The sequence below is a fragment of the Rhipicephalus sanguineus genome, chromosome 2, assembly GCF_013339695.2.
Source record: "Rhipicephalus sanguineus isolate Rsan-2018 chromosome 2, BIME_Rsan_1.4, whole genome shotgun sequence".
Taxonomy (NCBI): Eukaryota; Metazoa; Arthropoda; class Arachnida; order Ixodida; family Ixodidae; genus Rhipicephalus; species Rhipicephalus sanguineus.
The window spans coordinates 134,811,286-135,099,643 of NC_051177.1; the positions used below are offsets into that span (position 1 = coordinate 134,811,286).

The following is a 288,358-nucleotide window of genomic DNA, read 5'->3' on the forward strand; positions in this document are numbered from 1 at the left end:
CGCACTGCAAAGGCTTAATTTCCGCAGCAATAAATAAACACTTTCGGTTGATTACCTAATGAGTAACGCAGACTGTAGGGCAGTTACTAACCGTTATACTCTAACAATACCTGAACCAAAGTGCAGAAGCCCAGAACGTATATTTTATGGCGCATATCCTAGGAGCACAGTTCCAACTAGCTCTAATGCTTTTGTTAGAGGTAACTCAATTGCGTTGCTGCAAATTTGGTTGCAATTCAGTGAGGTAGCTGAAACCTGCTGTCTCTTTAAGACATTTGACACGGCGTTCTATGTATTTCATATCTTTTATGGCATTCATGGGGATAATTCATGAGAATAATAAACTACATTTACACGTATTCTCCGAGCAAGCAGTATATTGATGTGGCTAGCGCTAATTTTGCCCACATGCCGAGATATACATAATATTTGGCAAATAGTGGCTAGGATTGGGCTCTTTTTTAATGTGATAATTTTCTCGCCTCTGCAAGTGCGTCGTTGTTCTAAATAAAGTACATGACATTTCACTGCAGACACTAGGAAGACAACTTACCTTAAGGTCGGTTAGCTTGGACACGGCCAGCTGTATAAAGGCTCTCCATGCCATCTCCATAACCGACTGTTTGGCGGTGTGAGTATATTCCCACAGACCGCAAACGTGCTGGTAAAAATCCTGGCATGGATCTATTCGGTCGTTTACGGCGCTGTTAAGGAGTTCCGTGTACAACTTGCAGAACTGGTTCGAGCAACTTGAAGACTTCAGGGGCTTGGCACTTCGTCCAGGAAATTCTATCCGCCATATGAACAGTGCGCCGAGTATAAGTATAGCTGTTGCGATGATGGCAGTGGCAATAATAACGTTTTTCCAACTCCGGACGGTTCTCTCTTCTGCGCCGCGTCGTGGCGATTTTAGGTCCTGTGAAAGATATCAGGCATGCCATGGTACTTAAACCTGATAACCACGTGCACCACGAACGACGAGGGTAATGTAAACGCATTTAGACTATCTGTGATTAGCTCTTCCTATTTTCTGGTCGATATTCACACAAATACGGACCGCACCTGCCGTGATCACTTTATACGTGTCAATAGTTTCCTCCCTACTAGCACTACAGTACAATTCACCTATAATGATGGCGGATTTACCAATATATTATTTATGACCATGAGAAGCGCCCGCACTGTAAATTTTGATGTTCTCTATGGTGAAATAAGCCGCTTACTACAATGACCCCATGCCACTTTATAAGTTTGAAGTCCGACTTCTGGCTGTCCATTCCGAGAGGCAACGGAACGTCAAATCCTTGGAAAGAAACAAGAAAACGAGAAGTTCATGCCGCAGCTCCCACGCGCGCCAGCCAAATGGCGGCTGCGTGCTCACACAACAAGACCTTGCCAACCTTTCCCGTCACCCTTTAACCCACGCGAACACGAACAAGGTACTCCGCGCCACACACCACCCTGCAAAACACGAATGGATGCCGCCATTTGCTCTGACAACGCTGCGCTGGCGCTGCTCCAAATTTGCTTCATAGCCCTTATTTCTGCGCAGTTCTGCCACAGGAATAAGTCGGTTGTGATTATTTTTATTTGCTGGTGACGAGCAACGCGGCTGTGCGGCGTACTTATCCGTCTCAGACAAAGAGCCAGCATTAAAGAGGTGCGCGGTAGGTTTGGGTTGCCATCTAATAAATGCATGCAGTACACTTGCAACTACTATAGGCCACACGCACTACAGAGCAGTTAGCTGAGGATGCTTGTCATAACAGGGTCGCCAGAGATTAGGTTGTACTAACACGTTTGAAGACTGCCGCCATTGCACCTCTGAATTTCCGCTGCTTATCCGTGAAGGGATCACCGCGCTCGCACCGTAACAGAAGACCCTTCGAATTCTCGGTATGTTTGCCGGCAGAATACTTGGCAGTGCGCCATATCTGGCTTTTCGACTCCGCTACGGCCGCAAATGGTGCGATTCACGAAAGCGCTGGCTTCAGTCTGCAACATGAACGACACGGTAACGATTGTCGCTCAATTTAATGAAATTTGGGAGCGGCAAGTTGAATGAAACGTGCGAAAAATCGAACTTCGAAGAGTCTATGCGGCCGAAATTTCAGACGTTCTTATAGACTGTCTCTATGCGGCTTGTGGTGGTGCCGCGAACGTGTCCGAATTGCAAGCGCGTCTGAAAGTTCAGCATAACGCCACCTTTCTTGTAGTCTGTGCCGTCCGCGTCTCGAAATACGAAGCGCAAGAAGGAATCATGACGTGTCCGAAAGAACGGGCGCCCGAAAAGTCGACAGTTTACTGCATCAATTTGTGTTGTTCTTGTTACTGATGTGCGCGGGTATATCCCATCAGATTTTATAGCTTTCTCACAGCGGTCTGCCACACCCGTACTCTGTTTCTTTTCGTGCAACTCGTTTATGGCAACTGTCGGTTATAACGCTGAAATTTTAGTGGCACATGAATATTGTTATAATTAGATTACACTGAACATCGCTCCCGCCGTTACTATCTAGGATGCGAGTAATTTCTGTCCGCATGACACTAACCTGATGGTCACATTGGCCAGTTTTCAAAAATAATTTGCTACTGAGTGGCATCTATTCCTCATGTTGTATAACGGTAGCATTACAAGTCTAAGAAACTATGCGTGATAACACTAATATTGCTGTAATATCTTATATACACTGCGCGCCAAATACCATTTATTATTAACTTGCGCTCTATTGTTGTAATTTGCAAATGACATAATAAAGCACGTCGCTAAGGTATCGCTTCACATGAACTGTAGCACCCGCAATGCAACATGCAATTGCGCATCAAATTCACTCACAAGTTCACTCCTCACCAGTGCAAGCGCACTGCATTCTTGTGAACTACGCATCGCCTATACGTCCAAGTCTACTCCAATGAAACACAGTATAAGTATGGCTCATATGGATCAATGTCTATTTTACTTTGAGTGAGAGGCCGGCCCGCTGTAATGGCGCGAACGGTGACAAAGGCCCCGGAGCAGGCGACTCCCGCGAACGGGCCTTCGGGTGCGAGCCTTTTTCTTTTTTATCTTCCACGTCCAGCTTCGAAGGGCTTTTTCGATCTAACGGGCTTCTGCACAATGAGATAATGTTCGCAAAGTTAGATAATGTTCCGTTGAGGGAAGCAGCAACGACAGGACAGTTGGCGATACGCAATTGTTTCCTGTGTTTTCGTGACTCTTTGGTCGCTTGAATAAGATCGAAAGACGGACTATATAAATGTATCACATGAAAAAAGAGGGAGGGATCGACACCAGCGCTGCAATCAACTGGAAGCTTTATTAGGCAAGATCAAACACAAATACCAAACCGGAACACACCACCCGCTTCACATGCTCAGCGTCCTAGGTGCAACACCAGGCACTATAACACCGTATCTACTTACTAACCCCTTTCCTTTATGGCAAGTTGAGTTCAATTGTTGGAAATAAGCTGGACGCTGGAGGGCGAGTGGGCACTCGTATTTGTAACGTTAGCCACAAAGTTAGATTTGTTGCATGTGCGTCGAACCTTGTCTATTGCATCCCGTTAACTTGTGGACGAGTGTATATGGGGAAGACGGTTCGCTTCCTCAATATACGCATAAGGGAGCACCTTTCGTCTCTGAAAGGAAGGCTGCTCACGCAATTAGCTATGCACTGTGCGCAGTGTGGCTGGGAAGCGCGCTTTACTGACACGGCTAACTCTGTTTATGCACCGTGATCGGACCACACGGGAAGTTGCAGAGGAATTTCAGATTCAAATTAGGAGGCCATTTTGTATCAGTGACCCGTCATTAACGATTTCCAGCAAAGAAGTGTCGCTCCTAAAGAAATGGGGTTAGTGATTGGATACGGTATGATAGTACCTGGTATTGCGCCTAGGACGGTGCGTGTGTGGTACGGATGGCGTGTTCCGGTTGGGTATATATGTTTGATCTCGCCTAACAAAGCTTTCAGTTGATATTAGCGCTGGTTTCGCTCCCTCCCTCTTTGTCCCTGTCAGAGTTCGCTGTCGAACTTTCTAAGATGTAATTGGTCACTCATCATCAGCGTCACAATACAGTATTCACTTTAAACCTTCGCTATCTCATTCACGAGAGCCCTTACAATCTCAGAAAATCATTTCACTCTTTTTTTCTAGTCTTGACTTGCCGCAGATAACTCGTTTTAAAGAGAGCTTTAGGGGGATGTAGTCCTGAATTTTTGCTTTGGTTGCAATCAACCACAGCGCAAGTGAAGCCACCTAGTGAATATTTTGACGATATTCACAGAGGAGGTGCTGAGAGATGGTAAATAGGTTTAAGCGCAGTGGATCAACCTGAAGCGCAGTCGTTAAAGTCATCAAGCCGATGCCCAGTGGGTTAAGCGTGCCGCACTGTGCAACACCAATTCAAAAGTTTTCCCACATGGCCGCCAGCGCTGGTTAGGGCCATTATGAGCGCTCAGGACACCAAGATCGTTCAAGCCAGTATCTTTAAATGCAAGAGCCTTGGTCCTGCATTGTAAAGGTGTTCGGCCCCTGGCGAAGACCTAGAGCTCACCGGCAGGACAAAACATGCTCCCGCAGGGAGGCGGTCCGAATCCCTCGTTTCATACTAAGCTTAGGTGTTTAGTAGCGCTCAGGGCGCTCCATGTTTAATTTCTCTTTATCGATTTCCTCGGCTATCATTTCTGCGCAAAAACACAAGGACATGAAATATTTCATAGGACACCTAAACCTGACAAAAAAAGATTTTCTGCGCGGAGTTCTGCTAACGTGAAATAGAACAGCGCTTACCGAGGGGAGTCTGGAGACGCGCTCTTGCTGCGGTGCGGAGGACTCTTCTTGCTTGCTTGTTTGCTTCGGACTTGATTTTCTTTGGCACGGCGTTCCTTTTGACGGCGCTTCTGCTTCTTGCGCTCTGAGCTCCTTGGGCTCCAAGGAGACATCACGGAGGTTTTCTTACTTGCCTGCTTCTCGCCAACCATATTGCCTGCTCAATTTCCTCTTCTTTCACCAAGCTTACCCACTACGGGTGTTCCACAAAGAAGCCAACGGTCAATGGTAGGGCCGAAAAAGAACCTATAAAAAGAAATAGAGGCGCCTAACCTAGAAGTTTAAATTTATCTTTTGTAAATACTCTAATTATTAAAGCAATATGATTATAGCGACGCACTCCACCAATTGACTTGTAATACTTCAGATTCCGGCTCCATGGTCTCACATTGTAAGGAAGAAATCACCATGCAGACATTTCAGCGCCTCAAGGCTGATGAACATGCCTCGAAAAGATTGTAATAGTTTGAGCACTTGCAGAGTCGTTTAATTACACAGCCATCGTATTGCAGCATCTATATTCAGATTTTTCTTCCTTTTCTCCCATTCGCTGAGTCGAAGGGACAGTGGTGTGCGCACTACCGAGAAAACCGAAGTTACTTATGACGTCGCAGCAACCAAGGTTGCCGTTGCATAGATTTGACAGTGAGCCATAGCTCAAGCAAAAGTAGGCAAAAGTAGGAATGATCGCGAATTTGGTAGCCAAGTAGAACAGAAGCGGTATTATGGATAGAGTTATAATTATAGAAAAATAAGTATTACCATTTTATTTAAAATAACAGCACAATTTACTCTGTGCCAATACCACCTGTAAATATCGAGCGAAGGAATTAGTTATAATAGATTCGGTGCATCTGCATATTGTTTTGTGTAAAAATGACAACATTATTCCCATTATGCCACGCGTCTGCCAACACGTACGCAGCTGCGTCCCTCCGCCTTAGCGGGCCCGCCGCGCGTTCCGTTGGGGTGTCGATCTGCACCAACCTATACTGGCGTGCGGAGGTCACGCGCGCGCATCGGCTGACACGGAAGAAAATCTAGGGAACCGTGCTTTTTTTGTGCAAACAATAAAAAATGGGTACTAATTGCGCCAGAACAGAAATTCAAAATAGCCATACACCAATGTGAAATTTTCGAGCTCGGGTCACTCTGCACGCAAATATATTCCAGACAACTTAATATCTTAAGCCCAGTGAGGCCATTGGCCTTAATGAGTTCCACCTCTGTTACGTTCATCGCCGGCGTCGACAGGGAAGCGGCGTACACAGTTCTTCGAACAAGGCGCCGAAGGGCTCCTTGCTGGCCGACAGCCGCTCAAGCACGTGCATTTTCCAACCGAGCAAGGGACTTTAACCGAGCACGGGTGTGAGCAACGCCCTTGGTAGTGCTGTGTGTGACGTCATTGGACCGTCCCAACTTGGAGCAATTCTCCCATCTAGGGATCTGGGGAAACAGACCCTTCATAATGGGCCCCCGCGTGCTCATTCGACACGAAATTCTCGTCATTTAAGTAATATAAGTAAACTGTTGCGTTGTGATTATATTCACCAGTTTCGGTTTCACAATTGTTCGTGATGTGCACTCATCAGTTTCCGTTTTACAATTTTTCGTGAGGTGTATTCACCAGTTCGGGTTTTCCGATTGTTGTGTGAGAATGCCAGGGGGCGCCGCTCTGGCATTCATGTACAACAGGCGACGTGTAAATAAAAGTGTGTGAAGAGTACTCGCAGAGTGCGGACGTTTCGTTCTTCTTCGGCGCTTCGCGCCGAACCACGTGTTCGTGGCTGGTTGGCGTCCCCGCCGGCCGCGTCAGTCACCGCCGGTCTTCCTCGACTGCTGCTGCGCCGGCACTACCACCACCAACACAGCAATGGCGACGAGGACTCGCAGGAGCAACATTTTCTTCTGTGCACTTTTCGTTTCTTTCGTCGCAACGAACCCGCAAAGCGAAGCCTCCTCGCGTTCTTCTGACCATGCTGGCTGCTGCGTCGATTCGTTCACTGCTTCCTTCACGTTAAGCCGCCTCTGCCGTTCGTTAAAGCGATTCTACCGGCGTCAGTTCTTTTGTTCCGGCCTTCATCCCTACGCTATCTCCTTATTCGACGATGGCGTCTCCCATTCCACCGCCTTTGTTTCTTTCTTGACCCGGGGACCCTCCGATACCGTGGTCGGATTGGAAATTAATTTTTCAGGCGTACGCAGACGCTGCCGGGGAGGACGCCAGCAAGCCCGAGCGCCGCAAAGCCCTCCTGTTTAATGCATTAGACCACGTCAGAATAAAACTCTTCTATTGGCTTCGAGGCCCACCACTGGAAACGCCGGCGCCACCATCGGCATGACGTGCTTGGCAGGATCACGTGGTCTCAGCGCCCGTGTCGGCTGCTTGTGGAGCGCTGCCGCGTGCTTTGAAAACGAGTTTCAAGCCCCACATGCGCTGCGGTCTGTTCAAATACGGAAGTTTTCTCGCATTTTCTGCTCAATTGAAATCATTGTAATATAGTGGCTGCTTCCGAAGGCGACGAACATGGAGCTCTACCGCTCGGTGCCACAGTGCCGGGCTTACGCAACGGAGCCGAGTGTCAGCCTGCACCGGTAACCGCGGGACAAGAAACTGCGTGAAGCACGGGTTGTAAAGCTAAGAACCAGCAAGTACCCATCGCCTACGAGTCTTGTGCGGAACAAGCACTTCCGCGACGAAGACTTTCGTTACTGCGTCGGGTCTGCGATGATCGGTGAGTAGCAGACCACGCGCACTGAGACGATGGCTCACGCGGGCTTCCCTCCGGCAAATGATGCTTATCTGACATAGGATGGAAAAGGCGCCTTCCCGCCGGCAAATGATGCTTATCTGCCACAGGATGGAAAAGGCGCTACCTTTTACCACATGCGATACCACCTCAGAACCCTACCCTGCCGCGACATCTTAATCGTCCACCCCGCGCTCAGCGTCCATAAAATCGGCTGCAGATGCGCAACTCATTGTTTTGATACGTTGAATATAAAAAACTCACAGGGACCCTTATGCATTCGCCAGAGATAGCTAGAAGGCGAAAGTCATCTTCTTCTTCTTGTCAGTCTATGTATTGATTCTCCCGCGCGCCCCTCCAACAGCGTTCAGCACCGAACGCGGTTTTGCATGGCCTCCGTGACCGATCACGAAGGCAATGCAAAGCGACCATGACGTGTGAATACGTAATCGTGCGGCTTCAAGTTATGTGGCGTTATAATGACGCTACATGTTTTGGTGACCTGTGACGTCATTGTGACGTCGTATCGTCACGCCATCACGTGACAATTATTTTTTGCATCATTCGTGCTGACGCCGCCGACGCGGGACGCCGACGGGCAACCTTCTCGTTTGATGAGGCATCTAGGGCTTTTGCCTTCATTAGCTACACGACGTTTTCCATTGCCTCTGTGATCGGCCCACCGATCACGGAGGCAATGCAAAGGAACCATGTCGTGTGAATACGTCATCATGTGATATCACGTTATGACACGTCATGATGATGTCATAATGAAGTTACAAATTTAGGAGGTCTGTGACGTCATATGGTGACGTCATCATGTGACGATTATTTTTTGCTTCACTCGTCTTGACGCCGCCGACGGTCAATCTACCCGTTTGAAGAGGCATCTAAGGTTTTCGCCTTCATAAACTACGCGACGTTTGCTGGTGGACGTACATAACGAAAGAGTCAAATGCTGCGGCTGTACATTCATGTTGACAATAACATTTTTTCAGTCGAGCTTGCGTTCCCCTGACGCAAACACGATGTGCTAAAAAGCCCAAATTTATTTGTGCCACTCTCAGACATAGGTTGGGCCTCTCCAACCCCATGTATTTTCTTGGAGCCTCATTTATTTTCGTGGGAAAGATATGCCACCCGGTTGGCGTTAGACACGACACGGCTGCCAAAATTGCTGGGGTACTCGCCAAATATTTACTATCCTGTTTTGCAGCTGCTGGTTGCTGCAATAACTTCTATTTTATTCGCCGCTATTTCAAGCTCATGTGGGTCCTAGTTCACAGCCTACGTTTGGAGAACAAGTCCGGCCAACGTTACTGTACTTTCTTTCTTTTGCTTCGCGTTGCATGCTACTATACATGCTCGGTCTCGTAGACTGCTTCTCCTTCCACCAGCAGTCTCGAAGTGGTGAAGCTTTGGTCTATGAATATGTTGATGACAGAGAGCGGCAAGTTCACTGGAATGCAATGGGAACGACAATTAAGGAGCATTAAATAAAAGGAGTCGCATTTGCTCACGTTTTTTGTGAGCACGATACGAAACGAATGCACTGAATAAAGAAGCATAAGCAGCAGCGTTTGCCCGCTGAGAAGACCGATCAACACGCGGTGCGAGAAAACTTCTCAAATGACATTGAAACGCACACGAATTTAGACTGAAAAAAAACACAGAATCGTCGGGACAACACCTCACAAAGTTGCCATGCGCACCGAAGCCGTAGTTGTAACGAAATTGTTTTAACACGAAAGTGTTTTATGCCGGGGTCCACCAAGACTTCAGTGACGTCACGGAAATAACCTTGAAAAAATGTACACCACCATATCGCAAAGAAAACGTTCCGTCAACGGGTATCGAACCCACTCTGCTCGGTCCGCAAGAACAGATGCCGGGCACCCTATCCATTGCGCCACGGTCACAGACTCTAGAGCCTTTACAAACGCGCCTTTTATAGCTAACACTCTCCTGGTCGGAGGGGTGGTGTTGCCCCCTGGGAGCGCTAAAGGTATTCGTCATTACTGTGGCCTCCGCGATTAGCACCTGCAAAGCTTTACACTTCTGTCTCATTCGGCGCGTTTTCAATAGAAGTTAAATTTTGTCAATGCCTTAACAAACCGCGAGGTGGCGAATCAGCCCAGCCGTCGTAAACGCGTCGGCCTCGCTCATAGTATCACGCTAATCCAAACCACAAACAGCTCTGCGACGCGCGCCTGCCTCACCTGGCTGTAACAACGCGCTCCCCGCTTACGCTTCCCCCTAGAAAAATCGCGGCCGGTCTACAGGGGCGGCGCGACGCGCTTTGCGTTTCCCACTAGTCCGGCCGTGGTGTTCAATCACACTTTAACATGCCGCGGAATGGCGACCAAGTTCTGCGTCCAATATGCGACGCTCTTCTGGCTATCACACCTCGTTCTCTGAATGCGCTTTCACCATTAACTACTACAGCTACCACATCATCATCATCATCATCATCAGCCTGTCTACGCCCACTGCAGGGCAAAGGCCTCTCCCATGTTCCGCCAATCAACCCGGTCCTGTGCTTTCTGCTGCCACGTTATACCTACAAACTTCCTAATCTCATCTACCCACCTAATTTTCTGTCTCCCCCTCACGCGTTTACCATCTCTTGGAATCCAGTCAGTTACCCTTAAAGACCACCGGTTATCCTGCCGACGTGCTACGTGCCCGGCCCATATCCATTTCTTCTTCTTGATTTCAACTATGATGTCCTTAACCCCCGTCTGTTCCCTGACCCACTCTGCTCTCTTCCTGTCTCTTAAGGTTACACCTATCATTTTCCTTTCCATCGCTCGCTGCGTCGTCCTCAATTTAAGTTGAACCCTCTTTGTAAGTCTCCAGGTTTCTGCTCCGTAGGTAATTACCGGTAAGATGCAGCTGTTTATACCTTTCTCTTGAGGGATAGTGGTAGATTACCATTCATGATTTGAGAATGCTTGCCGAATGAGCCCCATGCCATCCTTATTCTTCTAGTTTTTTCACTCTCATGGTTCGGCTCCGCGGTTACTACCTGTCCTAAGTAGACGTACTCCTTTACAACTTCCAGTGTCTCTCCACCTATCGTAAAGCGCTGTTCTCTGCCAAGATTGTTCCACATTACTTTAGTTTTATGCATATTAATTTTCAGACCTACTCTTCTACTTTCCGTATCCAGTTCAGTAATCATGAGCTGTAATTCGTCTCCCGCGTTACTCATCAATGCAATGTCATCAGCGAATCGCAGGTTACTGAGATACTCTCCATTAACTCTTATCCCTAATTCTTCCCAATCTAGGGCCCTGAAAACCTCCTGTAAACACGCGGTGAATAACATTGGAGAGATCGTGTCTCCCTGCCGTACGCCCTTCTTTATTGGGATTCTCTCGCTTTCTTTATGGAGGACTATAGTGGCCGTGGAGCCGCTGTGAATTTCTTCCATTATGTTTATGTAGGCTTCGTCGATGCCCTGATTCCGCAGCGCCTGCATGACTGCTGATGTCTCCACCGAGTCAAATGCCTTCTCGTAATCTATGAAGGCTATGTATAGGGGTTGGTTGTATTCCGCGCATTTCTCTATCACCTGATTGATAGTATGAATATGGTCTATTGTTGAGAAGCCTGTACGAAATCCTGTCTGGTCCCTTGGTTGATTGAACTCTAATGTCGTATTACAACTACCACAAGGGTTTGTTTAATCATTGAACGGGTACGTTAGTCGTCGGGATGGAGTTGAACCACTACGCATCAAAGTGGGTGCATCGACGTTGAACGGTGCTATAGCTGCTAGACGTCCGTATACATTGTGCAAACCATCTCATATAAATGTATAACAAACATTCAACTTCTTCTGTAAGGACATGTTTTACTTTCTTCTTATTCCGATTCCCATGACGGAGGGATCAACCATGTTTTTTTGAACTGCTCTGATAGCGTCCGCGCAACAGCAGTTGTTTGTGTACTCACAAATTCTCATATTTAGCGGCCTAAAGTTCACAGCGCGGTGCCAAAACGCGCTCGTAGCAAAATCAAAACCATCAGTACGAACATACATGCAGACGCTCATACATGTAGAGGCACCGTCAGTCGTCGCGAACCCGTGCGATCGCTGGCTTGAGGCTTCTTTCTGTTATGCTCCGTTTGGTTATACAGGCAGTCTACGCTAACGAAATATTTTACATAGTTTGCACTCAGCGAGTGACTACCTTTCATGCAAGAAGCCGGTTCAGGGGTCTCCAACGCGGTGACAGCGTGAAGCGGGTGCTCGGTTTTCTGCACAGAGCCAGCGACTGTAGACCATCTCGTACTTTCAGTTCGTCAAAAATGATTATGTTTAGCGTAAAGGACACAGTTCCTTTCGAAAGTACTTAGAGAAATGCGCTGGAGGGCTTCCGCGAGGTGTTTTTGTAGAGCGCTGACAGCAAAACCTATGGGGAGCAGGCCAGCGGTATCCTACCTAGCACGCAATCGAGGCGCGTCCGATAGGCCTGACTGGCTGCCCAGGCGGCGCTGCGAAAACGGTGCTAAAAAGCGCCCTCTCCGACAAGTTCTTTGGTTTCGAGTAGTCAGTCTGGCGGCCGCATGCAGCATTAAGCTCAGATGCGCAATGGAGCCGCCGCTGTCGGTTGTGCTGCGCTTTGGATCTCGGCCAGTTTCTGGCGTGGCTGAGTTCTTCAGGCCAAGCAATCTGCGTAAACACAAGAAGCTCGTCAACGTCAAGTATGTTTACGACGTGTAGGAGATTGAAGGAACCATTTCGGCGCGCTGCAACTCGCAAGTGCAGCGAATCTCATACGACGTTGAACTCGAGTTAAGTTTTACGAGGCATGCTCGCGCGATTAACGACAGTGCATAAACGAAAAGATTGCTGTTAAGAAAGCCGACATGATTTGCATTACACGACGAAACGGAATCAAGAAAGGTCCAGTGACAAAGGCTAGCCGTGGGCGGCCCGAATGAGCGCATTCGCGTCGTGTGCCGTTTTCTGCCGCATTAAGTCGCAAACACACGTTTTCCCCATGCACGGTCGTAATTTTCAACATTTGCTTCTAGGGAATTCGTCAAATTCTGTCAGCGTGCGGTGGCGGTCGAGAAGCGACGGCGCGCAATGTTTACAGCCGGCCGCTGGAAGCAGCCGGCTGTAAGCTGCCGGAAAAATCGTAGGCACATACGCAGGGTGACTCATGGCATCGTTTTTCTCGTTTCGCATGAAATGCCGGCTGCATATCCTCGTGATCGCCGTCGGCAGCCACGGCGTGCCGTCTGGACTGCACACAGGGAATATATACATATATAAACGCGTGCACGCGCGTACGAAAAGTAATCAGCACGTTATGTTGCAAACCACGTTTGGCTCGCGTACTCACTTCACGCTTCGGACGGCACGTATCCAGCGGTTCCGTCGCTCCACTTCGTACGGCTTTCAGGGGAACCAGTAAAACTGCACATTAGGATCCTTACCCCCATGTTCGAGGCAATTAACCACGCAACAATAACGGCGGCGATCGCGCTTCGGGACCGCGCGCTGCTCAGAGCCGTCGCCCAGACCACCTGCTTTCGGCACGGTTTGTTGAAGCAGGGATCGCTCGCCAAACATGTCAGACTCTGCAGGCATAGCGGACAAGTTCCTGCGTACGTTTTAAGCACTTTTTGAGCCTGAAAACTAGGCGCAAAATTAAGTAAAACGCTTAAAGCAACTGAGAACTGCGTAACTCGCCGGTTGGCGTCCATTTTTGACTACCCAAGCAACTTCGGCGCACGCCACCAGGCTCCGCCACAGTACTCAAAACTCCAGCGCGTCAGCCCTATAGAGGGCGACTCCGTAACTCCTCGCCGCCAATACCCTGAATTCCGCCAACACGTCTGCGTCTACGACGGCGTTGAATGTGTTTCAGTACGCCGTCGCTCTTTTCGACGAGCATTTGAAAGACGCCTCGTGCGACTATATCGCAAGGCTCAAATTTCGAGAAAAGCGACAATTTCCGGGCGAGCCTGTCGCCAATTTCATTAATTCCCTTTGAACGCTCGCCGCGCCGTGCGGCTTCGGCGCACTCGAGGACGACATGCTTAAGCATCAACTGTTCACCGGCATAGCGTCGCAAAGCGTGCGCTGCCGGCTTTTGCACAAAGGCACGTCCATTTCCGTTTCTGAAGCTATTGCATTTGCCCGGAAAGACGAGCTCCTTCGCTCGCAGTTGGAGCAGTTCGCTTCGAATTCTCTGCAGCAACTTTCTGCTGCGGGGCCACAAGGCACCCATTCTTCGTTCCGCGGAACGCGCCAATATGGCGGCCCGTATTCTTCGTCTCGGCGCGGCGGTCAACATGGCCGCCCGCCTGAACATTCCTTACGTGGCGGTCAACATGGCGGCCCCTCCGCTTCGCGGAGGCGAGGAAGCCGTCAAGATCGTGGACCAAATTCGTCTTTTAAAAGGCAACAGGGAGCGTATAACTCATTTCAGCAATTTTCGTCGTCGGGTTCCGCTTCACATTGCTTCCGATGCGGTTCTATTCAGCATATAGCGAACTTTCCACACTGTCCTGCTTGGAACCGGACTTCTCTTGCGTGCAGAAAATCGGGCATTTTCAGTCCGTATGCGGTTCTCGTCCGACAGTTCATCCTGACGCAGATCACTCGTCTGCTTCTTCGAGTGCTGCCGCGCAGACCAATACGGTCACGGTTTTAAACGCGGATGGTCTCCAATTAACTTCGGAACCCCGTGTCGTGGCTTCTTAGAGCATGTCCCCTTGCCTTTTTTGGTTGATACCGGTGCTTCAGCATCTTTACTTAGTACGGAAGATTTTTCAAATAATTTTCCTAGGATTCGTTTCACGAAATCGAGTTTTTGTCTTCAGAATTATTCTCGGCAGGTAATTCCCAACTGCGGACAGTTCGTTGCTAACATTTCTTACGGTGACACCAACGCTCCGGTCTTGTTTCACTCACTCCGCGTGGTCCATCACTTCTTGGCCGTGACGCAATTCGTGCTTTGGGCATCAACATCTGCGGTGCCACGATTTCTTGCATTCCCTCGGGAACCGGTGCGACTTTGCCCGCAGCTACAGCAGTGACTCTTTGTTCTCTTTCCGAACCGGCTGCTACTTCCCCTCCAGGTCCTCCTTCTGTGTATGCTCCGGCTGCACCTTCTGCGTGTACACAGCGTTCTAGAGCGCCTGCTTCTTCTAAATGTGCTCCGCCCGTGCGTGTGCTTTCATCGACGCTGCCAGTTTCGCCCCTGTGTCTCCGACGGATGCCACTGCCGTGTTCCCTGCCAGTGTTTCTTTTGTGCGTCCGACAGTTACGCCTCCGCGAGTGCCTCCCTGTACCAGCAAAACTTTTCTTCAACGGGGGAAGCATTCCCAGCTCATCAGGATGGACCAAAGATGAAACGTCGTCCTGCAGAACAGTCTACGAATTCGTGCAAGGAGGCAAGGCCATCACCGCCTCTCACCATTCTGAGTGCCTCGACACAGAGTCCACCTAGTTCTTCAAAAAAGCGCCGCTCTAAGCGGAAGCGCCAGAAGCCGCGTCGATTTGAGGTTTATGTCAGTTAGTTCAGCGTCATAACAGGTTCTTATTTCGGCAATCACGTTTCATTACTGTGCAGTGTTCAGTGCCTTAAGACATGAACTGACTTCCGTGTGCATTATCATGTATCATGTCTGAGTGCAGTGTTTTAGTGCTTCATAAACTGACTATCTTTCGAGGAGGGAATGGTTGTTGTGTTGTGATTGAATTCACCAGTTTCGGTTTCCCAATTGTTCTGTGAGAATGCCAGGGGGCGCCACTCTGGCATTCATGTTCAACAGGCGATGTGTAAATAAAAGCAGCGTGTGAAGAGCATTCTTTGAGTGCGGACGTTTCGTTCTTCTACGGCGCTCCGCGCCAAACCGCGTGTTGTGGTAGGCCGGCGTCCCCGCCGGCCGCGTCGGTAATCGCCGGTCTTCCTCGACTGCTGCTGCGCCGGAACTGCTACCACCAACACAGCATAAACCACCTTACGTTTTCCTTCAGTCTCTTCATGCTACCTCTGCATCTTCATCACGAGTCTTCGGGGCTTGCAAAGGCCGGTCGCATCACTCCTCACCCCCTCCTTGCGTAAGGTTCTCTGAAAAACATGACGCAACGCTGAAATGCGAGTGATTCATACTGTCACACCGCTTTCTCTGATTACGCTCTCCCCGTGCGAATCTAACGGCCTGAGCAACACTAGCAACGGCGCGTTGCGGAGCCAGTCTCGGAGGCCACCACTAATGCATCATGACACTAATGAGCACCGACTGAGAAGGTTTCAGTAGTCTCATCGCGCCGCAGGCTTTCGCTGCAATATTCTAGAAATCTCTATGGCCAGGTAAATGTGGCGTCTGTCGTGATTTGATTCGGTGACGACGCAGTTAGGCGATTCGCGGTTCGCGTCAGCGTGTAACGCCTCCTCGCCAGCCTAGGGCCGCTTCCAAATGGGCTGTGTTTCTTCCCCGTCTACAGCCTCGAGTGCACTGGCACCGACTACTAGGGAGCGACACCCTGCCGTTTCTCTCCTCAAATGACGATGATTTGAAAGAATGCATGTCGAGTAAGTGTTTATAAAGTGCATGTTGAAGCCATCTTTGCGCGGGATTCACCATATGCGGTGCCAGGTGTATGTTAACTACTACAGCTACAACAAAGGTTTATCATGTTCATGGATGTTAGTCCTCGGGATGGAGATTTGCCACCAGGCGTCAACGTGGGTGCGTCCACATCAAGCGGTGCTCTAGCTGGCAAATACCAATAGACATTGTGCAAGCTCTCGTATATCAATGTATAATAAACAGACAACTGCTTCTGCGTGAACACGTTTCACTTTCGTGTTATATCTATTCCCATGACGGAGGGATCAACCATGTTTTTTTTTTCTTACATTGTAGTCACCAATTCCTGCAGGGCTTGGGCGTCGGAGAAGCCAAGCAGGGGAGTTTCCCAAACCTCTCGGGTGGGCTGGACAATGAGGAGGCCTATAGGCAGAAACGTGTGCAACAAACATGGTAGAACAGCCGACAAAGTAATAGAGCATGGGTGCAGAGTTACCAACTCCTTGGAAATTGCACACTAAAAAGTCTGCGCCCATTCAGTCCACGCACGGTAAGCGTCAAAAGTTTAAGGACCATGAAACACGCACACAAATGCTGAATATTTCTATTGCTCCAGCAGGCAACCTTGAATTCAGGTTTTGAGTCCGTTTTAAAACGCACTAAAAGATGTATTGTGCAGTTTGACCTATTACAGCCACAAATTTCTGATAAATTTAATCTTCTCCGACCTAGTACCCTCTAAACATTCTGACGCTGTACCTCCTCTTCGTGGATGTTTTAGCGCGTTTGGCTTGCTTTTGTCTAATCAAGTAGTTAAGGCGCAATGTCATATCATATTGTAGCTGTCTTCTCCTTTTGCCACTATCAAACGCTATTTCTACGAGCAACTATACATTTTATTTCATTGACGAAGACATTATTAGGACGAATTAAAGCTTTAGATGCCTCACCAAAAGCGCTATTTCACCGTCGGCGTCGGCGTGAACACGACTGATGCAAAAAATCATCATCACATGAAGACCGCCCTATATAACGTCATCATGACGTCACCATGACTTCATCGTCATGCTACCATGACGTCGCATAACGTGAAGTCCCATGATTACGTCATCACATCATATCGTCGCTTAGTCAAAGGTGCGCAGATCACGGAGGCAGTGCAAAACTAGGTGAGGTGAAGAAAGCTTGAAGTGTCTGAGATCCTGGAGGCAGTGGAGCCACCAGGGTCGGAGGCCTTCCTCTCCAGGATTGGAACCTCCCCGCCCGATACCAAAGCTTTGATATGGGGCCCGCGAGGATCACTTCATATGCGCTCAGAAGAAAAAGAAGATGGCTTTTGCCTTCGGTTCGTCCTAACCAATTGCACAAGGGGCCCTGTGAATTTTTATCGTGCCCGTGCGATTGTGTTCTGCAACCAATAACACGCTAAAATCCCTAAGGCTGTCGACTAATAATTTTATTTCTGCCAGTCAAAAAAAAGAAATAACCTTGAAGTCGTCGAAGTTTCATTTACATTATATCTGCCCCGGCTCTATAAGCCAGCATAGTACTTAAATCATTAAAGGCAGGTATTCCCGCAGGTAATTCATTATTTGCTTCTAAGTCAAAAAGCTTCTAAGTCAAAGAGACAGTGCTCCCAAGGAGCGCTGGTGCGAAATTGAAAGACGTCAACTTTCCCTAATGTACGGCCCTGTGTTTCCAAATAACATGACTTCATGTGCAAACATCCTCCCTGCATATATTCTAGCATGTTTGTAAGGTATAGTTGTAGTAATACATCGGGCAAAATACGTTTGCTTACATCCGTTTCCTGAACCAAACGTCACGTCATTAAGTGATAACCATAGAGCACTTGGTTTTTTTGCTTCTCAGGACGTTGCTGTAGGTCCTGTCGCGTGTTAAAAGGGCTCTGCAACACCTTTTCAGCATGGTCAGAAGACGCTGCCAATCATGTAGTCGAAGCTTCTGAGAACGCGTGAGCGAATCATTATAGCGCCGCACGCAGTCTGGAATTTACAAATAATTTTCAAAATCATATAGAAATCGCTCCCTCTTCCTTCTACTAATGATGCCACATACCCAAAAGACCGTGCCATATACACAAATTCACGGCCATTGGCTGATCTGGGCATCGTGTGCTGCGTAGTTCCGACGACGCCGCGGGAGGTCTCCTCGATCACACGGAAAGTAGGCAGCGCGTTGGAAAAAAAAAAGTGTTCAAGCTCATGACGCGAGCGTGACATAACTTCTTTCCCCCGTGACATCCCTCCCTGATTAGCTTCCAGCGCACTCGTCGGGATTAAATAAGAGAGCAATTACAATTTGCGACAATTCTCTGTAACTACGCTCGTACTTGACCGTTTCCAAAAATTTTTGCGGCGGTCGATTCATGAAACAATAAACTCCTTTATTGAAGCTATTCGACGGTCGCTTGGAAAAACGTTGCAGGGTCCCTCTAAGAGTAGATTGCTGCTGTCTAGTATTCATTTTATTTTAGCGCAGTATTAATATTCCCGAGAGGTTGAAGTCCCGTGTACGCTTCACAAGGCGCAACATTTGCACAAAAATTTGAGATATTTTAGCGAGCATTAAAACTAGAGAATATACATGAGAAGCTTGTTATTATTCAGATATCTTGCTGTCGCGTCGTACGCGAAAACGCAGGCTCCGCGAGCGTACAGAAACGCGGCTCTCGATTGTGCGCCGCTCACATGTGTATTTCTCGATGCTCAATCATGGATGCTCGCTCGATGGTGGGCTCTTAGGTGATCAGCAGTTTCTGATGTGGTCAGCTCATAATTCTTGAACATTACCTGTCATTTCACGTTGCCACTTTTCACTCTTGCCTGGACATGAACGCGTGACCATCTTTGTTGCCTGTAGCAACTGAAGTGTTGCGCTGCTAAGCATGTCGAGGAAGGTCCAATTTTGGCATTAAAGAAGGTAAAAGTTAGAAGGTAGCATTGCGCAATGCAGAAGAAAGAAAGAAAGAAGGCAAGAAAGAAAGAAACAAAGAAAGAAAGAAAGAACGAAAGAAAGAAAGAAAGAAAGAAAGAAAGAAAGAAAGAAAGAAAGAAAGAAAGAAAGAAAGAAAGAAAGAAAGAAAGAAAGAAAGAAAGAAAGAAAGAAAGAAAGCCACGCAGCCACACCTGCTGGTACATTGTACACCTCGCCAGGCGGCAGCCACCGGCGTACGATGGTGGCCCGAGCACCACGGTAGCTATCCGTCGTGTTTATTCAGCATCCTCGCTCAAAGCCCACACTTCATCTACCCTACATATTGTAGGTCTTGTGCCTCACTTTTTTAGGTGCGCAGCACTTGGGGGGCCCCGCTTCTCGTCCGTCCACAGATCTCATGTGGCGTGATGACGCTCGCAACGAGGTGGTAAATACAGGCCTAAAACAAGGCTCGCAATGCTGAAAACCGGGTTAACATAAGTGCACAAAATCTAAAACAATATAAATAAAAGAAATAACCAACAAGTCATCGTAATAATTATCTTTTAACTGCTAAAAACGCTTCGAAAACATGCGGCTGACATCCGTGCCACGCAAGAGAGGGCGCCACCGGCTCTCCAAGCGTGACATTGCTCCTCCCACCGGCGCATCTGAAGGGGGAAACAACCTGTCGGAACTAGCTGCAGGTCACACGTATCTGAAGTGCCATAACAAGCAGGAAGTCGATAAAGCGCAGCAAAAAGCAGCGCGCATGTCGCACACCGAGTTTGCGAATCTCCCTAACAAGGTTCTACTCGTGCCGGTAAAACCCTACATGCTTACCTCAGACATTGACGTCAGCGACGGTTTGTTAAACTCGGAACATTGAGAACTCTACGAACGAGAATCGCTGGGTGCCCGCCCTACGCAGTTCTTCAGGTTTCACAGTAGCGGAGCTGCATTTAGTGCGGGATTTAGATCTACACCAATCGTTACACAAGAACTACATGGGCGCTGAATTTATGGCTTCCCTCTCTCATTGAATACCTCAGTGCCCTTTCCCTGCACTCGCGGCGGACCTGTGTTTAAATCTCAGTATAAACACGATAGTCTATTGTCTGCCCTTGAACTGGGAAGACGTAAACTCATTGCCTTTTTCTAAACTAAGCTGCAGACGCATGTTTCGTTCTTAGGATAGAAGAAGACCACGATTATTTTAATGATTATAAGAATGAGCGGGGTAAATTACTTCTGAGAAGTTTCTCCTATCTGAAGAATGACATCTCATTTGAAGCTGACTCTTTCTTCTTCTCATTTTTGTGTTATGAATCAAGCTGACCATTGTGGCACCGTCGCTGCAGGACATGCACTGTGGGACAGTCACGAAGGCGCCCACTGTGGACAGCAACTGTGACTAGCGGCTTAGCAGGAGGGGGGGGGGAAGGGTTGTTCAAGCAGCCCTCCCGCGAATTTTTAAAATCTACAAAACAAAGCCTTGTACTTGATGCGCCTAATTATTTAATACAAATTTTTAAGCATAGAGGTACAAATCAGGGCTGGGCAGAGATACTCAGAAAAGTATTCCGGAATACAGATATCGAAATACATGAACTGGAAGCCTAAAATACAGATACTGAGATACATTTGCCTTTAACGTAACGGGATATTTCGGAGATACTTTTGCAATAAGACGAAAAATGTATTCCGGAATACAGTTACAGCGATACAGATACTGGAATACTTTTTTTAATTTCAAGGATGCTCATACTACGCAAAGACTTTTATTACTGCAGCATAATGTTGTAATTAAAGTTACAGCGCATCGAAACGTACAGTTCATTTATTTATTTATTACAGTACTCTCAGCACCATTAAGACATTGCAGGGCTGGGGGGTGGACAAAGTACATAATCAGTAATAATGGCATAATTACAATTATCAATTGCAATAAAAATACACTATTTCACAGCAACAGTAACAAGGAGATGACACCAAAATCGACATACTTGGCGAACAAACTAAGCAATGCTAGAAAGATCACACTTTAAGCAAATCACTCGAACCACTAATGAACACCAATGAACTGAGAAAAAGCACACATTTATTTTGAAGATCAGCTTTGCTGAGCAAGTTGCTGTGCAGGCTTCTCAAATAGGCTGTCTTCTAACAACGTCGGTTCAGCCTCAGCACAAGACTCACGAAAGAAAAAAAAGTCTGCCTACCGCTAAAGGCGAGCACAAATTCATGTTATAGTCAATAAATATCGCCTTCATAGCCGGATTGCCCTGCAGCGTGGCGATATCTCTTCTCGGGTCATCTAGATACCAAAACGCTTCCGCCCTCACTTGGGGTTGTTCTGACTGTTCAGAATCCGATGTCTGTCCCCATCTTCGGAATCCTCAGCCGTCTGACCCTGTCGGTTTCAATGAAGCTGTCACCACCGCCGACGCTACCAGCACCCATTTCAGAAAGCCGCAACAGGCGAAGTCGGCTCCGGCGGTGGGGTAGTCTGCTAGCACAAAGACAGTTTCATGCATGTAATCAATTAGGAACGCACCCTGACATTGGAGAGGTGGCTCAAAGCGCGTCAAAGATAGCCATCTTCTAGTCACTTCCGCCGCGACTACGGGAACTGCTTTTGGAAGTGTCGCCGCTTTGAGAACTGAACGCACGCGACGCATTGCAAAGCCTGTTCCAAGGTGGTATCCGCGCGGGGGGTCGCGAAGTAATGGCTTACCACCCGAAAAAAATTACGCGTGCTGCATTGACCTTGAGAGACAGCGACTTTCGTAGGCAGAGGCCGACAACACTGCCTCCGCGATTCTGCCGTCTGCGGCGTCGCGCGCTTTGCCAAATGGACCATTCTGTGCTTGAGGGGAAACCATCGCCGCCGTATCTGTCGGCGACCGGCGGCGCGCCTTCGCTTGTCTTGGCACAAAAAAAGAAAAAAAAACGCCATTCACCCATTGTAAACACGCCTCAACTCATTTCCGACACAAAAAAACAATGTAACGAGATACCCATGTCCTGCATAGCATCGCGATACAGGCGATACATCATAAATGTATTTCACTACTGAGATACAAATACATTTTTCAAATGTATCTCGATAGAGAAATACAGATACTCAAAAGTATCTCTGAAATACTATCGCGATACTCTTGTATCGCGATACTGCCCAGCCCTGGTACAAATAATAATATGGCAACCTAGTTGGCTGGTCATGAATGGGTGAGAATTTTGACGCATAAGCACACTTTACGCAGCTTCCAAACAATAAAAAGAAATTTTTGCTTATTTCCCATCGCACGCTTGCTCGAACTCATCTTTATAATTTAAAGCAGCTTTTTTATATACTACTTATGGAGACACACCCATTCGTCTACTCGCTGTGCTGCTGTACCAGAGAACATATACATACAATAAAGGCCATTTTACTCACAGGAGATATTAACGTTTTAGGGTTGAAAACACACTCACGTCCCAACTTCACGCCCTATAACCGCCGACAGAAAACTGTAATAGTCAAATGCGGAAGTGTTTCGATGCAGACTCAACAATAAAACTACCCGTCCTTCTGTAAGACAAAACAAGCATCGTCATAAAGAAATAAAGCTATACATCAGAATAAATTTCGTTCCCTCCTTCTGTGTGAGCCGTTGCATACGCTGACCAGGCCCTTAGCCAAAGGAAGCCCGGAGGGCCCGCCCCCCCCCCCCTCCCCGAAATTTTTGTAGTACAGGGTGTTTTACCGAAAATAAATAAGGAAAATAGGCGTTTCTCTCAAATAGTCAAGGCCTTCAGCAGGTGCCCCGCCCTCGAAAAAAATTCCTGGCGCAGGGCCTGACGCTGACGAACACTAGAAGAAAAATCAAAGACGTCGTGCCGATGCCACCCGAAAAAGTTCTAGACACGGCCGAAACCTTCACAAAAAAGCTGCACCTCCCCGAAGGGGATCGTGAGGAATTGCGAATGCATTTGAGTGCACCCGATGAGTGTGCGATTAATTAATGAAGAGAGACGAGAGTGTGCACGTGGAGGCGTAATGCTCGACTTGGATTGTGTTACACTTCATCCTAGTGGTATCGTTGCCACGAGAGATTTGACTTCACCGACTTCCATCACTATCAAGACACCAAAGCGTGCGCTCCCTGCATGATATATATAGGTCCGAGCGCGGAGAGGAGGAGCGCCCCAGCTCTCTCTCCACCGAGCGAGCTCCGCGATGCGAGCGCTCTTACCGGGTACACTCCTCCGCTCCCTTACCCTCCGCTGCTCCGCGATGCGAGCGCCATCACACGCCCGCGTGCTCCTCCTCCCCCTTACCCTCCGCCGCTCACCACCTGCTCCGGTTGCTAGGCGCGGCGCAGCTGTTGCTAGGGGCGAGGAGGAGCGCGCGCGGAGAGATAACATCTGTGCGCACGCCGGCCAGGGACGCAGGACAACCCCCTACTGAGAAATGCATTCGCATTTAAAAATCTGCATTTACACATCCCTTAGAAAACTCTCAAAGAAGGTTCTGCGTTTTTTTTCTCAGATGAGTAATTGTTTTTATGACATTTCGTTCTGCTGCAGACGTGTAGCATTTCTTCTGGCTTCGCCTGTCTTTTAGAAGCAAGTTTTTATAATCTTGTCATTGGGTGTTCATTCAGCGCTAAATTTTTTTGCGAATTTCTGTACTTTTACGCCTGTGGGGTACTGTATCTAAATAAGAAGCATAATGCAGAACGCAGGACGGGCGTAAACACCACTGTGTATGTCTAGTTTTCTTCGAGCGTTTCTTGCACTGTCAGGGTAAAATATGAGTTGAAACTGACACGTGAAAAGGAGGCATTTCTTGACGGAAAGGGCACCCGCCTAACAGTGGACAATTATAGCGATCCCACGGCATGAATGAGGGTTAAACGAAACTTCGTTTGGTCGTTTAAAGGGAACGAGATTTTAATAATAATTTGCAAGTAACTTGTGCGGAGCACGATCACTTATGGTGCGCATTGTCAACATTAAACGCTTCGGTCAGCGTAAATCAGCGAAGCTGTAACACAGCTGTCCCTAATTTTTGTCTCACACAAGACTACGCACATATCTAGTAGCTTCTTCTCGAAGTATTCCACGAAGCAGTTTGTCTACAGATTTACGTAAGTTCGTGCGCTATTGCAGCATTGCAGCTCACTCCATCGCAGCTGTCATACTTTACTTTTGTGAGCACTGTCGAACCAACATCCTGTGTCATTTGTTTATTTCTTTTTTAGCTGTGTATCTATTTGATACCAGCTAAAATACATCGACTGTTCTAAGTAAACCACACAGCACCAACCTCTATTTGAATCGCTGCAGCTTGTTGCCGTCGCGAATAATCCCGCAGGCAAGCAAATCAATGTCGCGGAAGCATTGTGGCGCCATCTATGGGAAGCATTGTCAAGCCACCTAGCGGCAGCACAGAAGAAGTGCAAGTAGATGGCGCAACGTGTCCGTGCATGTGCACCGTTTGTTCTGGCCGAAGTCGCGTCGGTTAAAAGCAATCCATCTTGCAGAGAAGCATACCCCACGGCTATTCTTCCATTCAGCTCGTGGTACTTCCGCCAGTTTGCAGTTCGTTGTATGTTTTATCGTATAAGGTCGTTTTTTGTGTTTTTGGCTAACATTGTCCATGAAAGCACGTACTTTGACGAGTATTGATTGTTGCACCCGAAATATATGTGCTTCTCGGCAAGACTTCGATCTCTACGCGCTGCTTGGTTGTGAACACCACAGGATTGAACTCTGCAAAACTTAATCGTTTATACTTTATGTTGGCTGTTGCACGTCGCCAGCTGCAGGTGTCTCAAAAAATGCGAGAAATATCGAAGACCGCCTTTGAGGTTTTGCTTCACAAGACAGTGAGAGTTCCCAGCAACATATGTCCTCATATAACGCACCACATTCAAGCGCATCCCTGTAATCCGAGTACGCGGAATTTTTAGTTTCGCAACGGTTTTCTTGCAAAACACGACGTTGGCCCCAGAGAAAGGTGCACAATTTACGATGCTTCTTGATATAGATGTCTAACATTGGTTTCGCCAGTGGGGGTTTTCATGTGTATAAATACACGCATGCATCCAAACACACACGAACATGCATAAAGCGTGGATGAACACAAAAGAAAAAGAATTGCTGGCTACGTCCCTGATCCCAGTGAAAGTATTTTAAACAAAGCTTTCCATATATCGTTTTATGCCCAAGTCACGTAGTTGAAACATATAGATAATATCGTGATATAAAAAGAAGAATTAGTGATTTGGGCAGCGTAACGTACTTAGCAAACGGTGCAGCGTAAAAGGCAAGCCGTCGCAGGAATCTACGACGGACCTTGATTATCTTTCCTGGAATTCCATTTTGTTATTTTTAAGCTCCCGTTTAGCGCTCCTAATTACCTGCATATCAAAGTAACCCGCTCACCTTGACTAATGGGATGTTTTGGAGGGCTCGTGACATTAAACATTCCAGCTGAAAATAAAAGAATAAGCACGACCAACACTCATGCCTCACAAAACACCACGCGTGGTTGAAAACGGAATCATCACAACAGTACTTCCGATTATTATATTTGTAATTTCCTCCGACTTTCGTGTTGTAAAGAGATCACACTTTGTGAGTGAAACGAATATCACTCTGAGGTTCAAAAATGGGTTTCAAAACAGGAGAAAGTGCCTCAGATCAGGCTGGCCGACATTTCGATAGGGGACCTATCTTTGTCAAAGGCGCCTTGACATCCCTGGCGTGTAAGTTTTAAGGGGTTAGTGATGACGTCATGTCCAGCGGTGGCGCGTCTGTTGCTGTTGGTAATTTCTGCCTGGAAAGAGAGAAACTCGAAAGCAGAGGAGTGTAGCCCTTGCCACATTTCAAGAGTGTTTGCAAACACGTTCGGATCTGCCATGTCAGAGTTAAAGAAAGCTGCAAAGAAAGAAAAAAAAGGAAAGGGGGGGGGGGGTACAACCAAGCGAGAGGGCGAGTGCAGCAACCACGAAGAGCTGCAGAAGATGGTGAGGAAGGAAACTGCAGGCGGGGAGAAAAACCGGGCGGCTTACGTTGAAATGTCCGCCAAGGAGCTGCAGAAGGTGGTGAGGAAGGCAGCTACAAACGAAAAAAAAAAGAGGTACTCGGGCGGCGCACGTTTAAAATTCCGCCTCCCTACTTTAAGTGATATTGAAAGGGTTGCCTGAAAAGCTCCTGCTTACTGATTCACCAAACAGCCGCACTGATGAGGCACACTGAGGAAAGAAAAAAACTAAACACACTGATACTTAACTCGCCACATTTTCACAAGAATGTAGACGCCATCCACCACACACAAATACACAATTGACCACACGAACACTTGGCCTGGCATGGCCTCCACCTAAACCACCGAGGCGTTGCAGCAGTCGCTCAGCGCATTAAACATCTCATTAAAGGACAACATAACGTCACTTACCAGCCCACACAGGGCCCTTCCACCATCCCTGTCTCCGTTACAGCACCACGCACTACAGACACACTAGCCCACTCAGCAACATTCCACACGCAAACAACAGAACAAAAGACGAACTCACCACCGAAAACACACTCGTCTGTGAGCCAAACGGAGGCAACATACACCACAGCCGAAGCCTCCACACAAACTACATCCAACGCAAGGTCCACAGCCGAAGCCTTCACACAAACAACATCCAACATGAGGCCCACAGCCCATAGGCGGAGAGTACGGGGGGGCTGGGGGGCTTGGGCCCCCCCCCCCCCCGGACTGCCTCATGGGGGGCCGAGCCCCCCCTGGAGCCGGCCCAGGGTATTTTCTAAGAGCTTGGCTTAGGTCCCCGGGTCGTCCTGTCTGGCAGCTATTTCACAGGAGGCTGTTTATGCCCGCTTCCTTTTCATTTCAGCCATATAAAGTTCGGCACATGGGCCAGTCACAAGTCAAACATTCAATGGAAAAATGCCCCTCAAACGGATTTTTATGTGCAGAATATGTTGTGCTGATGAACAACTAAAGCGACGACTTAAGCTATGACAAATTAAAAAAATTCACCGGCGATTACGATGCTGCCTAATTCGCTGAGCGCAGCCTTGTGTTCGGGCAACGCGAGCTGTGTTTGAAGTTTTGACTATCCGCAGTTGTAGGAATGTAACATTCGTTACATATTGCCACAGAAACTGGCAGCGCTCGAGTGCTACGCACACTATATACTCTTTGCATTGCAGCTGTCGCGAACCAAGTGAAACGCCCACAGCCCCGTTACGACAAGCGAAGCCAGCCGCAGTGCACGTACCAGCCCTGCTTGCGCACGAGCTCCGACCGAGGGGCCAGCGCGCGCGAGAGAGCAACAAAGTGAGGTTAGCGGCCAGTATCTCGTGATATCGAGAGACTCCGCGTTCGCTCTCTTTCGTCCTCGTTCGCGCTATCGGTTACGCCACCGACGCCAACGGCGATGCCGCTCAACGCAGGAACGGACGCCTAAGAGCTGCGCTCTAATTGTCTTGAACCCCGTAGTGAATGGTATTGAGAACACAAAAATGATACTGGGAATACAAAGCAATCCCGACACAGTCAGTCTGTGAACGCTTTCGCACAAACTTACTCGCCAATAAAAAAAGTCACAGTTTCGCCGCAAGGCCGAAGCAATGAATGCGATAGCAAGAAACTAATGCTATATGAAGTGAGGCTCGCCAATGGATACTCTCAGTTTGAACAGCGCTCCTGTTGCAAAGGCGGCCGAAGCAGCGAAGGAAAGTAGCGTGCTTCAAGTGTCGAGCTGTGACACTTGATAGTTCGCGCTCATCTTCTGTTTGTTCGTTTAGCGGCGTCCCTTGAGCTCGAGTGGCTTTCGTACGCTGCGTAACATGAGCGCGGACATCATGGTGAAAGCGTGAAACATCCCTCTTCCCCTCAGCGCAAGAAAACCGCGCGAGCAGACAGCGGAAGCGCAAGATTCTCCCTGCGCAAGTATAAGAAGAAGCGAGCGAGCGAGCTGACGACTTTTAAATGCGCCTGTCGTGCTCCTAACGCCATCTCGCTGGTAATGAAGAAACGCTTATAAGCGCAGCCGTCTCTGAGTCCGTCCAGTGGTAAAGGGCGTGTATATAACGCTCGCCGTTACCTACGTGGCGGGTCTGCGTTTCGTGGCGTAGTGGCTACCGCCACTCGCTGCGGAGGAAGAGGTCCCTGGTTCGATTCCGCGCCTCGGAAGCATTTTTCTGAATTATTTTTCTTTGGGGCTTTTATATATATATATATACATACTTATACATACACGGTGCATGACGGCGGCGAAGGCGACGGCAAAATCCAGGCGAGACTGTCCATATAATTGCTATCGCAATAAAACGGGTAATTTCTTGGTTGCCTACATATTGGTACCCTTCGACATGCCTGCTTATAAAAGTGCCGAGAAAAGATTTTACGCAGTTTTGATTTATCAGTAAAGGGTTTTACTAAAAGTTCGGCCAGCAATGATCAACTCCATTACTCGTCCAGATACATGACCGCAGCTTCGCACAAGGTGTTGTGGTAGCAAATGGTATTTGCTACCATCTCAGAATTACTTTCGGCCATCTTGAATTGAACTTACTGGCATATAATTAAAGCTTCCCGTGATAGCATTAACCTACTGTCTCATGTGTGGCGCATGTTTTAACAAAGTAAAGCCTAACCCCACGCATTGCGTGAATCGATTTTACGCGACGCGGCCAACGAAAATTTCGCTTCGAGCTAAGAGTTACGAGGTGGATCGATGTCTTTGTGCAAATTGAAAAATAAATCTACGGTCTTCCACTTACAGATCTTCATTATGATATCGCGGGCACCTAAGAGACTAAAGTTATATTAAGTTCCTTAATTTGGAAGTTGGACTCCTGTCTCTCTCTCTCTCTCTCTATATATATATATATATATATATATGTTTATATATATATATATATATATATATATATATATATATATATATATATATATACATGTGTGTGTGTATGGGGAGAGTGAGAGAGAAATATGTAAGAGCAAGTCGGGCCCCCGCCCCCTCCGGTAAAATGAAAACTCTCCGCCTATGCCACAGCCGAACCTTCCACACAGATTACATGCCCACCTCCACACTACCACCAGGAACCCGACACAACCGACACCGACGAAACAAAATCCGCAACCGAAGTTGTCACGCATACGCCCACCCTCATACCTCCGCACACAGACACCCAAGCCGCAACAGTCGTCGAATCTAACGAACCAGAAGTTCAAACAGCTCCCAAACCGGAACGCGCGGACACACGCCGGTCCACTCGCACTAAGACAAACAAGTGACAAACCCTTGAAATCACTACTGCCCAGACACGCCGCATTGAATTTTTACAAGCTAGAAAACTAACCCAAAAACTCACCAAATACACCTGCCACCTCAACACGTACAAGCACTGCATAAAGAACAACACAATTCCGAAAGGACTAAAACTGAAAGCGACACCCGCGTCAGGTACTCTCTCCACCCAGTATCAAGATAACTGGCAAACAGCACTAGACAACGCTTCATTTTCTCTCTTAAATATACTCAAGAGCCACTGCATAGAACAAATCGAAGAATTTTACCAAAAACTCCAGAACATAATTGTAACAACCGAAGAAAAAAGGGACCTAGAACAATATAAAGAAAAACAGAATAAAAAATTGAGGCAATAGCAGAATAAGAAAATGATTTCCAATCAAGGAACACCCTCCCGAACAACCACCCTAGTCCCGCTAACAACTGACAATACAAACAGAGAAATACCAAGCACAGCTAACATCACACAAATAGAGCAGTCCAATGTCGTAGACATTGCAAGATCATTAAGTCTAGAGGAAACAAGGGTCCTTAGCAAGGGCCTAAACTTTTGTCCAACCAACAACACAATAGATGAATTCGAACTACACAGACACCTCACAAAATTTTCACGAAGAATGCGCATTAGACACCTTTTTGCAGATAACGATGGAGCAGAAAAAGGTACTACAACGCTCAGGGCTCAGTGTACTTGGACTCCCGAACCAGAGCAGGCAATTGAACTCGACTTATATCTTAAAGCTATCACTACAGAAATCATTAATCAATCGAAATCATCTAAAAAGCCTAGGAACATGACTTATTCGCAGAGTCGCATCATCTCTAACCTCAAGTCGCGCGAAGACATTATCATCAAGGAAGCCGATAAGGGAGGAAGCATAGTCATTTGGCCATCACAGAAGTACAAGCACGAGGCTTACAGACAACTCAATAACCCAGAACACTACCGCAAACTAGACAACGATCCAACAGAACAATACACACTCACAATCACCAACACACTTAGATCCCTTCTTGCTGTTGAATTAATAACTCCATCAAAATTCAAGTTTCCGAAACCAAGCAACAAAGCAGCAGGGCGGATTTACCTCCTCCCGAAAATTCACAAATACCATCCACCGAATTATACACTGCCAATATTCCAGGGCGCCCAATAGTATCAAACAACAACACCCCGACCGAGAGCCTTTCCGAGTTCCTTAACCACTTTCTCGGGGACATTCCGAAGACATTCTCGTCATTTGTTCAAGACTCCCCACACCTACTGCGAATAATAGAAGAGATTAATAGCAAAGGCACACTACCACAAAACGCCATCCTCGTCACACTAGACGCTACCGCTTTATACACGAATATCCCGATCCCAGAGGGCCTAACCTCAATAAAGCAAGCTTTAAATCAACATAATGTACAACATTCTACTGAAGTATATTTATTATTACTCGAACTAGTACTATCACACAACTATTTTGAATTTGAAGAAAATCACTACCTTCAAATACAAGGAAGAAGCATGGGCACCCCATTCGCACCCACTTATGCAAACATATTCATGGGAATTCTGGAAACAGACTTCCTGGCTCGCTGCGCAGACAAACCTCACACATACCTTCGGTACATTGATGACATACTTATAATATGGGGTCGCGGCAGGGACAATTTCGCTAAATTTACATCATTCCTAAACTCCTTTCATCCAACAATAAAGTTCACGTCCGAGACCTCAGCTGAGTGCATCAACTTTCTCGGCAAAACTATATATCTTGAGAATGGTATATTAAAGACAACGCTGTATAAAAAACCATTTGACAAGCAACAATGCCTAGATTATACTAGCCATCACCCAAAACATTGTAAACAGGGCATTTTCAGGAGCCAAGCAACAAGGTTACGTCGCATATGCGTAGAGGATCAGGATTACGTAAACAGACTTACTACCCTAAAAGAAACACTAGCAAACAGAAGCCATCCAAACGCGTTCCTTCATAAGGCTTACACGGACGCACTAAAACTAGATCGCACTGAGACACTCAAACCACGCCCTAAAACCACAACAACAACAACGCCTCTTCTCACTACAAAATTCCCAACGCACTTCCGAACATAAACAACATCCTCGCGAAATACTATCCGATTCTATCAACCAACCAGAAACTTAAAAAAATCTTCCCCAAACCGCCTAATGTTGCCTACAGACGCAACGCCAATTTTAAAGATATGTTCGTGCATGCAAAACTCGCAACAAGAACTACACAAACGTCTGGACCCTGTGGGCGTCCAAGATGTTCTACGTGCAAACAGCCAGCCACCAACGTAAAAAGCACAGCATCCAATTACCTTCGCAAGGTAACATCGAACTTCACGTGCACCTCAAACAACCTGATCTACTGCATTGAGTGTGCCACCTGTAAAAAACTGTACATAGGCGAAATTGGACAACCAATTCATGTAAGACTGAACGGCCACCACGCAGACACAAAGCACAACTTACTAAAAACAGTAGCCAACCACTTCAATCAATAAGACCACAATTTCGATCAAGCCAAACTTTACATTCTACAAACAAACTTCCGGTCACCACGTGAGAGGAAATACATTGAATCGTGTTTGATACACAAATTTCAATCGCTACACCCATCAGGAATAAATCTAGCACCTGGTAATTTGGAATCATTAAAAGCCATAGCATGATTCCTATAATATTAAGAGACATGAAGTACGCTCAGCTTTCAAAAACCTTAACCTATTCGCAAAATAAAATCCCGAGCAGCTCCCATAATACACCATAAATATTCGTTTTTAATATCTCTTAATCTTGCATGTATAAATGTGCACATACGTGTAGATATTATACTCTTAAGATGTTTTCATTTTCTAGTGACTCCGAGCCACGGTTTCCTTTCCCCTTTCCGCGCTCCAAAGGCCGCTTCTGCCCAGCATCCGGACACACCGCTCCTCCCATCCCAGCCACTGGTTTCACTCGCCGCGAGCGCGCGCTTCTTCTTGCCCTGAGGACCGGGTCAGTGTGGCCCGCGGAACGCAGGCATCGTCTTCGCGGCGCCGCTGCACCGAACTGCACCGATTGTGGCGCGATCGAAACCCTGTGCCACCTATTGTTTGACTGCCCTTCTCTCAACACCGCGCGGAAGCGGCTCGTCATGAAGTACCGACTCGTCGGACTGCCGTGTGCGACCCTACAGGACTTGCTCCATCCCACCGGCCACGTGCACCGTCGCCGATCAGCCCTTGCGGCCCTACTCGCTTTTCTCGAGGATGCCGGCCTAGTCGAACGAATTTTCTAGCCGCTCACCACGGTGACTCGGACGCCCGTTCTCCTCCCCCCCCTCACCTTTTTTTTTCCACTCATACCTTTCTCCTTTTTTTTTCTTTTTTTTTCTTTTACCATCTCTTTTCACTCTCACTGTCCCTTCAATCCCCAGTCCCCCGTGAGTGTATCGGTTGAGGTGTCCTCACTTGAGAGACAGTTATCGTGCACTCTACACCCAATTTTCATTTTCATTTCCTTCTTCCTTTTAAGAATCACCCCCCCCCCCCCAGCATTGTCACAGCCCTCGCCTTCTCAGGAAGTTCTACGAGTCTTATTCCGATTGTTCCCCCGCGGCCGCCCCTCCTTCCTTTTTCCTTCTTTTTTCTTTTCCCTTCTTTTTTTCCTTCTTAGTTGACGGGCGTCCAATTTTTGGAAGCCACCGACGACACTGGATGCATATGCCAGCCAATTACTTCACCCATTAAGCAGGAGCTTTTCAGGCAACCCTTTCAATTTCACTTAAAGTAGGCAGGCGGAATTTTAAACGTACGCCGCCCGAGTACCTCCTTTTTTTTTTCGTTTGTAGCTGCCTTCCCCACCACCTTCTGCAGCTTCTTGGCGGACATTTAAACGTAAGCCGCCCGGTTTTTCTCCCCGCCTGCAGTTTCCTTCCTCACAACCTTCTGCAGCTCTTCGTGATGGCTGCACTCGCCCTCTCGCTTGGTTGTACCCCCCCCCCTTTCCTTTTTTCTCTTTTTTTTCCTTCTTTGCAGCTTCTTTTAACTCTGACACGGCAGACCCGAACGTGTTTGCAAACTCTCTTGAAATGTGGCAAGGGCTACACTCCTCGGCTTTCGAGTTTCTCTCTTTCCAGGCAGAAATTACCAACAGCAACAGACGCGCCACCGCTGGACATGACGTCATTACTAACCCCTTAAAACTAACACGCCAGGGATGACAAGGCACCTTTGTCAAAGATAGGTCCCCTATCGATTTGAAAATTTTGTTGAAGCGCACCAAAGAACAGACGGACAGAAGAGGCTGACAAGGACAGCGCTTGCGCTTACATTGGTGCGCTTCAACAAAATTTTCAATTATGAACGTAATCCAGTTGGCCCAACTTACCATCTTGCCCCTATCGAAACGTCGGCCAGCCTGATCTGAGGCACTTTCTACTGTTTTGAAACCTATAACGTGTATCCATCTGTCGGCTCCTTTCTTCATCTTGAAGTTCAAAAACAAATACAATTTTTATTGTTAAAGACACATCTTCAACTTTTCGCACAACTATGCACTCCTTAATCATCGAATAGGGCGCTGAATCTACTCGATGCCTTTAATCAGTCGGACCTTTATCATCATTGTACCAAGTGCAGTGTTATGACCATGTAGGTTTTTTAAGATAATCTTGCACCCCTGATGTTGCATTCCAATTGCTTCCCACCTTTTGCCTCTGGAAAGCCGGGTGCCAAAGACAGGCCGTTGTGAGAAATACGTCATCATTTAATTTTCATTTTTTCATCCCATACAAAGCCTCGTTTCTTTCGGCCTGGACCAATATGCCGGAGGAGGGGGAACTTACACCCCTCCCCCTTATGAGCAACCCCGCGCATGTCAATGGCTGCGGTCCTTGGTCTATATTCACTTCATTCTCTTCATGTCATTGTTGTCCTCCATTTTGTTGTCATAGCGTCGTCCTGCTGGCGCCTTCACTCTGGTAGTCGTCACCTCGCTAAGACACTGCTTGTGATCGCGCAGCCATCTTACAACCGTCATCGTCATACCTTCGTCCTGACTGCTGCGATATAATCCCCCTTCTCTTCACGCTACCGTCGTTAGCAGTCGTATCTACTTGAGCACCGTCCTTTCTGAGCCGTCATTTGATACCTGTCGTATCATCGCCGTTACACAGTAGACGACCCTCAATTCCCACCTCTGCATAGTGATGGCGTCGCCATGTATCACCGTAACTGTTCAGTTACAAACTTTCAGTCACATTTAGCACGCATACGTCAATGTTCGTCACGATGCTGCGGCTTTGCCGTCCATAGGAGTGCGCACGGGGGAGGAGGGGGGAGGGAGGGGGCACCCGCTCTAATCATCTAACGGGGGCGCCAATTCTGCCCCATACGTTTAATCAGTCGGACCTTGTGCGCCATTTTTTTTAATGCGAAGGGTTATGGCTACGCATGTTTCTTTTCACATTAATGGCAACAAAGGACCCCGGATGTTACATTCAAAGCACTGTTTACTTCCCACCTGTACCCCCGGAAAGACGGGGAGCAATGGTCGGGCTTTGTGCTAAGCACGTTATCGCTTCCATTTCTTTTGTGTATCCATCGGAGCTCACGCCTCTCTCCACGGCAATGAACGCTCTAATGCGGTAGCTCGACAGCTCACAAACCGGGCGCCATCGGAAGCGCTGCCCAACCGATACGATGCACCAACAGAACCAGTACACTGAAACGCTACAGCCTTACCGACAAAGCCGTATGTACTTCCCACCACCACACAAATCACTCAACCGAGAGGACGCTGTTGCCTAGCGGCGGTTTCAGCCTAATTCATTCCCCTGTCTTTACATCCTTCATCCCTTCCACCCCACACAATATCCCTCATACTGCCCCTATTGTGGAGCGAAGCCCACGGTGTATCAATGTCCACAACCACCGGGCTGCCACCCTATTCCTTCACCCTCACAATCCTCCTGGGAGACTGCGCTGACCAGCTCAGAGCCGCAGGAGCAGCGTCGGCTGATCCAGCGGGCGCGTGGTGTGGCGCGAGCCAACGGGGCCCTGAACTAAGGGCTGCTCCCAACGAGGATGATCCTTGAGGCCTGCACAAATAAAAGTGTTCTCTCTCTCTCTCGTTTTCATGAGGACTCCCCCAACAGGGGGGGGGGGGGGTGAGCGCTACTTTCAAACTGCCCCCCCCCCCCTAATAGAGAACAGTGCGCGCGCTTATGCCACTGCTATTCTCACTGCTTTGTTTTCATTCACCTGTAGCCATGTCGTCGAAGTTCCACTGAGTACCTTTAGCCTTTGTTAATTCAGTGCCCTGACTATATTTTCATCGTGTGAGGTTCTTCTCTTCATCGTCGCTGTTTGATGGTATGAGTGTTGTTATCATGCGTCGTAGCCAACCAGTCGTCTTCATTTCTGCGTATTCTTATTTACAATGCTCTTCATCGACATTTACGCGCTTTCATGGGGGGTGGGGGGGGGGGGGGGCGTAGATAGCGATGAACATGTGCGCAGCTGAATCGGTTCTGCGCTGTAAGCTTCCAAATGTCTGCTTAGTGCCGTGGGAAAACCTCGATGAAAACACACATTTGAAGCCGATTCTCACAGAACATCTCATTTATGTTTTATCGCTCGCGTCTTGTAGTCACCATGATAACTGTACTTCAACAAAATTCGCTTTCACAGCGCGTCGAACAAAAAACGACAACGACCATTATTACTCAAGTAGTGGCATTTTTTCCCTAAAAAACGCTAAGTTCACTTTAAGTGAAACTTTGAAAAACGCAGTCGTTTGGTACGGACAATATAGTCGGGCCTGATTCAAAAATTTTTCACCGGTGTGCTTCTGTCACCAAAATACTTCAAACCTATATTGCGGCTAAAATATATACAGCCCTGTATCATCGGTATTCAGGAGTAATATTTGGATTTGGCTCTCATAGTTGGAACATTTCATTGGACTTGAGTTCGCTACAAAAAAAGTAGTTTAAATGGCAGCGAATGCACGCTATAGCAATATATCGCCAAAAGATTAACATCATCTTGGGCTTTATTCAGCACCGTTCTGTGTTTCGTGGGCGTAATGGGGATGACTAGATTTGTAGAGCGAGTGGTCCTTCCTGGCAAAAGGCGCATGTCCTGCACAGTCAGCAGCGTTTTCATGTACCTGGCATCCGTTGTTATTTTCCTCCGAAAATGGCTCATACCCCATGCAGGAGATTGGCTGCGTAGGGGGTCAATTTTTCCAATATTTTCTTTAATGTGTAATTGTAGAAGCTATAGTGAACTAATACATTGAATTGATGCACCAATTATCGGCAATGACATTTTTCAAGTAGGCAGAATTTAGCTAAATATGCTTTTGTGCAGCGCCGTTTGGGATCACTTCTTCTTCTTCGGGGAATAGATCGGTGCCGAATAACTTGATATCCGTTATCTTCTATCATATACCGTCTTGGAGCGAAAGAAGGACACGCTGCGCAAAACTCAAAAAGAGGCACTAACCGACGGGCATGACAGGAAAGTCAGCCCCTTGCTCTTTCCATTCAAGTTTGACCCTAAAATACCATCCTCCCTTAGTAAGTACCAACTAGCCCAAGAAAAAGCACTTGTGGAGCGAAAGCATGATGACAATGCAACTAGGTCACAAATGAAACAGATTGGATGTGGCCATGCTGGTTGTTTTGGTCACGATAGTTGACGCAATACTGTCTCAATCCATCTGGCCCAGTTTGATTCAAGCTGGTGCAGGACTTGGCTCATTTTTTATTCGAAACTGCTTTTTTGAGTCCGCGTTACATTCAGGAATTACTCAATGTTTATTAGAAACGGGTATGAATCAACACAACGACTGAAAAAAAAAAAAAGACGGCTTTTGCCTTCGAGTCGGGTTAGCCAAATGCATGAGGGACCCTGTGAGTTCTTTTAAATGCGAAGCAGTTCTTTGCGAACTTCTGCGGCTTTGGTCGTATCTATCTATCTATCTATCTATCTATCTATCTATCTATCTATCTATCTATCTATCTATCTATCTATCTATCTATCTATCTATCTATCTATCTATCTATCTATCTATCTATCCGCCTACGACTTTGTACTCTCCTGGCTGTTTCGTTATTGGGACGTATACCAAAATTGATATGGTAGAACATGACTATATGACGAACACAAATGTTATGTCATAACATAAAAATCATGATATGCATGTCATGAACAAACCTTTGCCTCCAGACACCTGTGGAACATACCCGTTTACCACAGGCCGTGGTATATTGGCCGCGAGATCGACCTATAGGTGACAGCACCGTTGCCGCGTTAGTGTGGAGAGGGGGTCGGGAGCACGTATACAAATGCACAGAGCGGCGCTTCGTTTTGAGTTGTTTGAGCCGATTATCAGCGAATGAAATGCGTTGACTGCAGCTTACTGGTAGTATATACCCTCTTCATTGTTGAATTGATGCACGAAGATCATCCAACGTTACTAATTCACTTGAGAGAAACACAATCTGCCGATGAAAGGGACGCTCGCCCTGGATGACAGTCTTCGCTTACGAACTATATGACGCTTTTAGGTGTGAAGTATCTTAAGGCCGAGCTCAATCCGTTGGTGTGCGGCGTGACCACCCTTACTGCGCATGCGCATACCCTCTCCACACACCTCCACTCAACTCACCCTCTATTCCCCCTCTCCACTTTCCCTCTCCCATCTCCCCTCGCCCTACCCCTCTCCCATACCCCTCTCCCCTCCCCCTTTCCACTCTTCCTCTGAATCGCGGGTTAGACATGCCGAAATTCTCTCCTGCGCAACGCCGCGATGAGCTCGAGCGCATGCGCGTCCCCTCCCCTTCTCTCTCCTCTCCTACGCTGCCCCCTCTCGCCCGCCTGTCGACCGCGTTCCCCGCTCGCCCTGTGAGAATTAACGGCCAGGCTAGATGGAAGATACGACGCGCGTAGCGTCCCTCTTCGCGTTCCACGACGCGAGGTCGGTAGCATGCCCAACGAACGCCAACGGAACGAGATCATGCAAGTGCTCCGGCTTCGCATCGCCTCATGGTCCCCTTTAGCGGGAGATGGTGTAATTTTTTTGCTGTTTTCTCTGTACGTGTTGAGCTTGTGTTCTGTGTACTAAGCACTGCTGTAGCACGACTGAACTACTTAAGTGTTTACTTCTAGTTCATTTGCATACCAGCCCATATTCCTGTGCACTGAGTTAACAGCACTGTTCGCGCGAATACGCCTACGCATTTTTTTTCAGTTCTCCATGAAATGGAGGACAGTTGATAAGCTTGGTGAGGAAAATTACATGATCGACAGAGCTTTAGAGTCACGGAGACGTTCAACGCGTACGTACTTGTTTTTGCTCAAGTAACAGAATAAAAAGGTAAGAGTTCAGCACAGAGCTTTCATCGACTGATTACGTGCACGGCAGTGATGCAACAAAGGTCTGGTTACTTTATGAAATAGGTGTCTTTCTTTTTTTTCAGACTAATAATTTCCGTTGCCGTCCGTCAATTTATAACAACTCCACACAAACGCTTAAGATAATGTGAAAAAAAAAGAATGAGGTTTTGCGGGAAATTATACAACATAATTGTAAGGCATACCGTCGGGATTAATTTTGAACATCTGGGTTCGTCAAAGCGTACCTAAATCTAAGCAGATAGGCGGTTCTGCATAAATTTCGCCCCAAGTTGAAATTGCGCGTGGCAACTCCGTTTTATCACTGCCGTGTCATTCCATTGTCTGCTTTTTTTTTAGGGGACAGTTTTAGTACCGAAGTGTCAGACTTGAGTTGATAGAAATATTTCGCTGTAGTGGGACCACGACCACACAATAAAGGACATCTTAAGCACAACTAAACCTCAACGCATCACTGATGAACTACAGCGCCACAGTATACACCTAACAACAACGTGAAAGTGCATGGCCTAGAGCCTCGTTTTTGTTCCCCGCCGAGTCGGTAAAACGCTGCATTCACACACTATTTAATGCTCCTCATGTATGGGACTATGCCAAGCGCACTTTACAATGTGCTTGAACCAGAAAGCGGCAGCAATACTGAAATGATTCTGGCGAACGAAGGGTACAACACCAATACACAGCCCTCTCGAAAGTCGCACTCACTGATCTTATTACAATGCTTATGCAGCCGAGCAAGCCCATTTGCTTCTTTACACCATGTTAGGTATACGTACAAGTAGTTAAACTCGCGCTAATCTAACACAACAAACCGCCTTTTGAGAACGTGCCTGACGTACGCGCACGTGCAAACACTCCGTGGCTAGCAGACGACGCAGGGAGCAAGCCACACTAGGCGCGCTTCAGCCAGTAGTCGCCAGGCGGCGACTCCGCTGGATCTCGCACCCAATAGAGAACCCAAGGTCAAGTTCGGGCGCGACGCTCGCGCGGCCGAGCTATGCGTCACTGGGGGCAACCGCTGCCCGCGAAGACATATTGTCGTCGGATTAGGCAGCGGTGGCTGCAAGGACACGTGCATGCATGCGCTCCTCAATCGGCCCGAGCACTGCTAGTCAGCAATATATAGTCGCGCTGTGACGCACCACAGATGCAATCTGAGAGCTCTGCACCTGCAGACCTCTCGGATCGTTGTGGCCGTGGATGCCTCCAGTTGCGAGAAGAACAGTGGCGCCGCTCGACGTTGCTTTGGAAGCCTATGGGTATGCGCCACAGGTGATTGAAAGTTTATGTCTACCCAGGAACGGCGAGAAGAGACATTGGTTACTTGAAGGCGAGAGCGTTCAGAAAAACCGACATCGGCAGCGTTGACCCGACGAGTGCAAAGAATAAAAATTTGGATCCCAGCAGGAATCGAACGTAAGCATTGTACGTGGCAGTCAGGTATGCTGCCACAAATCCACGCCAGGTATAAAAACTGCTTTGGAAAAACACCTTATGCAGGCGTAATGTCGGTGCGACGTGTATTTTGGTTGTGGTGCTGGCTATCTAACCTTATAGCAAAGCAGTAAACAGTGCATATGTACTCCTATAATACAGGCGTCATGTCAGATTAACCTGTGCACGCGGACGCGCACGACGTCGAAAAGGACGCTGTGCTCACAGAAACTGGCGTGTTAGTTTTTCTGAAACCTGGAGTGATAAGCCCACTGTGTCGTCCACGCAAGTGGCTTCATTGCAGGTGCGGAGGCGTGGGCACGTATAACACGGCGATGCGCAACAACGTAGGCCGCATCCCACTTCGCCGGCCACCAGACACAGAACACACACGGACAAGCAGCGGTATCAGCGAGGTGTGCATTTCGCACATAAATCACAATAAGAGACATTGCGCTCACCGCCATATTCGTGAGAGCTGTCAAGAACCCCTTCCACACATGCACACGGTTTCGAGAAACGTCCGTGCGTTCTCCATCATAACGGACAAGAATAAGCATTACACATCGGCTTACCGCGTCTGGTGCTGGTAATACCTATATTGCTTTTGCCATAATTAAGCAAGTGTAAACGACTGGTCACATAAATCAGGTGCGACTCTTCAACATTATGTGGGTGTTTATACCATTTGCGCCTATCCTTAGCGTCATTTCGTAACGTTTCGCTCAATGTAAAAATTACGCTACAGTCACCTTCCCGCCGCATGCTTCGCATTAAATTGATTCCCACGGTACGTGGGACCTGCCGAACTTTTTTCTTTGTTCGTTTGTTGTTTTTTTTCACAAAGCATGTGAGGGGCTGCGCTATCCTTGCAATGCATTTGACAAAGCACTGAAAGTACGAGAGAGAGAGAAGTGAACTTTATTAAAGCACCGGCGCAGGTAGCAGGGTGCCACGCAGGGCCCTCTTGCTACCCGACTATATGCAGTCATCAAGTTGCGTCTCGCCGGAGAACGCAACGTTCTCCACGAGGCTGTCGCCCCTGGGTCCTCTCAGGTGCGTCCCTGCGCGTTTGGCGAGCGAGAGCTGTCTCGATCCGCTGGACCGCCTGTAGCTGTTGCCTTAAGTCCTGAGCCGTTACGGCACTGGCAATGTCCGTTGGCAGTCTGCCTGGGTAAGCCGCTGCATCTTCTGGATTCAGTTTACAATCCCACAACATGTGAGTTAGCGTGGCGGTCGCACTGTTACACACACTACACCTTGCACTCTCGTAGACGTCGGGGCACATGAAGCGCGCGAGCGCAAGCGTGAGCACCGAGTTCGTTTGCAGCTGTCTGTAGTGTACCGCCTGTTCTCTGGTGAGGTGCGGGTGTGGGTCCAGCATGGAGCGACGTGCGCTCCGGTACCATTCCAGCACATCCGCGTAGCTCGTTACCAGTTCGGCTTCTTCTTCGTTGTCTTCATGGTCGGTGGCTGCTCCCTCCGCTAAGAGGATGGACGCTGGTGCCACCACGCGGCGAGTAAGACCTCGCGCAGCCGCGTTGGCCGTGTCATTGCGGTTTGGGGAGTTGCCCCCGAAGGAGCAGCCTTGATGCGCCGGGCAGGGGCGTAGCCATGGGGGGGGGGGGGGGTTGGGGGGTTCAACCCCCCCCCCCCGAAATTTTTCAATTTTGCTTGCGCATATATACACGCACACATACAAACGCACCCACGAACATACATAAAGTATGGTTGAACCCCCCCCCTCCCCGAAAAAAATTTCTGGCTACGCCCCTGGCGCCGGGAACCATCGGAGACGAGTCCGCAGTCCGTCGGTGCACTGTCTGTCACTGCACTTCACCACGCGCACCGCACTGGCACACACATTATTTCTGCCATAGTTCCGGACCGCTGTGCGCGAGTCGCTCAGGATCGTTGTACACTTGTTGTCGGCGAGGGCCAGCACAATGGCGGCTTCTTCCGCCTGATGCGCTTGCTTCGCACGTACGCTGCAAGCACTGTAGATTTCGCCCGTTGTGGCACGTATTGCTACGGCCACGTATGTGTCTTCTTTGTCTTTGCATTAAGCGGCATCCACGTATAAGGCGACGTTATCGTTGGCATGTGCTTCAATGACGCCCTTGGCTCGTGCGTCTCGTCGGCCTTGGCTGTGCTCCGGGTGCATGATCTTTGGTAGGGCGCCACCACCAGTCGGCGGAGGGCCCTTTCCGGGAGGGCGTGATGTCTCTTCGCTTCGTTGTCAGTAGTGTTCGTGCCTTGGCCTAGTCTGGCCAGGATGCTTCGTCCCGTTCGTGTGGTTTGGAGTCTCTCGCGCTGAGATGTTCTTTGCGCTTCTGCGATTTCTTCGAGGGTGTTGTGCTCGAGCAGCTTGGCTGTGCTCGTGCAGTTGAATAAGCCGAGCGCAGCCTTGTATGTCCTTCTGATGGCCGCATTTATCCGGTCGCGCTCCTGTACTTTCCAGTAGTGGAACGCGCCTACGTAGGCAGCGTGGCTGATGGCGAAGGATTGCACCAGACGTAGTAGGCTGGCCTCCTTCATCCCTGTGTGCCGAGTCGCAACTCGCTTGATGAGTCGCGTGGCGATACCCGTCTTAGTGATGATCTTGTCGACGGTGACGCCATTGCTCCTACTGGCTTCGAGCACCATGCCTAGGACACGGAGCTTACTTTCGGAATGACGATGCCGTCTCTGGTTCGGAGCACGATCTTCTCCGAGTCTTCAGTGGCTTTCTTCCTATATCGCCCGGGTGGTGGGATGATCAGGAGTTCGGACTTTTGTGGCGAGCATCGGAGACCGGTGCCATCCAGCTGAACTTCTATTGTGTTCACTGCTTCTTGTAGCGTTTCTTCGATGTACCCGTTGCTGCCGCCGGCAACCCATAGCGTGATGTCGTCCGCGTAGATCTTGAAAGTACGAGCAGACGGCGTAAACACGAGTCTTTGGAAGAACGTGTGGTCCGCTAATTTGCTATCTCTTCATAATTACTATTCTTCAGTTAAACACTACAAAGGATGTTCCCTGTAATTTCCGAGTTCCTTGGCCTCGTTACGTTTCCGCTTCGTACGGTTTTGTCTATCACAGAAAAGGCCTCTTCAGCCACTCCACTTCTTTCGTCCACGTCGTACAGCAAAGGTTTCGACACTGCAGGTCTATGCCATTTGTTGGCATACGGCGACATATTGGTCAGCCGCCCACTCGCAAAATGTTATCCGTTGCATGGCGTCATCTAACGAAAAGAAAGTTACGCATTCGCCGTCATGGCTCCAAGTGGCGCTGGCTCATATTCTCACGTTTGCAGATACATAAATGAATAATATAATAGATATAAGGAAGTCTCTTACTGTGCCTCAGTTGCCAGAGCATCGAGCACGTAGTTGAAGGTGGTCTCTTCTGTCCGCACCGGCGGCGAGGTGCTTTTCGCTCACTTTACTAATTTTGATGTAAAAGGAAAATGAAATAAACTTCAATTAAAGCTACCGAGAAAGCCCGTATAGTTTTCTTTGCAGCATCACATGTTGCCCTCAAGAGGCTTTGTCTAGCAAGAAACGGGCGCTCTGTCATCATTTTCATTTTTCATGTTTATATAGAGTAATTTCTCAGAACTTGGATACAATAGCAATTCAAGACAAGGTTGACTTTTTTTATCATTATCAAAAATATGGCATTCTGAATAAAAACACGATGTTGCTGCGAGGCTCGTGCAAAACTCAAAAATTTTAAACCTTCGTGTTTGTACGAAATAAATGATAATCCATCGATGCTGGCGGCGCTGTTCGAGAAGGTCAGGCAAATCTCAAGTTGAAGTTTCAACTATAGGTGAATGCACAGTCTATACTTATAAAACATTCTGCCCACTGCAACCCTCTTAAATGTCAAAGGTAAACACATACCAGCCCAGTGCCTTAACAATTTAGCTACCAGATGTTTCAGCGAACCACACATGTTATTTCTTTTACGTACTCTTCTAATATCACACAAGACGGATATCTCTTACGTATATTCCGTCTTAACAATGCAAAATAAGTTCAACCACTTCGTTTCATTGTGTGGGTTTCTACGCAGCAAATGTTAGGAAAAAACTAGTCTATGAAAAGAACTTTGCAATGTATATCTGCAGCTGGTTGCTTCACAATGGCGGCTGTGACATACGCATTACAGGCGCGTCAGGTGAAACTATTGTGCAGACACAGCCGGACTGCACTGTCAAGGAGTATCAATACCAGTCCTTGGCCCAGAGAACTTCTTGTATTGCAGAGATCAGTAGAGATGTGATGGCCCTTGTGGAAGAAAGTGTGCTTAAACGCTACTGCTTACATCAAGCTTGCAATAAGCTGTAGAGTTCAATCTTCGCTCGGTATTGAGGATCCCTAGAGTAAATAAAACTGTGAGTAGCCGGATTTCTTTAACATAAATGCGGCTAATTATCTCATGGCCTAATAAATGCGGTGCAGATCAATTGCAAATTTTAGCCTCTCGGGAAAAGCCAATTTTTTTTTACAATAATTGTCACCGTTCTAGAAGTTCTGTTTGATGTTGCCTACAAAATGCTTAAATTGAAGGAACAACCTATCGGCATCCACCGCGCTAGAGCTCAAGACCTTTCGCATAAGCTAAAGAAAGTGGGTGCAAGTATGCCGGCGTTAATGTTCGCTTACTGCACCTGACAAGCTTTCAAAATTCTTGAGAGCAGTCAATAAAGCAGACACAACTAACAAATATCAGATAACGACGAAACAGGAGAAGCCTCTATAACGCAATTAAAACGCGCCATACGCAACTTTACCGTCATGGGGGTCCACGTGCGTAGGCCAAGCAAGCCGCTGCCTAAGTGCAGGTTAAAATAGGACAAATATGTATAGCTCATCGAAAATATTTTGTGCGCACTCAGGTATCGATTTTAAAAATCGTGGTCGCACATCATGATTGCGATATGCTTGCAACGAGTGCAAATCCACTGATCGACTGAGCCCGGAAATCATGATAATCCTAAATGAAAAGACTGCATGAATGACTTTAAGCGTGTCCTCTGTTATGTTATCATAGAAGCCTGCTTTATTTTGATCAGGACTCATTTTGTACGTGCAGTCAGCTCCATCATTTCTGTTTCTTTTTCTTTATCTCTGCTTGTCCTGTACAAATGGTACTTTTTTCTGTGGTTCCTAAAGATGAGTCTTCAGTTGTTACCCTACGCCGTCTAATCGTCTCGGTTCCACTTTTCTCGTACCCTTGTGTTGTCTGGCTCCGTTAGCTCCACCAAATTGCTGCTCAACCTGCGCAGAGAGTGTCATGCCGTGACGCTGTGGCGGTGGCAGTAAACCGGCATGATTGAAGCTGAATACGCGGCAGAGATAATAATAATACCTGAGGTTTAACATCCCAAAACCACGATATGATTATGAGAGACGCCGTAGTGGAGGGATCCGGAAATTTCCACAACTTGGGGTTCTTTAACGTGCACCTAAATTTAAGTACACGGGCCTCAAACATTTTCGCCTCTATGGAAAATGCAGCCGCCGTGGCCGGGATTCGATCCCGCGACCTTCGGGTAAGCAGTCAAGCATCGTGACCACTAGACCACCTTGGTGGATAGAAACTTAAACAGCGAAAGGAAAAAGATATCTGATGCCTCTGTCATAGGAATTGGTATAACACGAACGTGAAACGTGTCTTCACAGACGTAGTTGAGCGTTTGTTGTGCGTTGTTTCGCCCCGAGGGCGAAGGAGTGTATGCTGTAGAAACAAATTGTAATGTTACGCGAAAAACGGCAAGCAGCTCGAAACTTGCAACGCGCTGCTCAAGCAGAAAGGACGCACGGAACGAACATACACAGGATGAGAGCGAACTAACTGTCACATTTGTAAATTATGTCTGTGTGATCAGTGCCCTCCTTTAGCAAAAGCGGCCGCTGCAGTGAGCGAAGTGACCTTCTTGCTCTCAACACAAACTTGCGGTGAGAGCGCAAGATGTGAAAACCACCGCCATCAGGAGGTAAGCGCAGTGCACGAACGACCACGCCCAGTTGAGGCGCGCGCTATCAACGCGCGGGACGACGAACTTTAAAGCGCGCTCTTCGGACCCTTCGCGCCATCTCGTAAGTGATAACGAAAACGCGCTGATGTACCACCAATCTCCGAGTACCGCCACCGGCAAATGGTGTATATAAATAGCTAGCCGTTAGCATGGCGAAGAACGTGCCGTCTGTGGCCGAATCATTTGGCGCCGCGCGCTGCGGAGCGAGGCGTCGTAAGTTCGACTCCCGGTAGCCGAAATTTTTATTTAGTTTTCTTTGCAATCTGTTAGTCTTTATATTTTACAACGTCATATCCGTGACAGAAATACGGCAGTGGAGCCGTGGTGGACCCCTGCATAAAACACTTTCGTGTTAAAATGCGGACATTGTTTTATGCAGTGCACTTTCACTTGTACCGGACAAATTGGTTCTTGCGCGTGAACCGCGTAATTTCTCGAAAATCTCTCACTTACAGCAAGTATTTTTCAACGATAGGGCAATTTGAAACGTACACTTTAAAAAAAGTATGAGGTTAAATATTGAAAGGCAACCAAAAAAGCCAGTGATTTTATTGATGAATTTTTTTAATTGCGTAAACATGCGTAAAAACCGTGTACTTGGGCGTGTACGTGGGTACATTAAACAGAAAAATTAAAGGAAAACACTAGGTGAAAGGTTTCCTCCCAGAAATACTCTTTTTATTTTTACAGAGCTAGATTTGTTTTTCAGTTGAGACCAGTTGATCGCGTAAAAGGTTCTTGCTTTTTAGTAAAGTCATCACATATACGGGCAATTTTGTTCGTGTCAGCCGCAATGACGAAACAGCACTTTGTGTGAGAAAGTTAGCTTCTTCAAAATTATGGTAATCTCGTACTTATAGCTCGCCTTTCGTTGCACGGCACTACTCCTTCGATTCGCAAGTAGGACACTGGCTGGCCGAGCGCGCCCTTCCATTTTGTCACTTCTTCTTCTATGCGTCGTGGAGTAAAGCACGTCTTCTTTGCGATCATGCACAGCCCGGCACATTTTGCCTTGACTGTAAACATTCTCATCTCATGGCCGTGGTTTCGCGTGTTACTGCCGCAGCATGTAGAAACCGAGTCAGCAGAGTGCTGCTTGGCCGTCGCGTTAACCCTTAACATGGGACACAAAATTCGCAGTCGAGCTTCCGCGACAACCGCGTTATCGCCCCGCGGAATATGATCGACCCTCTAGAGGCGTTGCGGCCCTTGTAAAAGCAGGTTTGGCAGCCCTCCCACAAGGTAACCACACCACCATCGCATTTTCTTGAAGATGTCCACGGACATATGCTCCAGGAACAGGAAAACGTTCAGCGCATCACATGAGTCACAATACTTTCGCGTAAGCAAGACCTCCCTGGTGGTTTTACTATTCGAAAGCAGGTTACGTTCCGAAGGCATTGTGTCGGGGTTGGGCACGCTGTGCCTGAGAACGCTCTTTGACCACAACAGTACCGCTATAGTTCCTTGCTTATGTATTCAAGGTGCTGTAGTAGCGCGCCCCTTATGGCGAATCGTGCCTATTTTGCGAATGTGCAGTTCCCAGTGTGACGCTATGGACTTGCTGTGGACTTGTCCACATCTGAATCGAAGCTATAGTCGCCACTTTAGTGCAACAAGTCGCAGGTGCTGGCTGACCACACAACTTTGATTGTTGGATTCATGGGCCATTTCACCACACAGTCTTAGAGTCTCAGCACAAGGCAGATCTGTTTGTGCATTTCGACACCCCGTTCTGCTATGCCTAAGGACAAGCCTTCGATGATGATGATGATGATGATGATGATGAAATAACTTTATTTATGCAGTCCAGCGTAGTTGATTCGGTGCGTGCCTCAGCCCCGGTCTAGGCATCGGCCATGAGCCCTTGGGCTCGGGCGGCTTCCTCGGTTCGCTGGACGGCGCAAAGTTGCACTTCTAATGCGGGGCTGAGCAGAGCCTCCTCTTAGTGCGTCATGCGGTTTGAGACTGCCTCATCGTGCTTTCTGTGTGCTTTCGAAATAAAAAGAAGTACTAACCAACACTATTGCTCTTAAGTTGGTTACCTGTGCGAATGAAAAGTAACCAAACTTTTCAATTCGATATCACCGGACGCAGTAATCTGCCAAGGCATTGTCTTGTTAGCTTGTGAAAAGTAAAGCTAACGTCTTCTGCCGAAGATGTATGGGATTGCTCGATCCGATTTATAAGATGCGTACAATACGGTTGTCGTAAAATTGTCAGCAGCAGCAAAGATAGGCAAGGACGAATTGCAGTGGTCGGTCCAACTACGTACATTTAATAACCACAGCTAACGACACAGCTTACGGTGCTGCCGCCTTGCTCAGTTGTCTGCAGCGGTCGCTCGTAGTGATCACGACGTCAAGCGACAGATTTGAGCCACAACAATCTCTGCGACGTCGCGTGCTGCCAACGCGCGCGATATCGCTCATATGGGAGAAATATTTAGCGGAAATTTACAAATGCTGCGCCAGAAACTATGCAAGTACACACACACACAAGTCGTTCAAAGTACACACAGAGCAGCAATGTGCATCAATATTCTTTAGCCACTTACCAAAATCATACATAAGAGCGTTCTTATTTATATGGTCCAATTGTACATGAATGACAGGTTAGTGGCCGTTATACATGCAACGCCAAGAGAAATTGCTGCTTCGGGTCTCTCAAACCGTCGTGAACTGAGGGCTGTCTGCAATGACGTACGTCAGTAATAATCGTTAAACTGAAGCGTTAACGTTCACTGACTCTGGCAGGTATACCGGAGCCTCTAACCGAAACAAGTGCCCATCCTACTGTGAGCAAGCGCCGTGAGATTCAGCCGGGGAATCATGCTAAAAATGTCCTACACGTCACTTTGAAACAATGAGCTTTATTAGCCACCAGCGACATAGTCTACAATTCGCGGAAAGGCACAAAAGCATGATCTCACGCTGTTCTCTCTCACCAACGTTCCGTGAATACTGAGGTGGATACCGAGGGTCATCTGTTTTAATTGGTACACATCTGACGCTCGCCCAAGTGATCAAAGCAAAAGAACACTGGTGTGTTTAGATTCACGCTTAAGAGCCCTCACTACGGCATGTATCATATTGATATTGGGGTTTTGCCTCGTAAAACGCAGCCCCAGAGCTGCTCATGGTTGATGTTCATATAATCTCGCCTAGTGCTTTCAGCCCTGAATTTTTTACAGCGAAAGCTGTTATGAGATCATTTCACCGGCCGTCTTTGGCGCCGTAGTTGTCCGCCACCGCCGCCGCCACCGGTGTCCGTAACCAGTATCGCTCGAAATAAGAAAAAAACGAAATAAGAAAAAGATTCCAGGTGGGAACGAGGTTCGAACCTGGGCCCTCTGCGTGGGAGCCCAGTATTCAACCTCTGAGCCATGCCGGTGCTTGAAACTGCTTTGCAAAAAGGTCCTATACAGGCTTAATGTCAGGAAGGAACCGCATTAGCAAATGCAATATAGCGTGGTAGAAGAGTAAAATAAGCATCAAGCGTCGTACAACGCGAATTCTGTAACCAGGCGTCACACAATGCGAATTGCGCAACGAGTAGGTTGTTGAATGCTTCCAGCCCATTACAAAAGGATCTGCCATAATTCTTCATCGTCATCAGGCACAACATCAATAAAGTGCGCATAATGCCTTACATGCGTTTAGCAGGTACCAACGCTCTCCGTAGAATGACGAAAAGTGGCACAGTGCCTGCTGCCCTACTTCTAAAAAATTACAATGATTTATAGCGTAGTGGGTTCCTCGCAAGTGCACTTGTATTGGTTGTCAAGGAAGCCCATAAGCGCATGATCCATATCCTCGGGGTCTCAGTAAAGTTCTTCGCCTCCCCCCGCCGTCTCTCTCCCACGTCAACGTATGTTATACAGCATGACGGGAGAGGGAAATAGCGACTGGGCGTCACCCAATGTAAATTACATAACTGGTGGGCCGTTTAAAGCTTCCAACCCATTACAAAGAGCTGAGCCATAATTCTTCATCGTCATTAGTCGTCGCGTCAACAAAGTTCACATAATGCCTTACAGACGTGTAAGGCTTACAGAGCTGGTGCCTCGCTTCTCCGCAGAATGACAAATAATGGCTTAGAAGATGCTTCCCAACTTCACAAAAATTGTGATTTATGGCTTAGTGGGTACCTTTCTAGTTTAATTGTATTGTAGCCCCAAGAGAGCTTACAACGGGCTCTAGAAACGCCTATCTTCCAGCTTTCGCTGTGACTGTGCTGCGGTTTCAGCGCAGGCCTGGCGTTTTTATTTTGGTCGGCGACTTTTTTTGTGCGTATTTTCCTAATCCTTAGGACCCCGGAAGACCTCAAACGTAAAACTGAGCCAGCCGTGCAAGTAATAATGGATTTATAGACATGAAATCAAGTTAGGTCATCAGGGCTCAGCTGCCGTGAAATGAGAGAAATGGCTTCTTTTTTCCTGCCACTCACTAGAGTACACACAATGTGAACCACGTGTCATTTTTCAATGTGATACTCATTGAAACAGCTTCGGTACGTCGACTTGAAAATGGCGCTAACCCGCCTCAGCTTACCCGCCTCGGTGTCGCCCATGGCTTCGGTCAAGCTTTTTCATCTTTGCGGCTCCCACCTCCGCAAGCATGTCACAATTTTGGTGTCAATTGCAGTGGGGATCATTGAAGTATTCCTCCAAGAATAGACAGTTTTGGTTTCATTTCCGAGGTGTTAGGATGAATGGATGAAAAGCTTTATTATGCATATTGCTGAATGGGTGGAGTCCCTAGTCCGGGATCCCATTGGCTTGCGCCCCGGTCTTTGCGCGGGCCACCAGGGCCTCATGAACCCCCTGTTCCGGGATGGACAATGCCGCCTCTCATCGATCTCTACTGAAATCCTTAAAGACATCTGTGTTAGGGAAAATGTGTGGTGGTGTCAATTGACACCGCCAGGGCCGAAAGGGCTAGGTACACTACTCTTTCAAGCTTGCGTGCAGTAATCATGGCAGAAAAAAAAAACAATAGAATAATTATTTTGAAAACTTCTAAAACTTAGATGAACGGATCGAGGTCTGATATAAAACCGCCGCTTTATTAGTTGTATTTCAACGAGATATTCGAAAATAGACATTAATAGGTAGTGAAGACGCATTACCTTTTAATTGTTTTTTCTTCCAGAATACGGCTAAACCAGAATGCATTCATTACTTATGATGTTAGGCATCTATGGCTTTCTCGTGAGTATTTTGTTCGTTCATTGCTTCTGACTTTGGGCATCTATGGCTTTCTCGTGAGTACGGTAGCAAACGAAGCTTGTTTCTGATATAATCCTTTGTCGTTCGTTTGAATACACATACGTCGTCTTGCATAAGATGCGACAAGCCTAATACTGTTTATGCATCTCTGTATGACTCACATTTGGATCGACAGGTCTTAGGAAAGAACAATTGCTCAAGTTTTACATCATGATGAATGTATTGCATATTTGCTCGGCATATGCTATTACAAAATTATACCTAAAATACTGCGGCTTGCGGCCCCACATCGCGGCGCAAAGTTTAGCCATGATTAGTGAAGCGAGTATTAGTACGATTGAGTCGGCTACACGTTACGGCGGAGAATAACTGTGTTGCGTTACTACCTGTGTATAGCTCAGACGGAATCTAAAAAAGTCGAAGCGTCCTGATGTGCACGCAGCAAGATAATTATGGCAGTATATCAGCAGCGCTTAACTCGATGTAATTAGCGTAAAGAAAATGTATTGCTACTTAGAAACTATATTGTTGCAAGGAACAAGCCACACATTGATTCGGCTAGCAAAATCAAAATAAGTTTTCTACGTGATGTGCAAATGTGCTAGTCTCGAGAAAATATATATTTCACTATGTGCCCACCATATTCGTTGGATGAAAAAAAAAGAAGCGTTTATTTTTGCCTGCGCTATATCCTTCAAACAACTATAGTACAACCGAAGCTGTGAGTGTGTTTTCTATAACTATGTTATGTGCAAGAGCTTGGAAAACACAATAAATCATGCGAAAAAGTGACATGTTTTGTATTATTTTCTCTTTTACACAGGTAGCAGCCACACACGGTGAGCTTTACAGTCATTCATTTATTACTAACCTGCCTCCCAACATTCTGGCGACCTCTGTACAACTGTGTAAATTGCGCACCTCTTGCACACGCTAGTCATTCTGTACGAAAGATCTAAACATCCTTTTCAATAAACTGAGACGTACCGCACAAATAATACGGTTGTGTCCGCCTGTTAAAACATATTGCATAAACCACAACGGGACATCATGCAAAGTCTCACATTACAGTGGTACTAGACTGTGTAAGATAGCATCTAAATTTTATGCTTACTAGTAGTTGTATCTTGCTTGCTTAAATTACTTATCTGGCGTGTAAGTGCAATATACGATCATAAGGGAACTAGCAAAATCTAAGCCCATACTGTAATATTTGAGCGTTTAGACCATCAAGTGTAAGAATTTTGGAAGCCAGAAGTTAGACGCTATGCAGATCAACATAAAATTGTCGTGAAATAGTCTTCGGCTGAAACTCGCACTCGCTTAAGCTAAATCTGTGCAATACGAACAATCAAAAGCAGGCTTCGTTTTGGTGGAAAAATATTTTATACAGCGCCGATAAAGAATGTAACAAAACAAACACACCGCGCAACGGCAAGCGCCCTTAGCCCAATGGAGCGTTTACCTCAGCCGAATGTCTCCGCAGCAACTGAGTCACAGCGTATGCGACATAAAAAGAATACTTGCACTCTTACTACTCGCTTTGTTACGTCATTGGACGATACTTAATAGAATTCAATAAAACAGGTCATTGCGCTAGTAGACGCATATAGCTGCGAAAAAATAATAACGTGCAGATGAGAAAAGAACGAAAGGGTAGAGGAGCGCACTTACTTAGTGATTCAGACTAGCCTTTTCTCTTACTAAATGTTTTCTTGCAAAAAAAAAATTTTCCAGAACGTATGAATCCTTATGGTGCGACGAAGTCATGATTTCATCTTCCTTTGTTTAGTTGTTGGCCTGCGTGGCATTGCCGCCTATGTAGAACAATGGGAACAACCGCAATGTTCTATAACCACCATGGTTCTCTATTAAGCAATCAGTCGCCGGTTGTTTTTCTTTTTTTTTCCTTCATTCAGTTGTGATTTTTTTATCTCAAGTGATGCGGTTCAATCTGTTAGCGATCTGAAAGTACATATAATTCATAGATGCATAGACGTCTGTGGGCTAGGTGTCCACCAACTGAATTTTAACCCTGTAATGCCCATTGTATCAAGCAATTTCGTTTGTTAAGGACTCAGGTATGCAGTTGTATTGTGGTCGTTGCAAGCGCAACACATCTGAAACTTATATGCATACCATTGTTTACTGTTTCAGCTACTGCCGAAAATATGGTTATAACGAAGCCTGTCGATGGAATGGGAGGACAACAAAGCACGACTGGAAACTTAAACCACGATAAAGGTGAGATCTGCCACAGAGATTTCTTTGTTATACATTGTCTTACAGTAAGGGAACTGTAACGGACGATTTACACTTGATCACAAACAATGCCAAGCGCGTACTAACGTTATACGTTAGCGCGTACTAACTTCCATTGCCTTCTCAATATTGTTGTTGTGTCTGTATAACGTATAAGCATTCCACGCTGTTTCTATTCCGTATCCACCATTAGGTCATCATGAGTGGTCGAAATATGCGAGTTGGAGCCTGCAGCGCTTGCACGTCACGCGATGCAAACGAAGCCCTGAAACTGCCCCTGCCCTCGAAATTATAAGTTCTTGTGCACGATTAGGTTGAACATAGGAGTGTAAATTATTTCTGATAATGCACCTCACACATCATTGGGAATACTTGATAGACATGAGTGATTGCGCTGCGTTGAAGTGTCTTGCTTGTCAAGCGAGCTGAGTGCATTAATAGACCTGACAAAGACCCAATAATTTACGGAATAGATGGACAGTGTTCCGTTCCGCACGGAATGCACTCTGAGACAAAACAGAAAAGAAGTTGCTTCAGTCATTTTTGTGAGTGGTTTGCCACGAACATGACTCTTTAAGGAGGCAGGCGAACTCTCTTTGGACGACTATTATACAGGGTGATTCAGGTAAAAAGCACCAAGTAATATACAATTAAGCCTGGCCGCTACGCGTCTCCAATTAGCGCAGTATTGTTCTGAGCCATATAGAGCACGTCAGAATATTTTTTCATTCCGCCAAGCTCGGAAATTAGCAAAGACTGCTTAATGAACTTTTTAAATAGTCACTCTAGAGAAAAGTTTTAATACAGAAGTCGTAGCGCTTGTTCAGAATCAAGGAATTTTTAAGCCTATGTTAAGATAACTCCCCTGCTTAATTTCTTTCCGGCCTTTCTTTAAAGCGCGCGAATTTTTAACGAATACCACGTGACTGCCGCCAAAAGCGTGACGCTTTTAATGCCCTAAAATGTAAGTTGAACGATTTATCAAAGGTTGCTTCGCGCGCGCAGATCGATGGAACAGGTTATCGGTGACTGCGATGGACGTTAAGCGACGAAATTAGCGTACCGTTTATACAACAACAAAAAAGAAAACAAGTTCTGCAACGAAAAAGCGGCAGCCACGGAAGAAATGCTACATGAGACCGAAGGCAGCATTTGATGCAGCGTAGGCATTTTTTTTTCTTTTCGCACCGCTGAAGAAACTTATTGGAAGGGGCGAGGGTGGCAGCGTGATGAAGGTTCGAGATAAAAGATTCACTCACACGTGGCGGCTGTGCTTTCGTAGATTTTGTTTCTTTAGACGGTACGCCCCTATTTCGGTTTAGCGTCCATCCCAGTCACCAGGAGCTTGCACAATCGACCTTCGTGCACGAAGCAGCCTTCTATATTTCGTTCAAGTTACGTTTGAGGGCACTAAAAGCGCCTCGCGTTAGGCGGCAGCCAGGTTTTTTAGAATTCGCGCGATTTAAAGAAAGTCAAGCAAAAAATTAAGCAAGGGAGTTATCTTAGCATTGATTGAAAAATTCGATGTTTTCGAAGAAACGTTACAACTTTTGTATTGAAGATTTTGCTCTGGAGTTACTATACAAAAAAAATTCATTAGGCAATCTTTGTTAATTAGCGGGCTTGGCGTATTTGAAATAAAAATATATTGAAGTGCTCTAGATGGCTCAGAACAATACTGCACAAACTGGAGACGCGTAGCACCTATGTTTAATTTTTTTAACATTTGGTGCTTTTTAGCTGAAACAACCTGTGCTGTCTTCAGAGAGTCGTGGGACCCGAAAGAGAGTTAACGCGTCTCTTTAAAGAGAGTCACGCCCCGCCGCGGTGGTATAGCGGTTACGGTGCTCGGCTGCTGACCCGAAGGTCGTGGGATCGAATCCCGGCCGCGGCTGCTGCATTTTCGATGGAGGCGAAAATGTTTGAGGCCCGTGTGCTTAGATTTAGGTGCACGTTAAGAACCCCAGGTGGTCAAAATTTCCGGAGCCCTCCACTACGGCGTCTCTCATAATCAAATCGGGGTTTTGGGACGTTAAACCCCAGATATTATTATTAAAGGGAGTCACATACGTGCCTAGTCAGGATTCACTGAAAAGAGCAACACATACACTTTTTTTTAGATTGTAGAAGGTGGCTGCTTGCCGATATTTTGGCAGCTCCTGCTCGAAGATACTAGCAAGCCCGAATTTATTTGCGCGAAAAAAATTTTGAACGGCAGTTTAATACTGGTCTGCTGTCTCGGCATGTGTGCGAAATCTCCCCACAAACTATTTTAACGCGATAGCCTTAAATAGCCCGCGAGCCAAAACATACGGCGTCGGCACTGTTCGTTCTGAGCGTAATATGAGCTTGAGCGAAAAAAAAATTGAATGGAGGCAAAGAATAAAAGTCAGGGTACAACCCGGAATCGAAGCCCTGTGTTCTGCGTGGCAGACAACTATGCTACCACAGAGACACACCAGAGCTTGGAACTTCTTCGGATAAAGACCCTATACAGTCGTTATCTGTGGCAAGGAGTCAAGTTAACCTATTTTATTTTGCGTGGTAGAAGCTAAGAATGTTACCAGGCGTTACGGCATGAGAAATGCGTAACAGGTAGCGGATTTAAAGATGGCAACCTCTCACAAAAATCTGATCTGTAATACATAACTATCATCACCAGCCACAGCATCAAGAATGTGCGCGACTACGGTAATGCGAGTGTTCCCTTACCGACGGGTATTGGGTAATTCGCAACATTAATTGTAGTAGGCGCCATAGGAGAGTTTGGAATGGTCAATGTCACACGCACAGAAGTTCGTTTCCGCACAAAGCTGTCGAAGTGTCCACCGAGAAGTGAAGTATGACGTGCGAACGAGAAGGCGATGAGAACGGGGCATAATATTTCTATCGCGTTGCACTATTAAATGCGAAGCTTTAGCGTTCTTGAACTTTTCTTTTTTCTTTCTGAGGATGAGTTTTCTTCACGCACTGCAGCAAGCTTCCGTCATTTTTATAAGCCACTACATAATGAGCTATCTGCGGTGTTACGCTATATCTCTTCGATCTCTGCCGAAATAAGTGCTCAGCCTTTTTGCGCACGCATCGAGTTGTTCGGCATGAGGAAATTAGGTCGACATAAGAAAATTGTGTCGGAAAAGCCACCCTATTTATTCACAAATAAAAGACGGAACTTACGGTAAACAGTAAGAGCACTTCGTTAGACACTTCAGACATTGTTGCCCGGTTCCTGCCAGTGATTTCGTTATCGGTAATGTACATTTTACGGTCAGCCGAATAGAATCGAAACAGGATGTGAAATCTGCACGTTATATAGACCTAGTTTTGAATTTCATCGCTTTGGTTTAATTTGATAAGGTAAAATATTCCAACGCCATTTTGTGTACTAATTCGAAACCGCAAAGTAGAAAGACGTTTCCAGTTGAGCTATTCAGTGCTGCAGGCGTATTTATGTGATTCTGTCCCGTTGCTTTGGGCGTAATTTACGAAAAGGCGCATAATGAAATAGCTTGCTAATGCCTGCTTTTGTGGCCTCGAATGTCAAAATGCCTAAAATATTTGTACCTGAGTGTTCAATCAGGAGAGTTTCAGCAACCAAACTGCCAAAATCAAATATGCATACCTTAACGTAAAATTGTGCTTTTAATTGCAGATATCAGTAATGCGGTCAATATAACGGAGAAGGCAAGAGCATTAATTGAATATATGAATAGAACATGGCATGATGATATTTCCTCCTGGGGAATGACTTCGGATTACGCCTTCTGGAACGGCAAGCACAATCTTTTCGGACAGTGAGTTGATCAAATACTGCACTACCTATTTAAATATTCAGCGCATGCGTTACATACATGTCGTATCTACGAGTCGTTTATTTAAAAAAAGATTTTCTTTTTCTCGTGTTCCGTAATCTTCGCAAGTTTCAGTAATCTTCACGTGCCGCTTCACCGCCATCGAGGCATTATATACCGGCTCTTTATGAGTGCGCAGTGGTGGTAGTGAGGGCGACGCGACATCCGCCGCCGCTTTCAAAGCCTCTGCATCCCTTTGGCTATTCGACTGTGATGCATTGGGTGGTGGTGGTGGAGGCAGTGGCGGTAGCTGTCGCTTAAGAGAAGTCTGACCTTTCTGCTTTTAAAGACGATAGTCTTTCTTGGGGAACTTAAACGCAGAAATTTTGGTCTGTCTGTCTGTCTGTCTGTCTGTCTGTCTGTCACCCGATTCAGCGACCCGGCCAAGGTTGAACCACTTGCTTACCGCCCACCCATCTTGAACTGGTACGGCTGTTCATAACTCTGAACATTGTCGATCAAAAAGTAAATATTACGCATATCTGAGGCGCAACATCACTAGGTAAGTATTAGTTGGTGTGTTCCTTTAATAGAAAATACATAGATACGTAATTATAAAGACCCTAGTTTCTTAAGCTACGCTGAAAATGCGGCTGCGCTGAAAATGCCACATGCGCGCCGACGAACACCCTCTGCCACGGAGGAAGGAAAGACTCTGCACAAGCTCATGTTTCTCCACGTATTGCCAGATGGCGTCCATATCTCACGCAGCGCGTCCTCTATCGTCTTTATACGGCATTTGCAGCGGAGCACGCAGATACGCGGCCAATTTTTTCCTTGTTTCTCTCTCTTACTCTTCACCCCCACCAAACGATACCACCTTCCTAAATTATATATTGGACCATTACAATAAGTTTTTCTTTCTTTTTCTTGCCCTTTATCTCACTGCTGAGAAGGCACAAAAGAAGCACCAAGAATGTCAGGATTACTAAAGATAGTATTCAAAATACATACAGAATGTAACAACGATTCCGAAACACGACAAGCACACTTAGAAATTTCATAGGCAGGCAGCATTTCGCTGACTTTGAAGGGACCCTCAAATACTATACAGCTCTTTCATTTAAGACTTGTGGAGATAAAAGGTCGGAGTGATAAATTAAACAAAAACAGCAGTGATAGGGAAATGCAATCATTAGTTTTTCAGGCGAAATACAAAAATGTATACAAGCCTTTAACTGTACTTTATGAAAGGTCATAGCAATAGTAATAATTATTGGGGTTTAACGCCCCAAAACCGCGATATGGTTATGAGGGACGCCGTAAGGAGGGTTCCGGAAATTTCGCCCACCTGGTATTTTTTAAGGCGCACCCAAACCTACGTACACGGACCTCTAGCATTTTGTCTTCATTGAAAATGCGACTGCCGCGGCCGGGATTCGATACGCAGCCTTCAGATCAGCAGTGGAGCACCATAACCACTAGACCGCCGCGGCGGGTTTGATGAAAGGTCGTTTAATAAGTCATGTCGCTGGAGCAAACGTTTTGACAGGGTTGCTCATTATTAGCAATGGCACGGACAAATCTGCAGCTCCAAACGTTAATTTAAGCCACATTCTTTGTCCAATCACTGCTCGTTCTCAGATTGGTAATACGGACAAAAGCTGCGAGACAAAAGGCGAAAGAAAAGGCAGCGCCGCTTTGTTGCTTTCTGGTCGTAGTGCTTTCTTTGTTTACGACCATGTCCTCTTGTGGTGAATAAAAAATGTACGGCAAATAAAGATTTAACAACTGCCTGGTAACTATGTCCAGAGCACACCTGCTTACCAACTGAGAAAGGCATAGTCAAAGCCCTCTCTGCTTGTGTTCTTTCTAAAGCGTGTGCGCTGTGGAAACACTTCCTAAATAGGATCGTAGTAACTCGACCAGTATTCAGCTTTTCCAGAGTTCATCTTGTTGCTATTCACTTTGTTTATAACCAATCACGAACGACCAGCCGGTAGTGACGTTCATTCCAGCACAGCGTTGGTCGAGTTTTACTAGAGGCCATGATGCAGTCTGTAACAATGCAGCGGTGAGTTTGCCGCGATAAAGCGGCAAATATTTTTATATCGCTGATTTGACCTACCCGAAACGCATTTACAGTCTAAGGGCTATGCAACCACCAAAAGAAATTCAGTAACTAGGAACGTGTTGTAGGGTCTTTTTCTGACAGGCTCATTTGTTTACCAGCCCAGGCAGCGAGACCTAAGTGTAAACTAATGTACACGTGCTAGAAGACATGGCTCACATTTCCTGTAAATAGCTGTGTTCTTTGAGTACAGTATAGAAAACCTCCAACTGCCGCCTACAGCAAAGCCTTACAGCTTTAGCATCAACAATAAAACTTCTCAGGTCAGGGTGACATTGCCATAAGAATCATGCCTGTGGCACATGTAAATGAAATCGCAAATCTTTGAGTAAAGATTCAATATACTGGCAACTGACTCCTTCCGCAAGTGAACAACCATTTTATAGAAAAACTTCTTGCTTAACACCGCATTAAATCGCAATCCCTAGCTTTTTTTTTCTACTAAACATTCTGAAACTAAAAATTTGTACTCGGCAACTCCTGCTCCTAATACGACGAAGTTAGCTGCTTAAAGAAAACAGTATTCCTCTATTGACAGTAAGCAGCAATAATTTTATAACCAGGGCTTTTCTTCACCCTGAAAGCCTAAAGGTTGAGAGCAATTGCAGTGTTTGGGTTTAAGACTCCATAACGCAGCAATAGAAGCCGCCAAATGTGTATAGAAACGCCTAACAATACGTATCCAGTGGTCAAAATATTTATAATATAGACTGGTCTAAAAAAAATCACTAACTTGCTTGTGGAATTCTTTCAAACTGTTCTAAAAATTGGAGGAATTTAGCGTTAGCTTTACATATATGGCTCAAATTCGGGGTTTTTGATGTCGCTTCTAATGTTGCAGAAATAAATAAGAAATTGTATGCTATACTATGCTCTGCTTGTGCTCCAAAACGATTTCTGAGATTTTGAGGTCTTGGAAATGGCAACACGGAGCTCGCTTTGTGATAAAGCTATTCCTAAACCTAAAACAGTATGACGGACCAGAATATATGTAATAATGCATGTAATGGTGAACGTTTGGATGAACTCGTATCTTCAATGGCGTCCACTTTGCCGCCCTCAACAAGCAGGCCAGCGGAATTTTCACGATGTTGTGCCTTCTACAAATGGGCCAAGGCAGTGGTTTCCCCGTCTGTCTCTCATTCTTCTGTCAGTTTTGGATTATATAATGTCGAACATATTTTCTTTCCCCAATTGCAGAACTTTCACTGAAAAAAGCGGAAATATTTACCCGATACAACCAGATACAATGACCAAAACACTCATCAGAATCAAAGCAGAATAACCAAACTGCAGTACTCACCTCTGTACATATCTCATTTTGAAATGCGTTCCCTGAAAATTTCAAATAAGGTCACCCTTTCGCGACTCAAAGATGTTTACAAGAGTACTGAGAGTGCTGTGTGCAATTGATAAAATTATATGTATTTGAATTCCACCTAAATATGCACTATCCTTATTAGATATCCTGACAGTTGCTTAGAGTGTACTAACAGACCAGTAACTGTATAATAAGTACTGCGTTGTGGCTACTTCGACACGTGGAAGTGCTGATATTCACTAAAGCGCATCTATGCGTGTTTCAATGCTTCTTTGCTATCGATAAGCAGTCATTAGGCAGGATAGTAAAAGAAGTGAACCTTGTAAGGATTTCTTACATATCTTTGTAAGAAACCCACCAGAATCCCCCCTGACGCCCTCGTGATGAATGACCAATTGGAAGTAAAAAAGAAATGAAAAAGGAAGAAGACAAGGCATTTCTTGTAGTAGTCAGAAATGTAAAAAAAAAGGCCCTGTTAAAGTTGTTCTCAGGCAACAGCATAATTTTGCGGTACTTATTTTCCTGTGAAAATTGATACATTTCATTTCTGTTACAGACAACCAATTTCAGCTCATGCTGGAAGCTTCATCTGTGACAAAGAATTGTTAGACTTCTCGGATCTCGACGTGAAGATGGTTATGTGTCTGTGGTATATTCCTACGAAAATTTGCAGCCCTGTTGGCATCTACGTAAATCTTACGGCGCCCGTGTATACCAACGGAATAATTGAAGAAAAGCCGATCACTTTGGATTTTAATAATAGACATTTTCTTGTAAGAAGGACACCGCAGGGAAAAGGAAGACGAAGATCTAAAGGCCTCAAAAAGTTCGTTGAGGTAAGACACACTGAAGTGCTCTAATTATACTTTTGTGATATGTCCGGTTGCTTTGAGATTTCCTGAGTGTTCCTGATCCACGTTACCGATATGAAACATGGCTGTGCAACAACGGATCTCAGATTTTCAATTGCTCAAGATTTTCAGCAGTGTAGGTGCTAATGTTAGCAAGATATTTATGTTGTAGGCGACGTTGTTCTTCTGACTAGGGTACACGCAAGAGATTACGTCGCAGTTAACTGAAATAGAAGTGCGTATGTAATGCTTTGCAATGCCAACAATTTATTCAGAAGAACCCGAATGTTTCTTTAATATTGCCACTACATTTTTTAAGGATGCACATTAACACTCAGCATATAAAGTATTTCAATAAGTGCTTTCTGTGGCAATGTTGTTATGAGTATCGCTTTATATCTTAAATAAAAACAACGACAACGCATGAATCGAACAGGATGCCATTTGTTGTCTATTTTTATTAGTTTACCGACCGAAATATGCAGAGCACACCGCATATTACGACGCTAAACGTAGCTCGGTGCATGCATAGGATGCATTCGCATCTCTGGACCTGCTTAACAAGAAAAAATTCTTACATTTCATGTAAGTTTTAAAGTATACTGTGTTCAGACTACAATACCATAGCGAGCTTTCGCGGATAGAAGTTCTGAAAAATATTACACGGCACTGCTGACTAAATCTGGTTTTTAAACATTTTGTGAGCGTGCAGCGTGCACCATTATTATACAACAGCCACGTTATTTCATTGTTAACTGATTCATTAGTTTCGGCCTTTTATTGCGGCGTCTAATAGCGGTGTCTGTTATGGCGGTGTCCAATTTCGGCTTCTTGTAGCGATGTCTATGTCGCTGTGTTGCGCGGTGCACGAGTGCTATGGGCACAAGGAACACTACCACATTTCGCCAGTATTGCCCTCGGGATTTCTTTTTTCGAAATGTAAATAAGCTTCTATAGATACTAAGCCGTGACGCTGCGCTGCATCTGAGCCATCAAGGCAGGAACCACTAACTTTCTATACAAAAGATGTTTTAGGCTTGCCAACAAGTTTGTACAGTACATTTCTATAACCTCGCCTACTTGTTTTGCGGATTACTTGCCTATATTTGTTTGCTTTTTTCATACATTCTTAAGTGTGGCTTCGCGTCCTTCTCTCTAGAGGTAACGTGCCTGTCTTTAAATTATGGTGACCTAATATGTGTTTATGTAGAGTATTTTTTATGTTTTTTCTATTTCTAACTTTATGATGATATGTTTTCGTTTAGGTGTGTTCGTTCACAGTCAACGTAACATTCCATGGATCGATTGCGTACGAGACAAAAAACCCAGGAACTGGAAGGAACTTCTATTCCGTTGGTGTTGGCTTGCTGCAGGACAAGCGAATAGGACTGATCAGAACAAAGCACAACAGACTGTTCTACATTATACGAGGGTTGTTCAAACGAGTTACATTTTGGAAGAGTTATGGGCACTTCAAGCAAAATTCATTTCATTAAAGTAAGGTCACAGGTCTCTCAGGTTTTGTTCTAATATTTTGGGCAGTTGTCTTGTATGAGCTCTTGTACTGCGCTCATGTTCAGTGAATTTTGAGTGATGGTCTTTCTTTTTCTCCACATTTCTTCAGCTATATCTTGGCTGGCACTGCCCACCGCTTCCTTAACGTCATGGTAAATAAACCCGCCACAACTGTAACAAGGTTGTATTCGCATGAACCCTCAAGTTTTTAAGATAAACTGGTAGTTGAAACTATCGCTATGTATCTTCTTTTTTATTTGTGTGAATCAATCGTAACGAATTGAACATAGCATCCCGAATTGATCCGTAGGCAAACATTCTTAGAGTCGGTAGAGCCAACATGGGTGACTACAAGCTCGCCGACGTGTATGGACTGAGACATTCTGCCGAAAACGCCTTCACCTACCATACCTCATAACTTTCACGCGCTGCCCAGTAAGTTATAATAGGAATTCATTGTTTCTAAATTACTTGTTACGAGAATATTATCCCAAAGACCAAACAGTCATCTACTTACAAGGAGTTGATTCTTTGTAGAAGACACAAAACACGCAGCAGGACCTATGTGCACGGAGGACACAATGCAACGCCGCTTATTGGAATCTGTCCACAGCAAATTACAGCAAAATCTTAGATGCGCAAAGGCTTCTTGGGCATCTTTTATACCTTTTGCAAAGGGTTTCTTGATGTCGGTGGAAATTCTTAACAGAACTTGCATATCAGGTCTCCTTCATCAAGGCTATAAACAGGAGTGAAGTAGAAAGCTAAAGTGAATTAGGAGACCCGCAATGAAAACAAGAGGCGAATTAAGATACCAGGGGTGGAAACCGTAAGCGAATTAGGAGACTGAAAGTTATAGCAGGACTGGAAGTACGTACGCAAGAACTGCTTGTGTTTACTCAAGCCAGCTGCAGGAGCCACGGTCGGCAAAGCCTAGAGAAGTTTCTCCCTACATAAGGTAGATTAACTGCACGCTTCCCAGCCTGCTTACCGACCTAAGAGAGAGAGAGAGAGAAGGAATATAGGAAAAGTAGGTAGGTTAACTGAACTACGTCCAGTTTGCTACCCGACACATGGAGAGGGCGTCGAGATAGTAAAAGAGATCAAGAGAGACACATTTCACAACACGCACACACACGGTGCAGCGTTTCAGAGGTGGTCGCTCAAATGGAGTTTCCTCTAAGGGACGAACGCCATGAGCAAATACAATCTCTGTTTTCCAGTCAGCAGCATTTTCCGTTACTGGAACTTACCGCCGCGGCAATTACGACGAAATAACCTGGCCATCCCGCTGAAGTCAAAAGCGAGCGCTTGATTTGAAGCGATCACGCATACAACGCCTGCATTCTTACGGTCAATCCTGGTGGCATCAATGACGCGAGAAAAAAACAGTGTCCCTCATGCATTCGACTAAAAAAATACAAATAAATCTGCAATTTGTGCTTTAAAGTCTACGACTGTACTCTTGGTGAGTATTACATTACGCCCCGCTTTAACAGCCAGGATGCGTTGGAAGTATGACTTGTTGACCTGACCGCTTGCTCGTGAGGCGACACCCACCATCTCTGGCTTGCTTCCAGTCCAGAGGACACGAAAGATAGCTGTCTGTATTTCGGGAGTCGGCGTCGCCCTCAAGTACGATATAAACTGACTCGGCGCGTCAGGCGCCATAAAGCGATTAATCTAAGCCTAGCGGGGGAGTCGGCGGCCACGCCGACGATTACGTTCAGCACGGGTGCTGCGGAGGCGTCGTCGGCGCGGCACATCAACCGGCGGCGCACCAATGCCGGCCAACAGCGAGAACTTATTCGACATGTCTCGCATCATTGTTACGACCCAATCGGACCGCAGACACCGCGGGTCATACGGCCGCCCTCTCGCCCGATTCGCAGTTGATCGCAACGCACGAGAGCTCGGAAGGTTGAGGCAATACGCCCAGCCGCATGGATAACGGCGATGCAGCGTGGGATGATGTGATTGAGTTGCATGAAAAAGAAACGAAATGTGAACGTTCACTTCTTGCGGCATTTACTAGGCCATTTTCAGCCACAACGATTCTCCAAAACGCAAAACCCGATTCGTGTACGTCTACATTGTATGCTGTCAGCGACGATGAGAGCTACGGTGAGGTTCACTGCTTCACGAACGCAGCCATATTGCCTATGTGTGAAAGTCAAAGAAAAAGAACTACTCTCATCACTAGCACTAGGTCTTGCAGGCTCTAAAAGCAACAGTAATTAAAAACAAAGCATATATACTAACACAACTTGTGAAAACATGTGAGAAAGCGAAGTTACAATAAAAAGATGATGCAGACTAATTGTAAAGGCAAGCACATGGAGTCAAACAGGGCTGGGCAGTATCGCGATACAAGAGTATCGCGATAGTATTTCAGAGATACTTTTGAGTATATGTATTTCTGTATCGAGATAATTTGAAAAATGTATTTGTATCTCAGTAGTGAAATACATTTACGATGTATCGCCTGTATCGCGATACTATGCAGGACACGTTTATCTCGTTACATTGTTTTTTTGTATCGGACATGAGTTGAGGCGTGTTTCCAAGGGGGAATGGCGTTTTTATTTCTTTTTTGTGCCAAGACAAGCAAAGGCGCGCCGCCGGTCGCCGACAGATAGGGCGGCGATGGTTTCCCCTCAAGCACAGAATGGTCCATGTGGTAAAGCGCGCGACGCCGCAGACGGCAGAATCGCGGGGGCAGTGTTGTCGGCCTCTGCCGACGAAAGTCGCTGTCTCTGAACGTCAGTGCTGCGCGCCTAATTTTTTTCGGGTGGCAAGCCATTACTTCGCGACCCCCCGCGCGGATACCGCCTTGGAACAGGCTTTTCAATGCTTCGCGTGCGTTCAGTTCTCAAAGCGGCGGCACTTCCAAAAGCAGTTCCCGTAGTCGCGGAGGAAGTGACTAGAAGATGGCTATCTTTGACGCGCTTTCAGCCGCCTCTCCAATGTCAGGCTGCGTTCCTAATTGATTACATGCGTGAAACGGTCTTTGTGCTAGCAGGCTCCCCCACCGCCGGAGCCGACTTCACCTGTTGCGGCTTTCTGAAATGGGTGCTGGTAGCGTCGGTGGTGGTGACAGCTTCATTGAAGCCGACAGGGTCAGACGGCTTCGGATTCCGAAGATGGGACAGATTTCGGATTCTGAACAGCCAGAAAAAATGAGCAAAAAACAGCGCGTAGACGGACGGGACGAACAAAAGGATACACAGAACAAGCGCTGCCATTATGTATCACCAACTAGCCCAACTTTCAGTACTTCTGCAGTCAGAACAACCCAAGTGAGGGCGGAAGCGTTTCGGTATCTAGATGACCCGAGAAGAGATATCGCCACGCTGCAGGGCAACCCGGCTATGAAGGCGATATTTATTCATTATAACACGAATTTGTGCTCGCGTTCCGCGGTAGGCAGACTTCTTTCTTTCCTGAGTCTTGTGCTGAGGCTGAACCGACGCTGTTAGAAGACAGCCTATTTGAGAAGCCTACACAGCAACGTTCTCAGCAAAGCAGATCTTCAAAAGAAATGTCTGCTTTTTCTCAATTCACTGGTGTTCATTAGTGATTCGAGTGATTTGCTTAAAGTGTGCTATTTCTAGCATAGCTTAGTTTGTTCGCCAAATATGTCGATTTCGGTGTCCAATCCTTGTTACTGTTGCTGTAAAATAGTGTATTTTATTGGAATTGATACTTGTAATTACGTCATTATTACTAATTATGTACTTTGTCCACCCCCCTCCCCTGCAATGTCTTAATGGTGCTGAGGGTACTGTAATAAATAAATAAATGAACTGAACGTTTCGATGCTCTGTAACTTTAATTACAACATTATGCAGCACTAATAAGTGTCTGCGTAGTATGAGCATCCTTAAAATAAAAATGTATTCCAGTATCTGTATCGCTGTAACTGTATTCCGGAATACTTTTTTCGTCTTATTGCAAAAGTATCTCCGAAATATCCCTTTACGTTAAAGGCAAATGTATCTCAGTATCTGTATTTTAGGCTTCCAGTCCATGTATTTCGGTATCTGTATTCCGGAATACTTTTTTGAGTATCTCTGCCCAGCCCTGGAGTCAAACAATGTAATCTCCATCACATCGCACAACAAACAAAATTTGGTCACTCACGCAATCAGACATCGTGATTATTATTGCGTGGGTAAGGAGTGGCCGGAAGAAAAAGAAAGAGTACAAATTCAGTAGTAATCATTCATTGAAGGGAGTTGTTTGATGTCTGGAATTCATTGCGCAATAGAAGCTGTAAATTGTTTGGTGACCTTGAACTGTATTGCACGATGTCATAAGTTCGTGCGATATTTCTCGTGTTCCGCAGTTAGTGCGTGAACTTTCTACCACTACTGATAGCTGATACGCAGTGTAGATAATATTTGGGGATAAATAACGTCTATAAAAAACTAAGTGCCTTTTTCTTCTTAGAATCATCACCATAAGACGATTATGTCATGTGATGAAACTCGTTTGCTATAAGGAGTTTAGACGTACATATTGAAGGTCAATTACGGAATGGTTCTTTGAGAAGAAGGTAGGAGACAGGAAGTATGCATTGACAATGCAACAGATATAAGAGTTTTGAGAAAGCCAGTAAGTATCAGCTCGTTCAATAAGTTCACAGTTGTTTGTATTGACGTACTAGGACTAAAGGTTGCGATATGAGCTTGGTGAATCATTTGAACAGCTTTGATGTTGCGCGAAACGACACACGGACAACAGAAGGCACATAAGTACACCACAGAACGCTATTAACAACAACATATTTATTTCTAAAACCAGAACGTTTATAAACTACAGTCACTAGTCTGCAGTTGAACGCGTGGGAGCACTCAGATACACGCGCGAAAGGAGTCACTCTACCAAAGCGGAATCATGACGAAGATAACATCGTAAGTCACCGCCCACGAAGAGAGAGAGAGAGAGAGAAGGAATGTAGGAAAGGCAGGGAGGTTAACTAGACAATGCGTCCAGTTTGCTACCCTACACATTGGGAGGGGGAACAGAGGAGTAAAAGAGAGAGAGAGAAAGATAGACACATGTCACATCACACACACAGTGCCCACAAAAGAAACCCAACTGCTTAGGCTGCAATGCTATCGATGGCTTGCTAACACGCAAATCATCAAGTGAGTCGATAATTTCGGCTTCAAGAATCAGACAGGTAATATATCCTTTATATCGATCAACAATCACTGCGGTGCGAAACAAATGCGAAAAAAGTTTACGCATGTCGATAATTTCGGCTTCAAGGATCATACAGGTAATATATCCTTTATATCGATCAACAATCACTGCGGTGCGAAACAAATGCTAAAAAAGTTTACGCATGTCCACGAAGTGAATGATAATGAGTGGGTGAAGCACCGGGGACCGTTCGGCTAACCGTGAATCCCCCGAACGTTGTCCACTCGAGCATGCAAATGCGTGACAAACGCGTGTGTATAGTATATACAATGTTGTTTTATTGGTGTCATAAGGCGTATATGGTGTTGAGGTGCGGACTTCGTTTCCCCTACATTAGGACCGCCTTGTGATCGGTTAAATGAAGAGCCAGGGTTTATTGAATAGGACGTAATCTGAAGTTAGCAATGACGAGGTCTATACACGTCTCCCTGATTGTTGTTGGATGTTTATGGTCGTATGAAATGTATCTCAGAAAATAGCGTGCTCCTAACGGTCTCCATTCAAACCATAGCATGCGCCGGGAGCGAGGGCTGCTACCACAGCGTCCTCGCGGTCTCCATTCAAACCAGAGCTACGCTAGAGGGCGGGGTACAAGGCTCGGCCCTAAGATGCTTCGCACCTAAAAAAAGAGTGCAACACGATGCCTTTAGATGTGGCTTCTGGTGTCTGTGTGTCGTTTCGCGTTAGATTCAAAGCTGGGACTGAGGGCGTGATTGTTCGTCTATTTGCTTACTTGCATAGTTTTGTGTTTGTCACACACAAGCACCAACTTCTCCTTATATACATTTTCAAGTCAAGCCAGCCTTCATGCAAATTATTTCTGTATATTTTACAAATTAAAATAAGACATGTATGTCTAAACATAGAGTGAATGAGTGACAAAACATGAAATGCAGAAGCATTAAATACAGGTCAAATGGCGACACATACCCGTTTATTCCAGTAGACTGGGGTGTGCCGCAATGATCACTTTTAGACCCACTCCTTTCCCTAATATGCACTGACAACTTACCGAACAATGTTTCGTCTAACATTTGCTTGTTCGCTGATGATTGCGCTATCCTACGTGAAATCTCAAATAATTCTGACAAGAAGTCTCTGCAAGACGATATTAACGCTATCTCTAACGGGTGTGACGTATGGTTAATTCAACTTAACGGGACTAAATGCAAAAACAACGCGTGGAACTCGTACTAATATTCCTCCACTGGACTATTACCTTAACGATATTTGCCTACAAGCAAATATCCTATAAGTGCCTTGGCGTCTGCATAACCACGACACTTTTCTGGTCACTACACATCCATAGGCTATTTAGTAATACTAACCGCATGCAAGGTTTTATTCGGCGAAACTTCTCCTCTGCTTCTGCATCTTTAAGGTTTATCCCAAATAAAACAATTACTAGGAGTAAAATGGAGTACGCCACGTTCGTGTGGGATGCGGACCCCTTATTCAATCGCTTGATCTAATCCGGAATAATTCCACATGTTTCATTTATAGCAATTATAGCGTAATATCGGGCCTAACTTCCATGAAAAGCTTCTTACTACTTCCTCCGCTCTCATGCCGACGTAAATGTTTTCGCCTTGCTTTATTCCATAACTTATATTTGCACAATTCCTACCTGTTTGATAACATTACATCATTCAATACTTACATTTCATCTCTCATTTATCATAGCCGTAAGCTTGGAATAGTGCAATGCCATAGCAGAAGCTGTCGCGAATCAGTCATTCCCAGGACCTCTCATTAATGGAACCACTTTCCCCGTGCGGTTGTCGCTATCAAGGGCAACTCAAAGTTTCGTTTGCTCATTACAGACATCATCACTACCGTATTTAATGAATCAATTACTTCTCTCTGTTAACTAGCCACTTTTCCTGCCTTGTTTACATATGTACATATTTATTACCAACTACCCTCTGTAGTACTTCGTTCTTTAGGGAAATGAACTGAAATGTCGCCGACTACAAATAGGCTTTTATTCTTCTTTTAGGGGCGAAGCTCCTTAAAGCGGCACCCGTTCGTCCCTCTCAGTTGTCGTAGTCGTAGTGCGTAACCAGTCGTAACGCTAGTACCAGATCTTGACCTCCAAGGTGGTGCCGGTGGGAGATTTTTCCTGTGCGTTGTTGAACAATAAAAAATTCGCAGCGTGCGCGTTAACTAAAAGCCGAATTCTTCTGTCTCTCATTCCCTATTAGCAGCCATTGGCATGTTCCAGTAGGAAACGTTAGTAGAAGTAGAAGTGTAAGTGTTAGCTAAAAGCCGACTTCTTCTGTCTCTCATTCCCATTAGCAGCCATTGCTTACCTCCAAGGTAGTGCCTGGTGAGATTTCTCCTGTGCGTGATTAAACAATAAAAATTTTGTTCAAAACGCCGTTGATTGATGAAATAAACCAACGAAAGACGCCAGATGTTCCCTAAAAGCAAAACGAAAGAACGCCAGATGTTTCTAAAGCAAAACGAAAAGACGCCAGCTGCTTAACGAAAGACGCCAGATGTTTTCTAAAGCAATGGCTTTCTAAACAATGAAAATTCACAGCGTACATGTAAAATTAAAGTGAGCTGCAAGTCGTCATAACTCATCGAACCTTTAGTATAAACGCGCTCGATCTCACGTCGGTGATGATGTACTGGGCAGAACTCACGGAAGATTCACGGTTTACCGATGAACCTCCGCAGCTTCGCCCACTCATCATCATTCACTCCGTGGATATGCTGTGATTTTTTTCTTGTGTGGGGGGAGGGGGAGGGTCATGAGGTTGATAGAACTTGAAGATGAAGAGTCTTTGATATTTCACTGGCCGATAGAATAGCACAGCGAAAAGGGCACACAGGTGGAGGTCAGAACGTTCAAGGATTTTAGGGTGCCTACTGTAACAAATATACCGGGCAAAACATAACCAAGCAATGGCAATGAACTAGAAATCATGGTATAGGCAAGTGCAAATATGGCTTGGGTGCTATTGAGAATGTTACTATAACTGCTGCTTATGACGTGCGGAGCCAATTTAACTTGTACGAACACACGCTGACACAGATTTTCGGGCATCCGCTCATACTTGCATTTAAAAATTTACATTTTCCATCATAAAAACAAATGGAAATTTTGAGAGTTCTACCTAGACAAAGATATTTGTTCAACCATTCGCTTTTTGTAGAAAGGAAATCAGAAAAGAGCAAGTTCTGGCAAAATTTGTTGGCTAGAATCGGGGGTAGAACAGTAGCGGGAAATAAAGAACAATACCCCCTGCATTGCGATATACATCATTTAAGGAACCTGACAGTGTCGGAACTGTTTGTTGTTGTAGCCGAATATGGTTTGAGACGGAATAGTGCATTATGTCTAGGATATGTATAGCTTAACAGTGCCCCCACTAGCAAGGTCAGTGGCCCAGCTTTATTACGCCTAAGACAGATGTTTTTCTTCAAACCCTTGTGGTTGCAATTGTTGCTCCAGACCGGTCGGCCTCGACGGCATCCGGTAGTGCTCTCGACACACTCTTACGGAAGTCCGTCTAGCCGCAGATTGTCTGCAGCTATCTGCATATACTTAATTCGGCCGGCACTGATACAGCCGTTGGAGACAGCTTGTTAGCTTTACTGCAAGTGGTTTCAAATGTCGCGGTCGTTCAAGATCACCCATAGAGAGCCCGGGAGGACGCTACTTGTCATTAAGTCAGCACTGCTGCAGAAGGGATGACACGTATGTAGCGTTGTTTTCTTTTACGTTGCGCAATAGTACATAATTTCTGGTGTGCATGCGCGGCAGTCGAAGAAAGGCACATCTTATGTTTCGACAGTTCATGCGATAAGATAAACCCCGTTGCTCATTCGTTAGGAACAATATTTATGGCGCAGATTTCGCGCATAAATTGTCTTAGTTTAGTTGAGCCTTATTAGCAGTGCCGGTACGCGGCCCTTCAAGTATATTTATGTTGTTGGCATCGCTATCGTCGTGATCTCTCATGCGAAGTCCTAAAGGGACACTAAAGGCAAATATTAGGTCGACGTTGATTGTTGAAATAGCGATCCAGAAACGTCGTAGTGCTAATTTTATGCCAAGGAAGCGCTTAGTTTGAAATACAATCACGTTTTAGTGGTCCGCATCACGTTAGCGCATTTCAAATCACCCGCCTGAAATCACACTTTCATACGTCACTGCTGCCGTGCCCAACGTTGCCTGCCTTTACTGCGTGGCCGCCGACACTAGTAGCAGCAGAGCGAAAGTAGCGGGACCCACAGCAGCAACAACGACCATCGAAGCTTGCCGCAATCGCCGCAATGGATTTGGACGGAGAACTTGACAACGAGACATTGGCTCGCGACGCTGGCCTCCAATTCAGCGACTTGAGCCCCGATGAACGCGGTACGCTGCTGAGGGTTCGTAGTGCCGGCGTCGTTGCATGCGGCATTTTGTCGAACTTTCTGTCAGAGCGACTTGCACGAGCGCGCAAAACACGCGCGGCAGTACGCGATCCCGAAACTACCACTGAGACGCGACCGCGTGAGCGAAGCAGGGCGCCGGGCGAAGCACAGTTCGGCGAAAACGGAACGTTTGAACCACGCGCGCCGTTCCCCACGGCAACGCCACAGAGGTTCTTTTTTCCATGAATCAAACGGAAACGAAAAAACAGCATTTTATGACGTGTTTTGATGCACGGAAGGTTCTTTTTTTATTGCTGCTAGTTTGATTACTAGTGATTTATTGTAGGCAGACTCTCATACGTCATCGGGATCACTTCGAAAATGTCCCACTCGTGGCGCTCATCATGTGATACATTTAGCTTAATTTCTCGGTAAGTAGGGCACTGCTGTTGATAATACTGCCGTTTTAGAAGTTTTCATTCATTGAGCTTTAATTCTGACATAAATTGTTATTTGCCTTTAGTGTCCCTTTAAGATACGTTTTAGCCGGACTTTTCGGAGGTGACTCGTGAGCAAGACGCGATTTAAAGCGACCGATGTAGACAGCAGCTAGCGCCACCAGACCGTCGCTACACCAAATTATCTGTCAATTGTGAAGACGTTCACGCCTGCTCGCTCCGCCATGTCCTACAAACTTGACGTCTGACAGCTTCAGTAGCTTTGGGTCTGGAGGCACAGGGATTGAAAGTCGAGCAGCGAGTACAGAAGGGACCATTCGCGACTTTTCGCTAGCGGTCGCTTTGCAATGAACCACAGTCGGTAACAGTCAAGGAGGTTCTAAACAATATGCTGGAGCGGTAGCATTCGTAACGCCTTACCGGCAAAAGTAAAGCCAGTGCTTGCCCACCATTTATGTCGGAAACATGCTCTATCTCGGGGGTACGCGCTTGCAAATCAAGTTGTTTCGCTGTGGTAATGTAAATGCTAGGTTAATTATAGAATAAGAGGTCATCGTTTTCTAACGAAAGTAACATAGGAAGATTAGCATGTAACATGTCGAATTTACTCCTACAACATTACCGTCACTTTGAGGCTGTTTATATGGAGACCAGTAACACAAGCACGCGTGTTGAACAATACCTGTCCGAAAAAATTTACCTTGTTTATGCCTTATTTCATGCGGCTGCGATACCGTCAAGGTGTTTGTTATGGGTGTCCACGGCGTCGCCAAGCTGTCGAAAGATAGCTATTGTCGCTGGCTCCTCGGGTATCATGTATTGTTTTGTTGGCGAAATGAATTCAATTTGAAATGGAATACATCGGCACTGAAAAAGTACTTGTGGTTACAACGAAACAACATAGCACGATCTCTTGCCAGATGAATGGCAGGCACGCCGCTGTTATGGGTGCCCAGCTTGTAGTTATTATTAGGTTATGATCGACTATAGGCAGCGCACCTTTGCTAACCTCTCGTGTGAATGAGCCTTAGAATGTTTATATAAGTCCTGTGCGCATTTAGCTGTAAGGGCCGTTTCGAGCTCACCTCGTCTTGTGGGCCGCAGTCACGAAACGTAGTCCCCGCAGGGGCGGGGACATTAAAGAAGGTTGCGGCATATGGGGGGGGGGGGGTGGATGAACAAAATGTCAGCGAACGTTGCCATTTGAAACAGGAACGGCATTTCCAATATCCATTTTCTGAACGAAATCTGGCGTCAGGATTCGAGAAAAATATCGATAGCGAGTTACAGAATGACTAAACTTAAAGACGCCCATCTCGAAACCGACAGCCGCTAATGGGAGTCCCTTCTCGCGGTGAGCAAATTGCCTTCGGCCACGATGGGCCACTAAGAAGTCACTTCTTGAACCAAAACATTCGAAAACAAACCCGTCAGTAGGCCTTGCCCTCAAAGTTCCTTTTCTGGAGCGAAGAGCTGTCCATTGCGTGTTGAAGGCTCATGAACATACTTATTAGGAAAACTAAAAAATATATGGGACGAGGACAGTCATCTGTGGACTGGGCCACGTGTTTGAGACCCCTGATGTATGAGTACATTCAGGCGAAGCCCGTCTGCAATAAACACTAAGCAAAATCGCCTCGGTGGCATATCAGACGCAGCGTTCTGATGCGCAACATAAGTCGGCAGTGCACACCCGCAATGTAAGCGTTTCTATTGAGCTTCCTTTTGTTTGTGAACAGTGAACATCCGGCCTCTCTTATATAATACTTTTTGAGTGTTTACAAACGCTGAATGATTTCTTTCGGTATTGTCCCGCGCACCATACGTGTGCGATTTCTTCAATGCTGTTCGGCGCTTTTAACGCCAGCAATGTGAGAAGCCTGGTTGCTTTAATGCTGCCGTTCCCTCTTCTAAGGAGCAGCTTTCTTGCATGCCGCATCCGCGCGTATATAAAACAGCTTCCGGGAGGCTGAAGCGCCACTCCAAATCTTCATATCACTTTCAGGAGTTTGTTCTTTAGAAGGAATTTGTTCTGCCTTTAATCACATATTAATTTTACGTCATTGTCGATACCTGCAAGGTGCCAACATTCGTTCGTATTAGATCGCTACTGTTCGTGCACAACACCTAGGCAAAACGTTATCGAACGCTAGAATAGATGCTACACCTAATGCACAGAAATACACATTTTATAAATTATTTGGCTGTTTCCCTTAGAGATAAAAGTTCAAATATTAGTCTCCATGTCCTGCCAGTGTGTTGCCAGCCTTCGTCGGCGTGAGGTTAGCCCATTTGGAACTGGTTCATAAACATTCTCGAAAAAAAAAACATTTTACGTATAGCAGGATCAGTCAGCCATGCCGTATTTGACTAATTTAACACTACGTTCTCTATGCGAGCTACTGCTGAATAAGGGGTTTTGCTGGGCCAGTGAGCGCACGAATACAGTGTGTTCCATCGCGTAATGAAGAGGGCACATTGTCAATTGCGCATGAGTTGTGGTTCGTCGATTGATCTTGCTTCCATTAAACTTCATTTACAAGTGTTACGCTGTCCTGCGGTTTTCTTTATCGATGTGGTTGAGGGATCACCTGCTGTAACCATCAGACTGTATGTGCTTAGGTTGCCTTTCACATGGAGAGCATCTTAGTGCAAGGCAGTAGGGAGAAATAATAAGGCTTGCTTTGTGACTGCGATGGGCCACGAACGCCCTAATGATTCTCATACTCAAGTGCAGAAACAGCTTTTGAACTTACCGAGCACAAGGCTTTATATTTTACAGCGAAAGCTGTTATGTGATCACAAGGGCCGTTTTTGGCGCCGTTGTTGTCCGCCACCGCCGCCGCCGGTGTCCGTAACCACTATCACGCAAAATAAGAAAGAAAAACAAAAATGAGCAAAAATATCCGGGATGCAGAGGTTAGAACATGGGCCCTCTGCATCGGAGCTCAGTATTCCACCTTAAAGCCATGCCGGTGCTTGAAACTGCTTTGCAAGAAGACCCTATACAGGTTTCATGCCGGGAAGGAACCACATTAACCTATGCAATGTAGTGTGGTAGAAGAGTAAAATAACAACCAGGTGTCACACAACGATGATTCTGTAACCAGGAGTCACACAACGCTAATTGCGCAATGAGTGTGTTGTTGAATGCTTCCAACCCATTACACAGGGCTCTTCATAATTCTTCATCGTCGTCAGCCACAGCATCAACAAATTGCACATAATGTCTTACAGGTGTTTAGCAGGTACCACGGTTCTCCGCAAAATGACGAAAAATTGCATAGTGGCTGCTTCTCTATTTCACAAAAATTAGTATGATTTATAGCGTCGTGGGTTCCTCGCAAGTGCACTTCTATTGCTTGCCAAGGAAGCCCATAAGGCTCCCATGATCCATTTCCTCAGGGTCTGAATAAAGTGAGTTCCCTCTCCCCCTCTATCTCTCAATCTTTCTCACGTTAACCTATGTTATAAAGCGTGGTGGGCGAATCAAATAACGACCGGGTGTCACACAATGCGAGTTACGTAACTAGTGGAGCGTTTAAAACTTCCAACCCCGTACAAAGGGTTCAGCCATAATTCCCCGTCGTCATCAACCGTCGCATCAACAAAGTGCACATAATACCTTGCAGATGGTACGAAAGAAGATTACTTTTAAGGGCTCGTTAGACACAACATTAATGGGAACTAACAGACAGCAAATGCCAAGGAAAGTATGGGGGTGTTGTTTGTAGTAATTAGAATATAAATGTGAAGAAAGTAAAGTGGAAGAAAAGATAACTTGCCGCCGGCAGGGACCGAACCTGCGACCTTCGAATAACGCGAAGTTAGCCCATTGCTAACCATTACAGATAGTACCTTGCTTCTCCGCAGAATGGCGAATAATGTCGTGGTGGGTGCTTCGGAACATCACAAAAATTATGATTTGTGTTGTAGTGGGTACGTTTCTGGTGTACTTGTATTAGTAGTTAGAACAGAGTTTATAACGTGCTCTATAGAAATGCCGCTATTCCAGCTTTCGCTGTGACTGTGCTGCGCTTTCCGCGCAGGCCTGTTTTTTAGGGGCGAAGCTCCTTAAGGCGGCACCCGTTCGTCCCTCGTAGTCGTAGTCGTAGTAGTCGTAGTGCGGAACCAGTCTTACGCTTTGACCTCCAAGGTGGTGCCGGTGGGAGATTTTTCCTGTGCGTTGTTGAACAATAAAAAATTCGCAGCGTGCGCGTTAACTAAAAGCCGAATTCTTCTGTCTCTAAGTCCCCATTAGCAGCCATTGGCATGTTCCAGTAGGAAACGTTAGTAGAAGTAGAAGTGTAAGTGTTAGCTAAAAGCCGACTTCTTCTGTCTCTCATTCCCATTAGCAGCCATTGTTTACCTCTAAGGTAGTGCCTGGTGAGATTTCTCCTGTGCGTGATTAAACAATAAAAATTTTGTTCAAAACGCCGTTGATTGATGAAATAAACCAACGAAAGACGCCAGATGTTTTCTAAAAGCAAAACGAAAAGACGCCAGATGTTTTCTAAAGCGATGGTTTTCTAAACAATGAAAATTCACAGCGTACATGTAAAATTAAGGTGAGCTGCAAGTCGTCATAACTCTAATTGAACCTTTAGTATAAACGCGCCCGATCTCACATCGGTGATGATGTACTGGGCAGAATTCACAGAAGATTCACGGTTTACCGATGAACCTCCGCAGCTTCGCCCACTCATCATCATTCACACCGTGGATATGCTGTGATTTTTTTTCTTTTATTTCTTCCTTACGTCTTATTCTTAGACTTACTGAGACTTTTATTTCTTACTTAGTGTTATTTTTAAAATGCCGAGCAAGCGCCCCCCTTCCTTTTTGGGTAGATCTGAAATAAGCGCCAATGACCGAGCAAGCCCCCCCCCCTCCTCCCCTGCGGCCATTTTCTTTTTCAAGACAAGCATCGCTTCTGTAAAAAGAAGCAGAAGATTAAGTGCCTCAGAACAATAGACTGTTAGGCGAGTTGGTAAGTGATGATGAATGAAAAGAGCGCGAAAAAATGTAGGACGAGACGAAGAAGGCTACAAAGAAGGAAAATATAATGACACTGTAACCTCTATTAGCACTTAAAGATTTCAGACTTTAGATCCGCCCGACTGTTGACCGATCCTCTTGAGTGAGTAGGTGCTAATCATTCCAGGAGCATCATCATCATCATCATACTGGAAGCCCAAACCAAATGTTCACCACCAACAGAACGAAAAACCTCAGATGTGCGCAACCTTATCTCTGCCTTATTTAACGTAACGGAAGGCTTTGCCACAGAGGATGCGCACATCTGAGGTTTTTGGTTCTGTTCGTGGTGTACATTTGGTTCGGGCTTTCTATACATTTTCGTTCTTTCTAATAAAAATTGAGTTGTTAGTATGCGCTTGTGCTGTAGCCTTCTTCGTCTCGCCCTACTTTTTTCGCGCTATTTTCATTCATCAATATTGAGTACACTGAATGCGTATCTAATGTTTATAAAATTCCGTTGTTATTTTGACGGTCGTATATTAGTCAAACCGGTCGCTGCTTCAATGGTTTGACAGTGAGGAGGGGGATTAAAAACGGTAAATAAATAAAGCATTTCATTATAAACATGAATTGGCATTTTGTTTATTTTTACCGGCTCTCCCGCCGCCATCTTGAATTTTGCTCCGGGACCGAGCAAGCGCCCCCCGCCCTTCCATATCTGGTCAGATTATCCTTCACCCTAGGGGGGGGGGGGGCACTTGCTGGGCATTTTGCGGTACGTAAACAAGGGTAGCCCTCACCAGGTAATGGCAAGGGAAACTGCTCTGTTTATTTTTTTTATTAGATGCGAAGAACGGCGCCAAGGAAATCTTATTCCGCGAGTCATAAACAAGTTGCAAATAGATTACTTATCTTTGCGACGTTTCGTATAGGACCACCTCTTGGATATACATAAGTAATGAAGCCGACAGAAAATTCAGCCGAGGAAAGCATATAGGACACTATTTGTGGTTTATTAAATGTATTGCAATAATTCTGACTTAAATTAAAAGAGTTTAAAATCGACAAAAATCACCCTTTCCGTCGGTGGGATCCGAACCTAAACCTTCCACTTTCGCGTCCGATGCTCTACCATTTGAGCTCCAACGGAGGGTGCCCCCGTCCACATTTTTGTAGAGTATTTATCTGTGCTTAATACATGGGAGTGTCAGCCAGCGCCACCCGTAGCCCAGGCGGCCAATGTAGAGCACTCTCTTTTTTGCCAGACGGCGTCATGGGGCAGGTGATATTCGTACGAGGTGGCGGCTGACCAATAAATCCTCGCAGCCTACCTAAGGCATCAAGTCTGCTAGGACGAAGCCCTCTTGTGAAAGTACGAAAGTAGTGGAATGTTCCGAGGGGCTCGTTCTCTGTATTATACACAAGTATTAAAACCGATACACAAATACACGAAGGAAAGCATTGGGGACATTATTTTTTATTTTCATCTGGCCAAAAGAGTGTGTTCTGCACTCGCCGCCTTGGTTACGGGTGGCGCTGGCTAACTGTCGCAGATTTTAAGCACACGTAAATACCGTACAAAAAAGTGAACTCGCCCAGGTAAAAAGCACCCTCCGTTATAGCTGAAATGGCAGAGCATCGGACGCGAAATTCGCAGGTGGTGGGTTCGGATCCCACCGGCGGAAAGGGTGACTTTTCATCCAATTTCATTTCATTCAACTTAAATGAGAATTAGTACAATACAGTTAATAAACCAAAAATAAGTTCCCCTATGATTTCCTTGCCTTAATTTTCTGTTGGTCTCATTATTTTGTGTAATACAGAGAAACGAGCCCTCGGACAATTCACCTCTGAGATATTATTATGTAAGAAAGTATTTAGCTTGCTGTTTTTGCTCTGCTTATCTCATTTATTTTCCATTTTTGCATCAGATTAGAACGTACATCAATTTTGCGTTCACTATAGTATGCCTGTCATAGGCACCTGCGCAGCCATTATATCTCTGAACATGTTTTGAGTCAACTGTCAAATAATTGGAGCTGCTTCCCCGTTTCGTTTCCCGCTAAGCATTGCCCCTTCTTTCGAAGGGAATTAAGCGACTTGGAGATGGCAAGAAGAATCGCGGTGCGACGTATCTTATAGAAACGTTTCCATTAAGTTTACCGTCTAAGCGCATCTATAATTACGATATCACGTTTGCATAAGCCTAGCGCCACTTCTGACTATAACAGGGCGTTCGGAAAATCGCTGCCCTCTAAATTATCGACATAAATAGACTGATCGAATATCACTATGGGTAATCGCATTTTTTTTGCTGAGAATTTTAGGTACACCAAGATGTTACAAAAGTTATGCCTAATGACGTATGATGTCTACTTCTAAGACACCTTTATGTGGACGTGCGCCTATTACGAAATTTCGTATTATGTCATGAAATAAATGTTTAGCATTTTCCACATTATCGTGAAGCATCCGCTGAACAGCGCTGACAATATAATTTGTTCTTTCAGCTTTCCATGTGAAGTAGGAAGTGGAGGAATCTTTGCACATATTCGCAAAGATATTCCCATATGGTTGCGGTACTGCAAGACAACGTAGTGGCTCCGTGAACATGCGAAAATCTTGATGGTATTCAGAGTTATTGTGAATGGAAACCTTTCGCTGTCTCACAAACAGGCTGTTTTGCTTCAAACGGCCAATCGTTAAAAAGAAAGCCGGATATGACACACACAACTAAGAGTTAAGAAGTTGCTTCATAAATATTTTCTAAGCTGAGTGATCGAAAGCCGAACCAAGGTATGCATTCAGTGGTTCATCTGTGCGTTGTTTGCGTGGCGCTGTTTGGGAAATTAAATAAATCCGCAGTCGAAAAGTTCGTTACACTGAGCGCCCACGACCAAACAACTGAGGTGCTATCTTCCTACATAAATATTTTAGATCCATTATCCCTAGCAGCAAACTTGTGCTACATTGATGCCAGTGCATCATGTTCAAGTAAAGATTACTGTGAAGGGCACTCCATCTACCGATATGGCCTGGTTAATAACTATAATGATATTACGCTGTGTTACGCATGGCATCAGCTCATTACATCAAGAGGAAGACGGACATATGAAAGCATACTGCACTGCCGTGTTCCTGAGCGACGAGGAAGGAAACGAGTAATATTGTAAACATTAAAGGCGTGTCCTCCCGCGCCCTCATCCCAATACGGGACTTATAGTTGGAGTCATAACAGTCGTTAGCAGCCAGCGGATGGTTCTACAGCCGAAACGACAAAAAGAGAGAGCTATGGTAAATAGTTGATAAAACGCCCGCGCGACTTTAGCCGACTCCGATTGGTCGTCAGTACCGGCCGCAAAGAGCGTGACGTCGCGACGAGAGGGCAGCGAATCCACTGCCCACGCCTCTGTGACGTCATGAATCGAGCGATCGCGCCGTGCCGCGATCGGGGCGCGCGCTCCGGGATAAAAACTCTGAGGGAAACCGGGAGCGCCCCGCAAAAGTGCGTGCGCGCCGTCAGACGGAGTTCGACGCTTCACGGGAGACCGCGGCCCACACGCCACCGCCAGTGCCCACTGAGCTCTGCATCGGCAACAGGTGCGTCGCCAATCAATTCTTGACCACTCGGTCATGTCAAGTGCATTCGTAAATAGTTCTGGAGTTTCGTGCGTATAGGATTTTACTAAGCTTTAAGCAGATACTAAGAAAAAGCTCCGGTATCTCAGCTTCGTGTCACCGAGTAGTAATCGCGTAGCAGTGGGTAATCATCAGAAGCTCAGGCACAAAGTTAAAAGCGCAAAAAAAGCGCAAAAAATGATAATCCCATATTGAACTGCTTGCGCCTCAAAGACGGCGCGCAAAATTTCATCAACTACTCAAAAAAGATGGTGCCGCAAATTGTTCAGGTTGCGGGAAATATGTGTTATGATTACACCGGTTCTTTCGAGGAAGCTTTGTAGAACTTGTCGAACAGGGTTTGGTAGCGCACTGTGCATGCAAAACTGAAAATGGAACGAAGTGCAATTACGGTTGCTTGTGCCTAGGATGTCAGTGATGCTGTTACTAATTATTGCCTACCAAAATTATTCGCCAATTTACTGAAAGGTGATCTATTACTTTTAGTTCACTTTCATTTCTTTTGTATAAAGTAAGTATTTATTTCGCTACTCAAGCTAGAATATTCGTTTGTGATGACCACTCCTTGTGCCAAATGCAAATGCTAAAAGTCAGATCCCCTGTTGCGAAGCTCGTCTTGCGAATAATCTAACTGTAAATGCAATTTGTAACAGAGGACAAGACATTGATTTATAGTGAATGGCCGTTGCAGAGTAAAAAAAAAATCCATCGATCAATTACAAAAAGGCCAAAATACGTTATCCATTACAAATAATCGATTGTCCGTAATCGATTAGGCACAAATCGGTCAAATCTTTTATAAGGGCCAGTATTCTTTTACACTACAAACGCAACTGACATTTACGTTATAAATGTTTCGGAATTGCCACAAATGTAAATTGTATTTAGTTTGTTGGTGTATAATTTGCAGTTGAGCACACTGCGTCCGGCACGTTTACATAAAATGCATCCTAGAGATGCAAACACGTTTCTATGCACGCTGTTCACGCACTGGATAAAGTTAGGTTGCGTACTGTGTTATCATTTGGAAGAGGAATAACCCCCATTAATATCTGTATGCTCATTCGATGTCGCTGACGCATTTCGTAAGTGCGCTCAGATGACAGGAAGCGATAATTATGACATAGAAGTTTGGGGTGGTGGTTGTGATGTTGCAGCAGGCGGGGTTAGCGTGGCCTACACAGCCGGCAATTGTTCCGCCTCAGCATCTCGTGAACTGTAGGGGTCTGTCACCAGATGTTATACTGTCGCGTGTCGGAGGAAGGCAATCAAAATGTGTTGCACGCTACATCTCGTTGCCGCGGACCTTTCAGGAAAAACGACATCTTCACCTGTCAGGTGCCTATGACCACCTATTTGCTTTCTCCGCATCTTCGCTGCTCTATCCGTGTCGAAATGCGGGCAAGGCCAAATAAAATGCTCAACCACGCCGATGTCACCGCAGAAGGCACAGAGCGGGGAAAGGCATCACCTATCTTGAATGATAAAGCCGGGGTGTTTGCGGAGTTGGTTTTCATGCGGTACAGCAACCTCGCTCGTTCTCAAGCAAGTCCGTGGGTCACGCATGCTTAATTTGGGATGTTGTGGATCGCCCTGAAGTGATTGCGTATTACATCATTGTTGTGATCAATATTACGAGCTCTGACTTTTGGGACATATATCCGCGCTTCGCGCCAAGTAGCATCATCTTTTACAGCGAAAGCTTTTATGAGATCACAACGGCAGTGCGGTAATTGACCGCCGCCGCAGTCGCCGGTGTCCGTAAGCACTATCGCGTGAAAGAAGAAAAAAAATGAAGCGAGAAAAAAAATTTTAGGAACGTCGGCCACTCTTACTGACTATCATCATCAACCAAGCATCAGCACCTCTAACAGCGGGCCCTTGGCCTCGCTTTTCAACATCTAGCGACAGCGTCAACCTAGGCTACAGAAACTACTGGTGGTGCGTGTTATTCTTTGATTCCACCCTCCACCTCCTATCTATTGGTAGGCAGGCACGCCACTCTGTGCTCTCGACCTTGGCTCTGGTGGCAGTGATGTTGTTTGGGGCACTTATATCTATATCAGCGAAAGGTGTTTTGAGATCACAAGACGAGCCGATTTTGGCAATGTGGTTGTCCGCTGCCGCCGGCGTCCATAACCGTTCTCGTGAGATTTAAGAAAAATGAAGTGAGAAAAACAGTATCTAGGAGCGGATGGAATTTGGACCCAGGCCCGCTGCGTGGCAGTCGAGCATTCTACCGCAGAGCCACGCTGGTGCTTGAAACTCCTTCGCAAAAAATCCATATGCCTGTGTCATGTCGGGCAAGCAATCGTGTTGACATGTGACATGTAGCATCGTAGAAGAGCAATAATTATTAGACTGCTATAAAAGCGGAGCCAGCACTGGAACCACAGACGTCAATCTGGTATGAAGCCTGTATCATAGGAGTACATATGTAGTGTTTATTTCTTTCAGGTAAAATTAGATCACCAGCACCACAACCACTATTGAGGCTGCGCCGACATCACGCCTGCATGGGCTGTTTTGCGAAACCAGATTTTAGACCTGGCGTGGCTCTGTGGTAAAATACCTGATTGCCACACAGAATGCTTGGGTTCGATTCCTGCAGAGATCCCAATTTTTATTCTTTCCATTCGGTCAGGTCAACGCATCTGACGTCGGCTTTAGGTGTGAAGCAGCTTTTGCTCGGGGCAGTGTCCGTTCCTTGGCGACCGTCCGCTTACTACCCCCCAGCACAGCCGTATGAGCGCGTGTTCGCGCCAAGGAGAAGTCTCCTCCCTCTTGTTCTTCGACCGCCTTGATGATGATACGTGCAGAGCACTTTAACCCATAGAGGCCAGTGTCCTACATATAGGAAGCTTCTTTGATGCACTCTAACATCACTATTTTTTAGGTGATGACTAGCGCCACCTACAGCACATCAAGCAGGCCTTATTCTCAATTTGTACGAGCATAGACATTGCTTGCTTTTCATGCTGCCACGTGCCGACCGCTTTCTCCGGGCGAACGCGTGCTCTGTGTGAAAGACGCCATGGAGAGGAAGAAGTGCGCGTGAAATGCAGACCGCTTTCTCCGGGCAAACGCGGGCTTTCTATGAAATACGTCATGGAGAGGAAGAAGTGCAATGTCGGTGTGCACGTGAAATGTTTCAAGGTTTACCACACCCGCACGTAGCACCACTAATGCCCAGTGCCCTATATGTACAGGACGGCTTGAAAAACAGTGTTTCGTTTACCTGCCAGTAAATGAAGAACGTGTGCTTTCTTTTGAGAGTAGAAGTACACTTTTTGTGAAAAAAAATAGCTGCTTTGTGATTTTTTCTGAGTTTGGGCATATATGGGTTAAGGGCCCGGGTCACCGTATGCTGTCCTAGCATAGCGTAACCATGTGTCCCTGCACGCGCTAGCACGTTCGGGCCTACGATAGGGGCTGGGTAAGACGCTGTGGCCTCTCCCCCTAACACTCGCGGATCAATCATGTGGTGGCATCGGGGAACGAAATCTGCAGACGCGTGATGAACCCGCGTGGCGTGCTCCAACAAGAGTTCGGGACGAGTAACAGCAACAACAACTACGGTGAATTCATGGTGTGCTCCACTTGCAAGGACGCGTTAACATCGGGCAAGGTGCCCGTGATGAATGGAACTTTAAGTCGACCCATGCGCTGCTTCACATCCCTACATGGTTCCCTTTAGTGGGAGATGGTGTAATTTTTTCTTAACGCTCTCGCATTTAAATTACCAATGTATGTTCTCGCCATTGCTAAGTAGATATAAACTGTCAATCATCTGTGGCGCATACCCGTAGAGACAGGTATGTGCCACACGTGTCTGGAGGAAAGGGTTTGACGACGTACGCGACAGGATTTTCAAGTTATTCATGTCGTGATCCGACAGTCAAATTTGACAAATCCTCTTACCCTCCCATGCCAATTTTGGTCTACCCCAAGTTTAGGAGGCGATCATTGGAGCGCCCAGACGTAGGCGGCTACATAGATAGATAGATAGATAGATAGATAGATAGATAGATAGATAGATAGATAGATAGATAGATAGATAGATAGATAGATAGATAGATAGATAGATAGATAGATAGATAGATAGATAGATAGATAGATAGATAGATAGATCTTACGTGCTAGTGCTACGACCAGTACTATTCCTCTCGGACACAACTCACAGCATTGCAACACATATTACAGCATAAGAACAATTAAGTTGTGCTTGTAGTGTCCCTTGTGTTGAAGCTCAATTAAGGCAGAACTTCAGGGGAAGACAGAAACTTGAAGGGATGGAGAATCTTTGAATATGAAATTTCGCCAGAGCCAACGTTTCGACAAGCGGTCTTGGTCTTTTTAAGTCGGCAACTGCCTGTTAGCGCGTGTATGGGTATGCTTCATACGCTCTCCATTATCAAAACAGAAGAGAAGGAAATGGCAAAAGTGAAAGCAAGAGTGGGAAAGAGAGAAGGGCTGGCATGCCGAATTGGGTGAGTAAAATGATGAAAAAAATTATATTACTCAAATTCTAGGTATGTAAAAAAGCTGCAACGAATGAGTAACGGTCATGAAAAGGAAATTTTCTTAACGTTTTTTTTTTCAAGCTCTGACTGATGTTGAAGGCTCCGTGGATTTCAATTTGTCTTCATTTGTGAATGAAGCCAATGGTCACTGACTTCTGTAAAGCAGGGAATTGTGCTTCGACGAAGGTAGAGCTCTCCTTGCCAACATCATGCGCGGTGTGGTTATAAAGCACCGTTTCATATTTGAGCTATTCACTTTTAGACTTCGTCCATTTTGAGAAGTTCGATTTGAGAGTACATATACACTGAGGTCAACAAGTTACTTATGTACGCTGTTTATAACGAACCTTGGACATCCCGCCACTCATAAGTATTTGTTTTGCAATGCATCTGTAGACTCTTGTACTGCATTCTTCTGCACATAAAATCCAAATGCCCGTACGCAACTAGGTCAGCGATTGTCAAAAAGTTTCCTTCAACCGATCAGCGTTTCAATGAACTGTTGCTCTCGCCGAGCGCACTTGCGTTGTAAATTGTCACAGAGATTGACACACTACATCGTGATGCCTGCTTCAGTGGCATTGAGGTCGTTGGACTTCGGTCAAAGCCACGCGCCAAGAAGTCGGAGTTCATGTGATAGGTCAACATGTCGCGAATGACCTAGTTTCGCCTCCGAAGGTTCCCGAACTTTACGCTTTTGATTGCTGAAAGCCCCTGCTTTTCAAAGAGCATAAGACTGCATGTCACTCTTTCTGCCGTGTGTCCTTCCTTCATAACGAAATCCGCGCTCCCCTATGCCAGAGGTCACCCTTATGTTCACTGTGACGTTCGCAACATGCTTTGGCAGCACGCTGCCACTTCACATTTTATGGCAGTAAATAACGTTGATCAAGTGTGCCGTTGTTAATAGGTCTGAATTGAATCAATATTAATGTAACGAAAGCAAATAAAAGCTTGGGAAGGTTCTTTCATCCTACCGGTTTTCCATCTGAGTGCATGATAGCTCTGATTTTTCCCTAATAAAATACGCTACATTCTACATAGCCTGAGTATTATTTTTCAAATTTGAAACATTATTCTCATTTTCTTTCATTGGGGGTCATCCATTTACTGCTTCAATGAAAAATGGTGACAGTAAAAAAGCCAGTTGGCGGCAAGAGACCCGCCAAGAAGAGATGGTAAAGAATATAGCGTAAACATTCGAGGCTTCAAGCGGGGAGCACAAACACGTTTAAGGTGGGAACGCAAAGTATATTAAGCGATTATTTTTCTTATTTGACGCTTTTCAGTGTATGTGCTGCGTCTGTCTGTGTGTCTCAAGTTGACTAAAAGTGATCGTGCCTTTGTGTTCTGCTATCTTATAACTGAAGTCCATGATCCTGCGTATCCGAGTGTTCACTTCTATGCAGAAGTTACGCTTTTTCACTAGAGCATCGGCATGTTTTTTGTTGTTTTTTTTTTATCATTCATGTACTGTGCAGACTTGGTACGGTATGGAACCTCTCATTCGCTCCCTTCACAGTTATGTTTTGGTTTCATATCTTTCTTGCAGTTTTTAGTTGTGAACACTGTAAATGAAAGAATACCGTTGCCACTTGTCCTTGTTTTTTTGTTTTTTTTTTTGCTGCGTGGCTTCGGTTTCACGAAACTAAAAATAAGAAAACAAAGAAGGAAACACGTATGCAATGATATGCTGTGTAGGAGCCGCTGGGCCTCGACGATACGGAGAAGCTTTTGATTCCCGACAGCACTCCCCCCCGTTCTTTGATTCAGTTCTCTTCAATATGCGCGTCGCGGCAGGCAATTGCAACGTGAGGGGAAATACTTTCGGAGGCGCTTTCTGATAGTTTGGTTTCTGAAGTCAGTCGTTGTTCATGGACTTGCCATTCCGCAACCCAACTCGAACAGCGCAAAAGAGACAGAGATGAACTACTTGAGGCACACATACACACACATTAAGCAGGCGTGTGTCTTGAGATTCAACTTACTGAGCGTAATTTACGTGTCCAGTTCTCTTAAATCAGGAAAGCGCGTATATCCCATTCGCAAGTGAATATATCGCGTTTATTATTCAAGCAACAATTAGGCATTCCGCAATCAGATAGACCCGATTCGAAACTTATAATTCTTTGCCACTGCCTTGAATGTTAAGAGGCAAGCGCGCAAAGATTTTCTTCTCATGTAAAGTATGTAAATTGTGCAATTTACAAACTCATTTATCATCGATCACTAAAACGACTCATTTAATACGCGGAGCCGGTAAAACAAAGGGAGAAACAAAGCCTTTCTACCATTCTTCAGCTTCTCCAGTTTACCATCTCTTCCCTAGAATTAAAAAAAAAGAAGCTTTTTTCGAAAAAAACGCCCGGGGCTTTTGTTGCTACTATTTATATATCGAACCATTCCACTACATTCTACTCTCCAAGGCCTGGAACGAGATATAGAAGAGAACTAAAAAAACATGGCCTACAAAAGTGCGAAAAATTGTCTATGTCTAGCCATTATTTTTCGTATCCTCTACATTTTCGGATGCTAAAGAGATTTTATAAAGCGCACACGTTTAGTAGCTTGTTCATTCAGCTTTTGTCAACTGAGGGCCACACTTCTTTGTTTATTGTTTCTTTTATATTCTTGGATTTGTGCTATACGTCCATGTAATATATGAATAGTGCTGGCGAGCTCTCTACGCCTGCAATAGAAACCAGCAAACTATATTTTTGTGTCTTGACAGTATTTGCGCGAAAGCGCAGGGAGAAAAAAAGGCACCACAAGGACGAGCGGTCGTTCTTGTGGTGCCCTTTTTTGTCCCTGTTTTTTCGCCGAAATATTGTCAAGATAAATTTATTACGACTATGCCGATTTGCAGCATGTTTGTGTATTTGGCTTAAATAAAAAAAAACACGCAAGCTCAAATCAAACCAATTAATGCCTCCCCCCCCCCCCCCCCAGCGTCAGTTCCCCTGCTGCCTCAAACAACAGAGCAAGAACGTACAAAACGGGCAATATTATATAACTTTGAGTTGATCACGACGTAACCACCACATTTACTGCAACTCGGTGCATGAGTACTGAAAAAATTACATTTTTTTCCTACCGCAATCATGCATGCCATTGCGTTAAGCGGACATAAAAATGAATAATAAATGCTTCTTTTGATTTAACGACAGGCTCATTTGGACGCACGGATAACTTTCCGTATTCACTTCTAAAAGCTCTTCTAGGAAATGAACAGTTGCGTAGGTTACTTTACAACTACACCAAGCGGCTGCGTTTTGTATACTTGCAACACGTGCATGCATATTTCGTGCACGAGTTTTATTAAATAATGAGATAATTTTCATGAAAACCCTACTATATAATTCAACTTTGGCTCTCGTTTGCTCTCTTTCGTAGCGACGTGGCAAATGCTACTTTAGACACCGGCTTTAAAAGTCAAGCAAACACAGCTTTCAACAGGACATTATAAAATAACGCCCCCACCCCCGTCCATGCCCACTTGCGTAAGACTACTTGCTGGACTTGGTATTCCAGCCTAGAATGACGTCAAGAGCACTTCCAGTTGATGCTTCTCACTCTTTGTCGAGGTAGAACCTCGCGCAGAGTGAATGCTACTTACGGTACATGCCTCTTCAGAGTCAATGTTTAACAACGTTACAACGCATACACGACAAAGATCTTGCGAGCTAAACCATGACTATTTACCGTACAGACTCTCTAGAATGCCAGAGGATGTTATCTTCTTCGTTTTACTTCTCTCACAAAAATGTGTATACGCATACTGAGAGACAGTTCGGAAAGCAAACAGACCACGTTCACAACCGGCCCTGCTCTATTTCGGAAAAACTGAGGAGCACGGACGGAGAGTACGGCGAGAAGTTCACAGACCGCGTGCGCAAGATAAGGCGCTTGTTTGCTTGCTGGGTAAACTCAGTCAAGTTCCCCTTCTCGCACTCCCTTAACGTTAAACGGGGCCTGAGGGCAACGCGCCGCGGCGAATGTCGCGAAGATTCTGGCCGTCCTCACATTCTGCTGTCTTTTCCCGGTGGCATTATAGTTTTTTTTTTCTTTTTTACCGGTTCTGTAATTATCAGTTTTTTTTTTTATGTTGTCGCACTCTATTCTGGAATGCGCGTTTGTTTTCGATGCAAGTGACACAATTTTCCGCACGGGCTGAAAAAGTCGAGTCAAGGGGTGCTATGCAGGATGGCCCGAGTTTGGCGAAACTCGGGATCTTTCCGAGCTCTGGCGACACCCCCTTTTGAACGAGCTAATAGTACGACAAAGTGAAATCGATCCCTCAGCGCGCGCTCCGTTCCATTGGTTACGATGGAACGCGACGTCACGTCAAGGGCGGTCGATAAGGTTGGGTGGTGTCGTCAAACTTCTTTCATTTGTTTGTCGTTCCACTGAGTCCAGAAGTGCACCCATGCAAGAAAAGTGGCAGAAAGCTCTACCAACTACATTTTTTATGTGTGCGCGGGCCGTTTGAATTCATTTTCAAGCGTTTAATGTCTGACACTAAGTATCCTTTAGGATAATCAGCACCGTGTCCTCTGAGATTAGTTCCGACCGAGCGCCTTATAACACGGCGGCTAGAGCTAATCGCCGAGGCCACGTCTATAATCACCATGGTCGGCCTGCACATTCTAGCGCGTTGCTCGGCGGCGCGCGCCCTCGTCGTTCTTTTCTTCATCGTGTGCTCGCTCCCAGAGCACGTGCGCCCGACTGATTAGCTAATTGGCTGGGCGCTATACGTAGCTAAGTCAGGACGTGCTATGACGAAGCTGATTAGGCCAAATCACGCGAAGGCCGAGCTAACTAAGCCACGTCTTACTAAGACCATGCTAATGAAGTCGTGTAAAGCTAGGAACAAGGTAATTAAGATCATGCTAACTAACACGACGCTAATTAGGAGCATGTAATTAAAACCAAGATAATCAAGACCTTACTCACCGAGATCGTGTTAGTTGAGGTCGTGCTAATTAGGATTATGCTAATTACATCTGTACTATTCAGGACATTGCGAATTAAACATGAGTAATAAATGCCGGGGTAATTAAGACACTGTAAATTAATGTTAACTAACACGACTCTAATTAGGAACGTGTTAATTAGGATCGTGCTCATTAGAATTATGCTAATTGCCTCTGTACTATTCAGGACCATGTGAAATAAACCTGAGTCATGAATGCCGCTGTAATTAAAACATCGACAATTAGTGGTAATTAACACGACGCTAATTACTAACGTGTACTTAAATCCAAGATAATGAAGACCTTACTCACTGAATTCGTGTTAATTAGGCTCATGCTAATTACCTCCATGCTATTCAGGACCTTGCGAATTAAAGCTGGGTAATTAATGTCGTGGCAATTAAAACAATAACAATTAAGAAAGGACATTCAATATCATGTTAGTTAAGACCTTCCTAATCAATAGCACCAAAATTGAGGTCATTACTCCGAAGCAGACCAAGCGTACTGAGTAGACGAGCCACGTAATAACCTGGAAGAAGCTAGGTGACCACAAGCTCCTCCGTTGGCCCCAGCCTTGCACAAGTAGTGCAAGCTGACCAAATTATTTTATATGCAAAGAAGCTGCTGAGTAGAGTCCACCGCATGAAACACTTGACAAGCACACCGGCACTATGACAGTCACGAGTTGAACTGGGGCCTTTTCAGAATCAACGAGTTTGTGCCCGAGTCCGCCCACCGCGTTTCCTTTTGCCGAGGAACAGTGCTCACGACGCAACGCCAGCGAGCGGCACGATTCATTTATGAGCCTAATCGCACAGACTATGCACACACGCACGAAGAACTAAAGGCTATGTCATCACGTGGCTACGATGTCTCGCATTCACTTTCACCGCTCTCACGACGTACCACTCACAGCTATGAAGCAAGCGCCCCTGGTGGGATTTTCGGCGAGAACTATTTACTTGTTTGTGGAGGCATTGCTTCTACCGATTCGCTACTACAGAAAAATCTTCAGACGTGTAATGTAAGCATAGCAGTAACCTGTCCATTTATTTATCTTTAATATTCCAGAGAAGCGAAACGAGCTGCACCAGAGTGCTGCGCGTGCGCCCTTGTTGCCTTCGAGAGTGGAAATTTCCATGCTGCAGGTGGAACGAAAGAATTTTCCGAAACAGGACAAACGCCCACGAACACGCCCGTGGGAGGCGCGATGATCAGTTGGCAAAAAGATAACGCGACAATCACGCTGACGTCGCTGCACTGTCAAAATGTTGACTGGGTGGCGGCGCTGACGCGTTCGCACGCGGTGTTTCTTTGAAAACCACCGCAAATAACGCACATGCGTTTGTGACGCCATTCTCGTTCTTGTAGCCGTTTTTATCAACGCTGCTATCGCGTGCTCAGCACTGTCTTCCTGTCATGACCACAATAATGCCAGCTCGGAGCAAACTCGTGTGCCCGAGAAGCACGGGCCATCCTGCATAGCACCCAAGAGCAGGAAAAAAAATGAATAAGGTGTCCGGTTGACTTTTTGCAAAAAGGAATCGGGACACGTTAACGCGTGAACAATTTGCTGAGTTTGTGCCCTTCAGCAGCTGTCCTTATACAATCAGGGGTCTCATGATGACCTCAGCTAGTGAGCCGTAGTGATGAAATTTAAGTTTAAGGTAAAAGGGGGGGGGGGTGTTTACGATTTGAAAGAAGCTCGTTCCCTTATCTCATATATGGGTCATTTATGCAAGGGATTCGACATCAGGATTCGAGAAACATACCGATACCGATCTACAGAATGATGAAAATCTACATGGCGATTCTGAAATACAGAGCTTTTGTTCCACGGTTATGAAGTTTAAAGTTTGACGGAAGCCCGTCTGATCGGGATGACCCATGGTGAAGTTAGAAATCCCCAGGTACTGCGCCGACTAAACTGTATTTTTTTAAACACACACACACAAAAAGGTTTCGTCTCCCACACGGGAGCGTTGTTCATATGTACCATGAACACATGTGGCAGAGCAGTTTACCCTAAATGGACAATAAAGGCAAATGTTAAGTCGACGTTGATTGCTGAAATAGCGTTCTAGAAACCTGGTATTGATTGTTTCGTGCGAAGGAAATAATTATTTTAAAAGAAAATCAAATTTTGTGGTCCGCACAGCGTTAGCGCGCTTGAAATCGCCCTCCTGGGAAGGGCCTCCTGACGTAGCGTTTGCCTTGCCCAACGTTGCCTGTCCTTACTGCCCGGCAGCCAACGCTGCGGTTTCTGCTCTGAAGGCCACATTACAAGCCTTGCCCAAGTTGCGGTTCATATCATAATCCTCTGCACGAAAGTGCAACGAGCACACACGCAGATTCCTTGGTTGTGTAGCGCACTGTCGCAGAGGCACGGCACTCGGCCACTTCGGCGTAAAGGTTTATTTGCGCCAGCCATTGGAAAGACATGTCGGTTTCTTTGCTGCAGCTGCTGTTTCTCAAGCGGCGCACATCATTCAGGCACCCGGCAACATAACAGGGCACGCGGCATTTTGTCGAACTTTAGGTTAGAGCGACTTTCATGAGCGTACAAAGCACACGCAACAGTACGCGATCACGAAGCTACCACTTAGACGCGACCGCGCGAGCGGAGAGCAGTCTGGTGAAAACTGAACTTTGAAACAACCCGCGCCGTTCTCCTTGGTAACGCTAAGTTCTTTTTTCCGCGAAAGAAATAGAAAGGCAACAAGCAGCATTTTTTTACGTCTTGTAATGTACGGAACGTTATTTTTTTTTACTATAAAAAGTTTGAGTAGTAGGTGAATAATTGTACTCGGGACTGTTGACGTCATCGGGCTCATTCCAAAATGCCCCACTGGTGGCGCATAGCGTGCCCTACATTTACCTTAATTTCTCCTTTAGTAGAGCACGGCTGTTCATAATACTGATTTTTTAGGCGTTCTCAAACATTCACCTGTTACATAAATTTTATTGTTCCTTAAGTACGCTTGAGTATATCACGCAGGAAGCGCGCATACACTGACGGTAGATTGTCATCGTTACTGTTAAGAGTGCGCGGAGTGGTCCGTATCACGAGCGGCTCAAGATAAAGACGTCGCAACAGTCCTTTTCCTCTAACAACACGTGTCTTCCCCCAGTCGATTGCGTGTCCCCCTGAAGCATGCTCAGGGAAAGCACTGGATTTCACATTTCCATTCTTCACGTCATAATTGTGCTGCTTGAGACGTCTTTCATGATCACCAGTTTCGCCATATATACACGTAGTCCCAATCCGTACATGGGACAGCGTACACCACACCAGGGAACTTCTCTTTGGGTAATCTGTACTTCGCATTGGCGAGTGATTGTAGCAGTTTCTGGTCAGGAGCATGTGCCACTTGGACGTCGCAGGAACGCAAAACACGGCTTAGGACTTCCCTTATTGAAGGGATATACGGTATCCCCGCGCACTTTTGACCAGTGGCAGCACAGTGTATTTCAGATGTGCCATTTGTCTTTCGACAGCGTTGAAGAAGGAATTATGATAGCCACAGGCTGACAATTCCCGGCGCACCAAGCTTACGTGGGCTGCATAGTTTTTTTTGTCTAGTGCCGACCAGTGTATGCGCACTGCCTGCGTGATATATACAAGCGTACTTAAGGCGAACTGCTCCGACAAATGGTTCCATGTTACTTGCGTACAAGGCTCCCGTGTGGGGAGCCGGAACATCTTTATGCGTGTGTGTTTAAAAATGTTTTCACTTTGGTTGGCGCGGTGCGCCAAGTTTTCTACCCTCCCATTCCACCTTTCATGTTTCAATATTGGTGACCAGATGGCGTGCCTCGCGAAAATATGCTTTATATCTTCAAAAGGCCTTATTTCAAAAAGCCTTTAAAAAAGCCTTATTAATCGCAATATGCTAAAAAATAATGCGAGTGCCATTAAGCAAAGTTGAACGCTCATGAACGTTCATGAACGTACTTAATAAGGAAATAAAAAGTCACAGTTTTGCCGCAACGGCGAAGCAATGAATGCCATAGCAACACATTAGAATGTCACACGAAGAACGGCAAGCAGCTCGATACTTGCAACGCGCCGTTCGAGCGCGAAGGACTGACGAAATGAACACACACAGGACGACCGCGAACTAACAACAGTCACAGCTCGATACTTGCAGCGCGCTGCTCAAACACAAGAAAGTACACTCGAAAACAACGCACAGGTACACACAGGACAAGAACTAACTGTTACGGTTGTCACTTGTCCGTGTTTGAGGAGCACGCTACAAACCAACGCTCTTGGACTTCTTTTTCTTTCAAAAATGCGGCGCGTGGAGTGAACCCTCCACGTCTCCTGCCACGCGGTGGCGTTTGACGCACTGTTTACTCAGCGTTCCACATCGTCAGTGGGTACAGAAATGGGCCACCTTTAGATGCGAAGTATCTCTTGCTCGGGGGTATATAAGGCGGCGTGGTAATGCGCACGCAGCGTTGATGTCCGGCACTCACACTACGCATGCGCGACTCTCCTCCTTCCCTCTCTCCAACAGCTGCGCGTTACTCTCTCCACTTCTCTACCAGCACCTGCTTGCGCTTCTCCTGCGTTCTCGCTTGTGCTCTCATGGCGCATACGCTACTCTCCTCCTCTAGTCTCCTCTCCTTCAAACAGTAGAGCGCTGCGCGCGTTCAGTCCAGCGCCTGCCTCGATTGGCTCCTCTGAAATGCGGGCTCGACATGCCGAAATTCTCTCCTGCGCAGCGCCGCGATGAGGCCAGCGCATGTGCGTCCCCTCCCCCTCTCTCTCCTCTCCTACGCTGCCTCTCTCTCGCGCGCCTGTCGGCGTTCCCCGCACGCCCCGTGAGAATTAACGGCCAGGCTAGAGGGAAGACACGACGCGCGTAGTGTTCCTCTTCGCGTTCCACGACGCAAGGTCGGTAGCATGCCCAGCGAACGCCAACGGAACGCGATCGTGCAAGTGCTCCGGCTTCGCATCGCCTCATGGTCCCCTTTAGCGGGAGATGGTGTAATTTTTTTAATTCGCGTCTCAAGGGCAGCTTTCCAACTGACGGAAAATGCAGGAGCGTTGTTTAAAGCGCGCCCTTCGGGTAATCTCGCGTGCGATATCACGCACACTGAAGCACCTACGAGCTCTGCGTGCCGTTAGCGCTAAACTCGCCGTTGTTATGCTAAACAGCTGGCGGCGCGTGGCCGACTTGTTTAAAACAGCGCGCTGCGGAGCGAGGGGTCGCAGGTCCGAATCACGGTGGCGCGCATCGGAATTTTTTTATTCTGATTTATTTTTCTTTGTGGGTTTCATATATATATATATATATATATATATATATATATATATATATATATATATGCACATATCCGGGACATGACGGTGACGGCGACGGCATAAACCAGCCGAGAGTGTCCATATAATTGCTGTCGCAATAAATGATATCGAATAAATTAAGACAGTCATGTGCGGGCCAGACCGCAAGCGAAATGACCGGGGGCCGCGTGTTTGAGACCACTGTTATACACGCACTCGTTAATATATAACATTTATTCTTGTGATTGCATTCGTGAAGCATTGTTTAATGCAGTGTTGTGATGAAAAGGTGTACCGTACGTGTACCAATGTGCACGTGGAGACTTCCACATATGGGCTTTCTGACAGTTATCATTTTTTTTTAAGTTATCATGTGTGCCTTAAGAAATTTCGATACGAGTGGTATTTCCATAATTAGCGACTGTATTACCCTAAGCAGCTCCACATGAATCGTTTGAATGCGAAACTACCGCTTCTACCAACTGTAGACCATCTCTATTTACAGAAGAAAGGAATCTCGTAAAATCGGCGAAAGAATTTGCCCGTGACGAAACTTGCAGATTACATTGCTACTTACGGCGCTTTGAATCATCTCTCTTGCGAAAATGCAGGTCTACCTGCCATTAAAATTGCTGCACAATTTTGAAATGCAATTTTTGAGAGCACTGGAAATGCTAGAAAACATAGCTACTTTGTGCCACCGTGTTTGTGAAAACAAAATTATACCAGACTAAAAAAGCGCGCCTCATTTTTCACAAGATGCATGCACCCTCATACCGCATCTGTGCACGCGCCGAGAAATCGTCTCTTCATTTTTCTAAAATATTCGTCTAAAACCGTACATATGATTACACAGATATCACTTATTCGAACAAACTCAATATGCGTCATTTGGTTCACCCGTTACCGCAGTGTTATTGCTAACGCAGTACAAGAACACAAGCCTTATCCTTATCTTGCCCCAGTAAATGCAGCGTACTACCTACCAGGTAATTCATCCGTGTTTTCCTTAACGGGGTGCTGTACTTGTACTCCTGAAATCACGCCCCTTTTTGCACTTAATTAGGGTTACTAAGCTTATATCGGCTTGTTTACAGAACCATGGCTCTATATCTGTAACGAAAATTGCGACTGCAAAAATATGACGTATCTCAGCCACTTTAGAAGCCAGTTGAATTGGTGAGACCCTTCAACAAATTTACGTCAGCGTTCGAACGTGTTTTTTATATAGGACAGGTATTAATGCCGGAGGCTGAGTGGGAACGTGTAATGGACTGGTTTAGCTAACTTAGGTCGCATTTACCTTGCCTAAATCCATTGGCTAGGCGGTGCACTAATAACGACACACCGTGGGTGCCGCGCACTAGATTTACCGTCGGCTTTATGAGGTGTTTTTTGCGCTTAGCATACAGAAAGAACCCACGTTCAGAAAAAAAAAAATAGGTTACTAAATAAAGCGCTGCAAGGAATTGCACGAAGTTGATAATTGACTCAACCGAATAATATACATATAAAATAGGTTGTAGCCTTCCGTGCAAGGGTGTCGTTATCGTAGTTGACCGTTACTTTTGGGCATTGGGGTCTCTGCGTGTGTTTAAAGAACAAAGAACCCCAGTTTTACGCTGAATTTCAAGGAAACAATCACCCAATTGAATTGAAATAAAAACGCGAAATTCCGTTGTGTAAGAGATGTCATTTGTGAAACATGAAAGTCGGTCGAAATGCTCTTACGGCAGCTACCTATTTTTTGCTAAAAATAGAGAACTCTGGGGGAGAAAACGTAATAAGTCAGCGGATTAAGCTTGTTATCCGGGCGTTTTTGCGCCATGTAATCTTATGTTGTTGCTGCATCAAAGTCGGCAGTATGGGTGTACTCCATCACAGGCCATTATTCCCAGTGTGCTTCTTAATTTTTTATTCTTTTTTTCTCTTGGGCGCACTGGCCACGCGGAATCCTATCAGATTCTCAGCACCCAGGTCTCGAAAGAACAAAAAACAAACGCAGTAGATGCCACGAGGTAGGTTTGCTGGCCTCTGAAAGAGCGCGTCAGAGATCTTAAGAATATGCATAAGGATAAGTACCCCTTACAAGACAAAGCCTTTTCTTTCATCGTTCGTCTGGATGTTGCTCACGCACTAAGAGTTCGCGAATATCAGGTAGTCGTTTTTTTTTCGCTGACTCCAGTACTGGTCATCCATACACGTCCATATATTTCCGCCACGTCATTTATCCGAAAGCCTGCTACTTCACCAACCGGTCCTCCGCAAAGCTCTTTTGTTCCACATCGCATATTAGGCGAGACGCATATGTTATGTCAAAAGAACACATTGTGCCATGCGCTCGCTGAATTGAATAACAAATCTTGTGCTCTGTAAAAGTTAAGCAGCATGGGAGACGTGTGGATGCTTCGATTTTTCATACACCTGGCGCACAAAGGTTGCGAAAAGTATGATTTAGAAATATCGGCGCATGATACCTCGCTTGTGTATCACTCTCAAGATAACGACTCACTACTGTCGTTGGTAACGAGATAAGGTGCTTGGCAACGAAATCGTATTAGCACTTGCAAAATGTTATTGGACCGTGGCTTTTGCAAACTTTCTGCTTTCTAGAAAAGCGTTGACGTAACGCTGAACCACAAGCCGTAAACTTTATGTCGAAATAAGCACTGCTCATCCGCTGCAAGTGGACATGGTGATGTCTGAAAAGTATGGCCGTATTTTGCGACGTCTAAGGGCTTTGTTCGAGGTTCAATGTTATTTTTTGCTGCAAGATGAAGTGTCGCCGTCGGCTGCCCTTCGTTTATGGAAGTAAAAAGAGGAAAATGTTCCACTTAAACCGCTTGAGCGAACGCGCCCATTTTATGGCGGCATTTGCGGAGTGTCTTCCAGGGTAGGCCATTTCTCGTCGAACGCTCTGCTTTAGCTCGAAAATATGTGACTTCTGCCGCTTCATCTGTGCACTACATGTCAATGCAACGAAAAGCACAAATTTTGTTATCTTTGTCTAAAAAGAAAGAACACAAGAAAACTGCATATAGAAGTACGGTAGCGTCGGAACATACTATCTTAATTCGAGAATGACCAACGTCGTTACGACGACCAGCCTAGTCCTATTTAAACAGAACATCATATGCAGTATTGTGTGAAATGTTCTAGCCACGGATACAAATTGGCTATAGGAACGGCTAACTGCATTACGCTCCCACCTTTCATAAAATATAAGGTGAAGGTTGTGTCGCTACAAACGACAAGATATCCACGCTGGTCTAGCTTGGCCCTCGCTTCGATGCACGGAATACGTTTATATTTCGCGGAGTTTGAGACATAGTCAATGGCTCGTAATATCTTTTTTTTCAAAGTGGGCGTGATATCAGAGTCTAGGGTGCCTGAAAACTATTGATTTTAATGGTTGGAGCATGTACGCTGTGATTCAACGTCGCTTAATTATTACGCCTAATTATTTCAACTGCTGAATTATTATCGAAAAGTAATACGCTGCAACGTTTGTCTGATGCTATCCACATTACTTTCTTTTTTTTTTCTCATTCTAGCCACTGTGGCTCGAATATACCCTGATGCTACGTTTTTTTACTGGATCTTGTAATTGTTACTCAAATCATTTGTTGCAGTTTTTTAGCTATGTCTTAGCAGGATATGTGATGCGGTTACTCGTAATGCTTCGCATGTCCATTGACACTGTCCAGTGTCGTGAGCCTTCAGACCACAAATACTAAGTCGTGGTCATGTCGCATATGTTATGTTGCAAACCACTTGACTAATGGAATTTGAAGTCGCCATTAAGCATAGCCCGCCATTTCTTGTGACTGTAATCTAATACGGTATATATGAAACATCCTTATTGCATTTGTTCAGACACTCGTGCTTCACGTCAGGCTTGTGCACTTTTCTTCGAGCATCTGTATATTCTAGGTTACTTCACTTCAGGCAGCTGGCCCTACCTTGCGCTGTTCCTCCATAACCTGATACGTTTAACGCATACATATGTTCTTTGTATTGTTCCATTCATGTCATGTACGTTGCTACGTTTGCGATAAGTCCCAAGCGTCGATCGCACGCCAGCTTGTAAGAAACGTGCGTACGAGACGGGCCAGCATATCTTTTGTTATCTTCTTGTTCTAAACATCATCGTTTTTCTGAAAACTCTGCGTTTGCTGATGATATGTGTTTTAGCACACTAGTATGAGCAGCTTGTGCGAGCCCATGAATTCTGAAGTACGTACGAAAGCCTGCAGAAGCCAATGCTAATATATGTAGATTGGGCAGAATGAATTTACGGAGTATCTCGGTTCTCCAACAGTGTTTCACAAATTCATGCATTCTCGACAAAAGAATTACGTCTAGTGCGAATTCCGCCAAGGAATATTTTGGGCAGGTCAAAAACTCTTTGGCCACACTAAACACAAAGAGGAGGCTACGCAGTAGGAGCGGTGGATGCAGTACACGTGGCCATATTTTAGAATTGTAAAGCTCGGAGGTTGAATACATACACCGGCGGGAATTCAGAATAAACAAGTCGGTCAGTTATATTTGCATATAGGAATGTCGAATGCGATCAATTGACTTTCGAAGGCGATATTTATAGCATCAGTTCCTCACTTCCAAGAACGCCGATATTATGGTCATATTCAAAGTAGACGGAGGCACTCATCAAATGCCTTCGAGACGGCAGTATATTATACGCAATTTATTTTATTTATCTTCTGGATAACATCGCAATAGTTGGCATTGTCTACCGTGTTATATTACAGCATAAGTCGTTATGAGCTCCCAACAGCCGATTGTATTGGCGATGTCGTCCGCCGCCGGTGTCCGTCGGAGCATAATGAGAAAAAAAAAAGCAGGGTTGCAGCGGGAATCGAGCCCATGCATTCTGCGTGGCGCTCAAGAGTTGTAACAAAGAGCAACATCAATTCTTGAGACAAAAGGCCCAGCTATATTTATCATCATCATCATCGTAAACCACAACTTCAACAAGTTAGCCGCTATGTAGGAGCACATATTGCCTTAAAGACGCGTAGTGGGAACTTAGCTAGAGCACACAACCATGATGAATTGCGGAGTAGTGGGGGCATCGCGACAGTGCTTGCTTTAGGCGCTCTAACAGAAGTTACGACGGTGACAAAGGCGGCCCCTCCACCTTACGCTCTGGTTGTGCCACATGTTCTTCACAGGCCCAGCTTTTTTTTTAGGGGCGAAGCTCCTTATAGCGGCACCCGTTCGTCCCTCGTAGCGTAGTATGTAACCAGTCTTACGCTTTGACCTGCAAGGTGGTGCCGGTGGGAGATTTTTCTGTGCGTTGTTGAACAATAAAAAATTCGCCGGCGTTAGCTAAAAGCCGACTTCTTCTGTCTCTCATTCCCATTAGCAGCCATTCTTTACCTCCAAGGTAGTGCCTGGTGAGATTTCTCCTGTGCGTGATTAAACAATAAAAATTTTGTTCAAAACGCCGTTGATTGGTGAAATAAACCAACAAAAGACGCCAGATGTTTTGTAAAAGCAAAACGAAAGAACGCCAGATGTTTCTAAAGCAAAACGAAAAGACGCCAGCTGCTTAACGAAAGACGCCAGATGTTTTCTAAGCAATGGTTTTCTAAACAATGAAAATTCACAGCGTACATGTAAAATCAAAGTGCGCTGCAAGTCTTCATAACTCATCGAACCTTCAGTATAAACGCGCCCGATCTCACGTCGGTGATGATGTACTGGGCAGAATTCACGGAAGATTCACGGTTTACCGATGAACCTCCGCAGCTTCGCCCACTCATCATCATTCACTCCGTGGATATGCTGTGATTTTTTTTTTTTAGGAACGAAGCTCTTTAAGGAGCAGTTAAAACGTGCGCGCTTCACGAAAAGCCAGCCGCAAGTAACCAGCCGCGGTGTAGCCTGCAAGAACGCCTGGCGTAACCTCGTGACGTCACGCCAAGCCGCGCATGCGCAGTAGCGACAACCACGCAGCTGCTATCGACAAGCCACGCCCAGCGACATAGGCACATCGCGCAACCGAGTTCGGCCGCGCTTCCGCCGCTCGATCAGATACAGCCATTGGACGCGCAGAAAAACTACAGTACTCACAGATTCAAACACTTCATAAAAACCTACTTGTATGCAAAATTTCCCGAGATAACACGTCATGTCGCGACGAATCTGGTCTCTAAGGGTAATGTTGGCTCCGATCTACGTTTAATAGAATACGTTGCTGGGCTAGTTGGTTCATAATCTTCAAAACTTAATAGCGCGAAATCGACCAGGACTACGAAGGAACACAGCGCCTGTCCTGTGCATCTGCGTCCCTTCGTAGTCCTGGTCGATTTCGCGCTATTCAATCTTCAGATCTACGCGTTCGAGTTGAAATTACGCCAATATCACTCGAACGGAGAACGGTAGAAACGGTAACATGTGCATTACTTAGCCCTAACGTGTCCCATTTCAATCCGTCAGTACTGTATGTACTCCCGAAAAAGCAGCAGCGCATCGTGAAGCGAGGCCTGTCGCTGTACGAAAACGGCTACGGACGCGACAATGAGATCCAGAACACGCGACCAGGGAAATGGAGAACAAGAGACGAGAAGAAGATGCTGCCGATCACCGTTAGTGGAATGCTGCGCGTGTGCGATCTCGACGTCAGGATGCAACCTACCGGAAAGCCGAGTACGAATGGCGCCGTGCTCGGCCAACTTCGCTGTGTCTCAAGCCTTGCGCAGCCGAATGCAAGCTTTCGTCCTTTTTGTTTTTTTTTTTTTTCATTTCACTAATGCTTAGCAGCTTTAGTAGCCTTCTTGATTTTGATATGTACTTATTGACATGTTGGTTTCATAAAACATATTATGAAGGGTTTATTCATTACTTATTAGTTAAATGAGAAAGACACTTTGCTGTTAACCACTGCCGGGTCGTTCTCCAATCCTGGGGACACCATGTGTATATAAACTCAAAGAAACACTCTCAACATAAGCTGTTCAAGCTAGCCCGGGTGTTTGTCTGTGGCCTGATAATTCCGACCTAACCATCTTTTGCAATAGAGTTCCCACTTCCTTTTTTCCTTCCATTTTAGCTAGTAAATATTCATGCTCCTTTGAATCGGCAGCTCACATGAATGATATTTTTTTGCGTTCAGGACTTGTTCTGAAGCAACATTCAGGAATGGCATAAATATTGTCTGCTTTGGCAGTCCATGTAATTCTTAACAATGTGAAAGCTGGAAAATAATCTTGCTTTTTTAAGTAGCTCAAAACCCGTGGTACCACCACATATATTCACCCACGAAATGCAAGACTGTTATCCAGACGTATTTCAGTCTTACCGCAGACTTCCTTGGTGTCTCAAAATTTTCAGAAGCACAGCCATTGCTCTCTTTCGTTGTCACTGCTCTGCACTGAACCCTCCTCAGCAGTAATGAACACCAAGATATCCTGACTTGCGTATTACAAATCAGAATATAGTGGTTAGCACAGTTCTGAGGATTGTTAAGCAAACAATACTAATAATTGGCGTATGAAGCTGCCAGCGCCGTTTGTACCGAAGTCCATTTGCTTATCGTGAATGCTTAATAAATTCGTTTAGAATCTCACGGGGCGATTGCGAGAGCCATGCTGACAACTGCCGTTTGCCCTGCTGTAATACGTGTTCGGCTACTACTTTAAAGTTGCGTGCAAACAGCTTCTTTAAAACACTCAGATTTTGTCACTCAAGAAACAATCTGCACGCGGATTATTCATGGATGCATTTCGTTTTTTTCGTTGATATATCTCTTTCGTTTTTTTTCCTTCCCTGTCTTTTGGGCTTTCAGACAACACATTGCCCCAACGCAGTCACGTGCTATAGGGGTGAAATCATGCGGATTACACGTCTCCCCATTAAGCACCTTCGCAAATTCATACAAAGCTCCGGCGAGATTCACGTACTCTGTCTATCCTTTCTTTTCCCGGCCCCTTCCACGCCACCGAATCCCAGGACACGTCCATAAGCATGACAGAGAGCGCACACTATTAAAGACGATAGTCTTTCTTGGGGAACTTAAACGCAGAAATTTTGGTCTGTCTTTCTGTCTGTCTGTCTTTCTGTTTGTCGGCACGTCCCTCGATTCAGCCACTCGGCCAAAGTTGAACCACTTGCCCAAGGGCCAGCCGTCTTGAACTGGCACGGCTGTTCATACTTGTGAACGTTGTCGATCAAAAAGTAAATATCATGCATATCTGAGGTGCAACATCACTAGTTAAGTATTAGGTGGCGTGTTCCTTTAATAGAAAATGCATACATACGTAATTTTAAGGACCCTAGTTTCTTAAGCTGCGCTGAAAATGCATAAGAATGGAAGCTTGAGCGAGTTGGTATGCGTTCATCTTTGTTGAAACAGCGCTCACTAGACGACGACGAAGTAAAAGAAGGCACAGGACAGGCGCTGCCTGTCGTGTGCCTTCTTTTACTTCGTCGTCGTCTAGTGAGCGCTGTTTCAACAAAGCTGAAAATGCGATGGCGCTGAAATTTGCCTGCCTCCGTGCCCTTCGCACGAGCTCATTGTTGTGTTTCGGTTTCGGTTCTGTATTGCACTGTACGAATGCCATGGGTTGGTGTTGAAAAACTTTAGTTTTGAGAAGGCCAAGAAGGTGAAAAAAAAATATTTAAAAAATGAAAGAGCAGCGTTGTGGGCGGCCTTCAGGCTGCCGGTTGTGGGCGCCGCTCTGGCGTTCCTGTTTTACCCAGGCGACGTGTAAATAAAAGAGTGTGTGGAGAGTACTCGTTGAGTGCGGACGTTTCACTGCTTCAGCGATTCGCGCCAAACCGCGTTTTCGGGCTGGCTGGCGTCCCCGCCGGTCGCGTTGGTCACCGCCGGTCTTCGCCTGCTGCTGCGCCGGGACTACCAGCACGCAACACAGCACTCATGTTTCCCGACGTATTGCCAGATGGCGTCCATATCTCACACAGCGCCTCTTCTATCGTCTTTACACGACATTTGCAGCGAAGCACGCAGATACGCGGCCAATTTTTGTTTCCATTTCCTGGGCTTGTTATCTCGTCAAAAGAAGCTGACACTTTTTGTCATTTGTTCACTGAATGCTTATAACACGTCGAGAAATCTGGTCGAGTTGCTATAAAGGACAGCTAGCAGTCATCGGGGCTTACTGTTGTCTATACCATAGTACACTAATTAAACAGCGGGGTACTTTGCGAGGCAGCTGTAACAACAGTGGAGAAGCAAACCATTTCGTTGCTTGCTTATAATTTTCAACGTTACGGCAATGACACATGTGTCTTGACGCCTAACGTGTTTGCTATGGCAACGATGGCAGAACTAAGATTCCTACGTTATATAGCAGAGGACGAGGAAAATTTACCTACAGGCCTGAAAGACAGCGTTTGTGCGAAAATGACATTGACACTAATTGGTGTTTATCGGGTTGCGCGCGACCGTGTGTTTTATACACAAATTTTCATTGACGCGATAATGCTTTAGTGATCCCTCCTTTATTTATGCTTATATCCCAAAGAACCGCAGAGAGCAAGATAATTTTTTATGCAGATCTTCGCTGCTTACTCATTGCTTTGTCTTCCGCTCTACTGTAAAATAATAATTCGCACTAGCCATAAATAAGGTAAGCATTAGGGAGACCTTTCCGTGTTAGAAAATAATGGCAAGCCGAATGCACTGAGGGAAAGTTTATTGTACACATCTATCGTAATAAAATGTCTTTATATGAAACAAAGAATTGCGATTACTGTGTGTCTGTCGTTAGTAAGCCAGACAATCTCAGGTGTCTTCACAAGACACCTCAGATATACTTCACATGGGAGAATGCATATGTATTCAGGTACTTTTAAAAAATTGCGGCCACTCAACCTGATAGCCGTCAGTAGGGTGTGGTGTTCAAAAAGTTAATCATATAAAGAGTGCGCTCAACTACAAAAGGTACTACGTACCAATCGACACATTATATTTGATTTGATCCAGTGGGTCTTAAGTTTTAAGAGAGGCAATAAAAAGGATACCCTCAGCAAATTCCACTTAGAACGACGCTAGACTCTTCGACTTTTCACTGCATTTTACCTCACATGAAAAAAAAAAATCGGTGAACTATAATATCTGTGCTATAACAGCGACACAGGAAATACCCCCTGCGAGCTTGACAAAACAACGTAAGAGGACATTTGACATGTGGGCGAGAAGTTGCGACAAAGAAGCCGAAGCCTTGAACAAAGAGAAAGCGTCCAAAACTCGCCTCGAATCTTGTGCGCTGGAAAAATAAACACTCCCATCGTTGGTAGCGCATGGCGTGCGTGAGAAAAGCTGAAAGCCTTTGGCGTATTGTCGAATTTGTTCCGTGCAGTGATTTGTAAAATACATTGGCTTTGTGCAATCACTCTTGCGGAAACCGCTCCATTAGAGCGAATAAACAGACGTGCACTAGTTCTGAATGCCTTGCTTATACTGCTTTGTTTATTCTAGTGCGGCAACCAAGAGTTCGACATAGAATATATTCGCTCGATACAAGATCAGTTGAACTTCTAAGTGACTGGTGTAACAGAGGGCACCTGCGGAGTAACAGAGGAGCATTTTCAGCAAATCACCTCTTCGTAGTCTCGAGCGGAATTCGCAAAGCAAAGCAGTAAACTCTACAGGAAAACTTGAAGGGACTTTTCTCAAGGATACAAACAAGCCGTCTCCTTTGACAGTTGCACCTACACATGCCACCAGAAAATGGGCTTGCACCATTCACACTTGATAACTGCTGTGTTTTATTGTCGAATCCTAACGCTTGAGCAAAATTCAGCAAAAAATTCGAATACGCATCGTAGACCTTACCGCTCCCATCGTTGTACTTCTAATGGCCAAGCTCCTTCTATCGCTATATTTAGACTACGATGCACACCTTTCTAGATGACGGCGAAAACACAGAGAAAGAGAGAGAAAGGAAGGACATAGGCAGCGAGGGTAACCAAGAACGTGCTCGGTTAGCTACCGTACACGTGGAAAAGGGGGAATAATAGTGAACTCTCCACTGAACATTGAGACCTCAACTCCTTCATATTTTTTTTTACAGTGACGTGTCTTGTTTTTCATTAGTTCAGCATAAATCGCGACAAAGCTTCACATAACACTAATTCACTGAGACAATGCAAACGGTGATACATTGTGAACGTTCTCATTGTGTCATCCTACAGTGACATAGTTCCAAACGCCAGAGTTTTCTTTTTCGGCAGCGCAAGCGGGCGAATGACAAATCAACATGCGCCGAATTCGATTTTCGTTCTCCCCTTTCAAACTTTCTCTGCATTCCTTTGTGGTAGACGGCTTCAGAAAGCCCGGCACCTGTGTTACGTTGGAATAGCAACGAATGCTGCTGCTTCCATGCCGCACCACTAGGTGAGTGACCGAGTTATCTTACCTGTGTCAGCCTGGACATCACCCAAGCTTGACCTCACAGGGGAAACCTGACGGCTTGGCTAGCTTAAGCGCTGGTCCTCCAGACTCGTAACGCCTGTGGTCTTGGACAGAGAAAAAATTACACTTCCACTTCGCTTTTGTCGCACTCCATACTATAAACAACGTACGCCTGCATACATGCAGATGTCCCATTTTATCTCCTACTTATTCTAGTCAAAACATCAGTGTGCTTCGAACTGCATTAGAAATCAATCTCACTACCATAATGAGTAGAGGAAATTCATGCCTTATTTACATGAGAGGATCGTGGGGAAAACACATTTTGGGAACTATCCCGCGTTAGTATTTCACCATAATTATTTCCTTAATAACAGTGACAAAGAGAACCCATTTGCTGGTAGACACGATTACACAAAAAGAATATTGATCAGGTTCAACAACACGAACTTGTCCAATTATATGATGACGTTTCATGCGGCAACATTTGCACATAATATGCCCAGGAATGTAAAAAGTAGGCCCATAACTAGCGTTTGTCGAAAGTGCTTTCTTAAATACAAAACAAGGAATGTAGTCCACAACAGCAGCAATGTGGCTAAACGATCACCGGCGAAAAGTTACACAGGCACGTAAGCATCCTTCCTTGCATCAAATGCGAAGGCTAAGCGTTCACGGGTGTGACGGTTATATCGGCGCTATACAATTCCGGCGAAGAAAACACGCGAGATATGTGGACTGTGTTCCAGTTCTGGACAGTATCGTAGATAGTCCCCGCTGACAGATTAGAAAGCCGCATCGAGCCCCAATGCTCCGAGAAATGGAGCGCGTCTGGATGACGTCTCCGCGACATGACGCCACATCGCGTCTAGAAGAGAAATCTAAGAAAAAGAAACGCAATTGTTATATCTTTAAATTCTTTAGGGTTCAATTCAATGGAAAAAATGAACATAGCTTGCATTGAGCTCGCGGGAAAGAGTCTGGTTTTGTGTAGACGACCATGCCGGTGAGATCCGAACTATCGTGCCAGTGCTCTGGGCCGCCATCTTGTTTGAACAGCAAGCTAGCTGCATCCTTCTTGTCTACAGTGCCGTCTTCTCGAAGTTATCTGTTTTCCCGCTTACGTTATAATTCTGTGGGACTTAAGATGGCCGCCGTCCGCTTAGCTGCCTATTTAGCCGTCTACGGTGAGTATTCGAAAGCATCCACGATGACCTCATGAGTTTTGTCATTATAACGGCATGCGATGGCGCCATTATGAGATTGTCACTGACGTCATCACATACAATCACTTGGTCACTTGAGTTGTTGTCTTCCGGTCGTAACGTTACTCGCCGGACGGTCGCCGGAAGTTTCGCTTCATGAGGAAAAAAAATTGCTACCAGAACGGCCATTTGCAACCGTTTGCGACCAGTCGCTCTGCGACCAAATTTGTCGCGCGACCGTTGCTAGTCGCCCGTGTGAACTAGCCTTTAAACTTCTCTGAAGTGATTTTTTCACTCACAATGAAATAATTATTGTGTGGACAGAGTCCTTTATTTTAGCATGCCTTGAGAATGATGAAACGAGCATGCGGGCGTGTCGAATGTGCGGCGTTGTCCTCCAAGCGCATTGAATTGCATTGTCTGGAATCAGGATTCCCTCTGTTTCTCTTTTCTCAGATACGCAGCAATTACGCAAACCAATTACGCGCACAGCAGGTATTACTTCGCAGGTAATTTAGCCGACATTGCTCCCTTTTATCACCGACAAGAAGAAAATTGCCGATGAACCTTCAGACAAGCAAGCAAGCACAGCTGCCTTGAATTGATGACGAAGTAAGGCTGACCTATACCCTGATGATCGTTTTTTCACAGAATCACCAACTCGAAGCACAAATGAAACAAAGTATTGTGAATTTTCGTCGCAGTCTTCGCATAGAGGCTATGCTAATTGCCCTTCTCCAGCTTTCTGTAATAGGTGATTTTTCATTATTGCGAGTCTGCCTCTGTGCTAATCAAGATTCATTGATATGATCTGCCATAACGGCTGTGCCTATATTTGGCCCGTGCGTCAGCCTCCATGAATTCGCCGTATTCCCCTTCATGCCTACATACGACTTACATTACATAAGTTTATGCATTTTAGCCGTGTCCTTATAAAAAAATAAAAAATAGCCATTTTGGTACGACACTTGCTGGTTCTTACAGAAAGACAGTATTGACGAGTTGTGCGCGTTTGAATTGTTAGCCATGTAATGCTAGCCTTTGCGGCCCCATACAATCTGTTTTCTTTTGTGCGACCCTATAGAGGGTTTCACTGTTTACTAACACAGGCCCTGGGCCGCTTCCGGTTTCCTGCGTTGGCGTTGGCTAGCAGGATTGGCGGCGAACAAAAGCCTTCGCGAGTATCCTGTAGAGTTTCAACACTTTTCTCCCTGCGTCTAGAAATATATTTGAATTAAATATTCTTCTAAGCTACACACAACACTAAAAGAGTTAGTCTTTAACTATAAGCGCCTTTCTTTTATGTGAAACTGGAAAAAGAGTATTCCTTTACTCTGACAAATCTTAAAAAAAAAAACGCTTTACGCTTCGGTGTTGCAGAATAATAAATGAGGTGACCGGAAGTTTCTTGGGGTACACCACGTGCTCCTGCTATCGCAATCTTGAAACCGAGATCACGAAGGGTGCATAGAAATACGCCGTGTTTGGCACGTGGTGGTCTTCATTGATTGATCGCCTTTAGCACGTATACTGCTTCTTTCGTTTCGTCTCATGTCCGCAGTAAACGGGGGGGAGAGTCCCCGACTGACAGCTGAGAGCCGCTTTCAGCGCGGGAACTCTCGTCTTTACTTGCTTAAGACACCCTTGGCACTAACTCCGCAGTGTCTGTGGATTGTCGTTCAAGCGGAACCGCAGGTGCGCTTCTCCCGAATCGTCGGGCCGCACTTGAGCATCGTGCTCTGCGCGCGTGCGCCCGCACGGTCTACGCGTGAGACGCGACGGGCGCCTCAATTGCTTCTCGTCTGTTTTCTTCGTTCTTTCGCGCGAGAAAAAAAAGGTCTGAACGCGCTCCTTTTCTGTCGCCGATCCTTTTGAGAGCATTGCTCTTACGGTGTCTAAGCACGTGACTGCTTTCGAAAGAGCCGTACGGTGTGGCTGAGGAACAGTAATAAAAAGCAGATAACGTCGTACACATTGCTGGGTGCGAGGCAGCCTGAACTGCGCCTACAGCTATTCTGCCTTATTTGCATCGAAATGGCAGCCGCAGTGTGCATTTCCTCGGCTGTAGCTTGCCTCTTCCCTATTGGGGCTTTGGCACACGTTAGCAATGGGCGTGCGCCCAGGTTTGCGCCTGGTGGCACACTGGTGAGCACGCCGCACAATACGAGAACAGCACGGCGTTTGAGCTAAAAATTGCCCTGGTGACTTTCGTGCTGTAGTTTGCTTGTTACCCTCCACTAAAGCTCCTGGCGTCGTTGCCGTTCTTACATGCCCTTCCAAGGAAACCCGCCTGTCGCTTAATTTCTACCTCTGGCACGTTTGGGCACTAAGCCCCGCTTCCTTCAGCTGCGAGGTATCGTCACAAAGAGGTCAGATTGAAGGCGTCCTCCAGATTAGATGGTCTGAACATTCGAAGTTGCCAGTGGTTGTTTTTTCTTAGGGTTGAAGTTTAAGGCCACTGGTACAAACTTTATTGCGGTAGACCCATGGGGTAGTGCGAATGAACGTATGGGCCATTTATTAGGACGAACGCAATTGAATCACTCGTGATAAATGAATGACTGTCGATTTCAGTACATAGTGTGAGCGCAGCAAATCAGTGACTTTCCTTTGTCATCTCGACATATCATAATCATTTGTGCAATTTCCTCATCTGTATATATCATCATCATTGTGGAACAGCTCGACCTAGACTCGAATAAAGCGGTTCCTCATAAGTGGTGGGGGTTGTCATTGCTGCTATACATGCGTTGGTAAGGGCAGCTTGAGGAGTATGAAACTGTGTTAACCGCTTCCTTCTGTCCTCGTCCAGTGGCGTTCAATACATTATCTTCTTCTGAATATGAACATGCCCAACGGACGGCAATGTTAAAGGTTACTTCAAGTGCTTCTCTATTAGCGCATTTTAGTGTGAATGTCTTGCCACTGTCCTTGTCTACTGTCGTTTAATACTTCAAGTGAAGGGCACCGCAGCTATTTCATTACTTTTTGCTGAACAACTACAAAGAGGACTAAACGGTTATACTAACAGCGAAACGGAATGTACAAATAAAACAAATAAAGGTAGCCTCCCATTGGAGAATTGCCTGACGTTTGTCAGCGACTCAATTTGGTTGAAATTACACAGTAAGGTGAAAAACGCGTGATTTCACACTTAAAAGATCGCACTACTTATAATAACCACTACTCGTACGGTTGGCTTAAGAAACTGTCTTCAAAATATATTTGCCTTTTGATGGGAGATGACCTGCGCACCACAAGTAAACTAGGTTTCACATATGTCAAGCTGTTTGCCAAGATTTGTCAATTTTGTCACACACGCGCTTCTATTCTGGGCGTACTTCGAGCACTTATAAGTACAGTGAAACTGAGCCTACACACAGACGCTTGTTGTCATTGTTAGCAAGCAAACAAGAATTTTAAGCCAGGGGATCACTAGCTTCCTTACTCAGACAGTTGGGCGTATCTTTGTATTGTCTTTTTACGGCTTCTCAAGGGAGCTTGCGGGAAAAAAATTTACTAGCCGTAAAATGTTCGAAGTAACCAAATCGCGTGATTCTTTGTAAAGGCATGTAGCGTACACTGCGTCAAAGCTTAGCATTTCACGTTATGTTGAGCTTCCGTTTAATTTCGTTTGAAGCTGTTTCTGCGACACATAACCGCGACGCTGCGCCGGGCCTAAGCCTGCACTACCTATCAACTTCTGCGTAAATCGCCAATTATGCGTACATGACATCCTTACTGTTCATTTTCTTTTCCAAGAACGCACGCATTTGATCTCCTGCGTACTTGAAATGCCGCAGATGTGCATTGAGTGGGCTGCACTCTAAAAAAAGAAATAAAAAAAACAAGCAGTCCTGTTGCTCTTTTTGGCGAGTCCTTACTTATCACATATGTTTCTTTCTTTAAAGAAGCACGTTAACTCTCTTTTGGAGAGTAACGATCTCCAAAGAAAGTTAAAGTGCGTCCTTTAAATGACTTATGCATCTGAAAAGTCAGGACTCTCCAAAAACAGCAACAGTACTCTTTTTGTTTTCTTGGAGCGTGGTCGGTGCATTATCAAAGGAAACGGAAGAGCGCATTACAGGGGACGAAAAGAGAAGAGCTGTTCCATACGCTTTTATCTTCGAGTATCATTCACCGAATTTCTCAACCGCTAAGCATATTTCCGTTGCACCGCTGATTGAATGCACTCGCTATCTGACGTTACGTGTTTACGGAGATGCGATGAAACCGGATCACGAGGTGAATCTGAAACTCATCGAACTTACACTCCCGCTTCCGGAAACTGTATACCTCGGTTGGCGAGTTGCAACGAGGTCTGGAAATTGGTCTAACTGCATTTCCACTATGATTAGTACCTCGCTCTGTGAACCAGTGCGCGGTGCAACAGCGTCTGAGTTTCCCACGGCTCGGTGCCTCGCGGGAAAACTGTTTCGGGTTTCTTCACTTTCAACCTCACTGATGGGATCGTCGCGACATTTCGCTTGAGATAATATGCTTCGCCGCACGCGTTTGAAGGCGCTTGTTTACCCGTATTTATGGAGAGAAGAGTGGGGAGGAAGTATCCGATTCATTTTGCGGGCGGCGAGGAAATGATTCCTCGAAGAACTCCGTCATGAGGTAAAATATGATCTGAAGAAGGAGGCTTGCAGTACCGACTGAGACTCAGCTGTCATGCAAGTTCATCACTTTCGGCTTGAATTCTCGTGCCTGCAGCGTTCGAGGAGGCCTCATCTACTCTTCCTAAAACGTATCGTTTACTGTCAATTAGGAAACTTCAAACAATACACACGCTTTCTTCAGAAGCAGTGTCGAGTCTCCACGCATGTTTCCCAGTTGAAAGCATGAGAGGTTTAGCTTACTACTCTAAAGTGCATGTTACTAACTAAATTGTGCGAAATTTTCGTGCGAGTTGACAATGGTGAAAATTTTGATTAAGATGGTAGTCATCATGCAGTTTGGGCGAGTTTCTGCATAATACAATGGCGCGATATCACACAGAGCGCCCGTACGTCTGCGTATGTCTGCAAACTGTTTGAGTATAATAAGGAACGCAATAGCGTAACTTCCGGCCCCCTTTAGGTATCACCTCACAGCGCCTCAAACATTTCGAGGAAATGAAAATGTTCTGCCCAGTGTTGCATGACTATTGCTATTTTGCCAGTGTCATTGCTTGGCCCGTGTCACTCAAGGGCCAGTAACCTAAGCAAGGTGGCTTCGCAGTGCTTGATATTTTTCCATCACTTCCACAAGAACTACAGTGACGTTCCGCTCTTCCGTGACATCATACGTGACGTTGCTACTCAGATCACGTGACTATCCCGCATGTGGCAGGGACTGGAAGTTCTTCTACTGCGCTGTTTGGGATATGGAAACACATTTATGCTACATTACGACTAGGGAAAAATCATTGCCCGTGGTCAAAAGGTGCGGAAACGTCGAGGAGTGCGGATCTAGCCATATAATCGCTGCAACGGCCGTCGCCAATACTAGTCAAAAATCGTCCTTAAAATCTCCCAAATATTTATTTATTTATTTATTTATTTATTTATTTATGTATTTATTTATTTATTTTTACATGCTGCAGCCCAAATTGGGCTATCGCAGGAGTGGAGTTTCTCTACATCAGCACGCACAAGAATGCAACTCTCAACAACAAACAAACAAGAATACAACTCTTAATAAACAAATCGCGAATCAATACATTCATACAAGAAATCTTTTAAAGGCAATGATCTAGTTGACCCAGGCAATACATTCCATTTTTCTATAGTGTGCGGAAAGAAGCTGAATTTAAATAGGTTAGTACGCAGGTGGAACGGTGTCAGGTTGAGTTTGTGGCTATTCCTTGTGGGTTTCAGTTTATCAGGAGACAGCTATTCGTTAGTTAATGTGTAGCGTGGGGTATTAACAAGAATATGCAGCAACTTTAGGCATTCGAGACCGCGTCGCTCGGAGAGAAGAGGTTCTTGATGAAAAATGGAAAATAGAAAGGTGGGGGTGTGAAACAGTAACTGTCTCTCAGTCGAGGACACCACAACCGCGTCACTTTAGGGGAAGGGGGGTAAAAGGGAAGGAGGAGAAGATGGTGGGAGGAAAGGGAAGGTCACAACAGGTAGAGGGCTGGGGGCAGAGGAAGCGGGGAGATCCGTCGTTGTCATTGCTGGTCAGGCGCTAAGCACGGCCTAGAGGCGGTCTGCGAGTTGCGCGGCATCAATGTACTCGAGCACCGCGCGTAGGGCACCGCGAACACGGTCCATGGCTCCGGCCGGGTGCAGCACATCGTTCATGGTCGCGCAGGGTAACCCTTGCCTCCTGAAGGCGCGCGTGAGGTGCTCCCGTTGCGGAGCCAGAGCGGTACAGGAGATGAGGAGATGCTGGAGTGTTTCTTCGTCACCGCAGTCGCCGCATAGGGGTGAGGGAGCACCGCGAAGGCGGTGCCGGCGCTAGGCGGGCCAGACGGAGCCGGTCCGCAGTGCGAGCAGAAGGGAACGCTCCTTTCGGTTTAGCCTTCCCTCCGGTAGATAACGCGGGGGGCAGCCGGAGGCTACGCGCGCATCAGGGTGGTTGCGAGCGAGCTCTCGCCGGATGTTCTGGCGTGCTGAATCTGCGGAGTCCGCGTACGTTGTCAGCGGAACCGCGTGGTCGTGTGCAGTCCTCGCCAGGTCGTCAGCAGCTTCGTTCCCCGCGATTCCACCGTGTGACGGTATCCATTGAAGAGCCACGTCGCAACCGTGTTCTCGCAGTGCGTGCAGTTGAAGGGCTACACGCTGTGCGAGTGGGGGGGGGGGGGGGCGCGCTCCTCGTTGGCGAGGTTTGTAGACCTAGCGCAGCAAGGTGAGAGGAGGGCGAGAAATTCCAGTCGTAAGGGCGGAAAATGAAGCGGATGGCTTTCTTCTGAACGGATTCTAGTGTGCTGATGTCCGAATTTTTATGAGAGTTCCATATGGGCAGGCGTATTCTAGGATGGGACGGATGAGCGATTTATATGCTAGTAATTTCGTTTCGCGTGCAGCATCTTTTAATATACGATTTAGGTATAGCCCAGTTTCTTTAAAGCTTTATTGCAAGTGTATTCGATATGTTTAGACCAAGACATATTGGGTATGAAGATGAGGCCTAGGAACTTATAATGGGACACACGTGACAGAGAGGAGCCAAAGAAAGAGTAATTGAACAAAGAAACGGAGCTGCGTTTACAGAAGGAAAAAGCGGCGACTGTTTTAACAAAGTTTATGTTCATTTGCCAAGTGTCGCACCATCTGCAAAATTGTGCAAAACAATCGTTAAGAAAAATGTGGTCATCATTGGTATTAATTACATTATATAGTACAAAGTCATCAGTGTAAAGGCGGATTTTCGTAGACATATAATTGGGCAAATAATTTATGTATAATAAAAAGAAAAGTAGCCCCAGGACGGAACCCTGGGGGACACCGGATGATATATTCACAACAGACGAGTTTGAGGAATTAAAAGAAACAAACTGAGAGCGGTTGTTTAAAAAGCTAGCAGTTTACTCAACTAAGGAATAATTGTTAAGAATAGCGTGAAGTTTATGCAGAAGTTTAGATAGTGTAACAGTGTCGAATGCCTTTGAAAATCCGATGAAAATTGCACCAATTCGGTAACCAGAGTCTAGAGCGTTCGAAATGTCATGCGAGAATTCTACAAGCCGGGTTGTACTAAAACCTTGGCGAAAACCGTGCGGCGCATCACTTAGGATGTTATTATTTTGAAGAAACCCCATGATATGCTTAAAAATTATGTGTTTTAAAAGTTTACGTGATTGAGACGTTAATGAAATCGGAAGATTGTTTAATGGTGACTGCTTGTTGCCGGATTTATGCATAGGAAGAGTTTTGGCTAATTTCCAAGCTGAAGGAACAGTTGAGGTGCATAAGGACGTTTGAAAAATTACGGTCAAATAGCGGCTGGTCCACTCACAGTATCTAAGAAAAACATTAGGAATGCCATCAGGACCAAGAGATGTCTTATTTTTGAAGTGCAAAATTAGGTTCATAACACCATCGAGAGACGCGGAAATGTCACTGACTGAGTTATTTGAACCATGTTGAAAGCTAGGGATGTCTAAGGTGTCAGTTGTGAATACAAATTGGAAGTAGTCGTTGAACGCGTTGGAAATGGTTGAGGGGTCACTAGAGGGGACGTTATTTACAACTGTATTTGTGGCCGCTAAGGTGGGTTAAATAGATGCCCAAAATTTTTTAGGGTTGCTTTTTATTAAATCTTGCAACGTAACTTTGAAATAGAAGTCTTTCGAGGAATTAATTTTGATCCAAAGTTCTTCTTTGGTGAGGTTAAATTCATGTACTTTAAGGTCGTCACCGTTTTATTAAACGCCTCAGTCTAGCAACACGACGCGACAGGTGAACTATGTCACGCGATATCCAGGGAAGGTGGGGTTTATCTTTTTCGTTTTTATCGGGAGGAAGCGCTCAGTACAAGTAGCCACCAGCCTTTTCAAAAGAAGCCACCAAGGAATTCACATTAATACATTTGCTGAGGCGTTCTAAATAATCAAAGTAAGGAGGAAGAGAAGAAAAACGGAAAGACAGGGAGGTTAGACAGTTCTCAGACCGGTTGGCTACCCTGTGCTGGGGAAAGGGGAAGGGGGAGTGAAAGATGATAGAAAAGAGATGTTACAAAAAGAAAAAAAAAGAACAATAGTACAATAAACGACACTGAAATAATCAAAAGAAACTGACAGAAGATCAAGAACAGACGCGTCATCGGTTCGTGAAAAATCGGGGATTGTAGAATAGACAAAATAGTTGGTACACACAGGAACAGAAAGGGATACCAGAACGGCCTTATGGTCAGAAATACCATCAGCAACTTCGTATTCATAACCATTGTCTGAGAGGAAAGGACGAAGAAAAACTAAATCTAAAACTGCATCCCCTCGGGTGTTTCAACAATCTGTTTTAAACAAAAATACAGCGAAAAATGTAAACGAACTTTGCTGATTTCTACGTCATAGCCTGTGAGCGATAGAGATGGCCACAAAGTACCCGGAGTGTTGAAAATCACCCAGGCAGATCAAGCTGGCAATAGATGAGAAACGTTCGTGCATGAAAGTTGTTAAAGCGAGCAGCTGATCTATGTTCGATGATGGCGAGCGGTAGACTACGCCGAAGTCTATGGAAATGCTTCCAAAAAAGACCTTGCACCAAGCAGATTCGGTATCAGCTGGACTGAGGATAACTGAACATTTAAGATCAGACCGTAAACATGGTGCAACACCCCCTCCCCTACCATGACGTCTGTCATTTCCACGACTGTAAAACCTGGAGGTGTTATTTGTTCATTTAACTAAGTTTCTGTTACGCCAGCTATGTGCGGTGAATGGGCCGTAATTATCGAAAGAACATTTGGAAACTTGTTGACTAGGCTTCTGGCATTAACATTTAAGATGAGCAGGGGCTCGTTAGGATGATTCCCGAGGCATCAAGGAGCATGAATGGTGACATTCGAAGAAGCTTTTGCTGGGGGAGAATTAATCCCAATGAAGATGTTAGTGCCATCGTTCCAGTTGTACCTAACTTGATCTATAAACGCATGATCAAAACTCAAGCGTACGATGGAGCCATTATCCCGAAAGACTTGAGATGCTTCTCATATCTTCTTTCTGATAGTTCGTACGCGCAATGAATAGTCTTCGGAAATGCGAATGTTAAACCCTTTAAGTTTGTCGCCGTTTTTGAGGACAGTTGTTTTTCGCGAGAGTGGAGCAGCTTTACGAGAATGGGTCACGGTCGTACGGCTTGCCAACGTCCAATCCTGTGACATCTTTCGATATTCGGGCAATCAATTTGCAGATTTACTTTGAACCATTCAGAAAGGTTAGACAGAAGAAGATCAGAGGATTCATCCGGTGTCTCAGCGAGGCCATGCAGCAGCAAGTTATTGCGGCGAGATCGGTTTTCTATGTCATCATTCCGTATAGCGAGTTGATCGATTTTGATTTGTAGCTGCTGAATATCGCTGCTCACTTTATTACCCACAGTTGTAGAAAGCGTGACGGGAAGCGATTCTAATGCGGAGACAAGAGTCTCCAAAGCATCAGACCTTCAATTGACAACTTCATGATACTTCTTTATATCAGCTATATCTCTCGATATACGTTGCTGACCCTTAATTAATATACCATTATACGGCCTCACGATGTATTACACGTTCGTTGCCATCGAAACAAAATGGTTGAGAACTGTGCTCGTGGCCGTGTCATGTTCGTTTGTCGCGCCTGGTTTCTAGGGAATGCCAGACACGTCAAGCATGAAGTCGCTAAGGATAATTAAATAAGCTAATAGAATATTCATGAATTTACAAAGGGAACACATAAGTTTTCGTCCGGTATTCGAACCTGAGACCAACGCAATGACGGGTAGATTTGCCCGGATCCTGGATATCTCAGATGATAGAGCGAAAGAACCTGTGATGCGTTGCTTGCAGACTCAGATGCCAGACCAGGACAAAATGTTTTGCAGTTGTAAAGCTATTTTTATAGAAACCGACATAAGTGTCGTTGTACTTATTTACGAAACGCGCGGTTGTCGATACTTCCAATTCATCACGTGTGAATGAAGCGTCTTTTTTGCGTACGTGTTCCTTTAGGAAGTGATTCAAAGATTTTCCTGTCTACGCCAAGCACAGATGACAACAATGGAAAGAGCAGGAAACATTTTTTTTTATCTCAGTTCACATTCTTTTTCATAGAGAGGAATACCTCTCTTTTTGTAAAAGTCGTGGTCTGGAGAAGCAATATATTCATGTGAATTTTGAAACAGTTGTACGCTGGCGTAACGCAGTATCTATGTAAGCCACGGATAATCGGAAAATAACCCGGAGAACCTGGTGGCGTATTCACCGCTCACTTATGTGAGAGAATCTGAAGTGACCGTTGATACAAGCATGCGCTCTAGGCTGGAGAGGATGTTGTTCCTCGCTTTCGCCACAACGCGTGCACTCGTGAGCTCGATACAATTTCCGCTGAGCGGAAGTTGTACTCCTCACAGTAACTTCCGGCTCTCTCACCCAAGCAGCTAGAAAGCGAGGCGTTTGACGCGCTTGCGACAATTGGTGGACACCGCAAGACTCCTTGGCTAAGTGAGCAATCTCACTGACGTGACGTCCACGGGGAACGTCATCGATTTACTAAGACGCCACTTGGGAAGGTCTTTCTTTTTTTTCTGCGCACAGTTCTCGTAATTACAAACATAGACGCGACAGTATCGTCTAATTGCATTCAGGCATCCGTGATATGACGTCTTACAAGGGGGAATTCATCGGTAACCCGTTAACTTGTTGCACCAAGAAACGGAAGCATTGCGATACTGGCCTGTCAATTCATGTGCGCCTCTTTTTGCGAGCGGCGCGAGCTGAAGGACAAGGTGAGGCGGCGAAGTCGCGCGGAGCATTTCGGCAAGACGGTTGCTTGAAAAGAAGTAAGCGAATCAGCACCGAGTCGCGCTGCCTTGGAGTTCTGCCCTCATTCTCGGTGCCGCTGCGTCCATTGTTACCATGGCGACCTGAAAACGCTGCGCGAAACCGAAGTCGGCCACAATCGGTAAGTCTCCTTATTCTACACCTGACGAAATATATAGCGTTGTATAGGAACCGCTTTCTTTTGTGCCTTTTGGCGCCAGTTATGCACATTATTACTACCCTACAATTAAGAACCACAAATAATGCCTCCTATATATGCTTTCCTAGGCTTCACTGTTTGTTGATATCATTAGGTTGGGTATAACAATTGAGCCAGTGCAACCGTGCCGTAGCAGCCTGTATATTGACTCAACAGCGTCAGCGGATGCTATAGATTGTTTCTATGATCGTTTAAAGGTCGCCCATTGTGCAAAATCTAACAAACACATCTTGTGAAATGCAGTATTTCGGCTTTGAGGACAGGAATGTTCTTGCGCCTGCGTTTGATCATCTCCTACTTTAAAGCTGGCCCTCGTTAACGTACTGGGCGACCAATTATTTGTGAAACGTGCTAAGTGTAGTGGGGAAGAGAGACAGCATCGAGTAGTAGCAGAAGAAGATTAAGACGAAGAGCCGAGAGAGAGCCCAGCGTCCGAACTTGTTCAATGTGCCGAAGTATGTCGCCAAGTAGCACGTTCATTTACATCCGTCGAACAAGGTCTTCAGAAAGAATGACTGGATCAGAACAAGCCTGCTCACACCTTCCCCGTTGGCTCGTTCTTGTGGCTTTCTATTCAGTGCTAGTCCCCCTGCCTCTCCCAAAAGTTTGCACCCAATTACAATGGTCCGTGCCGCGTCGTTGAATGCCCGTCGCCGGTGAACTACGTCGTCGAGCCAGTGACACCACCCGCTGACAGAGGACGCCATGGTCGTCAAACAGTCCACGTCAGCCGCTTAAAGTCCTACTATGATCCCCTTGTGCTTGCCTCTACTTGACTCTCCAGGATGGCTCCTCTTCGCCACCGGGACAATGTAGTGGGGAAGAGAGACAGCATCGAGTAGTAGCAGAATAAGGCTAAGACGAAGATCCGGGAGAGCGCGTGACAGTGATTGACGCCCCCGAACCCAAGCTGCTGGTTTTGTGAATAAACCCCATTATATAAGCGATTTCTCTGACCTCAAGGGACATGGCATCATATAGCGAGAATACCTCATGGCAGAATTTAGAAGGAGAAAACAGTTTTTTTTTATGAAAACGGTTCTTCCAAGGCCAGGTGTCTGAAAAGCATCGTGGTTATTCAGTAATTAGGCGCTAAACTCACAGACACCATACACATTGCGGAAGACGCTCCAACGCAGCCTAAATGCAAAATAATGCTTTCAAAGCTAAGCTCTGGCACATGCAGACCGCGCTTCACTTGAACAAAAAAATGAAACAAAAATACAATCTGACCTGACATAAATGGTTTTCACATTTTCTGCCCTTTCATATGCCTATATAATTATGAGGCACGCGCTACTGGGGTACCTCGGAATAATATGACGACCAGGACTTCTTTAGCGCGTAAGCAAGTGTAGCGACTCGTCAATTTTCGAGTTCCGCCCCCATCTAAATGCCTTAGAAATTGTGATTTACAGCGCAGGAAAGACACGAGACAGAGACCAACGAAGACGGAAATGGAATGCCAACTAGCCCGTACTCAGGCCCTGCTTCAGTGAATACGTTAACAGTGGCTGGCAATGGTACCCACTTCGCTGAGCTGCGCTGCGGAACATCTAAGTTATTAAGCTACCACTATTCGCCGAAGGTTTCTAGTCGAAGTTGTGAGCAACCTGTCAATAAAGCTCCGAAAATGCTCTCCTCTTACACAGCAGCGTAGAGACACGATTAGGAAACCTAGTATTGTTCCTAAATTCCATTCACGTTATTTGCTTGGTAGGAGGAGTGATCACGAAGGGCTACCATGCTCTGCTTGACTCTGTGCAAGAGAGCTATGGATGTCATTTCACTCTGCTGACTCTCTTTCACTCTGCATTTCGCAATTTCTCTGCTGACACCCAAATCACTGAGCAAGTGCACTATGCTCTTCAGTGAACGACACGAACAAAAATGTGGAAGACCGCCTGTGACTGTTGAAATATGTTTTACAGCGAAAGCTGTCGAGATCATTTCACCGGCCGTTTTTGGTGCCGTAGTTGTCCGCCGCCGCCGCCGCCGCCGCCGCCGGTGTCCGTAACCAGTATCGCTCGAAATAAGAAAAAAAAATAAATAAGAAAAGAATTCCAGGATGGAACGAGGTTCGAACCTGGGCCCTCTGCGTGGGAGCCCAGTATTCAACCTCTGAGCCATGCCGGTGCTTGAAACTGCTACGCAAAAAGGTCCTATACAGGCTTCATGTCGGGAAGGAACCACATTAGCATATGCAATATAGCGTGGCAGAAGATTAAAATAAGCACCAAGCGTCGCACAACGCGAATTCTGTAACCAGGCGTCACACAATGCGAATTGCGCAACGAGTTGGTTGTTGAATGCTTCCAACCCATTACAAAGGGATCTGCCATAATTCTTCATCGTCATCACGCACAGCATCAACAAAGTGCGCATAATGCCTTACATGCGTTTAGCAGGTACCACGGCTCCTCGCAAGTGCACTTCTGTTGGTTGCCAAGGAAGCCCATAAGGCTCCCATGATCCATTTCCTCAGGGTCTCAATAAAGTCAATTCTCTCTCTCTCTCTCTCTCGCTCGACGTTTCTCCGGTTAAAGTGGGTTATAAAGCGTGGTGGGACAGTTAAATAACGACCGGGCGTCACACAATATGCATTACGTAACTAGCGAGTCGTTTAAAGCTTCCAACCCCTTACAAAGGGCGCAACCATAATCATTCATCGTCATCAACCGCCGCATCAACAAACTGCACATAATCGCTTACATAAGGTACCTCGCTTCTCCGCAGAACAACGAATAATGACGTGCTGGGTGCTTCCCAACTTCCCAAAAATAGCGCTTTGTGGCGTAGTGGGTATGTTGCTAATGTACCTGTATTAGTAGCCACAGGAGAGTTTATAACGGGCTCTAGAAATGCCGCTCTTCCAGCTTTCGCTGTGACTGTGCTGCGCTTTCCGCGCAGGCCTGGCGTTTTTTTCTTCATACTTAAACTCCGCTCTGTTTCCAGTCTGTCAACACGTCAACTTTCAGTAAAACATACGCTGCGATGAATTTAGGTGAGGAAAAATATAATCTCAGTAGGCATATTTTAGTACAGCGCGAAGAGCTGTACTTTTGCCGCCAACACAGTTTTGCAGGTCTAATACTGTAAACCTACCACACTTTGTCATCACGGTATACCTACGACAAGAAAGTGAGCATGTTTTTGCAATCTGGATTAGAGGCGTGCACGGGCTCCGGGTAGCCCGAAAGCCCGAGCCCGACCCGGCCCGCGGGCTGGGTCGGGCTCGGGCGGGCTAACGTATTTTCCCCTCGGGCCCGGGCCGGGCCTGGGCTACTTGGAGTTTTATCGGGCCGGCTTGGGCCCGGCGCAAAGCCCGACTCAAGACCGAAATATAGAGAATGAGCGGGAATTGTTTTCCAGCACGCATACAGCGCCTTTTGCGCGACCGCCCTTTACCGCTTTTCCTTTCCATTCGTTACTTTAAACATGAGGGAAGCTCTCCGATTACCTCTCTATGGAATGGCCCTCCTGTCCATCTGAAGTTTTAGTCTTCTAGAAAAACAAGCAGCAGAGATATCCCAAGCTTGCCAGGCTGGCAAAAAAGATATTCGAAATTTCGGCGACGAGTGCAAGCAGCGAACGTAACTTCAGTTCGGCGGGCTACAAATGCAAAAGCGCCGCACTTAGTTGAAGCCGGAATCGTTGGACTGCTTGCTGTTTTTGCACGACCATTTGTAATCTGTGTAATAGAGACTGTTCGTCGTGTGTCGTTTGATGATATTTGATATGCTCAATAAAATGCCAAATTACCGGAAAACGATGTTTTGTTTGCGCAGCGAACCTTCAAAAAGCCGGGCCGGGCCGGGCCCGGCCCGGGATTGTGTTTTCTTACGTCGGGTCGAGCCGGGCGGGCTCGCAGCCCTTTGCCGTCGAGCTCGGGCGGGCCTTCGTCAAATTCAGCGGGCCCGGGCCAGGCTCGGGCTCAGAAATACGGCCCGTGCACAGCTCTAATCTGGATACGCCCTGTGAAACACCGCCCCCCCCCCGCCCCCCTCCACTGAATCTCCAGAGCAAAACGGCAGCGCAATAACATATGCTCTAAAATGCGAGCAAATGAAGTCCCAGAGCATCAAATAAGCCCGGCAATGTAGAGCCACATTCCAACGCGGGCCGCGCAGTATTTTTTGACAGCTCCTCCGTTAGAGTTGGCGGCGCTTCTCCTAATGGCCTTTCACGGTGCAGTCCTCTGTGGACTGTCACTGGCACATAGTTTTATAAGGCCGGGTCCCCATATAATCTTTCTGCCCACCTGGTGATGTGCAGAGAGAAAGAGAGGGAGGCGAAATCCCTACGCGCGTACGTAATTTAATTTCCATCGCCTGCTAGCGTGACTGCGCACTCGGCCCACGCAGGGCTTGCAAATTCTGTGATGTGAAGAAACAAAAAAAATTTAAGAAAGTCAGCGTAGGCTTTAGCCACCAACATTCATCAAATGACGCCTAGGCTTTCAAAATGGGGGCGTTATGACGTCTATAATGTTACGCCATCGTATAGGTGAGCTAAGGAAATCTGCCTATAACGTTCACTAATAACGTGAAAAGGAGATGCTCACAGCAGTTGGGAAATTAATTAAACACATCTCAAACACCTCGGATGATTAGTTGGCCTCACAAAGAGGAGTGAGCAAGGCTCTGCAGATCAGCATTTTTGGACTATATAAAAGGAAGTCGCCCGCACCTCCAACTGTAGTGCATTCTACAACAGCACTGGCTTCAACAGAGCCCTAACTCGCAGTATGGCCCGAAAAATGTTTCGTCGTTTACTGAAGCGGCTTGTAAAAAACTGACAGGGTCACTTATGCATTTGCCTAAAACGACCCGAAGGCGAAAGCAGGTCCAGCGTGTCTATCCTACAGAGCACTCTACTATAGAGCACTCTATATTACCCGAGCGCAGCTTTTCTTTGATGTTTTTTCTGATAAGTCACGCGAAGTGAAGGCGCAGCTCGCGCAGCCACGTGATATTTGTGCTCTTTTTTAATTTCTTTTTGCTCTTGTGAATACCTCAAAGACTAAGTGGACTGGCAGTTCGCACGCCCACGTCACATTTTCTGTAGCTAGCAACGCGACGTTGGCGGAGGCACAAATTTTTGTGGACGTCTGAGAGGCTACGGAGTATGCATCTGAATGTGCGAAGCCGATCATTGTTAGTATAATGGCGCGAACCTGTCATATATGTTGAGGCTAATCTCGTCTGCCCTTTTTAAAGTTATTACAACGCACAGCATTAGCATGACATAGGGCGTAATGAGCGCAGGTCATAAACCTAGCTGGGGAACTAGTTTGGCGCGCTGTGTACTATAGAATAGCTGAAAAATTCATTTCTTCTGGTTTTTCCCCTTAGCTTTTTTTTGTATCTATGTGCTTAGCAAAGTGTAATGTCTCTTCCGTAAGAATATATTCATGGGCGACCCATTTTAAAGCACATCAAAAATGGAACTCTGTCTAATTATTGGAGTTGCGTATCAAAGACTATCACACTCGGTTCGAGGCTTCATCTCCCTCTAATATGCATCAAGCATAAGCAACGCGTCGGTCCCTACAGTGCATTCGACGTGATGGAAGAATATGACTGCCTCAGACGACACAATAGCTCTGCGCATACCGCTAACCACGTCCCAACTCATTCACGAAGAATTTCATTATATTCACGGCGAACAAAGACAAACTAATATATTAAGTGCGTTCGAGGTAACGTGCAAACACGTTTGACGATCACTTTCGAGGAGCATTTTAACACGAAAGTGTTTTATGCCAGGGTCCACCAAGACTTCAGTGACGTATTTCCGTCACGGAAATGACGTAGAAAAAATTTACACGATCAGATGTCAAAGAAAGAAGTTCCGTCAACGGGCATCGAACCCACGACCGCTCGGTCCGCAACAACAGATGCTGGGCACGCTATCCACCGCGCCAAGGCCACAGACTCTAGAGGCTTAACAAACGAGCCTTTTATATCTACCGCTCTCCCGGTCGGCGGGGCGATGTTGCCCTCTGGGAGCAGTAATGTCATTCGTCATGACTGTGGCCTCCACGATTAGCACCTGCAACGCGTTACACGTCCGTCCCATTCGGCGCGTTTTCAATAGAAGTTCAATTTTGTCAATGCCTTAACATACCGCGAGGTGGCGATCTTAGACCAAGCGTCGTAAAAGTGTCGGCCTCGCTCATAGTTCAGCGACGCGCGCCTGCCTCACCTGGCTGTAACACCGCTTTCACCGCTAACGCGCTCGCCCCGAGAAAAATCGCGGCTTGGCTACCGGGGCGGCAGGACGCGCTTTGCGTTTCCCTCTAGTCCGGCCGCGGTGTTGAGTCACATTTTAACGTGCCGCGGGATGGCGACCAAGTTCAGCGTCCAATATGCGACGCTCTTCTGGCTAACACACCTCGTTCTCTGATTACGCTTTCACCGTTAACTACTACAGCTACCACAAAGAATTGTTTAATCATTTAACATGGACGTTAGTCGTCGGGATGGAGATGTAACACCAATCATCGAAGTGGGTGCATCCACGTTAAACGGTGCGGGTTAAACGGGATTAATAATAATATCTGGTGTTTAAAGTGCCAAATCCACGATGTGATTATGAGGGACGCCGTAGTGAAGGCTCCGGAAATTTCGACCACCTGGAGTTCATTAACGTGCACCTAAAGCAAAGTACACGGTAAACGGTGCTATAGCTGCCAGACATCAATAAACATTGTGTAAACTCTCTTACATCAATTCAGTTACTTCTGTAAACATTCAGTTACTTCTGTAAGGGCACGCTTTACTTTCGTGTTATTCCGATTTCTATGAAGGAGGGATCAACCATCTTTTTTGCAATCCTTATTGCGCATCAGTAGATAGTATTAGTCAATGCTAGGCCTCCACCACACTCGTAAGAGTCAATATGAAAGGAACCGCACGAGGTGAATACACAAACGTGTCGCAGTGAAAACTCAGAGCTCTTTGCATTTGTATATATATTAAATATCAAAAGAACACGTGCACTTACACGCTACTTTTCTGTCTCCCCGTCTTGTGCCAGAAGATTGAAAGTGAAGCCGGTGGACTTTGGCAAGTAGACGGAATACATGGTTGCTAGTTCACACCGGAGGGGAAACACGAATAAGAACAGCAAATCCGTCAATGTCAGCCACAGACGCTGTTACCTTTGCATATGTTTTCTTTCCGCTCAGCATCTCGCACTTGAAAAGTGCGCAGGAAGGTCCGTGGGCGTAGTGTGTACGGAGTGGCTGCGCGAAAGTTTCGAAGCTAAACAATGAACGAGAACTGTTTTCGTAAACAGTATCACGTATTATGGAAAACGTGGCATGAGTAACGCGTAGGAAAGTGCAATTGCTTGTACTAAACACTGATATAGTTGCACATAGTACATACACCCACTTTTATATTTGTGATTTTCTTCAATGTGCCAGCAACATCATCAGCTTATTGGTGCGCATCGCATTCAGCGCAGAGCGCAATGAATTTCACACTGTAAAGGTGGGTCGACGCGCCCCAGCGGCAGTGACTGGGCTGCAACGTTCTACAGAGTTTGAACGGAAAGCGGGGGGGGGGGGGAGAGGGAGGGAGGAGATGAGGTGAAGTTGTTGGCCATTTTTGTGTCTTTCTCTTCACTTAATACGCAATAGCATCGAAGCATAACATTTTAAAGGGGTCATGAAGCACCCCTTGGGCTTTTTGAAAAAACACATTCTGTGGAAAGCTGACACGGCTATGAACTGCTCTGCCAAATATTACAGTTGTGCGCGCCGCGTAAAGGCCACAAGCGGAGCGCGAAGTTGCAGTTTCCCCAGGCACCCTCTTTTCAAACAGAAGCCGGTCCTCACTCTCGTCGGTGGGCGGGGCGTCTGCACGTTGACGTCGCGGATCTGCCAGTTTACGTCGCAAGAGACATATCATGCTTATTTGCCGATAGCCGACGTAAATCGAGAGCGGCGTTCGGATCAGATGCGCTTCTTGCCACGGGGTGCCGCCACTTGCCGGCGCCGCACTCCTCAGCACACGGTAGCCGCACTCGCGCACGCGTATCACAGCGGGAGAGCGATCGCGTTTCATGACGCGCGCTGAAGTAACTTCTTTCCCCCTTGTATCCCTTCCTATGTAGCTTCCAGTGCGCTCGTCGGCACGAGAAAAGAGAGAAAGCGCTGAGAGCGTGCGCCAAACCCCCGTAACTCCGCTCATTCTTGACGGATTCGAGAAATTTTTGCGGCAATCGATTCGGGAGGCAGTAAACTCCGATAGTGAGGTCAATCGATCATTACTTGGAAAAGTGGTTCATGACCCCTTTAAGGTTTGCCATGACAAAATTACCCCATGACTCAACTGTAGACACCTTCAGAAGATCTGTTATTCATTTCACCGTCATCTTTTAAAGTTATAGTCTATAAGAGCGAATATTTTTTTTATGATTAAAGCTTCTTCTAGGTAATATATCAACATAGGTTTGCCTTCTCTTTATCGTCTAGTGACGGTCTTTTATTCTCGGTCTTGACTTCAGCGGCATATGAATATATATATATCTCCAGATGGTCGCAAGTTCTATAGAACTTGCGACAATGTGTACGTCACAAATACCCCCGTTATTGTACCTTGAGTGGAAGTTTCTCGCACGGTTTCCAAGCAATATTTTTGCCACACGTGAATACGAAGACGACAGAGTCTGTCTGAGTTGTTGGAGGTGTGCGAAAAATATTTACATTTTCGCGCATATGGATAATGTGTGATGTCAGGCATCTAGAAATACTGCACAAACGAAATTAGGGAAAGCCTACTTGGTCGTTCGAATAAGGGTTCTTTTTGAAGCGCTGAGCCAATTCTCTTCTAGCCGTACGCACGTACGATGTCATTCACAACTTTCACCGAGCGACGTTTCTTAATAGCGTGGCACCCACCGCTGTAGTCTAGTGGTTGTGGTGCTTGACTGGTGCCCCGCAGGTCGCGGTACCAAATCCTGGCTGCGGCGGCCGCATTTCGATAGAGTGAATAGCTTCAGGCCCGTGTGCTTTCGATTAGCTGCACGTTAAGGAACCCCAGGTGGTTAAAATTACAAGAGCCCTCCACTACGGCGGCTGTCATAATCATAGCGTGGTTTTGGGACTTCAAACCCCAATAACTCTTATTATATATAGCGTGTCCTCTAATCAGACTTAAGCGACAATAATTTAAGACATGGCAGTATATGGTGACGTGGTTATGACGTTGAAGAACGACGCCGTCAAACGGTAGAGATTGAATTATGTTCTTGGGCGAACTCGTGCCTAGCAAAAACAATACTCAAAATACATGCAAGTGACACTCGAAGTATAATGACAGCGGCTAGCACGGTCGTAAGTTGTCGATAATCTTATCTTCGGTGAAATGCGTCCCCTTTTATACATGTATAATCTTACATTACAGCGTTATCGCTGATGCTCGCAGAAGCTTCAGAATGGACAACGCGTTTGGTGTCGCGCAGGCAATGAATCATCGGCGACATTCAGGAACGTACCTATACATTTATTCGCGGCTTGCGCTGAGTGATAACTCTCGTAAAAGATTTTGCGAGCGAACCCCGGTCACTAATATAACAATAATTGCTGAGGAGTTACGTGCCAAAAGCACGGTGTCACTATGAGGCACGCAATAGCGGGGGTCCCGGTTTAAATTTGATCATTTCGCCTTTTTTAATGTGCACCTAAACCTATATGTACAGTGCCGTCCACTCTTAGGGTGAACAGGGCTCAGAGTGGCTCATATTTTGTCCCTACACGGCTCATTTTTTGCCCGTACTATGTTACCGCATACCATATACGCGAAGACACATAGCTGCGTGATTCGTCGTCGTTGGTGGCAGTGCCGCGGCGTAATATTGTTAGCCATAACATTCTAGGGAAAGCCAGACTCAAGCCTGATGTTCCATAGGAATGTACCCGTTGCATAAAGCAAAAGAACTGATCTAACGCAATTATCCCATGCCTGCATCACACAGCTCTACATGCGTTTGCTTCTTAACCGCCTTGCTCGTAAATTTATCAATACGCCATGTGAAAAATTGCAGAAGGAAAAAAAAATGCTCCAATGTGACGCGTGCTCTGTCTCGAATTATTGCCGTAAACTCGGAGATTTCATTTTATAGATCAAATATCACATAGTCACAAAGACGCTTGCCACCCGCACATCTTTGAACTACCGAGTGGATTTAGCACCGACGGTGCCGAAGCAATGGCGGCATTATGTCCCGCTTTTGGCTTTATGGCACCCGCATGTCTCATTTCTCGTATCGGAAGCAGCCGACCATTTATTCGTGAGGAACACATACAGGCAATGCACTGCTTGACGGTTCCTTTAAGAGGGCCCACAGACATGCGGCTTCCATCGAGCTAGCGACTTGCGTCGTGATATACGAACAGCGCTTCGAGGTTCAGCTAGGCAAGCAAGGCTTTGACACTATAAAGGAGGGCTTGACGACACAAGGAAAGAACCCGTACACGCAGTTGATGAGTTTGCTGCACGACATTTTAGCCTGTTTGTAAAATATAGTGCCCGCAATTCTCCTATCGAAGCATCTCAGCCTCTACACCCGGAGGGGACGGCCCATCAGCCCCTCGGACTCCATGTTGCTGCCACAAAGGACGAGCAGCCAAGTCTGCCTTGAGTGATGAAAATGTAATCTGCTTATCGTTCCTACTGGTTTCCAACTCCGCCAAACAGTTATGACACCCTTGTAAATGCTTTTTCAGTGTGAGTAAATGTCAGAAAATTTTGACCCCTTGTTCAGTTGCCAGCTTCTTCCCCTGCTACGTCATGCAAGAAGAATAGAAGTATCTGGAGACGGGTGCTGCGAAGGAGACGTGAGGACTCAACTAAGCCCCCAGGTGAAGTTCACGATAAGTTCACGACTTCTTGCGTCAAAATGTTCGTTTTGATCTAGTTTGTGTGCGTCGCTTATATAACAGACAGGTGAGAAAATGTCGCCGTGTGGAAACACATTTAGTGTCCACGCCTCGATGGATTAGCGGCTACTGTTTGACGCTGCTGATCTTGGGGTCCCGAGATGGAACCAAGCCGGACCTACAACTTTTCTATAGGGGCGCATTGCTAAAAGAATGTGCGTGAATCTGAATGGGCGAGCATTCCTGAAGACCATGGACAGTGAAAATTAATTCGCTGTCTCGCGCAACGGTATGTGGCAGATCAGTTTGCGAGATTTGAACGTAAAATTCAAGATATGTTTGAACACGGCATCGACTAAGCTTCCTGCCTTAATAAAGTGACGATCTAAAATTGCTCAAGGGGCGAAATTTTTCAGAATTTATTACCAGCTTACAAATCAAGTAAAACAAGAAATATATTGCGTTATCTTTCACATGCATGTTCTTATTTCTTTAAAACATTCCTTCAATTGCACCCTACAGTTTTTTTTTGTTTTGCTAAATTTCTAGCTGCAATGCATTTACATAAAAAATAAAAATGTTGCCGCAATATTTTTTGGCAGCAGACAAGCAAAAAAAGAACTCGTGAAGCCTGATTGACCTCTCGAACTCGTGCAATGTTTGCCATACTAAACTATGAAGGGTGCAGAAATACACGCAGACATCTGAATGGTGCCTGAGTCCCCAAAATATTAAAGTATTTTAAGACCGAATTCTGAATTATGTTACGTAAATTCCTCAAAGACGACAGCCAGCTTCTTAAATGCCAGCGGTCAGACGAATCGCACAGGCTCGTCGATAAAAGCAAGTGACCTTCCGGTTGAGTACTGCGCGCATAGACTCATTTGAATCTACAAAGGACTGTGGCATTCTCAATGCCTCAATAAAAGGTTTCAGTTCGAGGCAACCATTTTGCCGGAACTCAGAAAACCGCTAACGTAAATGTTATGGAGAGATGTAAACTTCGATTCACGCACACGTGCTGCTTTTATTAAATAAATTTAGGTTTGTGCCAGCAGGGCGCTGTCTCAAAGGAACAATAGTGGGCCCTAAGCGGTGAAGACAGGTGAACGGCATTATTCATAAAGTGTGTTCCATTATGAAGCGCTTTCTTGTGGACGACGCATATTTAGAGGGAAGCGTGCCTAATACAGAAGGGCAATGTGAAGAGTCCATGGTATTGATTCAAGAACGAAACACGAGGTGCAAAGTAGAGGTGTACAACCATGTCGAAGGATGGAGGATCTTTCACAGGCATTTGAGCTGGAATATTCTTAAGCAACGCGGTCAGTTTGTTGAAATGATATTTTGCTTTATTCCTTCCGAAGGTTATTAGAATAGCGAACAAACTTGCCAAGGATTTTTCCTCTAGAACGTTCCTGGGCTTTTAAAAAACACCATTTCGCCAATGCGCATCAGCACATGGACGCAGCGACAAAAAGTTTTCGCACAGAGCTGTAGAAGACTGCGCCATTAGTTAATGTAAGTGATATCAAGCGTACTTCCGTTACAAAGTCAGTACAAAAAGAAAGACGACTCGTGAATTCGTATCAGCGTCATTGCCGAAAAGCGTGTCGAGTTTCACAAAAATAGATGCGTACTCAAATGCACAGCAGATGGAACTTTCAGCAAGTTAAGCTCAGCGTAATATTGCACCTGCGCGTTGCCTAATGTGCCGCGCAAGTTACCGCGCCGGTAAGAATAAAGAGTTTTAATGGTAGAAAAAGAAACAAATTTTTTGTAGGTTGAGGTACTGCAAATGAGACTATTCAATAATTACTGAGACAAGGTACTAATGGCTCATTACAGCCTAGACTTACGCTTTACGAGCACCTCGTGTTTTTGTGCCTTCCCTTGTAGTTTGCGCGTGTCAGTGAAGTTTTCGTTGCACGAGCGGCCTTTAATGGCTTTATGAGTAGCCCGCCGTAACCTGACAGTTTATTATCCGGTAATTTATTACTAACGAGAGGCGCTGTTACTCGCGGCGCACCCTCTGAAGTGGCGATAACCTGCAACGCTGTGCAAGTGAAAGCCAATTTGTCAGCTGCTCAGAGGAAAACTTTCCTTCTTCGCTTCCAAAAAACACAAACTTAAAATCGATGTCCATGTTAGAGGAGGCCGTTACGTTATGCCAACAGAGGCATGGAGAGCAAGCAAACGAGGGAGGCCAATTACAAATTATGGCAAAGTGTTCGTTCCGCGTGACCATGTTGCCCTTTGTGATCTCTAGGACCAGGCACATTGTGCGAATTAAAACTGAAACTTCATGGACTCTGAAAGTCCTATATTAAATAAGCTCGTAGGTTGTACGGGCGCCTGGATTGATTTTTGTAGGATCTCGAGGTCCAGAGCCTTAATATTGCGAAAGAAATAAAGACTGAGAAATATTCATTCATAGAGGATCGGTCCCAAAGATTCCCGGACATTTTTTTTAGTAGTCGGCAACGCCTCCAGGCGGGGCAGGGGTTCGGGCGGAGACGTTAGTGGAGGATATAAGGTTCAAAACAAGTCCGGTTTCGGTTGCCTGCGGACAGTTGTTGAGCCAGGCTATGCTTGACGTAAAGGTATCTCTTGCGCCCTCGTCGAGAAAACAAAGTGGATCAGTTTTTGGAGCAGCGTATGCAATCAAGGTTTGTATGAAACTGAGTAAAAACGGGGCGGAGGCAATCAAAATGCTTCATAAAGCCTACGATGACGACGCGACGAAACAGATCCTAACTTCAATGTGGCACAAGCGGTCCCGGGTAGGTCTGGAGTCTGTCAACGACGACGACCGCTAGGGACGCCCTTCCAAATCACAAAATTATGGCGGAAAAATAAGGTCATTCTGCCTTAAGAGGCAGAGAGATGGACTGTGAATTTATATTTTTTGGTATAATAACATAGATTTAATCAATGTAGATAAGGTATTAGGCCAACATGAAACAAGGAAGCTTATTTTTTTTTTTTCTTCGAGCCTGGTGGCAGACATGTCACCGCCCCGTTTTAAAGGGGACGCTCATAGCATCCATCCATCCATCCATCCAACGGACGACTCGGTGCAAAAAGTGCGTCAAGTTTTGGTCAAGGACCAGCCACTAAGTGTTCAGATGAACGCCGAGGAGTGTGTAATACCAAAAGAATCGTTGATTGTGTATTGAAAATGAGTGTTATAATGAGGAAAGCCTGTCCGAAAACGGCGCCAACAGCCCTGACAAGTGAGATGAAGGAGGAGCCACACGGCGCTAATTGTCTCCGGCCAAAGTTTGTGCCGCAACAATGCTTCAGCCACCATACAACCACAACCTGGCACCACCGGATTTATTTTCGTTCCCAATGATCAAATGTGCACTGAAAGGAGTTCCGAATGGGACGCCGGAGGCGGTAAAAGCATGTACGATGGCCTCACTGAAGGAGGTTCCCGTTGACGGCTTCCACGGTGCCTTCAATGATTGGGTGAAGCGTTAGCAACCATGCATCAGACCAGGGCGAGAGTACTTTGAAAAGTTCTGACAAGAGTCTAAATGATATTGAACAAATTATTTATGAAACAAAAATTCCGATAATTTTTGGCACAGACCCCGCTGTTAGATACGAACTGCGCACCATTGCAGCATCCAGCTTTTCGGCGGATACGTGCGGCATTCCCACGGAGGCATGGGAGTGTGAGTCATTCCCAGAGCGACGCCTTGCCGTCAGAGTCGAGGTGGTTAGTGTTCCACGTACATCGACCCTGGGACGATGGCCTCGCCGTGATGCAACATGATGCACGGATGCACTGCATCTCTAGGCGCGCGCTCTTACCCGCATGGAGTGCAGTCCCCCGGCAACACGGCTCTGGGTCCCCCATTGGCAGAAAGTGACGCCACCTGTTTGGAACTGCCAATTGGACGAACCTGACATCATCTCGCCCCAGTTCTTGATTGGCTGGACGTGACGTGTGGGAAAGCTTTATAAGAAGCACAACCATCGAAAGCCGGGTCGTGTTCTCCTGGCCGTGGTCCGCAGCGTACGATATGCTGCCGGCCGAAACTACGTTTATCTGCAGTCTTGTCACCCTATTTTACTAATGCTCCTATTGTAAATAAATCTAAGTTCTTCATCGCACTTCCGCGTCAATCAAGTCCAACTCCCGCACCTCAGCGGAGGGATGCAATAACTGGTGGCAGCGGTAAGGATGGACCCTCGATCCAAGAAGTTCTCAGCGACAGGGAACGGACTCCGGAAGGACTGAGCGTCTGGGTACGGCGAGTGAGAAAGCCTTCAACCCGCAGAGTCCTGAGCAACTGGGAAGAAAGACAGAGCGGAGTCTTCTACCCAGAAAGTCCTGAGCAACTGGGAGCAGCTGACGGATGAACCAAATGGCATGGTGTTGCATCCGTGGGTGATCGTGTGTTTTTTTTTTTCCTTTTGATTCGCCAGACTTCAAAACTTGTGTGTTAATTTTGATTGTTCTGGGAATCGCGTGATTTGTCGCAACTGAGTGTTTGCACAAATTTAAGGAAACAGTTCGAACCACCGGTCAGAGCAGCTGAAATGGATCTGAGAAGGTTGACGAGGTCAGACCTGCTGTTGTTGTGCGATGAGTTGGGAGTGGATGTGGACAAGAATATGAAAAAGCCAGCTATCCAAAAGGCAATTAAGGAAAGTGAAAATGACGATGAGAGTATTCGGATTGCTTGGGAAGTGTTGCTGGACGCGCAAAAGCGAGAGCTAGAGCGGGAAGAACGCTTGAGAGAACATGAGCACAACAGCAAAAACACGAAAAAGAAATGGCTGAGATACAGGTTGAAATCCTGAAGTCGCGTGCAGCAGCGGGTATCGAAAGGGACAACCTTGTGAGACCAAGCGAGGTCGAGCCATGTCGGATGGACCAGTGGATTAAACCCTACAAGATGGGAGAGGACATTGCGTTGTTCTTGGTCCATTTCGAGAGAACTTGCGAGAGGTGTAAATTTTCTCCGAGCACTTGGTCGCAGCGCTTAGTGACGTTGTTACCCTGTGAGGCGGCGAATGTAGTCGCAAGATTGAGTGTGAGTGATGCGGAGGACTACGGGAAAGTAAAAGCAACGCTTTTGAAGAGGTACCGAATTTGCTCAGAAGCATTTAGGCAGCGTTTCAGAGCAGCGAGCAAAAAGAGTAATGAGGACTACTCTGAGTTCGCGTACGGTTTGAAAACAAACCTCTTGGAGTGGCTGAAGGGAGCCGAAGTCTATCAAAGTAGAGACAAAATCGTGGAGTGTATATGTCTCGAACAATTCTACCGCAGTATTCCACAGGCAGTGAGGCTTTGGATACAAGACAGAGATGGCGTAGATACGGTAGACAACGCGGCGCTGCTAGCTGATGAGTATGTGATGCGGCGAAAGCTCACTACTGAAGACGAGCGTTCGCAAGGAAGAGATAATCAGGGAGGATTTATCTATCCCAAAAAGCAGAAACGGGAAAAAGCTATTGAGAGGGCCGAACCTGCGGAAAAGACACAGGAAGGGAACCACGATAACGGAGTTAGCAACACTCCCGAAGAAAAACAAAAGAAGGCTGACGCTCGAGAATTCGAGAAAAGACGGCCGTACCCATGTTATAATTGCCAGGGTCTAGGTCACTTCGCTGCGGAATGCAAGAAAGAAAAGGCAGTAGTGCTTTCCTACGTGAACGAAAGCGAAGAAAGCTTTGAGCTTCTTCGTCCATACCTACAGGAGTTACGTATTAACGGAAAGACCTGTAGTGTATTAAGAGACAGCGGAGCAACCATGGACCTAGTTCACCCTTCTTTTGTAAACGCAGAGGACTATACAGGGAAGGTAATCTGGATTAAATCAGTGCTACAAAAACACAGCGTTTGCTTACCAATAGCGAGAGTCACAGTATCCGGTCCTTTCGGAGACCTGGAGACAGAGGCAGGCGTCTCGAAGGCACTGTCAATGAACTATCCTTATCTCTTTTCAAACCATTCGGAACGTTTGTTACGGGATCGTGGTCGAGAGTTCGGAGAGAAAACGGTGCAAGCATTCACGCGCTCGCCAGCCCGCCAAATCGCCGCTCAGCTGGCGGACGAAACAAGCATAGGGGCCAGACGTAAGGAAACGCATTCCCTACTAAAACCTAATGCCGCGGCGGAAAAAGCTAAGAGCGTGATAGACGAAGGGGCGCGTAAGTTGATTCCCGCTGAGCACCGTCCCCGCAAAGCTATGGCGCCAGTTGAAATAACAAAAAAGGAGACCGGCTCCATACTTCCTCCTGGATCGAGTAGCGTTGTCTTGCTCCTCTCAATGTAAACAGAAAGCCCGTGAGCGCCGTGCGAAAGAGAGACCGGACGCTTACAACTTCAAACTACGAAGCGAAAAAATGCCATTCTATGCGGAACGTAGGCATTCGCAAAGAAGGAATGGAATTCATCCGCGTAGCTACACTTTTCTAGTGTTTCTCATTATTCATTCAGTTTCTCTAAATTTTCTTTGCAACGACAATGGCATTCGGACCTTGTCGGCATTTGAGTAAAAATGGAAAGCTGTTTGGAAGGGTTGTTCGAATTTTGGTGTCAAAATTAAGAATAAAGACACTGTTGATTTCGAAAATGTACAAGCCTGGCGAGTCAAAGGTCAAGGGCCTGCGCTTGCGCATGGAGCAGCGCTATGTTGTTTTGTTTGTTTGGCACACTTTGTCTAGGACGTGGGTCAAGGAAGTCATCGAACAACGGTCGCCGCCAGTGGGCTACAGGCTTCACCTCCGTTCTTCATGGCCAGCGAATTGTATTCACCGGCCATTCGGAACTTCCGGGGCGAGGAGGAGCTGTTAGATACGAACTGCGCACCATTGCAGCATCCAGCTTTTCGGCGGATACGTGCGGCATTCCCACGGAGGCATGGGAGTGTGAGTCATCCCCAGAGCGACGCCTTGCCGTCAGAGCCGAGGTGGTTCGTGTTCCACGTACATCGACCCTGGGACGATATGGCCTCGCCGTGATGCAACATGATGCACGGATGCACTGCATCTCTAGGCGCGCGCTCTTACCCGCATGGAGTGCAGTCCCCCGGCAACACGGCTCTGGGTCCCCCATTGGGAGAAAGTGACGCCACCTGTTTGGAACTGCCAATTGGACGAACCTGACATCATCTCGCCCCAGTTCTTGATTGGCTGGACGTGACGTGTGGGAAAGCTTTATAAGAAGCACAACCATCGAAAGCCGGGTCGTGTTCTCCTGGCTGTGGTCCGCAGCGTACGATATGCTGCCGGCCGAAACTATGTTTATCTGCAGTCTTGTCACCCTATTTTACTAATGCTCCTATTGTAAATAAATCTAAGTTCTTCATCGCACTTCCGCGTCAATCAAGTCCAACTCCCGCACCTCAGCGGAGGGATGCAATACCGCATACTTATAGGTATGATTCAATGTGCCATCTAACGCTAAATATAATAAAGCTAGCTCTATGAAACTTGGCTGCGTGCTTATGGCTACAGGTGTCAGCAAGGAAGAGTCAGTGATTGATTTTATTTTGAGCGAGTTCATCCAATTGCCATTATGAAGTCACTCGTTTCATGCACTTTTTGTCTGCCGATGCATTTGCAAATGGAAGGTCCTGTATGAAATGTTCTTATTGCAGTAAAAACAATATGTTGCTATCGTATGATTAGCATTTTTCGAACACTGCTTATGGCTGACGAATGGGGCTAGGACGTAGAATTTAGACGATATATACATGTTCCTTCAGTATGCAAACATGGTAACCCAGCTCGTTTTTCTAAATTTAGCATTTTCTAAATATTAAGAAAACGCATTTATTAATAAGGTCAACTTGTTGGCTAGTTGGTAAAGCATGATGAAACGGGAAACAGCGCGGTAAACGACGACGAGTTCCGTTAGTGGCCATTTGGGTATTCATTGTAAGCAATGTGGTTGTCGCCCTAAGTTTGAGAATTGTGACGTGTTAGCTAGGAACCAAAATCAAATGACAAGAGAGATTATCGAAGCGCATCACATTTCATTGTTAAAAGGAAAGTGTGTTAGTAGTCCATCTGTTTTACTATCTGACAAAGAAATTTCGTATTTATCTGCTAACCGTATCAACTGAACCGCTTACGCCTTCCAGTCACGATGCACCATGTGGCGATGACCAAGGTTTCTGTTTTTGTTTCTCTGTGTTTTTTCATGCTTTGTTTATGTCATTTTGTTTGTGACGTGGTGCGCCTAAAAGTGTATTTATATACTTTTCGCCCGAATAAACTTCAGTTGTAAGTCAGCGCTTCGTGTGGTGTGGTGTGTGTGTTCCTTCTTCGTCGTCGTTTACCGCGCTGTTTCCCGTTTCAGCATTTATTAAATTAAGCTACATCCGAAACTCCACTTTAAAAATTGCCAAACAATCGGTGCTCACACGTATGCACCGCCGGTGCTTTATCATTTTGATTATGACCATTATCTGAAAGTCCAGTTTCGTTCGTTTTCATTTATTTTGTTCACCAGTATCGTTATTATCAACCTGTAATATGCACACAGCAGTACAAAGGCCTCGTCCAATGATCTCAAATTTACGCTATCTTGTGCGAGTTGATTCCACTTTATTCATGCGAACTACCTAAAATTCTGTTGCTCCAGCTGACTGGCTACAGCTACTCGGCAGCGTTTACCCAGGTATTGGTAACCATTCCATTCCGTCGCTCTAATTTACGACTAGTTGCCTATATGAGACATTACGTTTCCGGCCCTTGACGATTTGTTTCGATTTTGCTTAATTTAGGTGATTAATATGCCAGTGATCTGCAAGGGAAACGAATGCATCGCGCCAACCGCAGTGACTGCTGACTTTAGTGACGCTCAACGCAGAGTGCTTACTAAGTTAGATCCGTGATGCCTGCCAGAGGCTGCTGTTTTTAGGTAAGTTAATCGTGCAAACATTCTCGCATTGCTTACAAGGAATTTTGAGAAAAAAAACATTGCAAGACGCAAACCGACACTATCAGATAAGAAGCGGAGGGTGCGCCGTTCACAGGTCATTCGCTTTTCTTTTCAATGCTTGCCAATACAGCAAACATATCGACTAAAGAGAACTGCAGGCTAGAAGGAGGATGAGGGGGGGGGGGATACAGCGAATGGCTTTTCTAGTGGTTCGAAATGTCTTGTTCTGCTTCAACCCGCCAACCCGCATCGGTTTCCATCGCGCCGTTTGCTTTTGCAAGCGGGTGAAATCGTCCACAAACAAAATAACTTCTTTGGAAAAGATAAACTTCTCCTGTCAGGCTGTCGACAACGGTAACTGTGATTCTTATGAACAGAAATCCGTGCCGTGGCCGCATCAGCTAACGCAAAGATTAGAAGCGAAAGCGAAAACCAACTCACAGTAAGCGGCTTCTTCAGAAAATATATAAAGTGCGAGATGGGCACAGAGCAATAGAACCTACATCTATGGCGGGCCACTTGAAGAGCGCTTCCTTGAACAACGCAGGTCGTGTATTTCCCGCTCTGTCACCAGTTATATGGAAACGTGTCCGTTTAGTGAGGAATTCTGCTTGCTTGTTACATCGCCTTCTGGAAGGCACTATGTGTTCATGATTTAGTTGCCACAATTTTTGGAAGCTACGACATAGTAAATCCGTGCGCTTCTTTCTTGACACGACGCTGCACATTTCGGACACGAACGTCAGTGAGAGAACAGACGATGCTGTATTTAGTATTCAGTTGACTCAAATCAAGTGTAATTTATCCTGTTATTGAAAACTGGATGTTTAGAGTTACGCCGAAATTGGGGCTTCGTACGCAGGCGTGCCTACTGCAAAGTGAAGTGCATTAAAAGCCAACTACATGGCCGTATTTAGAAAGCTTTCCAATCGTGTCATTTGGAGTTGGCCCGCCACATTACCTTACGTTACCCAATGCATCAGGATTGAACGGAATGTATTACCTTACGAAAAACTGCGGCGTTAGAACGTTTGGTTAGTACCAGCCCGGAAGTGTTTAGCGAATTAGCCTTTTTTTTCTGCATTCCCCTCGTCATTTAGTAATTAAGACGCCCGATGGATGCCAGTGTACGAAGGGGATATTTTATTTTTAACACTGTGTGCATGGCTGAGTTTAACCTTTCCTGGGGACAAACAAACGTATACATGTATAGCGTTTGGGTTCTATAATGTTCTGCGCTAGTATATGTGCACCTGTCACTACTTTAAAAAAAAGTTGAATTTACTCGAGAGGTTATCGCCTATGACCTACTCGATAGGCGAAAGCGGTTGATGCTCTCGAGAGTGTATGATATTTTTTTCTTTTAGTTCATTCCTGTCGACGTGCAACGTTTCAGCAAAACTGGATTATGAAACACTCCAGCCGTAACAAGAAATTGGAAATAAATAATGCACTAATATATTCTAGTGTTCACGAAACATATGAGGCATAAGATCCAACCTCAATGTGGCGGACTCTCATTCGCACCATGGGACGGAAATGTGTACTTTTAAACAACTAATTCTGCACAACGCAGCGCCACTGTTGCGCTGTCGCTTTAGCTGACATATCCCGAGTAAAAATACCTACGCAATGTGACAAAAGCAGGAAAGCGAATTTAACGGAAATTAAGAATAAATTCCTGTCGTCCGCCCTTGAAGTTTGCGCTGAGGTACCCAAGGTAATGAATTTCCATCGCGAGTGGCATTGGCGGACACCTGTGAAATGGGTCCACTTCCGTCAAAACAAGAACAATAACTCCCGTGCAATACTGGAATCACATTCTGGTGCGCAAGAAACAATGACCTCGGTGTAATACTGAAAAAGAAACTGATAGTGTCGCTATGCTTATAATCCATCTGCTTCAATTCCGACGTTCCACATTGTTAACTGCCATTGTTGGCGACGTTGTCGCTTCCGAAGGCTGACGGTAGAGCCGCAGGAACTGAAGTCATTTATGTAGCCTTGCCATTGTGTCTAGCGGCTTGATGCCTAACTGTCGAAAAAGTCGGAAAAAGGATGAGAAGCGTTGCTTTCTTTCTTGGCTTTGTCCCCCTGTATGGCGTAACTCTTGTTTACGGTGTATAGTTGATGTGCCTCTGAGAATGGCTGTTCACGCACATAACCGAGAAGAGGAATGGATCAGTTCGTGTCTTCCGTGACCACTAGAGTAACCGTTCGAATAGGCCCTGATTTTGGGAACAGCCAACGAACCGATAAATAATTGCAGATTCCGCATTGCTAAAATCCAAAATATGCTCCAGTTTAAAGCGGACAAAATAACAACATTTTGAGGAACTACCACTAGCAGTTATTGCGAGTCTTGTATTCATGAGGTACATCGTAATGATATCGCAACAAACACGTACTGAGCGTTGCTCAACTGCACTGCGATGCCTTCCGTGCATTTCATGGATAAAAAAAGAAACTTTTAACGACCAAAACGTGTTATATACGTTGATGTCGACGCAACATGACGTGTTAATAATCGTTAAACTAATGTCTGGATGTATGCGCAGAAAAAAATACGGTAAATATAATAATTTTTTCATTCATTGCTTAAGAATTAAAAAAAAGCATGGTTCCTCAATGGAGTGGAGAGAAAAGAGCAATGCACATTACGAAGACGTATTCATAGCCTTAAAGTAATAGCAGGCACAACAGATGCTGTTAGGCTCGTTAGGCAGGCATACTGTCTGTCATGCAGCCGTAAAATTCCTGGAGAAACGTCGCGCTTGTCTGCGTGTGTCGCAACCTTGGCGGTTGCATTAGCCTTAGGGCATGTGGCCGTGCATGGTCATAAATGCGAAATAATTTTGTAGACCTAAGCGCTAAAGCCATTTTTTTCTATAAAAATTACTACTCTCGTTTACGTGCGTGGTAGTTCACGCACCGAAGGACCTCAATAAAGATTCTTTTTTCATTTCATTCCCCTGTAAGACAACAGACACGTAATATTGCGGTGCACTATGACAGAGGCGGCGTTGTTGGCCTTGCAGCCAGCCCTGTACGCATTCGTTCCAGGTATTCTGCGTCACTTGTGATGGTTGGCTGATCGCTCGGCATTCAAGCTCACCTAAATTGTGTTGAAAGGGCTGTTGATTCTATTTTGCGCCGCAAGGAATAAGCTGTCTCACACTAATACCCACCGGCGGCGCAAAGATCGAGCAGTAGCGGCGCACTTCGATTATCGCTCTTGAATCTCTCGCCATACTGCAAATTACAGGAAACGTATTGCACATTTGCGATTGTGGCAGATGTCAACGCTAGCATGACACGTAAGCTTAGATATTAATACACGTATTGACTGGAAAATCAAGACAAGGTATGTTTATATTTCCTCCAACATCGAATTTTTCAGCATTTCAGAATTGGTGGAGCATATTGTATAATATAATTATCGATGTGACGTGTGAGTTCGCGGATAACGTTACTTCCGCGAATTCGCAGAAGTTATTCGGTGCACCTGCGAGCCTCATGAAATGAATTTTGTTTAGTTTTTGAGAGTCATCATATCATAAATACTCCATTCAATTCCAACAGTACAAGGGCATGTATGGCGGGCTTCATTTGATGAAGCATTGGGGTCTGCGAGCACTGCCTTTATATATATTTGTGGAGCATTTATGCGACACTAACACGGTACTGTGTCGGCAGCTCACTTCACGCGCTTTTTTATTGGTTACAGATAGCACAGCCTACAGGCAATGGAACAAAATGACACGCTCAAACTGCGTGGCTACGATGTTGAGAACACCCGACCTACCTTCCCGGAAACATGGTATTCTCTTAGCAGGTCGTGCTATAGTTGCCAGGCCCCGTATTGTCGGCGTTATAGCCACCGCTGGATAGCGAAAGGTGCGCTATTTTGTCGTCCACGGTGAGCCGAAGCCGTAGGCACGCTTCGTGCAGCCCACGTGGCACTTTTCGACGTTATTAAATGGCGCGCCGCAGGGAAATTGCAACGTGTGTTCCGGAAACTGCGCACGTCTGCCTCTTTCAGCAGCCACGTGCTGCGGTGCTGACACGTGCGAGAGCTTCGAGGCATTCTTTGTATATATACGTATGTATACATTTTGTATATATACGTGCATTCCGTCTCCAGTCGTTTTCTTCTAAACTTTGTTGAGGTGCCTCTGCAGTATGGCTTTCGAGGCCTATTTGTCTAATTTAGACTTCTATGTTCGTTTTTTTCGCACGTTTTCGTTTATTTGGTTCTCGAAGCACTATCTGCATATCAGGTTGCCTTTTGCACACTTGTGTTATAAAGCTGAATCAATATATCCGGTGTAGATAGAAGTAACGTACCTATGCGACAATCGCTGTTCCTATGCGCCATGCCGCGCATGCGCAGTTGTGCTACGATGTTGCAAGTTGGAGTTTTTTTTTTAGTTATTGCACTAAACTTAAGTAACTGTTAAGTAGTACTGATATTTCTCTTAATCTTGTTCATTTTGAAAGAAAAGCTCCATATACCTTGGCCATTCGTGAATCCGCAAACATTTCCCCTCTAAATAGAAAACACCTAGCTGGTGTGTGCTGCAGAGGTTGGGCCAACTCCACCACTCACTGGTCCGTTAAAAAGAAGCATAGTAAACCAAATAAGTACACAAATAATTTAAAACACAAGCAGCCAAGAAAGCAAGCCACATCGTGGGTGGTAGCCACGCGACCCGAGCTTGCGCTTGCTTGGATTTTGGACCCTCGACGTTCCTCGACGTTCCTCATCGTTCCTTCACGTTTGTACGTGAATAAACCACGTGACATTTGGTGGAGGTACGTGGGTTTCCCCTACGACCCTGGATCTTCGCTCCCGTAAGCTTCCCCCCCTTCGTGATACCAACATGGCCACCAAGACTCCTTCCCAGCCTGGCCCTTCGGCTGTCCACGTCACTTGTGGCGCCGTGTATCCTCAGCGGGACCCCCCCATCTTCTCGGGCTCCGGTGAATCGGACGTGGACGAGTGGCTGTCGAGGTATGACAAAGTCGGCGCCAGCAACAGATGGGACGATCCAATGAAGCTTGGGTATGTGCAATTCTACCTTGCCGACATAGCCCAACTGTGGTATCACAACCACGAGGCCGAGCTTCCATCTTGGTCAGTTTTCAAGACTGCTATCAAGGACGTCTTTGGACGGCCTGCGGCTCGCAAGCTTCTCGCCGAGCAGCGCTTGCGTCAGCGTGCACAACAACCGGGTGAGACCTACACGGGTTACATCGAGGATGCCTTCATCTGTGCACCCGCGTCGACCCCGCTATGCCTGAGGAGGCCAAAATCAACCACATCTTGAAGGGCATCGAGGACGGCGCCTTCCAGCTGCTGCTCGCGCGGAATCCCACCACAGTCGCTGCGCTAGTTTCCCTCTGTCAGAGTTTCGACGAATTGCGCAGGCAGCGCGCGATCGCCCGTCAGGCCCTCCCGACCCCCGACACGCTCTCCAGCTTAACAACAAAATAAATAAAAAAACATCCAAATAAATAAAATGTAATTATAAATGAAGGCAAAAAGTAAATAAAGAAATATGCTGTGCCCTGCACGCCTTAGTTTAGTTTTTTGGAGTTGTACGTCACTTATTCCATGTTTCCTCCTTGTTTTCCCTATTCTTTTTCTCGCACTCCTCCTTCCCACGGTAGGGTAGCAAACTGCGTGCACAACCTGGTTAACCTCCCTGCCTTCCCTTTGCCTTTCTCTCTCTGTCTTATGCCCCAAAACCACGATATCGTTATAAGAGGCGCCGTAGCGGCGGGCTCCTGAAATTTCGGCCACCTGGGGTTCTTTAACGTGCACCTGTATCTAAACACGCGGGCCTCTAGCATTCTCCCTCCCCCGAAATGCGGCCGCCGCGGCCGGGTTTCGATCCCGCGACCTTGCGCTGCCGTTCTGGCCCACGCAAATCGAGTTGCAAGTGCATTAAAGAAGCGTACGCTATATTCTAAAAGGGACATTCTGTCCCTTTTGAAGGATCAATGCAACGCCTGTGAAGAAAAATAAAAAGAAGAAAATGGCTTGCAGTTAATCCCAAGTTTACAAGCACGACCTGGACGAGTGGCACTCTCAGATTTCTAAATGTTCCTTTAGGGTCGCTTTGTTTTTCTTTTTTGTCATAGTGTGCTACAATGCCATTTCTTGGCATCGGTAATGTATTATGAAAAAAAAAAAACGAACCTCGGCTGTGGACGAAAATGTGCGTGATTATTTATATAGAACATTGCTGGAAGTACATGCGGCGAATACGAGGCTTTCATCATGGTGTAACTCGAACTACACAGAGCCTCTGACTAAAGCGGCGAAAACAATGCGGTAGCGATTCGCACCATCAAGCGGCAATAAAAGTTAGTTGAATGCTGGAAAGTTCAGGTGGAAGCTAATTGGCTGGCGGCGCGAAGCGAAACTCTACTAGGAAGTGCTGGCATAGCGGTACGCTGAACGATTGGCGCAGGAAACTTCTCAATCGACGGATTAATCAGGAGCGGTTCTGATTTCGACTGGTGGGAGGTGCTATTAAAATACGTGACTTCTCTAAGCTTTGGCGAGTTGCCTGCGTGCTCATGCAGAACTAACTTCATATGCGGAAAATGTGGAAAAGACCGTAGTGCCTCAAGCCTTTCTACAGACATTTTCCAGGGCAATATGCTCGCACTGCTGTCTAAATTAGGTAGTTTTTAGACAAAAATTAAACAGGCTGTTCTGCTGAACAAGGAATATAATTTTTTAAAACTAACTAGCGCTGTACATGTCAACCTTTCGGTCAACGTCTAAAGCTTCATTTCTTTCAGTTCGTGTGGCACAGGAGAGACACATTTTTCAAGCGATACGACCATGTTCAGGCCTTTGTATGACTTCATATTTTCGCGTAATGTTTCTAAACTCGTAAAAAGAAAGAGTGGGGAATTTGTGACGGACAGTCTGCACTTGGCATGCTCGGAAGTCTCATGGCTGCGAAGCACTATTAACGTACACTGTTATAAGAGGCAGCCATTTGGACAACGGGCCCTAGCATAGCAACAGCGTGGTAATATATATATATATGTATAATATGTGTGTGTGTGTGTGTGTGTGTGTGTGTGTGTGTGTGTGTGTGTGTGTGTGTGTGTGTGTGTGTGTGTGTGTGTGTGTGTGTGTGTGTGTGTGTGTTTGTGTGTGTGTGTGTGTGTGGCTCATTAACAGGAGCTGTCGCAGCACTGGTAAGTTCTCAGGTTCTCTTCCCTTGACAGCCCTCCGTTTTGCTTCCGCAAGCACACCGGAGGGGCACTTTTCCCTGTCTCAGCGTTTGTGGGGGGCCGCGGTCACGCTGCGTAACCAGAGAGCTAATGACGAGATTGGTTTGCGTGGACGCCGCCATCTCATCAAAACGATGGCCTTCTTCGCTCCCTGTTCCCGCGAACCCCTTCACACGACATTAATCCAAAAGCAAAAAAAAAATTTTGAGACAGGACATGTTGAGACAGGAGAGGGCCGATGCATGTTGCGACATTATGTTGCTCGCTTGTGGATACAATTTAGTGTATCTGCTCCATACTCTTGGATTGCGCAACGCTGCGGCAGGAACGCTGCGGCAGGAACGACCAGGCTGCTTTGAGCGGCAATCGCGTATGTTTACCCGAAATCGGCAAAATAAGAGTTGGTGGAACGATTGCAACGCCTCGTATAGCTCGCCTTTCGGCAATTAGTGTGGTGATAACGACATTCAGTAAGAAGATGCAATTTGTGTCGGCATAGTGCGGAGGCGGCTGCATAAACAAATAAAATTCGGCAGATCCCACGCGTAGTGGGAATGGGTTTCATGCGAAGCAGTCAGCGAGTAGTTCTACGCTGCATTTTTTGCCTTTGAGCCAAGCTATACGAGGTCGATCGACTTGTTTTTGTAAGTGTAGTAGTTGTGTGCACATCGTGGGCTTACCGGGCACGTTGACAACACTGGCGTTTAAAGGGTAATTTATGGTCCGACGTAACGTCAGCACTCACGTTAGAGAACATACGTCAGTATTCTGGAAACGAAGTGCACTTGATGGTGGAATCACGTGAAAATCATACGTAACATTTGATAATCTATTCCTCTGGCGTTGAGCAATGGTTCAATATAACTTGCTACATAATAATGCAAATGTAATGTTTATTACACTGTTATAAACCCGCAGCCAACACTGCAACCACAGACGGTAATCTAACATGGCACCTATGTCGTAAGAGTACATATGTAGTGTTTATTGCTTTCTTGTAAAATGAGATGTAAATGAAATTTCTTGTACATGAGAGCACCACAAACGCCATTGACGGTGCACACACATTACGCCTGTATAGGCTGCTTTTCCCAACCAGTTTATAGACCTGGCATGGCTGTGTGGTAGAACACCTGACTGCTACGCAGAATTCTTGGGTTCGATTCTTGCTGGGATCCTAATTTTTCTTCTTTCCATTCGTCGAGTCAACGCTGCCGATGTCGGTCTTTCTTAGCGCTCTCGCATTTAAATTACCAATGTCTGTTCTCGTCGTTCCTGGGTAAATATAAACTGTCAATCACCTGTGGCGCACACCCGCTCACCACGGCCGGTAGTAAACGGGTATGTGCCAACAATTGTGTGGAGGAAAGGGTTTGACGACGTACGCGACACGATTTCCACGTTATTCATGCTATGAACCGACAGTAATATTCGCCAAATCCTCTGACCGTCCCACGCCAATATTGGTCTACACCAAGTTAAGGAGGCGCTTATGAGAGCACCCAGACGTAGGCGGCCAGATAAATAGATAGGTATACGTAGTTAGAAACGCTCAAAGTGCCAAAGGTTCGTTCAGGAATATGCTTCGCATTTAGTATTATACGCCACTTTATCTTGCGCAGCGTAGCGCCACAGAGCCTCTACATCGATATCTTGAGTCGTAAGATGTCACGCCGGTGCTGCACGTCAAAAAATAAAGGCTTTCTACTTTGTTATTTCGTTAGTAGACGAGGTAAAACCATGTCATGTGGTTCCGATGATGCCTGCAGTTGAAGTAAGTACGGTTTTCGTGGCACGCGTGTGTTATAAAACGAACCCGCGATGCCACCACCGCCTCTGTCCTCGTCGACGATCATTTAGGAAGGCACGGTTGCTGTTGTCCCAGCCTTCATGCCAAGTTTCTAAGGCTCCTTTAATTCAAGGAAAAACTGCTGATGCCCATATTTACAAAAACAAAAAAAAAAAGAAAGGAAAGGAAAAGGTGTGAACCTACGGCTTTCTGGTTAAGAACAGAGATGCCGAAAATGTTGTCCTACTACAAATAGGCTTGACGTGAATAGGCGCACGAACAGTAAGCGAACGCTGTGAAAAAAAACAAAAAACATTTTGCTCATTTTGTCCTTGCGGAGTTAGCGTTCGAATCCAGTTCAATGCAAAGAGCAGACGTCCGGAGCCCGCTTCACATTTCATATTTACAGCCTTCGCGTATTTGAAACATGAAATCAGAAAACAACGACGACACAGATATTTTGCGACTGCGAAGTGAGGGACGTGAATCTGTGCGCGACGAAACACTAATTTTCTGGAGCCCGCAGCTTTTTCACTTTCAGACGCCGGACGTTCTATATATAAGCCGTGGGTAAGGCGGCAGCAGGCATTTTAATCGAAGTTGAGCATGCAACCACGGCGCGTTCTCGCCCCTATATTGAACGTTTCTTTTTTTCACGCTTGTGCGTCGATTAATTATTCTCCTCGAGGCACCAGCGGCAACGCATGTTTGTATAGTGTCCTGAAAATTAAAGAATGGGCACTTCGTCGGCGTTCAAGCTATGATGTTTTCTCTGCGGGCATGTGTCAAATGTCAGATTTCTGGAGCCAGCATTAGCTACATCAAATTGCCTCATTTCTCAATTACAAGAGATGGAGGGTGAGGTGGAAGGTGAGAGAAGATTAAACAGACGCATATGCTGTTTGCAACCGTGCTCTGGCGTTAGGGTACATACGTGCGCCTGGCGCTGTAAAGACAGCATAAGCGAGCCATCACCCTGTGCTCTTACCAGAATTACCAATTCAGTGTTGCGTATGGCGAAGTGGACGACACAGATGGCTAGCATGTGTTACACGAAAAGTTCTCTACACGACCTTGCAACGGTTACGTGGAACTGGTTGCGCTTACCACTGGGTGCTACGTGTCGCTTCCCATGATGGAGGCACATCTACGCCACCCACCACGAACACGACCATGCACGCCTGCTATCAAAATGCTCCCGTCTCCCGCCGTAAGCCAGCCTACGCTACAGCGGCACGAGTAGCTATGATAGCTGGATGCGTAATAACAAAAACCATGAAACACAGCTTCAATTTATACACTACAGAGGCCTTGCAGGAAACATATGATATATACTCACCAAGCATTGCGTTCTAAGAAAAGTCTGCATTGCAAAAAAAATCAAACCTAATGTAGATGGCACGCAGCCACATTCCTCATGTTTTCTGCGCCATCTAATACAGAAGTTCGGAGGTACCCTATGCGCTTAGAGCTGTTAGTTCTGCATGAAATAATCTGTTATCGCTGCGAGGGCTGTCAGCATGTAGGCATTAGGCGCTTCTGGCTGTGCCCCTGCGCGGACATGGTTTCGCTGCTAACCGCTGTCTAGAACGTGTCTCTGCACTGACTAGGTTGGTTATAAGTGAGTCTCAGCAGGACTACGTTGCCGCGATCCGCCAAGCCTCGTATATGTCTTCCTTCTTTTCTATACTACAAAGCGGAAGTTTCTGTTTTCACAACAAACAATGGCGGCGACTGCTTGTTTCCATTTATCCGTGGAAGGTTCTGGTAATTAACCTAAAGGAATGCCCGCGCGTATGAAGAATACATCGTCTCGTGCCCCATACTTATTCACAAGCAGTTCTTTGTTATACCCGCTAGAGTTCTTCGTTGTGCAATACAATGATTAAAATGAATATCTATAGAGGAATAGTTTGTACATATATATTGTAGTGAATGTACGAGCTTCTGTTTTTTCGAGTTTTGCTCATACTGATCCATTGATTTCATGCTATAGTGTTTTTAAACTTCTAAAGATGTACACTGTGCTCTGCAATTTTGGGCAACAATACAAAATATCTCATAAGCTCATTTTGATAGTTTGGCGGTTAAATTTATGTTCCTCAAACGATGATTGTCAGTAGAAACGAACCCTTGAAGAAGGAAGCATTGTTCAAGAATATCTGTGTAAGCTTTATGAGACAGAGGTCACAATAATGAGAATATAGATAGTTTTGTTTGTATCGTAGAGCACATGAAATATTTGACCTTAGTTTAGCGAGAGATATATGCGGTGCAGAATGCGTGCGAAACTAACCCACCCAATTATCATGATTGCGTATTCCTATTTATATTCCTTTCCCTTTCTCTTGCCGAATGCCATAAATCTCACTTGCCTAGCCTATACACTGCTTGAAGGCAGTCGTATCACAGAATGTTAATACCAGCATGAGACTATAGATGCTTTCATTTCTATCGCAAAGCACATGAAATGTTGGAGCTCAGTTTAGCTAGATATATATGTGGTGCAGTAAGCGTAAGAAACACTCTCATCCATTCGCCTGTTTGGGTATTTCTATTGGTCGTGGTTTTTCGTTGTTTTACTGAATGACCTGAATCTTGCTTGCTTAGGTAGATACTGCTTGAAGGCATTGCACAGAAGAATGTGAAGCCCACATTTCTATATCTGTTTATATGGGCTTGTGAGCATACTCTCTTACTAAGCGTCACTCGATCGTCTAGTTACTGGGATACATCAAAATGCGGAGCATTCGCAATGACTAAAAAACAAACAAACAAAACAAGTCCCTCTCTACGTGTTTTCTTCTCCCAAGCGTCTGCTGATTTGCCATCAAACTTCCGCTATTACCTTGATTAAACTCATGAATGTGTATAATATCAAGCCAGGCCATGAAGCCTGTCAAATGACTAAACGCAAACTAGACATCACACCGAAATTGTGTCTAGTAAATAAATTTGTTCCACTGCTTTGTGCCAGATGGAGCGGCACTAGATTAGCAATCTAGTCGTAAAAAACGAGAAGAACTGACAATATTTAGTCTCGCCTCAATCGTGAGTATGGTTCAAGGCATCGTTTGTGTTTTGCGCATTTAGCATTACACTTCAGGCTTGTTCCATCTCACAGTCTATTGTTTTTCGACCCTGCAGATAAGCACAATATACGCAGATTTTACTCCCTTTGCGCTGGTGATGTTTTGGGGAACGCACTTATGAAATACTGCCAAGAACGCAACTCTCTTCAACAGTATTCTCACTGTGCAGCTAGGTTACATTTCTATATAGCGCTTGCTGGCCACAGGCCAAGTACAATTTATCTGTCATTTTCTTATAATTACTAACTTGTTCTCAATTCCCATTTTTATATCTCTGTTTACGCATAGTTCGATAGGAACCAGTACTGCTGTTCTGGTGTTTTTCTATTTTTCTACTGTGTAATTGCCAAGCGAATTTCTCAAATATGCAGCCGCTGCAGTCACTACAAACACAGAGCTACCTCAAACTCTATGTAACTATTTTGCTTATTAACCTTATATATTTCGTTGTTATTTTCATCATGTTTTGAACTTATGCCGAGGAGAACGTAGAGGCCGCCGCGATCGTTCGGCCGAAAGAAATTGCTCACAACAGTGGAGAGCTGTTTCCAAGGACTAGGCGATTAACGAAGAATATATTGTCAGATTGAGTGTCAGAGTCGTTCTACAACAGGCTGCTTAAAGTCGGGCGTGCTGATGAGGAGGAAAACGGCTTGAAAATAAAGATCAGTTCACTTCCTGGTCCCCAGTGTACGCGTAATGTAGCTGAATCTCAGAATAGAAGAAAAACAAATGGTTTTGTTTTTGTTTTGCTCGCAAAGTGTCTTTCGTTAGGAGCGAAGTGGATGATTGCGCTCCACCAAAATAGCCACAGTTACAAGGGAAGCCTAGTTGTTTGTTTACGCATACAGCGGGACTTGTCTTTCATTTTTCGCGACAATACCCCATGTTATTATTCCGGAATATGCCATTCAGCGTCCCATTACGGCGTCTATTTCCGAGAACAATTATTGAAAAGATTGTGCCCTTGCGGTTCTATAAAACAAAGTTGCGCCTAACAGCCACTCGCACACGGACGACTTACTGCCTCATTGTAGTTTGACATGTCTTTTTTTCTTCACCTGAATATAAACAGGCCCTATAATCTGATATCTGTAGTTTTTGAGAATTTGCAGGGCTTTAGCGCTAAGCTGAGCCAGCAGAAGCACGCGAGCCAACTTTCCTCCTTCAGCTATCATCCGATGGATCTCAAGACGTTGCAGCTCACCCTGCTAATTTGAAAGTACCGTTTTATTTATGTAATATCAAAAGCAATCAGGGCGGCAAAACGCTGATGTGATTACTAACAACGTAGGAGGAATTTTCTGCGTTATCCTGCCCAAAGAATTTGCCGCTCGTTGTCGCTTTTTATTGCTTAACGACGTTTCGAGCCCTCTTTGTGTTTTACTCACTCACTAATGTGTGCTTGCTCGCATGAAATGCATTTTGCAACTCCTAACCTGCCCAAACGAATGCAGCGTACCGAAGACCAACTTCTCACCAACACTTAGGCAGATGATTTGCTCATGTAACGCTGTTTACCATTTTGGATATCATATGTAAGATAATGAGTAACGTGCTGAAAATGCAAGCAGTTCTTTTCATCAGAATCGTTTGCCGTGAGCAACGATTGTTGCGGACGTATTTCTGGATAGTATGTTTACAACGCGTGTACTAATATGTTTCGCAAAGGAGTTCCCGAACACTCATTACCACGGAAATCTCTTTCCCCAAAGTTTGTCTCACTGGGAGCCCCTTAATTGGGTGAGACAAAGAATCTGTTGAATACAGCCACGAGTTCATTTCCTTGGCCAATCGGTGTGCTCAGTCTTCCAGCGTTGATCAATACCTAAGTGCTCGTGTGTAACCTTTGTTACACACGAGCAATCTCCTTGATTTCGTGCTATTCCATCGGAAGATGTCACGATTCGCCATAGGGTAAGGCCGCCGACTCAAGGCTGCAATTTCCGGTAGGCAGGGTAAACGAAGAAGATGCGACCTCGGCCTTCCAACCTCTCTGTGGCATCGTTTTTATCTTTACACGGGTTTTTCTTGTATGTATCTGCATTTCACACGCTGAGGTAAAAGCTGCGTCCATATATCGCGAGGAATGGCCGCAGCGAGGGTTTCAGTATGCCAGGTAGATGCCGCAATCGCCCTTAATTGCTGCTACCGGTGCCCTGCGTCCGTACCTTGAAGTATACCGAGCAAATAACAGCCACCACTGCAACTTTTTTTTTCTACAAACAACCGGAAGGGGTGTATCGGAAGGGGTGTATTTCGAGGAAACGTTCTTAGAGCGAAATATTTTACTGATGTTTGTAGATTTTCCTTTAGTGTGGCCTAGTCTATAGTCCTATAATAAAGAACTCATACGGCATCTCATGAGCTGTATTGTTTAATGTGGCTTTATGATGCAGTATAACACTGCGTCGTCACTGCTCTCTTACCTGTATAGTGGCGGTTCGTAGGCAAAATATATAATGGTTGAAATGTTACATTCCTTGCATTGAATTCCTATCCTCATGGTTGTGCAGAGAGCGAGAAACATTAATAAAACCAACAGGAAGTCCAAGATCCTCCAACAGACCATGGGCCCGGGTTGAGTTCTCATCACAGCTACAATTGCTTATAATGATGTTTGACTGTTTGTTACTCCCGAGTTTGATTTTGACAGCCGAGCAGAGTAGTGGGTAAAACTCTTAGATCTTTTTTTATGTTTAAATATATTGTCGCTTGAAATAATGCCGAAAGAAAGCAAGCGACAACGAGAATAGGAGAAGACAGAGACGGATCAAGCGCTGACTTTCATTAACTGTTTTATTGCTCTCACCACAACATATATATGCAGAGAATCTTGAAAAGGTGAGAGTGTAGACGTTTCTGCTTTGTCCCGTTGATCTCGCTGTTACTCGTTTTAGTTTGACGTGTACGTGCTAACCGGCCAAGTAGGCACCTTGGTGCAGTTAATTAAAATTACAGTTGGAATTGCCCGAACCACAGTTAAAATAATCGCTTTAGCTGTAAACAGGACCCATTATGTGTGCGTTGTAGGGCGTCATGGCTGCTTCTAGTTTGTTTTCTTTTTTGCTCGAACTGCGTGCAGCAGTGCAGGAAGACCCTTTGCGGGAAGACACTTATGGTGTAGGTGGAAAGTATAAAATCGCGCACTACGGTCTGTAAAGCAGGGATAGTAATGCTTTCATAGTTTCCTGTGGGAAACTTGTGCGGAAATCTGCAAGTGTAATTTAATCTTGCGCCCCAGTTTACCACTGAACATAAGTTGGAACCATCCATCTGATGTACGGTTGCCATCCACGGTTAGTTTCTTCTTATAAAAACGAGAACTATGGGTACTCGCAAAGCCGAATATGAAATAGCTCCCTAAAGCATTGCGACTGCAATATTTTCTGCATGCGCAAAAACGTCTTTACATGAAGGAAAGTAACTGATTTCTCAGCAATTCAATTCAAGACAAGGTAAACTAATTTAAGTGTTCTACATTCACAATCCCAGCAAATTCATATTCACTTCATGTTCACCAAAACTTAGTACGTGGAGCAACCTGCCCGTAAGTGCTCTAGTTTTAAGCGTTTCGTACTACAAACAATAAATCCGTACGTAATTCTGAGTATATACGTTTCCAAAACTTTGAACACTATCAAAAGATCACAAAAATAAATGGATAATAAAAAGCACTACTTCATTTAGTTTTGCCTTCTACTCTTATTAGTTCAACTGTATACCTTTAAATGGCTTCGCAATTTTCAGGAACGGCTAGTATTGATTGTAATGGCATGCGACCTCCTTAATCTGTGAAAACCGCGTTCAGAATCGAAGGATGTCGAACTAAGCAATACTTCTCAACTTAAAGAGTTGCTAATTTTAAAGCATCGGTTTTGATTAGTAAACTAGGCCGTAGCCATTTATTCAACAAGCTCGCTCATTAGACAGACACTTGCTTAAGTCAGAGCGCAGTCTTTAGCTGTCTCCTGGTCAATACCACATTCATACATCGTGGTTGTAGCTGTGGTGTGTGAATGAAAGCATTGAACTAGAAGGAAAGGGACAACCTCGTCATAAAGAATGCGCAAGCTCTTGTAAATGCTGATATGCAATATAATATATATTTTCGAATCATAAAAAAATGCTGCAGCAATTTATACGCGTCTAAATTAAAAGGAACAGTGACAGAAACCCGCTTATCAAGTTGATGTTGCTGTTCCGGCGGCAAACACTTTCCCGTACAGTCCCTTTGCGCGCAAAGATGCTAAGTGGTAGTATTCAAGGGCGAACCTATTCATCTATTCTTGAGATGTTGTTTGTGAAAACAACTCGATGGAAGAAGAAAGCGCACATCTATGCATCGACAGTTTTCTGTAGCGACTTGCGCGGTTGCACGATGAGAAAAGAAAATTATTACCGAAAAACCACTTGCACATTGCGAGTAGCCGACCTAAAATTGGTATAAAAATTTAAGAAAGAAAGAAATGCGTGAATGCTTCAAAAGCAGAAGTGCGACGAGTACGTTTGGCATGAACAAAAACTACTCAACCAACATCAGCTTCTTTCTTCGGCGTGTCCTAGTATACCGTTCTTGTTTTCGCTGTAACCAAAATAGTCAGTCTGTTAGGGTGCAGTATTATACGCGTTCCAACAAGGACTGCATTGAAGTGGCGACCGGCTTAAGATTGTGAAACGGTGAATTTCTCATATACAGGAATTGCTAAATTCGTAGACAAAACGCTAAGAACAAGGAAAAAGAGAGAGAGAGAGAAGAAAGGAACGGCAGGGAGGTTAACGAGACGCACGTCCGGTTTGCTACCCTGCACTGGCGGCACGCATAAAGGGAAGGCTTTTAAGGTTGGCTGGTTGGTTGGTTACTAGTAAGGGCTAATACAACTACTTTTTTTGTTTTCGTCTTTACGACAAAAAGTTGATGTAGCTTCTTCGAATGGTATTTTGTGTATCTTTGCTTTTGCTGGCTTTTCCCTGAAGAAGTACGCTTACTTGAGCGATAGCAGCTATAAAATATTTCTATAGAGCCCTCGTCTTTATATGAAAAAGAGTAGTACTACAGCACTGGTAAAAAAAAAAGTATGAGACTGGGGTCGTAACCTGGAATATTAATTTGAAAACATATTTACCTCCGAGCAATGTCTTTGCAGGTTGATTTTTTTGGGCAGCTTTAACAGAGATGCAGAATCATGTGCTCAAGAAAGGCGCATTATTTTACGCTCGACAGAACATTTTACGCTCAATATGAATTCATTCTGGGAAATTTTCTCAGCATGCACACAACAGACGAGCACTCTTGTCTCCTCAGCACACTTGAGCGCGTCCTATTTGTCTTAAACGTGGCTAAGCTTTTCACCACAGGAATTCATCCGTCACCGTGCCCGAACAACTTAAAAATGGGCTTGTCCTGTTGCTTTCTTCTACTAGTTCACGTTTTTTTCGCGATATTTGTTTCCAGAATGAATTACCAACTCGCCCAACAGTCTATCCTTCTGAGACAAGGACGTGAGAAAAGAAGACAAACAAGTCTTGTGAGCTCGCAATTGTTTGTCTTCTTTTTCGCCTCCTTGGAGTGTGCGCGCTGAAAAAGTTATTGATGTTATGTAAATTTGACTGTGTTTATGAGACACAATCATGGTACGTAAACCATACCTTGGCATAATAGGTTAAACAAAACGCACCGGAACGAAAATATGCAGTGCCTCTCGACCTGCCTCCGTGCTAATGTTGAAAGTCAAGCGTGCAGCACTCTTGAGCGCGTCCTACTTGTCTTAAACGTGGCTAAGCTTTTCACCACAGGAATTCATCCATCACCATGGGAAAGCGTTTCCCGAACAACTTAAAAATGCTTCCCGTGATGACTGCAGTTACACTTGCAACAGAGACTCGTATGTTTCGTCCTTCAACACAGCAGCTCAGCTTCAACTTGGCGCCTTCACGGCAACGTGGTCTTCTTGTCAACATGACGAGCACATCTGCCGTATGGTACGTTCTGGCCGCATAAATAAACGGCCAACGAGCTTGACATGAATATATTCGTGGTTCAACATTATTCACCGCTCTGCATGTATGAAATGTTGCATTAATTAACGGACAGGTTTAGTATACTTTAATGCGAGGATGTAGTCTCTGAGTAAAGGCCTGAGGGAAATCGGGATGCATAAAGGAACCGGCTGTTGCCACCGTGGTTAGCGGCTCAGCGTTTACTATGCACGTACGTGTCTTTTTTCTCCAAAAATAAGACCTCGATTTTCCGTATTATCACGCCTTTGGAACAGGATCCAAATCCGCTAGGCATACACACATTTAAAAGGTTCGGAAGAGCCCGCCTTTCGCGTCGTCGCGAAAAGTTTCTCGCACGATGTTGTTCTACGAGAAGGCGGCATTCACGAAGCTTTTAGTTACCGGCCTCTGCACATTTGTTTGTGCCCTTGGAATAAAACGTTTTGGGGTCGAAAATATCATCGCGTCTGCGGTTGTTCTTGTTTTCTCACCCGCCTCGAAAACTGCATATTGTAATAGTCAAGCGTTTTACCAATTCTCACCAGGTTGCCTCTTTTTGCTGTACTTAGGTGAGCTGTGTATTGCAATTTGGTTACTTTTCTTTAGCTAAAGCCTCAAATTAGTAAATACCCACGTTGAGCACTAGATTGCTTGTCTCCCAATCGTTATAACCTCAAAAATACTATGTCCCCCGGCGGGTTTTGCCTTTGGTGAGCTTTGCACGTAGTCACGAATAACTTGAGAAGGCAACAGTTAGTTACCTTAAAATGTCGACATACTTAAACGTGCGGACTGGCAGTAGTAGTAGAGGTCCATATCAGGGCATCGATAAGCACTGCTTCGATAAGTTAAATTTCAATTCCCTGTGTTTTTATGGCGCACGAGCAGTGTATGGTTAAATCAAAGCTTATGTTGCTGGGCGCCTGCGGAGTGTTGATTTTGTTTCATGTTTTCAATAAGTTTCGATTTCTGTTTTCATGCCGAAAAATGAAGACGGCCGCTGACGAAACATTGTATTGACAAACACGGATCATACATTGTCATAACATTGTCAGAGCATTGTACGAAACATTTTTATGACAAACACGGATAATATTAGTAGTAAAACAAGCACCTGAGAGATCTGTAACTACAAAATATTTCAAAACTTAGGAGTTTTTTGGAAGACGCTTAATTGTTCACCGGCTCCCAAGACATTGTCGAACAGTCCAGTATAAAAAGCAAGTCAATGTAGCATTTTTGCGACGATAATCGGAACCTCTGCTGTGTTTTGTTCGTTGTTGCGATGCTGATGTCGTTTATCTTGCATTATATTTAATTTAAATGCCAAGCATTTGGATATTTTTGCCATTATTTTGCATAGCATGATAAATTGCTGCTTCTTTAAAAATCTCTTTATTACACCATCTCGTGAGTGCACAGGCAGGTTTCTCCGCGAAGTAGGAAAAAGGTGATACACTCAGTTTTACGCCGATGTAAAACTTGACGTTGCACGTTGCTTGATTCCGGCGTCACTATATTGCCGGCAATAAATTCCTAGTCAGTCAAACATTCATATACGTAAAGAATACAGGCACGCTGTTCAGGATCTTTTATAGTAACTAGTAGTCGTTAAACCAAAGCGTATAATTGGGTGGACAACGAGTCCAGTGTTTCCAGTTTAACTTTATGCTTTCCTTGCACATAGTGCACGGAAGCAGTGGCAGCAACGACTACACCAATATTAACTACATATGGCCAAACTAAAGTATACAGCAGCTGCAGCCTTGCAAACACTTTATTCACGGATAATAATTTTCAGGAACTTATTCTGAAAATAATAAAATGTACAATAGCCGAATAAAACACGCGTTATTCATTCAGAATATTTATCCTCGCTGTTCACAAAAGCTACTTGGGAACAGTGACGACATCACGAAGCTGACTGCAGTTGCAGTGAAGCACCATGTGCAGCGTAATGAAAAAAATAGCCTCTCTTACTTTAGCGAGGGTATGCATCGACACTGGTGGCATATACATATGCACTACGATGAAATTATCCTGTGACGTGAATAGGAAGAGCACTGTCTGCACGATTATTTCAAAAGACATCACAGAGTAATGCCTAACAGCATCGGACGCGCATCATACCACAACGGACAGAATTCGAGGGAAGCGAAAGCGGACTCCATTAAAATGCGGCACTAAAGCCGTGGCTATGGCGCAACATCACATTATCCAAAGTATTATTACGCTTTCTGCTTCTGACAGGACTATAGACTTTAAAAAAGGCAGTAGGCACGTGGGACCAACAGAGCAAAAATATGCTGGATATCCAAGAACAAACCACTGCAGTCTTGTCTGCATGCCATAAATATGTGAAATTTAGACCAAGCTGCCTTAGAAGCGAGCGTTTTCGTTCCGTCACAGCAGCGCCAGTTCTTGGCAGGCTTAGTTTAAAACCTCTTTGTTCGGACCAGGCGGCGGCTCAGAGGACCGCAGCCTGCGTCCTCTATGCTTTTTTCTGCAAGCTGCATTGCGCCTGCCTGCATGTCGGTTAGGGTGACACGCCGTTAGCAAAACACTAATTACTAGGGGTGTGCGAATATTTGAAAGTTTCGAATATTCGTCGAGTATTACATTTGAAATATTCGTGTTCGCTTCGGAAATCGTGTATTCGAAAAGTTTCGAATAATCGATAACTTCGAATATTCGAAAAAATTCGAATATGCGATTCGATTATCATGCATAAAACAACTCGTCTTCCACATTTCTGCTGCGTTCGTATAGCTAAAAACGTTGCCGGGAGGAGCGATAAACATCGTAAGTACACGGAGGCACGATATCTGCCTGCGACGAGCGCCCCAGTACGTATGATTTATTGCGGGTGCATCTCCAACGTGCAGCGCTGTTGGCGATCATGTAACCGTGCATTTTCAATATTATGCGGCCGTAACGTGCCGCATTACCATTCGTTCACTATGCGGGACCACTTCTGAAGAAAGACAGTGACCCACGTGACTGGTGGCGGACTGTAGGCACCTCCTGATACCCCAGTCTGTCAAAGCTTTGCCCCATGTACCTCATATACCAGCCACTTTTGTTCCACGCGAGCGTGCCTTTTCAGTGGCGGGGGGGGGGGGGGTTGCGGGGGGGGGTGTCTCTGTTACAAGGGAGCGCCTGCTGCCTAATCATGTGGAGCCACTCATATTTCTTCATAATAACATCTAGTCATTACTTTCATTGTGCCGTGATATTTGCTTGCGTTGTGATGTGCATTGTGCTAGCCTGGACATTGTGTTCTGGAGATAGCAGTGTATGTTGTGTTGCCAGTCCAGCTGTTAATGTGTTTTTTTTTTTCAAATAGCTGCATGTTAAATAAAATATTGTTACTGTGGAGGCATTTTTTCTTTGATATTCGATATTCGATTCGATATTCGAAGGTGGATATTCGTATTCGATTCGTATTCGAAAAATTTGATATTTGCATACCCCTACTAATTACGTACAGAAGGGTTTCCGAATTCAGCCGCCTCGCTATTTTTCTCAATCTTTTTTTACCACTTCTTGTGGTTTCTTTACTAAGCTCTTCTATGCAAAATAATGGAGTAGCCGAGGTGATGTAAACCTCAACCCCTCCACAGTAAGCCGGTTAGAACAGAACAAAACACAACAGATCGATCGCACTTTATCATAACATTCTGAGAATCCTTGAAGGTTCAATAGTTGTGCCTCAGAAGGCGTGTTTGCTGAGCTGATAGCAACTGATGACACTATTTGATGTGTCTACTTATCCTTCGAACCCTTTGCATTTTAATGTTGCGGAAAATTGGAGAGGGAGACATTTACCGCTATGGTGGTGGTACTGGTGCGGAGGGTGGTCTGTAATGTAAGTAAAAACCGGGAATCATTCCACTTCAGCATTTTAGGGTACGTTAGCCAGGTTGTAAACAGAATATGAGCACCTCTATGTCTCGAAGAAAGGCGATCAACCCTCGCCCGCATGCTGAAGAGTTGTTTGCCTGCCTCCGAAGGAAAATCTTTGCGCACACGAACTTCGAGCTCGCGTTCCATGAAGCGCCTGCGATATTCTACAGAGGCGTTCATCAAATCGATCTCTTCTGACTGTGTTATATATATATCACATTCAGCAACCCTTCTCCCCGATCGGTGAAGTTGATGTTGTTCCGTCAAAGGCGAATAAAGTTACCTTTAAGCTCAACAATCATTTATTGCTTGCCCGTTTGCTGGTGGGTCTCGCTGTTTGTCGGCAGAAATCGTCAGGATACAAATTACTATTACTGACGGATTATTTTTATTGAAGAAACGCAAGGTCATCTTGTGTTAGCTTTGGTGTTTCTAAGCAACTGTTCATTCGTTCGTGCTGATGTGTTGTTTTGTGCCAGAAAAGTGTCCATTGCATTGTTATTTGCTTAATTTGTTTCAATTTTCTCTCAGCTTTTTTTTTCTGACTTGTTCATTTTAGTTTAAGCTCACCATTCTTTATTTTGTGCTGCATAACGCAGATAAATATGTTAGGTAAGGTGCCCCTCTCCATAGAAAACAAGTTCGAAGAGAGCAGAAATGAACAGCTTTATTAGCGCTTGAACTGCCACATTGATAGAAAGTATACAAGCCTAAAGATTTGTGCGAAATGATGCCCCTCTGAGACAGGAACAACCCGATTCTCCGATGCGTAAGGCTGTCAGCGCCTTCTTGTGGAAGAGACAAAAAGTACTTCAAGACAGCAAATATTTTTTCCAGTGACAAGGCTACCGAGTTTACTGCAAGAGACGCACAGCCGGCCTCCAGTTTCTGTCGGAGAAAAAGAGCAGTAACTGGGCACACGTAGACAAGCAAATTTAGTACAGGCTAAATATACATAACGTACGAAATGTTGGCTTAAGGCTAATGTAAAGTAAGCGGAAAATGTCTTTTAAAACAGCGCTCTATTCTGCCCTTCCTGATGCTAATGCTACTCGTGTGCACGTCAGCCAGAATCACGGCAGCAAACGCAGGAAATATAAATGCATGTCCAGTTCTCGTGCTTAAATTAATTTGCACCTCACCGGCTCTACATGCCGCGCATTCGTTATTTATAGCTGGTGGTGTTGGCATGGGGGAGTGGCAATGCCAGCGAGTGAAAAGGCGAATCCGAAAGTAAAACAGAATGTTAATTAGGCTTATGTAGTCGCCGTTAATTGGATGATTCTTTGCTGCAGGGCCGTGCTTCTTTCCTGCTTTCTTTTCCCAAATTAATTTCTTTAGCCTTGACCCCTGAGTCAGTGCAGGTCGAGCTGGAGCTGATCCGCGCAGGCGGTAAAGCTTATCCGAAAAGATAACAAATATTGACTGCGCTTCGACAATCAAAAGAAAGTTGAAGGCGCAGTATTCAGCATAGTCTTTCGTCGATCTCGCGCCCTAAATTTGTTGCGAAGTATCCAGTACCATCTTGCCCACCTATCCATTATATTCGATGAACACTGCATAAGACTGCAAGTTCGAAACGAGGTAAACGTTCATTCGAACCACATATTTTCCTGCAATGTTCCTGTAATATCCCAGTTTCCCGCAATAAGGAAAAACGCTCTCATGGAGCTCCAAACGTGACGATCTAGCCAGCGTAAGTGAATGGTGGCATTCATGTATGGATTTACCCGTACTTCCTCATATAGGTTAGAATTTATCTTTGCGAGCTTAATAGATTGTCATTTGCCGCAAAATGTGGTGGTATTAAAGGAACATTTGGTAATCATAATGCCTTTACGGAATGCCCTACACCATATTAGTTCATTGAAATAGGTTTGAGTTGTGTAGGCGTGTGTGTGTGTGTGTGTGTGTGTGTGTGTGTGTGTGTGTGTGTGTGTGTGTGTGTGTGTGTGTGTGTGTGTGTGTGTGTGTGTGTGTGTGTGTATTACCAAGCCGTATATATTGTAAATTAAGGACGACAAGATTTTTGGAAGGTACAGGAGTGAAGCGAGAACAAATCTGCATATTTTAGCGCGAGAGCCGTAGGTGTCTCAACAAGCGCCAAAATTATACGTCAGCGGCCTGATGACGGTAAATTACGACGTGATTTCATCATCGTATATCGTGATCATGACGCACCATACGGACAAAATTTTAACGTCATTGTGACGTCATCGTGACGTCAATACGACGTCACATAATGACGCCATCCCATGACACCACCGCTTTGGTCAAAGGATGGTCGATCACTAAGGCAATGCAAAACAAAGTTCTGCGCAGAAACCTTGCAACGCCTCTGATCCTGGAGGCAGCTGGGCTAGTCGACAGCTGGGCTAGTCGACAGCTGGGCTAGTTGGTAAGGTTCCTTAATATTTAAAGCAGCGCAAAAGATGGGACGAAAGGACAGAAGTTTACACAACGAAGCGTTCATTGGGTCAACTTCTGTCCTCTCGTCCCGTCTTTTGCGCTGCTTTAAATGTTATAATATCTCGTAGGTGCAAAAAGCTCTCGTGGGGTGGCAGGACACGGTCAATACATCCACTGAAAAGAAAAAGAAGACGGCTTTCGCCATCCAGTCGTCTTAGGCAAATGCATAAGGCACCCTTTGAGTTTTATTCATCTTTTTTTTTTACCACTGGTGGACAGGGCGCTGGCATCAGCTGCAAACCACGGCTACCTGGAATAAGGAAGTCACCCACCTCTGGGCGAAGAGAACGCGCGCCTGGTCACACAATAAAGTTTAATTCTCTCTCTCTCTCTCTCTGTTTCACAGTGGTCGCAGGCCAGAAGTTTCACCTAGCAAATTAGTTAAAATCTGCATAATTGACTCCTTTTTTGCATTTATTGTTATGCCAGAATGTTAGTAGCATCAGGTGTGATTTCCCATCTTGCTCTGGTCATTTGGAATTCCAGTGATGTGTAAACTTTCCGTGATATCCTTCTTACTGTTTGAAACGCCACAGCCCAAATCAAACTCTTTCAAAAATATATTGGGCGAAATGTCACCGTACTCAGCGAACGACAGAAAAAGCTGAATCTCTAAGACGTGCCGTTTAGCCTGTGGTATGGCATATGATAACGTAAACAGTCCACGTAGTTGTAATCTGACAGAACTAACTGTCACTGACTTGTAAACTGACTGGACTGGCGCTTTCGTTGGCTGAATGTGGCAGTTTCTATCGTTTCTTTTCCTTGGGGCCTTCTATCTCCTTCCACAACCCTCCCTACCAGCCAAGTCAAAAACCAAATGTAAGACGAAACGTTAACAACGGACCATCCCGGCTTTCATTTGCTCGTCAAAAAGCTACAAATGAATCTTTGACGCCATCTTACAATCATTATGCACAAATGCGTGGTTTACTAACAGCTTTATACTACATCGGAATGGATCCGTGTATTACCAGGGTGACTCTATATAAAAAACAACGAAGCTGCAGAAACGGTAATTATGACGTCGCCCGCTTGCTAGCACGAAATAGAACCTTTCGGCAGCCAAGCAAGTATTAGCGATGGCTTATGATTATTCCGCTTTATATTCGCGGTATTTACAACGCCATCCCCGGAGAACATGAGCGTCCCGATTTGAACGTCTTTTTTTCTTCTTTTTCAATTGCAAGCGCTTCTTCCAAGGCGGGGTTGAATGCGCAGGGCACATACTTTGACCGTTCCATTTATCCTTGTATTGTAAGCGAGGGGCAGCAGCGGCATCTGAAGCCTCGCGAGTCGCCCATGCACGATCCCCATATAGAAGCGCTAAACGTGCCTTCGCCGTGTAATCCAAGATGCGGTGGTGCCTACGATGACTTCGCAGTCTTCGTTATAAATGGTAATGATTTGCGCATCACGATCAGGCGCAACATCGCCCATAACTTTCTGTCTTTTGGCTGCAGAAAGAGCTTCGAAAGAAAATGAGCATCACGCGTGCGCACCACGCATAGCACCACGCACTTAAGCGCGTAGCGTTACGGAGCTATGTGAGCGACGCGGTTTAGACGCCACACCTTTCGTAAACACAGAACAGCGCTTGGATGACGTCATTCTCATACGTTTGCCTGGAGCACATCGCCTTTATGTACATTTTTACTACTTGTAAACTTGGAGAGCACATCCACAGAAAAGGCAGACCGCTGCAAAGTCTTCGCTGCAAAAACCAATAAAAAAATAACTTAATGCATGAACACGCGGGTATGAAGACGACCCATATATTGACCCTGAAAACTGTGCTATACGTTTCCGTATATTTTATTGCCGAGTCTACCTTCTTGAGTACACGCTATGGGAAAGTGACTCTTAGATTGGAGATTTTGTATGTTACGTCGTAAAGCAAGCTAGTTTGAACTTTATGCACCGAAAGGTTTATCTGCATCCTTTATATGTCAAATTATTTATAGGCTATAACTCCCTCTGAAAAAGAAAAAGAAAGATACCGCGTTTCTCAGTTTTCTCCTGCAGTGACACTCCAGGCCTGACTTTCTTGCATAGTACTCACTCGTATCTGCCTCCTTACGCCAATTTCAATGAAGAAGCTTAAAAATGCAAGATCGGTTCTATTAGAAGCGTTCTTGTTCGTAAACTGGAATGAGAGCCGATGCTACAATATATATATATATATATATATATATATATATATATATATATATATATATATATATATATATATATATATATATATATATATATATATATATATATATAGTTGCAGCAAGGAAGTCACGTTGGCCCCGGTAGAATAAGGAACAAGAGAGAGTACGACGCACGTTGGTTCTTGCGGTATGTTTACTGACGTTTCGGCTGGTGACCAGCCGAAACGTCAGTAAACATACCGCAAAAACCAACGTAAAAACTAGTAAACAAGTAAACATACCGCAAAAACCAACCAACCAACAGAGAAAATATCCAAAAGCAAATTTACAAGTTGCCCTAGATGCAAGTGTATTGAGATGCAATGTACAACGCTTGGCAAAAGTGTAAATATTATTGGCGCATGAGAAAAATAATCACGTGCTTACATCGCATTCAAAGAGGCTCGCCTGAAAAAAAAATTCCGACGAAGCAAACGTGATTTGGCAAGCTGCGGTGCGCTTCCGTAATTCTAGCAGGCGTGCGTCCACTCACAGTCTTTTGTCTCAACCATCCACAAGTTCAGTGCATTCGTCTGACACGTGCTGAATCTAACCAAACTGGGGCACTCGCTCTTGAAGAAGGAACCCGAATTCCTTCAGGCACCTCACAGCGGCTTGGCTTGCATGTTTCCACGGAATTACATTGAGAATACCACGTGTTTTAGGCCACTTGTCTAGGCATAATCTCCGTTCATTCGATGTCGACACTGCTCGTTGCGCGACACATTCTTAATTAACACAATCAAGAATGAGCCGGCCAGCCATTTACCCAGAGCCGGAAGTCTTCGAAGTGAACTACTCTGTAATTACCGGCGCATTCAGGCTCTGGTTTCGAGCGACTTGTAATACAGCACACACAGCAGCCAACACTGTATTCCCAGCGGAGAGGTCTCCAAACATTTAATGGCGGCGTAAAGTTAGCATGTACATGCTAACTTTACATGTACATGCTAACAAAAATAAATGCATGTTTGCTCTTGTTATGCGCTCTCAAGAATTAGCTAAGGTAGCAAAATGGTAGCGCCATGAAAATCATGGAGGACCCTTGAAAAAAGATCCATTGTGAAGCAACTCGCGGAGAAGAAATGAGGGCCTACTTCACCCGGATGGATTTGTTAACCGCAAACATAATATTAAACGAGCGCACGCGCTCAGTTCCAAGCAAACGGTGAGTGCACTTTTGTGACGGTGCCATGCAAAACATTGATGTGCAAGTTAAAACACCCCAAGTGGTCAGGAATACTAGGGAAAAATTCCGCAATGGTCTGTCTTGTAATCGTATGGTTGCTTATACCAGTAATGCACAATTTAGTTTTCTGTTTAGTGGGAGACAGCATTTCATATAAAGAAAGGTGGGTTAATACCCCTGTCACACGGCCACCACCGAACTTCGTTAAACTCCATCAATGTAAAACTCCATGAGGGAGTTAGACGGTGATGGAGTTGTGCCCATGTCACACGGCAATTTTACGAGCTTCGGACAGAAGCCGCAAGGGGTCCATTAGGCGCTGCTGCACCTACGTCTGCATGCAATATTTCGCGTCTAATCACGCTGAAAACATTCTCAATGGTATGTGTGATTATAAAAAGTATAATTTGATCACATCGACAAAAAACTTTTTTTTTGTCTTTATCACATAAACGTGTACCTGCAAGCATGTTGGCAGTAATTTTGACAGGAGTGCTGGCAACACTGTACGTTTGTTTTGGTACGCGTCTTTTCTGCGCGTACCGATTGTCAAACACGATGCAAGTTGTCGCCGAGCTCTTTGAAGTTGCGCTACCACCCAAATCACGTTGTCCTTTCCAATATCAGCTGGGTACAGGTCTCACGTCCAGTCCACGAAGCCTTTGCTGCGGATGGCTCCCACGACAGTCCGCGTGTACTGCCAGTACGAGTGCCGGCGTCGACGGAGAAGGAAGAAAACCCGCGTCACTCGACTGCTATGACTATTGGTAGTGCTGAAGTAGAATGAAGAGCACCGCAATAAGAAGGAAACGAGATGCACAGACGTAAACACAACGGTGCACACGGACTCGGGGACACTTATTCAAAATGGCGGCACGACGACTTTTCGCGAGGCATGGTGCGGAGAGTATGTGCACTTATACGCGTTTTTTTTTTTCCATTAAACGCAGGTTATGACTGGAATATGCAGTGAAATAACTTTCAATACTAATGAAATTCATTATTGTGTTGACTGCGGCTGTTTTGTGCTTGCGGTTTTTTGCGTAACTACAGATTACTGGGGACGAGAGTACTCCATTCCGCCGCTAATGGAGATCGCCGATGTCCCTTTGCGAAACGTTCCGTTTAACTTCCTTGACGTAAGGGAGACCGTGTGACACGGACCGCATCTCCGTTGACGTAACGACGAGGGAGTTGCACGGAGTTAACGGGTGCCCGTGTGACAGGGGTATTAGATTTACCTCGTAAAGAAAGTTTGGCAAAAAAAAATATCAATCAAATCACTGCTAGGTTTAGCGTTCACTGTATCGTTTTTACTTCCATAATGACAAGTTGTATTCCGGCAATTTGTGAAGAAGCATAGCGATTTGTATAACTTGATTAAGACTAAGTTGTCGGCTCAACAGGCTACGTAAGAAGCAAGAAGTTGGAAATGTGGTCGAGGTACTGTCGGTTTGCAAAAACTCAGCTGCATGGTTTTATTAAGCAGGAGTTCATAATTAAATAAGTTTGATGTCACTGTGTATGGCGTCATCATCAGTATGGCATCATCAACGTGATAAAAGCCTACGTAGATTTCCTAAGCGTGAGTGAAGTTGCTTTTCGGAAAATGTTATTTGATGGAAGTGTGCATAAAGCTCGAGTTTGCAGAAAAGCATGGTTACAAAAAAATAATTAACAGAACCGCGGCATACTACTCTAAGCAGGATGCTGAGCGTAATTTCAGAAATGCTCTTAGCCTTTCAAGCAACATGTACGTAATGCGTCTTGTGTGCCAGACATCATCTTCCCTTAATCACGCTGGAATGCAAAGCGCAGAACATAGTGATAATAATTCGTACGTTATGTAATCCCAGTGGCAACGTCTTTAATTTTACTTCCTCACTTCATCCCCTGACGGAGAGGATCTCGTAACTTTCAAGAAAACTTTCAGGTGTTCATCACCCCTCGCATACCTTTCACCTCGAACACCTTTCAGGTGTTCATCATTCCCTCGCATACTACATGAAAGCATGCTTTCAGGTAGTATGCGAGGGATTACTGGTCAGCTGCCAGCTCGTAATAAGTTCACGTGCTACGTGACGCCAACAAGGCAGAAAAAGAGTGTTCCACACTCGCCGTCATAGCTACTGGCGGCGCTGACTGACGCTCCCACGTTTAAAATGCACACATATACCCCATAAAGTGGACGGGGGGATGGCCGCCGCGGTAGCTCAGTTGGTAGAGCATCGGACGCGTTATTCGAAGGTCGCAGGTTCGGTCCCTGCCTGCGGCAAGCTATCTTTTCGTCCACTTTTCTTTCTTCACAATTACCTTACATTACTAAAGACATCGCCTATACTTTCCTTGGCATTATTGTCTGTTAGTTCTCATTAATACAATATGTTTGCCGCTCATCGCCATCGTAGACAAGGCTTTCTGAGGTCCTCGCAGTTGGCTAAAACAAGCATAAGAACAGAAAGTGGCTGCCGTACATATATAAAACTGATGGGAATTTGTACATTCGTACAATAAATCACCTTCGAAATTGTGGAGGCGATTCAAGCACGTTTGCGAAAATTTTAATGAAACGAAACATTTTTGAGCAATAAATCATTGTGATCTTTGGCACAGAACGTAGCCTTTTTTTTATTGGCGTAATTATTCCCTTTTTTGTTAAAACATGGGCGTTAAAGCACTGCCGCTGACTTCGGCTGAACTGGCACGCACAACCTGCTCATTACGTCGCATTGCGATTCAAAAGGCTCAACCTCTCATTTGCTTACGGCGTGGAAAGAACGCATTCCGAGTGCCACGCTATAGGACGTCTTGTGGGACGCGACACAATCGATGCCGCATTTTTCGCGCTGCCGTTTTAACTGCGCAGCAGTTTAAGGAACCCCGTCGTCGTCGTCGTCTCATGTCTTACGTTGTTGTCACGTTCGATACACATAAGCCGAGCAGGCTTCACATTTGGAACGCCAGCTCGCTCTTTCCCGTGAACGGGAGCGTCACCGAGGGACTAATTTGACTGTCCGAGGCAGCAAAACGACAGCGAAACGCCAGCACCGGGAGTTAGACGCAGCGCGTTTGGAGCACCGAACAGTAGCAAAACTGTAGAAAGGCGACCAAAACAGAAAATAGACAATCGCAAAACAAATACCGTGATCATAAGAAAAAAAGAAAGCGATCACGATAGAAAATACCACATAATCACGTGAAAAGAGCAGAAAATAGCGGAAAAGACCACATAAACACGATAAAATACCACAAAACTACAGTCGTATATACTGTGTGTATTACACCTCCATTGCCTGTTGTTTTGTTTCATTTACCCATTTGAAAAATGCTTTGCTATGGAATTGAGCCTGAATTTGTTGTGTCTTTAGTGTGTGTGTGTTGTAAATTATTGTAATCATCTTCCCGCATATATATATTTTTTGAGTGCCATTATTACATTTTCTTCCTGTATTGTATCCCACCCTGCTAAAACCCCGGAAAGGGTTGCAGTACCAATAAATAAATAAAAAAAATAAAAAAGTTCAGATAAACACAAGAAAATCACACAATCTCCCGCTAAAGGGGACCATGAGGCGATGCGAAGCAGTGTTTTGGCATGTAGAGCCCGCGTTTCAGAGGTGGAGTGGTGAGGGGGAAATGGGAGAGGGAAATGGAGAGGGGGAAAGGAGAGGGTGGGGAATGGGAAGGGGAGAGGTGATGTAGAGAGGGGGAGGAGAGAGGGGGAAAGGGGGAGGGGAGGAGAGAGGGTGAAAGGGAAGGGGTGGGAAAGGGGAAGGGGAGAGGTGATGTGTTAGAGGGGGAGTGGAGATGGGAAGTGGTGAAGGTTTGCGCATGCGCAGTAAGGGTGGTCACGCCGCACACCACCACCACCACCAACACCACCACCGGATTGAACTCCGCTATAAGATGCTTCACATCTAATAAACAAAAGAGAAACGCAGCCGAATCAATGCTCCACCGTTTGTATAGCTTTCACTTGGGGTGGAACTGGCTTTAATTGCTTTTTTCTTTGTCTAGAGTATGCTTCAGCGTGAAACACGAATGATATGGGTTGTATTTCTTACGGGCGCCTGCGTGGCTGGAGTAGGCTGACAGTTTTGCCTTCTCTTCGCAGAAACTCCAAGACGCGACCGAGCGACCTCATGATGGCAGGCAGCAAGCTAACCCTCCTGGTATTTTTATTCGCTGTGGTCCTACTGCCGGCAATCGTCCACTGCAGGTCCCTCTTCCAGTGAGTGCACTTTCACATATCATTCCAACTTATCAGGCATCCATGTTTTATCCGATAGCACTGCCGTCTGAAATCTTGTGCATTTTTGGTTTCTTTTTTAAAGTTTATCATAAAATGTATTAATGCACTCTTGAAAATGGTAGTGAATATTTAGTAAATTTATCTATTTACTAGCTTCCAGGTCATTTTCAGGCTTCTTAGGTTCACTTTACCAGCCAGCGTCTAGTGAAGCTACTAAATGTTGCCGTTAACAGCAAGGGAAGTTTTTTTTTTTTTTACTGTTTTGAACTTGGTAACTACTAAGCCACTTCTATGGTGTGGCATGTTTCGTAGATGGCTATACGGCAGAAGTTTTAGTGAGACTGTCACTCGTTTCTGCACCGGAGTAACAGTAGTAGCCGATATTAGAATATTTCCCTCATATAATACTCAACAATATACATTCGCGGAAATAAATCGATCGATTTCCGCAAGTATTGCTGCAAATACCAGCATAAATCGTCACCGTTACTTTTAATTAACAGGTATATATAGATGTCTGATATCAATGACTGATATCGCATGCTACAAAAAAACCCAACATATAAATAAAGCGTTTATTACCCCGTTCGAAAAACGCTAGGTCATCATGACGTAATATCCTATGGTCTACACGTTAAGCCTCACATTCAAAACTAATAAAAAAAGCTTTTGTGTTTATAGAGCGTTTATAAACATTTGATGTGTGGATACTTTAGGGCGACTTATTGTGACTGCTAAATAATCACAATTAAAGCAAATTAGTAGTAATTTAGCGAATCATAAGACTAGCGGATATATAATATATATATATATGCACACACACACTACAATTGATCACATTAGCACTACATTTCAGAAACTTGGAATTAGCATTTCTAGCGCGGTAATTAATTTCGGCTTTATTTTTGCTTATTTTAATTTCTGCTGCTATTCCAGCTTTCCGCTCTTTTAACAATGTTTCAGCTCATTAGGCAAGTTTGCACCAACGTCAGCAAAATGGAGTGTCCTGTCGCCTAAGATCGCCAACAAATAGTCTTAAAAGAAAGCATGCGCGTTCCTTTGTCATCAGCCAGCTTGCAGGAATGAAGGAATCCAGTAATCAATACTGAAGTAAATTGGAAATCCTGTGTCAACGACAGGAAGGGCTATCCTCAGTCAGCGTGACAAGACGTGGGACTGTGGTGGCCGGTCGCTCCATGCAGCGGCGTGCATTGCTGTACGAGTGCGGATATTCTTTTTTTTTTCTTTCTTTTGAACGCGCTGCTGGCTGGTGTATTCCGTTATGGAGCATAGTGGTTAAGTCATGTTGAGCAGTTGGGTTTGCACAACCTGCGTGATATTTCAAAAGGTTGCCGGCGACAAGACCCTACGGGCGAAGTGGGTTGTGCCGCTTGTCGCGCCAACATGTCTCCTTCCGAACATTCGGGGCATTGCTCAGCGCGTCATAAAAACTCGTGTCTTGCGATGAGCATATACATCTCTCGATGGATTTTGAAGTAGCCTCTGGCGCAAGGTCGCGAGCACGGAAGCGGAAGCCTGATGCGGTGCCGACAATTTTTGACCATTTGGAGTCGCTAGTACACTGTAAACCACTTTACACCCGTATGGGTGTAACTTGGTGTCTATAACTCACACCCCTACACCCCAAAAAATAGGTGTACCAAGCAGGATTACACCTATACAATGGGTGCAATTTCAAACTTTCACCCAATGGGTGTAAAAGCATATTACACCCAAATGAAAAAAAGGGTGTAGGGTGTAAAAGCACATTACACCCAAACGAGAAAAAGGGCGTTCGGGTGTTTATGCACAATTACACCCAAACACCCAGGCAAAAATTTCCATAATTCGAGTGGTTCCCCCCTCCCAGTTGGCTCCCATTGAAACGCTAGAAAGCTTACCCTTTAGCTAGTCCTTTCAAGGGCGCATGACCTATTATAGTGGCTCCTGCCACAGAGGGAAAATCTTGGCAGCAGCACAGATTTTATAATGCATATGAAGCACGGCATATATGGCCCTTACATATACATGCAATCGTGACTGAATACAAAGTTATTACCTAAAATGTGCTGACACATATTGCAAGATGTTCACACAGTTATCCAATAGTACAAAATAAAGTCAAGCTTTAATAAACACAGAGCTCGTACATTCGAGACAAATTCTACGGTATTCAATGACCTTTCTCGAGTGTGCGGAGCGGCATCGCGTATGCCGCCAAACAAGGAGCACAAATAACATGGAGCACAAATGATCAAGGCGTTTGTGTCAAAATATGAAGCAAGGGCGTTATTTCCACTTCATAATGAGGAATTCAATTTAACATGCTTCATTGTAACACAGCCGTATAGTGCAGTATGGGTCTTAGAACAAGCTACACCCGTGCGAGTGGGGTGTAATAGATGAAACCGCCCTCGAAAGGATAGCAGTTACAGGGAGAAGCACAAACGAACCTTCTCTGTCAGCCCCCTTGGGGCACTACAGACACTTGGTCCCTTTGGGCACACCCCAGAATGAATTTTCCCACTGTAGTTGCCCTTCCCAAGAAGGGAAATATTGGTGCCACTTCTTATACCTGCACTCATGCTGTTGATAAAATAAGGTGCTATCATCTTAAATGGGCTGCATAACATCAGTGTATGTGTTTGAAATCAACTGGAACACACAAGGTACGGTCTGGTCGTTCTCCTGTTAAGGAGATAGTTCAGAAATGTGCAATCCCTTGATGAGAAAGTGGATTGATAAAGTTTCAAAATTCCAGCAGTGCCCACACCATTGTGCCTGTTGTCGACTTTCTTAGTAGGGTAAACACTGCCATCACACAGCTGTAGCTGATACACGAGCAGGGTATCAATGCTCCGTGACAACTCACGCAACATTATAAGGACTCAGAACGTCGTTTTCCACAGCAGGCCTCCATATTATCTCTTTTCTGAGAAAGTACATGAGTAAAGTAGAAAACTGTGCACATTGCTGGAATTATGAAATATTTACCACTTTCTCAAGAGCAATAGATTGTGGCTCCAACACAAAAAAGTGAGCAATCGGGCCATGACGCGCACGTCGCAGCGCATGCTAAATGCGGTAATATGCAGGAAATGCATGGGAATAGGGACGTTATGACAACGACAGCACTGCAGAAGCATTACCTACATAACAAAAGTGGAATCAAATTTTACACGGGCATGTTCAGAGAAATTTAAAGATTATCCCTTTCCAAGCAAAGACAACAGAATCATTGGTAATTGAATAAAACGAGTATTTATTTCTTTAAAAAAATATTGACAAAACCTAAAGCTTGTCATATAGCTCAAAAATAAATTTTAAAACAATATTCGATGCACTGATTTCACTGACAAGTACTAGCAGTTTTGTTAAGCTAAAGTTTCAATAGCAAAAGATCTCAATTATTAAAACTACTGCAAAAAAGTCACAAAGTCCTTTGAATATAAAAACTAAGCCAATAACCACAAAGTGGAATGACCTGCGAGAACATGTTGAAATCGGCAGACAAAATGGCTTGTATTAAAATGTCACAAGAAAATGAGCAAGAAATTGAAATGAAATACTAGTACCGCCATAGTATTCGTTTCTGTATAATGTAAAACAAATAACTACTCGTTACCATATGAAAATATAACTTTATGACTTAAGCTCGAGTTAATCACAGGTGGCGACATACTTTAAGCAGAAGCTAAGGCCTATTTTCTAGGCTTTCTTGAAAATGTTCAGGAGCTTTACTACTTGTGTCCTCGGAGTCATTACCCACTGGCCAAGAAGGAGCCATTCAACAGCGACGAGAATGTTGAACACCTTGTGATGGCAGTCGATATTCAACCGCCAATGTGCTGCCATGAGTGCAGCTACTCATTCTTCGGCATTGGACACACTGAAGAGCAGTTCTTTGTACACAGGGAGGAAAAGCTTGCTTGCATAGGGAAGATCGGGGCCATCGTACACAATGCAAGGTGTTATTGGAACGCTCTCTCCCTGCATGATAAAAAATAAAAAGATCATTGTCTGGAAAGCGCTACGCAGACTTCAATTATTTGTTTCAGTAAATAACAGTTTCTGTACCGTGTACTATCGTGAGTAATATGGGCTCGAACATGCAAGCACGTGGAAAATAGCCTTAAAACTGAGATAGGGTGATACGTGGATGGCGTTGCCGAAACTGGAGGGGATAGGGGGGGGGGGGGCGCTGTTCCGCTGACTGTTGGTACTCCCGCCTCGCTAGCGTTGCTGCGAGATGTCGGCTGATTGCGTGCCAATGACCGCTAGCAATGATAACAAAATAAATAAATGAGGCGCGGAAAAATCCTCAGCCGACACCGCCGCGCTCGCATGTTCGAGCTCATATTGCTCACGATAGTACCATTCAAACATGAAGCTCATAAGATGCCCCATATGGAACTGGAGAGAATTAACAGCTTTTCTACGTGCAATTAGCTTGTTTGGGAAAGAGAAAGTACTATTTGACAAATATCATCCGCATTTTTAAAGAAAAAGGAGCATTCTTTGGTGGCATGAAGGATTCCTGCACATCGATAAAAAGCATATAAAACAAAACTATGCACAAGGACTTCTCTTCAAGGCTGCAACTTGCAGCCTTGAAGATGATTGGAGAATTTAAAATCTCTTATAAATCATTAGGCTTGTCTTTTACCAAATAATATTATTGGAGGTGGTCGTGCAAACTGCGTTTTTTAATGTTTGTACACGTAAAAGTATTTAGCGAAGTTACAACGCCAAAGCGAGGCGAGGCGCATATAACTCTTAATAACCACAACAAAATAATGAAAGCTAGACATAATGGAAACAAACAGAATAAAATAAATTGTGCTCGAACGCGGGCACTCAGGCGTACGCACGAAGGGGGGAGGGTGCGCCCACCCTAGTCAATTCAGACAGAGGGGGGGGGGGGCGCAATGTCTGCCCCCATACTTTGACTTTTTAGTAAGGCGGGGGGAGGGGGGCAGCGATTAACCTTCCTACTTCCCTCCCCCCTGATGGGGAACCCTGCGCACGTCTAAGTGCACACTGATGCTCGAGCACAGTTCAGGTATTTAAGGCGATTCGGCCACACATAGACATGAAAAATTCATTCGAACACAAGTCAAGTTTAACGAACGGCTCCCCGTGCACGGGTGCCGGCATTATCAGGAAACCTATGTTACGGATGAATTAAAACATCGGTACGAATTTAACGAAACTGAATGTATTAGCACTTAGGCGAGCTTCGCGCGGCGTACCTAAAACGAAGCAACATGCTGCGTTAAAATGACCCACACGCATCAACCCGAGCATCACGGTAGTTTTAGCGCACAAAACGAACACGGACGGAAAAGAACGACGCGGACACCACGTCGTTGTTTTCTGTCCTGTTTCTTTTTTTTTTTTTCTTGTGCGACAAAAAATGCACTTGAATTACCAACAGGCCGAAGCATACGCGCCTTAGACACGCTTGACGCTTAGAGGTAACAGGCGCCGTCACAACCCAACTATTCTTAAATCAAAATAGTGGTTCATCGAGAGCGGGGCCCCCTTCCAACACCACCGCCGACAGGCGGGCACCGCCACAACTGCGTTCAAATCCCCCTCCGAATCACAGCCGCGCATGCGCACACTGCTTTCAACACCAAACAAAGCAAAGCCTGCCCGCGCCTAATGTCACACAACTTTGCCTTCATCCCGATGAAACAATGCACTCACATATGCTCGCTACGTTAACAAATGCTCACCGATCGTCAACCAGTTAAGAAAAGCATAGTTAACGGCATTAGATCGCGCTCTCGGAGTTAACAAAGCGCTGGCCGTAGCAACGTGATAGTGGTAGTACATACCGTTTCAGTTCGAGTGCTCCACGATATGAAGCTGCAGGTCTCCCTTTGAGTATAGTGCATCTTCGTAATAAGCAGCACTGGCAGAAGGTAAAGGACGAGCACACAGAGCAGGCACACTTCAAACAACCGAAACACCGACTGCAAAACTCGACCGATCGGGAGGCGACGCACAAGACACGCAGAAAACGATGGAGTCCGGCGGCTTGTCTGAGCGCGTTGCATAAGTCACGTGGTGATAGAGCTGTTCCGCGCGCTGCGCACGCGCGGCGGCCGCGGCAGCCGCGGCGGCTGCGCCGGCCGAGGAGGTGGCGCCCCGGCCGTTGTTGGGTCGCGTGGGCGCAGCTTTCTTTCTGCGGCAGTGTTATGTTTTGTTATGCTTTACACAGTGTATTCGAATCGCAGTAAGCTTTGCGACGACACAGTAAGGGCTGCATGACTACAAGCAGGGCTTAAAGTCTCCCTTCACTGGACGGGGGGCCCTCACAAAGCGGCAATATATATGTATATATATAATCTCAAAGAAAAGATCGCCTAGCAGCGATCTTTTCGCCGCTAAACTGATGCTGCTGTGGTCTCAGCGGCTCTGCTACGCGCAGATCGTGAGTTGTTGGAAGGCGGTGGGAGCTGTCATAGCGAAGAATAAACGCAGGTTTTCTCGATATATCGGTCAAGATCCACTTTCGCGGTCGTATTATCCAGTTTTGGCAAAAGTGTGATGGTATTAAACGCATGAAAATGCAATATTTTCAAGGGATGTTGGCAGGAAATAAAAAAAGGAGAACGTATTAGGCTGAAAAACGTATTATGCAGAATCGTGTCAACGAGATTTCACTGTATATGTATGCTATAGATTAAGCGTTAGGAGAGGTGTTTGCGATGATCACAGTGCAGTGAAGCCAACTATCTCTAAACTGAACAAATGCTTATGAATGCTAAACAAATACATATATTATTCCGAATGTATTTCGGGCATTCATTCAACGTGTCAATCCAATCAAGCAATAAATAAAATTATTTTGCAAACGATTTCTCAAAAATAAATCGTGATGTAAAGGCTTAAATATATGTGAGCTCAAAATAAGTAACATCAGTTGACTCACTGCATTCAGAACCTCAGGCACGACAATGCTATATTTTATTTTCACTACCACTTGCCTAATAAAGTAGGCAAAATACATGCGTCTTTGTAATTACAGCAGACTTGTGATGCACTACTAAAAGAATGAAAATTCAGTGGCAAGCTTAGCAAACCAATGTGAACCATTACTGATTCACGAGCAGGTAGCTTCACACTCAGGTGCCTCGTGAAACAGTATCCTGTGCCAAGACGCTCTGTCGAACAGGGTTGTGACCCGTGGTTTCAGGAGGCGTTGCCCGTGGTGTTCAGTGTCTCAGTTAATTGCATTCAGCAGTACAACGATACCTGTTTACACCTATGGGTCAATTCAGTGCGTGAATTGACCCATAGGTGTAAAATTCAAAGAACACCCATGGGTGTTTAACAGAACATACACCCATTGTACACCCAAAAACAAAAAAAGGGTGTGCGAAGGGTGTGCAAAGAAGACATTACACCCTTTCGGATAATATTGACAGAAAAAAAGGGTGTACGATAGGTGTTTTATCGCAAATACACCTATAAGGGTGTGAAACGGTTTGCAGTGTACCGGAACGTTCCGCTTTAAAATAAAGCTGAAAGCTGTCACCAATTAACAAAATTTGTGGCCATTAGCTTCATATGTTTCACGATTATCACTACCAGATTCCGCACAAAGCAAGCAACTAAACTCTCTCGGGCTCTTGTGTCGATGCATAGACGTGTTGAAACCGCACGCTTGCGCTGGCTTGCTCTGTAGCATAGGAATTTGAAGGTACAAACTAGCTACTTGAAAGTAAGAAAGTAAACGTGCGAGCACATGACCAGCGACAATACTGGTATTTTCTAGCGCACTGTTATAGGCGAGATCATGCTCGGTTAGCGCTGTGGCTCAGGGCACGTTCTTTGTGTCTTTAACTTGAAAGAATGCATTCGAATCCATAGCGCTGCCGGTTGTGTGCGCGCTTCTGTGAAGTGTAAACCGCTGGGAAATAGCCATTGACCAAAAGCTGCACCAGAGGCCTCTAAACCATACGAGCAATTCACAGCTGCTGCAAAGGGGGGGGGGGGGCTATGACTCATCGCTGTTTAATTAACGAGGTGCAGGCTCGAGCAGTGAAAGCACCAGTCAAGCTCTGCAACAAAGTACCGAGCAGACAGCTTCGGGAGTCCCAATCACAGTATCATGTCACGTCATTCTGCAACGGCAGCCGTTCTTCGGGAGATCTGTCAGAGTTTCGGTCACGTGGAAAAGAGAGCTGAATAAAGCTACATACGGCTGCGATAAGCTTGGGAAAATTGTGGCTCTATTATCTGTATTCGCAAACACATTACACGCCCGACAGTACATAATGTTTTCGATGTTACAGGGCAATCACTTTATTATGAGTGACAGACTAACTTTTAAAGCCAGCTTACTAACGCACAGCTGCACGAATGGTATGTAAAGAAAGACTTATACCTCTACGAACCTTAGTCTATTATGATGATGGCGACAGTGCAACGCAAAACGTAAGCAGGTTATAAATGTCTTGATTACGCTGAAATAACAATTTTGAGCCAAAACTGATGACACACACATTTTCAAACAGCCACTGCGGTGGCTCGGTGTTACCGCTGCTCGGACGCTTATCCGAAAGATGCGGGTTCGATCCCGGCCACGGAAGTCGCATGTCGATAGAGGCGAAATACCAGAGGCCTGCGTAGACTGCGATGCCAGCGCACTGCAAATAACCCGAGGTGATCGAAATCATCCAGGGTACTTCACTATCTCTGACCTTTTGAAAACCTATTAATCAATCAACCAACAAGTGCTCAAACAGTAAGGTATAAGGATTTGGGTCTAAGACGCGATGTTTTTCTGGAGCAAAACGACGCGGTCTTTGATACGCTGCTCTTAAGATTGACCGGCTTGAGCTATCACTTGTACGCGTGTAATGAACATGCGCACACGTACCCTGATAGTAGCGCCTTCCCGCCTTTTTCTTTCTTTTAATCCCTTGATTCCTCCCCCCCCCCCCCTCTCCCCGGGGTCGGGTAGCAAAACGGACGCACGTCTGGCTTACCTCCCTGTCTTCCTTTCCTTTCTCCTTCCTTTCCTGGATTCATGGGTGCTGACACGCACAACGTGCCCTAGCTCGAAGCGGGGCCATAAGTAGCTATGTTGCTCTTAGAACATACATCGAGCATAAGCATTCGCATTCTGCATGTGTGTGCTCGTTTGTGTCATGCCTCTATGTGCATTGTTAACTTCACATGTTATTTACTAAAGTATTAAGCAAAGTGATTAGCGATTATAGTTAGCGTAACAAGCACTTACACCCCGCTTCATTCTCTTATTTGGTCTTGTGCTTTTTTCAGTAGAATCGCGTTGGTATGACAATGCCAACGGCACATTTAAACGAAATAGGCGTAAACACATTCTTTGGTATTTGTAGTTGATGACAGTGTTAGTAACCGCAATAACAAGGTAGGAGACATTGCGACAGTAACTGTTGGTAGTGGATTTCCCAACCGAAACTTTACTACCTTAAGTTTTATGAGAGAGAATGTGTGTTTTCCGAAGGGTTACCGGTTAGTGTATAGTTAGTGAATGTGCCGTGTTCTTTAAAGAGAGCGATGTGCTCAGAATTCAGGTGTCGCAGTAATGCTTTAACGAGATAGCCTTAAAGGGCCCCTCACCAGGTTTGACAATTTTGAGCTAACGAGCGCAATGCATGCACTGGGCGTTCACGATTACGTGTGCCAAAATTTGCAACGCTACGCGCCGCGTAAATGGGTCAAATTTCAAGCTGAACGCTGCTTTCCCTTCTTCTCGCGTCCGCGCGCCCAGAGAATGAGGGGATGACGTTCATGAGAGAATGGCCCTTCGTGGATGGTAGTGCTGTGACGTCGCTCCTCTACGTAGACGAGTGTGCTCTGACGTAGCCAACAGTAGCACGTGACACTGCGATAATTATTTGACACGACGTGTAGTTTGTGTAATTTGTTGCTTGAATGGATGAATAAAACTTGAGAGCAATAATAAAACACACAAACGAAATGTATGCGTTTTCTTTTTTTAATTTTTACTGCGAATCGCAGAGAGATTCGAGACTAATCTACCTCCGTTTCGCACGCGTTCGTGTTCTCGCGCTTTGCGCATCGTGCAGACGCCACCCTTTGCAAAGAAACTAATTTTCTACCGCGTTCCAGCGCTCATTAGGCTCATTTATCCTCCCGCGTCTAACTAGATGTTCATGCGGCACACCGCTAGTCTCGCGTCCGTACAAATGCTGCAGCTTTCGTGCTCAGTAATAGGTTAAAAGCCAAGTGATCGGCGAGGGCGCATTCGGCATAACTTGCAGAGATGAAGCGCAGAGAACGCCGCCACAACACCGCTCGCGTCTCGGGGGCTCGGGCTGGTTCGGGCACGTCATGCGCTCGTGACATTTTGTGCGCATGACGTGTTCATGCGTATGCGTTATGTGATCCTTCTGCTCGCGTGCCGAAGAGGGCAGGGAAGGGATTTGGCTTGCGAAGGCTACACGGGGCGAGCGGCAAGGGTTTGCAGCTCGCCTCCTCGCATCATGGTTTCGCGCCGCTACAAATTCTTGTTTTTCTCAGCTTCTAACCGACCGATTAGAAAAATTCTTGTGGCAAAATGCTCTTTATTGGGCTCGCAACAACTTGCAATGTCTAACTAAAATTCGTTAGGTCACCTGGTGAGGGGCCCTTTAAAGAGCACGTGTCGCAAAAATTTCGGCGCCGGCGACATTTTCGGCGTCGTTGTCGTTGGTTGTGAGCGAAATGTTGGTGCTCTCCATGAGCAAGTTATCGACATCGATGCAAATAAATAATGGAGATCTTCAGATCCAGCGAGAATCGAACGCAGGCCTTCTGTGTGTAAGTCAGGTGTTTTACCACAGAGCAGTGCCCGGGCTTTAAACTGCTCGTGTAGTTACTGATATACCCATGCAACGCAAATAGTTTTCTTCGTGAAACAAAGAGCTTGAAAAGTAGTTTTCAAAAAAAACTTTTCGATATCCAGTCACAAATGTAGGTAAAAGAAATGAACGTGGCAACCATGCCATCACACATGCGATAGACATTGAAGTAGAAGCAAGATAATGTAGTCAATCTGCCAAACACCTCGACCCGACTATATATATATATGGCAACAGTCTGTAGCTCGTCGCTATTTGCTGAATAGTCACATCGCAAGCGAGAAGTGCGATGCCACCGGCAGCGCGGGCCATTCAGTCGGGGGTTGTGAAACGGGGACCAGCTTTCGTGGCCTCCTTCCAACAGTGGGCAGCCGCTGGTCGTAAAATATTCTCATGGGCACACACCCCTTGTCGACGCCGATGCGAGGCGAAGTACGCGGCTATTAAGCCGTCCTGCTCTATATTTCGTTCCCTCGGGCATCACGCACTTCAGCCGCAGATGACCACGTAGCCGCGGCAGGACCAACAATGGTCTCGCCGGCCACCACCTTTCAGTGCAGTGGCATAGTGGTGGTGACACCGCCAACGTGCGACAAGTTACGACGTAATGAAAGAGGCGATGCATTTTTGAGACACGGGACCACCCAGACACTCATTATTGGTAAAAGAAGCGCAGTGCGTGGTGTGACCATGCCGCCTAGGGCGTCTGATTTTCATTGGATGCAAAGAGGGCGTTTGAGTTATGGTGCAGGAGGGTACGCATTTCGGCTGGTTGGTTCATAATTTCGAGTGAAAAAACGGCGCTGAAGAGACGGGACAAGAAAGCACACAGACCACAGAGCTGAGTAAAAACCAAATGTATTTATTCATCCGGTCATAACATAGGTTACGAAGTATTGCGCTGCATGGACGTAATATACAGTGTCCTCCCTGTAGTAATAACACCCCTGTCACGCGTGGGCGTGACCCCCCCCCTGTCACGCCCATGCAGCGCAATATTCCACAACATATGTTAAGCTTGTACGTACAACCCAGACGAGTGCTTTATCTTTTAGTCAGCATAAATATACTTCACCATTATCGCAATGAAACAACAGAAAAATGAATACACGGCCTGCGCAGAAGCAATAAAGCAATCAATGGGACAGGAATTCTATCTTCCTCGGAAGGAGGGAAATCGAGGGGATGCTTACACATGCCTCGCCGCTACTGTGGATACAAGAAGCTTCCCAAATGAGACGTGCGCGTTCATCGTGGTATTTTGACAGGTATTTGTTATCTTTAAAAGATGGATGGCGACCGTAATCATTACAATGTAGAGATAGTTGGCTATCTCTAGCTTGTTTTTTCACCTTTTCGAAATTGTCTAGCATGCGGTCATTAGCGCACCACTCCGTTTGAGCAATATAATAACGCTCCCAAAAAAGATTAATTGTGTACACAACACCGACACTATATTCAACAAACTTCTGCTTGTGTTTTTTTGTTGTTGCTTGTTCCTTTGTACTCGATCTCTCGAGTGACTAGCTGGTACGGGCTACCAAGCTTATTTCGGGCAGAAAACAGCAACCTAACGCCTTCTCTGGCGACCACTTTCTTGAGATTGTGCATTATCTTGTGCACATAAGGGATAACTTCTACAGTTTGCTGCTAGTGTGTATTGGACTGAACAGCTATTGAGCGCTATTTTTTTTTTCTATTTTGAATCCTGTTATGCTTTCGGCGACGTTAGTCAAAAGCGTTACTGGAAAACCTGCTAGCTTCCGACGTGCTATACTTGCAAGCATAAACTTGCTTCAACTTGGTGGTCACAGGACAGGAACGTGGCGCTTGACACAAGAAGGCGGTGCTTGATAGGCTTGATCAACTGCAAAGGGAAAGTGCAACACTGCGTTGGCTTGGAAAAAAACATGGTTGATTCCTCCGTCACAGGAATCGGAATAACACGAAAGTAAAACGTGCCCTTATAGGAGTAATTTAATGTTTACTGTACTTTGATATAAGAGAGTTTGCACAATGTATATTGATGTCTGGCAGCTATAGCACCGTTTAACGTGGATGCACCCACTTTGATGCTTGGCGGTACATCTCCACGCAGACAACTAACGTCCTTGTTCAATGATTAAACAAACCCTTGTGGTAGCTGTAGTAGTTAATGGTGAAAGCGTAATCAGAGAACGAGTTGTGATAGCCAGAAGAGCGTCGCCTACTGGACGCAGAACTTGGTCGCCATCCTGCGGCATGTTAAAATGTGATTGAACACCGCGGCCGCACTAGAGGGAAACGCAAAGCGCGTCGTGCCGCCCTGGTAGCCCGACCGCAATTTTTCTCGGGGCGAGCGCGAAGGCGGGGAACGCGCTGTAACAGCCAGGTGAGGCAGACGCGCGTCGCAGAGCTATTTTTGGTTTGATTAGCGTGTTGCTATGAGCGAGACCGACGCTTTTACTACGCTCGGGTTAAGGTCGGCACCTCGCGGTGTGTTAAGGCAGTGACAAAATTACACTTCTATTGAAAACGCGCCGAATGGGAAGAACGTGTAACGCGTTGCAGGTACTAATCGCGGAGGCCGAAGTAATGATGAATTCCTTTACTTTTCCGCTCCCAGAGGGCAACACCACCCCGCCGACGGGCAAGTGGTAGATATAAAAGGCGCGTTTGTAAATCCTCTAGAGTCTGTGACCGTGGCGCAGTGGATAGCGTGCCCGGCATCTGTTGTTGCGGATCGAGCGGTCGTGGGTTCGATGCCCGGTGACGGAACCTTTTTTTCTTTGCCATCTATTCGTGTACCTTTCTTTCGACGTCATTTCCGTCACGGAAATACGTCACTGAAGTCTTGGTAGATCCCGGCATCAAACACTTTCGTGTTAAAACTGCCACAACTTTGCAAGAGTATCTCTTACAACATCAACTCTGGTGTTTGTTCGATTCACGGTGTAAGAAAAATCATTTAGGTGTGGACACTCCGCCCGACGGCGCGTCCACATAATGTTCGCCTCTTTCTTCCTCTCGGCCCCCATGTCGCAGCGCCTCCCACGCAGCCGCGGCCGGCGCATGTACTATAAAAGACGAGCTGCGTGCGTAGCGTCCGTAACGGCGTTGCGCACGTGAGAAGTCAGCGAGCAGAAAGACTGCTCACGCGCTCTAAGCAAGACGCCGCGCTTTTACGTACGCAACGCAACGTAAGAAGTATAATCCTTTTTTTTTCTAACGCCGTGCAGCCAATTCCGGCGTTCGCCGCACGTCGCATTTTTCGGTCGCGAGCACGGTCGCGAGAAACGCGGTATGCGTTCCTTGCTCTAGTTGCTAGCGTGCACGGTTAAAAAAAATGCAATGAGGTGAAAAAAAATGAATAAAAACGCGCGTTCGCCTCGTCGCGATAGGTTTCTTAAGCCCCCATGTCGCAGCGCCCCCCACGAAACTGCGGCCGGCGCATGTATTAAAGGCGAACATTATCTGGACGCGCTCTCCTTCGCGGCGGGCGGAGAGTGTCCACACCTAAATTATTTTTCTTACACCGTGGTTCGATTCAAGACACATCAGAGCGATCGCATCTGCTTACGGCCTTTCATCAACCGGTGAGAAGTATAGCTGACCGCACGTCGTAATAACTAAAGCCCCTCAAACTTCGTAAAGTAGCGACACTTTCTTCCTCCGCTCGCGTTCCTCCTCGTTCTCATCTCCTTCGCACTATCTTTTCGAGCATGGCGCCACCTACCTTGCTCCTGCGTAGCAGACGATGCTTCGCAAAGAGAGCGCTTGCTTGCCAGGCAGCGCGCTTTAAGCATTTTCACTAGCCGTCTAGCTCTTTGTATCCTTTTTTTAATTATATGTTGTTTAGGAGATGTTAGGACACGTTTGTAAAGGACATGTGTGATGTTGAACGTTAATGTCCCACTCTACATGAAGACTTCTGAAACTTATGCATTGTGCACGTCGTCCTCGCAAGGCGAATTCGCCGCGCGTACCACTGACTCACTGAGGCTGCCAGTATGCTCTAGAGGTAGCCGTTCCGAAGTATCGGTTGGGTAAATATAGTTAACGCCGCTATACGTGCCTGTATTATGTAGCACTGTACACTGCAATACAAAAGGGCGTATTTGAGGCATCTCTTTCCCACAAAACAATATCCAGCATCTGGCTCACTTGTTTTTTACTTTTTCAACAAATCTCTGCGCTCGCTATTTTCTGTTAACTGTTTAGCAACCACAAAAAAGAGGGCGTGTTATGGGGCATATTCCTGTCCCGAAACAATAACCATCAATCTGGCGTGTCTTTCCTTGCATTATCGCCGGGCGCGCCGTACTTCCAGGTCACGAATGGCGTGCGTGTTATTAAAAAGCATCCTTGATAGGAAAGTGGCGAGCGCCGAGTTTTCAAGAAAGGAAGCGCAAGCTAGCCAGATGACGGTTACTGGTGAGGGGCAAGAAGACAACACAAAGGGTGCGGACAGTTTTTAAAGTGCAAGAAACACATGGGCAATGGGTGTTGGCGGTATTATTTATTTAGAAAATGACTGTCAGTGCAAGCAGCAGCTCGGAGATTCATTGAAAGCAGAATGCGCCAGAAGGCGTAAATCATTACCAGTCGATACATTCATACAGCGTTGGTTGATGCGTTTAAAATATTAGACGCACCAGCCATAGTGCGCAAGTGCGGCTCGTAGACGCACTTGACATACGAACTATACTCGCTGTTCAATGAACGAGCAAGCAAGCGAACGAATAAACTAGCCTGCCACCGTAAACGTTTCGTTCGCGAGAGCTCCACCCGCGGATAATATATATCATCAGGGGTTTTACGTCCCAATACCACGATATGATTATGAGAGACGTCGTAGTGGAGGGCTCAGGAAATTTTGACCATCCGATGTTCTTTAACGATCATTGACGTCGCACGGCACACTCGCTTCAAGCTATTCGCCTCCGTCGAAATGTGACCGCCGCGGTCGGTCGCGACCTTCGGGTCAGCAGCCGAGCACCATAACCTCTGCTCCACCGCGGCGGAAAGCCACTCGCGGATATAAACCTCCACACGAGATGGCACGTAAACCTTCGCGCTAAATAACACGTGTACGTGAGGTTCCTTACCGATGAATGCACCCTGCGACTCGGTTGGGCACGCACGCTTTGCCTACCTACCTTCTTTCGCAAGCCCACCGGCGGATCTGTCGACGTAAAGGAGCCTGAGCAAGCTGTTTGCTCCAGTAAAAAAAAAACCGAGCACGCAAAAAAAAATAAATAGAGTACCACTCCTAATGTGAGCTTTCACACTGCAGCTTTGTTTCTTGAAAAGAACTGCGCCGAATCTCTGAAGTTTCGCAATCACATTTTCGATCGTCAATCGGCGTGCCTCCGTAGTCGGCATGCCATGCTAGGCTCACAAACCAATACCGCAAGCTGAAACGAGTAGGCGCATCACGTCAAGCAGAAAACGTAACCACATATTTTTGAAAAAAAGAAAAGCACTTAGTACAGACCCCGCAGAAGCAGCAATAAAACGTGTGAGGAATAGCGACGTACTGCACAAATAACTGAGACGTGTCTACGGCGTTATAGCACGCAGCGATTTGCGCGAACCTCGACGAGTACATATAGTGAGAGCATAGCAATTACCTCGCATAGTCGCGTCGAAAACGTCGGCCGAGAATTCCATCTTCCGATTCGGTGTAACCAAGCCTTCCTTCGCAACTCGTTGCGCTTCACGGACGGTATCATGAACAGCTTTTTGCCTTCACCTGATTTCTTTCGGCATCCTAAAGCGCAGCAGAAACCCATGGCAACCAACCGTGACGTCGGTCTTTTGTGCAAGGTATCTCAGAACACAACGCACGCAGAATGAAAAGTGCGTATGCATAAAACACATGCGCTGAGAACCAGCCGACCCGCGCTTCGAGAGCAAAGATGGGAGTCGCGAGCGACTGTAAACAAACGAACGCTGCGCGCTGTCCCACGTGACGGCAGTTGGCCAATGCCGACGCGGCGTCAGCCTCGGAGAGGGCAGAGGAGGGAGAAAAAAGAGGAGACGCGCTTTTATGCACGTATGTCGCTACTTTACGAAGTTTCAGGGACTTTAGCAATAACTGCTCAATAAGGGTAAGCGACGCAAAGAAAGAAACTAGAACTGGTACAATGGCTTCTACAACTGCGTTTATATCTTAAAAGTGCGGAGACATCACCTATTTTATGGGTGATGATTCCAATGTACGTCGTATGGTGAAGCTCTGGAATAGTTTTGACCGAGTAAGGTTGTTTAACTCGCAACTGCGTTAAAATACACGAATGTTGTTTTTGCATTTCGCCGCCCACCTATATACATATGGCCGCCGGGGCTGGGAATCGAATCCGTGATCTCCTGAATAGAGGCGCAACACCCTGTAACCGCTAAGCTACTATGGCGGGTGTAGGAAACGATAGCGCATGGCATTGAAATCATTGTTAGCGCCTCGTTGAAAAATTCTGTATAAAATTTTCTGGTAAATGTATTACCAACTACCGCCTGTTCACGCACTACAACTCAGAATGTGCAGGCGAATGTTTCTTGGAGCAAGGCGGACAAAGCACAGCCGCAATGTAAACCGATCTCGGCACCATTGCCAAATCAGAGGTACATTTCTGAAACCAGAGTAGTCCCTTTTATCCCTAATACGTATCACAAATCAGCATCACTAAGAGCTCATGTGAGGACAGGTCTGTACTGTCTGTGATGAAGAGTTGTTCAACCAAGTTCCTGTCTGGGTACCCGTGCTGTAACACGAGCCCTATTTGTACATCCTACTGGAACAAACGTACCTGCCATTGTGCGTGTGATTTGTTTTAAAAGCGGAGCATTTTCTACGCCTGCTGTTCCGACTGTCAGTACCTGTGAAGTTCACTTGTGGTTTGTTCGGCTGACCGATCCTGAGTATAACACAATGTAACATTACACTATCTCCGAAATTGGCCCTCCTTACAGGACTTCGGATCTTGTGCCAATACCGGACAGGGGGTAACACGCGTTCACGTGCGTTGCGTGGTGGGGGAGGGGGTGGAGGCGTGTCAGGTCATGCCGTACGCAGTTATAAGCTTAACATTACTAAGCTTCCCAATTATGTGCACAGGATGAATACTTTTCTATCACATAGGTCATGCGGACGCTTTACATCAGAGACCCTGTTATTAGCATTGTGTGTATAAATCTTTATATGACGGGAGAGAGAAGGATAAAAAAAGAAAGCGGGGAGATAAACCACAGTTGATCCCGGCAGTCTACCTATACACCGGGCAAGGGGAACAAAAGTTTCAAAGAAGAGGCAGACCTACTGTAGTTTCCGCCGAAACAGCAACTCGTGGGTGTCCGACGCCTCGGTGGATCAGTCAGTCTCGTAGCCTTATGAATGCTTTAATCACTGTATGGAGGTCGACCATTCAGTGAGAATAACCGAGTACAAGACGGTCTAAAACGATCGTGCGTTTTCTCTATTTCTCTTCATCCAACAGTCGCGACCGGCGCAGCGGCATCTCTGACCAGAGGCTGGCTGAACTTGAGACCCTGGCTGGGCTCAAGTCCCTGCGGCACCGGCTCAAGGGCATCACGTTCCCAGTGGCCTACGGACTCGTCGATCCCAACAAAATGTAAATATCTGCGTTGTAGCCTACTACACTTCACTTGCTATTATATTCCTTTTGTTATTGAACGTTATACTGACATGACTTTCTCGCTGCTCACGTTCATGTAGTCGTTGCGATAGTCCTGTGGCTCTATCATAACTACTATTGCGGATTATTCGATAGAACGCTGGCATAATCCAAGTAATTTTGCGCTTGAGGCTCTTTAATGCTTTGTCGATCTTACCGCCTTAAAGTTCTGGCACCTTATGATTCTGAAGTGCACAAACAGCTACGTATAAATGTAAGACTTAACCAGAAAATGTTTTTTTTACACAAATGCGTTCGCGTCGTGAAAGTGGCACAAGTTCTCGAACCACTCAACGCAGTTTTAAGACGATGGCCGCTGCAACGACCGGTTACACCGAACTATCTTTGGAGAAATGTCAAGAACACTTCGTACGGGACGCCTTTGCCAAAAACCTAAGCATCCGTTTCGGACCACGGCGTTCGAATTGGAGACCCCAAAACTGCAAAAACAAATCATCATAACTATTTTTAGTTTTATGTAGGAGTATAGAGCTGCATTTAGCAACAACAAAGAAAACTCATCGTTCCAGCTAACCAGCAAATTTTCTCCAGCCACACCTAAAGAAACGAAGAATAATGAACCATTCACAAGCAGGTTCTCGCCCAATTTATAGGCCACTTCTTTAAAAGGTACAAAAGAAGGGGAGCGCATGAAGGGTTCATTTTCTTTCTTACGCACAACCTAATGAAATCAAGATACAATGAATCCAAGGAAGTTTTAGGGAACAATACGTGCACCATTTTAACTGTAGTGCAGTAATTGTATATAAGTGTAAAGAAAATAAGGTGGACGAAAAGACAAGCTGCCGCCGGTAGAGACCGAACCCACAACCTTGGGATGTGCTACGCTCTACATATAGCATATTGGGAATCCATTGCTTGGGTCCTTCAGGTTTAGGAAAGAAACAGTTATGCAGAGCTGATGGTGACGCCTACCCTTTCCTTCTTCGATCCGTCTCGCACAGTGGCAAGAGGAAGCGTTCCTTTGAGTCTCAGGAAGAGTCCCAGCAGCCGCAGCAGCAATCCCAGAGCGGTCGTCAAGCAGGCGCCACCGACGCGTCTTCATCGTCGTCGCTTTACCAGAACATTGTGGACGACGCCGCACTCGAGGACTACCTGACCGGGCTGCCGACCCCCGACGTGACGGCACAGAGGGTCCGCTCTCCAGACCAACTCCTTAGGATATAGGCAGTGCCCCGAATTTTCCCTAATTTATTATATCCTATAAGACGCCCTCATCGAACTAAGCCTGTGTTCTGAGTTCCCCCTTTCACAAAACGTTGCCTCGTTTTCGTCTGCCACTCGTATGCTATCCGTTCGGTGATGAGACCGGCGTTTACGCGATACAATGGCTATAATGTGGGGCAAAGAATGTATTAAAAAATAAGGTGCATTACGCAAACCGAAAAAAAATATTCACAACACATCTTAACGAAAAAAAAAAAAGGTAATGTAAACAGCCAGACTCCACAGCTACTCCTCAATGGAAGATAAATACCAAAAAAAAAACAACACAAATGCGTGGTTTTAGAGGGAGCCGAAGGTGGTAATTCTGGTCAATAAGAATAATACAGGACCGAATATAGTGAACGATCTAACCTTTATATTAAACACAATGAGTGCTTGAGGCGCTCGACGTATTTCCTCAGACAAAAGAACAGTCGATCACGCTTGTTATAGTTATTTCTGAGCACGCTACGGTACCGGCGTCCCGTCTTTTCGTCATCATGCTGTGCTTATTTTCTTTATATGTATCATTGTTTTCTTATTACAATGTACTTTCGTATGATTTGTCGTACACTGCTGCGATCGCCTGTGCCATTGCCGACGGTGTGTCCAACCAGTTGGATCGGCTGAAATTATGTGTGTAATATTGAAAACATATATTTGCTGTGCCTCAGCGTCGACTGCTGAAGTCGTGTGGAGAGTGATAAACGAGTGGGGAAAAAGTTGGAACCTCCATATTTACGCGTATTGAAGGTTCTGCCGAGATACCTTTGCGCAATATTTAAGCGCATATTCTTATTCAATGTAGAAAACTTGATCTTGTCTAACACATCTCAATCTTCGCATAAAAATATTAGGACAATGAATTAAATAAAGTAACTTATCTTGGAGGCGTGGCGTCTGTAGCGTGTTCCGCACTCCGGATTCTCCTCCAGCACACGTAGTCTGCAACAGCATAGTCTTCGGTGTAGGTTTTGGTCATCAACATGTCATCAAGACGCTAAGACGTCACCTTTCAACACGCACAATTTGGAAAGCATCTTTTTCATGGTATTGTCATTTATATGACCCAAGAAGTTTGCCGCTGCTACGAATAAAGCAGTAAATGTTCGAGGTATTGCGCCGAGAAGCACTGTAGTGACTTGTCACTAACCAGAGGTGCATAAATGCATAAGTAAGCCTTCCAAACTCTAGTACGTATGAAGCAATAAACCAGAACATCTACACCCGATAAACAATTAGATGTACAACATAACGAACACATTAAGCTTTGAACTGGTGTGCAAAGCGAAATAACGGACAGGAACACTCCTATCTCCCCACTTTGGATTCATAATTACTATCAATGAGAACGCTGGCGATAGGATTCTTCTACGTCAATAGATGGTAGCTCTCATGTAATTCACGATAACTGCCTGCAAGGCTGCCCAATCTCAACTGTTGTGCTGCTCAAGGAAACGTCCCAGACGTTGCAGGTACTTACACTTCAATACAAAATCCATCATCCTAAACGTTCAACGAAAACTTCGAGAATCACTTATTCACACTACAGAACAAATATGTTGTAAAGGAAAAAAAAACTGAGACGGTATATGTGTTTTTGTGCTCAACTTGTCTTGCTTCTACGTAATGAAGAAAACGGCGTCGTAAACCTCCGAACATTTTGTCGCGAAATACTAGCGCACTCAACAAACATATTTATTTAAATTTTGTCGGACACATACTTGTTTGAGAATGCATAAGGTTTACACTCGCTGCAAATGGGCACGCGAGACGTTGGTGGAAGCGCCGTTCACTCTATTTTATTCGGAAACAGTGCGTGTGTTTTCTGAACACAGGTTTCCTTTGTAATCTGGCAAAATAAATAACCTTGAAGAGCCTTAGTACAGTTCAGAACATATCCATAGTTCAATAGAATGGCACTGCGTCTGCTTATAAAATAATGGTCACTCGAGAATATGAATAACAGGTATCATAATTCGTCCACAGTCCAGTGTGTAGGTCCCTAATATGGGCATGTCGTCCGCGCATGGCGCGCCACTAAATTGAGTTAATTTTTACCGTTTCCTTTACTGTTACATTACTTAGCCCCAGTAGTAGACTCTTGCTTATCAGGGCGGCTTCGCGCGATGAGCCAGTAAACCAAAAAACAACCACAAGGGAACGCTTGCCAAAGCTTACAAAACTGCAGTTCATTGTTTATCAAAATGTCGTCAGCATTTGTTGAGTACCTATGCTGCTGCTGCGTTAGACGTCAATGTTTCTATTTGAGATGATGGTCTGTGAATGCGTGCGATTAGTGAATTGAAAATATGCTTTCATGTAAACGTCCCACTGCAAATGTTTTGTTCGCCTGTTGTTGATTCTTTTGTGCGAGATGCCTATGACGGTATCTCAGTGTTGAGCTGTACGTTCAAAGTTTTGGAGTTATATTCATTGAACATGAGTTGAGCGGTTTGCTTAGAAGTGGCGAAGCTGCCCGTGTTCGATTCACCCATCAAACCCTTTTAGCAGCTACTAGTATCAATTAGAGATGTCAGCGCGCGACGTCGGAGATGGCGGTATACTATATTTGCTGTCAACCGAAAATTTATTGCTGTTCACCAGCCAACGTGCTTTCCTTGCGATGTAGTGGTTCCCCCTTTTCTCCTTTTAATATGTATATTATTCAGCACTTGTTTCATTGTATTATATACATGCAGTTCCCTGTCAACCAAGTTGTTTTCTGTGGAATGTCGTATGCAGTTATGCTGCGCCGCATTTTGTAAATATAGGTACCTTTAGAGCTTTATGCTCAGTAGTTGTGCCGATTAGATTCATTGTTGCCAGAATAAAAAAAAAAACGTACTGTTCGTCTGTTGGAGCTCAAGTACAAGCGTGTCTTCTCTTCTCTACATTCTTGTACGTATCTACGATTACTGAGGCCAAATAACCTCCACTGCCTACATCGTAAGTACAGCATAGAAAACTCTTTGGAGAAATGGGAGGCAGTCCTCGCTTGCTCGGACCCGGAGGTGCAACGAGCGCTTCTGGACCATGTCCGGCTGGCGGCACAAGCCAGTGGAGCCTTGGACATAGGGACCCGCCCATCTAGCTCCTAGACCCCTTCTCTTTCCCTCAATAAAAGTTATCTGTCTGACGCGAAAGAAATGTCCCTACATTCTCATCCTCGCTTGAGGCTGGTCTATTACTGGCAGTCTCTTTTATATGTCATATTTAAGTATATTCTCCCCCCCTCGGTCCCGTACACATAATGGAACTTCTTCAAACGACATATACCAGCTCTTCAAGTGGCGAATAGTTTATTGCGCCGCACTTGCAGGGACGACTAATGCATTAAGTACCTGTCATCAACGCTATTCGAAAACAAACACACCTCCCTCCAGGCAAAATGAAATGAGCTAGACTGGAGGATATTTTTTTTAGTGTGGCGTGCTCTAACCGCGCCAACATGGTTGCTTTTGGAAAGTCGTATTCGTGCGCTAATGCGAACTTGAAATCCGTCGGCCTGACTGGTTTTCCGTGCAGTTGTTCTGCGAATTCAATTGAGTTCAATGTGTTCATCTCTCAATGTAAGCTACTAAATCCGAGATGCTGTATTGTCGATATTTGTGTCCTTCCTCTTTTTGCCTTCTCTATCTCTTTCTTTTATGACACGTTGAAACACTGCGAGTACACTAAATGCAATATTACTTTGGGTGATTATCAACAGTTTCTCCATGCTTTACGCACACATACAAATTTCTTCCAATAATAACTGCTCACAAAAGGCGATTTTTCGTCATCTAAATTCAGTGACGCTTCATTTCTTTTTTAGTTGTTTCTTATACGTGTTTGAACTTTCAACACCATTTGCGACTCCTTGACATTCCAGGCGCAGCTGTAACTACGGTGCCCTCAAAGTCTGAAACATTGCCGTTTTGTTGATGCGAGTGAATTGCTATGTTATTGTCATTTTTTATAAATATTTCGTCGGCAACGTTTGAGATAAGGGCTAGTTGGTAATCTATCTTCAACAAACAGCGCAGTACCGGACAGCGCACAAAGAAATGAACAAAGACAAGGGCTGACCAGCGCTTTCATTTTTTGCTCTTCATTGCCCGTTGTCCGCTACTGCGCTGTTTGTTGAAGTTGTCGTCCGCACTTGGCCTTTACGCCGGTAAAGGCCATCACATCGCCGTGCACAAATATAGCGTTCGTTCCTCACCTCTCGCATAGATTTGTACATTAGCTTTACTTGCGGGAGCGACAGAGAGAGAGAGAGAGATGTTGAAGAGGAAAGAGAAAAACTGGGCTGGTAAAGGCAGGAAAAGTCGGTCGACCAACTGTACGAGCTGTATATTTGGGCAAATGGCCTGTATGACTCTGTACGTAATGGATTGTCTTCGATAACGTTGGTTCGAAAAGTTTGCGGTAGGAATGCTTTCTTCTTCCGAGATTTAGCTTAATGGAAGCACGGCCATACAGCTTCGTCTTTTTTTTTCACTATAACAAACCTTCCTCGGAAATAAAATAAACCTTAAGGGCGCACTTTGCGTCTTCACAAGTCTGCTCCTTAGTGTACATTTAAACCGCACGATGAAAAATACAGTGCAAGCACCTTCGTACGGTTCCTTGCTGTTCTACCGTTCCATCACCTCCTACAAACATGCGAGGTGTAAAATAGTACACACACTTACGTTCCACAAACATTGTCAAGCTCTCCATCGGATTGCAAGTAATGGGATTCAGGTGATTTACATAGTCGTAGCGTGCTTATATATGATAAAGCAGACACACTTCGAATGTGCTTGCAACAATTCTTTTGGAAGTTCACCTGCAGTTCATTACTTTATATGCTCAATTTTCTTTCGGTGTTTGGCTGCCAGAGCTCTTCGATTTTCTCTCCAGCTTTCAATGCAACACAGCAGCCCGTGCAAAGAAAAATGGGTCCTCGTACTCTTACATCAGTATTCAGGACATCCTTCTTAATGCAGCGTTACATTCGAGAAGAGAAAATGCTTTTAAGCACTCCAGCTCGAAAGCCTGCTACTGTCAATGTGCAGCCAGTAGCAGAAACAGAGAGGTAAGCTTTTCGACGTATACCCATACTAAGCGGATGTAAATATTATTTTGTGAACACTACTTGCGCAATACATATTTCTACATTTAATAAACTGATAAAGACGAAGCCGTAAAGAATTAATGATGTTTACGACAGAGTAAGAAAGAATAATGCAAGGATGGTTGCAAAAATATAATGAATTCCTTCTGCAAATAGGCAAATGAAGTAAAAGAGACCACCTAATAGAAGCCATCAAAGATGAGAAAATTCGATAAAAGATATTCTGCGACCTTCTCCGTAGAAGCCATTTATCAAGTACCGCTTCCGCTAACTATGCTAAGACACAAAAAGTACAGACGCGAGTCCATTATGAGTCATTAACAACCGAATGAAAGGAATGATGAGAGCATTTTCACCTCCGCCAACAAAAAGGAGGGAAACAACAAATGTAACTCATACCTTCGTATTGATGTTTCCTATTCAAGTGTCATCTGTTTCTATTTACGCCTAAATGCGACTGTATGTATGCGCATACTCATATTAGCGGGAGGTCTTTATCATGCAATTGGCTATGCTCTCTATCCCATCGGGGCACTGAAGTGAGCATTTTTTTGAAAGACCGAAGACTTGTGACCTAAATTCTCTGGTTTTATTGTGTGAACATGTCCCCTATCTATGCGCTTCCTATTTACGTTTTGATTGTGCTGCGGCGTTACGAGAATACAGTATGTGATTTAGCTATGATTACGCGGAATTCATTAGGTGTTAAGCACGCACCAAATCTCTGTGATCACGCCAGGAGGCCAATACGTCACATTGAAATCCCAGTACTACAGATCACCAGGTCGAGTTCGCTTTAGCTCCAAATGCTATTTGTCGACGAATGCTCCTGCTCTGGGCTGTCATTATGTGTGACCACTAAAACGCAGTGCCGAGGCTGTAACGTCTTTTGCACCCCGTGCAACAGTTCAAAAGGACGGTGACCCTTCTGTACATTGAAAGAAGTCTATAGCCTGCTCATCGTTGCTTAGACACGTGCCGCAGAAGCGAGGCAATATCGTGCCCCTGCTTTTTTCTTGCCGAAGTAAGATGGCGCGATAACCTATAGCCCCTTATTTTTATACCAGTAAGTACCAAATGAAAGCTAAGTCGCCTCGTGGCCACGTCAGGCTAATTCGAACCGATTGTAATTGCATTGATTGCAAAGGAGCTGCGAAGTAACTGTTACCGTCCGTTTACTTTGGAATGTGAATGCAGTAAGGAAACCGCAGCAGTAAAATGCGGCCCTGAAATTCAATTACCGACCTTACAGCTCGTGGTATTTGCACTGACTTTTGGGTGGCCTTATTCACAATATGATAAAACATATTATTCTTGCTGTTCAAAACGCTATGCACAGCGGCCTCCTTGCAAAGCAGAATTCTGACATGCGAGGTACTAATTGAGGCAGAAGTGAGGCCTGCGTTGCGAGTAACAAAACAATTCTGGACCATCATAAAACAAACTCCACAGAAGTGTGTACGCTTAATATTAAATCTAGCACTGACGCAAACACAATACACAATAGTAAAGTCCAGGTAGCACCATGAAAATGAGTTTTTGCGGGATGTTCAGTAACGCCTGTGCCACACATCTGAACAGATCCATGGCTCAGACTTCAAAGGTTTACTAAAAGTACAGTCACACCTCCTGTAGGAAGTGACTTGGCGAAAGCAAAAAAAAATACCGCAGAAAATGAAGTCGTAATAGGTCTTGAACCAAAAATGGGAACCTTCCATAAAGCGTCATGCCAGACCTCAGTTACTGGTCCCAGCGTAAGAAGGTGCCAAAGGAGCGCTCCTCCACCCAGCACGCACGATTTGCAAAAACCGATAAACGATATGACACTCGTGCGTGAGAAGACGCACAATGCAAAACTACGGCTCTAGCCTACGAAAGAGCTCAAATCGCACTCTCTGTCTGTCGACCCGGATCTCATTAATTCAGCGAGGAGCCCTTCGCGGGAAATGCGACGTCTTGGCCAGCCCCGTGACCCCACAGGCCGAGGTAGCCACAAGCAGGCATGCCAAAGAGAAACACACACGGTATACAGAACTACCTTCACGAAAGAAAGCGTACAGTGCCAACGCAACCATTCCTGCATCACTGTACAACCAGATCGCATAACCCTGTTGACATCACACGCAGACACAACCATCGCACCACGTCCCAAAGCTTTGGGCGAACGCTGGCAAATGGGATTTGCGCATACGGGAGTGTTATATTCACGAAAGGCAGATGGGGCGCTCTCATCAAGAACCGCCGGCGATGAGCATCTCCATCGTCAATTGCAGAAAAGAGGAAGCGGAACAGAAGTGCCACACGGAGTGCTTGGCATTTGGTACTACAGATAGGGTCTCGACGTTAGCGCGCGATGTACACGTCCCATGTGTTTGTACTGCACTTTCCGGGGAGGAAAAAAACATCACGAAATAAAAAGCTTAATGAACACACACACACACACACACACACACACACACACACACACACACACACACACACACACACACACACACACACACACACACACACACACACACACACGCACACACACGCACACACACACACACACACACGCAGGCGCAGACGCAGATACACACAAGCACAATGGCACGTTACTGGATGTGCCTTGCGCTGCCGAGATCGTAATCACGGTAGTCGATCTTTTTGCCTCCCCTTGCACACGATCTGCGGCATTCTTCTTGACCATGGGGGAAAGCAAAACATACGTGAGAATTGTATGGCAGTCGACGGTGGCGGTAAGGCGCATCGCGATAGGGGGGTAAATGTGATGCCGCAGAGGCCTCAAACAGAACAAACGCGAAAGCCACGTATTCAAGCTATAAGGCGACGCAACGCATATGCGGCTCGTCCTACATTGATATATATATATATATATATATATATATATATATATATATATATATATATATATATATATATATATATATATATATATATATATATATATATATACAGATGTATACTATCTGTATAGTATACAGATAGTATCATTTCCGTCATAAAATAACATGACGTCACATGCATCTATTCAGGTCGCATTCATCATTTCATACATACACGAAGCAGCTAAGTACAGCAGTTCCACTTAGAGGCCGTCCTCAGTGCCCGCATGAAATACTATAGGGTGTCGGGGTGGGAGGGAAGGTGAAGCGCAGAGCGATGCAGTCATACGTAAGCGCATCGGTTTCCGAGGTTCATTGCGCTACCCAGTGGACAAGTGAAGGTTTCTGCGAAATATGAGAAGCTCTTGAGCGGTATGTTGCAAAGCGTGTCCCTCGGCATGGCGCTGCCGCCGCACTGGATGAAGCAGAACGAGATAAAGAAGAGCATGTCCTCCGAGTATTCTTCGAGTCCAGGCAGCCGCCGGTCCTGCAAGTACACCTCGGAGCGGTACGCCGACCACAGCGCCGCACTGCCGCCGAAAAGCAGGAAGGCCTCCTCCATGTTCTCAACGGTGTCCACCTGTGACAACGAGAAAGGCAGAGAAAATCGATGAGTGTGTTGGAAACGGCGAATGTATGGAAATAGAAATGCACATGCACTTTAATCTCGGTAAAGATGAGCCAAGTTATTTCGCTGCATTTCACAATTCATCATAGTGTCGGTAGGCTAAGTAATTAAATTAGATATTTTAATGAGTTTGATATAAATGAGTTGCTTTGCATTTATGGGCTATAGAAATCACTCGTATATTCATATGATTTGAGCGTACATTTTGGCTATCGGGACTACGGATATTTATTTATTATTTGTTCGGTATAATCACAAAGCGAAAGAGAAATTGCAGTATACGCAGTAAATTCAGAAGTTTACCATACAGTTACAGGTGAGCATAGGAAAGCTATATCAATACAATTAGTATACATGATGGAAACGGGTACAATACAAAGCAACGCAATACAAAGCAAATAAAAGCTATTTTCGTTGGGAAGTGAGTTTCCCCATGTAGCTGCTATAGTATGAACCACTCAATGTACAAAAATGTCACAGTTTCGCTGCAACGGCGCAGCAATGAATGCGACAGCAAAAAAATGCAATGTAACGCAAAGAATGGAAAGCAGCTCGAAATTTCCAGCGCGTCGCTCAAGCGCAAAGGACGCACGAAAAGAACACACACAGGGCGAGCGCGAACTATCAAGTGCCCCAGTTGTTACTTATTTCCGTTTGAACAGCGTGCTCGTTTCGCAAACGCGGCCGCTGGAGCGAGCGAAGTGACCTTTGTACGCTCTGTAACTCCAGCGCGGACATCGCGGTGAAAGCGCAAGACATACAACCCACCTGCTGCCTCCACGAGGCGCACGCAGGCGACCACGCCCCGTAGGGCGAAGTGCACCTGGGCGCGCGCGCGCAACGCTACGTGCGGGGCGACGACTTTAAAGCACGCCCCTCGCGCACATCGCGTCATCTCGCTGGTGAGTAAGAAAGCACGCTGATGTATATGGCGTATATAAATAGCTTGCCGTTAGCATGCTGAAAGACGGTACTGTTCGTGGCCTAGCCGTCTAACGCCGCGCGCAGCGGAGCGAGAGGTAGGCCGTTCGATTCTGCGCGTCGGAAAGTATTTCTGAATTATTTTTCTCTGTGGCTTTTATATATATGGACATACACATATACATATACGGTGCATGACGGCGGCGACGGCGACGGCAAAAACCAGCCGATACTGTCCATATAATTGTTATCGGAAACAAAAATTTGGACCATCTCCCCGAAGGGAACCCTGATGGGATGCGAAGCAGCAGCTTTGCGCACGGGTGGCGTCACAGCTTGAACGGCGCTAACGCGGGTGCTGCGGTGAGCGCTGGAAGATTCGTTTGAAGCGAAAGTCGGTGTAGCGTTTACTGGTGTAAACGTTTGTCTGAAACGCAGACACGGGAGGCGAGCGGGTGTTGGAGCCGGCAGCTGCGGGCGCTCCGGCGGGTGAGGGAGAGAGTGAGGTACGCGCGCACCTGCGAAAGCAGCGTGCGAGGGGAGCGTGACGTCAACGCCCAGCTGCGGCGTGACCTACTTGGCACCGCTCCAACACCTGCGCCGAGGGAAGCGCGTTGCCTCCCGTTTGTGCGGACGGAGGGACAGCGTTGCACATGCTAGTCAAAGAGCTGCTTCGCATCTAAAAAAGAACGGATAGCAAAAGCGTAAGATTAGCCAACTCACCTTGAATATTAAGCGTTCGATGCACGTCCGTGCACTGTTAAGCTTATCTCGCTGCACAGGGCCGAGTTCGTCGCGCGTATCGTAGAAGGCCTCGAACAGCGCCTCAGAGACCAGAGACCCGATGGCTCCGTACCGTAGGCCCGAGCTGGTCTGCTCGTCGTAGATGGGCAGCGTGGCAGCTATTGGCGACACCACCACCGTACGGCAGGCCCGGTCGTAGAAGCGATAGTAGTTGCGCCGGTCCAGCTTTGGGGCATAGCAGCCACCGATCCATATTGTGCGCCTAAAATTGGTAGCGTTGACGAACGGAAACAATGTGCTATAAATATGCTGCAGAGGAATGCAGCATAGGGCAGGAGGGAGCGATGGTCATTTTTTCTTGGTAAGGAAAGTGCTAGCGCAGATCACATGAGAGAACAGGCAGGCTACGTTCCGGGCCGTGAACGAGATCCCGATAATTGTCAAAAGTCGCGTGGGAGCGGTTGATGTCCGGCAAGAAATTTAATAATGTCAGTTAGAATGATGTGTACTCTGCACCTGAGATAAAATAAGTTATCGGGGATATTGCGATTGTTTACAGCTGTCGTTACTCAAGACAGCCAGGACAAGAACCACGTTGTTTAATTGCATTTGTATAACCTCCATATGTATCAACATATTTAACTATTGTTTATTTAATAAGGGAACAATTAGTACCAACGTTCATTTGCTAACTTCCTATAAGCCTTGAGCTCCGTCAGGCATACGAAGTTAATCAGCCAAACTTAAACTTAGTATTCTGTAACTCAGACGGCAGACCAGCACAGGCAATGAAGACCTCATAGTGGAGCTCAAACACACTTGCCTACATGCTTCGCACCTCCACAATTTCTCTTTTCTGAAGGCGAGGCCAACAGGCAGACCGCGATCATGCCTTGTCAATATGATAGTAGCAGCCACTTCCACAATGCACGAGGGGGCGCTAAAGCTGTCAAAGCTACTTATGCGGCTTACAACAGTTTGCAATAGCATTGATGTGCCCACAAAAAGCGCTTTTTTTTCTATCTGCACGTCATTGAAGCTGGCCGATACGTTTTTTCTAAAAATAATAGGAAAACGAAAAAAAACAACAACAACAATAATCTATGATACTTGCGACACCAAGCATGCATCATTTACAACTCTGCTTTTAGATCGTCTAATACGTATCCCAAATATGCTCGCCTGAACGCAATCGTGCGCCGGTAGTTTGTGAGCACAGAGTCTCCCATTTCCGGGAGAACGTCCGCGGTGGCTAGCTCGAGTTCGGCAACACTCAGAAAAGGGTCAATGTCGCCAAACAAGTGAGGCCGTGTTGTGAACTTGGAGAAGTCGTGGGCTGGCTCCGAGCCGTTGCTCGTGAATTTCGTCAGCGTAATGTTGAGAGGGTAGTCGATGTTCTTTGTTATACGACGGATGTCCTCTTGAGCCTGGGAACATATGGGAAAGCAATGTTGAAACCAGATCACGCTCTGCTCGCATCACGGATCACCTTCATTTCACGACTACGTATGTCAAAGTGAGAAAAAAATATATGACAGCGGCTAAGCGCGGAACCAAGTGAGTCAAAGTGTTGGTGGTAGGGTCGTGACTTGCTCGGGCTTTGGCACCGTTACTTGACGACGCTAGAATATACAGGGTGTTTCGAGAAATGTGCCCGCATGACACCAAAAATAAGGGAAACAGAATATTTGCTTGCTGCCTACTTAATAACTTTTCTGTGGGGGGGGGGGGTCATCTTAAGCTTACTAGACACAGCAATTTCGGCAGTAATTAAAAAAATGGATTATTTACCTTTTTAATTAGCGGATACAGGCGGTCGGGTCAAATGGGAGAATTGCTGTACTTCCTCCGAAGAGGCCGTTGCCTCTTTGAGATTTTGCAAAATCGACCTCCGTTAAGTATTGCGGAGCGATGAAACCCAACCAAGTTCACCGGCGAGACCGAAACCGAAGCTTCGATGAGCGCAACGAGCGGACGACCATAATGACTTCACTCTTCGCGACGGCGATTGCAGTTGTGTTAGTGATTGTGCGTTTGTTGACATACCTGCGCCATAAGTTCTCTAGTCGTAAACGAAACACATACGACCACGAAGCGAAGTCGATCGACGATTAATACCATGACGCTTGCTGATTCTGGTTGTCTCAAAAGAGTACACGAGTTGCGCTCTTCCATGTTAAGCTTTTGGTTTCGCCGGCGAAACTGGTCTGATTTCATTTTTCGCTAACAATTACCAGCGGCAGCAGGCTATTTCGCGGGCAGGGCTGAAATTTTCCCACCAGACCCGACCGCCTGCGTGCACTAAAAAAAGAAGGGAATTAAAGTAATTTATTGAATTACTGTCCTGATTGATGCATCTACTCATCCTAAGATGCCTGCCGCCACAGAAAAAGTAATTATGAAGCCAGCGTGAAAATATATGAGTTTCCTTATTTTTCAGTCTTCAGGCTCGTCGGTCACGTGTCGTCAAACACACACACACACACACACACACACACACACACACACACACACACACACACACACACACACACATATATATATATATATATATATATATATATATATATATATATATATATATATATATATATATATATATATATATATATATATATATATACGGTGTTTCAAGAAATGTGTGCAACCTTCTCAAAAAATCAGGAAAATGCGATATTTGCTCGGGCCTTTCAGAATTGCTTTTTCTGTAGCGGCAGGAATCTTAAGGTAGTTAAGGACATCATTTAGGACAGTAATTAAGAAAGTTAAATCTATAACTTTTTAATTAGTGGAGTTAGGTGATTGTGTCAAATGGGAGAGTTGAAGTTCTTCATGCGAGGAACCCATCCGAGCTTTGAGATTTCGAAAAAGCGTCCTCTAGTAATTGTTGTGCCGTAATGAAATTCAACGAATTGCAACGGCTTTCAATAGCGAAAGCCATCGAATTCTGTTGAATTTCATTACTTCGTAATTATTACTGGAGGCCGCTTTTTCGAAATCTCAATGTTGGGATGGGTATCTGGTGGCACGAAGAACTTCAATTGCCCAATTTGTCACAGTCACATAACTCCGCTAATTAAAAAGTTAATTAATTTAACTTTCTTAATTACTGTCTCAAGTCATGTGTCTAACCATCTTAAGATGCCTAGCGCTACAGAAAAAGTCATCCACTCATTTTGGACGTCTCATTAGAACATGGCAGTTGCGTTCTTCCATGTTTCTGTTTAGGTTTCGCCATTGAATTTGGTTGAATTTCATTACTTCGTAATTATTACTGGATGCCACTTTTTCGAAATCTCAAAGTTGGGTTTGGTTTCTGGCATGAATAACTTCAATTCTGCCATTTGACACAACCACCTAACTGCACTAATTAAAAAGTTAATTAATGTAACTTTTTTAATTACAGTCCCAAATTATTTCTTTAACAATCTTAAAATTCCTGCCACTACAGAAAAACCAATTCTGAAGGCAGCTGTCAAATATCGCATTTTCCTGATTTTTGGAGAAGGTTGGACACATTTCTTGAAACACCCTGTATATATATATTATGACACTAAAATCTCCTTAATTCGTTCCGCAAGCCGTATAATTCGGATGACCCTCGGGGCCCGTCGAGCGCGAAGCGCCGCAAATTTGCGACACCAAAGAAGAAAAACAGCTTTCGCGGACAGCCGAAACATCCGCGGGCCTTTAGAAATGCGTGGTTGCCACCCATGATCGCGTTGTTGCTCCGGGATAAAGTATAGGTTGGGAGTACGTTTCGGATTAAGGCACGCGGAGAGGTGGGGGGGGGGGGGGGGCTTCTGAGCCGCGTTCACGTTATGAGGGAAGTCTCACATGACGAAAACTGCTGCTTTTGCACTGCTGCTCTCATGCAAAAGAATTACCTGATTTACATATTCCTGCAGAAAATAAAAATGTGTTGATGTAATTGACCTTTCTGTTTTGTTTCCTTCATGCTTTCAATAATTCGGCATTCGGTTAATTCCGACAGTGTTCCCGGTCTTGTGAAATCTGAATCAACGAGCTTTTAATATATATATATATATATATATATATATATATATATATATATATATATATATATATATATATATATATATATATATATCGCTGCGTATGAAAGGTATTACGACTACGATTGATGCCCGTCATCCACGTAACATTGCAATGGCCAAGTTGCATCGAATTAGGATAGTCCGAGCACGATCATTGTCCGTAGTAGGATACAACTATGGTAGACGGCACCATTTCCTCCTGCAATGCCGATACATAAAAGCTTGCAGCAATGGGCTCGCTCTATGTTGACGACAGGAGGCGCACGGCCGGTGACCCCACCTTGGGAGGACACTGTCGAGTGCCTAAGCGGGACAATGTTTTTATTTGCCAAGGCAGTCGGCTGCAGCACATTTTTCCGGTGCCAGTACCGACTTTTTAAGTTGCACCGAAATATAGAAAAAGTTTACTGCTCGGATGAACTATCAGCATAACTGACCCACCGCTTTCTTCATGCAAGTCTTGTCGAGACCGGGAATAAAGTATCGTCTTTGCAATTGGTTCTCAGATATCTTGAGCTCGTCACTTAATATCTGCGCTTGCTGTCATCTTTCGGGGACCACGATTTCTGTTCACAAATCATCGACCCTCTGACAAAAATTATTTCCTCAAGTGTTCTTTTTAGGTCGTCTATTCTTTTGCGCCACAAAAACTATAGCTGGTGGTGGTAGTGGTTTGAAGAGGAAAAGTCGCCTAATTCCTGCAGCCCGGTCGGGAGCACGTCGCAGCACCCTAGCTGGCATGTAAAAATATCTACCACTAATGCAATAAAATATCCTTGCCACTTCGGCTGCTTCATTCACTATCAGAAGCACGTGACAATTTGCAAGGATAATGTGTATCGGTGGTCGTTGAGCAAGTCAGCACTAGATCTTGCAAGATATAGTTCTGTAAAACCATAACAAAACGCAGAGCTCACCTCATCTGCTACGTTGAGCTGCACGAAAGCTGCCGGCATGGCCTGACCAAGCAATTTCTCCATGAAGATTAAACATCGCGTCTCAACAACACGCCCAGCCAGGGTTGATGTGGTGCTGCCGACTATCGCATCTGACAGCTCGGCGCTGAAGAGCGGTCCAAGGTGGAAGATTGTCATCCATGCCAGGTACACGACCAAGGACTCATCGCTGAACTTGGCCAGGGCCGAGTTAAGAGCGCGGAAGAAAGCTGGGTCCCTGAGGTGGAATCTGTGGGGATGATAATCTTATAATCACATTACTTGCGTTTGTGTACTTAGCACCGCTAGTGAGTGTTGGCGGTAACGCGTTACAAGTAACGGCGTTACCAGTAACGCGTTACGTTTTTCTGTAACTTAGTAACGTACTCGTTCCAATTTAGGAACTCTAACGTGTAACGTACTTACGTTAACATTTTTCGGTAACGTGTGGTGTCAAGTTACTAGTTGCTTTTTCATTCTGTAGGTGTGCCGTTTTCGCAGAGCTCGCCCCGACGAATGATTTTGTCGCAGCGTCCGACTGCTGTCGGGCCCGCCAGGCATTGATGAAGAAAGCGCGGGCGGAATTGCTTTTGTTTGTGGAAATTGCGGGGACCAATTTCTTAAGACTGCCGACTCCCTGTTGGGAGGGTTGGGCCATCGCCACACAAAGATTGAAGAAAGCCGCGTAATTCGCCATGAGAAACTGTATGGACATGCTTCTCGCGGAAGTAGCAGGTAGATTGCTGGCACCTGCTCCTTTTCGTGCCCAAAAGTCACGCCTCCCGAAGAGAAAGAGCAAGCGCTAGTTTACTCCATACCACGTGCTGATCGTGAAACTTCGTACGTGGGGGAAACAAAGAACTTCACCGAGAGGCTGCAACAACATAAAAACGACGTCGGGAAGCTCGAGTGACAAAGGAGTACACTCGCTGAGCACAGCATGGTGAACGACCACCGCATCGATTTCGACAACTCCCGTGTCGTCGACTTAAAATTCTTTTTGTGGAATTCTGGTTCATCCAGGCGACAGCCGGTAACGTCAACCGGTCCACAGGTGCACCGCCGATCGAGAGTCTGCCTTATCGCGGAGAATAGGCGTGACCACACGGCTGGATGAAAACCTTGAAAAAGAATGCGAGAGGGACGCGAAACGTCGAATTTTTGTCTTGTAACACACACACAAAAAAAACCTTTTTACTCGCTACCTTGTTTGGCGTCCCTCTGTTTCAACCAAAGCACATTAATACCGCTGTCACACGAACAGCTTTAACCGCGGTTAGGCTAACTACGGTTACGGCTAACCACGGTTACAGCTACACGACTACACGGCAGACATAACCGCAGATGGTCTCCTTACCGTGGCTATTGCAAACGGGTGATTCCACAAGAGATCGACACGGATCCGAAAATAGATATTTTAGATTTCATTGATTTCAGTATTTTATATTTTATGCATGTACCACCCAGTAGCTCGAAAAGGAACGTAATTTTCTTATTAACTGCATAATTTACGCGGAAAAAATATAGAACATATTCAGTGCGCAGGGACCCATTTCATTACCAGTCGATCTTGAACGTTCACGACGTTGTAAAACACAAATATTACCATTACAAAGAAGACATTTTGTATATGAAATGTATGCGCTACAATGAGTAAAGTAGCATTGTTTGAAACTTGTAGAGCGAAGCAAACTGTTTTTGAAAAAAAATGTCTAAATATGCGACATTTAATTATAGTCGCCACAAACTTGTTAAGGCCTATGAACTTTGTTTTAAAAATTAATTTTGCTTCCTTTTATTTGCATCTGCAGTGGAGGTTCCGGTTATTTAACTCTTGAGCGAGCCAGTCTGATCGTGAACACACTCACATAAACGCTCGCAATTCAATTTTTGCGGTAATTATACAGGTTAAAGTGAACAAAAAAATGTTTATGCACAGATATTTTTTTCGGTGACTTGCCCATTAAAGCAGTTCTTTACTACTACAAAATATGCGCATCTATTTCGCTAGTAGGAGCACACCGTCAGAATTATTGTAAATTTCTTGAGAGTTCATTGATGGTTTCTTTGCGAATAGCGTTGAGGATTGAATCTCATATTCTGTTTAATGCGTAAACAGGGGGTGGGTGCTCGAGCCGACGTTTCGACAAGTGGACCTGTCTTCTTCAAGGCTGGAACTGATTTCCTTGGCTATCGTGTGTATACGCTTCGTGCCCTCTCCAGAATGGGAGTGGGGGAGGGGGCAGGGAGAGGCCGCCGTGACGAACTGTGCGAGTCATATGGAAGGCGGCAAAAAAAGAACAAAAAGCGGGGAGAGGGGTGTGTACGTTTCGCTGAATGATTGTCAGTGGAAGCACGTGGCATTTTAAAAATAGTAGGTTGGAAATTCCTAGAAGAAGGGCTTAACTCTCGTTGGTTTTCGTTGTGTATGTACCATACCGAATGGATTCAAGAGCCTACTTAGAAATGTTAATACCTAAAGCCCCTAGATTTGTCCTTTTTACTTAAGTACCGACAACTGCCTCCTTTCCGGGCCCTCTCTCACGCGCAGCTGGCGTCCGACGCCATTTTCTTCCTAACTTGGAAGATTTACAAAGCCATGCGCGTCTAAGTGCATTAGCCACGCATCTTTCAGCGGACAATATGCTAACGCGGCGCACCTTTCTCCTCCCGTAAACCCCCTGTCATTAGTGAATGGGGGATCGCGTTTCACCGGGTGCCGGAAAAGCGTCAGGAAGAACATGGCTACCGAAAACGAGCGTTAGCCAATGAGATTCGTCGACGGCGCTTCAATGGTTGTCGGTACTTAAGAAAGAACAGGGAAAAATCTAGGGACTTTATTAATACCTGCTGGCTGGAGTGTATTGAACTTGTGAACAAGGTATGACTCTGTATCACTGACATTTACTACTAATAACATCCCCTATACTTTCCTTGGCATTATTGTCTGTTAGTTCTCATTATTATTGTGTATAACAAAGAAAAACGAGCCCTTAAACTTTCCACTTATTTCCTTAATTGATAGCGAGGGTCTCGTTCTGGCAGACCTGATGCTTTCAGGTAGTATGCGAGGGATTAATGGTCAGCTGCCAGCTCGTAATAAGTTCACGTGCTACGTGACGCCAGCAGGCAGAAAAAGAGTGTTCGACACTCGCCGTCATGGCTACTGGCGGCGCTGACTGACGCTCCCACGTTTAAATGCACATATTTACCCCATAAAGTGGACGGGGGGATGGCCGCCGCGGTAGCTCAGTTGGTAGAGCATCGGACGCGTTATTCGAAGGTCGCAGGATTGGTCCCTGCCCGCGGCAAGTTATCTTTTCGTCCACTTTTCCTTGTTCACATTTACGTTACATTTACTACTAATAACATCCCCTATACTTTCCTTCGCGTTATTGTCTGTTAGTTCTCATTATTATTGTGTGTAAAAAAGAAAAACGAGTCGTTAAAAATTTCCGCTTATTTCTGTATATTTTCTGTCTCTTGGGGACCGGAAGGATCTGTAACGACGACAGCGACTACGTTCGCCACTTAAGCAACCTAAAGGAAACATTAGTTAAAAGAAATTACCCGCAAGATGCTCTAAACAAGGTCTAAAAACAAACATGTCAACTAGATAGATAGGAAATCATCACTGGCTCAAAGGGCCCCCGTAGCACAGCCCAAACAGCCGCCAGCATTTATAGCCAAATACTCAAATGCGCTACCAAACATAAATATTATCCTCCGTAAGCATTACCCAGTACTGGCAAGCAACGAGCGCCTTAGAAAAGCGTTTCCCGGAGTACCAAAGGTCGTGTATCGCCGCAATAAAAATTTTAAGGACATGTTAGTGCACGTAAAAGTAAATCCTTATTCTACTGCCCGCATAACACCTTGTTCTCTTCCAAGATGTAAGACTTGTAAAGACCTTCAAGATGGCGTTATAGTTAAAAGCACCGGGAGTGATTACGGCCATCATATAAAATCTAGTTTCACCGGCACTAGTTCAAACCTTATCTACATGATCGAATGTTCATATTGTCAAAAATGGTACATTGGCGAAACGGGACAACCTGTTAATATTAGATTAAACGAGCATTGCGCGGACACGGCGAAGAATTTACCCAAAGCAGTGGCACAGCATTTTAATGTAGCAGGTCACAATTTCGAAGATCTCAAACTTTACATACTTCAGTCAAACTTCCGGTCTCCAAGGGACAGAAAATATACAGAGGAATACCTTATTGACAATTTCAATACACTCCAGCCAGCAGGTATTAACATTTCTTAGGGGGCTCTGGAATCGATTCCGTATGGTACATACACAACGAAAACCAATGAGAACTGATCCCTTCTTCTAGGGATTTCGAACCTACTATTGTTAAAATGCCACGTGTTTCCACTGACAATCATTCAGCGAAACGTACACCCTCCCCTCCGCTTTTTGTTCCTTTTTCTCCGCCTTTCTTATGACTCACACAGTTCGTCACGGCGGCCTCTCTTCCCCTCCCCAATCTGGAGAGGGCACGAAGCATATACACGCGATAGCTAAGGAAATCAGTTCCAGCCTTGAAGAAGACAAGTCCACTTGTCTAATCGTCGGCTCGAGCACCCACCCCCTGTTTACGAACTTTTTTCATCGCAAACTTCCATCTTCCATCTTCCACTTCCTGCCGTTTTTTTGGACATTCTCTATATGTGTACACGAGCACCCACCCCCCGTTTACGAACTTTTTTCATCGCAAGCTTCCAACTTCCACTTCCTGCCGTTTTTTTGGATATTCTCTATATGTGTACACGAGCACCCACCCCCTGTTTACGACTTTTTTTCATCGCAAACTTCCATCTTCCACTTCCTGCCGTTTTTTGGACATTCTCTATATGTGTACACGAGCACCCACCCCCTGTTTACGAACTTCTTTCATCGCAAGCTTCCATCTTCCACTTCCTGCCGTTTTTTTTGATATTCTCTATATGTGTACACGAGCACCCACCCCCCGTTTACGAACTTTTTTCATCGCAAACTTCCATCTTCCACTTCCTGCCGTTTTTTTGGATATTCTCTATATGTGTACACGAGCACCCACCCCCTGTTTACGAACTTTTTTCATCGCAAACTTCCATCTTCCACTTCCTGCCGTTTTTTTTGGATATTCTCTATATGTGTACACGAGCACCCACCCCCCGTTTACGAACTTTTTTCATCGCAAACTTCCATCTTCCACTTCCTGCCGTTTTTTTTGGATATTCTCTATATGTGTACACGAGCACCCACCCCCCGTTTACGAACTTTTTTCATCCGCAAACTTCCATCTTCCACTTCCTGCCGTTTTTTTTGGATATTCTCTATATGTGTACACGAGCACCCACCCCCTGTTTACGAACTTTTTTCATCGCAAACTTCCATCTTCCACTTCCTGCCGTTTTTTTTGATATTCTCTATATGTGTACACGAGCACCCACCCCCCGTTTACGAACTTTTTTCATCGCAAACTTCCATCTTCCACTTCCTGCCGTTTTTTTGGATATTCTCTATATGTGTACACGAGCACCCACCCCCTGTTTACGAACTTTTTTCATCGCAAACTTCCATCTTCCACTTCCTGCCGTTTTTTTTTGGATATTCTCTATATGTGTACACGAGCACCCACCCCCTGTTTACGAACTTCTTTCATCGCAAGCTTCCATCTCCCACTTCCTGCCGTTTTTTTTGGATATTCCCTATATGTGTACACGAGCACCCACCCCCCGTTTACGAACTTTTTTCATCGCAAACTTCCATCTTCCACTTCCTGCCGTTTTTTTTTGGATATTCTCTATATGTGTACACGAGCACCCACCCCCTGTTTACGAATTTTTTTCATCGCAAACTTCCATCTTCCACTTCCTGCCGTTTTTTTTTTTGGATATTCTCTATAATGTCACATTGAGAAAGATAGCTCCACCATGTGCCAGAGTCAGAAGCCATTACATGTAACTATACAGGCAACTTTAAGCCATTGTAACGTTGCTAAGATCCGGTACATTTGCGAAAATTAATACTCGTTGAATGAGCATTTTGGGTATATTCGTTGTTTGTGTTACAACTTTTATGTGAAACATAAAATTAAGATTTAAAATATTCTTATTGGGGGCTCCTGGAGCAATGACACACTGATTAAAATTTATGATTGCGGAGTAACGGCAGAGGTAACGTCTGTTACTTTTTTTCGGTAAAGGTAATAATAACGCGCGAAATTTTTTGTAGGTAACGGAGTGTGGTAACGCGTTCCTTTTTTATAGTGTGACGAGTAACGTATTTAGTTACTTTTTTTTCAGTAACGGCTACAACACTGCCGCTAGTACAACACGCTAACGACAAAAACACGTTTTCTGAAAATAGTAGACAAATAATGATGGATCGTTGTTACGAAGGCTCAACAAAAAAGGTAATTCAGCACATAGCACATTACTCGCTGTCAAAAGGAAGGAAAAATGCAAGAATGCGTACGAACGGCCGCCGATTTAGAGCACAGGACCTGTTAGTGTAACATTCGAGTGGTTTTAAAATTTGTAGCCCATATCAAAGAAGGACGGAAAAAATTCTTTCCTTTATTGACTGAATGACGTGATACGAAGATTGTCCATATAATAGGGTCCCATTTATTTTGGCATCGAAAAGCATGTTTATCGGCATTGAATAGTACATCTTCAGAAATATTACACTCCATATTTTTATACCTAATTTCCGTTGAGACCAGTGCATTTTTTTTCATGTGATGTACCATCTTCTCAGGGATCTAGTCTGTCACGTCATGAAGGTAGCTTAAATCCTGTTCTTTCAGCTTCTGTCCGGTTGTGAAATGCGACCCACACACACAGGTGTTTCTTCAATTCAGGGAAGAGATGTCGGAGCTTTGTCTGGGCTGTAGGGCAGGTTTGTGCAGGTATCCAATCAATGTATTGATGATGTCGTCTGTTACACTGGCGATCTGCGGACGAGCGTTTTCCTGTTGAACACGCACTACCTTCCTGAGCATGCCTCTCCTCTTGTTTGGAATCGCGCGGCATATTTCTGTCCCAAAAGACGCTCGCCATCACACTGCCCGCAGTGTTTCTTTGAACTGTCGCTGCTTGGGTGACTCTGGGTGTTTCCGTTGATGGGATTGTTGTTCAGTTTCCTGTGTCATTTAGTGGACCAACATCTTGCCCCCAATGACGATACAGTCCAAGAATTTCTCGCCATTGGTTTCGCACGTCTGAAGACATTCCTGGCCGCATCAACACGTTGCCGTTTGTGGTCTTCGGTAAGCATTCTCGCGATCCACCTTGCACAAATCTTGGCATATCCTATATATATATATATATGGTCCGTCAAAGAAATGTCAATGCAGGTCTTGCTCACGCCAGCGAACACCTCACGGAACTGTACCTCGCTTACATGCGCTGCACATTATTTCAATATCTTCTGACCCCTACCATTCCCTAAATTTCTTGTGAGCTAATTGTATGTCGTTGACTTTTCTTAATGCGACATGGACAATGGAGCGAAGTGAGGACCGTCTGTGGAAGCATCCCGGCCCGCTAATTCACGGGCAACGCTGTTGGCCTGGTCGTTTGGATTGTCATGGATGCAATCTACGTTTATATTCTCTGCTGGCAACCACTAGACACACTTAATCCCTTTGCATTTTATTGAATTGGCTATTTTGGCCGCCTGTGGCGCAATCTTGCCTGTACCGAACTTAGTGCTATGCAAAGATGACCGAGAGCTTCATTCTTTGGCTGTGTTAAGCTTCATTAGAACGCTCCAATTTTAAATACTAAAGAAATATGACTTACTTTGTGGCCGGTGCGCCTACTTGCTCCAGGGTAATGTTGAGCAGCCGGGAGAAGACACGCGCCCAGTCGCCGAAAGGCCTTGCCGAGGTTGCGTTTTCGAACTGGCTTCGGTTCAGTGGTGGCCCGTCATCATCCCTGAAGAGCACGGTGAAAGCCTTGCTTTGTTGGTCGTCGGCACTCGCGAAGGCCTCGAGCTCGGCTTCGCACGTGCTCCGCAGGCCACTGAAATGGTGGCACACTTGGCGCAACCTGTCGTCGTACGTGTCCTCGGCCTTCCACTCGCCCCTAGTGTGGATCCAGTCTGGGATGATGTCCGTCGGTTTCATGGACACGATGACATCGTCGGCCAGGTCAACAGTGAATACTGGGTCGAAGCCGACTTGGAAGTTGCTGTAGGCTAGTGCTTCCAGAAATGATACACTGTTTTCGCTAGCAGGTGACTCCTTTTTAGGGGGCTACAAGCAGAGAAATAAAGATTATAGTACTGTGCGGGAAATATAATAGTAATAAAATATATCATTCTAATCAAGCACTATTCGCTGTAGTACCATTCAGAATCGGTTAGCCAACATAAATATGAAAAAAAGTGGCGTGCTAAAGAAGGACGCTCACCTCACGCACTTCCAGAATAATCAAAGCCTTGCAATTGTAAACAATAAAACACATGCGGGGTGCGTGATACTCCACGTGATACTTTATGATCGCCTTGTTCACCACGTGCAAAAACTTTGTGCCCTGACTCGGGAGTACATGGCTCCTAGAGACCTGTCACTACAATCAGCTTTCGCAATGCCTCTACTCAGGTCTGACGTGGGCCTTGCCAACGAGCACATGGTTACTATGGACATAGTAACCATGTGCTGGTACAGATCGAGCCAGAAAGGTAGACGCAATGTTTACCATGGTTCACCTTAGGTCACTAACCTGCGGAAATCACCGGTAGTGTAGGAATTTTTTGTAAAGCTGAAGCTTTTTTTGTTTGCTTCCTTCGTATACTTGATTAAATAACTTGGACCGATACAGGGTTGAAGCTGCGAGTAAACACAAACTACACAAATGACATGTGAAATCAAAGACAGTGACTTGGACAGCGATCCTGATCTCAGTGTGCTCTTTGTGCTCTCGCAAGGCCCGTCCGATGAGGAGACAATGTAGTTGAATCTAGTTCAAAACCAAACACGATGGGAAGTCAGGAGGATGGTTGTTGGTATAGTTGGTAGTGCATCTTGACTATGTGCCCATCAGTGTGCGCTCTAATGCTTTCTGACGGAATTGACAACGTATACCTTACAACCGATATGACGCTGCAGCCTTATTATCGGTGAGCAGTATCACTTTCTTCTCTTGTCTGATAACAAAAATATGCATAGAGCGGGCTTACACATGGTTTTTGTCCTTTGTGTTGAATCAATGGAGTACCATTCAAAGGCCCAATTTTGCCCTAAAGGTGCCTAATATCGCTACGTGTTATTAAAGAACCGATAACATGATGTCAAATAATTTCGTTGCATTTCTCTTACTACTTCCTTTCTCTGTTCTTTTTTTTTCACTTTCTGGCTACTTGCATTCAAAGAAGAACAATATGCATAAACGATGGCTTATACCACAACGAAATCAACGCGTTCGTTGCCAATGGGCTTTGAGAATTCGCGTAAAAGTGCTCAAATGCCTTCACGCAAATAGTTACGTCAAGTGTGCTCGGCGTGACTATACAAAAAAAAAAGTATGACAATTTTCTTGAAACATGTTGATTAAACCAAAGACTAGTTTGTTCTAAAGCTCTTCACGTCCCCTTATCGGACTTCGTCTATAAAGTGCGCACAAGCTGTGAAAGCGCACTGTATACACTGAAAACGTCGACAGCTTAGGTTTACGCTGGTTAGAGCTTTACCTGCCTCCTCTCTAGAGCCGAGCCAACTTGCTGCGTATTACACTCTTAAAAAAAAGAGAGTCAAAAGAGAGTCACGTCTACTTGACTCTTTTTGGTCGGCACTCCAGAATGAAATAGATGACTCCTTTGCTCAAAAGGGAGTCAGTGATGGTTCTGCATATACAGGGTGGTTTTTTTAAAAGAAAGCTTCACTGACTGTGACCAAGATACAGTTCGCTGCTTTGGTTTGTGCAAAAAATGATATACCGAAAACTATCGGTTGAGAATATATACGATGCGATCGTAAAATGCAGAATTACGCATATATTTTGCCAAGGCTTCAGTTACGATATTGCTGAAACAGAGCGTCGAAAACGTCTACAAGTAAACAGGGTTCTAAAAAAATCGAAACTTTTGCCCTCCAAGCGAAACATTGACAGTTATGACAACGCTTGACAATGGCAGTGCTGACAAATTTAAGATTCTTTGCACGTTTGCAAGCCAGGTTTGTAGATTCCTACGACAGCATGTATTGCAGAAAACATACACTTACTAGTGAAATGAACGTACATGGTGTTGAACGCACAGGCGATCAGGAACACGTCTAACTCGACGGCCGTAAAAACATGTGCCGCAAAGCTGGCATGATAACAGCGCGGACCGGTTATCAAGGCGACACTTTACCGCGCCTTCTAAACAGCGACAGCACTACCAGAATTATAGCGCGCGTGGTCATCATTTCTGCCCGCCACAGCTAAACTATTGGCCGCGAGATCAACCTATATAGGCGGCAGCACCATCGCCGCGTTAGTGTGGAGAGGCCGTCGGCGGCGCGTATACAAATGCACACTGCTGCGCTTAGTTGTGAACGGTTTGAGCCGAATCTCGGCGAATAAAATGTGTTGATTGCAGCTTACACTGTAAACAAAAATTAGCCGAGATGGGCGCTTTTCCAGCACATGAGCCCCCAAAACCCCCATGCCCCAATCATTTACTCCGTGGTAGCGGAGTGAAGTCGGCACATGTCGTCGAAAAACGCCCCTTGCTTAATGAGGGAGTTTATGAACGACATGACCTTGTTAAACTCCCCACGGAGTTTTAGGTCACGTGGTTAGAAACTCCCTGTGGGAGGTTTAAAAAGTATTTTTGGTCGTGACGTGCGTGCCGTGGTTAAAAACTCCCTATGGGAGTTTTAAAAACCATTTTTGGTCGTCACGTGCGTGCGTGTGTGAATGTGCGTGTAGCACGCCGGTGTGAAGCTCCAGTGCCTTGTGTGGGTCGCCGTGTGAGCATTTGTCGACAGACAACGAAGTTATCAGTGCAGCGAGGATTTGCAACGGCCGGTTGGTTTGTGTAGACGTGTACGACTATTTTCTCCACTGAACCGTTCTGGTCAGAGACAAGTTCAACTCGCGCCAGCGTCCGACCGCGAACACATCGAGCTGGCTGTCCCGTGTTTATTCTCCCGTCAAGCGGCAATGCCCATGCACGCGAGTGCAAGCCTCCGACACGCCACGGATACCTCGCTTCAACGTGCCGAGTTACGAGGAAGTGCGAAGAATAATTTCATCGGTAACAAAAGTAAGCTGTTGCGATCGTCAGCGGGTTGTTTCTGGAGTTTCACCGGCTAAAACTTCGAAGCAGTAAGAAGTAGGCTTCGCTACGTCGTCGGCATCAAGCCGGCCGGCGGCCGGTGTGAGAGCTGCGCGGGCGACGCGCTCGCTCCGACCACCGGCAACGCTTGCTTCTCGGAGTGTCACCGAAACGATGTTTCACCGGCTGCAACTTCTAAGCGGTAAGAAGGCTTCGCTACGTCGTCGGTACCAAGCCGGCGACGTAGCGAACTCGCACCGCCACACCGGTCGCCGTGGTGAATTCTACGAGCTCGCACCGGCCACCGGTGAAGCAAAGAATATGTTTCACAGAAAATAAAAGCTGCTGGAATGAATAAGCTTAAATTGTCTCTTTTGCGCCATGCAACCACCGCCGTCAAACGTCTAGCGAGAAGGCGAGCGCCGATACGAGACAGATTGAACCAACGTGCGACCGCCGATGTACTGCGAGCAACCGGAACCGCGACTACGAGCCGTCTCGTTCGTTGTAAGTGCATCGCTCCGTAGCTTAACGCGGACAGCGGACTCGGATAGCGGCAGTGTGTGTGTAAAAAAAACGGCGACGAAAACTCTACAGCAGCAAGTATTTTGTGATCGCGAGCTGTCGTTCATCGTATAGCCGTGCCGTACTCCTGGGAGAGGCCTAGCGACGCCGTCGGCCACAACGCGGTATACCGGCGGGGCGACTCATTTCTTCGCCGGTGTTGCTCGTGAATGTGTGCCGCTGAAGCGTTCGTGCACGGCCGCTCGTGGTTCGTGTACGATTATGTGCATTTTACAGACTCACGCACAGTACTGCTAAGGCGGATACATCCCATGCGACAGAGTGCCAGCTGATAATCAAAATTCGCTAATTAAGAAGGCGTTGAATGTTAGGTGGGTTTATAGTAAAAGATAGGTGTGCCTCAGTGGTATCTATAAGCTCATCACAAATATACACGTACGCCATGAATGCTTGTTGCTTAATTTCGGGGAAAAGAAGTGTCCCATCTGAGCCACATTGGAGGTCAAGATGTGGTGCCTATATACAGGGTGTCCCAGCTATCTTTAGCCAAAGGTTTAAAAATACAATATTAGAAGCAGGCGAGTGGAATCACTTGCAGATTACTGAAAGTCACCTCACGCACTACAGACAATTTTTTGTTTGGTAATTAACTAATTTGTTAATTAGGATAATTTAATTAAATTGCTAAATATTCACTGTAGGCAAGAAATGCGTCTTGCAAAGTTCGAGAGCGTCTTCAGAAGCCCCAATTCCATTATTTGCGATAAAGAAACTTTCACGTATACCATTTTTTCCAAGCTGCAAAGAAAGCACGCGAAATACAAAAAAGAACCACGTGACTAGCGCATTCGCCCGCCGCGAGAATGCTGCCCTCAGCCATAGTTTGAGCGAACGAAATCAGCTGCGGCCGCGACTCGGCGTCTCCGTTGCGGCGGTAGGCCGATAAGTTGACGGTGGTTTCTTGGCCCGCACTCGCTACAACTTGCACCGTCACGCGCGCCAACTGGCTGACGCGGGCCAAAAAAACCACCGCCGACTTATCGGCCTATCGCTGCAACGGAGCCGGGGAGTCGCGGCCGCAGCTGATTTTGTTCGCTCGAACCACGGCTGAGGGCAGCATTCTCGAGGCGCGCGAACGAGCTAGTCACGTGGTTATTTTTGTATTTCGCGGGCTTTCTTTGCAGCTTGGAAAAAATGGTATACGTGAGACTTTCTTTATCGCAAATAATGCAATTGGGGTTTCTGAAGACGCCCTCGAACTTTGCAAGCCGCATTTCTTGCCTACAGTCAATATTTTAGCAATTTAATTAAATAATCCTAATTAACGAATTAGTTAATTAGCAAACAAAAAATTGTCTGTAGTGCGCAAGGTGAATGTCAGTAATTTGCAAGTGATTTCACTCGCCTGCCTCTAATATTGTACTTTTTAACCCTTGGCTAAAGATAGCTGGGACACCTGGTATACTCGGTGACCAAAGTTTGGTTGTGAAGCGCTGGTGGTGAGTTGTTGTCAGTGTGAGTGTTGTAGTACTTTGCGAACGTTGTGTGCATGTTTGTGTACGTGTGATCCAGTTAGCGTGTTTCGATGCTAATTTAATTAAAGAGCGAAAATCATTTTTTTCTTTTTGATGGTTATAAAAATTTACTCCCATATTTACCTGGAAAAGCTCCCCTATGGATGTAAACAAAAACTCCCCTCTGTACATCCAAAAACCCCGTCCTGTTGGGGAGTAAATTTTTTACTCCGTCCGGACGGTGTTTTTAAAACCCCCATCAGGGCATGCGCTAGAGGACAAGCCATTTACTCCCATCTCGGCTTATTTTTGCTAACAGTGTACTGGTAATATATACGCTCTTCATTGTTGAATCGATGCACGAAGATAATCCGACGTTACTATTACTAGTGAGAGAAGCGCAATCTGCCCATGAAAGGGATGCTCACCTTAGATAACAGTTTGCGCTTACGCACTTTATGACGTTTTTGGTTGTTTTCCCTGTACGTGTTGGGCTTGTGTTCTGTGTACTACGCGCTGCTGCAGCACGACTGAACTAAAGTGTTCACTTCTTGTTCATTTGTATACCAGCCCATATTCCTGTGCAATGAGCACTGCTCGCGCGAATACGCATTTTTTATTGTTCGATTCTCCGTAAAATGTAGGACAGTTGATAAGTTTATCCAGGAAAACTACTTGATCGACAGCGCTTTAGCGCCACGGAGACGTTCAACGCGTACGCACTTGTTCTTGCTCCAGTAACAGAATGAAAAGGTAAGAGTTTAGCACAGAGCTTTCATCGATTGATTATATTCACGACAGTGATGCAACAAAGTTCCGTTTATTTTATGGAATAAGTGTTTTCTTTTCAAACAAATAATGTCCGCTGCGTTCAATCAATTTATAACAACTCCACACAAAAGCTCAAGATTATGTAAAGAAAAGGGTTGATGCTTTGCGTGAAATTATACGACTGAAATGTAAGGCACGCTATTGGGATTAATTTTGAACATCTGGGTTCTTCAAAGCGCACCTAAATCTAAGCACACGGGTGGTTCTGCGTAAATTTTGCCCCAAGTTAAAATTGCGCGCGGCAACTCCGTTTTATCACTGCCGTGTCATTCCACTGTGTGTGTATTTTAGGGGGCAGTTTGAGTACCCAAGTGTCAGACTTCACTTGATAGAAACATTTCGCTGTAGCGTGACCACGACCGTACAATAAAAGGACATTTTAAGCACAACTAAAGCTCATCATGAACTACAGTGCCACGGTTATAGACCTAACAACAACGCGAAAGTGCATGGCCTAGAGCCTCGTGCTTGTTTACCAACGAGTCGCTAAAACGCTGCATTCACACAATATTTAATGTTCCTCATGTTTGGGACTATGTCAAGCGTACTTTAGGATGCGCTTGAACCAGAAAGCGACACCAACACTGAAATGATTATGGCGAACGAAGGGTACGACACCAATACACAGCCCTCTCGAAAGTCGCACTCACTGATTTATTACAATGCGCATGCAGCCGAGCACGCCCATTTGCTTCTGTACACCATATTAGGTATACGTACAAGCAGTTCAACTCGCGCTAACACAACAGAACAAACCGCCCTTTGAGAACGTGCATGACGTACGCGCACATGCAAACACGACGTGGCTAGCAGACGACGCAGGGAGCAATCCACACTAGGCGCGCTTCAGCTAGTAGCCGCCAGGCGGCGACTCTGCTCGATTTCGCGGCCCATATCTGCATGATAATTCGCGCCGGCCGCCAAAGCGCTCAGCAAACGTTGAGCACTACGCACGCACACGGCCTCAGCGCGCTCTCCCTAGCCCCTAGAGCAGGGGATGCACGCTGACCTGCGCCCCTCCCACCGCACACCCCTTACAGACACACACAGGGCACGCTTCGCCTCCTCCACCCTGATATTACCTAATAGAGGTATAACTATGCATGGATATGTGTTCTATAGCACCAGAACAAAACCGAAACCATGTAGGTGTCCGTGGAGGCTGCCTTAATCCAAAGCCGAAGCCATTAATATGAGATAGCCATTATGGCGTCGTTAGACGGCATTGTTTGTGATCCGTCTCGTTGTGGTCGTTCTTTTGTCTGCGGGAATAATCTGTGTCGTCAGGCGTGATTGCAAGTGATCGTTTTGCGTGACTTTCTTTCAGTGCTATGCATTCGTGGAGTAGTATCGCGTAGTCGGTTCGCTCTTGCCGTGACTGGCTGAAGCAATGTCACTCAGTGTTTGTGAAAAGCAGCCTCCGGACGGAGAAGTCCCTGCAGTAATCTTCTTTTCGTCGTGGACTTGCCTGAGCGAGATGGCAGCGCATGACGGATCCCAGTGGCACCGACAGACGAAGCCTGTGGACGACGCTCTTACGATCATTGTAGATTTCAGGTGAGTTCTCCCTACAACTATTTTCTTAGCTTCACACGTAGCTTTGCCGCTTGCCTTTCTAATTTTGCAATGTCACGGATTTTGCCATCGTGTTTCAATGGCTTGGTAACGACGACAACCGCACTGGACTATCCAGTAGCGGGTAAAGTGGAGTGGTGCGCGCCAATATCGTGTTTACTTATTCCATACATGCCAGAGAAACATGAAATTGAGAGGTAAAATCGCGGCTGCAAGTCGAGTGTGGTGACACGTAGGGCGACATTGCACCGTTATATATTTGAAGGGTAAGCAAGCTCAGCTGATCAAAATCAATCTAATGATCCCGGCCCCAACATGCCTGATATCCAGAACATGACTTTGGCTCGTGAAACTCTAGAATTTACTGTTTCTTTCCTTTGCGTCCCAAACGCTGAAACACTTTTTAACACATATATACTCGCTGCATATTCGAACTTCTCCCCGTGTGTGTGTGCGTGTGTGCGTGTGTTTGTGCGTGCATGCGTGCGTAACTGCTATAAAACTTTGTAGTAATAGCTTTTGTAGCTCGGCTTTATCTTACTGAAACAGTGGTGACTTAATCTTATGATACTAAAAATTATCATACAAGGAAGAAAAATGTGAGTTCACTTCAAAGTTGCTTGCTGTCACAAACCGCATACGAGCATAACTTCATCCTCCTGTGAGCCTTGCTTTGTCTAATGTGGTGTGGTGTCAATACCTAATAGTAAATGCAACTCCAGCTACTAATAATGGCAGTGAATATACTGCTCAAACGCTACGTTGTGTGGATAATAGATGCCTTTGTTATTATACCAGCCGTGGTTCAGTTCAGTTTTATTGTCATCACAAAGATACAGTGTACAGTGATGTGGGCGGTGGACAAAATACCTTAAAATGGGCTTGGAAGCGATACGCTGCTAAGCCCAAGGACGCGGGTTCGATTCCTGACCCCAGCAGCTGCATTTAGATGGGGGCGAAATACAGAAACTCCCGTGCACCTTGATTTGTGCACGTTGAAGAACTCCAGGCAGTTAAAATTAATCCGTGGTCTCCCACTATGTAGCACCGCTTAATGGCATCGTGGTTTTCGCTCATAAACCTCTAGCAATTATTACTTCGTCATTATACCTCGAAACTTTCGCTCTATCGTATTTGAATTCTATTCGCCATACTCTGCAATGGATATTTAGCACTTTTTCCAGCACGGTACCTCATTTGGCATTTTTTTACAATTCACCTTAATTGTCCCAATTTCACGCCATAATCAGCTGTTGTTTTTAATATGTTGCTTCAGCACTGTTCCTTGTTGTTTGACCGCTTCTCGTCACCTCAATTGTTTGAAGTACATGTATGCAGCTTACTGTGTTGTAGTAGGACAATAAGTGTTTGGCATGACACACTCAGGTGCGAGTTTTGCCTGTACAGAGGCGTCAGTTAAGGAGTGGCAAAAGTGTGCCTCTTCCCCCCCCCCCCCTATCTTTGGCCAAGAGACATACCCTAGCATCCCTAGTTAGCGTTCGTACATTGTTTTAGGCATGTAGTGTACTACTGAAAGGAATCCTGGTTAAGAAAATGCCTAACGGTGACCACAACAGTGCCAGGTTTGTTGTGTGTAGCTCTCGTGCGGCGCAGTCTGCCCTAGTTTGCTCCTAACCTTTTGTACTGGTCAACGCTGGCTGGTGGGTTGTCCTTCCAGACAAATGGAAAAACTCGACCTTTGCCTGTTGATATAGATGTGAAGAAAAAAGGGTACATTAGGCCAGAATAGCTGCACCTTCGCGCAGCTGTTCTGAAGCAAGACTCTAGAAACACTAGCGTTTGAGCTGTCTGTATCTCTTCTCTTTCCGTGTTACATGCCTTATTTTCTTCTAGAATAAACTTTTTTTAGTGTTTTACGCGAGTCACGGCAATTGTTGTGAGACTCATCCATATAAACTTTGAGTAGCATTTTATTTCCCACAGAGGAATCGAGTGCACCACTGTAAAGTTGCTACAAAAACTTGTCGCGCCTGTCATGCATCCACCAGTGTTCCTGTTTGAGTTATTGATTAATCATTCGACAACCCCGGTAGAAGCGCCTTGTTGAGTAACAAGAGGTAGCGGCACCAACTTTCATTGATTGTCAGATAAAAACCGTAATGGCATTCGCTCTGCTTTTAAGCTTCTTTTGAAATTCTTGATGAATTTCGATAAAACTTGCTTAGCTTATGTGTATTTGTATGCCGATTTTGAATGTGCAATTATTTTTCTATTAGTATACGTCGCGCTAATTAAGTATATCAAACATTTCATGTGACATGTTCGGCGCAACACGTTTTCGTAATCTGAACGAGTTACAAAGTAAGCCTATCACAATAATATGAAAAGGGGACTGTATGCAACAGAACCAAAATGCATGTTCCACTCTCACATAACAAAAGTGATACTATGCTGAACATTGACGAGTTAGTATGCCTAGCTGGCGATTCGCTGACGCGAGTTCAATATTACGTAACGTTCAACTCAAACGGGTTTAAAACAAAGATTCGTAGGTGGGCTAGTGCGTTCATGAACACTATGACAGAACAGCGCAGTAAACCATTGCGTACAGTTTTTATCCCCTAATTATAGCGATATGTTGATTTACTTTGTAACTCTCCAAGTTTGGAAAGGCTTGCTCATCAAGACGCATAAAATTTTTGTGTGTTAAAACTGCGTTTTCTTCCAGAAAGATTATTGAATATTTGCAATCGCCACATAAGCAATCCTAAACTATGCAAGTTTCATCAATATCGAGCAAGAAGAAAAATAAACGCATTACTCGTTCCAGAGTGTCTCATTGAGTACCACGAAGTCGTCACACTGACTCTTGCCAGGGAAGCATGGACACCACTGTCAATAAGGACAACAGAGTCAAAGGAACGCTCGAGTGGGGGTCAGCGTTACCATTGCAAAGGAGTCACCCTGACTACCTAGAGGTACTAGCGGGAAACGAGGGGTAGTCGCGTTGGCTCCTGCATTGGGAGTAATACATACTCTCTCTGCTTGTGTAGAAGGGAGTCGTTGATCTGAAGAATGAAGGGAGTCGTTTGACACCCCAAAAGTCATCATATGTGTAGCGAGGCGATTACCACCCAAAGGTAGTCAGTACAGACACCCTTTTTTTAAGAGTGTACTCTTAAGAGTAGCCCGTACTGAATAGACTAACGAATGTCGCGTGCTTGATTTTTTTTTTGGTTTCGGCAACATTATTTTGAACCTTCACAAGGAGAATGACTATTGCAATATCTAGAAATGTTAATTTTCAAACACAAATCTTTACCGCAGCGGTCTTTTTATATAAAGCAAATGTGTCAACTAGGCGCATGTCTTTGCTATCTTCAATATGATCGTCATGCGCTGCTTGCAAAATCGCGCACACTAAAGGTCATGATATTTTACTTGATAAGCTGATACTTCTTAACTGGTAAGAAGATGATAAGAAGCATCAGCTGATCACATCCTCCCATTCCACAAGCTATGCTTCTTTTACGAGCGCTTAGGTTCGTTCGCATTGTAATTAAATCTGTGCTACTCTGAACGCTCGGCAAGACTTGAAACGTCTGTTTGAAAGGAAGGAAGATATGACGACCAGCAGTGTAAGAGCGTTGACTGTTGGGTTAGTTGGTATTTGGATATGGGAACCTTCGTTGAAAGCGCAACACCACAAAACACAAGATAAGACCAGACGAGCACAGGCGCAAACTAACAACAAATCAGCTATCTAGGAAACTGCTGTCTATACTCGAAATTTCGCCTAAAGACAGAGTGGCTAGGCGTATTCTAAGAAAAAACGTAAGAAATTTCAGAGTAAGAGTTCAAAATCCTGTCACACATAGACTTCATAGCACCGTAATTCGCTTACAGGTTGTGAACAGTGCACGGTAACTGCCGGTTACTGATGTGATCAAAAATGCCTTTTAGCAGATCATATTATAGTGAGTCCACTAGTAATATATATTCTTCGAAGGTCTTGACAGTTGCATGCATTTAGCCTTTATTCTAGCATAGTTTGTACACAAATATTGAATCTTTGTATTCATCAAAGAAATATACATGCAGAATGAGCAGCCATACTCGTCTCATTCTCCGCTCTCGATCACTTGCAATAATTCGTTTCATGAAGCCCCCACTGAAACCTATACGACGCATTTTTGCCTACTGCCTGGAAGACTTCATCGAAGTCCGATAATTATATTTGATAGTAACCGTACCCACGTCAGGCGTATGCATCTACTCTGTGGTTCATAACGTACAGGCCGCTGCCGCACATTTAACAATGGCGGGTAAACGCGCACACTAACATGGACATTATTTTCAGAGAAGTAATTAACAAGTTGAAGTCTGGCTCGCCCTAGGAGATAATTCTGTCTGGAACTTTGCGCCGCCACAAACGGGCGTTTTCATTGCATCGTGCCTTATAAGTTAAGATGACACACTAAGTTGCTATGAAGGAAAGCAGATGATTTTTCAAGGGCTCGTTTATCTTTGTTAGACACAATATTAATGAGAACTAACAGGCAATAACGCCAAGGAATGTACAGGGGGTGTTATTTGTAGTATTTAGAATATAAATGTGAAGAAAGTAAAGTGGACGAAAAGATGACTTGCCGCCGGCAGGGACCGAACCTGCGACCTTCGAATAACGCGTCCGATGCTCTACCACTGAGCTACGGCGGCTGTCATCCTCCCGTCCACTTTCTGGGGTATATATGTTGATTTAAACCTAGGAGTGTTAGTCAGCGCCAATCGCAGCCATGGCGGCGAGTGTGGAACACTCTTTTCTTTGCCTGTTGGCGTCACGTAGCACGTGATCTTTTTACGAGTTGGCAGCTGACCAATAATCCCTCGCATACTACCTGAAGGCATTAAGTCTGCCAGGACGAGACCCTCGCTATGAATGAAGGAAAGCACCCACTTTACTTTCTTCACATTTATATTCTAAATACTACAGATAACACCCCCTGTACTTTCCTTGGCGTTATTGTCTGTTAGTTCTCATTAATACTAAGTTGCTATGTACTTTAGGTACGCAACGAAGATGGCCATTTTTGAAGTTTGATATGCGATAACAGCCATGTCGCAACATGATTTGGTTTACACTCTCAATCATATCTGACTCCAGTACGATGCAATAATGCAGCAAGTATGCCCAAGGTCGTCACCTGCGGCCAAGTCAGACCCCCTTGCGCCAGGAGGTTACGGAACTGTCCGGTGTCGTCGCGACGCCTGTGAGCCACGGCCTCGCAGCTCTGGTAAAGCAGCGCCGCCTTCTGGCGCAGATTCTGACGTGTCCCTTTGGTGGGCGCGGACACGCCACGGGCCGTGGTAGCCAGTGATGCCACGTAGTTGTCTCGGTGTAACTGCCGCATGCTCACGTTGTGCTGCGAGTCCCAGTTGGAGCACACGAAGCGGTAGAAATTCTCGCAAGGATCGAGCGCCGTGTTGATGCTGCTGCGGATGAGGCGGCTGAATTCGGCGCAGCCGCCCGTTTCGCAGATGGAGTAGAACTTGGTCGGGATCATAGGGTACGGGAACATTACCTGAGAGACGGGTTGGTGGTGCGATTACTCCACAATAATACTGATACAGAGTAACTGAGCAGAAAACATACCTCAGAGCATGGACAAAGCTTACGACTTGAATGCCGTGTTAATTCTCTCTCGCTCTTTCGATTCTTTTGCTAAATTTGTGCATTATTCGATACGAACCCTTCGCTTTGTTTCGTTTTATAATATTCCATATACAAAGGCGAACGTCGCCCTGTAATAATAAAGCGGTATTGGTGGATGTCACATCGCTGCCTCAGCCACAGTCCGTTTCTCAGTGAATCCTCGCTGCTTGAAAGCTAACACTCTCCGGTAGAAGTATAAGCTTATGAGAGACCGTGTGAGTGCAGCGAGCAGAGTATCGGCCATTTGGTGTTCGCATATGGAACTCTACGGTAAAATTTGTCACCGCGGTGTTTCACCCATCTCCCTTTGACGCACGCGATGCCATTCTTACTTGTTACGAATCAATGAAGCCTACCGTAACTTTTAGAAGCCTATGAAAGCGGGTATGTTTACAAATATTGCAATATGCTTGCTAAATGCATGTATTCCAAGCTCTAGCTGTGCTGGTAATCTGCGTGGAACTATGCGATGTACTTTCGCCACTAAAAATGGGGAAAAAAGCGGGCAGTGGAGGTGGAAGAGGGGCATGCTCTTCTAGATTTGCTGTGCATCCAATGTGTATTAGCTCCAATAACATAGTTGTGCGATATTTAACTTTTGTCAGCAATGTACAGAAAGAAGTCGCATACAAATGAGGGCGTAACGATTGATCAGACATGCCATTCCCTAGCGTTTTCTATAGGCCCCGGCCTAAAAAAGTAACTAATACAATATAGCTACCTGCATCGCCCCTCTCTTTTTCGCCACGGCATGAATGTAAATGCGAGAACCTTGACAAGCTATTGTACACTACAATACACACTCTTGGTTAAACACCCTCCAGGCGAATCGGCAAAATGAAGACTATCAACCAGATCAGAAACATTGGGGATAAGGCCATCACGCATGCCGTCAGGCGTAAAGGACATGAGGAGCACAAACATAAAGTGTCACTCAATTACGCGAATGCTTCAAGTTTTGGGTGAGCGCGAAAGCAGTATAGTATTCTCGGTAGTTCCCTTTGGTTCTCGATAGTGCGGGTGCCTGCACTTTTCAGCAAAGATGCGCGACAAAACGGATCTCTGCCTGCTTTAGTTTGGCGGTTTGTTCGTAAAAATAAAGTGCAGCGTAGAGGCATGCGAACTTGTGGACACTATACCGACCACGGCTATGCACACCTTGAACCTGCGAATAGATTGCATTTTCAGTTTGGCAAAGGGATAACTCATCAATTCACAGACAGGTCGGGGCTATCCAGCGCACTCACAGTAACTTCCTAACGTGTACGGGACAACGGAGTACGAGGACGCTCCTGTTCTATTGATCAGGGTGATATTGACTGAAATCGATGAGAAATGAAAGTATTTGCGCTACACATGCTCTCCGAGTCTTCACATTTGTGGCATACACCGTGTCGCAGTAAAATGCCGTTAGACGCAAGATTCACCCAGGTATACAAATGAAGTAGACGTAATACAAACCCTGTAGAGAAGAATGGTGAGTACAAGAAATAGGACGCCTCCCCCGAAGCCGTACGCCGGGTACTTCCAGGTGTCCCACGCACTGGGCTTGCGTCGGCTACTGCCGCTTTTAGAAGGCTGGGTCTTCGCTGTGGTGGCCGCTTTGGATGCGCTCGAAGCAGCCGCCGGTGGCTTGCCAGGCGCTGCATCAGCGCCTTCGCCCTTCTCCTTCTTGGTCGCGGCGTTTACCACTTTCTTTATAGAGATCTCTTGCTTAGATTCTGGATGCCTGCGTGACTGGCGCGACTGGTCAACTGCCGAACCCGAGAATGACTTCTTAGAGCCACGTCTCGAAGCCAGCTTCCCGGTCTCGCCTGAAGAACAGGGGCCGCCGAAGACCACGAAAGTTATAATCCACTTATTATTCTGCGAATATACTTGCAGCTGTCTGCGAGGCATGCTGTGCTGTCGGAGGTTTCACTCAGTGCACTGTGAGAGAGCGAGCGTCTAGTTCACTAACACCAACTAATAACGCGGCACTCGGTAGTATGCGTTCGTTCATATGTACACCCATCTCAAGTTCCTGATAGAACCTCCGCTATGAGGTAGCACAGTTTGTGAAAGCAGAGCAGAACTACAATGGTAAGCAAACATCGTTACTAGAGCCTACACAAGGGATACGCCATCCCGGTTCTGAAAATATACCACGAGTGCACTTGTTAAACCACTGGGGTGCTCGAAGAGAGTGATGCAAGAGGCCAACAGCCAGAGAGCTACGTGGCGACGGTTTCTCAAAACGCGTCCTCTGGATTAAGTCTGCCTATCTGAGGAGACGTTTTTATTTAAGTTTGCGCTGATATTTATGTCAATGCTATGACACTCACCCGCAGAAATGTGGCTTAGCGTTCGACCGTCGCTATCATGGCCAGCATTGCTTGCCGATCGCCTAAGTGCAGAATTCCCCCGAGTCCAGGGCTTCGAGTTCTCGCCGATGTTCGCTGCACAAATGAATATTGCGGTGTTCAAAAACACAACGATGCGAACAAAGTGGAACTTGGCATGTACCATATTTCTTGAGAGAACAGCAGCATGGGCTAGTTGGTGATTTATAATCGACATATTTGCACAGCGCTATGTAAGCGAGGACGTAAGAAAGGACACAACACAGGCGCTAACTTCAACTAAATTTATTAGCGAAAACGCTAGAAATGTATACAGCTGATAACACCAGCACACATCAGCACAAACGCACAAACCTATTGCATCACCTCCAGATATGCGATTTCCTTTTTGGTTAGGGAAACTGATGGCATGCTTACACAGAGGTCACCCAGCTGTTGCATTTGATCAGCTTCTATGATTTCCCGCGTAAGCTGCTCACGGTGTTTCGCGACCACGGCGCACTTTTCAAGTTCTGGTTTGCAACCACAATCTCTGCAATGTATGCCGAGATGACCTTGAACAGCTGTGGTGACATGATAGTGATGCTCTTTTAAACGCTCGTTCAAACATCTGGCCGTTTGTCCAACGTACCCCCGCCCCCAAAAGTTTGCGGAACGCGAAATTTCCGAAAAAGCTATATTCCCGCTTTGTCTGAGACCATAGCCTGCATGTAAATGTTCCAGTCTGTAATAGTGCCTGTGACCTATACAGCTACCTGCTAGGTTAGAAGCGCCGTGCACTAACAGAGCAGAAATTCGGATTTTCCGTGGTGCCCATGTTCCGACAACTCTTGTGGGCGGGTGTGCTTCTTACCACAAGATAACGGGATCAAGTACACAACACCCACAGCACATGCTACGAACTGCCTCTTGTGTTTTGTTATACAAACGCTCTTTCGTGTGGCTTGGGCATTCACGCGCTTACAAAGCATTGATAGTTTGTCCGGAGCTGAGAATACAACCTTAACGTCTGCCTTGTCACCTATCTTTTTCAAGTTGTGCGAAATTTTATGCAAGTAGGGGAGCACCGCGACTCGTTTATTATCTCTAGCGGCACGGCTTGCTGGTGCTTCGCCTCCCTGTTTAATGACCCTAAGCATTTTTTCTGCCACCGAAACCAGCACAAACTCAGGAAAACCGGCACTTGTCAGACGGGATGCCTGCTCAAAAAAGCTACATTTCAAAGAGTGGCCGCAAGATTTTCTGAGAGCATTGGTAAAGCAAAGATTCGCAATGCACCCTTTTACAAGCGTGGAATGAGCTGACAGATATGGTAAAAGTGGTTTGCTTCGTCATGGCTCATACTTCCAGCATAGGTGATCAATAGAAATGCTTAACCGCAAATCTAAAAACCTTAACGGGGCATACTGCGGCAGCTCATGCGTCAGGATTAGTGGTGACAAGCACTCTTTAAAATAACAGAACACGTTTGAAACAGTAGCTTCAAAGCCCCTGTCGTCCCAATCAAAAAGCAAAAGAAAGTCACCGACAAAACGAAAAACTGTCACAACAGTGCTCTTCTTGAGAGGGCTAAGAAGTACTCGGTCATGATAAGCAAAAAAATGCCACTTAAAACTGGCGCTATGCATGAACCGATACACACGCCTCTTTTTTTAATGAAAATGCCTTCGTTCAACGTCGCAAAAGTTGCTCTTAAGTTCATACCAAGTAGCTCGAGAAAACTGCTGGCCGACACAGGCGCCGCATTCTGGAAAGCAACTGAGCCAAAGTTGTCAATACAGTCCTCAACGTACCGTAGTAGCGTGTCGTGTGGTAAAGAGTAGCACAGGTCCTTGATGTCTACTGAGCAGGCGTTAAGACCCTTGTCGTTACTTGATAGAAAGGCTATTATATCGTTAGAGTCTTTCACCAGGAAAGGGCCGTCGATAGTTAGCAAGTTTAGCTTCTCTTGTATAAACAAAGCGACGGCTTCGTGTCACGTCCCATTCTCAGATGCATCGATTACCATATTCCAAGTAGGGTGCTTGTATGCAACACGCGCGAGTATGTTCTGTGAGCTACAGTGAGTTTTTCTGCGCACTGCAAAGCGGAAGCTACACTTTTTACCCACTATTGATCGATGCAGATGTCATATTGGCAAATATGCACCCGGTCTAAATAATGGAACTATCGGCTGAATGATTATGAAAGCGTTATGAAACGCTACTAAAGAGATAAAGAGTGACAGCACAAGACACTGGAAATGAATAATAAGTTGGATAAACTATTGGTAATACCAGTCACCCTTACACAGCGAAAACTTCGTCGTGATATTACCACAGTAGGAGGAACCAAAACGATTCTTATTTAGCACGGAGGACTGAATATGCGTTAGAGGCATAATCAAAGGAACAACGTTAACATTATGAAATACACAGCAGCACGTAGACCTCGTTATGGCGAAGCCAAATCATAGTTGCTAAGTTGATGTCTGGTCTTTTAACTCCTGATTCTTTCAACCATCTGTTCGCATTTTCAAAACACCACGATTTACTCTTGTTATTTATCTCTGGCATGTCAACGCACTGATCCTTCTCTCACGTGCAGGATTTGCATGTTCCGAAGCATTTTTTCTTTACGTACCCTGTGGGTTAGTTTCTGCACTACAAATTTCACGCACGAGTGCCGCTTTTCCAATTCCTCATAAGTCGATTCACGTTTTTAGGCATAGTGTATCGCTCTTCAACTTTGCGATATCTGCATACTTAGCGCCTGCCACAGTTAAAATTACTTTTCAGAGGCCGAATATTGAGTCAGATGCATCATTATTATTTATATCGCAATAAGACAGGCTCACAAATTCCTTATTGCAAGCGCAGTACTTTACAACACTTGAAGTAAAAGCACATATGCTGAACGGCGAATATGCTGGATAAGGACACACGCATGTTTTTGATCAAGTTACCACGTTAACACAAGCACATTACACTTACGTTCACTGCCTGGGCGATTGGGCTTGGAGCTCAATCGTGACATTGTTCGCGATGTTATCCTTGTAGTTTCGCCTGCGGTGATTGGAATAACAAACGGTGTTGTATTACACTATAGGGATCAAGAGCGACTGTCATATTCGGATTGTGTTGAACAGGAAGAAATACGACAGAAAGGACAGAACAACACACATCCACTCACGCGTCGCCATACCCTCGACTCTGACATCGTGTGCCTTTCGCTTTCCAACCCAAAATGTTACCAAATAAATTATTCGTATATCTGTCACGTGTAATGTTATCGTGCTTCTTCGCACTGATCTCCAAGGAAGCCCGTGAGTAATTCTTATCGCTTCTTACTGATAGAAAAAAGAAAGCGTGCGTCGTTTTGCGGGAAATTGCACTGACAAAGCAGTAAGCGTAGGTGCTGACGGAGTTTAGTTCGCAGCATCATAGCGTACTATATATGCACAAAATAATTCCTATTACACAAGACAAATTATTTCTTCATATAATGGACAGGATGCAAGATAGTGCTGGTATCGTTCCCTTGTGTAGAACTTACAACTATCTCGATTTGGGTGCACTTGGTCAGAAACAATACACTCGGCATTTGAAACTGTAGATTCTGAAACTACATAGATACATACAATGCGCGCAAACGATGCTACATTTCATCATACTGTGTTAAGCACGGGCAGCTGCGTTTATGACAGGCAGCTGTCACCGAGTAGTCACTGCAATAGATTACGCGATCACCATTCTACAAGTGCTCGGCAAGGACAGCGCAGGGCTTTGTCGAGCACACGGAGAACTGTAACCATGTGACCGATTTGGGCAGCATTTTTCTCCGAGACACCGAGACAAACCCTGAAAGGAGGTTTCTCCTCGAGTGCAGGTATATTCGGAAAAGCAAAGCGCAACATTTACCGCTCGCTGGGAACGTTGCCTAATGCATACGTGCATGGCCTTCGCGACGATGGAAGCGCACATTCATCGAGAGAGGTGGAAGAACGACACCGCTTCCGGGAGCTATGTAGTGAAACTCTGAGAAAGGGGCCGAACGGGTGTGACAACGTCGTGTCTATCAATCAAAAGGTGTTGCTTATGTCCGTTCAGCATTTATAACTCTGTCTACATCTAGAACCCAGCCAGACAGATCCCTGTCAAAGACGCTTACAAATAAATGCTTTTCAAACGTTCGATCTGAATAGGACTCTAAACGTTTACCCATTGATCTGTTTCTGGTGTAGAGTAACATTATTTGCATCATACGAAATATGTACCCTCAAATTTGTACTTAGTATTCTTCATCTCCCCATCGTTCGGCTTTGAAACTGCAGTAAATGTTATGGCTAAAACAAGTTATGCTTTCGCGCCATTGTGCGCACTTACTTTCTGGTCGTTCCATCAGTGTAGCTGCAGTCCTGGTGGCGTCTTAGCTGTAGTGGTGGCCACGTGCTAGCTCTTGAACGCGGCCGCGTGAGCGCAACTTCCTTGGCCAAAGCGCCTTGCACCTAGCAATAACATAATTTAGGTTTATCATTCTTGAGAAGTTGTACTAGAACGGCGCAGAGAGCAAGTGCTTGTCAAAGCGCACGCTACTCGGCACCGCAGAAGGGCGCGAAAGTCTGCGCAAAGATGAGTTGCTGTAGCCCGGCACCTCGGTTTCAGTTAAACCTCCGAAAGGAGTCTGTACACACTTACCTTTCTCGCTCTCCGCAAGGTTTTAGCAGTTGTGCTTGCACCTCCCGGAAGGCCTTTCTCCCATGTTTCGAGTCTACAAATTTCTTGTTATATAATCCACGGATTTACGTTAGTGCAGGTTGTCGCCAGACCTCTTCTTCTTCTTCAGCCTCTTTTTGTAGTCGCCCGAGCGCACCTTGGCTGTTTGCACAAATCCATGTTGAACCACCGCAAACAATAACGTCTGTCATTTACAAAAAAATAATTCCTATTCGCGAGCTTCGCAGCGTCTATACGGCCAGGTACAAAATTATAAATAAAACAATAGCAATTTCATTGGTTGTTTTATCTTTTTTAAATAAAATCAGTATAAATCCTGCTCCTAATAACATCGTCGTCGTCTTGAGTGGGATAGCATTTTGTAAATACGCATGAGTGTACTCCCATAAAAAAGTTAACGTTCAGGTCACTTGCTGAGATTTTTTCCATATGGTAGCACTCTGGGAAGTTCCTGTGCGCACATTCTTCAGGTGATATGACTGTGCCTTGTTCGACGGTGGCATGTCCTGAATTCGAATGGACGGCTGCCCTAGCAATAAGACAGTGCCTACTGAATCTAAAAAACAGAAGGTGTCGAGAGTTATCATCTGAGATCGCTATGCATAGGCTTCAGTCTGAGATGTAAACGGCAGAATACCGACGTCAGGTTGTGAGGTCTGAAAAAGCCGCTCATAGAAGAGACACAGTAAACGTCGTTGTACAACGAAGACGTGAACATTTGGTTAACATTTTTACATACCAGCAAGCTTGCGAGCCACATCTTAGAAATAATTTAGCAACCCACAAGTAATGCAATATAATGCCAATATAACACCCAAACAACATGGCACATACAATGCACCATGAATGTGGGTTGGCCGACTTTCGACTCACCTCGAGAGTCCGTTAGACCGACCAGCGCTATCGTCCACGGAATTTTCACGAAGCAAGACCACACATTCGCCCCCCCCCTCCCGCTTCAAGAAAACAAAAACAAAAAACTGGGCAGATCCCACGTACCGTGGGCATCGATGTAATGCGAAGGATGCGGTGGGAAGGTGACTGTGGTGTAATAGTTTACATTGTGCAAGACGTTACGAAATGACGCTAAAGATAGGCGCACATGGTATACACACACACAGATATGTTTAAGAGCCGCACATGTGTTGTATAACCAGTTGTTTACAGTTGCGTAACGATGTCAACAGCAACATAGGTTTAACCAACACCAGACGCAGTAAGCCGATATGTATTGCTTATACCTGTCCGTTATGATGGAGAACGGACGCACGTTTCTCGAACCCGTGTGCGTGTGTGGAAGGGGTTCTTGACAGTTCCCGCGTTGATGGCGGTGAGCGCAATGTCTTTGTTATTGTGATTTATGTGCACAACGTAGATCTCGCCGATTACGCTGCTTGTCTGTGCGTGTTCGGTGCCTGGCGGCCGCCGAAATGGGATGCGGCCTACGTTGAAGCTGCGCATCGCAGTGTTATTACATGTTCGCACGCCTCCGAAACTGCAATGAATCCACTTGCTCTGGCCGACGAAGCGGGCTTATCTCTCCAGGTTTCAGAAAGTGCTAACACGCCAGTGTCTGTGAGCAGAGCGTCTTTGTCGAGCTCGTGCATGTGCGCAGACGTTAACTTGACATGACGGCTGTATCGTAGGAGTGCATATGTAGTGTTTGTTGCTTTGTTATAAAGTTAGATAAGCAGCATCACAACCACAATTCACGTTGCACCGACATTACGCATGCATAAGGCGCTTTTCCAAAGCAGTTTCTAGACCTGGCGTGGCTCTGTGGTAGAATACCTGACTGCCACGCAGAATGTTCGATTCCTGATGGGATCCAGTTTTCTTCAATTCTTTGCATTCGTCAGGTCAAAGCCGCCAATGTCGGTTTTTCTTAACGCCCTCGTACTTAAGTTACCAATGCCTGTTCTCGCCGTTCCTGGGTAGATATAAACTGGCAATCGCCTGTGGCGCATAGCCGTACACCGCGGCCTGTGGTAAACGGGTATGTGCTACACGTGTCTGGAGGAAAGGGTTTGACGACGTACGCGACAGGACTTTCGCGTTATTCACGTCACTACCGGACAGTCACATTCGTCAAATCTTCTTACCCCCCCCCCCCCCCCCCATGCCAATATTGCTTTACACGAAGTTGAGACGACCAGGAGAGCACTCAGACGTAGGCGGCTAGATAGATAGATAGATAGATAGATTATTAAGTAGATAGATACGTAGATAGAAACGGCCAAAGTGTCTGAGGTGCGCTAAGAAATGCTTCGCATTTAAAAGAAGGATCAGCGCCCGTTCTCCTTACGTACACCGCGTAACCTCGCTGCCGCCAGGCGGCGCCACCTCGGGAGCAAAAGCTCCAACCCTCACTCTCGGTGGCGACTAAGCTAACTACGCTAACTAGACGACGCGCAGCGCCATGAGGCAAAAACTACCTTACAGGAGGAGAAAGCACGCCCGGAAGGTCTAGCGAGCCCAAGCGAAAGGAACCCCGCGCGAATTAGCATAGGAAATCTATCGGAATCGCATTGTCCAGTTTTGCGCCCGGAGGTTATTCTGTCTACACATGGTAGCAGTAAAGGCAGTTCCGGCAAGATAACTCAGCATCAGCTCTGCATCAGCTCTGCAACTGCGCGTTGATTTGCTGAGAAACGCATTATGTATTAGTCTACGTTATAGTTGAACGAGAGTACTAACCTAATTTACAGTAATACGCTGGAATTATATTGAAACATCTCTGTTGCTTACCAAGTCTCATCCAAGCGCATTTGCGCTCAGCATCAGAACATATTTGGTCTGCTTCATTGAGAAAACATTCTTAATTCAGTAATGTCTACATAAATAAAAATAATGATAATGAGAAATGGGGTGTTCTTAGTTGTTGGGCTGGTTGGTTCATTGCAATTCATGTAACAGCTCGAAACCTCATAGAAGGGACGATGATAGAGACAGAGTGAAAAAAAAATGCTCTTTTTCTCTGTATCTATCGTCGTCACTTCGTTAGGTTTTCGCGCTGTTACATGAGAAACAAGGATGTCATTCTTAAACTCAACAGCCAGAATAACGGCTTAAACTCATAAAAGTGGTGCTGTCGGGAGAACTTAATGCTTGTGCGGGGCATCGTCATGTGACACAAAAAAGGTTTAACTTAGCGACGTCTATGTGCGAACCGCCAAAATTTGCGAACCGCCAGTGCGCATTCGCAGAACCCAGGCCATTCTATGGTTCTTGCACCCGGGTTGTCGGAAGAACAAAAAAAAAAAAAAAATTGGGGGGCCCTTAAGCTTCGCCTTTAAGAGTTGAACGCGATAGCGAAATCCGGCCCTTAGTGCGCACTTCAACCACTAAGTGCATACTTATTAATGTGTATTGTTACACACACACACGCACGCACGCGCGCGAATTTTACAGGCTTTCGATCTAAAGCAAGAGTCGCATGGCCTCCAAGATATACGCCGCGCGCCGGCCCTCTCGGAAGCCATGAAAAGGCGAGACATATTTCTCACAATGCCTCACAGATGGCAGCACATTATTTAGCGTTTGCTGCGTTGGCTTGATATGTTTTCCTCTAGATGGACATAGTTGTCCATTTTTAGAGCTGTTTGAAAGTTCGTGTGTGTATTTAGCGGCGACGGCTGCACTATCCCGGCGTTTTTCGACGTAGTTTGATGGCCTCGCGAATGCGCCTACCGTATGGGCTCGTTTTCGTCGTGACACCTGCCGAACAAAATGCGTCGAGACTCCTTTCACTACATGACATTTATGTAGTGTTTTTGTCCGAAGCAGCTGCAAGCAACATCGTGGCTTTGTGGTAAGGCACCTGCTTGCCACGCGAACGGCCCGGGTTCGATCCTTATTGCGACCGAAGATTTTATCGTTTATTTTATTTGCTACTTTCTCGATTTTTCGCTCACGGATGATTTTTCGCTCACAACCAACGGTGCCGACGCCGACAGCGGAATTTCTGCGACACGAGCTCTCTAACGCTACCGCGTTAAAATTGAAAACTCTAAACAAAGCCCCAAGGCGTCTTGGCTCGCTAGCGTGACGACGCAGACACAACGCGGGCCAGTACGGAGTATCGCCCGCGTCTCACATAATTTAAACTTTGCCACGTGTGGCATCTCGTGCCTTTTACTCAACGCCGCCAGCGTTTGACCCAACTCTCAAATTCCGCTGCTAATCTGAACTCAATAGAAGCCTACCCAACGCAGCGTGTGGTCCCAGTGCCTTGGGTCCCGAATTTTAAAAGTCGCTATTAGAGTCAGTGCGTACGGCCATCAATGTAAAACTATCGACTTTAGAAGCACGGTTATGAAAAAAGGCATGGCTGTTGTACATATGTTTCACATTGCACCAATTTTTATTATTTAGCAACCTTTCAACCAATAGAACAGATCTTCATCACCATAATCATCATCGGCCTGACTACGCCCACTGCGGGGCAATAACACCTGCATTGCCTCTCCTCCGCACCAATACTTCGCTCTACCAGAAAAAGTTGATTAAGAGTGATTAGCAGCATGATGTTATTATTACACGTGGTTAATACTTGTTGCTACATTTTATTCCTGCCTGGTTATGAACGCATCACCGTCGTTCTTGTCTCTAGCAACAGACGTCTTGTGCTGCTAAGCACGTCGATGACGGTCCCATTCCCGACATGGAAGAAGGAAGTAGTTAGGAGGGCGCATTGCTCAATGCGGGATAAATAAGCAAAGAAAGAAAGGTGGTACATCAGGCGCGCACATGCCAAGCTTCCCTCGCTCCCATTTTCCATATAAGGCAAGGGCTTCTCGTATGTTTCTCCTTTGAGACCATCGTTGGTAAAGAACATCGAACGACCTTAAATTTGAAAGGTTTTAGCGATTGGCCGCTGAGTAAAAACAAAGGTGCGGCCTGTTGCGTACCCCTAAAATGGCAAGATGACGCAGGTTGAGCCACTCGCCCCCTTCACCCCACAAGCCTTACCGCAGGCGGAGTTTTAAAGAAAATAGATGCGTGTCTGTGTCACTGGTTTTCTTAAGAAGCCTGCGCGTCAAGCCTGGGAGGCTGCGATCTCCAAGCCAGACATGGTAGACCAGCGCCAACTCGTCGCCCGGACTCGCCGGGCGTTCCAGGCCAAGGGGTTTTTGGAGTAAGGGAACCTCCTAACTTCACTAAGTAGCCACTTATCAATAAACATTTTTTCCCTCTCTGCGTGTATTCGCAAATTTTTTCGCAGATTACGTCCCGGACAGTAACTTCGATTAATTATTTTTATATAGAACAACTTCGTATTGTTTTATCATTTCGACGTTTTAATCCATTATGAGTCACACGAAAATTCATGGTACTGCACGTCTACATTCCTTAATGACTTCGAAAGACAGGTCAGAACGCAGCAGGTTTTCGGCATGCTCACATACAAGGCCACGAAGGCATAACGCTAGTTTCGGTTTTCTTGTCGTCTTTTTCATTCGAAATGCGGGCGGATGTTCGTAGAGCGGTAGGTACAAAGAAGACAGACACGCAAGTGTCTCTTCGTGTTGTCCCCTTTTGTCCTTGTCTCGAGGTTGCGCTGCAACCAGTCGCTTCTAATGAGAAACTAACGAGCCCACTTGGCGACTCTCGTTATCGTACGAGAGCAACGATAAAACATTAGCGTTCCCACGTCCCACGTCCCCACGCTTTACGAGTTTAATGCGGGAAACTTTTTCAGGGACAGATATTGCTCAATGTGCATCTTTGTCTTGCGGGTTTTTATTAAGAAGCCCCAAATCCTTGCCCAATTGCCTTGGAGATCAATTCAACAATGCTAATCGTGATATGTTAATTTTGTCGGAAACAACGCTCGTTGTTTCCGACAACTAGACAAGAACACTTCATTCCAAGCGGACACCACCCGAAAACGGCATTTTCGCATGTGCCAGCGAGGGGCTGCGTGAGGTCTCACCCAAAATGTTTTTTTCAGAAGTCATATTATGCAACTAGCGCCAACTCGGATGGCACCGTTTACACAGTGTTAGCGCTCATGTGCTTGTTTTAACATGCGGCCGCGGTTTTGTCAATACCAGCAGGTTCCAACGCTTGAGCAGTGAGGCCACCTCTCTGCCAAAACGAAAAGCGGCGTGCTATTGTGGTGAAGTGATCCTCAGCCAGGTGGCGACGTTTACAGCTAGCGCGTACGGCACCCGAGTAATGAATGATCTTTTCGATGCATGGGCGGTGTACTGCTGCGGCACGCGCTCACGCACGTAGATGATTGAGTGTCGTGTCACTAGTTTATGCGATGTATGGGAAATCATTCGACACTGCCTAGTTTCAACGTTGTGCGTGTTTGGGCCTCTTTCTACAGTTGGCCCACGTGGTGAGTCTGTACAATTTCTTGCTATCTCTTAAATCACAGGCACCTTGCTGGAATTTCTAAATTATGTCCCTGCGTTAGTTTAGTTGAAAATTCGGCCGTGTGAACTTTTAATAAAATGTACACTTTCCTGAAGAATCTTGAAGAATCTTGAAAGCTTGTTCCTTGTACATTCCAAATATGTTTTATAAAAAAAGGTGGAGCCTAAGTATTTCAAGCTGCCTAGACAAGAACAAATGGTTGTTACACGGTTATGACTCATTGAGACTCAGCAGTGACCATTTTTTTGAAGAATCTGCTACAGTTACAGCACTGTTCCTTGTGCAGCTCTTTGAAGATATATTTGCATATTGTCTCAAAGCGGCAAATTAATTTTGGACTATTACTTTATTGTAGCTTAGGTTTTGAAAACAGCGAAATTTAGTAACTTCGTTGCAGACGGTCCGGTGACTATTCAGTATTGAAAGTTCATTTTCGGGGCGCTCATAGAGAATAATATTTTCCTTCTCAATTCTCAATTTTATCAATGTACGCGCGCTACGTTTTAAGTTATATTCATCTAAATTGGGAAACATTCTCAATATAGCGACCCATCTAGGCTCATTTTTGTGGAAAGCTACTGAATTTCTGTGACTGAATTTGCACGGACAGGATGAGTTTTGGCTCACAACCAACGATGCCGACGCCCACACCGACATCGACGCCGACACTGGACTTTCTGCGAAACAAGCTCTATAACGCAATCGCTATAAGAAGTTGGGGTCCAAAACGAAAGAAATACAATATACTGGCAATATGTGGTCGCTACCTCCCTCATCGGCTCAGAGAAGCTGCCGTTGCCCGTCAAATGAAAGGCCGAGTTCGTCCTTCATGGCAGTGTGAGTAGTTTTGCGTTGCGCGAGTCAGGTGAAGGTACGTGGACGTCGCGCAGGCCAGTGTTCACATTGGTCCGGCAGCAAGAAAAACGCAAATGAAAGACTATATCGGACTGCTCTTCATTCAGTACGCACCAGGCACTATTTTAACAGGAGATTTTAACATCGATGTACGGAAAGCGCTGGCGATTACGAACCTTTGTGGATGATGTCTATAGCCTGTGTCGTGCAAGCTACCCACTTCAAGAAATGGTGGTGCAATTGACAACGTGTACGCCATGGTGATTGAGACGTTTAATGACTCTCGTTACGCTTCACCTTTCGCTACACACTCACCACTACTCACCGTCTCGCAAAATCAACTATGCCAAGCACAAAAGCGCTTTTCAAAATGTGATATGCGTGTTCTTTTCAAACCAGTTATACATCGACGCCCGTGCATTAATTCGATATTGAGCTAGTTGAACTCCTTTTTGAAGTTAAGCACACTGACATGGTTAGCGATTGGTAACGCTAACACAAACAACGAAGACAGACGTCAGCTTTTATTTCTGATACGTTGATTTGCACTGGATGCGACATGGACACCATACCGCATCCCCACCGATCATAGTAGTAGTCTTAAGAAATGAGAGACGCCTTTTTCTGGAACCCCATACGCTGCCGAGCGTTGGGCAGCGTAGAATCACTGGAAAAACTTCAGAGTATCGCATCTGTTTTCCGCCGGCCGCCGTCGACGCGATCGGCTAACTCGCATCACGTGACCTCTCAGCGCCATATCCCGTCCATGCGCTTTGGGTGCACGCGCATTGAACCCAGAGCGTGGCAGTGCCACTGTCCCTAGAATGAAGGAAAAAAAAAAAGGTAAGTTTTAAGGGCCTGTTTTTTACAGCTAAAGCTGTTATGAGATCATTTCACCGGCCGTTTTTGGCGCCGTAGTTGTCCGCCGCCGCCGCCGGTGTCCGTAACCAGTATCGCACGAAATAAGAAGAAAAACGAAATAAGAAAAACATTCCAGGATGAAAGGAGGTTCGAACCTGGGCCCTCTGCGTGGGAGCCCAGTATTCAACCTCTGAGCCATGCCTGTGCTTGAAACTGCTTTGCAAAAAGGTCCTGCACAGGCTTCATGTCGCGAAGGAACCACATTAGCATATGCAATATAGCGTGTTAGAAGAGTAAAATAAGCACCAAGCGTCGCACAGCGCGAATTCTGTAACCAGGCGTCACACAATGCGAATTGCGCAACGAGTAGGCTGTTGAATGCTTCCAACCCATCACAAAGATCTCTGCCATAATTCTTCATCGTCATCAGGCACAGCCTCAACAAAGTGCGCATAATGCCTTACATGCGTTTAGCAGGTACCACGGCTCTCCGTAGAATGACGAAAAATGGCACAGTGCCTGTTGCCCTACTTCTCAAAAATTACAATGATTTATAGCGTAGTGGGTACGTCGCAAGTGAATTTGTATTGGTTGCCAAGGAAGCCCATAAGCGCATGATCTATTTCCTTGGGGTGTCAGTAAAGTTCTTCGCCCCCACCCCCCGTCTCTCTCCCACGTCAACGTATGCTATACAGCATGACGGGTAGGGAAATAGCGACCGGGCGTCACCCAATGCAAATTACATAACTGGTGGGCCGTTTAAAGCTTCCAACCCATTACAAAGGGCTGAGCCATAATTCTTCATCGTCATCAGTCGTCGCGTCAACAACGTGCACATAATGCCTTAAAGACGTGCAGCTGGTGCCTCGCTTCTCCGCAGAATGACGAATAATGGCTTAGTAGGTGCTTCCCAACTACACAAAAATTGTCATTAGTGGCGTAGTGGGTACCTTTCTAGTGTACTTTTATCGTAGTCCCAAGAGAGCTAGCTTACAACGTGCTCTAGAAACGCCGCTCTTCCAGCTTTCGCTGTGACTGTGCTGCGGTTTCAGCGCAGGCCTGGCGTTTTTTTTTTCGTTAGACACAATATTAATGAGAACTAACAGATAGTAATTTCAAGGAAAGTATAGGGGGTGTTATTTGTAGCGTTTAGAAAATAATTGTGAAGAAAGTAACGTGGACCGAAAGATAACTTCCCGCCGGCAGGGACCGAACCTGCAACCTTCGAATAACGCGTCCGATGCTGTACCACTGAGCTACGGCCGCGATCATCCTCACGTCCACTTTACGGGGTATGTATGTGCATTTAAACTTAGGAGTGTTAGTCAGCGCCGATCGCAGCCATGACGGCGAATGTGGGACACTCTTTTTTCTGCCTGTTGGTGTCACGTAGCACGTGATCTTTTTACGAGCTTGCACCTGAACAATAATCCCTCGCATACTACCTGAAAGCATCAAGTCTGCCAGAACGAGACCGTCGCTATGAATGAAGGAAAGACGGTAACTTTTAAGAGCTTGTTTTTCTTTGTTAGATACAATATTATTGAGAACTAACGGACAATATTGCCAAGGAAAGTATAGGGGTCCTAAGAATTTCTTCACCGCTTTTTTCAAACGCGTCATGCAGATGCCAGAGAGTAGCTCACCAGCAAGCGAACGTAATTAGGGAATCTCGTGTATTTTGCATTCCGTGTGGCAAAAATTAACGTTAGATTGTGTGCAGCCACTATGCAGTCACATTCCGGCCAACTATGCGGCCAACCATGCAGCTGCTACGTGGATGCATAGTTGGCCGGAATGAATTCACCCACTCGAACAACACTGCATTCTGCAGTGACACAAACTTTGCTTGAAAAGCTCTCATCTGACAGGATACTTCACCTTTTCGGTTGGCTATGTTCAGCGATATTGAAAACTGCATACTAAATAAATGACACGTGGTAACATGAAAATGAAGAGATGCATGTCAAGTACGGCACGACTTACTTGCCGCGCTCATTGAGCGCTGGCGGGTGTTTCGCTAGCTTGATATACACCAAAATTGGTATTACGCGACGTGACTCTATGGCGAACATAACTGAAAGGTGGTGACATAAAAATAGTGACATGCATGTCATGTACGGCATGATTTACATTGGACTGACGGAAGTTTTAGGAGGTCTCATGTTTAGAGACAATGTTTAGAAGTAGAGACAGTTGCACTGTCAATTGTATTATATATGTGTTGTGCAAAATAGCTGAACTACTTGCACGACACACAAATACCGAGGTGATTTAGCATGTTTTATGCCATAATATTTAGTTTTGAACCAGCACCTTTTTAACCAGAATTACTGCGAAATTACTGTTTTCTTAAAAGGTTGCTTCCACGATGCAGGTTTTACTAGGTCGCATGTTTAGGGGTAATTTTTAAATATTGAGGCCGTTTCACTGTAGTGTATTTTCTATGCGTTGTGCAAAAAAGTTTAACTAAGATATCTCGAGAAGTTTGAGCATGTTTTTATGCCATGATAGTTACTTTCGAAGGACCACTTTTCCGACGAGAATTTACCACATTTCATTTCTTAGAATAATTTATATGTGTAAAAATTTGATGATGTTAGTATATAACATTTGCCATTTAGCGGTATAATAATACTTCTTCCTAAGTTCTTATTCCACCTAGTGCGCTGTTTGGAAGTCTTTAATCAGATTCTAAGTTAAATTGTGCAGCTGTCGACCAAACATGCGCCCAGTATGTTATTCAAATTTTGCATAAGCGACCTGTAAAGACTGACTTTTACATTTATCAATAGCCTATACATAGCAACCCATTTACAGAAATTGCAAGGTGATGAATATTATTTTCTGAAAACATCTAAGTGCGTCATCCAAGACCGATTATCATTGAATATAAACGTAAAAAATATCGCTGTTCTTGCCTCGCCTATGTTCAAGTCTTGAATTTTCCATTTTTATGGATGGACTATTTTTCCTCTTGAATAAAACGTAAAGACGGAGTTTTTTATGTCTTTTTTATGTAACAGTGTAATTACGAATGCCGTCTTCACCTCTGCTTCTCAGGAAAGAAGTAAAGAAGGTTGTTACGACATGCAATTCTATTACAGAATTAATCTGAAATGCGATCAATTCAAAAACATATTATAACCCATGTCGGTGAAATTGCGGCGTTGGTGTCGGCGCCATTGTCCGTGAGCAGAAATTCCCTATGGATGCAAAAAATGAGTACTTCCACTACTGTGAGGCACCGGCTGCTGCTTTTAGTGCGTTGGCGCCACTCCAATTGCCGCTCTTCTTTCTCCGAGCACACAAACACGCCTCCGCCCCGTAGCGAGTAGAAAGTGCAACTGCCGATAACAGTGATAGTGTGAGCTCTATGTCACAAGACAAAGGGGCACAACGATTGGGGGAAGCGCCGCCACCGAATATCGCGATACCTGTGAAAAGATCATCGGCAATGGCAAGGGAGCGAGGGGCACCCACCCCGTCAGTAAAATTACCTTTCTAGGCGTAGATGTGTACGAGGACGCGATCCGCCGGAGCGTAGCCATATACAATTTCACTGTAAAAATAAAAGTTTCGCTTCGCGCCGGAATCCGACCCAGGCATTCAACGTGGCAATCAAGTGCTCTACCACAGAGCCACGTTACTGCTTCAAACTGCTACGGAAAAAGCCCGTATACAGGTTTCATGTCGGGCACCGAGTTCAGTCTACAGACGTAATATTGTGATATAGAATCGTACCAGACGTTGCAGCATGAGAATTACTTCACGATATCGCGAGTCAACGTTTTGAAGCTGCCCACTCATAAAGGAGGGCTCATAATTCATCACCAGCATCGTCGGTCACAGCACTACCAAAGTGTGTTCACGTGTTGACTAATAGACGCGTATTGGGTGCTTTGCTAGTTCACGTAAGGGTGAATTATGGTGTGGTGGTTACTCGCAATTGAACTTGCAACAGACGCCCCGGAAGAGTTTTGCAGCGGCCATTGAGGAAGCAATAATAAGGAGAGGCCGTTACGTCACATTTTTTGAAGCCGGAAATAGGGGAGGGTAAATGACTCTTCGAAATGTTGGGGGGCGATCGGAGATCTGTTCGTTCCGCTTGTTCGTTCTCCTGGGGAAGAACAAGCGCGCTGATTGGCTGAAGCGGGAGATGCCACTCAAGGCCGGGGGTGTCGCCATTTCTTTTTTTTTTGCTTGATCTTTTCTTTTTTGGTGACGTCCTATCGCGGCATAACGAGTGGGGTGATCGGAGATCTCTGTTCTGCGCCGTTCGTTCTGTACCCATTCTGGCGGCTTACGCGATTGGCCGAAGCCGGAAAAAACCACGTCTCTGAGGGGCGTAGCCATTTTTCTTTTTGCTTGATCTTTTGTTTTTTGGTGACGTCATACCGCGTCATAACGAGCATGTCGTCTGCTACAAACGAACGGAGCGCGAGACCGTTCGCACGCGTTCTCTCGAGCGAAAAAACGGTTTCGCACGGCATGATGCGGCGGTTGCGGCTGCCGCAACAGCTGATGTGCTTCTGTGTTGCGGCTGCCGCAACGTGTGCTTCTCTTGCGGTTGGAGGTGCGAGATGCGATTGAAGACATGAGCGAGTGCGGCGTCGCTTTCTGTTCTCGAAACGAACAGTGCAAACAAAATGAACGGGCCTGCCACTGGGCTGTGGTCTTACGCGGACGGACTTCTTAGTTCAAAAGCGCTACCAGCTGCTGCCACGTGTCGTCCCGGTCCTCACTCGTGAACGATGGCCCCAGTGGGCACGACGGCGTACGTATCTGTGGGTGCTATTTTATAAAAGCCAGCAGAAGCTCCTCTTGACGATTCGACACCCGGTAGCCAAGCCAGACATTACGGTGGGACGACATCTTGAAAAACTGCGCCAACCGCTACTTTTCTCTTTTTTCTTTTTCGCGTGCGCGACTTCACATAGCGAACACGTTAGAAAAACTAACACCAATAAATATCAGCGCTCAAACCTATTGCTGTTTCAGAAACTGTTTGAGCTTGAAAAGAAAAACAATATTTTTTCGTATAACAACTGTATTTATTAGAAGGCGAGAAATACTTCGTTTTGAAATATACGGTCCCCTTGCCGAGGACAAACGATGCGCGTCTACTTCCGGAAAGCTCGCCGCTCACCGCTTGAGGATTGGCTGTCCTCTTCCTCTCGGCGGAAGAGCTGCGGACCGCCCACTTTTGTGACGTAACACCGCCAGAACGAACGCGGAACGAACAGAGATCTCCGATCCCCCCCTTGGTTACCCTTCGGCTCGCTTGCGCATGCACAACTGGCGCCGCTTGGAGCGTCGAGCAGGCGACCTCGGTTGCACTGGGCCGCCGCCACCTGACAGACGAGCCTGAAAAGTGAAACTTTTGTGCCGATCAAAAATAAGCGGGCTGCGAAGCTCGCTTGCAGCCTGCCTGGGTGTCACTCGCAGCCTCTATACGGCCCATATTGTGCTTCTCCAATAAATTTCCATCTTTGCACTTCGTGTTTAATCAGCTGAATGCGAGAAATCAACGGTCCAATTAAGGCAGGATAATCACCACGGACAGCTCGGCTTTTTTTTTCTGCAGATACGATAAGTTCGGAGTACGCAACATATGCAATAGTGACATCTGGATTGGTCTTGCTACGCAGGAAGATGATGCGCCTCCGAATTATCATTTAACCGTGTGTGTTATTACGCGTTCGCACGAACATCGTGCGTGGCACTGAAGCCAAGCTACAGATACATGGGTCGGTCAGTTGCGGCCACAACGAAGTAAGCTTGGCCGCAGATGAAGTTCCCGAGCACAATACGTAAACAGGATGTGAACAATACAAACAGATTCGCAAATCGCCCTACTGTGTCGAACACTATTGGGTCAGGCACATCCTTATTTCTTGACGCCGGAAGCATCGGTAAGCACACGTGACCACTGCTTTCCAATCGTTTATTGTGACCGTTGTACACGGGAACGGGTCACCGCCCCCTCTCCTATTGAGAGCCGTCGGCGCTGTAGTTGTAGTCTTGAAATTCTAACCTCCAGCGCTGAGGGACGCAATAGCACAGTGCCGAAAGAGAACTGCAGTGAGGCTGCGGCGCCAACCATTTTCGGAGGAGGTGTCGTGGGCTTCGAAAACAACCGCTTTCGACGGCCAAGCGAAATAAACTAAACGCGCAAGCGTTAAGACCAACGCACACGGTAGGCCTCCAACACGTTGCAACATCTGCGAAATGCAACGGCTCTGTCAGCAACGCGGTCATACAGGTGGTGGCGCAGACGACGCAAGGCGACGGCGTGACCAAGGAATCCCAATAGCCCTTGCGAAAACACGTGACTTCCGCCACACTTTTTGCAATGCAGGGGTGCAATCGCGGAACGATGCTATTTCCGATTCCAATGCCATATTCTATGCTATTCTTATCATCCACCACTCGCGGCTGGCTGATCGCGTTGATAACGTGGACGGACCGTCGTTCTGACCAATGGCCAAGCGCGAAGAGCACGAAAAGCATTGGAATAAAAAATAGAATCGTTCCGCGATAGCACCCCTGTAGCATTATCCAAGCTTGTTGTACTTTCGGAACATCGGAACTGAAATATGTCTGATGTATAAGAACGCGAGAGTAGACATAAAGGCCTCGCATCCAAAGTTCGCGTCAGCTTTCGCACTCACTGGCGTTAGCCTTCGCCACCGATAACTAAAAAGAAGTTGTTTAGGTTTTTTTGACATTTTGTTTTGCACCGATTGTTTTTAAGAGTCCAGGGCCTCTTTCGGATGGCCTGTTTCACCGATGAATGAAATACCTCCGATGGTCGCGTGTGATTGTCAGCTGCGTCTCCCTATGATGTCCGCTCTGATCCACATTGCGTGCAGTCGACAGTATTCAGAACTTGCCAGTGATTAAAAAATTGGTGAAGGAGGAGAAGGTATACTACAGCTAAGATGTTGAAAAGTTCGCGCGCTCTTGCCCCGATTGTTGTTGTCGCAAATCGCCGCACCACATCTCTCCAGGTAGTCTGCGACCTCTACGTTGCCCTAGCCGGGCATGTGTTGTGTCCGCAACAGCTATAGAGCACAATAGAAAAAACAGTTGCTCGAGCTTAATTCTTGTATACAAAGTTATCCCGAGGGAAGTGTATGGTGGGCTTCGTTTTCCAAAGACCACACTTGCAATAAGAAATTTGAGATAATAGATTATTATTTGTGTAGTGAAGCCTTGGAACTGAGTAACGGGTGTCACTCTCAGCGCCTTCGAGTGGGTCGTCCTCTTGGGCTTCTCCTCAATGGACGCCGCTCGCGCTGAGAGCGCAACACATTACCATTTGCAATTTCTAACAACTTTTTTCTAATTGTGCGCGATTGCTCTCCCAGATACCGGATGGGGAAACAGGGTTCGAGGGGGATTTGAAAGCAGGGACTCTCCGTGGAAGTCCACTATTCCATAGAGTTTCCTAAAATTAACTAGTATTCTGTTGCATCCTGATCTTCAGAAACTTTTTAAGCAATCGAGCAACGAAGGTCTCGCCTCAAAGCTTTTAAACATACCCTCAGTTTTTCAGGTGTATAAAATTTCTCCACGAATTCTACCCATTTCTGTCACTGTTCGGTCCACCGTTGCCCTTGACACCCTGTTACAATAAGAGATCGATGCGCATATTTCGTGTTCTCCGTTTTCCCGCTAACCCCGGTCATGAAGATTGTGGGGATCGAGAGCGTCCTCCTACCTGGCGCCTCGTTCCCCAGCTGCCGCGCGCGTGCCGGCCGCGTAGCGCGGGCGCACTTAGGCACCGGCAATCGCCAAGATGGCGGCCAGGGCGCCTCTTTGTATGGGCGAGCCAAGCGTCGGCTCCGTCCCGCGCTGGCATGTCCGGGCACGCTACGCTGGCGTGCTGCGCGGGCCTACGTCGCAACGCAGCGCCATTCCCCATTGGGCCGCTGGTGACATCCTCCTCTCCTACGAGCTAAGATGCGCCCGACGATTCGCTCGCGGCGAGAGATGCTCTCAGGCTAGCACGACAGGTTGACGCGCTGCTCTAGCAGGCGGCTTCTCGTTCGTGTGCTCGACAGCTGCCCTTTTTGTGATAGTCGTAGCGCCGCTGGCAAGCGTACTCGATCGGTCTTGCGGAGTTCCCTTTACGGCTTGCAAGCCCGTGACTGTCGTACTGTGCTGCATCTTGGGTTAAACCCGTGTTAACACGTTTGTTGACATCCTGCCTCGAGTGCCTTTTGTGCGCCGTCCCGGAGTCGACGAACCCGGCCGTAGCGTCTTTGTTCGCTGCGGCAGTGGAGAACGTCGCGTCCCTTGCCGGTCGCCTCGTAGGGTAAGCGTCTTGCAAACCTATCTTCACATAACTGGCGCCCAACTTGGTTTCGGCATGGATGCGGAGCAGTCCCTCTCGAGGCGCTCGTTCCTGCTCGATCCCGTGGCTACGGGCTTGATCTCGTTCGATGCGGACGACGCCGGCAGCACGAGGTAAGCTCGCCTTAGCGGCCCTCGGCTTTCGGCCACCGGGAGAGATCCCGTCTTTGGGGCCTCCTTTGGTGGTGACCGCTCGAATGTGGACTACAGTCCTAGCCTAGCCAGTTTCGGGTTTTCTCAGCTGTTCGAGACACACGCGAAGTGCGTGCTTTCGGGCCCCTCCAATGCGTCGTCTCCGCTCGCTGGCCTTCCTTTGTTAGCAGAGCAGCTGAGTGACCAAACCGCCGCACCGGAACGTCCCTTCCTAGGCCACATGGTGCTGGCGTTCACACGCTCGCTGGCCCGTCGTTGTCACGAGCGTAAAGGGTTGACAGTGTCGTCCTCGAGCCAGCTCGCATAGGCGACACCGTCGCCGCGCTTTCCGACGATCATTTTCCTCATGCGCGCCTTGGCGACGCTTTCGGCAAATGTGAGCCACCGTGGTCCGTTGTCGATTCGTTTGCCTGTCGCATGAGGCATCATGCATCCGTCGGTGCGGAAACCCTTCTTCTCTGTGCCGTTTATTGGCCCCTTTGGGTATGGCGTGCATGGCGGAGAACAGGCGCACGACCCTACAACGGCGGCGCCTGCCTCGGAGCAATTAGCGCTGCACACAACTGCGGCACGGCTCCAGGCAAAACATTGCCTTCCATCTCGCGAGCAGAACCGCTGTTTCGTGCGGCGCTTCGCGGTTGGTTGTGCGCTGGGAGAATCGCGCGCGCCGACAGCGCTTTGTGCATCTCCCGGGTCTTTCGCTGCCCGTGATTCTTGGTCGCGTCTTTCTCGCGCGCACGGGTATCGTGATTGACTTCCCAAGCGGTGGCTACAGGGTCGTCCCTTTCGGCGCCCTACAACCATTTGCAACCCTCGTAGTGGCTACCGCTGCCTTTAAGTACGGCACGCCACACGAGATTTCGGTCGCCGGAAGCTTGTCTGCCATGTCGATGGAGTGCCATTTGTGGAGGAAACGGACCCCATGGCGGTCGTCTGGCTTAAGCGCTTGCGCGAGCCCTCGGGCCGCCTCGCGCGCTGGGAATTGACTTTGCAGCGATACAACTTTGTTGTGCGCTACCGGAAAGGGAGTTTAAACGTCGTGGCTCACGCCTTGTCGCGTGCCCCCGTTTCGGTGTGACACTTTTGTCCGCCTCTCCCGAGAGCAATCGAACCGAGTAGACTCCGGGGCCTCTGGCTCCAATGGGTCGAAAGGAGCGAACCCCGACGGCGAATTGACTTTTGAGTCGGTCGCCTCGGGTGAGCACGTCACTTCAGCCGGTATCCTCTTAAGCAGAGAAGAGATACCAAAGGCACAGCAGTGCGATCCGTTTTGGGCTCCAAGAGCCGTGCTCCCAAGGAGCGGGCGCGTATTGACAGTCTGGTATTGCTGTCGGCGCCGTGTGCCGTTTACGCAGTCTGGTATTGCTGCGGGCACGTTGGATTCGCATCTGTTTGTCGCCGGCGGAGTTCTCCTGCGCTCCACATCCCACCAGAGGAAGCTCCCCCAGGAGTCTTCTAAGGTGGGGATACCCCGCAGTCTAAGGAAAGCCACCCTCGGCTATTTCCACGACTCGCGGTTGGCCGGACATGCGAGTGGCCGTAAGACTTTCCAAAAGTTGTGCCGCTCTGCTACCTGGCCAGGCATAAACGTGACGCTCTTCACTCCTCGTGTGACAATGCGTGCAGTCTCGTGCGGGCAAGCCCCCCGGGCTCATGCAGCCGCCCTCAAACCCTTTCGTTGCCCGCAGCAGCGACTTGGGAGGGGGGAGGCGGTCACACAACCGCAGGAAAACCATGAGAAGGCTGGCTCCAAGCCACGCCACCGGTACAACCTGCGGAAACGCACCTAAGCAACCTTTCTCCCACTGACGGGTAGTTGGACTTTATTCCATACCATGACAGTAAATGGAGAATAACCGCTAAGGTGCGGCGGCACACGTCTGGAAGTGGTAGAAGGCCCTCTTGGCCGAACAAACCCGCTGACGTGTTGTCCAAGCCATAACTTGGCAAGCGCCCCCTTTCGTTGGGCAGCACTGTCAGGCAGGCACCCCTTTTTGGCAAGCCGGCTATGCCGGGGGCACTTCTGTCCACTCCTGCGTCGTCCAGTCGTCTCCCTGCGCCTGGCTCTACCGTGCCACCAGCCTGTTCCCGACCAGCCGGCCTGCTGTTCCCTGGTCCTTCCTGCTGTGGCCTGCTTCCTGCCTTCTGGCCTGCAGCCACCACCTCCACCCAGCTTCACCCACCTGGCAGCTTCGGCAGCCGCCCTCGGCGGCTGGTCCGCCCACTCAAGCTTTGGCCCAGGCCCGAGCGTGGTCACTCCGGCTTCCGTTCCTGGCTGCCTGCTGTCCCGGCCTGCCGTTCCTGTGAGGCCCCCCGTCCCAGCGACTTCCGGCAGTGGGCTGCCGCACGCAACTGGCAGCCACGCCTCGTACGTTCCCGGCTGCCAACCTCTCCAGTCCGGCGAACTTCAAGCGGGCTGGCTGCCCGCCCTTGTGCAGTCTTGCCCCCGTTCCTCCTGGGCTGTGGACCTTCTTCCCGGCGGCGGGCTCTCCCCTGGTGGTGGAACTTTTGGGGGAATTTTGTGTGGCCATGGCCGACCTATGGACTTGTACCTTCAGGAAGACGACACCCCCCTGTTGGACTTTGCCCCGTTGGCCAGCCCCCTTGCGGCTGAGCTGACCTTGCCACTTGGCCTCGGACAGCCTCTTTCACAGGCTGGCCTCGGTCTTTAGGAGGGGGGAATGTGGGGATCGAGAGCGTCCTCCTACCTGGCGCCTCGTTCCCCAGCTGCCGCGCGCGTGCCGGCCGCGTAGCCCGGGCGCACTTAGGCACCGGCAATCGCCAAGATGGCGGCCAGGGCGCCTCTTTGTCTGGGCGAGCCAAGCGTCGGCTCCGTCCCGCGCAGGCATGTCCGGGCACGCTACGCTGGCGTGCTGCGCGGGCCTACGTCACAACGCAGCGCCATTCCCCATTGGGCCGCTGGTGACATCCTCCTCTCCTACGAGCTAAGATGCGCCCGACGATTCGCTCGCGGCGAGAGATGCTCTCAGGCTAGCACGAGAGGTTGACGCGCTGCTCTGGCAGGCGGCTTCTCGTTCGTGTGCTCGACTGCTGCCCTTTGTGTGATAGTCGTAGCCCCGCTGGCAAGCGTACTCGATCGGTCTTGCGGAGTTCCCTTTACGGCCTGCAAGCCCGTGACTGTCGTACTGTGCTGCATCTTGGGTTAATAAACCCGTTTTGTTTGTTGACATCCTGCCTCGAGTGCCTTTTCTGCGCCGTGCCGGAGAATCGACGAACCCGGCCGTAGCGTCTTTGTTCGCTGCGGCAGTGGAGAACGTCGCGTCCCTTGCCGGTCGCCTCGTAGGGTAAGCGTCTCGCAAACCTATCTCCACAAGATATATTTGTTGGTCCCTTAATGTTCACTGAGAGAACTTCCTGCGCATTTATCTGGCAGTGATACTCATGGGAAATAGAAAAAGATTAGGTATGTGGAAGTTGTCACTGAGCAATTGCTGGACTTCGGTCAAGCCACTTGATTGAATGAATAGCTCCTTCCACTTTTCGCGCTGTGTTTCTTTGTGAGGACAATGCTTCTAAATGCATTTTCACTGTGCATTTATTTTTCTCCACTAAAATACCTGTTACATCAGCTATAAAGGCAGCATTTGATGCCTCAGTTGCAGTGTCAGTGCGGTCCTTTTTTTTGCGGTTGTGAAAAGTGACGCTGGTTCCTTCACGCTTACTGTTCAAGGTCAGTAATGATAAGCATGGCCTGGCATGGAGCAGCATTGCCGCTTTTCAGAACTATCCAAAAAGATCAGCTTAAGCAAAAATATTGATAGAGTTTTAACAAAGGAAGCCTATCATATGTACGCTTAGTTCAGTTACTTTTGCTGCGATCTGTTATGCACTCCACTGTTGTGCTCTTTTTGCTCATATTTTCAAAAACCTCAACGTACCTAGCTTTTGTGCTTCTCCTTGTTGGCACGCATCTTTCATATGTCATGCTGCTTAGATGCTGTGTTCTAGAGCAAATGAGTATTTTATTTCAAAATCGCAAATTAGGACGTGTTGCGAATGTGCAACTGTTTCGTGCGTGAAAAATGTAGATGCTGGGCTAGGTAGGTAGATGCATGACTGTCCATACATTCTTTTTCTGTAATAATGATGTATGCCCAGTGCGTTTGTGCGTGACTATTTTATTCTTTTGAAAAACAATGAAAAGTGATCTTGAGAAAGATAACTGAATACGAAGTCAGTAGGAAAGACCTATTATGCGTTCATGAGCTCAACTTGCATAAGTTGCAGTAAACACCACAACTGCAACTTCGACTTCATCAAATAAATTAATATAGTTGAAACATAGCTATTGCTTTTCACTTCATGTTTTGTCGTGGTGTGATTTTCTTGCTTATCAGCATCCATGAATTGAGCGCATGATATACTCAACCTGCTGTGTAATAGTTTCTTACTCTCCCATTTGTATACAGTAGTAATCATTTCGAAGGTAATGCGTTTCTGAGGTGCGCAATGTTTATTGCATCATAATTGTGTTTCGCATTTCCTTATCAGTCTCGTCATTTTTAAGTGTTCAGTTCCATAACAGTGTATCTGGCTTTGACAGCTATCTGTACCCATCGTTCTGTAATCTGTTCTTGCTAGGGGGGGAAAGGTGCCGACAACCTTAGACTGGTGCCCAAACACAATTACTTCCCTGCCTGTTCTGTGCAAAATGTTGCCTCAGCCTACCCCGCGACTACCACTAGCATGTGGCAAACTCTTGTCTGAATTCATTATAACGCACAAAACTACTTCCTATTATGCTAGTGCACGGCATAAACTGTTTGTTCAAGTGTTGTCTTCTGTTGCACTCCAAACCTTTTTGCAATAGCTTACTTCAGTGCATACATTGTGTCCCCTAACAATATATACCTCCATGTCATGCGATGTGATTAGATTGATTTGCGAGATAGCAGCAGGTTTTAGTGCAAATTCGTGTCAGACGTGTTTATAGAGTGTTTCTTAAAATTGCAGTAATTGTGATTTATATATGTTATTTTTTTCAGTCGAAGCTACTCGCGGCTTACCTCTACGAAATTGCTCAGTTGAAGTGAAGCAGCCCCGTTACATGCCCTTTCAGCTGCAACTGTTTCAGGAAGTAGACTCGACGAGAACACCACACCTATTCACACAACTGAAGTTGTTTCCTTCACTGGTGTGTAGACTATTTTACGGATGGGTTTCTGTGCCGCCATATTGGGCTGGTAACCTTAGTGTTTGTATCTTTGACAAGTAAAGGAACAGTGTTACGTTAGACGCATACGCATGAAAACGGCTGAGTTTGTGCATACAATGTTTCATGGCCTGGTTAATTCACGCCGCAATATACAAAATCAGGAAAACATCGGGCTAGCAGCCCAAGATGGCGCGCCCATGTCTTAGGTAAGGTAGTCTGTAGTATTAGTACTTCAGGCCAGTTGAGGAATTGACATTCTTAGTGTCAAAATATTGTTGTGATTCACAAAAATATGCACGCGGATATTTTTTAATGTACTTTACGCAAGCCTGGCATTTTAAAATTTTTGGCACCTTTAAATTATTTCAAATGAACTCGCACATTTTTACCCATGACAATTCGATTTATATGTACTGATTGAAATAAATATTTTTATGCACAGTTCCTCATAGTTTTAATCTTTTTGGTGGGACAGAAATCTGATTTTTTTGGAGATCACGGTGTGCCATTTCTATTACTGTCTTGGGAGGTAATACATAAATTCTCCAAGATGAAACTGATGTGTGGAAAGCTGAACGCCTCAGCAACAGCTCAATATATTCTAAATTTTTTGTTTACCTCACTGCCTCACTGCGTATCGAAGCCGTGGTCAGTTTATGAATATGAAGCCGTAAAGTTAACTGGAGTGGTTGGACGAAGTCTACGCAACCGCTCTATTTGGGCACCGGTGACAAGTCGTTTAGCTAATGACGACTATAAATTAGAAGTGCAACACTAAAATTTACCATGGTTTTCCACAAAACTGACAAAAACACCTCAAAACAGCCGAGAAAAATATCTAGTCGCCAAAGCCAAAAGCCGGAACGATCAGACCAGTAATCCCTCTTCATTTCATGGGAGGCTGAATTTATGGCATGGAATCAATCTGGAAGTCTTTGATGCAGCAGGTACTGTAACTGAGAGGGCAACCAGTGCCACTAAGTAGGTTTATAGCACTGGTCGCGGTATCTAAAGTTCCAGTTACGTCGTCGTTCTGCATGCAGTACATGCGACGTCCGTACCATCTTGACCATGGGTATTGAAGCATGATGAAGTTATTGAGCTTAGAAGAAAATTGTCAGTGAAATTTGCAGTAGAATGATTGTGCATTACACTTAATGTCGCTTTTTCATTCAGGGAGTTGTTTGAACAAATTCGGCTGTTTACTGCTATCTGGATTTGCAAAGCTGTTCTCTGGTTCACAGATTCGAGCTGTAGGGATCGTTTAGCTCGAGCTAATAGCCTAAAGCACCCGCAAACATTCAATCTAGTGAGCTAGGAAATATCTATTGAAGTTATTACGTAGTGAGGCAACTCCATTAAAACAGTACTCAGAACTGCCAGGGTATAGTGGCGCCTTGAGTAATCTAAGGAATGAATATTGCATTAACAATGTTCTGCATGCTGCTAGTCCACAAGTGCCTTTAGGACACACTTAACCATACTTTTCTACTATTACCTAGAGGAATGACTGGCACTGCGACGCTGTAGAATGCATGGCGATGCTGGTATATGTCGAATTCGGATTGACGCTGTTCGCAAAGAGACTGGACACTTCGGAGACACGTCAGGCTAGGAGCGTTCTTTGCGTTAATTTTGCATTGAAAGAACCCAAACTGAACTATTGTTTCTTAGCATTGCACACAAACAGGCTTCATGTGACTCGGAGTGTTTCTGCTTCGATGTGCAGTTTTATAAAACGCAAACTCTACTGAGTGGCCAATAAAGCTGGAAGACAGACGATAAGGTCAGCTTTTACTCTGCGACACTTTGCGGTCTGCTTCTGTCTTTCGTCGTTCGCTCATACCCTGACGGTGGGTGACCTTAGGTTGTGAAGTGTAAAACGAGTGAATGAGATCCTTTTATGAACCTTTCGTGTTAGAAAATCTCTATTTGCGCATCTATCTCCATGTTTTAGGTTTTGCGGTAACGTGATGTGGTAACGTCATCACAACGTCATGTTATGTGTCGTTATGATGACGTCATGAAGACGTCAAAGATTTTGACGATCTGTTGAATCGTCACGAGATGATGACTTTCTGCGTCACCCGCGCTGACACCGCCACGCTGATGGTCAATTTTCTCATTTGGTGAGGCATCTAAGGCTTTTTGCCTTAAAAGACAGCCACCCTTCTTATCCTTTCACAACCAGCGCCGCCATAGACGAGTGCGTCCAAGGTCACAGCAGAGTGAGCAAAAGACATCTCAAGAAAGAAATAACGTTTCAATTTAGAGTCAGAACCTCGACTGAAGGGCCAAGCTGTGAGTGCGGTAGCCACAAATTGGAATAGTGTAGGAAGTAAGGCTAGCGGCTCATTCCTTTAGCATGTGACAACACCGAACTCAAGATAATGCTGGCTTACGAAAACAAGATGACGCTGGCTTACGGTCGGTGGTCGCTGCGGCGAGCAAATTGCCCTTCGTGATGTCTATAGTTCTGACGCCAACTTTTCGATGAGAAAAAGATGGCGAAGCTTGCACTAAGCCGGGCAAGCCTTAAAACAGCAAAACTGGATGATTCTAAGAGATAATACGTTTGCTTCTAGGTTGATTTTATGCCTGGTCAGGTGATGCAGGTTGTTTCTCGGTTGCTTGTAGATCGTTGGTAGGCTTTAGCTACGTGATGCTAAGTTGCTTCTCAGCGCAGAGAACTTCGAATTAAACCACAGGCAGTCACATACACGACACGGACGCGTCGTCGTTGGCGTAGGACTTCCCTCGCTTCGGGGTCTTCTCGCAAACGCCTTTGCCTTTCCCGTTCCCTAGTATTCTCTCGTTGTAAGTTGTCAGAGTCTTCGGTTCGCCACCGCTGCTTCGCAGCCATTTCTTGGACTAACTGTTCCCTTGTGGCTTTTTAGTCGAAGTTGTGAGTGCTGTGGTTCACCCACTTTCTTTGGCACATACCCGTTTATGCTGATGATAGTTTATTATTATGCCGCACACTGCCACATACCCATTTGTTGGGCTAACTCTTGCCTTCATTTTTAGCGGACTAGTAGTGATTAGCGGAATTCACCCAATTTCTTTGGCACATACCTGTTTTGATGATGATTGCTTTTTGTGATAGGCCGTTGGGCTAACTGTTGCCTTCTTCATTTTTCGTGGACCAGGAGTGAGTAGTGGAATTCACCCTATTCTGTGGCACATACCCGTTTATGATGATCATAGTTTTCTGTGATAGGCCGAACAGAAATTGAGACGGACATGTCCTAACCTGCCCGACACTCGTATGGCAGGTCGCACAGTAGCTCATACCCGATAGGCCGTACAGTTATAGTTAGCCTTGACAGCTTCGCTGCTATAAAAGAGGCTCAAAGCTTGCACTAAGCGCACGAAGCTCGATACACAGCGAAGCCGATCGGCCTCATGCTTATTTCTGGCTGTATCTATGCAGAATTTGGCTGCAGCGAGGTTGAACTTGGCTTGCACTGCCGCCACAGGCGAGCCGAGCCCGCTTGCATGAAACACACCTTTTGATTACCAAACACGTGCAACTGCGCTAGCGTTCCATGTAGACTCCTGCACAACTACAGCGGCACAAAGAAATCACGACGTCTGGGTGGTCCTTGCAAACCAGAGCCAAACATGCACTTCTTTCGTGATAACTAAATTTGAAGTGTTAAACTTAGCCACTTTATTTTTTGCATTGTGCACAATAGGTGTTACAGACATGGACGGCTGCGGCGGACTACGTCTCCACCAACATAGACTGTTGTCAGCCCCCAACTGCTTATGATCCAAAAAAATGTTAGCGCACCAGTATACAGACAATGCAAACAATACGGCGTCTCCGAGAAATAAAAATACAGGGTTGATCCCTCCATCTTAGGGATCGGTATAAAGCTAAAGTGAACCGTGTCTTCATAGATGTAGTTCATTTTTATTGCATATCAATAATGTATGAGAGCATGTATCATGTCTATTAATGTTTCGCAGGTATGGTACCATTTGACGTGTATACGCCCACACTGGCGCCTAGTGGCACATCATGCCGAAAGCTGACGCCATGATTTAACCCTTGTGATAGCTGAAGTAGTTAACATACGAGAGGACACAGCATATGGTGAATCCCGCGCGAAGATGGCACCAACAAGCACATAATATGCACTGGTACTCAATGTGCACTCTTTCAAAGAGCCGCCATTTGTCGAGAAAAACGCCAAAGAGTGCGCTTCCCAATAATAGTTTAACCTCGCCTGTGCTCGCCTGTCCTGCATGGTATTTGGACAACCAAATACTATTTCGCCCAAAAACATTTTCATATCAAGAGACATGCCTTCCTCGTTGTCAACCGATAAAGATCTAATGTAGTAACTGTCTATGAGAGGGTCTTTTTAAAAGCCCTTTGGAGATTATCCCATCAGAAAGAAGTCACAGTTTCGACACAAGGGCGGAGCAATGAATGCGATTGCAAGAAATTGAAATGTCAGATGAAGAATAACATGCAGCTCGATACTTGCAGCCCGCCGCTGAAGCGCAAACAAGGACGCCCTGAAATAACGCACAGGTATACTCAAGACAAGCGTGAACAACTGTCACAGGTCTTCTTTGTGCTTTAGCAACGCACTGAAAGTGTCGACAATGAAAAATCAGACGCTCTTACATATCTATTTTTCTTTTTAAACTGCGGCGCATGGACTGACCCATCTGCGCCTTCTGACGGGGGCGTCTGACGCAAAGTGCGCCCGGTGTTTTTAACGCGATCGCGTTAGAGAGCATCGTGTCGCAGGAATTCCGTTGTCGGTGTCGGCACCGTTGGTTGTGTAGCGAAAAATCGACCGTGAGCGAAAAATCGAGAAAGCAGCAAATACAATAAAGGGAATCAACAATTTCGGTTTCATCGAGGATCGACCCGGGGCCGTTCGCGTTGCAAGCAGGTGTCCTACCACGAAAGCCACAAGGTTACTTGCTGCTACTTTTCGGAAAAAAACTACATAAATGCTATGTAGTGGAAGGAGTCTCCTTAACGCCTTTTGTTCGACAGGTGTCACGGACGAAAACGAGCCCCATTCGGCGATTTGTCACGCGCATTTGGGAGACCATCAACTACGTCGAAAAAGGCCGGGATAGTGCAGCCATCGCCGCTAAAAACACACACGAACTTTCAAACAGCTCTAAAAATGGACAACTATGTCCATCTAGCGGGACAAACATATCAACCAAGCAAACAGCAAAACGCTAGATAATGTGCTGCCATCTGTGGAGGCATTGTGAGACTCTTCATGGCCTCCGAAATGGCGAGGCGCGCGGCGTGTATTTTAGAGGCCATGCGACTCTTGCTTTAGATCAAAACCTGGTGCCATCGCGCGCTGCGCGCTCGCGCGCGCGCGGTGTGTTGTGTGTGTGTGTGTGTGTGTTGTGTGCGCGTGTGTGTAACAAACACATGAATAGTAGGCACTTAGTGGTTGAAGTGCGCACTAGGGGCCGGATTTCGCTATTGCGTTCAACTCTTAAAGGCGAAGCTTAAGGGTCCCCCAATTTTTGTTGTTTTTTTCGGTTCTCCATAAGGAGTGGGTACAGAAAGGGGCCAGATTGTCGTGCGCGTCTGAAGGGCACTTTTTAAATTGAAAAAAATTGTAGCAGCGTTGCGTGATAGAAACCACGCTCAAGCTCCTCCGAGATATGCCCACCATGAGTGGTAAATGGTGTATACAAATAGCTTGTCGTTATTTCGCAGGCGCATGCATGGCGTGTGGTTGAGTTGTCTAATGCAGCAAGCTGGGGAGCGAGGGGTTGCTGGTTCGAATCCCTGGTAGAGTGCTTCAGATTTTTTTCTTCTGCTTTAATTTTCTTTGTGCCTCTTTTGTATATATACGTACATATACATATCCCGGACAAGACCGCGACGGAAACGACAACGGCGGCGCCAAAATCCACCGAGAGTGTCTATTTATTTGCTATCGCAATAATACCCTCCTCAGCAACACAGAAACACATGTTCATTCGTTTCCGGTTTTCGGCAATTGAAGCAGTGGCTGCGCGAGGGCACAGACATTCCTTTTACAGCTAAAGCTGTTATGAGACCACAATAACCGCCGTTCTCCGTGCCGTAGTTGTCCGCCGCCGCTGCCGCCGGTGTCCGTAACCGCTATCGCACGAAAAAAAAATAACATTAGGAAATGATATGCAGGATGGAACGGGGATTCGAACCTGGACTATCTGCGTGAGAGCCCAGTTTCTTACCACAGAGCCATGGCGATGCTTGAAACGTCTTTGCAAAAAGAGCCCATACAGACTTCATGTCGGGAAGCAACCACATTAACATATGTAATATAGCGTGGTAGAAGAGGAAAATAACCACGCGTCACGCAACACGAATTCTATAACCATGCGTCGCGCAATGCGAATTGCGCAACGAGGGGGTTGTTCAATGCTTTCAACCCATTACAGAGGGCTCTGCCATAATTCTCCATCGTCATCAGCCACATCTTCAACAAAGTGCGCATAATGCCTTACAAATGTGTGGCTACTACCTCGCCTCTCCATAGAATAAAGAATAACGGCGTAATGGACGCTTCCCAAGATCACAAAAGTTATGGTTTATGGCGTAGTGGGTACCTTGCTAGTGTACTTGTATTAGTAGACCCAAGACAGTTTCCAATGGGTTCTAGAAATGCCGCTCTTGTAGCTCTCGCTGTGACTGTGCCGCGCTTTTGTTGCGTTTTTTGCATGCATACATGCCTTTACTTCGAATGCGTTGGTGTACAATATGAAGAATCTTTTTGCTTATCTTAAAACAGCCATCGTTTTCACCCTTTATAAAACATCTGGTCCTGGGCCTGCATAGTACTGGTTTCGATACAGTTGAGCGGGAAGAAACACATCACAGAAGTCATCGCAGAGGCCAACGTGAAAACGCCTACGTGAGACTACGAAGCCTTCTTCTGCTTAAGAGTCCTGCTGACTGCAAGCATCCTGATATCACGAAAGTGCTGCGCGAGCACTACGCACAACGGAGATCCATAGTCACGGAACGGTATAGGTTCCATCGCAGGGATCAAGAACAAAGCGAAACAATTGGAGAGTTCGTCGTCGAGCCCAAGAAGCTAGCAGCAACATGCGAGTTCGGCAGCTTCCTTCAAGAAACTCTTCGAGAGCGGCTAATCTCGCGCCTTCCCAGAGAGGACATCCGATGCCGTCTGGTGTCGTTACCGAACAAGGGAACGACGTGGCAACGAGTTGTAAACATTGCCACCGCCATGGAACCCGCAAAGAATGACACCTAAGAAATTCTCCCCGCTCCTGCAGACATCAACTGGCACAACAGGCCGACGCCTAAAAGGAAGCCAACGAGCAAAAGCAGAACAGCGTCCACAATAGGGACTGCCACCTCTAAACCAGGGAAGCCACGTAAAGGACATTCTCGAAAGGGACGAGGAAAATGTTTCAGACGCGGTGATGAGCATTTTGCTAGGGCATGTCCATTTTTGCGGAGTCAATGTTTCAAATGTTCGAAAAAGCGCCATGTTGCTAAAATGAGTCGAACTAAATAAGCACATTGTACTCACCAAAGCACAACAGCAGCGAAACTGTTGGCAAAATTGCATAACCAGGGAGACGGTCAGACATCCCCTTTCGTAGTAAAGCTACGCGTAAATGGCAAAGAGGTTCCAATGGAACTTGATACATGATCAGCAGTGTCTCTAATGTCGGAAATCCAATTCGAAAAATGTTTTCCCGATGCTGAGTGGTCCGCAAATGATGTGCGCATGGTCACATACAACGGAACGCCTGTAAATGTACACGGTTCTGCGCAAGTTCATGTGAGCTATGGCACACAGCGCCATGACCTGCCGCTTGTAATAGTCAAGCATGAATCGGGCTTGAGGATGCCAACACTTTTTGGGCTAACTGGTTGTCGAAAATAAGGTTAGATTGGTCAGAAGTCGTACCTGTGTACAACATTCAGACAGAAAATTCTCTTTAGAAAACGTACGATGAAGTGTTTGCAAAAGGATATGGTACAATCAAGCGGTTCAGTGGGAGCATTGTTCTGAAATAGAATGTGTCACCCATTTTTGTAAGGCAAGACCAGTTCCATACGCAATGTTGGAGCAAGCTCAAAAAGAATTGCGTGGCCTTGAGAGAGCTGACGTCGTATATGGAGACAAGCACAATGAATAGGCAACCCCTGTGCCAAATGCAATTCTGTTCGGATATGTGGGGATTACAGAATTACTGCAAATCTGCATATAGAGGTGGATCAGTACCCAATGCCTTTACCGAAGGACATATTTGCATCTGTAGTAGGATGCACAAATTTCACAGTTCTAGATCTCTCTAAGGCTTACCTGCAACTTTAACTTGATGAACGTGCCCAAGAGCTATTGACAGTGAACACACATTTGAGTCTTTTTAGATCTAAAAGACTGCCGTACGGAGTAGCAAGAGCTCCGTCGAGCGATGTTGCAAGCAGTAATGGACCAGAAATTCCGAGGATTTCCTGGCACTTTATGCTACATAAATGATGTCCTTATTTTAGGAAGAGATAAGCAAGAGTGCTACGAAAGAACCGAACGAATGCTTAAAGGGACTGTCTACCGCTCGGAAAAAAAGTTTTGATTGTGGTGAAAATGAGAAGATCGTTCGTCACATCGGCGGCAACGAGCGCGCTTTCGTCCCATAAAAAAAGAATTATAATTTTAATCTGATGTTGAAAACCGTGAAAGAATGACCGCTAGCGTCACCCAACAGCAAAGTGGTCGCAATTCCCGCAATCTATAGGTGTGACAGACTATCCACGCAGGTGGACTTATTTTGCTTAAAAACAAACATGTAGAACTTGAGAGTATTTTCCGCTCTTGAAACAGCTTTCGATTGCGTCAAAAAGTAATTTTTGCAGTTTTTTTTTTATCTCACGCGTACAAAAAGACGCCTGGCGGTGCTGCCGACGCCGCCGCTTTCGAGTTCGTCTGCTTCAACAGCCCGCGCTGGTTGTACCGTTACGCTGCACTGTCGTTACGCTGCACTGTCGCTGCACTGCTGTGAAGGCATGCATTTATCATCGCTACATCAGTACAGGAGTTTCGTTACATCGTTGGCCTGCAACAGCATACGCACTCTATTGCTGTGGGCATTGCAGTGCAGCGTTTGCAACGACACCTGCGTGACAGGTTTGCATAAATTAGAACCCAGTCGTTCAGTGCCTACTTACCAGTCGACATTTCCAAGGCGCCCAGCTTGCGGTGACGGAGGCCTGTCAAAGTCTGGGTCATCGCTTGTGCTGGCGCTATATACTCGAAGAATCATCGCGGTCCGGTGCGTCGACGTAGGGGTCTAAGTTTTGTTTCCTCATGCGTTCCAAAATTCTCTTTTATAATTCGCTTAGGTTTCCTAACGGCATGTCTCGTCTCTTGATACGGTCTGCTACAGCGCCGACAGCGCCGAAAGCGCTGTTGTGTTTTTTCAATTCAATTCAATTCAATTCAATTCTTTATTTGCAGACGTCAAACATACAGGAATATCAAAACTGGTTGGACCCATAGCCAAAGGCTAGTTGCGGGTCCAAAAAGATGAATAAATAAAAGTTCCATGTACAAAAGAAAGATATAATACATACATATAGATAGCAATCGTTCATCCTGAATTTGCACGAGCGAACAAAAGGAAAGCGAAAGTCTGGGTAAGTTTCCGGTCGACATGGCTTGGATTGCGGCAGCAGTGCTAAAATAAACGCATAGACTGCAATCATAGGAAAACGAGTGTTCTGTAATCGTATAAGAAGGCTTCATTTAACCGATGGCACGCTTAAAATGACTGTTACATTCATTGCATTAGTGTTCAGCGAAAATAAAGAAATCCTACAGAAATGACATGTGCTTTCGGTTTTAAGTTTTACCGGCACTTCAATCGTCATCGCGTCCACCAACCAGTGTTGTGGGGCGTATTCACACCAATGGAAGAAGACCGAACGCAGATCGAAAAATTCTGTTTTAAAATTTTCGACTCACTTTCCAGAGAAACCGCTGCAAGGTTGAACACTTCAGAGGGTACGCTTTCTATCGCGGTACAAAACAGAAAAGCGATGAAGGACGGTAGACAGTCCCTTTAAGAAGGTACAGGATCATAGAATCCGCGTTAATTCAGAAAAATGCTCGTTCTTTCAAAGCAAAGCGTGCTATCTGGGACATGTAATTCATAGGAATGGGTTGCATCCAGCGCCAGACAAGGTGGAAGCTATCATGCGTGCTCCACAGCGGAAGGATGCTGTACAGCTCAAAACATTCCTTGGCCTTTAATTTTTATGCGAAGTTCATGCCAAATCTAGCAACTCTACTTGAGCCATTGCACAACTTGCTACGCATAGGAAGTGCACGAATATGGTCAAGTCATTGAGACAAGTGTTTCAGATAATGCAAAAAATTGCTATGTAATAACCAGCTATACGAGATTTATGTTGTCAGAAAAGATTTGCGTCTCACATGTGATGCGTCTGCATACGGCTTAGGGGCAGTACTGTCTCATGTGGTTGAGGGTCATGAAAAACCTGTTGCCTTTGCGTCTCGATGAATGACCCCAACTTAGCGCAATTACGCACAAATCGAGAAGGATGGACTTGCCATTATATTTGGTATCAACAAATTCCACAACTACTTCTATGGTCGGAGGTTTGAAATTTTCACCGATCACCAGCCACTGACGGCTCTTTTGGCTCTAAGCGCCCAGCAAGCTCTGTGGCTCTTGCGCGAGTGCGCCGTTGTTCACACGTACTGTTTAATTACCGTTACCAGGCCAAGTATAAAGCGGGACGTACGATAGGCAACGATGATGGTTTGTCGAGGCTCCCCCTGCCTGAAACCGCTGAAGAGTCTGCATGCATTTTTTATTTTGCACCGCTACAAGACCTTCATGTCACAGTTAAAGAGGTTGAGCTGGACAGAGCCACAGATGAAGTCCTTCGCCTTGTACGTGAATTCACATGGAGCGGTTGGTCATACAATATTTCTGACGAGATAAAGCCGTACTTTGTAAGGAAGTTAGAAATGAGTGTGGGCATGGTTTGTTTAGTGTGGAATGACAGATTACTAAGGTTGAGCGTTGGGCTAGTTGGTGCAGCATAATCCGGTTTCCCAGCGCATACAACGAGGACGAGCAAAGAAGAGACAAACACAGCGCTGAACGTACAACTGGCTTTTTTTATTTTCCTGCCACGGCAATATAGTATATGCACATTTACGCAGGAAAAAAGGAGAAAAAACAGAGCAGACAAGGTATACAAAAACAGACAAAGGAACAGCAACCCATCATCGATATCACATGTTTTGAGATAAAAATTTCTTTATGAACTTTCCTAATAATGTTTCACTAACTCGAGCCGGACAGACTGGCCGGCAGCGTCGAACAGCGCTCCCATGGCGAGTGCGCGCGCTAAGAGCGGCACCAGATTCCTCTCTGACGTCACACGCGAGTGGGCGCCACTCAAAGGTGAAGAAGTGGCCGCTATCCCGCCCTGAGAACGTGAATGTCCGGGGAAGCTGTATCAAACAACGGATATGTTGATGGGGGTATGTTCATTATTACTTTAGAGTAATCGTAGCGATAATCGCTTCGTGGTCGCTGTGGTAGACAACGATTGCTTCCGCGATCAGTTGCGGCAAGACGAATTTGTTACTTTCGTCGAATATTGTATTCACGCTGTTTTTCTGGTGTTTCGTGGTCTACCCATGGCAGTTCCCATTGTTCACAGGCGCCTTATCATCCAACACGCGGTTTTCATGCTTGTTTTGTGGTATTCTTTATTGAAACTCATACTGTCCTCTATGCTACATGCATAATTGCAAAGAAAGATGTGCCATTTTCTTTGAATTGTTAAAGTGTCCCAACCGCAACGCAAAGAGCGCGCGCATCTGCTAGCACAGGAGCATGCAATCTTCTGTGGTGAGTAGTGGGATTTGCCGGATTTGTGTGGTACATACACACAATAGGAGTTCTGTGCTAAATCCACGAAAGTTTCAGGCCAACGAGAGGTATACAGTTTCGCTGTAATATGTTTGAGCGTTTATATATGGTCGAGTGTTTTCGTAGAGTGCAATGTTAAAAGATTGAACGTATTCCACGCTTTTGTAGGCTTACAAGGAAATTAAGGTGTGTGTGAGTCGTTGTTAGTCACACCAACGAACTGTGTGTTAGTCGTGAATGCCCTAGAGCATAAAAAATGTGTAGCTTGATTATGCTCGAACGTAGTATCTTAGTCTAATTAAAATACCAATTCCTCTGGAAAGATATTTGTGATTGCATCAATATGAGGGGGCGAAGAATGTTGTTTTCGGAGTTCAACTTCTGGGAATTTAATTGTTTTCGTTCTGTTAATCTCGCTGCCCTTGAAGTAAATTGCAATCCATGGAATGTTCGCTAATCCTTTAGGTTGCAACGCGCAGTAGCCTTTATCGCATAACTATTAAAACCGTTCGAAGCAGATGATCTATTATACATTTGCATTTAGTGGTAGACACGGTTACATCAGAAGGAAATACATTATTGTTTGTTATGATGAAATGAAATAATACTCTTGTCGTTTACACCAGGCCGTGCTGACGCTCTGCTAGCTTTAAGGAGAAGTACAGAAAAATCTGCTGGGAGCGCACGTGCCACTTAGACGTTGCCTTCCAGTGCAATTTGTCTCCTTGCACCTTCCCCCGTTGTCGATGCAGGTGTATCTCTACGCCGCCTGTATTATATTACTGAATATATGGGAACATTTAAAAATCACCTAGAGGAATTTCCAAGGCGGCTGTTTCATTACAGATACGTATTGTGCATAAGGCCATTGTCAGCGTGTTGTATTAATTATACTGCATTGCGATAGTATTGAACAGTTGCATTAGCGCTGCAAAAAAGTAATTAGTATTTGCTGCAGGCCTTCCTAATCCTGTGGGACTGAACATTTACCTACATTTAGGTCACTTGCTAAATGCTTTGTTCGATTGTGTTGGCCTTCTTGTTACGTGAGCACATTACCCGTGGGCATGTAAGTACAGTTGCATTCTTGTGATTTATTTTATTCGCACATTAGCGTTTACAGTATGAAATGCAACTTTTACTCGGACAGACGGTGATCATGATTAGATAATTCACATATTTCTTTGCTTAAGGCACGTGTGTGGTTCTAATTTGGACAGTGTAAAATAATAAGTTTTTTATACTTGAGTACGACTCTCAGAACTGACAATCTAAATAGTAAGGGAACAACAATGCTGTGGTTGTGAGTGGCGTACTCAAGCTGTGTAAGCTGCTGTGCGTTTGAAAAACAGCTTTGGAGTTTAAACGCGGTTCTTTGTGTTCTGCATGCTTTTTTCGTTTCATACACCACTCTACGTTTTCCAGACGTAGGCGAACACCAAGCTCTCACACAGAGGAAAATACTTTCGTTGAGCTCGCTTTAATGCATATGGTTAATTACCTCAATTTTTATTGAATGAGACTCCTTCGCATATTGTCTCGAATAACAAACAAATTGTTGAGAAATGACATCGGCACATCGGCATTGAATTTTGGTCCTACATTCGGTCTAACAAACCTATCACTAAAGCAACATGCAGTTCATCTCCGTCTTTCAACGTTCTTGAGGTGATTTTAGTAAAGCACGCCGACATCTTCTCACAATCTTATATCTGGCGGAAAATGGATCACTCTGTGATTCATTCTACCGTGTCTACACATACACTCAGAACCAGGAAAACTACAAAACCTTCATGCGAAAAGACTGGGCGCGCAAACACGCACACAAGATAGACGTCAAGACACCACAAACACCGGCTGACAAGTGCAAAGGCACACAACGGGTGAAAAGAAGGAAGACACGAATATTTGTCTGCGCATGGCCATACATCAGACGAAAACTATGAGTCTATGTGAAATATGACTGCTAAGGCATTTGATTTCTTCTTTATACAAGTTAATAGACGGTTGGCTCGCGCATGCGTCACCGCTATTATCCATACGGCATGCCTCAAATATTAGACAGCTTCTTCATTCCGGTGCCTGTGCAAAACTGCGCATTTATCAAATTTCGGCGTCTATTCACACTATCAACAATGTAAAAGATTCAATGGTGAGGCTCCGGTTAGCGATCTCTTATGTTCCAATTATCTCTGGTCAACAGAGCGGCCCGTCTTTAGCAGCAACCGCTGCTAAAAGGAACCTTATACACCAAACCTGTATAGCAATCAGTGAATTTGTGGCGTTTTTTTCTCTAAAAGAGCCACATTCAGAAACCTAAACTAGGCTAAATTTCATGGAAACGTGAAGCACGCCAAAGTAGCTTTCACTTTCAGATCACTTGTAATCAAAATGAGGGAATTCCTAAGTGCAAGGTGAACAAAAAAAGCTGTTTCGAATAAACAGTGAGGCAAATACTGCATCTGTTTGAATCAAACTCAGCTACTTGCATTAAACCAGCAGCCAGTCCGTCAGCAATCGCATCGTGCTCTCATTCCTGAATTAGATTTTTTTAGGGGGGAGGGCGAGTCCAGGGACATGATGTTGTACAGCAAAACTCGAATATAGAGTAAGAGGCCGATTTTCATACTTCTCTCTGCCCTTACGTGTTTCTTATCGAGGTTTGCGCTGCAATATCCCGTCGTTCTTTCTCTCCAAGACGGTATATTTGAAATAGGAAACTACTGAAATTAAAATATTGGGCCACGATCTATTTCTTGAAGAAGAAAACGTGATCGGAAACTGCACGGCATAAAACAAGCTACCAAGGAGAAGAAGAGATGAAACACATTTTTAAGATCTTTAAGAGATGCCAGGAACAAGAAAACACTGCCGACGTTTCAGAATGGTGTGCCTGTGGCTTGGAAGGATCACGCACTTTTCAAGTCTAGCCACAGCCATAACGCTCATGCCACAAAGGATGTGACAGACGGAAATACAAGGATGGCGTTCATTGTGTCGCAAAACATTGGTAATCATTCATTCACTGCCGTTTATACTATTTTACGACCTAAGCCCAAATGAAATGTTCCAATCCATAAGAGCCAAATCCATATTTTACGCCCGAATATCGACGAGAGTAGGCTATAAAAATTTTTGCCGCATTATCAATTTGAGGAGTTTTGGTGACATAAGCACAATGCAAAACAATTGCTGGACCAGGCCCGACCATATTGTCAGTAGCCAAAAACTGTTTCTTTCTCAGTTTCAGTTAAAGAGGACTGGGCTCCGTTAGAAAACAAAAACAGAAAACGCACGATGTGTTTTAAGAAACAAATGTCATTTAGATTCATGTCTATAACTTCCTCATTTTTTGTGTGCACAGCGGCCGAAATCCTACCTAGCTTATCGGCAGCCGTAAAAACAATATAGCCGTATCTCCTTCCATAATCTATCTATCTATCTATCTATCTATCTATCTATCTATCTATCTATCTATCTATCTATCTATCTATCTATCTATCTATCTATCTATCTATCTATCTATCTATCTATCTATCTATCTATCTATCTATCTATCTATCTATCTATCTATCTATCTATCTATCTATCTATCTATCTATCTCTCGAAACCTCCTAGGCCTGCGTTTTCTCGTGCACGTTTCTTAAACTTGGCATATACCACTATTTGCATGGGATGACAGGCCTATCATGTACGTCATGAAGTCCTCTGCCCCAAGCAATGGCGCGAGGTATGCGGCAATGTGCCGTATGTGATCGAACGCTAATATTTAAGTTTATGTCTATTCAGGATCATTCAAAATGTACATGTAACATTTTATGCGAACAAAGCTTTAGCACGTAAACAAGAGGTTGACTTATCGTCTGTTCGTGACTTCAATGTGGACATCACGCGAGCAACCAGCCGGTCGGCCACGACACGCAGCAACGAGCCACGCCGTAGATAGCGTAAATTATAGAATTACATTGCGAGTTGTGATTGTGCTTGCTTAGCATCAGTTGTGGCGGCGCTTGTGTAACGTCATTTGTGATCGTAAGGTTGGTTATGCGTCCTAATAACAAGGTCACGAACAGTATATTTTAGAATATATCATTGAGCAAGATTGCAGCCTTCAATAAGGTACGCATTTGGGCTGGTTGGTTCATGATTAACTGTAGAAACAGCGCTAAAAGACGGGACGAACGAGGTAAGGACACAAACAACGGCGCCGTTGTTTGTGTCCTTTCCTCGTTCGTCCCGTCTTTTAGCGCTGTTTCTACAGTTAATTGCAGCCTTGGTTTTTACGGTAGCTAATTGGGCGATGTCCATCTTCACGAACAGAGCGAAGAACAAATGAGTTAGCTCTCGTGTTGCGGCGTTGTTCTCCTGATGTCCTCGTTGTTTGGTTCGCACTGCTCGTGAGCATGTAGTGTCTTCCGACCCCGCGGGAATACGTCAGTGAATGCCGCTGACGGTCTCACAGTAGCTCAACGTAAAGTCCATTTCCGGTAAGTGAATGTGACGTCTTTTCGCGAACGTGAATGCCCGCGTTGCGTTTGACCATAAGCTGCCTTTTAGGCGAGATAGTTTAGTTGACGTGAATTGTGTACCTATTATATACGCAGGAATACTCAATTCACACAAACGCCTCAATCCGTCTCGACACGCATGTGTCAAGTGAAACAATGCGGCAAACGAAGCTCGTCGGTGCAGCGTTGCGTGACATCGATCTGGTTCGCTACCCTGCTTAAGGGTTAAGGGGGGTACCTTTTTCGCTTAAGGGTTAAGGGAGAGCGCATTCTTCAAACCAGAAAGCGGAGAACGCGCTGCTGAGGTTTGTGCGCACACCCGACCTCACTGAACGACCCTGAAGCTCCCGTGTTTAAGTATGTGTGTCTGTTGTTTTTCGTTTATCATGCGGATTGTTTTATGCTGGGCATCGCTGTATAACACTATTGCCTTAATGTTAAATCAACGAAGTTTCCTATATTTTCGTTCAAATAGCTCTTTCGTGAATAGCGCCGTTTAAAAACTCTAAGAAAAGAAACAATTCAGTGAGTTCGGATAAGAAGGAGGATAAAGATAATATGTGTCATGTAAAAATGGGGTAAACGCAGTTAATATGAACTGAGAAAATGTTTCTTTCTGACTTTCTTTCTAGGTGCGTTTAACAGACATTTCGCCCATTGGGAGGAATGCGTACTGGAATGTAGTGAATTTATAAGAAGAGCAAACTGTACACTGCCATGGACAACTATTGGCCTCGGTGCACATTCACCTCTCCCACCATTCGTACTTTTGTGCATCAAAATATGGCAACTGCTAAGTTGTTAGTTTTGAATAATGAGCTCTACTATGATCGCGTGACGTTTCTGAAGACGTGATCTGTGCCGCGACAAAGTTGAAGATGTATGAACGTACCTATGCTTCATGGGGTGCTTCTTATATTTTATGGCATTGTACGCGAAAAGTCCTACCTTAAGCGCAGTATGAGGCCAAGTGACACACTATTCTGGTAATAATGAAAAAAAAAGAGACCTTCTCCCGGCAATCGACATTAGGTTCACCGATTGTGAAGACAAATGAAAAGGGCTGAAGACACCCGTTCCCATAAGCACCCCCGTAAGCATCTTTACATAATGTTAACAGAAGTGTTTTTTTTGCTTCCTGTTAAAGGAGCACTGACATCAAATTTTAAAGTCGAGATGTGCCCTTCATTCGATTGCTCGGTATGCATAGGTCTCCTTGGCCAAATTTGTATGGCGTCCGTCGCGTGGAAGTAATTTTATTTCGAGGGCAAACAGCGTACGAAAGCTCAATGGAAGATTGATCACGCTGCGACATCGACACTAGTGCTACGTAACAAGTGTGATACATTCCGACCATACCATCCTGAGTGACGATACGCTAGTAACAATGACGTCGACGATCTGAGTGTATTTATTATGCCGCCGACTGCCGCCGACGCCAGGCGACGCTCTCACCGGCTCTCACTCCCAGCCAGTGGCTCTCCTCGCTGTCCCGATCCGTGCCTGCGATTCATCGTGTCGTATCGACTGATTTGTCGTGTGATACTCAGCACGAGTGCGATCAATCGGAGCGACTACGTGCCAGCATGTTGGGGAACCGCTGCGTAGTACGGACCTGCTCGTCGAGGCGCGGAAAAAGCGGAAAGTGCGTGGCGTTTCCTTACACGTACGGTACACGCCAACACGACCACAAGTTATCGAAGTGGAGCAGCTAATAGATAAATATCATCGCTAACAAGTAACACGTATGCAGCGCTATTAGTAAATGTTAGTTAGTCCGTGGACTTCCTTGCGCTAGCGTAATACCGGGTTACTGCAGCCGTAACCGTGAGAGGCCGGATAGGTGGGGCCATCTGGCGGCGCAGAATTGTTATTGTAGAAACCTATCGTATTCTATTTGCCCGCTGGTGTGCATTCACTATGCCGATATTCCATAGACCCCTTTGCGTATACGGGAATGTTGTGCACGCTAAAATTCTCTAATATATCTAATAGAGACACACCAGCGAGTATGGCCCAAGCGTGCGTCCCCGGGCACCTCCTCGTTGGTGCTTGGAACAGTGTCCATTTTTGAATCGCTTTTTGCAAAGCGTCGAAGCGAAAATGATTCGCGACGTCGCGTATCGCGGTGATTCTAAGTTCCAGAATGCCGTCTTCAACACTAGTCGACATTTTTGACGGCGACGACGGCGATGCTGGTGACAAGGCATGACTGAACGCGCGCGCCTAGCAGACGAAATATTAGCTGAGCAGCTGATCCTCACGTCACTCCTTTCTGTGGACAAGTGGTAAACTGGGGCGCGGTCTGGAGTGGACCGCGAGGGAGCGCTGCCAGCGCTAAGAAATGGCGGGCTTGCCGGCCGTTTAGAATCGTGCTAGATACGGGTGATATAAATCAATAAAACAGACAGTTATTCGTCCCTCAGTTGCATTTTCGGTCGTGAATCGCTACTAGGGGGTAGATAACTACTCGTGGATGCAAAAATCTTGACATGCGTAAATTTGATGTCAGTGCTCCTTTAGTTTTGTGGCAATAAAACAGCACTGGAGGCAATCCACTGCGTCGGCCGCAATAGCATTTTTTTGTGACAGATGACTTACCCAGTCTTATATTACGGATCACTGTGAGTGAGCGAATTTTGAAACAGCCAATGGCAATGATGAGGAGGGAAAGCAGGAGAGGTGAAGGATGAGAAGAGAGGGCGCGACCGCCTCACAAATCAGTGTTTACTTTCCCGCCATGGATGTCGAGCAGGCTGCACGTCTGGAACGCAAGTGTCGTCGATGGTGTCGTCGAAGGGCATGTGAATGACTGCTCCGTACTTCCTACGTTCAGTGCAACTGCATACATATTTTTGTCCACCCGCGCCTTTCCATCCACGTCCGTTCCAGAAAACTCCACTGCTCGCGCCAACCGCTACTATGAAATTACAAGCGGCAACACCGCGAGAATTTAGAAAAAGAGGAAAGTTTTACGCGACACGTCGAGTTGTGCCGCAATTACCGTCTGCGCCGCGCCGTGTGGTAGCGAGCCGTCTGCGGTCAGAACATAGGTCTGGCCGCGAAAAACGAAACGTGGCGAAGCTGTCGCGGCCGTTTCATTAGCGTGGTATATACCCGAACATCCGTGCCTGCACTGCATGCACGACTAATATGCTATGGGGAATGACAGGTCATGACATTCAGTGTATTGATTTGTCCTAGAGCCACACAATTCGGTGTATACAGCTCCTCTATGAACTCTTCGCATTACATCGATTCCAAGACGGCTTGAAATCTGTCGGTTTATTGATTTATCGAATCGAGAACAATCGAATCCGTTAATCTGATTATGAAGGAAGGAACGCAATTTCTTGAAATTATTTTGAAAGGGAAGACGAGATGACGAACACATTAACAACGGGTTTTACACCATTGCTTGGGTGAGCGGCACTCACGAAAGATCCTTAGAAGAACACACGATGTGCCTGTACGTGGACGCAAAGTCATCAGTCCTCAGCGCTCCCTGAGTGGTTTCCTCGATTCCTTTTCTACCTCCCCCCCACATACGCGGGCATTATCTTCCTGGTACGCAGGCAGCTACGTTTGCCCTAACATTTTTCATAAGCCAGACACCTTTCCTTTTCTTTAACCCTTTGTCTTGAAACATGGAAGCTGTGAGCGTCAGAGGAAGACTAGGCGCTGTACAATCACAGAGACTCATCACTCGTGCACAATAGACACGGGTGATGAACGCATCTGTTCAAGCTGCGTGCTGCCTCTGAGCCGGGTTGGTTTCTTACCGCGCTTGGTGCTCGTTCTCGCCCTGAGCACTGAAAGTGAACTGTACAGACACACCGCCGCGAAACGAGATAGCGATCGGCGAGAGCCGACACCACTGTCCTGAAGAATGGCACACGTGGTTGTTTGCAGCCTTTGACGGTTGTCACCCAGCTACCTTGACGAGACACACTTTATCTAGTCTCCAACGTTGTTGAACCCCGTGATCAGAACACATTCCTCAGTTCACAGCAAGCGTCTTTTACACAGCAAGCACGTTCACAGCAAGCGTCTATTGTAACTGCACGCAAACCAAGCCGCTTAGACAGGAAGTACGAGACAAATTCCCAGTGATTTGCTCCAAGCTTGTTTTCAAAAACTCACAGGGTTCCTTATGCATTCACTTTAGGCGACTCAAGGGCGAAATACATCTTTTTCTTTTGAGTCGATGCATTGATCCTGCCCCCCCTCCACATCCTTACAAACCTTTCTACAGCTAACATGGTTTTGCACTGCCACCAAGGTCGGAGTCACCTCAGCTGCTTTTCCATTACCTCCCTGCTCAGACTACTTTTGACCAAGCCACGTCATGTGATTTTGACCAAGCCACGTGACATTGCAGTGCGCCATAGGGTGACGTCATCACGTGATGATAATTTTTGCATCACTTGTCCCCGACGTCGCGGGACGCCGACGCTCAAATTTCGCGTTTGATGAGGCATCTAAGCCTTTCACCTTAAAACAAAAAGGATAGTTTAACTATTCTTATAGCAGCACTAAAAAACATACACCCGAACTTGTTATACGTTCTACAAGATAATGTATCAGCCAGCCACGCACAAAGAAATAAAGCTCTTTAAGTCCTGCTTCAGGAAGAAAAAGGAGTTCGAAACTTTCCAGGCTACTTCTTCATCATGGGGATCCCAAATAATCCATTGGTATTGTCTGCGAGACTCCCCTGTTTGTAACGTATTTGGAAATAACTAAGCTGCAAAGCGAAACCACAGCGAAGGAGGGAACCATTTTGGGGAGACGTCGTCTGAATCCATGTGTGAGGGCAAAAATCCGTTTCAGTGGTAGACCGCAAGCCTTCAAGGTAGACAATATGCAGAAGAGCCCGTACGAGAGGTCTAGAGTCTTTGCCGGTAGCATTGTACAGCTGTCCTCTACTGGCCAGCTTTGGAATTGCATTTAGAAACGGGTGTTTTTTCCTCACTATCCTCTTTTTGGCAAACACAACGCTGCCTCGCTTATTTGCGCTGCACTATACCAATAAGTTGTTGGTGCTAAGTCTGGCAATGTTAGACACGGCTGACTCCAATTTTGTGGTCGTACTTGTGGTGGTCACACTTAGAAAGCTTTTCTTGACGAGCAGAGAAAACAAAAGCAGGGAAATTTATTGTCCTCACCGCAAAGCTCGCTCAGATTCTTGCTCGTGACCGTCTGTACGACATGACCAGGACGGTGCAGAAGGGAGAAGTCAGACTATTAAACACAAAACATTTTATTGGGTGAACATGTGCTCGGAAAATGAAAAAGTGACATTACAAGCAATACACACTCTTCACAGATGGCGGAAATCACAGGGGTCGGCCATCGGTGAAGTTGGTGTGTCAACAAATAGATTTACCAGGAGGGCTGCCTCAGCGACGGCTTCATTGGCAGGCAAGAAGGCAGACTTAGCCTCAGGTGACCAATATATTCTCAATTAAGGATTCCGTGGCGCTTTTAAAATGTATTTTATCGACTGCAGTATGTCTGCGCTGTGCGGTGTGAAAGGTCGTAAGAACGTGAAGAGGCCCATGAGCTCGCGAAGCCGGCGCTGAGTTTTGCGTCCCGGGACATTTCTGACAGCCTCGATGAGTGTGCCCCGAGAAGATACCGTGTGACGAAATGCGATGCCCCATAAATGTAGTTCAAAGATTGAAATACGCAATTATATGTGTTCAACACGATGCCATACTGTCGCAAGCGTTGAAAAATCTCACAGAAATGAAGAGCGTGGTCGTCGACAGGGCTTTGCCTATTACTGAATCACCAGTATATGCGAATACGGCAGGCGAACCACGTGTTACCTTAAATTGCGTGATCTGAAAGGCGCACGCACTAAGTCGAACAAAAGAAGGGTTTCGGTATTGAAGTCTTTGGAAGATCGTTGAGTTCGACCAGTGACTGGCGGTACGCCTTGACGGCGTTGACTTTCCTGAATCTCTATTACGGAAGTGGATTGAGGCTTTATAAACCAACGCCCGTAAAAACAGAAAAAAAAAATCCAAAGCGTCAAAGCGTCAGGTTTGGTGGTGAAAAAGCATTGGGGCGGCTGGGTGTACGACTTCACAGATCCCAAAGTGCACGCCAATGGTTGAGAGCGTTTCAGTACATCTAATAAGCGATCGGACAAAATTAATTTGTAGTGTTCTCCGTTGCAAATGGTATGTTACTCTAGCTTTCCGAAGACTGTAATGGAAACTCGTAAACTACAAATATTTAATCATTTTCTTTCGTTTATTGTAATGATAAATACTTATGGCTATGTACTTATATTTAGATATCGCCAACCATATAAGGAGCGGAGTCATCTCAAGGTTCTGTAAGGAAAAAATTTGAAGCTGGCTTTTTCAGAAAAAGAGTAATGATAAATAGGTGACAAGTATCAATAAAATAGTAACAGAGCATGTGATAAAGTTTTACCGCCACCAACATAACAGAGCATGAGCACGGGGAGTGTGACGCATACATAATAGTGAAAAAGACGTTGATGTAATACGAAGAACTGTAAAAAGAACAGTCAAAGAAGACTATATGAGCTAGTGCTTTTTTGCGTAATACGACAACAGAAGACAGGACAGATCGCTACTTTGAACTCGCAAGATGTCAGTTCAGAATACCACATTGTACCGTCGGCTGCCTTCTGTTGTATTTCGCTAAAATAAGCACTATGGATTCACACTAACTAGACGACCATCGCATTCTGCTGAACTATCTTTTAAGAACCAGGCGTCGTGAATATACACATTTATAAATGCACGAACGTCATCTACGTTTAACCTTCAATAGATATTTCCATTTGATGTAGCACTTGTTTTTGGAAATGATCCACCTAAAGGTGCCCTTTATGCAAAATCACTCGCTTTACAACTTCTGCATTATTCGCATGAGTTTAAAACAAAGAGGGCTGATATAATGCCTATTGTATAGGCGAGAAGATCCTTAAGCAATATAAAATCCGTATATATTTCCCTGGTTGGTGAACAAAGGTCCGATTGTAAGAGACAAAACTCTGTGATGCACGAACAATTGATGACGAAGGTTTGGACAAGTTAGAATTGTGTTGCAACGTTTTAGGGCAAAAACCGCAGGAGGCCGGTTTCAGAAGTGTCAAATAACTATAGTAGGGTTTTTTACGCCCCGAAGCCTTCACATGATTTTAAAGTCAGTGTGCCATGAGCAGGCTAGAGTTCTGCTGCGAATTTGTAATATTTTATTATATAGAAAGATAAATTCATCTAAATTGACAAGGCATTTGGCCGACTGCATGCGAAGATTTTTCTAGCTCCATCGCGACGAGATACGGCCCTTCTGCAAAGATGACACTGATAGCATCCATCCATCCATCGTCATTTTTATGATTTCGGGATGGTGGTTTTATAAGGCGCATAACATAAACGCGGCAGCAGAATTCCAGAGAAAGTGCGCGAAACTGAAGAAAAACCCATACACACACGTGCTAAAAACCCGTTGTAAAAATAAAGAAAAAGAATACATGAAACATTAGTTCACACGTCACTTTGTGGTGTGCATCGAAGTAATCCAACATAGCGGCATGCGGCTTGATTACAGATTTTGGGTCCGCTATCCTACTGATTATTCGATAAAACATTTCTTTTAAATATTTCGTTCTATCTCTTCGTGAAATCTTGACATTACATGTTTCGGAAATGGAAGATCGCAGCCACATTCTTCACAATGTAGCCATAAACGAGAACATGAAAAACGTGCTGAAAGGCTGTCTGCGATCGCACAATTTGTGATTTAGAATGCCGGCCGTGTGCCCAACTTAACACTTTTCGTACCATTACGCAAACCTATAGACAACCACGCTGCTGCACTCCAATTTATCACACTGCTTGATTGTGCACCAATCACTTTCCTCTGTGTTATTTATCGCGGCCTTCTGAATTATGAGATCACGTGCGGATTGCGTACTCTAATTTGATCATAATACGTCCAAGATCAGGCTTGTGGCTTGCACCCGAGGTTTCTGAAATGGATAGTAGGATGGTGAACTCCTACACCTCTCACAGTACCAGCGTGATCCCTGAACTTGTCGTTCTTTTACCGCACTATGAGATTGATATGCTTTTTTCTGTGGATAATCGTGGAATTTACAGAGCATTGACTTCATGCAGCACAAAGCATTGCTCGTGTGTTTCGAGCAGCTGTCGCGCAGACCTAAAGTCCGTGTGGTGAAAAAATCGTCGTTGATTTTCACTTCATAGGAATCGGTATATACCAACACGAAATTCAAAGGAGACTTCAAAGTAGCCGATTCTTTATTATACATTGATAATTTGTGTATGTTGCCTATATACCAGCTTGACTTGGATGCACCCACGTTGACGCCTGGTGGCACACCCCTATACCGGCTAACATCCATTATCATGACTAAGCCTGTGTGGTAGCTGAAGTATACTTAACATACGTCTGGATGTAGCATATGGTGAACCCTGCGCGTATATGCCATCATCAAATACACAAGAATCGCTGGTAGTCGATATGCACACTATCAAAGCGCCATCATTTCAGGAGCGAAACGGCAAGGTGTATGCTCCCAATAACTGGGTGAACTACCTCTCTGGTCATGCATAAAACACACAGCGCTTAATTATCGCCAGAGGCACAGATTTTAGACGGAACCGTGAACGCGCGATTGCATTCTGCTCCCCGTTGGCGTGTCTCTCGCTTAAGGAAAACACTCTCGCTGCGGTGTCTCTCGCTTAAGGACAAGCTAACGACGTCGACGAGCGAATGTGGCCATTCGGGCGTCGACGTCATTGCCTTTCTGCGGCACTTATTGCAGCAGTTTTGTTAGTCGGTGCAATGGCACTTACAGCAGTAGGAGGCCAAGAAAGACCGCTGTTACATGTGGAAGATGCAGTACACTGGCGACGAAGCGCTACGCGCTAACAGGACGCGAAACACTAACCAAGTTACTGCCCCGCATCGAATCAAATCGCTGATTTGCACCAACCGTACAGTTTCCTTGAATAACTCAGCTAATGCTTCCGCTGTGCTTGGACAACCGAAGCACTCCCTGTCAGCTCTACTTAGTGTCATGATGCAGTACTTCAATTCACCACTCCCGGACGGCGACGCTGCCCCCACCAAACAGGTGTGGTCTGGGAGACATCTGTGAGATATATGCATGGCACGTTTGCGAAGCCATGTGCACATGTGTCGGTAGCGCAGTGGTAGAGCGTCCAGCACTTATTGTCGCCGACCGAGAGGTGTTGGTTCGACTCCGATGTCGTCCGCATAAACAGAACTTTTCTTCTAGTTGTTTTCATGTATTTGTGTGTATTATACCAACGTCAGTTCTCTAAGGTAAAGGATGTCAGTGAAGTCTTGGTGGACCCGAGCGTGAAACACTTTCTGGTTAAAAAGTACTGGCTTAGCTCGGGTTCGACTTACACGGGCTTCAGTTCCTTCTCGGTTCACATCTTTTTCGTTGAAATAAAGATACATAACGGTTCGTGGATTTTTTCCCAACACCGAACAGTTTCGAGAGCACGTTAAACTGAGTATGCTTCACAGTGCCGTACGAGAAAACGTTGCGCAGTGCCGTCAGCTTGTACGCGCAAGGCGTGCGCAAGTTTAGTCTTCTACACGTTGGGCACATACATTGCGCTTTCACATTTACATAGGATATGTTTTCCGTAAAGTTTCCCGAGCAGGGATCAGCGGTGACCAGATGATGGATTTAAGGCAAGGTTCAATTTAAAGAAGAAAACTGTATTCTACTGAAGTTACAAGCAAATCGGTGGGGTTACATGTGAAAGAAGAAAACGGGATTCGGTGCTGGAGCAATCTTCCTCCTGCATTTACCTCTAAGGACAGATTGGTTACGTACCACGACATTTGCGGGCATTACCGCCTAGGTCGCCAAACCCTCCCGCCTTTACTACGTAGGTCCTCACGCAGCCGCGAGGTTCTATGGCGTAGACTACAAACCCGCACTTTTCTTTCCCCTGTCTTACGCCACAAAATTTACCCCGGGATGTACCCTAATTCGCACTGCAAGTTTTGTTCTGTCAGGCGAGCGGACCTTAACCACATTATGTGGCAATGCAAACGTCGCTCCCCTCCCCAGAGCCTTCGTAAACAATTAAGTAGTCAGGAGCTGTGGGAGGCTGCCATGCGCAGCTACAACCCCGCACTTCAGGAGGCTATCCTGAGGGGGCTGAGGTGGTAGAGGAGGCCTACCGCGAGTAGGATCCCTCGCCTACATCTCGCGGCCCCTTTCCCTTAAGATGGGATAAATAAAGTTATTTTTCTCTCTCTCTCGTTCAGCTGCGTCCGGCGCCGCTCGTGTCTCGGCTCTCTCTCTGCTCTTCTCCGGCGATGCGTTGCTACGCGTTCCCGGCTCGCGATCTCACTTTTGTTCTTTTGCATGTTTGTCGATCCAAGCCTCATGGCAACAGCGCCGGGCGAACGCGCTCAAGGCTCGAAGTTCACGTGCACGTAGTGTAGCGTTTCTTGTGCGGGCGCCGAAATGCTGTCGATGAAGTTGAGCGGCCGCCAGCGCTTCCCGGACCTTAGCCCATCGTCTTTGTTTGGGCGCCAAGCACGCATGTTGTAAACACAGCGGCCGTGTGAACTCGAGTGCCGCTGACACAGGTATGCTCACTCAAACGGTCATATAAAGTAGTGGAGTCCAAACACTGCCCTTCTGCGTGCACGTCTTTACGCTAACCGTTTTCCTCATATTTCTTATTGCGCATACTGATACTGAATACAGCAAAATAACTGGCATTCATAGGAGTGTTTATTAGTAAATAATGGCAAATAATGAATACCAAATATTTTAGTTTTTCATTTAATTCCAAGAACAGCAAATGGTCCAGGGGGAGGCCAAAAAATTAGGCGCGCAACTGTTCTTAAGATGTTTGCGGCGATACCATCACCTCAGTGAGCGCTGGAGGGGGTATTTGGTGCAACATGAGATAAGCTGTTGAGTCAGGCTTCTGATGACGATTTATTCGAAATGTAATTTTTGTTTGGTATGTACTTATAGCTAGAAAGAGTTGACCATATCAGGAGTCAGTGCATGCGGCGTAATACTTCAAAAAAATTCTAAACCGGGCTCTTTTACAAGAAGCAAGAGTTTATACACAATAAGCATTTAAAACCGCGAGGAAAAGCGTGAGCACAGCGATGTATCAATCTAAATGGTCTAACACATGCAAAGCAATCACACAGGTGTTGTACACGTGAAAAGAACTAGATAATGAAAAATGAAAACAATAAAAAGGGAGACATCACTGCTACTCAGGCGCCGTCATACATACGCCTTTGATACGTAAATGCAAAAACGGCGTCCAGCTTTAAGCTCCTGCATACACTTTCATTTCATGCAGCACTTGTTCCTGGAAATGATGCTCTGAATGATGAATTTCATGCAAAACATTTTCTGGCACACCATCTGTGTTAGTCGCATGAGTTTCCTAAAAAGAGTGCTGATATCGTCACTATTGTATAGGTGAGAAGAACTTTGTGCGCCCCTAGAAAGCATCCTCAATGAATAGGTATTTATGTAGCGAAGGATGTCCTTTAGTTAAGATATATAGCTGTGCCATGTGCGTACTTGAGATGGCGGAGATTTGGGCGTGTTAGAATTGCGTTGCAGCATTTCAGCGCCCTAGCAGCGAAATGATACATTTAGAAGATGCTAATGCGTATATGGGCAGAAAGAAACGACCTCCTAGCAGCTGTCGTCTCATGGCACAGTCGCGAGAGGGTATTTCAACCAGGCAGTGTCGTCCAATGAGTGCGCAGTCAGCGGGGGGCACTTCTACGTGGATCCCGTTGCACTCCAGTTTTCATTATGTTTTTTATCATGTATATTCACACTGAGTCCAGAGAAACAGCATATATTTGTAGAAGCATTCAAAGTGCGATATCTTCAACTTGTATGCAACACAGATATTCGCGTAAAGAACTGAACCCTGCCCCACCACGGTGGTATAGTGGTTATGGCACTCGACTGCTGACCCGAAGGTCGCGGGATCGAATCCCGGCCGCGGCGGCTGCATTTTCGGTGGAGGCGAAAATGGCTGAGGCCCGTGTACTTAGATTTAGGTGCACGTTAAAGAACCCCAGGTGGTCGAAATTTCCGGAGCCCTCCACTACGGCGTCTCTCATAATCATATCGTGGTTTTGGGACGTTAAACCCCAGATATTATTATTTAAAGAACTGAACCGATAAAATTAACTTGAAGTTTCAAAGTTTTCTGCTCCGTAATTGACACGCCGGCATTTAGCTATGTCACGTTGCAAATATAAAAATAAACATTGAGATTTTAAAAACGCAATGACATCGCAAGAAAGAAATGAAAAAGAAATAACTACTCTCACATCTAAGGCACCACAGCAGCTGTGCGTACAAATGTACACATATGGACTAAGCACACGAGTATACAATTAACATGAAGCGCGAATTTAGCAAGGATGCTTTTCAAAGGACTTTGTAGAATAAATAATATTCACTGGAAAAACCTAAAATGTCAATAAAAGGAGAAGTAGATATCTTAATTCAATTTTGCAAGTCTATTGCACAATGTATTTGATACACTGGTCAATATTGTTTTCCTTTGGTAAATAAACTCGATAAAGATCTAATTTGTTCAAACAAATTAAAAATAGCATAATGCCAAATTTAACAGAAATACGTAACATCAGCGCTGAAAGTCCTATTCACCTTGCCATTCTCGTAGGTACCGCTTAACGCGGCATTCGGAGATATGCGGATGTTTGGAGTTTACAAATTGGGAGTCAATCAGGATCCAAATTGCCCTTCATGGAGTCGTGCAACAGGATGGCGGCACATGGTACTCTGGGACCAAGCTGAAACCAGTAGCCGGTGTTTAGTACATGGAGCATGCGCGGTTTTGCCGTAGAAGAAAAGTGATAACTGACCCAACCAGACTGTCAGCCTAGCTTCTCTCGACAGGATAAGCGCTGTGGAAACCTTCCCCCGCACTTCCTTCTCATAAACCCATGTATGCCCAAACTCGGAATAATTGCGAAAACGTTTTTTTTAATAAATAGAGCAATGGTATCCACAAAAATGTGCGAAATTTCTTTTACTTTTACATAAGTGCAATACTGTTTTCCTAGCCGTTCTACGTATTAGGAAACAGGACATATGGGCTGCTATGTGCGGGTGTGGGCCGTCTTAAAGCTTTTCACGTGCACACCCACATCGCACCTCTCGCACCGAGCTAGCGTTTTTTGTCGTGGCAGTGAGAGGACCTTGCCTATTTGCAAATAGCGGCGAAATAATGGCCGTTGCGCTCAAAACAGCCTGTACCATCGGCATACATTTCTTCAGCTACGCCAGTGCATTCGACCTCCGAAACGAAAGGCCCTCAGAGCTCTCATCTTTAATCTAAGAAAGCTGCACAGCGTTTTTATGAATGCGTCCAGAAGATGGGCAATCGAAGAAGTGTACCATTTTGTTTTCCTCTCATGGCCCTTTTTTATCCGCATATAGGATCCTTTCCTTCACAA

The 288,358-nt window shown here is 45.8% G+C and overlaps 3 protein-coding genes across 3 annotated transcripts; 2 read left to right on the forward strand and 1 right to left on the reverse strand.

Annotated features, from left to right (window-relative positions):
* The first annotated feature begins 44,451 nt into the window (after positions 1–44,451).
* Positions 44,452–63,401, forward strand: LOC119383687 (uncharacterized). The gene is made up of 7 exons (XM_037651961.2): positions 44,452–44,656; positions 51,457–51,515; positions 52,357–52,372; positions 53,691–53,777; positions 57,448–57,589; positions 61,595–61,874; positions 63,155–63,401. Exons 2-7 carry the CDS (start codon positions 51,474–51,476, stop codon positions 63,383–63,385), a joined length of 798 nt encoding a protein of 265 aa, XP_037507889.1. The 5' UTR covers positions 44,452–44,656; positions 51,457–51,473; the 3' UTR covers positions 63,386–63,401.
* An 18,473-nt stretch (positions 63,402–81,874) lies between these two features.
* Positions 81,875–195,713, forward strand: LOC119383688 (uncharacterized). The gene is made up of 4 exons (XM_037651962.2): positions 81,875–82,024; positions 172,952–173,068; positions 191,430–191,564; positions 192,593–195,713. Exons 2-4 carry the CDS (start codon positions 172,980–172,982, stop codon positions 192,813–192,815), a joined length of 447 nt encoding a protein of 148 aa, XP_037507890.1. The 5' UTR covers positions 81,875–82,024; positions 172,952–172,979; the 3' UTR covers positions 192,816–195,713.
* A 5,413-nt stretch (positions 195,714–201,126) lies between these two features.
* Positions 201,127–231,413, reverse strand: LOC119381889 (neprilysin-1). The gene is made up of 7 exons (XM_037649641.1): positions 230,976–231,413; positions 229,006–229,383; positions 215,933–216,387; positions 208,112–208,379; positions 204,319–204,563; positions 203,116–203,398; positions 201,127–201,423 (listed from the first exon to the last, which is right to left on the reverse strand). Exons 1-7 carry the CDS (start codon positions 231,411–231,413, stop codon positions 201,127–201,129), a joined length of 2,364 nt encoding a protein of 787 aa, XP_037505569.1.
* Positions 231,414–288,358: the final 56,945 nt, after the last annotated feature.

Excerpts from the sequence above, each read along its gene's own strand:
- LOC119383687 (XM_037651961.2), top strand. The coding sequence starts at position 51,474 with ATGCATTCATTACTTATGATGTTAGGCATCTATGGCTTTCTC. Across the intron at positions 53,778-57,447 it reads AAACTTAAACCACGATAAAG|ATATCAGTAATGCGGTCAAT; the intron begins GTGAGATCTGCC and ends TTTTAATTGCAG. Across the intron at positions 61,875-63,154 it reads GCCTCAAAAAGTTCGTTGAG|GTGTGTTCGTTCACAGTCAA; the intron begins GTAAGACACACT and ends GTTTTCGTTTAG.
- LOC119383688 (XM_037651962.2), top strand. The coding sequence starts at position 172,980 with ATGATGGCAGGCAGCAAGCTAACCCTCCTGGTATTTTTATTCGCTGTG. Across the intron at positions 173,069-191,429 it reads CACTGCAGGTCCCTCTTCCA|TCGCGACCGGCGCAGCGGCA; the intron begins GTGAGTGCACTT and ends TTCATCCAACAG. Across the intron at positions 191,565-192,592 it reads CTCGTCGATCCCAACAAAAT|TGGCAAGAGGAAGCGTTCCT; the intron begins GTAAATATCTGC and ends CGTCTCGCACAG.
- LOC119381889 (XM_037649641.1), bottom strand. The coding sequence starts at position 231,413 with ATGCCTCGCAGACAGCTGCAAGTATATTCGCAGAATAATAAGTGGATT. Across the intron at positions 229,384-230,975 it reads TCACCATTCTTCTCTACAGG|GTAATGTTCCCGTACCCTAT; the intron begins GTTTGTATTACG and ends CCCGTCTCTCAG. Across the intron at positions 201,424-203,115 it reads TCGAACGCTTAATATTCAAG|GTGGACACCGTTGAGAACAT; the intron begins GTGAGTTGGCTA and ends TCGTTGTCACAG.